This window comes from Phalacrocorax carbo, chromosome 1, assembly GCF_963921805.1.
Source record: "Phalacrocorax carbo chromosome 1, bPhaCar2.1, whole genome shotgun sequence".
Taxonomy (NCBI): domain Eukaryota; kingdom Metazoa; phylum Chordata; class Aves; order Suliformes; family Phalacrocoracidae; genus Phalacrocorax; species Phalacrocorax carbo.
Genome location: NC_087513.1, coordinates 63665897 through 63947777, shown reverse-complemented (window position 1 = coordinate 63947777; position 281881 = coordinate 63665897). Strand labels below are relative to the sequence as shown.

General features: G+C 44.1%; 9 protein-coding genes across 40 annotated transcripts in view; 6 read left to right on the top strand and 3 right to left on the bottom strand.

Moving 5' to 3' along the window:
• The window catches only part of DENND2A (DENN domain containing 2A), a 61472-nt gene extending 38236 nt beyond the window's left edge, over positions 1-23236 (top strand). For 3 of the 4 annotated variants that reach the window (XM_064456911.1, XM_064456921.1, XM_064456929.1), the window contains exons 8-20: positions 1041-1091; positions 3767-3954; positions 4667-4776; positions 4988-5057; positions 5693-5770; positions 6287-6427; positions 8595-8743; positions 17098-17275; positions 18084-18125; positions 19487-19604; positions 20230-20469; positions 21562-21648; positions 22513-23236. In XM_064456911.1, the coding sequence (XP_064312981.1) occupies positions 1041-1091; positions 3767-3954; positions 4667-4776; positions 4988-5057; positions 5693-5770; positions 6287-6427; positions 8595-8743; positions 17098-17275; positions 18084-18125; positions 19487-19604; positions 20230-20469; positions 21562-21648; positions 22513-22544 (1484 nt within the window). In that variant the 3' untranslated portion in view covers positions 22545-23236. The remainder of the gene's footprint in view (positions 1-1040; positions 1092-3766; positions 3955-4666; positions 4777-4987; positions 5058-5692; positions 5771-6286; positions 6428-8594; positions 8744-17097; positions 17276-18083; positions 18126-19486; positions 19605-20229; positions 20470-21561; positions 21649-22512) is intronic. The other variant, XM_064456939.1, reaches the window with a different exon arrangement.
• Positions 23237-24683: 1447 nt separating this feature from the next.
• On the bottom strand, positions 24684-28825 carry LOC135314332 (uncharacterized). Its single transcript, XM_064457212.1, has 3 exons — positions 27659-28825; positions 26279-26405; positions 24684-25429 (listed from the first exon to the last, which is right to left on the bottom strand). Exons 1-3 carry the CDS (start codon positions 28055-28057, stop codon positions 25353-25355), a joined length of 603 nt encoding a protein of 200 aa, XP_064313282.1. The 5' UTR covers positions 28058-28825; the 3' UTR covers positions 24684-25352.
• Positions 28826-28969: 144 nt separating this feature from the next.
• On the bottom strand, positions 28970-55882 carry LOC104043324 (uncharacterized). Of its 22 annotated transcripts, none has more exons than XM_064456996.1 (21): positions 55655-55876; positions 53764-53867; positions 53121-53235; positions 51660-51834; positions 50953-51064; positions 50547-50603; positions 49860-49966; positions 48917-49043; positions 48254-48374; positions 47885-47970; positions 46759-46883; positions 45432-45491; positions 41114-41180; positions 39797-39993; positions 38316-38444; positions 36720-36834; positions 35777-35914; positions 34914-35080; positions 34396-34487; positions 31278-31455; positions 28970-29193 (listed from the first exon to the last, which is right to left on the bottom strand). In XM_064456996.1, the coding sequence occupies exons 1-21, from the start codon at positions 55798-55800 to the stop codon at positions 29080-29082; spliced, it is 2532 nt and encodes an 843-aa protein (XP_064313066.1). In that variant the 5' UTR covers positions 55801-55876; the 3' UTR covers positions 28970-29079. The 22 variants fall into 22 exon arrangements, with proteins under 22 accessions (XP_064313066.1, XP_064313055.1, XP_064313097.1 ...); XM_064456985.1 differs by having other exon boundaries at positions 29089-31202; positions 51780-51834; positions 55655-55882; XM_064456952.1 differs by having other exon boundaries at positions 29091-31202.
• Positions 55883-60045: 4163 nt separating this feature from the next.
• On the top strand, positions 60046-81886 carry MKRN1 (makorin ring finger protein 1). 2 transcript variants are annotated; one of them, XM_064457177.1, is made up of 8 exons: positions 60046-60287; positions 67121-67249; positions 71816-72042; positions 77540-77766; positions 78255-78469; positions 79182-79292; positions 79742-79880; positions 80303-81886. In XM_064457177.1, the coding sequence occupies exons 1-8, from the start codon at positions 60115-60117 to the stop codon at positions 80513-80515; spliced, it is 1434 nt and encodes a 477-aa protein (XP_064313247.1). In that variant the 5' UTR covers positions 60046-60114; the 3' UTR covers positions 80516-81886. The 2 variants fall into 2 exon arrangements, with proteins under 2 accessions (XP_064313247.1, XP_064313257.1); XM_064457187.1 differs by lacking the exon at positions 60046-60287 and adding an exon at positions 61899-61978.
• A 1331-nt stretch (positions 81887-83217) lies between these two features.
• Positions 83218-92200, bottom strand: RAB19 (RAB19, member RAS oncogene family). Its single transcript, XM_064457200.1, has 3 exons — positions 91539-92200; positions 90536-90719; positions 83218-88210 (listed from the first exon to the last, which is right to left on the bottom strand). The coding sequence occupies exons 1-3, from the start codon at positions 91731-91733 to the stop codon at positions 87945-87947; spliced, it is 645 nt and encodes a 214-aa protein (XP_064313270.1). The 5' UTR covers positions 91734-92200; the 3' UTR covers positions 83218-87944.
• SLC37A3 (solute carrier family 37 member 3) lies at positions 92012-114683 on the top strand. 3 transcript variants are annotated; one of them, XM_064457165.1, is made up of 15 exons: positions 92012-92188; positions 95807-95982; positions 96927-97041; positions 99558-99650; positions 99973-100056; positions 101260-101405; positions 102042-102138; positions 102689-102773; positions 103845-104026; positions 106578-106719; positions 107974-108075; positions 108318-108365; positions 109354-109505; positions 111255-111320; positions 112195-114683. In XM_064457165.1, the coding sequence occupies exons 2-15, from the start codon at positions 95882-95884 to the stop codon at positions 112285-112287; spliced, it is 1506 nt and encodes a 501-aa protein (XP_064313235.1). In that variant the 5' UTR covers positions 92012-92188; positions 95807-95881; the 3' UTR covers positions 112288-114683. The 3 variants fall into 3 exon arrangements, with proteins under 3 accessions (XP_064313235.1, XP_064313218.1, XP_064313225.1); XM_064457148.1 differs by lacking the exon at positions 92012-92188 and adding an exon at positions 92277-92495; XM_064457155.1 differs by lacking the exon at positions 92012-92188 and adding an exon at positions 92278-92393.
• A 28983-nt stretch (positions 114684-143666) lies between these two features.
• KDM7A (lysine demethylase 7A) lies at positions 143667-212280 on the top strand. 2 transcript variants are annotated; one of them, XM_064456898.1, is made up of 20 exons: positions 143667-143813; positions 170495-170580; positions 176612-176729; positions 177595-177755; positions 179641-179782; positions 180044-180230; positions 180926-181088; positions 184534-184621; positions 185344-185450; positions 188582-188673; positions 192617-192706; positions 193564-193773; positions 195223-195347; positions 195875-196032; positions 199364-199461; positions 202292-202437; positions 202585-202797; positions 204946-205027; positions 206156-206432; positions 207269-212280. In XM_064456898.1, the coding sequence occupies exons 1-20, from the start codon at positions 143698-143700 to the stop codon at positions 207361-207363; spliced, it is 2754 nt and encodes a 917-aa protein (XP_064312968.1). In that variant the 5' UTR covers positions 143667-143697; the 3' UTR covers positions 207364-212280. The 2 variants fall into 2 exon arrangements, with proteins under 2 accessions (XP_064312968.1, XP_064312957.1); XM_064456887.1 differs by having other exon boundaries at positions 202289-202437.
• Positions 212281-234863: 22583 nt separating this feature from the next.
• LOC104042031 (cystine/glutamate transporter) lies at positions 234864-255894 on the top strand. Of its 4 annotated transcripts, XM_064456882.1 has the most exons (14): positions 234864-235149; positions 235841-236307; positions 237922-238182; positions 240950-241076; positions 241816-241931; positions 242608-242733; positions 245126-245225; positions 245315-245359; positions 245547-245670; positions 245987-246090; positions 247930-248026; positions 248854-249003; positions 251723-251897; positions 252816-255894. In XM_064456882.1, the coding sequence occupies exons 3-14, from the start codon at positions 237987-237989 to the stop codon at positions 252878-252880; spliced, it is 1425 nt and encodes a 474-aa protein (XP_064312952.1). In that variant the 5' UTR covers positions 234864-235149; positions 235841-236307; positions 237922-237986; the 3' UTR covers positions 252881-255894. The 4 variants fall into 4 exon arrangements, 3 of the variants coding, with proteins under 3 accessions (XP_064312952.1, XP_064312943.1, XP_064312935.1); XR_010373803.1 differs by having other exon boundaries at positions 235841-238182; positions 241784-241931; positions 248916-249003; XM_064456873.1 differs by having other exon boundaries at positions 235841-238182.
• Positions 255895-256492: 598 nt separating this feature from the next.
• LOC135314307 (protein mono-ADP-ribosyltransferase PARP12-like) lies at positions 256493-266898 on the top strand. Its single transcript, XM_064456851.1, has 9 exons — positions 256493-256598; positions 258178-258220; positions 259599-259734; positions 260213-260333; positions 261380-261470; positions 262727-262802; positions 264032-264162; positions 265999-266150; positions 266567-266898. The coding sequence occupies exons 3-9, from the start codon at positions 259675-259677 to the stop codon at positions 266845-266847; spliced, it is 912 nt and encodes a 303-aa protein (XP_064312921.1). The 5' UTR covers positions 256493-256598; positions 258178-258220; positions 259599-259674; the 3' UTR covers positions 266848-266898.
• Positions 266899-281881: the final 14983 nt, after the last annotated feature.

Below are 281881 nucleotides of genomic sequence, written 5' to 3'. Positions count from 1 at the left end.
TGCCCCCTTTTTGATGTTTATTTCTGGAACAGGCTGGAAGCTTTGGAGAAGAATGTGCTGTCTAAAGAGTCTGATTTGTTGAGATCAAAATATTTTGCGGGAATGTGTCACTTCAGTGAACTGTCCAATGGAAAATAGTAGATTTTGAAACAGTCCTGGTTCCTTCAGTATCCCAATAAACAAATAGCCTCAGTTGGGAATCAGTGTTTCTAGATTTGACTGTAAGACCATCTCCATCACAGCAAGATTGAGACTTTCAGACTCCCAGTGTCAATCAGCAACTTGTCAGAAGTGTTCAGATGCTTCAGAGGAATTACTTCTAAACATCTCATCCTTGTAAAACTTAATTTTAAGTCTTTCCAACACAGTATTTTTTCCCAAAACACCCTAATTTCCAGTGAAAGGTGAGCACCAGCTCTATTTGTTTACCACAATTACTTGTTACTGTTTATTCTATTTTATATAGGATATACACCCACAGGGTGGATGAGTGTGTTTATATGAACCTTCAGGGGAACCATCCCAGACTTTTCTCTCCATCATTTTCTGTACCTCTCTCTGAAGCATCTACAGCATTGATGACAGAAACAGGCTATTGGACCGTAAAGACCTTGAGTCTGATTCAGCCTGGCAACTTTTGTTTGTTTGTTTGCTTGTTTTTACCCCTTATCCTGCAAACAACTGCATATTAATCAGTATTTTGCATTGGTGTCATGTTTATACAGACTTGGCTAAAATACTGCTCTGGCATTTTATTCTTCATGCAACTCCTTTGGCTGTGCAAAATTGATTTTGTTGTTTGGGTTTGGTTTTGTTGGTTGTTGTGTTGTTGTTGTTGTTCTGTGAATGAATGGGAAGATACCAAGGCTGGTACGCTAAATGTCTGTGGGTATATGCACCCTTGAAAAGACCAAGGCCCTTGGGATCTGCACTGTCTTCCCCCTGAAGTTGCTAGGCCTGACTTTCTCATGCCAGTGATTAGAAATGCACGATTATAAATAGGCTTTACTTACTTCATCATCCCCTTTCTTTTTTCCTAGTTACAGATGAAAACAGTGAATCAGACAGTGATACTGAAGAGAAGCTGAAAGGTAAGGCAAATGTGCAAACAGAGTAAATGGGTCCTGTTAAACCCTGCTCTGAGATCCTGGGTCAAGATCTATCCTCTGTGGTTTGCCTTTGGAGAGGGAGCTTATTTCCGCTCGGAACATAGTGAGGAAACAAAGATCTCAATACCACGGAAGAAAATCCATGGGCAGAGGACTATAGGAGTCCAAAACAAACATCTGCTGCAATTCCCATCGAAGCTCTTTGCACTGCCTTTCCTAGGAGATGGTTTGGACTGTGGAAATACAGAGAGGTTTTTCAAAGTACACAGTCACAAATGTGTGACCAGGCTGACAGGCAGTATTGCATGGGACAGGGTGTTCAGAAAACCCGCTACGTGTCTACTAACGCACCAGCCAGACTGACTAGCCAGGAAAACAGAATTGCACTATATGATTTAATGCTAGTTAAACTCTTCCACATTGGCTGAGTTGGGATAAAGCACTGCATTGCTTCCTTCATTCTGGTATAGCTTCTGAAACCTTCTTGTACTGGTAATTAGCCTTGTGACGTGCTGGTGGCATTACAGTCTTTTGGGAATTTATATGGCAAATTCAAAGTCCTGGCAGAGTTAGAATGCTGGGTGGAAGCTCCCTCAGATTGCGAAGTTTTCTGTCTCACATGCGTACCTGATCTCGGTAGTAGGTCAGTTCCCAAGCTGAAAAGACAGGCATAAGCAGGAGTTCCTGCTCTGTGCCAACCGTAGCGCGTTGTGCTTAGGAGTGCTCGTCCTTATCCTCTTTCAGGTTTTCAGAACAGAAACATCAAATTGAGTACTCTCTTGCGAACACAGCTTCCTACGCAAGAACTACTGTATGCTCTTGCTGTCCTCTGCATTGGGGATCTTTTATCTGTAATGCTGTGTTAGCGAGATCAAGCTGAAAATTGCTTCCACCACCTACCTTTTGACAGGTTCTCAGGCTAGCCTGGAGACAGGGAGAGAGGGTTTGAACCCAGATTGCGCAGAAATTATATTCACAACTGTCTTGAAACACGATGTTGTGAAATATAGTCTTGTGAAATATGCCTTGTTGAACTGATGATTCTCCTATTTTTAAAGACTTTCCTATTTTTAAATAAGAAAGTGACATGATTTAGCAAATCTCTTCTATCTAGAACTTTTGATTTTGTATGTTTTACTTAACAGACCAAACACACCAGCCAGTTACCTCTGCTTAGCAAGTCACTGTACATCATCTGAGACACAGTAAATCATCAGACAGCAATCATCAGACTGCGTGTCAGAGCCATAAGTGCTGACCCTTGGGAAGGAAAAATGTTCAAAGACAAACTCTGCCATAATGACAGCAGTAAAATCCTGGTATCTTTAGTAGGTTGCACAGAATATAAACAATACAGAGCTTGAGTGAGCTTTTCAGAAGCACTCAGCATTGCTGTGACACTGCTCCTTTTGAAGTCCCTGGTAAAGCAGAAACCACTTCTGAAAACTTTTGAAGAATTACAGCCTTAGAGCAAATATCATAAAAGGTGATGAGAGAAGGGAGTCTAAGCCATCTTTCCAGGGCTTTAACTATCCACAGTTTGTTACACACTCTGATTTAAGAGGCACCTCAAGATTGCTTTAAATTATATTGTCTGGAATAGTCCGCAAGTGGCACAACTTTACCAGACAAAAGGTCAAGAGTCTGTCCTAAAGTATATACCATCTCTCAGGAAGCCCTGTCTCCAAAGCAGGCATCTTATATATTTGGAGTTCCTGCAGTATCCCTGTGGTTGTTGTTTCTGTCAAAAATGTTGCATTGCCACCCGCATTCACAAAAAGCGCAGTTGTGAGAATGTGCTGTAGTCTCTGCTTGTAGTTAATTCTTTCTTTCTTTTGTAACAGGGGTAAAGGAGGCATCATGCAGCTTTAATTTGGGATGCGACTGTAAAACAAAGCAGGGGGGTGGTCTTAGGGAATCTCATCTGGTCTCTTCTCAGCAGGCAGCTTTTCATTACTTTCCATGCTGGAATGTTTATTGTCCCACAGCTCATGTGTGTTGCAGTTACAGCTTGCTTGGCAGTTTTTCTTGTTTTCCCATTCTCTTGGGTGAACTTGTAGAAACATGGTCCTGAGAGATTAGTTTTAGGCACGGGAAGGACTGGCATGAGCCAGCTTTTTCATTTGCACCTCTTCTCACGTTGGTTTTTTTTTTGTTGCTGGCCTCTAGCCCAGCCTGCATTACTGAAGCTGTGAGTCCCCAGTGTTACTCAGCCAGTGGACCCCTAGCCTGACCCAAGTGCTGGTCTTGTAAAACCGTGGGGATCGCTACCCACAATCTCCTCAGAGCAAAGGTGATCAATCACCTAACTGTGCTACCTTTGAAAGATGCATAAATGAATGCTAGGATGAATGCCCAGACATTGTCTGTTACGCCATGTCCTATATGGATCTCAGTTTGGGTTATCTTCAGCTGTAAAAGCTATCCATGAAATCCTTCCACTGCCAAAGCTCTTCAGGATGATGGCGCTCACAAGATTGTTCTGTCCCTGCCGGTGTTTATAGTGCAGCTTCCAAAAGGTTCTGACCTCTTACTCAGCCACTGACAAAGTAAATGCAGTGAGGTGGTTTCAAGTTTATCCGTGAGTCTCTGCAAAGCACTGGTGCTCTGTGTAAAGAGCTAGACAAAGCCACAGTCTCCTCTTTTCTTCTTTGTAGCTCACAGCCAGCGCCTGGTGCATGTGAAGTCTCGCCTGAAGCAAACCCCACGGTACCAAACCTTGGAACGGGACTTGATCGAATATCAAGAGAGGCAGCTGTTTGAGTACTTCGTCGTGGTGTCGCTGCACAAGAAGCAGGCTGGGGCTGCCTACATCCCTGAGGTTACCCAGCAGTTCCCGTTGAAGGTGTGGTGTCTGTCAGGAAGGTCTGGTTGGCATGTCTCAGATTGCATGGTGCATTTGCACAGCTGGACAAGCTATATCTTCGCTGTTGACCGTACATTACATCAGTAACCCCTCTGCTGTGTCAGTGTTCAGTGAGACTGAAGATAGAGGGGCTGCAGACACCCCCCGAGAATTGTCATGTCATTCCTCACTGTTGAAAGAGCAGCTGATTTAGATCTCTTGCTGCCCTTGACTATGACTTTTATGTAGCTATTCCCTTTCTCCCCCTTTTCTCTTTAAAGAAAACCAGTGCCTGGGAGAAAATGTTTTCTTAAAAGGAAGGCACAGCTTTTGCCAATACTCTAGCTCAAAACAGGGAACAAGGAATGGGAGAAACACAGAGCCAGTGTGACAGAGTATTTGTAAATGGGGTGTAACCAGAGCTCCCCTCAGACTTCAGTCCTCTCGCCCCTGGCTGGAAGATGTGACCCAGATTGGAGGCACATCATAGGAGGGGCAGGTGCTGCAGATGCAAGGCTTGGTGGAATTGGGAGCACAGAGTTACTTTAAGATACCTAAAGATTAGGTGAGCCAGAATCACAGAAATTTTAATATCTTCCAGGCAGAAGCTTAGCCTCTGTCATCACCTCTTCATTTGTCACAGCAAAAAAATTTGAAGTCATTCCATCCCCACATGACTAATTGGAAACATCCCTTCTCTCTGTTCTGCTAGCTCGAGCGCTCGTTCAAATTCATGCGTGAGGCAGAAGATCAGTTGAAAGCAATTCCCCAGTTTTGCTTCCCTGATGCAAAGGACTGGGCCCCCATCCATCAGTTTGCCAGGTAAGTACTGTACTTCATATCCTGATTCATGAGAAACAGATTTATATATCAAGCTAATTAAACATGAGAGCTGTCATGGTAGAAAATTGGGCAGAGTCCTGCGTGGGCTGTATTGGAAATGCAAAAAGACTGTGGGGTTTCTGGGTTTGTATGTCAGAGACTTTTAATGTGGGCGATGGGTATCTTGTCATTCTGGTTTCTTTTTCTGCAGTGAGACATTCTCGTTTGTTCTGACGGGGGAAGATGGGAGCAGGCGATTTGGATACTGTAGGAGGCTGCTGGTAACTATCCCTGGGTTTTTTTTTTTCCTTTTCCTAGAGATGCAGCCTTCTGTGGGGTTGGTGTTATTGGCACCTGTTCTGGAAAGTGGAAAGCTGCCGCCCTTCTCTTTCACTGCGGAAAGAAAGAGTGGCAGCAGAACAGCTTTGCTGGCTTTTGCTCTGCTCAGTGCCGAAGTCATTCTCTGAGTACCATCCTCCACTCCACGCGTAGCTCTTTTACCTTTTCCTTACGCCAGTGCTTAACATTATGACCATGGACTGTTGTTTCACAACTAAGCTGAAGATAGGGTTTGTCTCCCTTAGGTTTAGATAGTCACTAAACAGTTGTCTAACTGCACTAGTCCCATAGGCTGAGTTGTCTCTGTAGAGCGGTATGCCCTGCCTTAGTCATTTGACTAAAGAGGGTTGGGATCATATTGTGGATGTGCCCATTTCTCCCCACTGTTTCTAGAGTACCAGGGTTTGAGCCAGACTTAAGGTACTGTCATCAGCAGCATGCTGTCAAATGTCTGGCAGTTTCTGAGCCAGCCAGCAAGTTGGAGACCTAAGAGACAAGTCATTCTGTCTCTGCAGTAGTTACAACTCTGACATTTTCTTGGTGTGTTTTGTGTGTGTATTTGCGTTTGTCTTGAAAGCCCAGTGGGAAGGGGAAGCGTCTCCCAGAAGTTTACTGCATTGTGAGTCGCCTTGGATGCTTCAATCTCTTCTCTAAGGTGAGGGGGAAGAGAGAGGGAATTTGTGCTGTAGGCCAAGAAGAACCTCAAAATGAAGTCGACACCAGAAGAGTGGGGATCAGGGAAGCTGATGGCTGAAGAAAGAGCCTGAAATGGTGTTGGCAAGGCAACTGCATGCTAATTCCTGAACCTAGCAAAAACACAGTTAAAAGGAAAACTAGATTGTCATCTGTTGCCTTGTTCCTTCAGCAGACCTACCAGAATACAAGCACTGGGAAGTCAAAAGGTGGAATCCTGACTCCAGGGGTGGTGGGGAGTTTGCAAACTGTAAGCTTTCTATTGACCTCACTGGAGCTGGGTTTCTCTTGCCTGAAGCAAATGAACTGTCTTTAGTTGCACCTTTTACCTTCCTACCGATGATTCAAGGCTCCATGTTGATTCTGGGTTAAGGAGAAAACTTAGATGCCGGTGCACTTTATTCTTGGTGTTACACACACCCACCCCACCCACCCACCCCCATTTATGTGTTTTTGTGTCTTCATGCTTTTATTTCAGATCTTAGATGAGGTTGAGAAGAGACGGGGCATTTCCCCTGCCTTGGTGCAGCCTCTGATGAGGAGTGTCATGGAGGCACCTTTCCCAGCTTTGGGCCGGACAATTACAGTCAAGAACTTCTTGCCAGGCTCAGGAACAGAGGTAAAGACACCACCCTAGAGAGAGGGAGACTTAGGCCAGCAAATGGTGTAGGACTGGTGACTAGAAGTTGGAACGGTGACTCAGCACTGGGGATCTTCAAGGACAGATTGTCTGGCAACTGTGTGGGGAAGTTAGGGAGTAAAATAGTGAACCAGAGAGGATGCCATGGAGACTCCAGGGACCTCAGAATCAAAAGGGAAATTGTATGATAAAAATTAATGTAAGAATACAGCCATGCTAATATGGCAAAATAAAACAGGGCATTGGCCTTGAGGCCAAGCAGCACAGACTGGCAGGCCCCATGCTGCACAGCATGTGACCTTGGAACTGCTCAAGATCCCCCACACTTAACTTCCAGAAGACAGGATTCCTAGCATGTGCTCCAGCATCCTTAACACAGAACCACTGTTCATGTGGGACAGGGCATGCGGTTCCAGTCAAAAAATACCTGAAACCACAGAAGGGCAATGTTGCAGCCTTTCAGAATGGTATTTTCACAGCATGGAGGCAAGGATATGTGTCGCATCTCCCACAGTGTGGTGTGAGGACAATGGGAGGGTTTTAAGAGTGCAGAGCTTTTGGAGGTAGCATTGAAGGACTGTGGGAAGGTGGAGGGAGCCAAATTGAGCGTAGCCTTGTTGGACATGGCGTGCCTTTAACATGAGAGAGGGAAGTGAGTGAGTTGATAGAGGGTGTGCCTGAGGGCTTTAAGCATAGCACTACGTGATGACATTCTCTTCATCCAAACTGAGAACAGTCCAAACTGAATGAAATTACTGCAGAGCGTACACATAGCTGGTTAAAAATCTGCACTTGAGGTGTAAAGTCCCAATGGCATGCTGTCAGGCTGTGAAGATGTTTTGGCTGTTCTGTTTCTTGGATCCTTAATGTTCATTATTTATCTGGTTGATGGCCTAAACCCCACATTCACACAATGGGTAGATAACAGCATTGGGATAGGTTGCAGGCACTTCGGAGAGTAAGGGTTTAAAATTCACAATGACCTTGCCAAATTGAAGGTTTGGCCTGAAATTCAATATGAACAAAGGCAAAAAGCTGTGAAGAAGAAATGAATAGTCTAGTACAACATGGAGGTAACTGAGTGAACAACACTACTTCAGAAAAGGATCTGGTGGGATAGTGAGCCGTAAAGTGAGCAGAACAGTATGGTGGTATTTTGACAAGCTCCTGCATTGGGAAATAAAGTAAAGGGATGAATAATAAATAAAAGCCATATTTCTACTTTCCAGCATTGGTGGAAATTTATTTAGAGTATCATGTTCCAAAAAATGCGGACACTAGGAGAAAGCCCCGGAATAGTTGTTCCACTTATAAGTGGTTTAGAAAATCCAGGCAAAGCTTGAGAAAATTGTTTGCTTGATATAGAAAACAAAGGACAAAGGAGGACACGTGATAATAACCTTCCAATATACCAGACGTTTCCTACAAAGAGGAACGTGACCAGTTGTTCTGAGTGTATACTCAGAGTAAGACAACAAGTAGTTGAAGTAATTCGCCACTGACATGTTTCAGCTGCAGGCTTGGTGTTGGTAAGGGTAGTTCAGACCTAGAGTAATTTTCTTGTGGGGTTTATGAAATGTGTGGTGTTGAAGGTTTTCAAAAACAATTTAGATAAACATCTGTCTAAGATAAGGAGTGTGAAGTGCTAAGGTGCTGTGACAGGAATTATATAAGTAGATATGAACAAAGAAAAATGACCACAGGCTGCTCTTTTCTGTAACTGATGTAAAAAATTTATAGTCAGTAGGTTACGCATCCAGATTCTTGCAATAAAAAAAAAAAATCGTAACTGTAAAAATAAGAGTGCAAATTTAAAAGGCTCCGTGCCATTCTGCTGCTTGAATGCCAAAAAGCCTGGAAACCACTCCTAGCTGGACACAAACTAGTTTTCCTCCTTATGAAGAGCTCCCTGCCCTCAGTCCAGTGGGGAGAACTTTGGTTGGTCTCATGCTGTGCCCATTGGAGTGGACTCTGGATCGTCTTCAGCTTCATCTGGAAGAAGAATTTGTGGGAGGTAACCCAAGGAAAAACTGAGGGCTTAACGCTGCGTGCCGCGTTCACCAGCACAGTTGGTAATGCTTGTCCTTGCTTGCCACAATATGGGTGCATGGTGGGAGCTGACCTCTGGTCTTTTTCTCTCCAACAGGTCATCGAGCTGCGGCGGCCTCTTGACTCCAGGCTTGAACATGTTGATTTTGAGTCCTTGTTCACATCCCTCAGTGTGCGGCACCTGAGCAGAGTCTTCGCCTCCCTGCTTCTGGAAAGGAGGGTGATCTTTATCGCAGACAAGCTCAGGTACCCTCGTCGTTTTCTTAAACAAAATGCTGCCAAGGAAGGAAGGCTGAGAAGACTGCGGTGACTGATCTCTCTGCCTTGTTGGTTTTTTTTCTTCTCTGCTCTTTTCCAACTTCTTATCTGATGTGAGTAGGGCTGTACTTCCCAGGAGTGGGGAACTCAGGCCATGCACCATAATTTCGCTTTGCAGCTTGCAAAAAGCATGCTGCATCTCGTCCCCAAGGAGAACCAAGTTCACTTTCCTCCAGATGGTTTTAGAGCAGAGGCCTGGTACTAAGGAAATGAAACCCCTCCTTTTACTCGGTGATGCTGCAGTGTTCCCCAATGAGAGAGGAACCAGGGGGGATCCTTGGAAACTCCAGAGACCTCTGGAGTTTCCAAGGATCAAGCCTCGGGCAGAGATCACCGTCCCTTCTGGGTTGTTCCCTGATGTCACAAAATCTCAAATCTTCAGCTTGTATTTTAACATTGGTTCTTAAAGACTTTATTCTTGTGGGAGGTGAAAGTAAAAGATGCAGTGAGGGGAAATGAGATGGAGGACTTCCCTCTTCTATGTTGAATCTGGGGGTCTTTTAAATTTTTTTTGTTTGCGCTCCTAAATTATGAAAATAGGCCCAGGTTTCTTTAAGATCTTGTGCAGCTGGTGGCTGGCAGCTCTCCAGCCCTTGAAGCACTTGAGGATTCAGGGAGGAGAGTTTGCCAAGGCTGGAGAAAGGAAAGCTGCCTGGATGAGTAATGACACTTAGGAGCACGCTCAGGTTTCAGGAGTGTACAATGCCCTAAGCTGTCTGTTTTCACAACTTCCAGGCAGCAGGCTGCAGCTCTGGGACTGAGTGCTGGGGCAAAGGATGGGGAGGCCCCTTCTACAGGAAAGCTAAGGGGAAAATTCATTCTGCAGGGATCCGGGGCTCTTTGCGGGCAGAGCTCAGGCAGTCTCATCACAGGAATAGGAAGGCTGGAGAGAGGGAAGCTGTAGCATCCAGGCAGCACTGGCTCCTCACAGGTTTTGGCAGCTGCCTTGGGGCAGAGAGGGGAAGATTTGCTTCTTTATAATCACTGATACATTATATGCATAGATATTTAGTATTCTGGATACTTAAGCCATGGATTTCATGCAGAGCATTCAGACTTGCATTGAAAATGAGAGGATTCATCCAAACGCTATATTTCTACATAGCATATATGATTTATGTGATAACTTATTGCGACAGGCTTTGTTTTCAAAGGTTTTTCTCCTCCTCTGTAGGACAAATTTTACATTCTGAGAAAATCTGTTAAGGACACAAATGACATTGTAATCTCTACATGAGGGCTGGTTGATAAAAGTAAATTGTAGGGAACTTATTTTTTTCCTTAAGGCATCACTTTAGAGTGAACCTTTATTTACCAGAACCAGATCTTTTCCTATCACATCTTTATATGACAGCACACTGCCATGTATTCTGAGCGTGGGGTGTGTTACAGAATATATCTAATTCAAAGCGCTTTGATGGGTTATGGTGGTTTTTTCCCCCTGCATCTTTTGTCAGTTTATCCACGGTCCTTAGGAATGAGTCCAGCTGCCCAGGCCTGTAAAAGAACATCAGAGAGAGCTATATAATCATAGTTTCTAGAATCTCTAAATATACCATAAACAGCTTTCTTCTGTGAAAAACAAAACAAAAAGAATTGTCACGTTTTAAAGATCCAGGGTTTAGGCCACAGGGCTCAGATTCAAATATTTACCATAGATTTGCCAACTCTCTACAAGACTTCTAATATTTGATGTTTCTGAGAAGACCTTGCTCTGAGCAATTTCAGGAGAGTCTTTTTCTTTTCCTGTAACAAAATATGAAGTTTCTCTGGCTCATTTTTGTGGAAAAAAAAAAAAAAAACCTTGAAAATGACCACAAAGGACTGAAAGGCTTGAAAAAACATAAAACAGAGAAAATAACCCTCAAAATTAAATAAACTATTGAATTTTAATCCAGTCCAGTGACTTGAGTGCACTGGATTGTTGAGCCTTTCATAAGGACAACAGCCTTTTCTACTTGTTGGTGGAAATTCCATGTTTTGAAAGCTGTTGGTATTACAGATACAGGATCTTCTGTCCAGATGATCCTTTTCCTGGGACAGGAACACATTGAACTCAATGAATATTAAGTAGTATTTACTTTAGGGGTGAAAATGCCAATTGCAGAAGAAAGAAAAGAAACACTTTTTGGCAATAGCTTAAGAGAAGAAAAAAAGAGATAAAAGCAGCTGTTAGAAACTGGTCAGAGGTTAGGAATGCTAGAAATAATCCAGCTGAGATGGATTAACAGAGAGAGCTCAGGTGACACAGTGAAAGATGCATAATAAATTACATTTATCATTCTTTTTTGCAGTTCTTCATGTGGGCACTATCAATTGCTATCTGTACATGTGTGTAAAGGTATGTCTGGGTGTGAGTGACAGAAAATTATGTATGCAACTTATTTACATCTTTTAATTGCTATGAAATCAGTGTGTGGGAGAGGAAAGCTGAAAGGTCTCTTGCCAAATACTGTGTGAACTGTGAAACGTTTTCAAGCTGAGCCAAAAAATGCATCTAACAAGTGTACAGCAAGTGAAATACTTCGTATTTTCCATCTTCAGAGTGAACACTGAGTGTTTTTTAAAGACCTGTCAATCCACAGCTTGGCAGCGGAAAAGGAAAGAATTTGGTTTATTAGGTTTTGGGTGGGGTTTTTCCCCCCTCTATTGCTATGGAAATGAATATACATTGCCTCGCAACCCAGGAAAATGACTGTGTTAAAATTAAAACTATGTTGGTCTGTGTAGTCTTCCCTAGCTTTTGTCTGTTTCTGCACTGTAAATTTTAGTCCTGGGTCAGTGGAGGCCGTGGCACGGGTTAGGCACTGCAGCATGAGAGCTGCTTTTGTTTCTAAGTGATTCTGCCTGGCATGCAGTTCAAGGCACTGAAGACCAACGTTTTAGAAGGCATCATCCAAATAAAAGTGGCCTGATTAGAGAAGGTACCTAGAGCTGGGCAGGTTCTGCTGGCCTGAGATGTGTTAGATTCAGAGGACTTTTTAAATCAGGAAAACTTAGATGGGCTTAAAATCAAGGCACCCTTTTTCCAAATCTTCTCAAAAGCCTGTTGTGGATCTGACCAACTCGAGCAATTGCCTCTGTCCCTGCCAGAAACCACAGCTGTGTCAACAACACAAAGTGGTCATTGTTATCAAAGGCAGATCTGAAAGAATTAGAGTAGACAATTTAAATGTGGTCATCCCCAGTAAAAGGTAATTAATCATCAAAAAGAAGCCTTTTCCATGTGCTCCAAAACCAGTCTGATCTGGGACTGCGAATCCCAGCCTCTCAGATTTCTTTTTTGTGTTGTGGTTTGGGAGAAGAAGAAACCCAAGGGTGAAGTTTGGGTGACAGATAATAGCGTTGTTTTTTTCAGGGCATCTTAATGCTCGCTTCTTCACCTGCACTAACCTGCCACGTCGGTGGGAGGCAGCGACGGTCCCTGCAGCTGGTGGAACTTGGCGTCGTGCTGGCAGGATTTGCAGCAACGCCGTGCAAAGTCACAGAGCAAAGTTTGGAAGCTCCTGCGCCTGTTAAATGTTGTAAACCAGAGCTGCGATCTACCATAAGTGAATCCAGATGTGACACAGTGTCAGAAATCCAAAGGTGTTTGTAAAATGAATCCTACTGTAGCAGAGCTTGTAAAAAAGAAAAAAACACTAATCAAACTGTCTTAAATTGCCAAATGCCAGCCTGTTTTCAGCGGTTTGGTTAGTTCAGGGAACAATGGGCTTCCCGACATTAAACTCCAAAAGGCTGATTGGTTCAATAGTGTTTTTCAGAAATCATTAAGTGTTCTAAACCCAAAGAGGGATTCAGCTTGGGGGGCTTTTTAGCATAGGTGCTTGCCTTTGGAGTGCAAAGCTGGAAACCCTGTAGTCAGTCTAAAGTTTGGGAGGAAAGCAACCAAACTGAGCAGCCAGCATCCTTCCTTAGAAGCTGTTGCAAGCCGTCAGGGTGTCTTTTTAGAGCAAGTCAAGCTAGTCTTGGAGCAAGTTTTACCAGGAGAGGAAGAAGAGTTTCTATGTAGTTGCAGCTGTTGCATTCAGATTCTGAATTGGCCGCCTCAGTTCAAGGTGGCTTCCAAGAAGCAGCAGGGTGCTGTGTGGGAGGTTTTTGCTTACGATACTGTGTGGCGGGAAGGTCTGTTGTTTGAGCAAACAAATGTCACAAATTGCTGCGATATCATTGTTCTGACCAAGGGAGTGCTCAGCTAGAGATGTCTGAGTATCAGTCTATATCCAAATCAGCCCTTTAGGGAGGGATCTGACACAGTTCTTTGTGTACATCAATACTTTTTAGCCTCTATGCTAGCGATATCTCAGTCTCTCCTGCCAGCTCCTGCGCAAGTGGTATCAGACATGCAGCTCAGCCGTGTTCCCTACATGAGGCTGAATGAACCCATTAAAATGTGCTCAGGATCTTGAAAGTGTACTTTAAAGACCTGTGGTACTTTAAGGAATAGCTGTGGAAACCAACATCCTTAAAACGCAGTGTCTTGTGTCCCATTTGAACAACTGGCATTGAACTTCCGTGGCCTGAGGGTAGTGCATGGCATTCCCCAGAGCACACTGCGATCACATTGCATCGATCACTTCATTCCTGGTGGCATCTGGAGCACACCAAACAAAACACAGCACCCCGGGTCCGTATAACTCCAATGGCAGAAGTTGTCATCATGGTTACGGTGCTTATGTCCTGGGATATCAGGATTTCGGTAGTGATGCTGGCTGTAGCTACCCAAAGGCATTGGCTGCCTGTGGTATAAGAGCCCTCAAATGGCTGACCAACGCTGAAACAGTTAGTGCTTTGAGAGTGCATTAAACTGTTCTGGTTGTGTTGTGCACATCAACTGTGGTTGATTCAGTGCACATCTCACAGAAAGGAGCTTCCAGCCTGAGCAGTGCCCAGAACTTCAGTGGCCATATTCACCTTCTGCATTACGACTGCAATGTAGTTCAGGCAGTCTCCCCCACTTCTGCTGGCTGAAGAGCACACGGTCACACAGATGGCATAAAAGGAATTTTTCATACTAGATTCTTTTGCAAGGCTCAGTAGCTGTGGTGTGAGTCAGCAGTCCCTTAGTGCTTGTTGCAGTGCTATATGCAAGAGGAGGGTGCTTAGGCTTGAGTCATTCCAAAGAACCGAGGTTCTGCTGGGCTCCTGGCAAGCTGCAGCTCCCTGAGACTATCTGCAGAGCGAGCCTGACTGAATCATATGCGGAAGAGACACCTCAGTGTTACCTCCTCTGTGTTCATCTCTGGGCTGCTCTGCCTTCAAAGGATGCTCACAAACCTCAGCCCTATCAGTATTGTTCCCTGAAAACATCTTCCACAGTGCAAAATGTTTCAGAGCAGAGATCACTAGGATTTATCCTGGAGGTGATGAGGCAGTCATGGGTGGAAAGGTGGAAGAGGAGGCTTTCTTTTTTACTTCCCACTGTGTGGTGCATACAATTTCAGACTTACACAGCTCTGTCTGTGACTTCCACTAACTGGACCTCAGCCATCTTTCCTCCCACTTAATCTCTCACGTACCATGTGTACTCGCTGGGACTTGAGAGCAGGGTTGAGGGAGGAACAAGCCACCATATAAATATAGTAGGAGACAGCATGATGTAATATCTCACCATGCCATAAATAATCACGTACTTCAGCTGCTCACTGTTCCTCTGTGGAGCTACCTGGAATCACAGAGATAATTTCCCTTGGTTTTCAAGTGCTGTCTATAAAGGCAGTTCCCACCTTTAGGCAGGGAAGTTGGATGTGCCTTCAAGATCAAGAGTTTGTGACAGAGGTGAAACTTCTAACACTTCCACCGTCAACCTCTCTTCAAAGAAGAGGAAGTCCAGTTCTGTTGGTCTAAGAGCAAGGCCACAGTGCTGCGCACAAGTCATGAAAGGAGTTATTTCAGCTTTCACCATGATGCTGCTGCTGTTATTACTGGGACTATTATCAGTCAGAAGCTGAGGAGTGGAAGATACGCTTTGCAGTAATGGAGGGGAAGAGAAGCCCCTGCTTTTGCATCTGCTAGATGGCGTGAAATGTATGGGTGTACAAGTAACACCACCTCGAAGGAGGTCTTTTAAAAAGATCTCACTAACTTGGAGTGCACTTCTAAAATGGCTCATTCACTTTTGTTGCAGCTCCTGTCAAGATTAGCTTATATGAAAGATACAAGAAAAATAATATACTCTGATACTGTTCCCACATTTTTTCTGGGTGGTTGGTGGGTTGGTTTTGGTTTGGGGTTTGGTTGGGGTTTTTTTTTGGTAAATGTTCCTGTTTCTTACTAGTTCTGTGTTTTCTCATTATTTTCATGTTATTTGCCTCAGATTCGTTATCTATCTTGCACGTGTGGTAGACACAGCAAGACATGGGCTTGCTGATGAGGGCAGGCACAGCTTGAGAGCAGCGATGGCGGGGCAGCCAGCAGGAATGAATGTAGAGAAGGGAGGGGGATAATCTAAGACCTTCCTAAGCAAGGATGTGGAACTGAGGGTTTTTTCCTATCTAAAGCCTTAAAGCTACCAGCCTGTGACACAGCCTTTGAAGGGTCCTACTCTGTTTTTTATAGAGTATCCCCTTAAGAAGACACAAGCCTCTGGGAGTGCAGGGAGAGGAAACTGTTCCCATCTTGTGACGAGACTTTCTCAGCGCACAAGTCCCAAGTGCCTGTCCCTACCTGTTGTAGTCCTAGGTAAAATTCTCACATTAAGCAGATTCCAGCCCGTCCCCTGGGATTTACTTATCTCCAAAAAGCATCATGTGTTTAATGATGTTTACTGCCTGATTACTTCATACAGTCACACTGATGTCCCAGCAACCATAATCTGAATTTATCTGATGAAAGCCAGCCAGCTGTAGCCCAGCTCAGCGTGTGTTAGTGTTACAGCACAGGGATTCAAATCCACCAGACTTAGCTGGAGCAGGGGGCAGGGAGGGAAAGCAGGCTTTGCTTTTCAGAGCAAGCTTGAGTCCACACCCATCAAACCCCTTCCCTCTCAAGTCAGCAATAAACTGCCAGATCCAGGTTGCTGAGTGTAAATTCCCCCATGGAGTTTAACAGGAGCCAGCTGCGCGCCCTTCCTCGGCAACGTGAATCCTCCTGGCTGCACCAGCCTCCCTCCCCTCCTCCAGCCTTTTGAAACCTGGATGCTAGTAAAACAAAATGACGTTATATACAGGGTTTATAGCGGTGAGCCTTCCCCCTCCCTTGAGGCATACAAATGCTTCCAGACCCAGAACGGATGAGTAACTGGTGCCCTGCGGTGAGCTCTGCCGTGTCTGACTGCAGACCTCGCCTGCCTCCTGCCAGAGAGCTGATGGGGTTTCTGGATGGACCGTCTCATAAGTTGACAGCGAAGGTGCTTACAGCCAAGCCGCTGGTGGCATTTGAAGGGGGAATAAGGAAGGCTGCGGTCCCATGAACTGCAGGCAGCATCCTGCAGAGGATGGCTGTGTGCTCCTCTCCTGGGATTTCACTCTCCTGTGGTTCTGAGTAGCCTTGGCAGGCTCCACAGGCTGCGGGGTGCCTGGATGGCCTCAGCTGGAGACCACTGCCTTCCTTCTTCCCCCATGCTCCAGCATGGCTGCTAGGAGCTACCAGTATGATTGGGAGTGATAGAAAAGCATGCCATTGGCATGCAATTACTCCTGCTAAGGGTTGCCCAAAGGCAAAGCGTGTATCCTGCACAGGTAGCAAGCCAAGGGGCAGGGGTGGAGCATGGCTGGAATGACCTGTAGGAACACATGGGGACCTTGTGGCTACAGGTTGCGCCCAGGGCTTTGCCGGGGGTCCAAGCAGGCCATCTAGCTGTGCTGACAAGGCCAAGAGTATGGCCAGCAGTTAAGTGGGCCACAGTACAGCCCAACAGATAGCTGCTGTAGTGATAGAGCCCGACTTCATCACACAGCTGCGTGCTATGCTGGACAGCATAGCCCCTGTGCATTCAAACCTTTGGCTTTCTCATGAAAGAGAATAAATTAATTTCTCTAATGAGAGGCAGTGGATTGGAAGATCCCATGTCTGTGTGGTATTTCTCATCGGCACTGGAGGAGCAGATGCTGGATTAAGTGGTCTCCTGTCACATGGGCGTGGGTCAGAACTGTCTTTCAAAACGCGGGCTTCTGTTCTGGGTCACTGCTTCTGAAGCTGAAGAATGGGGTCAGAAATTTGGCAAAGCCCCTAGTAATTACAGAGATCAACCAGGGAACAATTGAAAGAGCCCTGACTCCTAGGAAGCACCACTCATCTCCTGACTGATCAGCCATTGTCCTTGGTTGTGTTTCATCTTCCAGCACTCTCTCCAAATGTTGCCACGCCACGGTGGCCCTCCTGTACCCCTTCACCTGGCAGCATACCTACATCCCTGTGCTGCCGCCTTCCATGATCGACATAGTGTGCTCACCCACCCCCTTCCTCATCGGCCTGCTCTCCAGCTCCCTGCCCCGCCTGAAGGAGCTCCCGGTGGAGGAGGTGAGCCATGCACCCTCACTGCAGCCTTGCTCTCGGTCTCTTCCAGTGGGCTGAGTTGTCTTCTGTCCCAGAAAGGCTGCTTTTAAGAGTCTGCCTTGGTAGCTGGTAGCGTGAAGGTGCCGAGCTCTTGCCCTCTGGCTCCTGCAAGCATGGGGTGAGGGAGGAGGCGGACATTCCCCAGGGAGGCAGAGGGCAGAGGGCTGCGCCTCATCTGCAGCTTGGGAAGGAGGCGGGCTGGGATCTCCCACCGTGGGGCTGCTGCTGCTGGTAGGAGATTGTTTCGTTAAAGTTTCTGTTGGTTTCTGCATAGTGCAGTCTAAGGGCTAAATATAAAGTCTGCCAGGCTTGAAGTATGATCTCTACAAATTGCCCAGGATAGCTGCCCCTCGAATTAACACAGGTGCCTAATGAAAGGAATAAATAATTAAGAACTGGACTCATGGTGCACAAGAGTGAACCAGCAAGGCTGAACATGGTCAGGGAGACATTTCCCTCCCTGCCCATCGAGGGGACAGCACATGGGGAGAAAAGACAGAGCTCTGACCCCGACGTGGCGGTGAGGAGCGGTGGGCTGGGCTTGGAGCACAGCCTCCTGCTGTCCGAGCTGTTCTGTGGTTTGTGGCGACATTGTTAGAAAGCCGCAACGAGGGCTCCGCTCTTGGCTCCTGCTGGGTGCGGGCTCCAGCTGCAGTGGTGGGTAGGTGGAGTAGGGGCAGGGCTGAAGCGTTTTCTCCAGAGCAGTTACAGATTAAGATAAACTCCAATGTGGAAATAATGATCTCTTTTTATTCTTCCTCTCTTGTTCTAGGTCCTCGTTGTTGACCTTGTAAATAACCGGTTTCTGAGACAGGTGAGCAGAGCTATTTCATATCCTTCTATCCCCTTCTCCCACCACACCTTACCTCCATCTGTGTTTTCTGACCTGCCTGGCTGGCTGGATTGCTTACCCCCCACGCAAACTGAGGCAGGATTTGTGGTTGGCAGTGTTATAGGGGTTACTGTGTATGTATGGCATATGAGAGTCCCAGACCACAGCTGTTGAGGACTGAATCATTGTGCACTATTTCTTGCTCTGTTTTTTTTTTAAGAGGGGAAACAGTGGCACTTGAGCACTGCGGGCCCTTAGGTGGCATCCTGTAAGGCCGAGGGCAGTGCCGGAAAGCCTCAGCTTAGCACTGTCTGCTGGGGCGCAGCGTGGGCTCTTCCAGCCTGTGTCTGTCAGTCCTGCTCCTACCGCATACCCAGCCCTGAGCAGGGAAGGGAGCCTTGATGATTTCTTCAAATCCCTTGCTGCCTGAGGAGCTTGTGATTCCTTACTCCTTGCACTGGATGGGTCACAATTAGGAAGCTGGTAAACTGGAACTGAGCAGTTGCTCTGCAGATGAAATTGCATGCTGAGTTTTACTTCCCTTTGTTGTAGAGAGTTGGAGCAGGATATTGAAGGGAAGAGGATAGTGGAGCAAATGTGTTCCTGGCCTGAGAAGCTAGTTTTTCCTCTGAGCTCTTCAGAAGAAAGTTGAGCAGTGCTCTCTGCATGGTGCCTGCCATGCCTCAGGTCCCAGGTGTGGAATGGGACAAGTGCACCTCTTGCTGCAGGGAGTAGCCTGTGGGTGAAGGCCACTCCTTTGGTGCAGTTCTCACTTGCCAGCTGCCTTTGCTTTACCTTGCATCCTCTTGCCTTACTTTACTTCTCTTTTGGAAGTTTAAGCTAAATCACGCTGTCTCAGCCTGGGCTAGTAGGAGCTTGCACATGGTCACCATCAGTTCCTTGGTCTATGGGAACTCGCTATACCTCCGTAACATGATCGATCGGTGCCTGAGCAGAGCTGAGCAGGCAGTTGTGCTCACCTGGCTGCACGCCAGCATTGTTCGGATACATCCTCTTTGTGGTGGTGCGAGTGCTGGCAGGGAGACGGTGGGGCCACAGGTGAGCGCTGCCTGGGTAGACTCTCGGATCGGACACCTGAAATTCTTCCAGAATAGGAGAATATTTGGGACAAGACACCCCCTTTCTCTTTCCTCTCGTGCTTCCTAGTCCTACACTAGGTGCTGGGAGCATGCCAAGCATGTTACGCCTTTTCCCTCTTCCTCTCCTCACGGTCCATTTTTAGTGCTCCCCCTGCCGTGCTGGGGATGGGATAGGAGCTGGTGAGAAGGACAGGCTGGCTGTGTCCCGACTCCAGGCCCTGAGGAGGTGGCTCTGTTTTGCAGATGGAAGATGAGGACTCCATCCTGCCCCGCAAGCTGCAGGCCGCCCTAGAGCACATTTTGGAGCAGAGGAATGAGCTGGCGAGTGACAAGGAGGAGGGCCCTGTCAATGGCAAGCAGGGTAAAGCCCGGTGCCTTTCAGCTTAAAACCATGTCTCTTCCTGACCCCTTTTTCTCCTGTCGCTTCTTAGGGGATAACTAGGCTTGTATTGAATTTAACACCACAGAAATTGGAGGTAGGTGAGGATTTTGGTTGAATCTGTGTTAAATATTCCATTGCACCGGGGACAGTTCTCTTTGTGTGAAGAGAAACAGTACTTACCCCTTCCTGGCTCTGTCCGTCCTTCCCATGTGGCTCCAGGGAACACCTGTACTCTTTTAGCGGGGGTCCCAGAGGCCAGTCTTTGGTGCTGACCATGAGAATGATGCAGGCTCCTCCAGGGGACAGTCCAGTTGCAGTCTCAGAGGCGGCCATGTGGCTCATGGGCGTCTGGGCTGAGACAGCTCTTTGGGGAGCAGCATGGGCATCTCCGGATTGCAGGGGAGCCAAGAAAAAGCTCGGTGGCTTTCAAAGTAGTAGCAGCCCTCTCCTCTTCCATGGCAGGCACTTCCGAGGAGGCTCTCTCTCGAGCAGCTTTTTCCACTCAGGCTAGATCTTAAAAAAGCCAGGGAATTTGTGCCCAGGACTTTTCCTAGCATGTTCTTACAACACTGTCCTCACTGCTGCCTCTTTCTTTTCTCCTTAGAGACTAGCCCTTTGAATGAGGTGGTGTCCGAGGCCTTTGTCCGTTTCTTTGTGGAGATCGTGGGCCACTACTCCCTCTTCCTGACCCCCACCGAGCGAGAGGAGCGGACCCTGCAGCGCGAGGCTTTCCGCAAGTCTGTCTCCTCCAAAAGCCTCCGACGCTTCCTGGAGGTCTTCATGGAGACACAGATGTTTGGGGGCTTCATTCAGGAGCGGGAGCTGCGGAAGCAGGGAGTCAGAGGTGAGGGGCTCTGCCTGGGCGCTGCAGTCGTGGAAGCTCCGCTGTTGCTCCCATGAGAGCCAGGAGGTGCTCAACCAGCCGCCAGCTCCATATCCAGCACCGTGGCTGGAGGCTGCAGTGTCCGTGCAGGGACACCGGGAGGGATGTGGTAGGGAAGCGCTAGTGCAGGCTAATGGTTTTTTCTGACACCCCTTTGCAGCCTTCAATAAATCACTCGGGGTTTTTTCTGTCTGTGTTTCCTTATCTTCCCAAAGGGGAGCATCGCCTCACAGGAGCGTGGTGAGACGTAGTGTTTGCACAGTGCATGGGAACTGGCTGCTGGAGAACAGGGGCATTTTGTGCATGATCTGGTAGTTTCTTGCTGAGGTTGGGGTACAGGCATGCTTCACCACTGCAGTAAGGGACATAAGCATGACACACATATCCTCCATGTATGTGCCTCTTCCGTTCCACATTGAATTCCCATCAGGATCCTCACAGAAGGGGTACACTGCTGGAATGATTCCTTCCCATGTCTAGAGGCTGGACTGGTTACAGCTGTTTTGGATGGTATGGATGCTTGTGTCCTTCCCAGAGCCGATCCTGTTTTTCACTCCTGTTACCCCGTGGTCCCAAGGGCCCTATTGGCAGCTGAAGTTTCTCATCCCTGCTGCTATCCGGTGCTGGCTTAGCAGGTTCCTCCCAAGCACTAATGAGCAGTGGACACTTGAATAGGTGGCTGCATAAAGAGGGTTTGCAGTGTGGTAAATCCATGTGACGATTCCCCAGACGATCTCACTTTCTGGACTTAGATGTGTTGTAGCAGAACAAACAGGGGTTTTCTCTCTCCCACTGTGAGGTAGAAAAGCTCAGTCAGCCTTGCAGTGGGGAGAGAGGAGGCGGTAGCAGGGCTTCTTGGCTGGGAACCCTATGGACACGGTCCAAAGCTCCTGTTCCAGATCTGGGCTCAGCTGGTGGAGGAGGTGGGGTGAGTTGTTCCCTCTTGTGTACAACAGTTATTGGTAAGCTGGGACAGTATGCTTTCAGGTGGGCGTTCGTACTTTCCTTTGTAAGGGAGCAAAATAGAAGTTGTTAACTTCTTTCTTTCTGCAGGTCTGTTTGAGGTACGGGCTCAGGAGTACCTGGAAACGCTTCCCAGTGGGGAGCAGAGTGGAGTCAATAGGTTCCTGAAAGGCCTAGGTAAGGAATGAGCAAAACCCTTGGCTTCTCAGGAGACTTCTTGTTGCCTTCAGGTTTGGCAGCAGAGAAGCTGCTGAAGGGTGGCAGGACTCTGCTAAAGGCTGCCTGTGCTCTGAGCCTTGAGTGAGCAGTGCCTGGCCACATATCCCTGCTCTGGCACGCTGTTGGCTCTGCCCTGTGATGTGCCACTTGCCTGAAGGGAGGTAGAGACCAAAGTTCGGGCCATGAACTACGTCTCTGTCTTCCAAAGGAGATGGGTGGGCCCGAGGAGGCAGTGGAGCAGCCAGTGACTTGCAGGTGGTAGATGCAGTTCCTAATGGGGGGAGCGACAGAGTCACCAAGGCCTTCAGGTTTGTCCAGTGACTTGGTCGTGGTGGGAATCGCTCTGGAGTATCCTAAGGTTGAATCCATTTTCCACTGTAAGAGGAGCTAGACAGGAGCTCCAGGCTGAGGTTAGTCATCGGACACCATGCTGTTCAGATTGCATCCCTGGCCCTCTTGCCTTCTTTTGGCCATTTAAGAGCACCGGTGTCTGTGGGGCTGCTGTGCCCTGCCTCTGACCGCCACACACTCTGGCCAGGTGACCTTAGTAATACGTTCACCTTCCAGGACTGCTGGGCAAATGGGCTCTGGAATGTGTGCCTGGGGGCTTGCGGGGTCCCAGTCTGCGGAGCTGCTCCCAGCGGGGTGGGTAGAGCTATGACCGGCTCTGCAGGCACCTACTTGAGCTTTGCAGGGCAGGTGGTTGTGGATAAGGACCCAGAGCTGGCAGCGTAAGCTTGCTCAGCTGGTGGTGGTGGGGAGAGTGACACTTGTTTTGCCTGTTACTGCAGGGAGCCCATTTTCCTTTCTCTGTCTCTCCAGGTAGCAAAATGAAATTTCTCCACAAGAAGTAAGTGCGAAGCACATCCTCGTTCCACAGAAGAGAATGGCTTTACCATTTAACAGCAACAAATCAGGCTATTATCAACCGTTCCCATTCAGCCTGCTCCCAGGAGCCAACAGCCTTGGGTGAGCTGACCACGGCCGGGATGTGCTCGCACAGACACATGGTGCCGCAGGAAGATGTGATGGCTGCGGGGCTGCTGGGACAGGTTTCTGGATACCTACAGTACCATGCACTGGACCAAGCACTCTCTGAACTCTGCACTAGCACGTTGCAGGCATCCCAGTGGATTAGGTCTCTTTAGCTAGTCATTTCTTTGTTTTGTTGTATTTTTCTATTTATATTGGGGTTAGAACAATTATTAACCGATGACTCTTGCCCTGCCTCCTCTCTCTGCCTGGTGCTGCAGGAGGCCGAAGCGGGACTCCCACGGCACTGAGCAGGCAAAGCTCAGGCATGGAGGAGGGGAGGGACAGAGGTGTATGGAGATAGGTCTCTGCAAAGTGAGGACGCTGAGGGCTGCGGGGATGATGTGGACTGACCAGGAGGAGCTTCCAAGCAAGGGAGAGGGGTGAGGGGAAACCACTAAACCTACTGAGGACTTGATGGGCCAGCCAGCTCCCCGGGTGGCCCTGCCGGGGGGTCCTGGCACAAGGAGAGGCCTTTCCTTACACAGTATAATTAAAAACGAGTGGTGTAAAAGATGTGTGGACCCTTGGTGTTTTGGGGAGAGGGATGAGCTGTGTCTGCTTACCGGCCCACCTGGCATTGTGAGTGAGCTGGAGAGGACATGTAGCATCCAAGCCCTTGGCTTGGCCAAGCTCTCGGCTTCCCCATGAGCCTCACAGTCCCAGTGGCCTCATTCCCTTGCCTGGCTGCTTGCAGGGGGAGCCCAAAAAAGTGGACCTCACCTGCAGGCTCTTGCCTGGGAGACCCCCTTCCCAAAGGTCAGAGGGGCTCTCCTCTCCTGTCTTGGGTCTCGCTGCCAGGGAGCACAGTGGGAAGCAGGCAAGGGGAGCATGCCTGCTGCTGCCTTCTGACCTCCTGGTAGGGGAGAAGGGAGAACCTGCCATTGCTCACCTCTCCTCTGTATGTTTTGGTGAGGAGGAAAGGTGGGGTGGTGGCAGAGGAGGCATGTGGAGGTGGGGCAGGGGGTGAGGGCTCTTTCCAACTGGTGCAAAAGCTGTTTCCTTGCAGTGCTTGTGAGGGTAAAGTCAAGAGCAGCTGGAGCGTCCTCAGGTCTCCTCTGCTCTTCAGAGAGGAAGCCAGAGGGTTGCTCTGCTGTGGCCTGAGGGAAACCCCTTCCCCAGCTCTCGGAGGGTTGCCGAGTGAGACCTGCGCACGCATACCTTTGCTGTGGGCAGCTGTGCTACACTGGGCTATGCCGGGCTACACAGGGCTACCGGAGGTTTTGGAAGTGGTCGGGGTGCCCCTGTGGTCAGTGGGCTTTCCCAAGCAAGAGGGCCTTGTCGACCAGCAGTGGGGTTCACGGGAGCTCACCTCCACACTGTGGGTCCAGTGCTGCTCTGTGAATCTTCTGAAGCCTGCCTTTCCGGGGTTTCCTACAGCAGCAGCCTCTTCCCTTGCTGGATTTAAGGACTGAGGAAACGGGTTGTGGTAGGTGGTGGCAGCTGGGTGGGTGGAGGGGGAGTGCTTGGAGAGATGGTGCTTTGCCAGCTGCCGGTGTGATGGGGCTTGTTATGTCTGTGACAGGTGCCACTGGGGACCAGTTAAGCTGAGCAGATGGCTCTAGGTGGCGCTGCTTGAGCAGGGGCTTGGTCCAGGTGACCTCCAGAGGTCTCTTCCCACCTCAACCCCTCTGTGGTTCTGTGGTGAGCACTATAAATGCAGGACAGCAGTGGTGTCATGCCGGGCAAGGGGTGGGTAGGCAGCACCTGCAGCTCCACGCTCTCTAGCTCGTGTGTGGGGACAGTTGGTAGAGGGGGGAGAGAAGCCAGCAGCATTTATCCCCACCCCAGGCGTCAGGCTCCCACAGGGGTGGCCAGATGGGGAGTGTAGGGGGCCGCCCCTTGGGTCTGCCGAGCAAAACTGGCACTACTTAAAGCCTAGTCTGTCCCAGAATGCGGTGTTGTCCCACCAAAGGAGACAAAGGAGACGAAGGAGAAGGGGTAGACTTCAAGGTGAATCAAATGCTGTCTTTTTAAATGATGTTTTTCATTTTAATGGTAGTAGAATGGGGTTCTGCAAAGCTGGGACCACCCGCGCAGGCAGCCACGATGCCTGCAAAGCCTTGTGGGGCGCTAAATGAAGCTGATCTCATGGCTCAGCTCAGGCCTCCAGAAGCAGGTGTCCTGCATGGTCCCGCTGCCAAGCCTGTGCCTGGGGGCTCTGCGTTCCCCTTCTTGAGTGATGCTTTCAGCAGTGCGGGACTTCACCTTCCTCGCCTGGCAGGAGCTGTGGTGAGGAGCTGAATGGGTTTCCTGGGCTGCCCGATGCCCACAGGCTCCTCAGCTCAGCACGAACTTCTGTGTGAGTGTGCTGAGGTACTGGCAGCTTTTCCTTGCAACATCCTACTCGCTCAAATGAAAATGGGTTGTGAAATAGCCCCATTTGTCTCATTTGGGGGCACCAAGTGGGCTCTGCCGGCACTGGGCTTTGTGGCCGCTCGGCGCTTTGGCTGGCAGCTCTCAGGAAAGTGGGAATCAAGCCTGGCTAGCCTACAAAATACAGAGGGGTGTTACAAAACAGCAGCATGAGAAGTGCAGTGAAAGAAACATTTACAACTGTGTCATGAAGGATTTAAAATGAAACTCGGACAGAGAGCATTGGCCTCTGGCTGCAGGACAGCTTCTCCAGTTTACATGGAGCCGTGTTGTGCCGGGATGGGCAGGACCCTGCGCCCCTCAGGGCTCTGGACGCTTTGGAGGAAGCCACCTGCAAAGAAAAGCCATTAAGACTGGCTGTTCTGGGTCTGACCATGGGCACACATGACCTCCCGTGGAGGCTGCCAACGGCAGACGCACAGAGAAGGCTGTGTGAACAGAGGACATACACTAAGTACGCCCTATATATTATAAACATACACACTATATATACTATATATACACCCAGAGCATTGTACTTGCCTATTGTACGTCCCACAGCCAAGGATTTCCCACCCCAGAGCCGGTGTCTGTGTGTTTAGTAGCCGTGGATGAGTTTCTCCTCTGTGACCACAGCGTGCATGTGGGTGTAGACAAACGTGCTAAGGCAAGAGGCCAGGCCAGGAGCAGTACGGGTATACGGATGGGTATGGGAGAACTGGGACACTCGCTCTGCGCTGTTAAACGTTAAAAGCCGCCATCTCTGCGCCCTGATGGTCCCTGATTAATTAAGCAGCTCACGTACGCCGACGCGAGCAGCCCTGCAGAGCTGGGAGCCTGTGGTGCCCAGGAGAGCCACGCTTGTTGACTCCTAAGCCACCAGCTAAACCCTGAGCCCCACTTCCCTTTTTGGCTTTCCTGCACAGGCTGTCAGCATCCTGTGAGCGCTCAGGGTGCCGGGAAAATCCCAGCTCTTAAAGATACTTACTGGAATGTCCCAGTCACCTGTTCATCATTGACAGCGGCCAGTGCTGGCAGGACAAACAGGGAGCCCTGTGCGGCCGAGTTTAGGGGACGAGACCCTGCCCTGCACAGGGTAGGTCTGATTTGGGTTTGGCGGGGTGTAGCTGAAGGGCTGTGCTTGTGGGCGGCTGCATGTGGGGATCCCTGGTGCCAGCATCTGGAGGGGCTTGCAACCTACCTCTCTGCCGGGAGACGGCTTTCAGGTCACAGGTGCCAGCAGGCAGCTTGCAGGTGTAGAGCCCCAGGCAGCCGCCGCAGTCGGAGGGCTTCTGGCAGGGCCGGGACTGGATGCTGTGGCAGGAGTGCTACGGGGGAGGGAGAGAGATGGATGCGGCACCAGCATCCAGCCTTGCCCTGCCCTGGGACCCCCTGCCAGTCACAGCCATGTCATCGTTCTGTGCTCAGGCTGCTGAGGGCTCCAACCCCGAGGAGCCCGTGCCACACGCAGACTCAAAGAGATACTTTCTGCGTAGGCTTGGGCTGCCCGAGAGCAGCCTCTTGTAAAGTCAGAAAGTTTCCTTTTGGGGTGTGCGTGCCCCACAGCTGGTGAGTCAGTCGTTTTGGGGTGGCGTGAACTGCTCAGCCCCAGGACCATGCTTGGTGGGGGCTGTTGGCTCCAGCACACTCAAGCTGACAGCAGTGCAATGCCGTGAGATGAGCTCCAAAGAGCCTCTTCGTCTCCCCCAGATGGGCAGGCTGCAGGTTCTTATTAGAAAGCAAAGCCAAGTTGCAGAAGATTATGGTATACTAGGATGAGCATTTACTGCTGGGTGTTTGGTTTCCATTTAAAATGGTAAAATAACATAGTAAAACCTGCAGTAGTGGGACAAGCTGCTCACCAGGCTATAGAGCAGCACCTTCATACAAGGGGCTGGAGAAGTTGGGGCCTGAGGAAGCCGTTTCAGGGGCAGCTCGTTACTGCTTTTGGCAGGAAGCATGCGAAGTGGCTGGCCCCCGTGGCAGAATGGCTGCTGCCTGTGCAGCACAGCTGGGTGCCCCCAGCCCACCTCCTGGGCGTGGTGTTTTGGGACACACACCCAGACCTGCATTCACCTCCTGACCCGCTCACTGCCTGCGTGCACAGTGTCGGCTTTGCTCTAAGCCTCACCAAGTACCAAGCATTTGGGTGGGAAAACTGCTGGGAGCTCCAGTCACAGTGCTGTGCCGGGAAGACGCTCTCCTTTCCCTGCATTGCAGCATGACAGTGCATTTTGGGGCTGTCCTGCCTGGTTTCGCTGTCTCTGTGCTGCGCAGACCTACCAGAGCTGCTGCTGGGTCCCCATTATAACAAAGGTGGTGGGTCAGTGACATCCTGCCTGCCCTGGAGGAACCCACGGAGGTGGAAGAACCCGTCCCCTTCATTAGGCGCTCATAACATCATTATGCACAGCCCCTCCATGCCCTGCAGATGGGTCAGCCGAAGGGGCTCACCAAGCTGCCTGACTCTGAGGCCAGAAGCGGGGGGGGGCTTCTCCTCCTGGGCCCCCTCACTCCTGGGCCGCCTGCAAACCCTCCATGCAAACGCTCATCCCGCTGGCCGAGGGCAGGTTGTGCTTACCGTGTCCCCGTTGAACTTCCCGTGGCCCTTCAGGTGATGGCTCCGCCCTGGGCTCCTGCTACGGGAGGACCGCGCTGGGAGCCTCCAGGGCTTGCTGGGGGGGTCCTGCTCGCCACTGCCCAGCGGGGGCTTGTCCACGGCCTTGCTGGGGGACCCGGAGCCAGGAGGGGCCTTTCCCGCCAGCTTCCACACACCAGCCATAAGGTGGCTGCCCTCTGAGCCCTGCCTGGGCAGGTTGTCCCCTCCATCTCCAGGTGGCTGAGGATCTTCTCCATGGCTCCCAGGTCCTGGCTGCCTGTCTGGGGCACCAGCCCGGCCCCCCAGTGCCTCAGATGGTGCCAGGGCCAAGGAGAGCAGCACCAGGAGGAGTGCAGTGACCCTCAGTGCTGGGCTTTTCATCCTCAGGGCCTGGCTTCACTTGGGGTCCTCCTGCCCAGAGATGCTGTTGGAGGCAGGAGCAGAGGTGGAAGCTGCTGCTCTTCCCTACCTCTGGATCCAGCCAAAGTGATTTTTATAGCACAGGGACCTACCCTGGGGGCACAGCCCTTTTCCTCCGCCCCTGCTGTGTCCCACCTCCCTGCTTTCGAGCAAACCCAGCTGCTTGTGTGGGCTCCCATCCCCCTCCCTTGCACTCCCAAAAGCTGCAGCACCCTCCTGCCATGGCCACCCGGTCCCCACCTCGTGACGGGCACACATGTACCTAAGCACGGGCACACGGGGTGTCTCGCTTGCGAGCGCAGAGCCTTTTAGCTAAACAACACTTGCAAGCAAGGTCTTTGTAAAGGGGGGGCTGCCGCTAAATGTTTGTGCATGGGAGAGGGAGGAGGGATGTATAAGAGCAAAGCGTGTCCCTTTGGCCTCTGAAAAGGCAGCTGTTATATTTGCATTTTGGTTTCCTAAGGAGGTAGCACCAATGTGATACAGCTTTGTCAGTTGTCCAGCCCGCCCCTTGTGCCTTTTCAGCTCTTTGCCCAGTTTTAGCCAAATCCGATGGGAAGGTGGCAGGCTCAGAGGGAAGGAGTTGCTACGAGCCTGGTGAAAGGGGTCTGGGTAGAGGGAACACATCCAGTTAATGCCTCTGTCCATTGCAGTGGGAGCTCATTTCTTATAAAAGAGCAGAGCCCACATGGGAAAGTTGTGTTTGACCAAGCTTTGGTTGGCTTTTGTGTTGCGTTAGATACTGGTGATCTGCTCCTCAGTCAGGGGTCCTCGCTAGTGGGTGACCTCTATATGAAACAAAGGCTGAGTCCGTACTCCAGGCTTACTATCCATCAGGGTCAAAAACCAGCCAGCACCAAGACCCAGCTCCACTGGAATTTAGTTTTAATGAGTTTCAGCGTTCACACTGCTGGCTGATTGCCCACAGCGACTGCACTAGTAGCCTGTGCACATCATGTGTTGGGAGAGGGGGTCATCCTTCCTCATTGCTTCCACGGGCGATGCCCTTGCTCCCTCATACCTGTCTGTATTTGGCGCCTCCTCTGGATGGGGAAGGGGCGGCACCCTCCACCACATCGTGACCTCTCCGTCAGCACCTTTGCGAACAAAAGGTTGCAGTCACAGTCCTGAGCATTGGGACTACCCCCTTCCCCTCAGGCTCACTTACTAGCAGGGAAGGTCACTCCCAGAGCCTTTTTCCGCTGAGTTCTGGCTCCTCAGCCACCCAAGGGCAACGACTGCACATGCACGGGGCTGGGGGAGAGACGCTTTTCATTCAGAGTTGTTCTGTGTACCTGCTGAGGAGGGATTGACAGCGCTGGCTTTAGACACAGCATTTGGGCAGAATGCAGTTACTGCTTCCAGCCAGAAGATAGCTCTGAATTGAAGAGCTGGGCAGGACGGGGCAGCAGCCACACCACCGCAGCCTCCACCGCCTCCGGCCGCTCCAAGGACAGATTTCTAGTGTGAAAAGTGTCTGTGGTCCTGCCTGCTGCGCTACCTCCTCCTGGTGGGAGGAAGGCCTCTGAAGGGTGGATTGAGTGTTTTTGTGCCTGTTTAAATCTGAGAGACAGTTCCCCCTGCCCAGCCATGGCTTAAAAGTTAAAAAAGAAAACCATTCACCAGAGGAGGCTCTTCTGCAGAGTTGCCAGCCTGTTCCCTTGGGTGTGAGCACAAGGAGACCAGAGAGCTTATTTTCATGCATCTGCTGCTATTATTTTGCATATAGACAGCAAAGATGTACTAGCAAAACGCAGGTGTTTTCACGCATGGCTGTTGTGATGATGAACATGGACGCCACAGCTGGTATAAGGCTGTAAGGGAGAGGGAGGCTGTCTCACAGACATTGCACCTGAAGCCTGTGCTGGACCCTCTCTGTCCTGTCCTTCCTCAGACATCGTTTTGGCATTTGTAATTGCACAGTGGGCATTCCCCTGTAGACCAGGGATGAGTTCACATGGTCACTGGCCTCCTTACCTCTGATGTGGGGAATGGCTCAGCAGCCTCGAGCCAGCAAACATCCCCATGAGACCCACACAGAGGTCTCCTTCCACTTGCTCACTGCCAGCCCGTGTTACTCCCTATCAGCCACTGAGGGTCCTGCGTAAGACTTAAAAAAAACAGAGGCAGAGCTGGTGTTTCCCACCCTTGAGTTTAGTCACTCAGGGGCTGGAAGAAATCTACAGGAGCTATCTCTGGGAGATGAGAGGTTGACTTCCACATCCACATCCAAGCTGGCTACATTAGCTAATTGTCAAAAGGTTGTGGACCAGCCCTGACTTGTTTAAAATTGAGCTAAGTCTAGATGTCCTTGCTAATGAAGATGCTGGAGGGGTTAAAGGTAGAGGGATCACCATGCAGCTCTAGCCTGGATGGGGTCAAGGACCTCTGCTCTGTTCCTGCCTTTGCCATGGGCTTACTGCAAACTTGGCACAGTCGCTTGACTCTTTGGAGCAAGAAAGTAAGTGCAGTGTTTGCTGGCTGGCTTGGGAAGGCTGATGAGGATGTCCTACAGTGTTATATACCTGCCACAGGTTGCGGTCCATGGGACCTCCTGGACAGAAACCAGGAGTGGGCAGCAAGAGAGGATGTTGCTGCTGGGCCCACCTGAAGAGACATGGTCCTGAAGATCTGGGAGCTGGCGACAGAGGCGCCACTATGATAATGGACAGCAGTGACACAAGGTGGAGGAAGGGAAAAAAATCCCCTCAATAGAAAATCTAGAAGGACTGGAGTTCTGAAAGACCAGAAACCAGATATTCTTTACATAGAAGAAGGTCCCTGGGTTGTTGCTTCCTTCTCTGAGGGTTTACGCAAGACCAAAACAGATGAGTGTTCCCCTTAGAGGGGAAGGTGAGATAAACTCTCAACAGGCAGCAGACAGAAGAATCAAGCTGTGGTTGCTGTAACCCACCAGAAAAAAAAAAAAAAAGAAAAAAAAAGGGAACAACAGCAGACAAACATGAGCATGAAGAGTGCAATACAGGTTGTCACCGAATGCTCTCCATTGACACTTCACCTCCCAAAAGGTAGTGTGCGCCCAAAGTCTAAGTCCTCTGGTCAGCAGCCAGCTTTTGAGCTCTAAGCTCAAAACACGGCCCAGTTCCTAGAAATAGCAATGTTGGGAGTGCGAGGAGGTGATGGATGAGAAAGCCATGGTGCCCTAGTCCATCTTCCATACCTTCACCTCTGGCCAGCTCCTGCTCTTGACTTGCTCCTGGCTGACACTGGAAGTGCTGATTTCTGGGGAAATGGGCGCGTAGGAACGGAGAGAGAAGCTTGCCGCAAGCAGACCCATCCGGACACAGGTGTCTGTGTCATGCTGAGCAAGCATCCCTGCGAGGATTCCCGCCATTAAGCTGTGGAGAGAAAGGCAGGCAGTTTTGAACACTGGAGAACTCCTCTGACCTTGGGAACATGGCCATTTGTTTACAAGAGAATTCATTTGGACCCAACATTTACAGGAGCAGAATATGTCACACAGGACAGGTGAGGTTATAATTAATAGTTCTTGCTTTTTTATATTTATTTTTAAATTTGGAGTAATAAATAGTGCTATTTATTCATATTTTGTTTGCTTCTCGTTTGAGAAGTTGAGGTACTTTCCCATTCCACCACATTTTCTTTTCTCCCTAGTCTTCTAGGTGAGGCAGGATAAAAGAAAGAAATCTAAGAAAGAATCTAAGATAAATAGATTTTTTTTCCCTTGCTCTCTAATTATTTTGTCACTTCTCCGCTCCTTGTTGGCACCTCGTTACCTTCCCTTCCGTCCCCAAAGGAGTGGAAAGTTTTCATATATATGTGAGTGGGGCAAGAGACACAGCTGAAAAAGAAACCCAAAGCTGAAATGAGATTGTAGATTCAGATTTCTGTAAACTTTAGCCGTGGTTTTCCATTTGAGATTTCCCAGTAAAAATTATGTGAGTGCTTGGAACAACAGCGGTCACCGACAGGTCCTCACAAGGCACCGAGGAGGCCGTCAGGAGAAGGGGATGACTTTGCCATCTGCCTGGCTTGCAGGGGAAGGCTCTGTTGAGGCATGGATACGTGCAGGGCGGTGTTTGTGATTGACTGGGAGCAACTACTGTTTAGTCACAGCTAAACACAGTAATGATGCTAGGAAAGGACAAAGGAGAAGTGAAAGAGAAGGGAGAAGATGATGACATTTGAGAGGAAGGACAGGAAAATGTGATGGCAGGGAGGATTAATGAGCAAATCTATGGGGAAGCGAAAACGATCATTGGGTTTTTTTGCGTTCTCAATAATTACCTCAACATTTTTTTTATCCGTAACAAAGGCACAGAGGATTATGATTTCTATAAACCATTCAATCTCTCAACAGCTACAGAAGTTCAGAGTAAATATTTGGGGGAGCATCCCCTAGCGATGCCGTGTGCAGGCAGGCGGTGTTATGTTGTCATGGCAGCCAGGTGCAAGGAGCAAACATCTGCTGCTCCCTGCGCACACGCACAGCTCCTTGGGCAGCGTCTCTGGAGCTGTAGGAGAGCCGCAGGGCCGAAGCGAGGTGTGAGGAGCCCTGGATCACTGTTTCTGGGTGCACAGTGTCCCCTGACCGGTGCTTCAAAAGTGCGAGGGTTCGGGGAGGACGAGCTGTGAACGTGTTACAGCCCTGCTGCGTAGCCCCTTGAAGTGCCGGTGGGCTGGGCCTGGGCAGCTTCACCAGTTTATATGCTGTGGAGATGGCAGGTACGTCAGTGTAGTGTCCTGGCATTCCCAGCCTGTTTTGGCACTCTTACTCTGTAGAACAGGGATTTCTGCAGCTCAGTAGAGTGGCCAGGTCTACCAGGAAAGAAAACCCTGGACAAACAAGAGGACTGTCAAAATTCCCGCAAGGCCCTGGGGACCCTGGGGAATGGGATTTCCAGAGCAATATTACTTCAGGAATGGGAGCAACAGCAAGGGACCCCTAGCTTTCAGACAGCTTTGGAAGGAAAAACAAACTTCAGGTACTCCCATGTAACTCCGTGGAAGTGTTTGGCAGTGGTGCACTTTACCTCACCTTTGGTCTTCCCTCAAATCAAGCTTTTTAAAAGGGAAAGGAAGCCCTAAAGATGATGTTTAGTTTACATTGGCCTCTAGGAAAAAACGTCCTGTGGTAAGGAGTAGTTGTGTACAGAGCAGATGGCGCAGAGAGGAGCTGTGTCCCTGGAGGGGCTGGCAGAGGTTGGGCACATCTGCTAGAAGTAGTGAGCAAAGCTGAGCTTTCCTTAGGGCAGGCTGACCTTAGGGCAGGCTGACCTCACGAGGTTGCCTCCAGACCCCATTCCTCTGCTGTTACACTTACTGCTCCAAACAACACTTTGGTCTTCTTTGGAGAAGACCAGCTTGCAGTGGCAGTCAGCTCATCCCAGAGGTGATCTGGGACACAAGGAGTGCATCCTGGTGCTAAGTGGGTTAACTAGCTTGGCAAGAAGTTATTGACTGATCCTAACTCAAATATTAAGGATGCTGTAAGTTTCAAAAAAATGAAACTTTTAATTCTTTTTTTCTTTCTTCCCACTCTTCATTCTGCCACTCCATAAAGAAAAGAGTAGTGTTGCTATGTTGAGTTATTTGTAGGTAAGAGTAGGAAAATAAAAGGAAACATCTGTCACATACAGCCTTTTGGTCTAGCCTGATGCAATGCAAGGATAAAATCAATTATTGTAGTGTACGAAGGAACAAGAAAAAAAAAAACCAGATGACTACATATAGTTTGACAAGTTAACAAGGAGCATAATAAAATATTACTCTGACAGAATTGATCAGTAGGGCTAGGAATAATGCCTGTCATTTCCTACTCCTATGTACAGCATTGTGTGAACAGCTAGGCGAGTTATACAGCAGACTCTTTTGAGGCATGGACTATTGCCAGAGGCAAAAGCAGAGCCTGATGAAATGCTTTTATAGGGAGATTTTAGCTACTGAGTGGCAGTCCCACTTCCATTGGAGGAGTGTGGAAGTAAAGTAGTTAGTTTCTAAGACAGCTTTGATGTAAGGTGGTTTACTTTGCTTTTAGCAGCTCAGCCCAGACTAATTCAGAACTACTGGATTGCCAGGAAAGGCTTGGGTCTTAAAGAAAAGCAAAACTAATAATGGCAAGACTGGCTTCCAAGATGCTTAGGGGGACATTTTAGCAAGCTTTGCAAGGAATCACAGTAACCACTCCTGTTCTTGTGTCTTTAGTGTCTGTTCCTCGAGGGGCAGAATGTTGTTTGCCTTTGCAGTAGAATTTCAGAGAAATCTGATTACAGCCCTTCCACATTTAGGTGGAGGAATCAAAGCAGTGAGCAATATACCTGTCGCCGGCTCCTGAGACGTTGACTATCTCCTCCCTGCTGACGTGGATGGCGGGGTAGTGGGTGGCACAGAGGCCGGCGGCAGCAGCAGTCTGTGGGGGGAGAAAAGGGAAATCAGTGGGAATTGCCCAAGCTGATACAGCCTGATGTGGCTGATGCCATCCAGACCTGCACAGATGACAAAAAAAGAAAAGGGGGAAAAAAGAAAATAGTCTTTTTTCACACTTTGAATGAGATCAGTGGTTTAAACAGAGCTTTCTGAAAATGAAGCTTGCACTCATGAATATTCACAGTAAGCACATTTAAAACTAGCTAACTATAAACACTGCTGCTAGGAGCCAGCAATATATGGACAGACAACTTGATTTTCTTTCAGAGCTCTGTATTCCACCCCTCAAACACGTACATTTGCCAGCAGTGATGCCATGTTTCCCAGGACTGCTGCCGTGCCACAAGAAATAGCAACAATCCCAGAAAGCAGCAGCTGAAAGCTCAGTTGTCGTCTTCCGTGCACTTACCAGTCTGTGAGCTCCTGGACGAAGTGAGATGCTCCCTCCCAGGCTCCTGCCACACAGGAGGACACCGTGAGCGCCAAGGGTCACCACCACACAGCACAGGTGGGCCAGCAACGGGCGGGCCAGAGCCATTGCACTCTGGACAACATCCTCCAACCTAGATGGCAGCTCTTCAGAGAGCAAGGAAGAAAAACCGTGGTATAACTTTAGAAGTTCTCAGCTGGCCTTTTTATGGGCTGGAAGCCTATTTATGAGCACCACTACTACTATTTATGAGCACTAATATTTATGAGCACCTCTGAAATGTGACTGATATAAATTTTTTTCTTCAAATAATTGGAAACATAGAATTCTCCAGCATTAGACTTCCATACTGCACCTCTATGCTATGCTGAGGAAATTACCCCTCATGGAACTAAACATGTGCCTGTAGAGATCAAAAAACTGTCACGGAGCATGACTTCCTTGCTTTAATGCCACTGGATTTCCACCTGCATGTGGTGGGGTATTTAATTTCTGCAAAGGAACTGTTGGGACAGGTGCATGTCTCACAGCAGCATGCTTCAGAGGCATGTTTGCAAATCAGAGATTGTTCCTGTTTTGCTGACGAAGTGAGGCAAATGGGATCTCAGGTTTTGGACAAGGAGCCATCCCAGCTCTACTGTGCTCTTTGACAGATCATCAGTCTGGCCTGGGCTGTACAACCCATGCAAGGATGGCTGTAAGGTGGAAGACACCAAGAGTGCTTATGAATCCCCACTGTGTTATAACCCGATCTGCTTGAAAGGGGGGCTGGAGTGGAAAATGCTTTTCTCCAGGACCTAGGTTATCTAAAAGTGTGACTGAGGCTTCTAAGTATTAAATACCTGCTGGCAGAGGGTTCCCGAGGGTCCGATTTATTGCTCTTAGCTCTTGCAGGTTGGGGGAAATGTATGTGAGCGCTTTCCAGCTGTCTGAGAGGAATGGCTTAGAGGCCTTGTTCTCATCTGTTGGCTCATAGCACACTTCAAAACAACATTGCAATTGGTTAGTTAATTAATTAATTAGTGGTTCATCTCTATGTCAGAGCAGGATGCAGTGTAGAAGGCTTAGCATGATCTGCACAACTGGGGTTATACATGTAATCTATTAGAAACTTAAATACCATTTCCCCCATGCCTGGGACAAGGTCTCCCAAGGCTTCCTTTCTGGTGCTCAGCAATGACGCCGTTGCTTCTCGCTCTGGAGTGATGCAATCAGGCTTCAGGTTTGTAACTCCTCTTAGCTGGTTTTCCAGCCTCTGCCTAGTTTTAAGAACATTGTCTCCTTCTTCAGGATATGCTTTTAAAAATGAAGGCATAACTCCAAAAGTTTAGGAAGCCTTGTGATGGGTCCCCAGCATACCAGGGGAGGGTGGCATGTATTTTATGGGAAGTGGGAGAGAAATCCTCTCAAAAGATGCTTTAGCATTTATTCTAAGAAGCAAACTATATTGTTGCTCAAACTGGCAGAAGCATACACATTTGTGCTTGCCTTAAGATTAAAGGCAAATAGATGAGCTTTCCCTGGCTTTCTAGCAGTGCCCAGGGGCTATAGCACCTACACTACAGGAAATGTGATTCATCCCCAGAATGAGAAAAACTTAGAGAAAGCAGAAATGTTTCATCCATTTGAAATAGAGTAGTGCTGTACCGAAGGGAGCACTGAATAACACAGCATGTCAGACAATAACTGGGTATGTCCAGCAAGCAGCTCTCAGGGCAACTGGAGTGTCTTGGCACACACACTGTTAGGAGTTACAGGGCCAGGTCTGGGTTGAGTTCTCCTTACCTGCTAGCTGATGCTCTCTAGCTAGTTGGCAGACATACTGAATAGTGGAAAGAGGCACATTTCCATCAATGCAAACTAGCGGGGCCTGGCACAGGTTGTCCTTGAACTGGGACACCTGGTGAAAATTCAAGACACAGAGTAGAGACACCTTGAGTCATTGCAGGGGGGAAAAATGATTGCTATTCAGACTTGGGATGTAGGATTTTCACTCGTATTGCAGCCCTTAGGTGCAGGCATAAGCCTAGATGAGTGATTCCCTAAGGAAAATGGTTTTTTCCATTTGTCTCATCTCCTCCCCTTCTTCTCCTTCCCCTGCTCCATGCCGTCAAGAGCTGGACTCAACTGGCAGGGCTCCTCCAGCAGAGAAAGGTAGTTGCTGGTCCTCACTAGGCTGCTTTAGTACCTGTAGGACAGTCAGAGACCTACAGGGAAAGGGAATGCTGCTATTTAATGTCACTGTAGGATTCCCTGTGCTATGCTTGGCTTGACTACCCCTTTGCTTGCTGTACATGTGATTTAGATGTCCTCTGGGCACAATGCCTCCTGCGACAGGTTGTACATCACCGTGTTTTACTGCTGGGTCCTGCTGAACCGCGTAGGGATGGGGACAGTGGAGCAGTAGAGTGAGGAGCTGCTGTTCCCTCCTTTGGCTCTCTGAGGCTGCTCAACCACTGCCTGAATGCTAGGCCATTGCTATCGGCACTCATGCAGCATCCCTCCCATGTCGCTGCTAATCCTGGCGGAAAGAAGAGCTGCCAGAATGCATTTTGCAGCAGAAGATTGGTTCAGAGTTTCCATTGGCCACAACTGTTTTGTAAAGCTCAGGAGAATTAATCTGTCATGTAATGGTTTTCTGTGCCAAGGCTTGGGGTGGGGTTGGAAGTGGGAGCAATGACCATATTTTTCCCTAGAAAGTCTCCACCTGATGGGGATCCCACTGGTAAGTAAATAGCACTTAACTTCCATGTCACTGTCAGTCATGAAGCACAGGCATTTGTTCTGCTGACAATAAGAACGAGTAGGGAAGGGGGGTGCGGTGACGGGGCTTTCACTGAATCAGTCCTTAATCGCTGCTTCCATTAGCCCTGATGTTTTGAAGGTTTGGATGTGCTAAGCAGCAGTGCCTGTTAATACAACTCAGCATGTAGAAACAACAGGGATGGTGGGGAGGGGATGGAACAGGAAAACTTGCTTTAACCAGTGTTCTGTGCACCTTTTTTGTCTGTTTTTCCCTAAAGGGGAAATACTATTTCTGCAGGTGGACTGGATTTAGTACTGGCTTTAAGATGCTAAAAATTATAGGTTAGCTGGGACTAGTTAATAAAGAGGATTCTGGCCTACATCTCATGGGATGATAGTAGTGGTGATACTGTATGGAGCAGAAACAGAAGCTCCATCTGGGTCAGCAGCAACAGAGGGCTCTGGTAGCTTGCCATGCTGCTATCTTGGTGGCCAATGTGAGGGGGTTAACTTTAGGATTTCCCATGTTCCCTCTGCACACCCACTCCCTCCTGGTACAGCTTCACCAGCTGCCTTCTGTTACACATCCACACTCCTCAGATAAGAAAAAGCTTACAAATCAGATGGTATGCTTACATATTGGTCTGTTATCTGGTGGTGGATGTCCATATCTCCCAAGGCAATGCGGAGCTCCCCAGCACTAGTGATCACAGCACAGTAAGTGGCTGTGCTCTTCCCCTCCAGCTGAAGGACAGCGCTCATGTCCTAAACCAGGGAGGACAGTTATAAATGGAGCACGTTTCTCTTCCCTGCCACACACAGCTCATTCTCTCTCTGAATCCACCTGATTGGTAGCAGTGGCCTAGCTTGCAGTTCTCCCTTCAACCTCCCTTCCTCCTCAAGATAAGAGACATTTCAGAAGCATCTTGGTCTGGACAATCCTGGCAGATGGCTAGTTTTTAATATTTGAAATGAAACATGCCACAGGGTAAAGAAATCATTTAGTAAATGAAAAGGACTGGTCTCTGCCATGCAGCTGAGCGGCTTGTGTCTCTCTCGTAACGGAAGAGTCATCTGCGGAGTAGCTGCAGCACTGCTTGCTCCAGCCATCCATTCATCCATTCCTATAGCTTGTGTGACACTTCGATGGCCCACCAACATGCTGGGCATGTCTTGGTGGCACACTCCAGCTAGTGGTTATGTTAGCCGCCTCACTGACTGCACAGCCTGCTTTTGAGGGTAGCCTTGGAGCCATTTTTACAGCAATGTCACAGACATAGCTATGAGGAGTCCTTCCTGTGTGAGTCTTTTGAATGATCTTAGAGAATTCAAGGCATTTCCTGGAATACACATGTGGATGAAGAAATGCATCCCTCCTGCAATGCATTGAGGATGGGAAATGGGAAGTTTTAAGGAAAGGATCCTCTCCAACACTGGTGGTAATGTTAGAGGCGAGGATTGCTTGGCAACTGGCTAGCCAGAACTAAGGCCCCATGTGATACCAGGGCCCTGAGGGCACTAATAGGCCTTAGTGGTCCTGACCAGCCTCACCTGGGGTCTCCATCCTCACCCCTGACTTGTCTTCAGCCCTGCCTCGTCACCATGGAGGTGCCTGTTGCCCCAGGCCAGGGTCGGTCTCCTGGCTTTCTCTGTCAGCTTGCTGAGGGTGGTGAGTTCCTGCTGCCCCTGGCTCCCTGACCTCGGCGGACAAGCTGCTGCTGGAGTCAGGTATTCCTCTGGTGCACAGTTAGACAGGGGTCTGTGCAGTTATGTGGGGCGGGCCTGCTCTTCTGAACTTGGGAGGTGTCTAGCCTGTGCTCTCAATTCCAGGTTTTCTCTAACTTACGCTTTACCCAAACCAGGCTGATGTGGCATTGCTTTGTCTATCCTCAGGGTCAGGCTTTGCACATGCCTGGCTGTGCTTAGGCCTTCCCAGAAGTTTTCATAGTTCCTCCTGATTTACCTCTCTCTCTTCAAGCACCACTCCCTGGAGTTTAGTTCAGACCCTACAGTTCAGACTCCAAATGGTACATACACCTACCCTGTGTTTTAGGGGTGGCTCCTTGCCTTTTAATTGTCTGTAACTAATCGAGCATTGAATTATTCCTACTCTTAACCTGATGGAAGGTGGCTCTTATATCTGCCAGGGTTGAGAAGACTTTTTCCTCTGTAATGTCATCACTTCCCTGCTTCTGAGGTGCCGTTACTGTGCAATGTACCATGTGGTGACAGTAGTGCAGGATGGATTCTGAATGTTCATCTTTTCCCACGGCTGATAAAAAGAGAGGAGTCTGTCCAAGACGGCTTAAGCAGTCTAAAAGAAAATGGAGACAAAAGATGTTAATAAATCTGTCACAGTACTGTGAACACAGTGACAGACTGTGCAGGATGAGTGTCTGTGGGAAAGCCCTCTCCTGGAAAACATAATGCCTACTAATCATGGTCTAGAAGGATGTTCAACATGAAACTCAGCCACAGCTGCTGCAAATGACTGGCTGGGGTTGAGTGGGGCAAACTACATCTGCCTGCTGCACCAGCACTCAGAATTCTCTGGATTTTTTTTTTTTAATATCTGGGAGTGGAGGGAAAAAGAAGGGGGAAGAAATTTCTGCTCTTCCCTCTCTACCATCACAGGCAGGTGGGCTTTTCTACATTGCTTCTGTGCATGGCCTTTCCTGCTGCTGGCCTTCCCACGCTGCTGTTCCCACCATGTTATCTTACTAGAACCACTGAAACTGAATGAATTAACTGGAAACCCTTCCTGCTCTCCCTTCTGCCTCAGTGGGTGGCATTTTTGTCCCCTCAAGCTTCCCCATTTATGATCTGAAGTGGTAGTATGTTCATGTTAGGAAGATTTGGGAAAGCTGGAATAATCCCCAAATCTTTTTGTAATCTGTCCCGGCTAATTTCAGTACCTGAACACTGGTCTGCTGCTGCTTGTGGTGGAGCACCAGGTACAGTGTGATCCCTTCCTATTGCCAACAACTGTAGCCCTTCCTCTTCTACAGTAATTCCTGCACCTCCGTTCCTCTTGTCTGCGGTGCATGGATGATCAACTTTGAATAAGCCTATTCCTTTCAAATTCTTGCTGAAGACATACTTCTATTGTGACTATAACCTAGCATTAATTCAATGCTGAGGGCCAGGCTGTTCAGCAGTCATTGGAGGTCACTGATGCTTATTTAACTTTGATTTGGGTCACTGTGCTATATGCTAGTTAACTTCATATTTGTGGACCTCTTTTCTCCTGACCCCAACTCCTCCCCTCTTATTTGTTGGAACGGCCCCTGCCTTTTCCAGGCAGTCTGCCCAGTAGTATATTGCCTAACATGTCCCAGATCTTAACAGCATTCAAGAGCTCCTGCTGTTGAAGGAATACCAAAGGATATATCACAGCTGGTGTGCACCCACAGGCAAACCCAAGCGCAAGGCACCTGCCAAGTTTCTTCCAACGCCACCAAAGGTTTGTCTCACTCTTCCAGAGTTTGTTTGCCCACCATCCTGGAAGAATAAATGGTTAATTGGTAAAACCAGAAGAGCTGCTTGGCATAGATGCCATGTCTCCATTGACATGTGAAGTTAATGCTGCTGAAGCATGGGTCAGCAATTAGAGGGGGCAGAAGCCATCTAGCTACCAGATTAAGAGTGATGCAAGCTTCCACAGCCCATCTACACACATTCAGCATTGACGACAGAGGCCCACTTCCTAGGAGAGCAGATCAGTTTGGTCTCCCCATGCATTGCCATCTTGGTCTTATCTGCGAAGACCTCTTAGAACAACGCTATCAAGTGTTTCAGCTGATACCAGCAGCCCTCTGAATTGACCTGCCTGCATCAGTGCTGGGACTCCAGAGCTGCTGACTCAGACCTGATGGGCTCTGCAATGCCTTCCAGGCTTTATATTTATTTATTTATTTCTCTTTGAAGGTAAAATTATATTTGTTACCTTTGCCCATGTTGCCTCTGTACTTCATTTGTGGAAGGATCTGTTTCAGTGTCTGAATACTTTTTCTCTTACCCTTCTCTTCCCAAACATTTCCCTCATCAAAAATATCCTTCTTTTCCACCTGTGTGGTTATAAACTTCTCTCTTCTCTTGCCTCTGCCTTCCTCTCCCCTGTTCATTTGTCAGTCTGTCACAAACAGCCAAATTGTCAGAATACAGGCAGTCCCTCACCCATCTTCTCCTAATTCTCCTGCCAGAAGAATTATATCAGTAAATGCTCAAATCTCTTTGGGCTTCATCTGGCTATCAAATGGTTTTAAAGCCTTCGTTTCATAAAATCCTGAAACATATTTTCCATTCCTGAAGACAGCTTACCACTGGCAGTCATAATGATCTTCACAGTTCTGGATAATTCGGAGCTTTCAAGAGTGTATTGAGCGTTTGGGTGGCAACCACTGAAGCATGGGCATGCCCATACGCAGCAGCTCCTGGCTGAGACTCTCTCTGCCCATGTTAGCCCAGGTGCACCAGAATACCCCTGCACATATACATTTTTCTTGCTTGTAAACACCGCTATTGATCCTAAACAAGTAAATGTATTGCTATCTCACAGTAAGAAATATTCTGCCTCTACCCTGTCACTGTTCTCGGGCACTCTCAAAACTCATACAGAAGTTCCCCAAGGACCCTTCTTCTTCCCCCAACTGAAGCTGTACATCTGCCCTTTGCACGCAATGCTTTCTTCCATGTTTGGCCCTGTGACTGTAAGAGGCTGCTCTCCCATCTAAACATACTATTTTATTACTCTTTTTCTGACCTCCAGGTTGTTTTTGTTTGCCCTGACTCTCCCCAGTTCTGTAATCTGTAAGACTTGGTGCTAATTCTTGATGCCTTTGCTTTTCTGTCTGGCAGTTCTCCAAGCCCTGAACTGCTCAGACCACCTGAGCAGAACTGCCTGTACATAAGCAACCTATGGCCTCCATCCATCTTTCTGCTACTTGTCACTCCTTATTAATTCAAATACCCCTCCACTGCATTTGCTCATGCTCCCTGGGAATTGTCATTGGTACTGCCAGGAATGAGGATATTTCCACCTGTAACTGTCTCCTGTTGAGTGTTGCAGATTTTGAACACATTGAGCTTGGCTATTTGAATACTGAAGCTCACGACCCATAATAGAGTCGGGGGGGGTGGGGTGGGGGGGGGTGGGGCGGGGGGGAAACCACAACAAAACCAAAACAAACCACCCCACCTCCCCCAAAAAAACCCAAAACAAAAAGCCAAACCAACAAACCCCAAACCCTACCCCAACATAAAAAGCAAGGATGCTTGTTTAGGCAAGTCAAACAACATAGCTTTGAACACTGGGGTCTATTTCAATATTAAAAGAGGGTACTAACTGCCGTCAGTAATGAGTGCAAACTCTATTTTACACAGTTCCACTACCTGTTTTTTCAAAATTGATGCTAGCAGGAATGTTGAAAATACTCATGAGCTCCTTTTGTTGTCTGGCATGCTGATCTTCTCTTTTAGTGCCCCCCCCCCCCATCCCAAGGCAGAGTTGCATGGTTTTTATGCCAAGCCTTGTGCTAACAGCAGATGTACCAGTCTCCTGCTCAGGGATCCAGCTGTGGGTGACCTCTGCCCTTGTACAATGCCACAAGGCCTGAAAGAAATGAAGATGCTAAATCTCTCTTTAAAGTAGCAGGTGGGTGCAGTGAGAGAGAAACTAGCAGCCTGCTTTTGAAGAAAAAGAAATGCCTGGCTCCCATCACACCTTGCTAGCTCAATAGGTAATTCCAAGCTAGAGCAGCGCTTAGCTATCTCTTCTATGTTGTGTTCAGGTGAGGCTGGCTGAGATGAAAGAACTTAGATGAAAATGGGCTTGCTGAGGTGATTCAAAATAAGATTGGGCTGATGCTTTCCGGTAATGTTTCAGAGAACTGAGAGACTTGGAGACCTTCTTCCATGTCCTAAGAGGTTTGAATTCCTAATATAAAAATGAGACTCTGGTCAATTTCTGGGTATCCTGAGAGAGTTACAACCATAATGCTTCTTCCAGCACCTTTCTCTGAGCAAGACTGCTCATCTTCCTCTGCAGGTTAGGTAGTTACTTTTAAAGCACTTTGCTTCTGGATAGCCTGGAAAGCCACGTGGGAATTACAACCAGGGCAGAATACAGCTGCTTTCTTGCTAACTGGAACAACATGAGGTGTGAGTAGTACCCCAGTGCTCTGCAACAAGTCCAACGCATAAGCGTGGGACCTGCTGGATGCTGAGCCTTTTGAAAAAAATCTAACTTTAAAAGCCAAAACAAAGCAATGCTGCTGGGGGTGCCTTTTCCTCTGTGCCTAACCACAGCAGCTGTCAGCAGAAATGTTTTGGCTGTCAGTTCCCGAATCCTCCTGCAGCTTGGTGTTTGGGTAGCTGCTGTGATGGACCATCAGCTCTAGGGTTCACTGCTGTACAGAAGGGGGCAGCTAATGCCTGACTTTTTCATGCAACTTAAATCTCCTTTTTCCTTTTCCCCTGTCAGCTATTCCTAGTGGGGTATATAGCTGCCCTTGGCCCCTCATGATGCCATAGGTGGTCCAGAGATCTGCCCTCATGACATGCCATGGGGTGGCCACCACCCTTGCCACAGCTTAGCTCTTTGTCCTGATAGCTCAGTGTGGGGTATGTATGTTATCAGTTAGATCACAGCTGAAGCAGTTGAACATTTGGTTTTGCAAGCCTTCATAGCTGATGGCACAGTGTGGATCACCCTTGACCATTATAACACTGTTTAGCCTCTTCCTCTGTATCATTGAACAGCCAACTTCAAGGACAGCTTCCCCAGTACTTCTTTCCCTATCTGACTGAGAGGTCTTCGCAGATTGCCCCATCTGATGGTAGGAGTTTCCTGCCTCAGCAATCAGCATAGAGTAATTTGAGACACCAAACAATTTTTGAGCAAGCTTTTCCACCTCAATCTGTAGTACTTCATATAGTTCAAGAAAAATTGTATATGCCATGCAAATGGTTGTCATTTGCATGGGGAAATCCCAGATCTGTTCCACCTTAGCTTCTTGGTCAAACCAAATTGAGAGGGAGAGGGCCTGGTGACATTTAAAATGTTCTGGGGTTTTTTAAGCAATCTTTTTTGTGTGCGTGACTCAAATTCTTTACAACTGAGGAAGTTAGCTCTCTTGTTTAGCTGTAACCGTGCTAGTACTGCTTTTCTCAAGGGTTTCCTACCACTGTGGGTACTCAGCACAGACACTCTTGCTCCTATTCATGCTGCTTTCCATAGCTAAGACAGCCCCAGGCAGCCAGAGCTGGCTCTTACCTGGGGATTTCCTCCCTATAGGGCCTGTCCTTGAATTAGAGGTTGTCATAGCACAGTGAGGGTCTTTACCTATTGCTTCTAGCTCTTTGCATATGTGTTTTGAGAGTGCCCTGGGCAGCTTTTCTGCTAAAAGAGCTCTTGGGGCTTATGGCATCAGAAAATAGCCTCAGGGCACCTTAACATAGACTGTACAGGCCAGAGTCACATGTGGACGTTGTAAGGATGATACATTGCTCTGTCCCTGTATTGAGTGATAGGGTTAGTGACTTCCAGCACAGGAACAGAGTAGGTCAGTATGTATCACCCCATTGCCCACCTAGTCAACACAAAAATGGGCAGCAGTACACCCCCCACATTTGTGCATGTGGATATCATGCGTGGATACCACCTTCCCCCCCCCCCCCCCCTTTGGCTTGGCACTCATGTAAAAGTAGCTGGAAATGGTAGGGGTGCTAAGAAAGCTGCTATAGATACAGTACCAGGATGACAGGGTTCTGTGCCTTGGCTATAAAGTCAACGTTGATACCTCCAATCACCACCTTTAAGAGGGAAGAAAGAGGTAAAAAGTGTTTGGAAGGACTTGAGGAAAAAGTTTCTGTGTTGTCTTTGCTTTTCTTAGTCACTTTTCCCACACTCTTGAAAGTTATCTAATTTACAGTGTGAAGGCCTGTGCTTATTTTGGATGGCCAGACACAGGTCTGTACAATCCTGATCAGAAATAACAGAAATCTCTTCTATATGTTGCTTTCTGAATTATGCCTGCTCATAGCCAGCCCTAGCATAGCAGGTGGGATGTTATTGTGTACATATATGGGTACTGGTGGTTCCTCTGTGTGGTGACAGAGTGATATAGAAGTTGCATGGGTCTGGTCACGTCAGTGCCCTTGAAGCCATCTCTCTTGGGACGATTTTTGACATGCCAAACCTCAGAAACATTCAAGCACTGCTGTGTAAAAAAGCAAAGAAAATGGGAAGAAGTGGGCAGAAAAATGCAGTCATTTCTTGCAAGATCCCAGGACAAATTGCCGTACCCAGTGGCACTTTATGGATCACTGTCTTACTGTCCTACAAAGCCAGAAAAAGCAATAAAGCTCCACAAACAGGAAGTTTCCAGATTCTTTGGGGACATACAGCTGTTTTTTCTCATTCCATCAAATGCTGGGTTATTGCCTCTAGAGTCACTGCCCTCTCTTATGTTGACAAATCCTATTGCAAATGGGTTTTAGAAAACTTTGCTGCTCTCTACAGATTACCTAAAATAGATTTCCTGTAAATTATATGGCACACAATAAATACAAGATAGTGACTAGAGTATTAGGGTTATAAAGGATCTTGTTTGGGATATGCTGTACCTCATGTAATTTTGGCAAACATTAGCAGGAGGCCAACAAAAAGAGATATTTATAAAATGTGTATGGCTCAGCAGCTCAAAATATCATCCTCCACCCTCTTCCATGTCTACTCCTGTAGTCACGAGTTCCCTGGTGCTGAGAGGAATATAGCTGAAGTTGCACATAAGGGCACAATAAAAGGTGAAAAGGTGATTAAAGTTTTAATGGATTTGATGGTCTAGGACTTAATGGGATTAGGCCACTGTCAGTGTTTATTCCCTGCAAATGTGGATAGGGGGAGGAGGAGACAACATTTATCTGAGAAGAATAAAAAATACTAAAGAGAGAATGTCTGCCAGCGTGAAGCAGAAAGATCTGTCTCTGGCTGAGTCACCTTCTACATTTGGGAACAGATACAAATTTATCCTGTGCTGTCAGCAGAGAGGCATTATATGGAGGGCAGCAGGGGACTCACTGGCTGAGGTGGGTTTGCGTCCTCTCGCCAAGGCAGACTGCCCTTCCTTCTGGCTTTCTGTAGTTTGCTCAGGGCCACTGCAATACAGCTGCCCACTCTGGCATTGTTCTGGATCAGAGCAAGGTCTGTTTGGCATTTCTTTGAGGAAAAGAAAAAATACCGGCAAGATTGACCTGTCAGAAGCCTTTGTAGGGACTGCTTAGAGGGAGAGAGCAGAAAATACATGCTGTGAGACTTGATAGATTTGATCCCCCTATGCCATAATCCTTTAGGGGCACATATGCTGGGTTACAATACTGCATGAACACCCAGACTTTTTAGATTTTTTCATCTTCCTTCCCCTGTGTTCATGAAGAGGAAGCCTGTCATTTCACAGATAGGGAATAGAAGCAAAGGCTTCACAGAGAAAAAAGGTGAAGTGCTTAAACTGGAGCTGAGAGTAAAAAACGTCTGAGGATCTTGGCCAGATTTTCCAGAACTAGATGCCTAAAGAGATTTTTGCCAAGTCTTTACAAGCCTATTTTTTATTAGTTTCACTGGGAGCAGAGTATCAGAAACTTTGAAAGCCCCACTTTCAGGCTGCATACAGCTCCAATATCTAAAAATGCCTTTACCAATCTACCCTGACTGACCAGCTATGAGGTCTTCTAGAAGGGCTAGCAGAAGAGCTGGGACATGAGCCTGGCTGTCCCAGATTCTTTGTCATCCAGTAGGTCTGACTTTCTCTTGCCTGTGCAAGAGGATTCCTCCTCACCCAGGGGTACTTTCCTTCCAAATTTCTCTTACTCTCTACCTGCATGAAGAGTTGGATGAGGCGTGTGATGTACAACACAGTGCTCTGGGAAGCCCAGGTACCTTCCAGTGTGCAACCCCACCATGGACCACCTGCTGTCTGTGCTGGCCTCCAATTTTTAGTACAAAAGTGGGTGATGACTATAAGGGTGTTCCTGAAAAAGCAGGATGCAGTCGCTAAGCTCTCACCTGTTTGCAGATACTAATGTATTTGCTCATTGCTAGACTGTCAATAAAGTGACACTGTTTGCCAGCAAGCATTATCAGAAACTATACGAAGTACACTGTACTACTTTCCCCCCCACCCCCCCACCCCCATTCTGTAAAAGGATACTGGAGTCCAATGATTTTCCACCAGTTAATTCATTGATCTTCTGTAACATAAAAGGGGTCAGTTCTTTGCCTGTGATCCCTTTGGACCTGCAAATGTAAAGAAAATGCCTGCAGATGGCAAGGACTGAGCTCAAACACCATCAGAAGAGAAGCACTGTTTCTAGCAGATACTTTATCTCCATAACCACATACCATAAAACGTCCTGTAAACAACCTTCAGGTGAGATAAAGCTATGGTTGAAAGCATATTGTGGGCTCACCCGTGCCCAAGGTTAAGCTGTGCTATAGCCCCTGCAGCAGCGTCCCTGAAGTCGTTTGCTTCCCCATGACCACTGGATGAGCAAAGGATAGGGCTTAGGTTGCTTCTCACCTGGCTTCACTGAGAGCTTGCTGGATGGCCCCTTCGATGACCTGGCCTGGGGCAGCTCGCTCCTGGGGACAGGGCACTGCTATTAGCACCCCGCTGCTCAGGCCTAGCTCCAGAGCACTGGCTGGGAGAGGACAGGCAGATCGTTAGCAGTTCTCCTTGGATAAAACAAGGGGAAGGAAGAGGACAGATGACAGTGGGCATGTGGGGTAAAGGAACCTACAAAGCTGGAGCTCCTGTTCTTAGCTGACCCAAGGACTGGGTCTTTTCCAGCCAGCAATCAATTTACATCTGCCTATTTTTGAACCTGTCTACAACAAAAGGGGCAAAGATATTATTTTAAAAGAAAACTGATTCTACTTCTGAAGGCTCAGAAGCTGTTTTTGCAAACACAGAAACATACATGTTCCCTTCACTTCACCAGTGTGAACAAAATGTGTACGAGCATGCCAAGGTGGCTGCAGCTAGCTAAAAAACTTGCTCTAAAGACTGAAGTTCCCTCCTACTTTATTTTCAAAGCACTGAAGCAGGAATGGGGAGGTGGGATGGCTTGTTTTTTGGGACACACTCTTCCCCAAAGTTAAAAAAGAAAGTGCCTCATCCAAGGTGATTTTTGTGTCTCCGTTTTCCGGGGTCCTACATGGTCCTTTCCCTTCTGAAACACACCAATGAGTTCAGCTGCCTCCTCTTCATCCCGGACGTGATATGGTGCCTGGAAGCCACTCTGGCGTGAGAAGAAGGCTGGGAACTCCCTTGACTCTCCAAAGGCAGCCACACAGACTCCCTGAGTCTCCTGCAGCAGTGGAGGTGAGACAAGCAGGTAATCAGTGGAGGAAAGGGGACCCACCAAAAGAATAGAACTTTTTTTTCTACTCAACTAGAAACTGCCTTTCTTTAGCACAGGGTTTGGTTATTTTTATACATCCCATTCTATTCTGTTCTATCACCAATATTTATCAAAGCAAAGACCAGAGGGGGTAACTGGTTAGACAGAATATGGCTTCCTGAGATACAGGAGACCTTTGCTTGTGCTCGGAGCTGACCAAAAGCCATGCAGCTGTCATTAGGGCAATACTGAGTCCAAGGTAACAACCTGTGATCTGAAGATATGTCATGAGCTGATAGGAATATAAATGAGTTCTGTTTGCGATTGAGAAGTATTGACATTAGCTGTCACCTGAAGTGCTGGCCCTGGTGGTTTCCAACATACTAAACCTTAAAAAGTGACTCTACTGAAAATCATCTTGATTCCCATTTTAATTCTGGTTTTATTTTAGTGTTTGACGGATCTAGCTTGCCTGATCCATCAGTTCTGGAGCATTGTCCCAGAAAAGCAAGGCTAAGGCCAGAGAAAGAGGGCATGGCTAGCACTGCCTTTGGCCTCACTTGGAAGAGCTGCTGGAACAGCCCCTTGGCCATGGATAGAGTTATGTCAGGGAGCAGTCTGGTGCTTGTATAGCCCCAGGACTAGAGAACTGTAAATATGGCTTCATATCCTTTCAGTAGTCATTTCTAAAAATCTTAGGCTTAATACCGACCCCAACACCACTGGCATTCTGTACACAAAGTACATTATCTGCTTTCAGGCTCAGCAGCCCATGCTACCTACCAGATATTCCAGTGTCCTGCCGATATCAAGGATAGACTTGACTCCTGCAGATACAACAGCAACCGGAGTTCGTCCTAGCTCTGTCAAGTCAGCACTCACATCCAGAGCTGTCAAGGGACAAGGAACCATTGTGTCAGTGATTGTGTTGCACTCCATGCTGATATGATCTGTCCTCCTAAAAACCATAGCTGCCTGGGATGCCACTCTCTGCTTTTGTAACCCCTTAGATCCACAAATAAACATTACAGGTTTAGATCATGCCTTTAGGTGTTGAGATGGAAACAGATACTGTCAAAAAGAAGTCACATGGCTTAGGGCAGAGGTGCAGCCTTGCCCTGTATCTCTCAGCTCTTTGATCACATCGATAAACAGCATACAAAAATTTTGTAGAAAAGAAAGAAGAAGGTGTTATACAACAAGGATGAAGTTCAAGGAGATGGAATATGATTTAAGTAGATTTTTATTTTGGTATTGACATCACTGGCAAAAAAAAGTGTCACAGGAGCTTTGCTGACCTCAGGAAACTCCCTGGTCTGGAATTTACATCACATCTGAAAGGGATGGCATCCAGCAGGGCAGTGCACTTCCGCTGTGCTAGGAATACATACGGCTAAGACAAGAGAATGTACTAAAGGGTCACAAACTATACTGCCAAGACTGGGCCATTTTTCAGAGAGGAGCACGCACCTCTAACACAAACGAAGGCCCAAGTCTCTTTTGTGGTGAGACTCTCCTCCTCCTCAGCTGAGAGGCAGTAGATAACAACACTGTGCTCAACAGAGAATATCAGGTTATCCAGCCATTACAAAGTGGGAGAGGTACAGCCAGATCCTGTTGCACCAGCAAACAATATCCATATAACCCCGTGTAAGCAAAAGATAAACTCCCACCCTCGTAACAACTGGCCAGTGCTCAAGAAGAATATTTTGAAGCTTCTGGAAAGAAGACACTGGGAGAAAACAACCATAGTATGGTCAAGAAGAATGATAACTTCACTCTTCTGAACAGTTACCGCAGGACAGATTGGGAAAAAGATGGACTTAAATAAAACAGTAGCAACACAGAGAAAGGTAAAATGTATTGATTTTCTTACTGTTCTCTCCTCCCCGATGGACGCCTCCTATGCCACCTGTTACAAACACGGGGATTCCTGCTTTGTGTGCGGCAATCATTGTCCCAGACACGGTAGTGCCACCGGACAAGCCCTGTCAGGGAACAACCAGTCACAGTCAGCACCCAGGGTGTCAGGGAGAACACCACATGTGGGCAGCTACGGTTGTGGTCTGACATGCAGCAATGTCACAACAGCCTGCTGTCACCAGCTGACAAGGGAAATGCTGTTATAAATATTCTATTAAGCAAAAATGCAGAGGAATCATCACCCCTGCTATGTAAACCATTCTCGCCCTGATCATAGCAAAGGCCTTTGCTCTCCAGGGCTTTCCAACCAGAAGGCTTCACAGGTAGCTAGCATCACCTTAAGCTTGGGATGACTTGCATGTCACATAGTTTACCTGTAATGTGATGATGCCTTATCATGCCAATAAGAATTAATAACAAGCCAAGTGCTCATGGTTTGCCAGCCAATCCAGAATGACTTTTCTGAAGCCCTATTTCATGGCTGCTATTCCCTTACTCTGTTGTATTTTGACTTCAGGTAGGACCATGTTTGAGCTTACCAATGAGATACCACTTTACCTGATATTTTCAAGAGGTTTAAAAGCCACCAGGCTTGAAGCTGGAGAGCACTATGCAATTGCTGTATAGAAAACACCACGGCAGAAAGTCTGCATGCCATACCTGGCTGAGGACAAAAGGAAGATCTCTCCGAGACACTTTAACTACATTTTTACTGCTTGCCAAGAACTCAAGTTCCTCATCTGTGAGTCCCACATGGATTTGACCCTTTAAAATACCTACAGTGGCTGGCACTGCTCCATTTGTTGTTACAGTTTCTTCCACCTTTCTGGCCATGCTAGAATAAGTTAAACAAGAAAACAATCACAAAATTAGTGAGGCAAACAATAAGACAAGAAAACTACTGTGTTTGATGGCCATCATTCCTAGTTTCCAGTCTTATACAGTTCTTGTGATTTCAGCTAAGTCCCATTCCTCTTCTGCATCTTCCTAATGGCAAGAAGTCTTTGCAGTAGAATTTGCAGAAGTGCTGCCTTTTTCAGGACAGCAATGTCCAAGCTCTGTGCTTCATTTTTGCGAAAAATCACTTGGTTTATAAGCAAATCTAGTTGGACAACAGACTACTGAACACAGGGATCTTCTCAAAATAGGACCTGTTATTTCTCTGAGATCATAGACCTTCACAGAAACCCCAGGTAATTCAAACCCTGCTCAGATGACCGGGATATATTTTTCACAATTCAGGCAGTTAGATGAAAAGTGACAACAGTGCCAAAAAGCTGTGGCCTGAGGATGCCCTAGGCTGTACCCTAGGTCTTTCTAAGCTTCGCAGGTTTTATATTTGATCATTCATACACTATTCTTTTTAAGAGCAGCTGCTTCTCCCTTTCTGAGCTATCTATACATACGCTAGGCAATCTTTAACTACTGAAACTACCTCCTCTCCACAGCCGAGTTTTTAGAGCTTCCTTCTAAGACAGAATGTCAGGCAGAATAATGGCCAGGTAAAAAGCAAGATGGAAAATCAATACCAAAACCTTCCTGTACTTTCTGGAAGCAAGGACGGAGCGGAGAGTGCAGTGACTTCTGGCAGAGTAATTCAGTGAAACTCAAGCCTACTGAATATCAATAAATAAAGGGCAGAGGTGGGGGTGTTTCTAGGCAGGGTGCAGAAGGCAGGGCGAGGGACCAGCAGCTCTCACAGTAGCTGCTCTGAGGGATGCTAAGGAACAGATTTCACTATTGTGCTCCAATCCTTTTTGCATTACAAAAGATATAGCAAAAGAAACTGCAGCGTGTTTTCAATGTCTGTACAAACTATGCAGCCAAAAAGGCTGGTAGCTCTCTCTTTGAGAAAGTGATGACATTATCTGCTGCCACATTTTAAAGGAAGCCACAAATTTAAAGTGTTGGATAAGGAGATAAATAGGTACCCCATATGTGTCCTTAAAAGTCCAAATACAATTGTTTTGCACTGGGTCTCATATTCTGCATGCCTAGCAACCTGACATTTCCATTTGCTCTTACAAGGGTTTTGGCTTGACCAAGAATACTGATACCGACCACCAGTTACATGCCTCGTTCTTACAACTTTGTTAAACGAGGAACATCAAAATCCACCACCTCAGATTCTGAGGATAGGCCATGCCATGTGTAATGATGGTGCTTTCCAAGGCTACAACTGGTCTCCCCTCCATCAGGGCTTCTTGTACAGAAGGCTGAATCTTGACATAAGCACCTGATGATACAACACAGAAAAGTGAATTATTTGCATGGGTAGTTGCAGTAACTACTGAGCTGTTTCATAAAAGGCAAAGTGTCATCATCACAATAAACTTATCCCCCTCTTCAGCTGTTCTTTGTGGTGAATTCACAAGTAACTTCATGAAGACTAAAGCTGTGGTTTAGGTAAGTGAAATATTTGCAAAATACCTCTACTGTTAATGTGAATAATAATCGTCATCGCCATCACTGCGTCTTCTGCTGCCGCCATTTTTGCAGCTGTGTTGTCATTGACTCCAGTAACATGACTTTAAATTAACATTACTGTGACTGAACTGAGCCCTGCAACCATGCCCAAAGAATGTTTTAAAAGAGTGGAAAAAACAAGGAGACCATAGTAACTCAGTATGTTATAAGACTGTAGTGCATCGAGACTACTGTTGCCCTTTGCTTTGCTCCCAGAACACTGCCAGCAAGGCCCCTGCTGCACTTAGATGAGGACAATGTTTTCCACCCAGGAACTGTTTCAGAATACACTACTCACCATGCAGAAATCTTCTCACCTGGGTGGTCCCACATGCCACAGCAGACACATGTGTTCCCAGGCTATAGGTTATCTTCCCAATCATCTTGTGCATTTGGATGGTCCTGAGTCAACAAGTCAGGTAGAAATGAAAGAAGTAATTTAGCAGTGGTGTGACCTGTGTGATGCTAAACATATCATCTCTTGTCTTGATCTTGGAAGGTAAACAACCCTTGCCCAGGAGATTGCCTGGAGACTCCTGGTGTTTCAAGCATGAGCCACGGTGTCAAAGCAAAATGTTAGGCTGCAGAAATGGAGTTGGAAGACTTCATCCGTCCCACTGTCAATGCTGGGCTGAAACTGTGGTGGAGCAGAGGAAAGGATGAGGAGTAATGAACTAGAGAGAGTTTAGAAATAGACAACCTTTTAATTTCCAAAGCTACTTGCTCAGGACAAATTGCAGGCCCAGCCCACTGCCACCTCCAACCTGAAAGATCATGAGGAGAAATCTACAAGATGGACGCGGGCAGAGGAATGCTATAAAGAGATGAACATGGTTTTTGCCGGTGTCTAGAAGGAAAAAAGCAGTTCAGTAAAATAAAGGAGCTGAGAACTGGTGAACCAGGCTTTAACTACAGGCAGAGAGCAGCTTACCCTGGAGCTTGGAGTGCTTTATGTAGGCTCACGTTACATCATCCTTCCTAGTGCAACGCCTTGGAAGCAGAGTGGCGATTCAGCCCTGGCAACAAACTCCAGACTCCTCTGGTCTCTTAGCAACTCCTATTCACTTTAATTAAACTCATTTCCAAACAGCAAAAGAGAGGGAGAGAGTTGTAAAGGTTAAGAGACTGGTCCGATCTGGGCCTGGGGCAGTTTCACTCAATGCCTGGCTGCTTCGAATACTTTCCCTGGGCATTTGGCCATATCCCTTCAGCCTTTCTGTTCCTCACCCCTTTAACAGGAGGAGAGGATTCCTTTCTTCAGTCCTTTGCACCTATTGTTAACTTAGATGGTAAATGAATTAGAATACAGTACTGTGTTCGTGTTATATTTAGCAGAACATGGCTCTGATCTCAGTACAGTGTGTGACACGACAGCTATACAGAACCATCTAACACCCAGGAACAGGGCTGGTTTTTTCCCCCAAATCTAAAGACTTAAGCTATACAGGACAGCTTGGTCTGTTTAACGCAGGAAAACAGGGACCTGTTCTGCTAGACAGCTCAGGCCATCAAGACAGACATTGTCATAAGAAACCACACACACCTGACCAAAACTGTAAGACTTTTTTCCACTTTACAAATCCTAAAGACAAAATTCTTAATGAAGTTTATGGAATCTTATCATGACACAAAAGTGGCAAAAGCTCTAACTTCATGCTTACAACCTCTGCTTGTGCAGTGCTAAGCTCAGCAGCCAGCAGCCTGAGCGGTTCATGCAAATGTCCTGGTATCACGCTCTGTGTGTACACACCCCTCACTCTCCGGGGCAAAGTCAGCTTTGGAATAAATTCTTTAAGCCAACAAGGTTGCGCCAAGGATTGGCTGAGCTGCTCAAGTTGTGCTCTGAATTTTAACAACCCCCGAACTCTGAAGCACAACAGTCAGGAGTGCCCAAGCTGTGCTGGTTGGTGGATAAAAACCAGCTGGTCACCACCTGAAACCCAGTACGAATTAGCTGATGTTCGCTGGAAATGCAGCCAACACTCAGCCTGAGCTGGCTGAAAGATTTTTCAAGCTTGGCAAGTTTTGCAGCGAGACCCATCCGACCTTTCGCCTTGTAATGAAAGTTTGTGGGTTCCTAGTGCAAGTTTCAGGTTTCCCCCCTCCTCCAAACAGTCTCTGCTTGCCTCCCCTTGTGATCAATCCAGTGCATCCAACCTCACGGAGGAATGGCGTGGCATGTCTCTTACCTCTGGGTGCCTGTCTCTCCGTCTCTCGTAAGGAGGCTGGGTGGGTACCGGAGCGGTGCCTGTGCAGCCCTGGGAGACGGTGGGAAGAGGGGGCCGGCAGCAGCATGGGGGTGCGCAGGCCGGCACTCCTGGCTGTGAGAGACCATTTATTATTAACCACAGGCGCAGCTGAGCTCTGCAACTACTTGCTGCCTGGGGTGCGGGGGGCCATTTCATGACTGGGCGAGGAAAGCTTCCGTGATTATTTTTGTTCACATGGTGCCAGATTTTCCCCTCTCTCTTTTAAAGACTTCTCATTTTTCAGATTCCTTGGCTGTTAGATTTTTTGTTTTTAATCAGTGAATTCATTGCTCGCTATAACAATGCCTCTGCAGTCTGAGCCCCTTTGTACTTATTCCTAAAAAGCAGAGGAATTGCATTCATGCCGCCCTTGCAACTTTGCCAAATGCAGCTGTTAATCTCTGTCTTCTCAGGATGAGAGCTCTTCCCAGCTCTTGGCCTCACCAGCAAGGAAAGCTGTAGGTCTAAAGACAGTTGTGGCAATACTCTGTACAATGCAGACACCTGGCTACACCACGAACACAGGCTGACTTCACAGAGAAAAGCTATCCTAGTCTCCTACTGTAAAGACAATCTATTCTAGCAGTTCTAGGGTGGCTTTGAGGAGGACTTTCAAATTAATAGATCTTTGTCCCCTCATAAAAAAGCCACGATCCTTTGAGATCTAATGCACTGCTATTACGCATGCTTCGCTTTTATATTCTGCAGAAAATATCAGAGTTCAGAGGTAAATGGCTACCCATGAAGGAATTGATTTACTGGATAAAAGACAGACATGATTCTGTGCAGCTTCCATGCATAACATAAAACTAGGTAAATAATTGCTCATGTATTGCTGAGGTAATCAGTGTCAGGGAACCAATTTTACTGCAATCCATTAATCAGGAAATTGTAAAACATAGGTTGTTAAAGCAGTATTTGCACTTTACACTTGTCCCTTTCAAAAGAAGCTTCCTGCAACTTTTGTTTAACTCAACAGTAATGAATGTCTTGTTTTCTACATCCTTACAATCTTTTCAACTAGACACATTCAAGGAGACTTCAAACAAAGCTTGCGAAGTTGCAAAGACAATCTGCTTTCTTTCATAACAGACTTCTGCTATGCGGTCTGCAGGGAATTTAACTGCAGGAACACTAGATTGCATCCTCAGATACCATAAATGGATGCCGAAGATCTTGTGAATGGTATCTTCTTCCGGGGGGGGATGGGTAGCTAGATGTATTGGAGAGAACATGTGTAGGTAAAATTATATTTTTAAAAAATATGGACAAATTATAATGACATAATTTTACTTTCTATTAGATCTATTTGGAAAGACTGCAGTACCCTAGGAACCTAGCTGGGCTATCACATTTTTGCCATGCTACTGGACAAAATGATCTAGTAATCAAGCTGGTTGCTCAGATTCCACCTCTAAGATCACAATCATCTCAACATGGTCAGTCTGCCGTATCAGATAGGTCAGGGGTAAGAGTGTGTTGCTTGATTTGCTGTTTTTCTCCTCAAACCAAGCAGAAAACCAGCCTGTTGGATTTCTAGCTCAGCTTTCCACTATGCACCTGTAGGACTTTTGAGACAAAACAGGGCCACTTGAGCAGCTCTCTGAGGGTGCTCCTGCACATCCCAGGTTTTGGATTTGTCTTATGGGTTTATTACAATGAAAATAAAAGCTTATATGAGCAGTTTTCAAGGGCTAACCCCAACTTTTGCTCTACTAGAAAAACTACCTAGGCTTGCTAAACCAGGAAAAGAATGGGCCAGTTTGATACCAGCTAGCCCCTGAGAGTCAGGCTGGCCACGCTGTTCCCAGCATGTTTCTGAAATGGGATATATGGCTGACGATGGTGTAGGGGCTAGGGTGGCAGGACCACAGTGCATAGGTGGCTGGGAGAAGAGAAAGCCCTGGGGAACTGCTGGAGATTATAGTTTTTGTAGGAAACCGTAGGGGCTGCGTATAACTTGCTGCTCTGCTTGCTACAGTGTTAGCTGACTTTCCAGTCCTGTCTGCCTACAGTGACCCAGAGAGCTGGCTGCTGGTACGTCCCCCTCCGGGCCTCAGAAGTAGAGGTTAATATTAAACAGGTTGCTGGGTAAAATGGGAGCGGTTGGGAACAAAGAAATCACCACGGCAAATTCCTGCTGCCTGCTGGGAGCTGGGCCCTCGGGTCACCCTTGCATATTCATCCCTGAGAACTTCCATCTCCTCTGAAACCTTTTCTCAGGGGCGTCACTACTAAAGGCACCAGGGAAATGAGAAGCTCCACATTAATTCTGTCACATTGGCACATCTGCTTTGGATCAGTATGTTCCTCTACCCGTGTACCGGATTTGTATAAGTGAATTAACCTGCAGCAGTTCTGTGAGCTGGAACGTGCTCATTGGTGTCTCTCTGTTGGGAAGTTTGCTCCTAGGCCACCAGTATCCCAGAGATATACTAGGAACATGCAGAATCACTTGGAACACACTTATTTAAACACACGTATATTTTACCTTTGTGTGAACTATGGTGCCTGGAACAGGCTGTCTTGCAGTGCTGCTAGGCACAGCAGCAATCTGACCAATACAAAGGCCTGACGAAGCCGCTCTTTAGAGATTTAATCTGTCTTTAATTAGATTTTATCAGATTTTTACGATCATTCAAATGGATCCAAAACAACTCTCCAGATGATCTTCAGGGCTTGGTGATAAAGTATTTGATTCATTTCTTTTTTTCCTAATACAAAGTAATTTTTTTCCACCTGCTTCTAACAGAGTGTAAGACCAAACATACAAACCTGCTGTGGGTTTTGAACTTATGTTTCAGTGTTGAACATTGTATGAAAAATGCTCTGAGATGGAATCAGGTATGAAACATAAGTTTCTTCATATTATTAGGAACTTTTTAGAAAAGGTCTTCCCGATTCTCACAACTCAGTTTTCTGCTGAACATCCTGACATTCTCGTAACAGTGATTTGTGGAACCGAATTTACGAACTGGCATTGATGACTGTGCTGCTGCTGATCTCAGGAGGGAGTCAGCTGCTGCTCCTGGCTATCAATGCTGCACAGAGAACCCGGATCAAAGCCTTTATCTGATGTCCGCTCCTTATCTTGGGTGAAGGTCAGTCTTACTCAACCGACCATGTTAATTCCCAAGAACTAAACATCTCTCTGCCCAGGCCTCTGTCCACCAAACCCTGCGAAGTTTGGCTTTCAGTAATCTTTTTTTCTCTGATAAATAACCTTACCTTGAAGTCTGCTACAACCTGTATGTTTGCCCAGGTCACACTCTGCATGCTCCAAAAGATTGCAACAAGTGCATTCACACTACCTCATTCCTTAGGTTATTCGAGGGAACCAAAGTCATTATTTCAAGGCAAGCTGAAAACAGATTTACCTCTTCTGACCTCTCTAGTGCACTTCCTGAAATCCTGCTGTCCTGGGATGGTGCCCTCCTGTCTACTTTTAGAACAAAGGTTTAATTTCAGTATTTTCTGAAGTCATTGATGGCTTAGATATGTTTGATTTTTAAAACGTATTTTCAATTAGATGTACAAAATACCAATACCATTGCAGTGAGGCTTCTCTCTTCACCTTGCCTCTGCATCCCTGCTTGTCACTCTGCCCTTTCAGGCCGTGCGGAGTACTCGGCTTAAGCCTCTTGGCAGTCGGAAGACAAAGACACAATACAGATCAGGCAACTAGCAGTTTCAGAACGAGGATTTACTACAGCAGAAGGACGTGATGTTTCTCACCCCAAATTAGCAGCACTGAGCTCTATGGCGGCCTAGTGCCAACTTTCGGTCTGAGCTTTTGAGGCGCCACTGGCTCGCTTCCTCCCCTCCCCCTTCTCCAGCCGCAGCCGGCGCCACGTTGCCGCTACGTGTTCCTCCCTCCGGGGCACGGCCTGTTTCCCGCCGCTGACTGAGCCAGCCCAACCGCCACAGCCCAGGCCGGCAGCCGGGCGTCTCTGAAGGCCCCACCCCGCCAGGCGAGCCCTGTGCTCCTCACGGCTGACCGGGACGAGCCGGCCTCCGAGGCCGAGCAGCTGGGCTATGCCCGGGCCCGCTCCCCAGCGGCGGCGCGGCCGAGTCAGCCATTCCCCGTTACATTCCTGAGGTAATTTAAGCGAGGCCTGCGGCCCCCCGCCCAGCAACGGCCCAGCGCGTTCCCGCCCGGACGTTCCTCTCCACCAATCAGAGCCGCCGTTCGGCGGGCGTGCGGGGGACGCGATGCCCGCCCCGCGCGAGGGAGGAGGGGGCGGAGCCCCTACCCGCCTCAGCCGTCGCCGTCGCCGTCGCCGTCGCCGCTGCTGCTGCCGCCGCCGCCACCGCCCGGCCCCCGCCCTGCCCTGCCCCGCCCGCCCGGAAGGATGTGCTCCCGGAAGTTCCGGTACTGCCGCTGTGTGGGATAAACAGTAATGGCGGAGGCGGTGGCTCTGGGAACAACGGCGGGCGCCGCGGCCGCCGCGGCCCTGGGAACATCCGCTGCGGCGGCCGCGGGAGCGACGGCTGCCGCTTTCGACTTCGCCGCCGTGCCGCCGCCCGTTGTGGGGCCGGGAGGGGGCGGCTGGACCAAGCAGGTCACTTGCAGGTACGGGCTGTCCGCAGCTTGGGGGGGGGGAGAAGGCGAGGGGGGGGGCGTCCGCCCTTCCACACTCCGCGCGGCCGTTTCCCTCAGCGCCGCTCCCCTCCCCCACCGGTCACGTACGCGCCGCGCGCGCGGCCGCAGCGCCCCCTTCCACCCCCCCCCCTCCCCGCCCTGCCCCGCCCGGCGCCCCGGGGGAGGCCTGCGGCAAACTGCGCAGCGGGCCGGGCCGCGCCGCGCCCTGCCCTGCCCTGCCTTGCCCTCCCCGGCGGCGGCTCCGGGCGGAAACCGGCCGCGGCGGGCCTTGTGGGGGATGTAGTGTGGTGGTGGCGGCGGACCGTTGGCGGAAGTACCGGCTGGTGTCGAGCGGGCTCCGGGCCCGGCCCGGCCTGGGGGAGCCGGGGCCGCCGGTGGGGGCGGGGCGGGCTGCGGCCTTTCTTCTGTCCCGGCCTTATGGGAGGGTGTTCCCCGCGACTCCGCCGTGCTAATGGCGTGTGGCGGCCGGGGACGGGAGGGGTGGGGGCGGATGGGAAGCATTGCCCGCTCCTTGTGAGGTGCCGAGGGCTGCTACTTATTGTGTGAGAATATGCCCGCAGTGATGGGTGTGAAGGAGGCTGTAGACTGGAAGTCTCGTAACTGCCTTCCAGAACATGCTGTAAAGCAGGAAATACGAAATGATTATAAGTTCTTGTCCCTTTGAATAAAAATTTAAAAAAGGAAATGAATTAATGATTGATATAGTAAGAGTTATTTCTCAAACCAGAAAATGGGAATAAGGCACGATAGACCGGAAACTGTAAGGAGGGCTGCTACTCGTGTTACGTTAAGATCCTGTATGCTGCGTCATTTTCTATTTGTATTTTCCTTTAAACTGTGTTTCTGAGAAATCTTTTATATGAGGTGGTGCAAATCATACTGCATGTTGTAAAGCTTGCCAGATGGACTATTTTTAAACTTATGCTGCTGGCCTATTTGTAGGCTGAAAGGAATGTAATCCAGTTTTTGTGAATATAGAAATATATTAGTCAGTTTATGTGAAAGCAGGCAGTAATCCTAGATTAGCATCAAGGATCACCTCCTGATTATTTTTAATTTTTTTTAAATAAAATTGTAAATTACGTTTAACCTGAATATGCTTCTGGGCATATACCTTCCAAGTCACTTGGAACCAAAAGGAACATCCCTTGGGCAGAAAGGAATAGGCTCTAGGTCTTGATGTGAGATCTGTACCTCTTCTGCATATTTTTCCATGTGTGCCAGTTACTGATTCAAATAGCAGTATTAAGAACCGTGGCTTGGCTTTCACGGGGAGCTTGCTTACTGTGTCTCTCTTCTGTGCTGTTAAGTATACCCTGCAGTATTTAAAGCACTCCCGTTAACTGTTGATCGCTGGTTATTTTGGTTAATGCACTGTTAACGTGTCCATTTGAGAAGCACTGTTTCTCGGCGCCCTCTGAGTACTTCTGCATACAAAGAGCTTTGCTACGAATAACCGGGTTAATATTTGATGCATGGCAGTTACACGTACGCCAGTGATGAGGAAATGCCCGGGAAGGATGCTTAGCTCAGCTTTTAAGGGAGCTGCAAGGGTATAGATTAGTGCTCCCTCTGTATAGATTGCCTCATTATTTCTGAAGATCGAAAGGCTCAATTAGGTGAAATGGACTGGTGAGAGAGAGATATGTATACTTTCTCAGGTAACGGACACAATCAATTTATTGAAGACGGTGACTGCGCTAGTACAGAAGCAGTCAAGTTCTTAAGTGTTGAGCAGTGTAGCGAGTCTGTCTAATGAATATATTTATTTACAAACACTCGGGACTGGTGGGAAGTTAAAAGTACTCTTTTATAACTGTTAATGTCCTTTAACGGGAGCTTAAACAAAAGCGAGGTCTCCACTAGCCTTCCCGTTCTTTGTTCTTTTTGACTAATCCTCCCAGTTACCCCATCGCTTGCTTGCTTATCTACTTGTTTATTTTTAGTGGGCCATTCAAGCTGTCTGCAGACTAGCTTTCCTCAGACTTTAAAGTGAAATTAACAATTTCGACTTGAGCTTCTGGGAATGTGTGATAAGAATTTTGTTTTTCAAGGTTTTGTTTCAATAGGATGTATTCATACTCAAGAAAATACATCTCTTACTGTTAAATCTTGGTTTACCCTCGTAAAAGAGCTTGAGGATTTAACTGTCACATATGAAGGTGTTGAATTTGGAAATGCAGATTTTTAATATAGTAGGTAGAGCAGTTTCTGCTTTGAGTGGCACTGCACAATTCTGTTTATTTATAGGCTTTATTTACTTGAATCATCATATGGGTGACAGTAGATGCTGCCTGAAAAACCTCTGGGAGATAGTCTCCTCAATGTAAGTATTCTGTGCTTCATGGTTGGTGAAGGAGTACTGGTGTTTTATCAGAACAGGAAGTTTTAGAATCAGTAGAGTGAGTTCTTGCTGCTCCTTTCAATACCTGACGTGATAAATTGCTTTGCTGATGAGTATTATTATGCTAGTGAGATATCCTTGGTATGGATGATTGATACCTTGGAGTGAGAGACACAATGACTAAGATGAAGGACTTTGATTTCCCCTAGACGTCTAGGTTTGCAGATGTTACCCTTCTGCTTTTCTTGCAGCTAAACTTTAGAAGTCACAGGGTGGAAGGCAGGAATTCATCATGTTCCTTAAGAGATGATGAAAGAATTGTCTTACCTTGCTTCTGTAGTTTGGAAGTTTTCAAGGCTTTTGTGGTGTGTGATAATTTATAATCTGACAATCTGGAATAAACCACATGGGAGTAAAATTAATTCATAACTACTTTTTATTTAATATTCTGATCCCTTTGTCATTTATATGTTTGAAATAAAAAGAATGGCAGTTCTTATCAGGCTTCTCTGTCCTTCCAGTTTCAGATGAATACATGGTTTTATTGAGCAGTTGTATAGCCAACATTTTTTTCTGAAGACTTGACGCTGTTAGCTCCAGATATTTGTGTTTTCCAGATGTCACGCGATAAGTTACGGTCATCAAGTTGACACAACGAGATTACATTTCACTTGTTTGTTTAAAAACTGGATATAAATAAAACCCTTAGCAACTAATCTCTATTTTGAGAGTTGTCTACATGTTTGTATCTTTGCTGTTCTTTCTGAAAACCTAGATCAGGTATTTCTGCCTTTTAAAATGAGGAATCTGAATCCATAAAGCATTCCTCCTTAGTTCAGTGCAACGCTAGTGATAAGGTGTGGAGTGCAAACCTCTTGAGAGCCTGCTTGTATTGCCCCTTTCTTAGCTGCTCTGTTGTGGATCCCCCACTAGCTTATTCCTGAAGGAGGTTATGGAGAAGAAGGAACAGAGATATAAACGCTGTTAACTTTTCTTTCTTTTCCTTTTTCTTAAGGTTACTAACTCATACAGAATTTCATCAGCCACTCATGTGGCTGAACACCCACGTGCTGGGCTAGAACAGTGTGCCTGGCCTCTTCCCTGCTACCTTCTTGCCTGGGAATTCTTGGTCTCTGTGTGGCACCTGAAGAAGCTAATGAATGTGCTTGGCTATCATCCTGAGGTTCCTTGTCTGTCTATCATGGCAATGTCTCAGTTTTTGAAGGAGGTCTGTTGCTGGGTGTGACCTTATAATTTAGCAAAACCAGTTTAATGAACAAAACGGGGTTACCTGGCAGCAGAATTAAGTGGACCTGAAGTAGTGAGCAAACCATACCTGAATAAGCAGACCTATAGCAAGGTTCAAAAGCTATGGAAAGAAGTATTGTGCATTTATTTCACTAATAGGATTACATGGGTAAAGACTTAATGTATAGAAGGGAACATCTGAAAGAAGCTGATACATGTTCAGGATTTTAGACTGCAGTTATGTGTTTAGCACTGCATTGCCCTTTTGATAAAGGCATTGCAAATTCTTTTTCTCTAGCTTCTGGCAAGTAATAGAAGTAATATTCTAGCAGTGGAAAACAAAATCTTCAGTAGATTATTATACTTTAAAGCATCGTGGAAATCAAGGTTGTTGAAACCTGGATAAACTTGAAAATTTTAAGTATTCTAGTAAATTAGTTGTAGCATTTCTAACATCTGACCTCTCTACAGCAGTTGGAGTTCCAGGGAGTTGGAGACATGATCAGCTTTACAGCCTTAGACAAGTGTTTTCTCTATACATTTCCAAAAAGTGCCCATTGGGTCTTGTCTACAAGTTGAGACTTTTGGATGTGCAAAGCATGATTTCCATGAACTTTTTTTTAAGTACCCTATGAAAATCAGGATACGGTATTTTGATCAAGGCACCCATAACTAGACATGAGTTGATACATTTTTCAGTGATAAAATGCCGGTGCAGGCAATTATTACTTCTGGGTGGTTGTTCCGTGCCTTGGTATGACTCATGTTTTGTACAGTCATGCAATGAACTGAACTGGAAAGATGATCCGGGTTTGGACCCCAGTTGAGTTCTCTGGTCTGGTTCCCCATGCAACCTCACCAAATTTATGGTAGTATTTCTGAATAGGAAAGACAGGGAGCACTGTTTCCAGAATAAGTGCTTTTTGGGTGACAGCATCATAGACAGCTGGAGAAAATCCAGTTTTGCTTTTCTAGATGAAATTGTATCTATTCTCTGACTACCTGACAGAATGCAAATTTCAGATATCCTTCTATGTGTCCCTGGGTGAGGCAGGCAACTCATGTATTTCTCAGTTTTAAGGATCCTTTTTTCCTGTAACCAGAAACAGCAGGCTGGTTTTGCTGTTGTGTAAAGTTACAGTTAAATTGAACACCTTGTGTGTCTAAAGATGCTCTCCAACAGTAGCTTTGTGACCTTTCACCAAATATAATGTACTCTTATTTTTCGACATGACGAAAGCATACTTTAGCCAAACACTGCAATTTCAATGTAAAGTTCTTTGTGGCCTTAAAGTGAAAAAAAAAAATCTTACCTCTTCAGGGGGGTGGGGGAAGGGAAGGAAGTTGGTATAATCCTTGGAGAAATACAGTATTTTTTTTCTCCCCTCCCACTCCAGCTGCCTTGTTCAAATGATGCTGAGTTTGCTGCGTAGGTTTGCAGGCCTTTAAAAGTGACATGTGAATTAAATTGAGTTTGAGTGTTTCAAGTTTGTTTATTTTCCCTTTATAGCCTACCATCTTGATGTAATGAATTGGGACAACTTTCAGAATTATACTGAATCTGTATTTGCAGAGGATTTTTCTTACATAAGCTGGGAGAGAAGGAAAGGGACTTGAAGCTCCATTTCCTCTGTCTAACAAGCAGTGGGAGAGCCTAATTTTGAGGCTTATGTATTTAGGATAAGTTATGTCAACCAAGTGTTTTCTCACAGAAGTCCTCACTCCAGGCTGGTGCCTTTCTCGTAGTCGCTTACTTCAGCCATAGTTGTGTACCAACACTTCGCTGGCTTAAGTAGCAGTGTGGCTGGGCAGTGGGGCTGAGCAGTGAGCTGATCTAGATTAAAAATAACCATGGGGGCAGCAAAAGGAATTTCAGGTTACATCTGAAGCCATTTCCTGATCTGAGTCAGCAGGTGGCTATGAAATTGCGTGCCCCAACAGATGGGGGAAGCAATGCTGTGTGGAAATAAGCAAAGGGTGGAGATAACAGTTGTTAATTCAGGTTGTTAAAAACTTGTTCTTTATTTTCTACCATATTGGTGTGACTCCCATTTCCTAAAAGCAAGCCAGAAATTCTGGTTTCGGTATGTTCTGGTTCCACAAGTTCACTGGTAGTTTTTTGTGTTTTTTTGTTTGTTTATTTTGGTGGTCTTTGATTTTTTCCTGCTTTGAGGTGGGTTTGTTTGTGGGTGGGTAGTGCGTTTTTGGTGGGGGTGTTGGGGTGGTTGGGTTTTTTGCATTTTTATGTTCACAGTGGAGAGTGCTAGTTATGGAGCGTGGGTTTTTTGGCAAACCTGACTAGGGTATTCATCTCTTGGTTCTTACACAGGTTTGGGGGTTTTGGGTATCTTTTTCTTTTTTTCTTGGCTAATACTTCTATGTGGATTGGGAAAGATGTACTTAAACTTGTATTTTCAGTTATGGTTTTGATGTGAACGTATTAAGTCTGAATAGTTGAAGAGCCTTGACTTTAAAGAAGCTTGTGTCTTCTAGGTTAAAATTTAAAACAAATTGAAAATGCCTGTTCAGTTTTCTTGAATAGCTAAATTTGAGGATGCTCAGTTAAACTTGCATTACTTGACATGCTAAAATTTAGTAAACTGTCCTCAAAAGCTTTGAAACAGTACAATTCTTTCAAGACAGACGAGAAGCGGGGTGCTTTTACTGGTTATTTGGCTCCTATGGCCAAAGCTAATGGGTATGTTTTGTCAGATGTAATTATCCATCACAAACACATTTCACATTCTTGGAGAGGAAATTACTTCTGATTGAATTATTTACAAGTTCAAAATAGTTTTCTGAGGGCTTAAATCTTGTTTAGGGTGTGGCTGATTTTGATTCTTGGATTCAGTGGTGGGCTTCTCTGAGGGTTTTTTTGGTGTCAGAACACAGCAGCTACAAGTAAAACAGTGTCTCCATCTATTTTGTCCAGGACTCTTTCCTCTCTGTGTCACAGCCCAGGATTAGGGTTTGCTTTGCAGTTTTTTGTCAGGCTCCTGTAAGTCCCTAAACGTGCAGCGCAGTTCACTGGAATAGTTACGGCTTCATCTTTTCTCAGACATTCTTATTTGTATGTTTATACTGGGATATGGTCCCATGAGTAGATAGTGATGTTCTTAATTCAGCAAACCTTGATTTACAGAACTCATCATCCAGATACTTTGTTTACAGCTTCAGTGCTTCTTAATTACGGTAATCTTCTGTTTTACAGATACTTTATGCATGGAGTTTGCAAGGAAGGAGACAACTGTCGCTACTCCCATGACCTCTCCACTGGTCAGTCTGCCATGGTGTGCAGATATTATCAGCGAGGATGCTGTGCTTACGGAGATCGCTGCAGGTAAAGAAATGCTGTTGACCATTCTGGAAGGGAGTAATTTCACTCTGAGACCCTGAGTAGAGAGTTCACAGAAAGGCAATAAAACTTAGTGTTTTCCTCTTTCACTGCAACTTCAGAAATTTGTAAAAACAGCTTCTTTTCACAAACTGCCTTCTTTTGCTAAATATGATAGTGTTTGCTTTGTTATGCAAATAAATGAGCAAAGCCAAGGTGAACAGAAAACTGGTTTTCTGTTTTTTGTAAAAGTGCTAGTTGTCAGGGTGTGGGTTTTTTTTGTTTGTTTATTAAAAACATGAATAGATGAATTAACTGAAATCTGAGGCCACATCCAGACTAGCTGAACTAATGGAACAGAGTTACATTTGGTAAGTGATTGTAAGAGCCTGAACAGGTAAGATTTTTTTCTTCCCCCCCCCCCCCCCCCCCCCCACCAGCTGTGTGTGTCTCCTCAGAAGACACTTGAACCGCCATTTTGGAAAAGTAACATAAGTGTAGTCATGTAGGTTCTAAAATGTTGCATGTACAAAATGGCCCTACATTATGAAAGCATACTATGACTTAACCTATACCCCTGAAATTATTAAAAAGACAAAAAAAGTGTGAAGAAAGGAAATGGATGCTTTCCTAGTGTAGCAAAGCTTTACAAAGGCTTTGGGGTGTTTGCATCATCCTAAGTTCACTTTATTAAAATTTATCAGGAATTCTAACATTTTTATCTTGTTGCAGTTCTAATAGATGATAAATATTTGCATCACGACTTCATATGGAAGTTCATAGTTGGCTTTACTTTCATGTTTAATATATGGTTACTGTGTTTAGAGAATGATAACAAAAATAAACCTCTTTTTAGCCTTTGATCTGCCAGTGTTGCTTTCTTGATCAGTGGTCTCCAAACTTTGTCACGCACCCCAACAGTGAAAAATTCTTGAGTACCCCCAATATACATATTTATTTGTAGATTATATATATGTACTGCTGTACTGATACATTATGTACACTATAAAACATACATCCTTTTTTAAATTCTTACCTTTGTGTAATAAAGATGAAATAATATTCTATAAATATTTTATTAACGGTCCAAAACCATTTTTGTTCTCACCAAAAGCCTTATTAGTAGTAATAACTTTTTACTGACAATAATATTTACTGAATAGGCTTCATGATTTTTTAAAATCTTAGTTTAACATTTTGTAAGACAGCAATTTGAAGGTCTTGTTATAAGTTCAGTTTTCAGTACTTAGTCTTAATGGGTGTCATAGCTGAAAAGATCTTTCACAAAGATATGTAGATCCAAAAGGAAGAAGTGTATTGGTGGTTGCACTTACTAATGCATGATGATGATTTTTCAATCCTATCCACCAATTATGCAAAGATTTTTGTTAAAATTTGGCTAGTAAATTTCCGTCTTTCCTGATGGAAGTCAATCAGCTGTTCTTGCAGAGTAATTGGAAGCTGTCGCATTTTTATATTTTTGACAAATGGTCCAAAACCCACTGAAACTCTTTGCTTGGAAGATTTTTAAACGTGTTAAAAAAAAAACAAACCCTTGGAAACAGAATTCTTGAAGTGTACAAGATAAGAATTTTTTGTAGTTGACACACTTGCATTGTTTTTGGCAGCAAAATTGCGTAATGGTGGATATGTTTTGGGACAGCCATTTTTGAAATGCCGTCTCCATACCACAAGCTTCTTTCAAAAAGCAGTTACTTGTTCTTAAAAGGTCACCTTTACCTTGAAGGGGCAGGTTAACTGTTTTTAAAAGCATCTGCTAGGCAACATGCTACTGACAGCGACTTGTCATCATGGAAAAGGTCAGCAAATGTGGAACAACTTTTTTGTGTAAGAAAAATGTGTGACTAGTCTTTGACAACTTCTGAGCACTTTACCACGGATAACCAGTAAACCTCTGTGTAGTACAGAAGATTTTTCATGGTCACTTTCAATTGCATAATAAAGTGTTGTCAAGATTCAACTATTTAAAGGCCTTGCTTTTATAAAATTAACCATATTGATGACACTCTGTAGCACTTCATGCTCCTCTGGCTCCATCTTTGCTACAATATCTTGCTTATGAATGATGCAGTGAATGAATTTTCAGTGTGGTGTTATCTCTGTGATCTTACCCTGGAATCCTGTTTTTTCTTCTAGTGAAAGCAGCGGCTCCATCAGTGGCTACACTTGCACAGTTTTCCCATGAAACATTGTTTTTGTTAAAGAAGTCGTTTGCTGTTGAGAATACATTTCCTCCACTACATCTTTCTTTCTTTATTAAAGCAGTAATTTGTTGAGAACATATTTCTTCCGGTACATGTTTTCTTTAGTGTTTGTTTGAAACAGAATCTGGCAAATATCATAAGCTGAGACATGTTAGAAACACCTGTACTTTCATCTGACTGTACAGCAAACTTTGCACGCTGCAAAATTTGTTCTAATACTCATTTCTGCAAATCTTCAGCGTTTTCTATGCGTTTCCCAACAGTATTTGCTGACAAAGGCGTGTGTTGTTTTTGTCACTGTATTGTTTTCCATGTGTTATTTCAGTCATTTTTACCACAGCAGGAAGAACAAGTGGTCCAATGGTATGTGACTTTTTGTCTTTTGCTATTACATAAGAAGCCTTAAAAGAGGCTTCTAAACATTTATTGTGAAGTGTTGTAAAGTACTGGATTGAGTATTGCATGACTTGAAACATCTCTGAAAAAAATTGTAGCGGTTTGCCTTTGTGTTCCTGCATGTTTAGATTTTAAATGTTTTGCTAATTGTGATGGCTTCATACTATCATTAGCTGATAGCTCGAGGCACAATATACACTGAGGGCATTGTTAATAATAGTGGATGTAAATCTATATTTCAAATCATCTTCTTGGTAATCTTGATTCATTTATTCCTTCTCCCCCCACCCCTCAAGTTCTTGTCAGAGCAAATAGCTTGGCATTGTCTTTACCTTGAAATGAAGAGCTCATAGTAGGAGTAGGAGCAATGTTAGTTCTGACATTTTCTTGTTGTTTGCTTGTGCTCACGTTATCAGTATTGTCTTCAGTCCACAGTTTATTTGCAGGAATATGTTCAAGCCACTCCTCTTGTCAGAGTTAGTTTAAGTAAAACAAGATAATATAATCTGTCAATCCATTTAGCTGAGCACAAACAAACAGCAATGTGTGGAAATATGCTGAAAATGAACAAGTGAGGGTGCCACTGTCAACCCGGCTGTGTGGTGGAACACCCGCTCCTCCTTCAGGACACCTCGTGCATACCATATGTGGGATCCTCTGACATATGGACTAAGTGAGGACACTGCTGTTAATCTGTATGTTGAATATTAGTAGGATGTAATTTCTTATTTTTCAGGGGAAAAAAAAACCGACAAGAAGTTCTAGTATTTCCTTCCTGCACCCCAGTGGATTGTCTTGCGCAACCCCTAGGGTGCACCCATACTACTTTGGAGACCACTGGTGTAGAGGTCTGAAGGCTTGACTTTTAAATTTGTGCTTCATAGCTTCCTTAGGATTTCAAAGCTGATATTCGGTTCGGAGTATCTCTTTAATAACAAGAACTGTGGTGGTTTGTTGTTTTCAGTCTGACACAAGTTAAATGAATCACAGTTGCTTAAAAGTTTTGTATGATCTCCAAAAATTCCCTCCCTTTGTCCTTGAAAACAGTCAGCAAATATCTAAGACTTCAAAGGTACACCTGTAATTTAGTTTCACATGTGGTCTGCTAGTTGCTGGAAGACAGATTTTTGAGGGAAATGGTGCTTTCCTGTTGTTCATGGGTAGTAGGGATCGAAGTGTTCCGAGCATCATTTTCCAAAGCAAATTGAAACAGGTGTTAGAAATAACTACTAAAATTCATTGTAAAATCTGAATGAGACAAGATGCTCAGATACAGACAAAGAATTGCTTAAGTTAGGGATCTCTGGAGCCATGCTGGAGGCACAGCCAGCTTAGGTCAGGTTGCCCAAGGCATTGTCCAGTCAAGTTTTGATTATCTGCAAGGAGGAAGATTGTGCTACCTCTTGGGGCACAGGTTCCAGTGTTTGACTACTCTCATAGTGAATTTTTTTTTCTTAATATCTAATTGTAACTTCCCATTTTGGACTTGTGTCTGCTGGTTCTCACCCTATTGCTGCACCTCTGAGAATACTCTGGCTACATCTTTCATGCATCTTCCCACAAGGTACTTGAAGACAGCAGTCTCTGCCTTTAGTATTTTCTTTTTAAAGCTGAATAAACTACTTTATCTCAGTCTGTAATACTGCATATGCGTAATAAGTATGTGACCAGTTTTGGACATAATTGAAGTTCAATCTCTATAAGTTAAGGATTGTGTGCTGCTCCATTTCCTCCAAAATTGCAGAGTACCTTCTGTTTCCTTAAGCAGTGCTGACAGGTGATGCAAATGGGAGCCTGTCTCTATAAAGGAGTCATCAGTGGCTTTCTCTTCCAAGCAATTTCTAGGTCCTTCTTCAGAATCTTAATCAGTTTATTTCTAATCCCTTTGGCTACCTTATGGAGGTATTTCTCTTTTTTTAAGAGTTGACGTGTTGTGTTTTTAACTTTTTAGATATGAACATACCAAGCCACTGAAAGAGGAAGAAGTGACTGATGTGAATCCAGATGCAGAAATTTATCCCTCCGTATCCTCAGACTTCGCATTGCTCCCTGAAACAGTTGAAGACATTATTGCTGAGATAGAAGATGAAAATATAGATCTGGCAGCTGCAGGAGTAGGTGCTGAAGACTGGGTGAATGCTGTAGAGTTTGTCCCTGGGCAGCCATACTGTGGACGTGGTAAGCTGATCGTGGGACAACAGTAAATTTGTGTCATGGGTCAATAATTTATACGTAGCGCATTTATTTTGCTTTTGTTAAGTATAGCTGTTCGTATTAATCACTTCAAGTGATCTGTCCTTAAGATACGTTTGAATTTTCTGATGTGAGTAGTTGGACTGTTCCACATCAGTTACTACTGCTGTCCTGATGAACTGAAACCAGGTGTACTTAAAAGACAGTCTCTGCATAACTGACTTCCTCTTGCTATGGCTCTGAATGACTTGGTGAATTTCCTCCTTTGAAGTTTAGTTTGCGTACGCGATGGGAGAAGAAAATACTGGTGATGCAAATAATATCACTACTCTGGAAAGATAACCTGGTGCCTTTGTTTTTGGAGGGTTTTTGGTTGGTTGTTTGGTTTTGGGGTTTGTTTTTTTTCTCTATCTTTTGAAGTTTTTTTTTCCAGTGGAGGTACAGATTCCTGTAGATTGAATTGAAGCCTAATGCTTGCTTTCATGAATCCCTTGACAATTCAGACCAGAGGCTGAAAATCATTTATTCTAGTTACCTGAGACTTGGCTTCCTAATACCGCGACAGCTCATATTGAGAATGAGGTTGAAAAGCTCATCATACGGGATCAGCTTGTTTTAAGTAGCATACTTGTCATCTCCTTTCCCTGCAGAAAGATAGCACAAAGACTTAAAACTGAAGTGAAAAGTAGGTTGAATGTGTTTACTTCAGCATCATTTCTAATATTTGGCTCTCTAAAACTGAAGGCTTATGGCCATGAGTACTCCTAATCATTGTTTGACTCCAAAATGGACACCTTGTGTCCAGAAATGTTTGAAGTTGTTGTACAGTGCTCATGTTATACTTCCTTGTCTCCACTGCACTACTTGGATTCTCAGACTTGGAAAGAGGAATTACCTTCTCAGTGTTACAGGGTGCTGCTGGAGGCTGCTCTGATCTGTTTTGAGGAAGGGAATGCTTGAGTGACATCAACATTTTGCTAGCATTATTGAGAATTTTGATTATGAAATTGTTTGGTGTATCTGTGACTCGGGTATAATCTAAAGGAATGAAAACTTGTCTTCTTTTAATATGTCACCTTACTGTCATAAAAGATACTGTTTCTGGGTTATTTGAGGCAAAGGATCCCTTTTTAAAAATCTTTTAATCAAAATAGAATCACTTAGATTGGAAGGGACCTGTAGATTTCATCTAGTTCATTTCCTGATGAAAGCAGGGTCAGCTATATCGGGTCACCAGGGACTTTGTTCAGCTGAATCTCTGTCCTCTGAGATGTTAAAAATGCTATAACTTCTGGGCAACCTTTGCAGTGTTTGACTTTTTTCCCCAAGGAAAAACTCATTCCTAATACGTAACTGGATTTTTCCCTGCCTCAGCTTGCCTTCTGTCTCTTGTCTTCTGCACATCTGAGAAGAGCCTGGCTTTTTTTCCCCTGTACCTTTCCATTAGGCAGTTGAAGGTAGCAATAAGATCTCTTCCTAAGCTGAACAAATCCGGTTTCCTCAGACTCTTCATGTGCTTCAGTCTCCTTAATGGCCGGGTGAACCTCCACTGGAATCAATTCGTTGCTAGTTCAAACAGCCAGAGAGCTTTTAAATACATCTACTCCTTATAGGAGAGCTGGTGCTTTCTCCTAAATTCCTGAAGCATAAGAGCATTTCACTTTACCTTTAATTCAGTTAGTTTTCCTGAAGCGGTTCCCCTTTTTTAGGGGGTCAGGCTTATTTTTAATGGAAACTTGTGGGTGCAACAGCATAAATTAAATAACATTCTCTTCTCTGAGTCTTGTTCCAAACTCTTGTTTTGTATCCTTTGAAATTTGATGTATTTTAATGTACAAACATGCTCAGCTGTTTCTGTTATGAACAGTGGTACATGATGCTAATTCCCATGGTGACTTCTTAAAAGCTGCATTTTAAAAACTTTACTTTTCTGAAACCGCTGTCTTTATTAAGCTATGAAAATTAAGAACCTTGCTGTAGTGGTCAGGAGGATGCATGCAGTGTGTTCCACATTGTATACTTTAAAGCCTTGCAGGTTATTCTTGTCAAATGTCTAGAGAAATGTTGTGGTACTTGGAAACTTTAAAATGGAATCTTTCTCAAGATTAGCTAGAAGCCTGCGTGTTTTAAATTGTCTTACAAATGCTGAAGAATCAGGCTTGGCAGTTTAACCACACATAGCTTGGGCTATAATGCTTGTCTTCTACTGTGAGAGATGATGTTCTGCTAATGCAGATGATTCTCTGATTTGGGACTAGACCTAATATCCTGAAGATGACCTCAGGGCCTAGCAAAGGCAATAGTGGTGATTTTTCAGATATTCACCTCTTTGAGGTACAGATGCACTGCATTTCCATATTTGTTCTGCTGCTACTGCTGCTAGGTGTTTGGGAATAACTGAGGGAAAGTAGAAAGGCAGAAATATAAGAAACCCTCTGAATTGGGTGGCTGTTTCCTGCTGCTACAAGATGAATGTACTTGATGCTACAAAGTGTGTCCTGGAGTGGAAGCAGGTGATGAAGTAAATGAACTAGTTTTTTCACTAGTGTGAATTTAACCGTGTTAACTGTGAAATGGGCAGTGAGGAGATAGGGATTGGGTCCACCTACTGGAGAGCAGTGGTTTTGAAAACAGCTGACAGAATTGTAGGAGTAAATGGTACTTTCTGAGGGGTGTTGGATTCAGAACTACTGAGGCAATGGAGTCTTGTGAGCTTTTTCTAATGTTACTTTCAAAGAGGAGGCAAAACTGTAGCGGATACAGTGCAGTAGATGCAGGAGATATGCATGCATGGGGTTTACGCTATAGAAGCTGAGGTACTCAGAAGTGGAAATACTAATTCAATTTTTATTTCATAGAAATACAGCTGTTGCTGAGCAGAAGTGGTGGGGTGGCACAGAAGAGTGGGACTGGAAAACTAATGTCACTTTTAGCATGTTTTTCCCTCTCCTGCCATCTCATACTGTAGAAGTACCCAGAGCCACTATTAGAGACCAACGTTAATAGATCTGTATCTTATCGACTAGGTGTCTAGTCACCAAGGACTGGTTGTACTTTTTTTTGTGCGAGGATGGTATTGTGGACTGGGCTGGAATTTAGTAGCTGTACTCTGTACTGTGCTTGTTGACTTTAGTGTGGTGGTTTGTTTGTTTTAAGTAGCAAATCTGTACTTTCTTTGTGTCAAGATGTGAAGCTCTACTCTCTCCTGTGGACCAGCATAGCAAATAAATGGGTTTCTAAGTCAGTTGCTGGAGGGGTAAGACTTCAAAGCCTTTATTCTCAAGAACCTCAAGTAATAAGTGTGTTGGTTTGTTTTTTAATGAATAAAACCCTTACTGAATAAAGTTTCAACAAAAAAATATCCTTGAGAGGAGTGCAGGTGACTCTGGAAAATTTTTCTGTTAAGAGAAGCTTCAAATATGCTTCTTCCTTTAAAGTATGTATTATCCAGAGATACAGAATTGCCTTAGGTGAAAATCATCTTGCCAGCCCCATTAAAAGAAGTGCTGTATCACTCAATTCATTTGAAACTCAGCCTCGTTTGCCTGTCTAGTAGGCTTCTGCCCATCCATACTATGATCTGCTAAACTCCCCTTCCTCAGTAAGGGTCAAACAAGATGTCAGCAGTCACGTGAACCAGCTAGGTTAAAAAAATCTGTGACAACATTAACTAGAAAAAATGGTGGCAAAAATTACCATCGGAGGAATAGAAACTGACCGGTAGTTGTGACTTCTGTTACTTCTTTTGGAAGTAGAGACCATGGATTTCAAACAGGGGGGTGGGTTTTAATTAATAAGTACAAATTTTCATATTATGTTCAGATACTCAAAAGAATAGGTGGAGCCCAGTGTACAGCTACTTGTTACTTTTCTTGGTACCGGTTCACTAGAACCCATGGGGAAAAAGAGGTAATGAAGTTTTTTTTTTGCTGTTGGGAATCTCTTACTGAACAAGGAGCGTGTTGACAGTTGACTTGTTATTCTGCTAGTCACTTGCTTTTGAAAAGTGTGTTTCTAGCAAACAGACTGATCCAAGGTCAGTGCAAGTGACCTCTAAAGTCAGAGTTCGTTCAAGAAACAGACTTAAACTTACTTTGAGAGCTAATACTTTCCTACACTAATCTTCAGTATATTTGCTTATCCCCCAAAACTGTGAGCTCTCGGGGACTTGATTTTCTTTTTCTCTGTATGTCCGAAAGCCAACAAGCTGATATGCGCTTATTGTATCTCTTTGCTCCATGGGGCTGAAAACCCTGTGAGCATGCAGCCTCTGATCCTTTTTGAGAAGGAGTCTGTCCTTTCCTTGTACTGATTCAAGTACACCTTTAATAATTTTTGCTTACTTCTCCAAATCTAGTAGTTGAACAGCTTATAGAAGTTACACTATCTTATAGCATAGATGACTTTTGCTCTTGTAACAGGTACGGTTATGTAAATGAAGTCTGGTTGCTTTTCTTCCTGGTGTTTATTCTGAATACAGTAATGCTTTGTTGTTCTCTGTTTATTATATCTTCAGTTTCAAACTGACTAGTTTTGTCTTGTAACTTAGGTTACTTAAGTAATGGTCTCAAAGGCTGTTCGGCTTGTGGTGACACAGACAAGCATGTGTTCAGGAGGTGCAGGGAGGAGTGTTAAGCAGAAGCTGTCTAAATGGGGGAGAGAAATGATACAGATTTCAGTTCAGCTTAGAATTAGGTAACAGAATTTACTTGGGAGTTTCAAAACTGATGGCTAGCTTAGATTGCAGTGAAAACGCCCTCAATTTCAGTTTTTTAAAGCTAGGTTTACGTGTCAGACTGATAGACCGGATATCTGTTTAGGATAGGGGTTTTTTGCAAATATCTGGAATAGAGTTAGCTTGGTGAGAGGTGTGAACACAGCTTTTGTAGCATTTGTACAGATGCATGGGAGTCTAGAAGTGAAAGTCTGTTCAGGCTGAACAGCAGCACGGTAATTAACCTGTACATGAGGAACTGCTGGTGTGGTGTTTCCATACTAGTGTTTTGTTTTGCTGGATACACCTTTATCGCTTCAGCTGTGTAATTTCTAGGAAAAAGCCTGTTAACTTTAGCTGATGTGGAATTGATTCTCAAAGGAGTGAGAGATTTGTAACCTCATCTAACTGTTGGTAAACCAGAGTTTGTATAAAAAAATGTACTTCAGCTGCTGAGGACTAGTGAGATTTTTCTAGTGCTGGCTTAGCCTGTAAATGAATCTGAATGCTGAAACCTTGATAGCTTTATTCTTGTCCAGGTTGAAGGATGAAGAAATTGTTTTTGCTTTCTTGAGTGGGAAATTAACTGTTAGTTCAGGTTGAGGGTGTGCGGAACTTGAACTGAAATGAGCCCTGGTTGTGTTTATTATTCTCTTTGAATAACTGAGCAGGGTTACCCAAAGATTACTTTGCATTAAAACAATGTATTCTCATTTCCAGTGCTCTAAATCTGAATGTATTGCTTACTGTCCTTAATTTTGTCCTCAGCTGCTCCTTCCTGCGCTGAAGCACCCTTGCAGGAAATGGTGATTGAGGAAGAATACGAAAAGCAGCAAGCAGATGTGGAGATAAAGAAGGAGCTGTGCCCCTACGCTGCAGTAGGAGAATGTCGTTATGGAGAAAATTGCGTGTATATCCATGGGGATGTGTGTGATATGTGTGGATTGCAGGTCTTGCATCCAATTGATGCTGCGCAGAGATCCCAGCACATAAAGGTAAGCAAACAATTGTCTGGTGTTAAACAGCTTTAAGTTATTACTTCCTAGCTCCCCACAGTCACATGTCACTAATTCCCTTTCATTTGAAGATGCATGCAGGTCAGGCAGTGAATGCAATTCCTGTTGTAAACTGGACTGTTTCCTGTCAGAGCCATATTCAAAAGCAGCTGGGTTTCCTTATCTGTGCTGGGAGAGCAGTCTGCTTAAAGATACTAAAGCTTTGTTCTTTGCCTAGTAAAACTGGATGGTCTTCTAGATTGCCTTTCTCAGGTTTAAAAGCAACATCTGAAGAAAGGAATTTGAACTCTGAATTGATTGTTCCCCACTATCTGAGCAAATTTTTTTTTAGGATAGAGATTTTTCAGCTTAATTGTACTCCATTTGTTATGCAAAACAGCAGAGTAAAACTGAGCTTAAAAACCTGCTTGGAGTTCACCAGGTGGCCAGTTGTCTCTGTAGCCGTTTTCTTTGTGTCTCCTTTTCAGTCTTGCATTGAAGCTCACGAGAAGGACATGGAGCTTTCATTTGCCGTCCAGCGTAGCAAAGACATGGTGTGCGGGATATGCATGGAGGTGGTGTATGAGAAAGCTAATCCTAGTGAGCGCCGCTTTGGGATCCTCTCCAACTGCAGCCACACTTACTGTCTCAAGTGCATCCGCAAGTGGAGGAGTGCTAAACAATTTGAGAGCAAGATTATAAAGTGAGGCACTTTTCCATTTCGATTGTGCTTTATTACTATGGAAGATCTTAGTAACTTGTGACAACTTGCAACAGACTTCCAGATGCAGACTGCACAGAGACTGCATTTAATGCATACTAACTTTAGTTCGGAAGTAAAATAATTGTTAGGGGTAACATTTACGCTCTGATTTGGTTAATAAGGATTAAGTTTGCAAAACTCGCTCACTGGTAGAAAATAACTTCATTTATTTAGTAGCATGTTGTCCAATGGTTACTGTTTGTCTTGGACACCCAGCCAGGAATCTGAAAACAGATTAACCAGTTCAGAATGTATGCTGCTTAATTCATTACCGCCCTAGTACGTTAATCAGTTGGTAAAACGTTTTTCCATTTAAAGGCTGTTCTAAAAAAAGAGCGAAGTTCCAATCAAATAAATACAGAAATCAAACCAAAATAAATTTATTTAATTCTAAAGAAAAAGGAGTCTGTGTGAAGTGTTTTTTCAAACTTCTCTGAGACAAGCTGACCAGCTGCCATTGCCATTGAGTTCTTGAAGAAGAGAGGTTAGGTTATCTTCATGCGTAAGAGAGAATCTAGATTGAAAAGCCCATACAGGAAGTGTGTGGGTACAGTACATCTTTAAAGATGGATATATGCCATGACTTGTTATATAGGGGAGAGAGAGCGCCCTGTAATGTGGAATTTTGCAGCACAGTCTGTTCATTCCCCAGGTCCTGCCCAGAATGTCGGATCACATCTAACTTTGTCATTCCAAGTGAGTACTGGGTGGAGGAGAAGGAAGAGAAGCAGAAACTCATTCAGAAATACAAGGAGGCAATGAGGTATGAGCACTGCAGCCATTTGTCAAGTTGGGACAGCAGAGAAAAGGCACGCCTGGAGAAGAAGGGTGTTGATGTAAAGCCCTCTCACCTCCTTTCCACCACCACGTGTGAAGCGCGTCCTTGCCTATCTGCCCGCAGATGCATGCAAACACACAGTCACAAAGCTGTTCCTATGTTCTTTGACCTCACACTATCCCTTCTACGTGGAAAATGCTGGTGGTGTAGTCATGAGGTAGTACGAGCTTGTGTGCTGCAAGCCATCGGTGTCCCTGTGCATGCACGACCCGTACACGTTGTGTAATACATCGTTTCTGCGCGTAGGTGTTCCACTGACAAAATACCTTCAGCTCCAAATGGTGCCTGAGATTCTCTTGGACTACAGGTAAATTCAGTTCTGAAGTCCGGTTGGGGTCTGCTGTGAGTAAGGGTTGCGGTATTTTCCTTTCCAGCAACAAGCCATGCAGGTATTTTGACGAAGGCCGTGGGAGCTGCCCGTTCGGAGGAAACTGTTTTTACAAGCATGCGTATCCTGATGGCCGCCGAGAGGAGCCGCAGAGACCCAAAGTGGGAACATCAAGTAGATACCGGGTCAGTGCTGCTGTTTTTTGTCCTTTCCATACAGAGAGAGCGCAAGAGGGGTGTGTGTTAAATGAGCTGCCTTGAGAAGAGGACAGGGAAACGTTGACTTTTTTTTTTGCTTCTGATAGACCTCTGTAAGGGTGGATTTGAAGGAGGCAGTGGTCTAAAGTTTGTGAATGCAGGGGGCTAAGATGGAAAGAGTGAATTTTAAACACTTTCCTAGTACACCAACATACTGAAGTAGAAATGGTAAGCAGCATTAATAGGGGTGTGTAAGGGTAAATTCTTCTGGAGGTCAGTATCTCCCTGAAAGAAGAATGTGGTTTCTTGCGTGTCACAGTATGCTGGGGGCTGAACCGTGTCAGCTCCTGGGAAGATGCCTACCTTGTACTGCTTGGTCACCTGGGGAAATACTTGTGTTCCACTTGCAGGCCCAGCGGAGGAACCGGTTCTGGGAGTTCATCGAGGAGCGAGAGAACGGTGATCCATTTGAGACCGATGAGGATGAGGTGGTGACCTTTGAGCTTGGTGAGATGTTGCTTATGCTGTTGGCTGCAGGAGGTGATGATGAGCTAACAGATTCCGAGGATGAGTGGGACTTGTTTCATGATGAGCTGGAAGATTATTATGACTTGGATCTATAGCACCTGTCAGTGGAGTGTGGACTGTCATCTTGGCTTCAGGCAGTAGCTATTACCTGTGGTGTTGTGGCAGTGCCTGTGTTTCTCCTAGGCAGGCCGATCAATTCCAGGTGCTGTTGTAATAACTTTTACCCAGGGTCTGTCTCTTCCCATCCCTTCCCACCCCAGGAGTGTTGTTTTTCCTCTGTTTAAACAAATAACAAGAAATAAATCTTCAAAATGTTAGTTTTTGTAAAAATGAATTTAACTGTCAAACAGTTAGCTTAGGTTTGTTGCTTCATCTGTGTACCCAACAGAGTTCACCCAGTTCCAGGGTTAAAGTGTTTACAGGACTTCCACACTCATTTTGAAGAGCCCAGATACAAAAATGAGCAGTGGCCATGCAGTGGGGATGTAAATTGGCTGATGGCCTTTTTTCTGTGTTTGTACCAATATTTCTGACTTCAGGCCAGATAAAAATAACTTTTTGGCATCAGCTCTGTTCCAGCCCCCTCATGTACACATCTTCATTTGTGATTTTGGTCTCTTGTTTACTTGCACATACTATTACTACTGTTTAACCAGAACCAGGTGTGAATGTTCTGGGATTTTACTGTGTTTAGCATGAAAGGAAAATGTCTTTGTGAAAGGAGAACTCTCTATGTGTATATACAGATAAATGTAGAGTTGGACCTCAAGGATGGGGAGACTCTGTGTAAGTTAAAAAACAACATCTTTTGTCCCCTCTTGGTGCATGAAGTCTAGCCTCCAATTGGACATGAAACTGATTTAGTGGTCCCAGCCCAGCCTGTGATCTTAACTACCGCTTAACTTAATAGACGGCACTCCCTAATACGCCAGCTCTCTTTCATGTGTATGATTAGGGTTGTCCAGGAGCAGAAATCCGGTTAGCCAAGGTGGGTCAGAGGAACACCAGAGAGGCCCCTTTAGCTTTATTGCTCTGTAAGTTTTAGAACTTGGTGTAACCACTTAAGCTGCGAGCTTTGCTAGGAAATCGCTGTGCCTCTTAGCTGGTTTGAGGTGTGCATGCCTCAGCATCTGAGTTGGGCAGGCTGCCTGGTAAAGCTGTTCAGTTTATATGAGTTACTGCTTACAAAGGCAGTCATGCAGTTTCTGGCTGTAATTTGCATTGAGAAATTACTTTGCCACCAAAGCCCCAGCACAGGAATTTTAACATTGCGTTACGTTATTGCTGTTTTTTATTGACTCGTGGATGCCCCGTGATCTGTTCTCCTGCTGCTCTTGTCCCCTAGACTGCCTCTCCTTTCACTTTTAAATGGAATGAGAACTTGTTCTGAGGTCTATAACGTATTGTTTTGCAGCTGCCTTTTGTAAGAAGCACTTTTCCCAAATAAAAAAAAAAAATAAAAAAAATGAAACAAGAAGTCTGTCTGTTCTTTTAAGTTTTGAAGCTTCTGTGTTTCATCTTCATTAATTATTCTTGTGCGCGTGTGTTTTATATAAATATAAAGGCATTTCTGTCACCTGCTCTTAACTCCTGCAGACTTGTGCCACACCGATACAGAATTTTAATGTGGTTATAACCTTTCCAGCAAAGGGCCTGTAATGTAGGGAACACATCCTGAACAGACAGCTGAGACAGTTGAACTGTTGAAGGAATATGTGGGGCTACCAGTGGGAGTGGACGTGGCTTGCTTTCTCAGAAGTTAGTTCTGCACTATGGTATTAACTTTTTGTCCTAAACACAGTCAGTTGCAGTATGTGTTCTGTTGAGAGGTTCCTGTCATAATGCTGTTTGGACAGTGAGTCCAAGCATTGCTACAGGCCACTTTTTGAGAATCCCTGTGCTTCTTTAAGCCTATGTGTGTTCAGAAAGAGGCATTCTTCTGCAGAAATACATAATGTTGGAAGTAAACTGTTAGAAACATACGCAGATGCTGAGGGATATGACAAAGAAAAGTTTAACTGAGCAATCTGAAACAGTCTTTGGTTTGTTTGGGTTTTTTTCTAGAGGCACGTTTCAGAGGGACAAAAGGATTTTTGTCCCTCTGACGAAATCACGTGATTTGTGCAAATGACATTTAAAACTGATATAGGGAGGAACAGAAAAAATGAAAGCCTTTGAAGCAGAACTAGCCTTTCCTCCTCTACATAGTGAGCCTAACTTGTTAACCATCCTATTGGAAAGCTGTAGTCAAATGGAAGTTCAACAAAGATGTGTTCTGTAAGATGGAAAAAGGTAATAAACTTACCAGCCAGAGCACACTCATAAGGGGTCAGAAATGGCATGCTTTACTTTCTGTGGGTGTGCGTGTGGCACAACCGTGGATGATGCTGCTTCTTTTTAAACTTCACTTCTGTATGTGTTACAGGGAAGCTGGGAATACACAAAAGTGATTTGCTGTGGTAGAGGCTGTTCTGTTTAGCTGCAAGGTGACTGATGTAGTCAGGTGCATGGTGACAGGTAGTTTCTGTTGATCTCTTGCTTTGAAGTGTGCTGTGGTTGTTCTTCTGTAAGTTAAAGAACCGCATGCATTTGTCATTGAGCGGTACTGTTGTGTGTCACTTCCAGTTTGAACCTTGCTGGTGGCAGGCCTGTTTCTGAGCTTGCTGTTGCACTACAATTTCCACACCCCAATCCCCCCTAAACTGGAATGTCTGCAAAGAGTTAGAGCCTTTGAAATGAGTCCGGTCTGTTAGTAGGCTGCTATGGTTTTCCTCTGTAAGAACAGGAATAAATTAAGTAGAATTAAGGCAAATTTTTAATGTAAAAATACAGAGGGTGCTACACTTTCCTTAAGCAAATATCCAAAGTACAGAAAATGAAGAGGCCAATGAGAGTAATGTCAAGATAAAGACTCCATAAACATCCACCAGCAAATTCTTGATTTCAGAACAAAAATCTTCAAAAAAAAAAAAAACCAAAAACAAAACCAACATGCTTTCACTTCAAGTGCCTTGACTTTACTCCCTATGCAAAAATACATACAAAATTTTATATCAAACCATATGTATCTTGTGATAAGTACAAAACATCTGCTGCCCATTCTAATTGGTTTGAAAGTGATCATACAGGCAAAGAACACTTCTTACAACCTCTGCTGCTTTAGTTCAAACCTTGATAGCACAGCTCTTTCCCAGTTGTAGCCCAAGGTGTGTTAGAAGCTTGTTGAGGGGATGCCTGGTTCTTCTACTACAGCAGGTACAAAATCAGTTTCTGTTTGGAGGATACTGTGAGGTATGGGGTGTCTCATATTTGGAACAAAACTTGTATAGTCAGAATTACTAATGCTGCAGCAGCCTAAAACAACAGAGAATCTACATATGGTCCCCTTAAGGCTGAGATACAATACAGGACTGTGCTGTAGGGGTCAAGTTGCTACAAAGCCAGCCTTACTCTAGTGCTAGCATTAGAGAGGCATTATTAAACTGTAGTTGTGGTGAGCCTTGCTTCAGGAAAGCAAAACTAGACAGACTTGGCAGTGAAAATAAGCAGGGATGTTCATGGACACAACTGTAGCAAGGAAATGTGGGATTACAAATATGCTAAGTTTCTGCCCCTACTTGCTGTTGTTGCTGTTCTCTGTGGGTATGCTGTTTGTCACCTGCAGTCATTCCAGAGTCAACACCTGTTTGGTGGCAGCTTGATGATATTCCATTGGCAGAGCCTGTGCAGTCAGCTGAGTTACTTTTGATTTTGGAGTAACAGCACTAGAAAAAGTGCTTTAAAAGACTTTAAAAAGTCCTACCTCTCTCAAACTGCAAGTTCCTATTAAAAGTTGAATTACTCCTAGGTTAAAGGGGCTCTTGGCCTGTCTAAAACTACTGTCAAAGGACTCTGGTCTCCCAGCAGTGCCTTGTGTAGTTCCAGTACTTAACATGCTTGCTTGAGAGAGGTGCTTGAAAATAGCTTCAGGAGCCAGTGCCCAGCCCCCCGTCTGCAGACAAATGTGCTGTTCTGGGAATGGAGATATATAAAAATCTGCCCATTGGCAGCCCACAGCTGGGATGGGGCACTTTTAAAATGGCTGCGGTTAGAGTGCTGACCTGGCTGGGGGAAAACTTCAGTTCCCGTTCCCTGTCCAAAAGCACAGGCATGCATCTCCTTCCTGAAAGAAGGCTCCAGATGGAGCTTTCTGTCTCCATTCAGGGCCTGAAAATTGCTTTCTCTGTCTCCTTTCCAACTATAATTAAACATTAACTGGAATGATTAGATAAGAACCTCAGCTTTATTATTAAGAGCCTGTCCCCATATACGAAGAAAAGCTTGACCACACAGGCAGCACCATGTGCCTTACACATCACTGGGCTGTAGTTATGTTTGCTTTTACACCAGTCACCTTCTGGGAGGTGACAGAGTTTGCTCCATTTTAAAATACTTCTAGGGGTTTTTTGTTACCCTGTTATGTGGATAGGTGCTGCTTCAGTCTCATCTGGCATAGCTATGATATCAGTAATGTGCCACAGCTAAGATTCAAATACTTCTTTGAAGTAGATAAAAATTTAACAAATAAGCTCATCATCAAGCTGCACTTAACACTGGGACAGTAGCAGTTTCTAGAATAGCATTGTAAACATGACAATAAGCAACACTTCCTACAAGTGTATTAATGATGCTGTCAAGAAGTACATTGGATTTGCTTATGGTGCTGGGGGAACAAACACATCCCTATAAGGTTCTGTAGCAGTTAATGCTACTTGCGTTGTAGCCACATGCTTCCATCTGCTCTGTGGTGGGGAAAGGCACAACTGCAGAAGTTACACTGTGCTTGTTTTTTAGTCTAGTGGTTATCTTACGGTCTAGAATAACATGTTCTAGTAAAGGGATTTTTTTAAGCGTATAGCTTTCTTCCTGTATTACCTCATGAATAATACTGTCTACTAATAGACACCGCTGAAGAACCTTGTTAGCAACTGGTGCAACTCACTCCTCATTCACAAGGACAGCTTAAAAAAAACCCAAACCTATAGGAACCATTCCCTGTAACTGCCCAAAGGGCTTGTGGAAGATCCCAAACAGAACCAACCAAGCAAGGTCAATCTCCTGTTTAATTGCACAACAGGTAGGTATTTAAGACTAGGTTCTTGAAAGAGTAGCAAGGAGCCTCTCACACCTGTTAAAGAAAAGGGCACAGCACAGCTGTGTTCTCCCTGAGCCTGCAGTTTTCTGCCAAGGAAGGACTGACTTTGCCAAAAGCTCTATGTGTGCAGGAAGATCACGGCAGGCACCCTGCAGTGCTGGGCCATTAAGGGAGCATCAGCCTGCAGAAGCCACCATGCTGAGGGTAAGTAAAATAACTTCATATGGTAATATCTAGTGAGGGCAGTAAACCCCATGAACCATACAAAGGTTAATGCTCTGCTGGTAAGATCCTTCCTCTAATTCTTGGCTAATTAAAAAGTATAAGGGGAGATGAACACACTACTTTTCTACAAAGGTCTCCTGGAAGATTAGTATTTGCTGCAAATACTAATCTCTGGTGAAGCTGAAATAGAACGAAGTTTGCTAGCAGTTTTTTTTTTTAAAAAAAACCAACTGCTATGTTACAAACTACTACCAGGAGTAGTTTGGATTTTAAACATACAATAATATTAAACTTACATTTGACTGTTTTCCTAGTGGCAAGAGGTGTAGAAATAGTTGTTTGGAAGCTGGATTGCTACTTGTTCACCTACTTTGAAAGGTTATGGTGTTTACAGTAGCTTAAGTATGCAACCTGAAATGCAACTACTAGCCTAGTACCAACTCAAGATAAAATTAAGTGAGCATCAGAAGGAGGATGCCCAAAGAAGATGCTTTCTCCACAGCAGGATATAGCAAAAGACTTAGGGGCTAGCATCAAAGATTTCTCCCTCAGTTTACACATTGCTGAATGAACCCCTGCTCTTTGCATGTGATAGTAAAGAACCTGCCCAGAGGAAGCATTCATAATATTAGAAATATTTGCAAGACTATAAATCATTGATTTATTCTGCTTTATTTTTTGTGCTTCTCAGAAGAAATTTTCCAGAAATATTTGCTACATGTTTTCCCCTGTTTTTCAAGAACTTGTGAAACATGGGTGGACTGCCATCTGGTAAGCTAGCAGCATACCAGCCTTCGCAGGGCTTCTTTGCATGTAACCCAGACTGTATTTTATCATTACAGAGTTTGAGTTCCAGTTCATAGCTTAACAGTAACTAAGTGACACACTTCAGTACATGTGGACTGCAGTCAAAAAGCTTCCTCTGTACAGTGTTTCTTCCCTCCCTCTCCGTCCCTCTTTCCATCTACTGCAGTAGATGGAAACCCCAAGCCTCAAACCCTTCATTCAGTTCTGGTCCATAGAAGAAGTGAGCCCCCAATAGCAGGGCTTGCATTTGGGAGGAGCAGTGTAAAACCTTCTGTTGCTACCCTGATGTTCAGTCTCCAGAGCAGTAGCACATGTACTTGCTGAGGGGTAGTTTTCCAGTGTGTCCCACACTGCTCCCTTTCTGCTAAGGCAAGTTTACATTAATTAAACCATCTTACCCCTTCCTGCTGAGTTTTACAGCATCGTTAATTCCTTCTTCACACTCCCTTGAAAATCCACAGGCATGCTCTCAACCTGCCATTGGCCCATCTCAAACTACAGAAGGCTTTTGACAAAAATCAGTACCTCAAAAGACAGATGGGGAGGGATAGAAAAAAAAAGTCCTTTCACCCTAGCATTGATTTAGGCCGTTACTGGTGCCTTGGAAGCTTCATTACTCCTAGCAAGTCTATGTAACAAGACAGAGATCACTCCTGGAAACAACTGTTATAATTAGAGAGCAAAATGAAAGACAACAACTTTCCTCACCCCAGGAAGAAGGTGGGGATTCTCGTGTATCACATTCTGCCTGCTAGGAAACCCCAGGGATGGCTCCAGGTTTGTCTGGTGAGGAAGTCAGTACAGATATGAAACCATATGCTCTTTCACAAGTGTTACTAAGTTCCTTAGGATGGGTGGCTACATGCCTGACAGCAGGACCACCCCTAAGTGCAAGTTTAAGCAGCAGTGGGTTAGTGCTATCTAAGCATGTGTCAGAGACTTTAAAGCTACTAGTAAAGAATAAAGTGCTTGCACTACAACAACCAACAGAGCTTAGAAGGTCAAATCAATGCAGATCTCTGGTACAAATTTATCTTCTGACACAGCCAGAAAATCATTTAAGGATATAATTAAAGGCAATAGTTTTCACAGTTCTCTTTGGTTAAGGCAAGGGCTTGCAGCTTCCTGAGTCTTCTCAGCTCAGGAGTTCACGTTAAAGTATCAGCTGCCATGTTCGAGGCAGCCTGTGCTATCAACAGCAACAACCATCTCCAGAGGTACTTACAAGCCAAACTGCAAGGCAGAGATGTCAAGAGAAATGGCTTGAGGCCATGTAGCACACTTTCATCAACTGAATAAAATGAAATCAAACCGCCTCAGAAGAATAAGGACTTCCAAGCTCTTCCTGAAATCTCTCTTCAACAGAGGCACTGGGTCTTCTCCACACTTGGACTGGCAATCACAGGCCTGGAATCAAGATAGATGCTGTTCGGAGGGCTGTCTCCATGAAGCTGTAAGGTATTCCGGGCGATTAGCTCCTTGGCCATTAAGGTGAACACCTCTTCAATGTTTTGAGCTTCTTTTGCTGATGTCTCCAGTACAGCTAAGAGCCCATGCTTCTCTGCCAGCGTGCAGGCATCTTCAAACAGGACTTGGCGCTTATCCAGGGAATCTGACTTGTTCCCTTAAAAGAAGGGAAATGGCTAATTCAGTAGTTTAGTGTCTCAAAAATTCATCTTTAAATGCAATACATCAATTATTTAACAAAGTTGAATTAATGTTAGGAATAAGAGTTAATGGAAAAAAACAAGATGTGAGCACATCAGAGCCACAAACATAGAACGTGGATCAAAACTGCAGCTAATCGTATAATGATATCAAATGAGTTAAAATTAATACAAAAATCTAAAAACGTGTTCATCTAATTACTTGCTCTAGGTAGTGGTGCCTGAGGATTATTTGGAAGCAACTGTGTTTCCCTATTCCCTAGTGGTTTTAAACATTAAGTAGCTTTTAAGTTAAATACTTAAAAATAGAATAGCAATCTTGTAGCTATAGCAACTGCACACAGTGAAGCAAAGCAATGTTGCTTAAAGGTTTATTACTCACTTAGCCTTCAGTGGAAGCCACATGTGTTATGCTGTTGTCAAGTTACCTTGACACATCTCAAAGTGGATGCTCAGCCCTGAACATGAGGATCTCCTCAAAAAACACCCCAGTAAAACCCAGGAAGAACCCGCTCAGCTATTAATCAGATTTTAACATGACCTATTTATAAAAGTCAGTCATTTTAAGATGACGTCAAAGACGACAAGAATTCACACTAGCCTCCTTAATGCTTAACATGTATACTTAAGTGTCTGTATGTACAGATTTAACTTTCACTTGAAGCAGTTTAGTCAAATTCTGTCAGAAGTCATGAAACACCTTAGATAAAATGCCTTTGTATATTTAAGTAGTTGCAGCATGTGTAGAATTATCATCAGTTCTGGTACATGCAGTACCTGGCTGAAATCTACATTCATAGTTTCAAGACAACCCTTCATCAAACTCACATCTTGATTATGAAGCATATTTAAGCCAACTCCCCTCCCATTAAGTCCCTTTCAGTTTTTCTAAAAGGAAAAAAAGCCCACCCTACCCCACAAAAGGAAACCACAACCCCCCCCTCAAAAAACACCTTGCTTGAGGGCTGTCTCCTTAAAAAGAGCCTCCTCCCCCTTCTTAACCTTAACCTCATGCTAGAAAGGTGTATAACATGACTATATGTAATTAAATGTACAAGGGCTTCCTGCCAAAGCAAAGCAAACAGCACCAGCTTTGGAAGAAAGCACCAAGCTGGATCCCTGACAAAAGCTTTATTTTTTCCATTTTCAGAATCTCTTTTGTAAAAAGAACAGCAACAACAACCACCAGCCCCCACCACACACGCGCAGATAGGTCTTGTTCTTTAGATTCAGAAGAAGCTTTAGAAAAACCCTACCAAAGTTTAGTGATTTCCCCCCACCCCTGCCTTACTCATTTCAAGCCCTGAGTTACATGCAGGTCAGAAATTGTTGTCTCTTCCTTCAGAGGAAGAACAGGAAGAACTACCACAGCAGAAGTCATTAATTTGCTAAGAGCACGAGCAGAAGCTTTGGTCCCATGTCTGCTGCGCTGCGGGGCTCAGCACTGCCTATCCTCAAGAGCCAGTTTGGGCTGCTGTGGCTGTGTGCGTTGCTCTCAGCACAGTACCACAGTGAAACAGGCAGCAGCAGTGGAATGTAAATAAAAGCTCTGCCATTTTACTACACCAGTTCACTCATTTGCAGCTTCTTCCTTGTGGAAGGGAAGAGCAATGATAACCTGAAACACAAAGGGAGAGAACCATGCTGCTTCCTACCTACCAGCTCCATTCTCAGAAATTTCTACCCATTCCTTTCCTCAAGTGGCAGAGTTTCTTGAATGGTGGTAAAATAAATGACGAGGAGGAGGAATGCAAGCAGACTACTTTGTGCTCTTGAAAAGCCATGTCCCCATCTACTGCCTTACCTGATCAGAGTCCCGTTACAGAGCAAGGCACATGCACATCAAAAGAACAGAGGGGAAAGATGAGAACAAGGAGTTGCGTTGCTCTGTGCATTCCCCTTCGTCCTGAATTACTGAGCCGCTAAATTCCTGCGCATCAGGAGTACGGGGTCAAACTTAATGCAATTCTATCCTCAGTAAGGTTGCCCCTGTTTGCTAGACTAGCAGCAAGTTTGTCACATTATTCCAGCAGGAGAAGAACAAGTAAAAAGTTTTCACTGTCTGCAACAGGCTTGGTCCTGTCAGGACCAGGCTGTGACTTCCCCGATTTTTAAGCCCAGGTGAAATTGATACAATTTCTGATCTATTTTAATTACAACTGCATTCTTTTTTTAATGCACAGTTTATAGATGCTTTAAGTAGCAGAGGGGAAAGCAAGGAGGGGTTTTTAACATGTATTAAGAAAAGCTATACAACATAATATTTAAAATTAGATTCCTACCAATTAACATAATGACCAAGTTTGCAGCACCATACTTTTCAATTTCGTGAATCCAGTGAGGAATGGATTCGAACGTGGACCTCCTGGTAAGATCGTAGGCAAGGATGGCCCCATGGGCACTCCTGTAGTATGACTGGGTTATTGTCCGGAAGCGTTCCTGACCAGCTGTGTCCCACACCTGGATCTGTAAGAGAAAGGATAGAACTTTTAAGGACTGTCGAATGCCACTTCCTAGGTGTTTGACATCAGCATCTAGGCTGTTGAAACCCCTTGTCTAGAAGGCAGCCAGACCTGTCCCAGCCCACTCCACTACACCCACAACATAGCTTTGCCCTCTCTAGATCTGAGGAGACATTTACATGCCTGTAAATACAATCTACACAGACCAAAGAGAAAGCTGCAAGGGTAAACCCAGCTCTGCAATGAGGCCAAGAGACCCAGTTTAAATAACTACTAAAAGATATGGAGCATTACAGCCTTTTAATAGGAAAGGAAGAAGAGCCAGAGAAATCCTAATGCAGGGCTGGGCAAAGCAAAGCTATATGAAGGGCAGGCATCTGAACTTTCCTCTGCACATGGAAGTAAGTTCTAGCTATCAATTGGTGTTGATCTTGCAAGTCTTCATCTTCTGTCAGATCAAGCATGCATCAAAGTGGAGTCTTTGCAAAGTAGAGGGTTTTCCCTCCTCAGTGTCCCAGCTCAAACCCCCATACCTCACAAGATGGTAAGAGACACTCCCTCCAACCCACAGCCACCTTTCAAAGAACTCCCCGCGGGCAAAGTGTGAGCCCTCTCCACAGGCAGACCCACAGGAGCCACGAGGGCAAGCCCCTACCCGAATTAGGGTAACTGCATCCCCCAGGAACCCCTTCCGAGGGAGGGCTCCCCTCAGCAGCACCCCTAGACAGAAAGGCAGCCGGGTTTTGCCTGCTGCCTTCCGCAGGGCCGGCGGGCTCGGCGGCGGGGAGGGGGGCGGTGTCGCGGACTCGCTCCCGCCACCGACCTTCACTTTCTTGCCGTCGATGTCCATCGAGCGCACAGTGAAGTCGACGCCGATGGTGTTCTGCTGCTTCTCGTTGTATTGCCCCGTCTTGAAGCGGTGCACCACGCAGGTCTTCCCCACGTTCGAGTCCCCGATCAGGATAATTTTGAAGAGGTAATCGAAGGCATCATCCGCGCCGGAGCTAGAGAAAGGCATGGCGACTCCCGGGCGGGCCTGCGGCGCACCGGGCGGGGAGCGGGGGAGCGGAGCCGGCCCGGCCGGGCTGGCGGTGGCCGACACCTGAGGAAGGGACAGAGAAAAAGAACCCCTGTCCCGACCAGCCACCCACTCACCTGCCGAGGCAGGTAGCGCCCACTTTGTACCCGCCCCGGCCCCCTCGGGGCCGCCGGGAAATGTAGTCCTTCCTCCTTCCCCTCCTCCTCCTCCTCCTCTTCCTCCGCTCGGCGGGCCCAGCCGGGGGAGCGGTGCCGCCCGCGGCCCGCCCCTGAGAGGGGGAAGGCGGCCAAGGGGTCCCGTTGCGGTGGGGGGCAGAGCCCAGGGGGTCCCGCCCCGCCGGCGGCGAGGGGCGGACTACAGCCCCCGCCGTGCCTCGCCCTCCGGAAGGGCCCCCTGCCTCTGCTTCCTGAGGGCCGTGCTGGCTACCGGGCCCGGTACGCGGTGGTGGGCGGGCGGGTTGATGGCCGTGGTGGGCTAGTGGGTGTGGTGGAGCCGCCGCCGCCGCCGCCGCCGCCGCCGCCGCCGCCTGGGCTGCGCTGGGCTGGGTTGCGCTGGGCTGGGCTCCGCTCCGCTCCCCGCCCGGCTGAGGACGTGGCCGCTGGGCCACCTGCGCCGGCACTCGGGCGGAGGCTCGCCGAGGTGAGACAGCCGCGTCCTCATCGCCTGCTTCGGCGGGGGAACCGGCCCGGCCGCGCCGAGCCGCGGGGCAGCGTGTGGAGCCGGCGCCGCAGCCGCCTTCAGGTGAGCCCTGCCCGGCGGCGGGAGCGGGGCCGGGGCGCCGGGCCGGGCCGGGCCGCTCGGGCCGGGTCTCCCCCGCTGCAGGCGGGGCAGCGGGGCCGGCCTGTCTGTCAGCCCGCCGGGGGCCGCGCCCGCGTCGCGTCGGTGCTCGGGGGAGCCCCGGTTCCTCCCTGAGGGCGCCCGGCGGGGGCTGCCGGAGGGGCCCCCGCGGCTTGTGCTTGTGCCTCGCCTCTTCCTTCTGTTTGGAGAGATAGCCTGAAAGAGAGGGGGTTTGGGTTTGTTTGTTTTTTTAATTGGCGCTTTTTTTTTTTAATTCCTTTGTTTGCTTTTCACTTTGGAAGTCCCAGGAATGTAAATTCTGATCTTTTCTGCCGGCTTTGGAGGACGGCAGGGTGGTATTAAGAAAGCTTATTTTGAACTTAAGGTGCCTTATTTTGACCTTAAGCGAAGGCATAAGGGAGAATGCGGAAAGCTTAACAAAAGCTTATTCAAAATATTGGTTAGCTGAAGGTAAATAGTGCTAAACAAGCAGACGAGGCAGTCTAACATCCTAAAAGCAGTCCTTTTCCTTTCTTAAAGGCTCGTGCTCACCGCCTAGAGTTCTGTGGTTTATCCTGCTTCCGAGTTTTTGCTCCCCTTCCACTATAAATTTAATGTGGTGTTCTCAGAATAATTAGAAGACTAATTTGTAAGGATGAACTAGTCGCATGCTCTTCTAGCCTAGTGAGAATGCTGGTTTTGAATATAGAAAGGACAGGGTGAAAAAAGAAAAGGGAAAAAAGGGAAAACAAAATCTTTCTTAGTTGTCTCTACACTGTAAATATGTGAAAAGTGTCATCCTCTGCCAGAAGGTCGTCTTCTAGAAAGCTAGCTGAGATTGAAAAGCTCCAAGGAACAGGTCATTTCAATAGTAAAAGCTATTAAAAAAAAAGGTGACTTTAAGGTCAAAAACAGGTCTTAGCTTTAAAAAGACTCAGTATCTTGGACAAATAAGATCTATATTTGCATCTGTTGACATGAAGCCACTAGTAAATCTTGTGCTTCAGGCTGCAAACTGATTGCCCAAGGAAGGAACTTTTCCTGCAGTGTTGCACAACTGGTGGTGTTATGCTTTCCTCGGGAGAGCTCTGTTATCTGCTGTTGCCTGGTAGAAGGGGAGGGAGAGGCAGGGAAGGAGAAGGAGCTCTTGTGTTTGACCAGCAGACTGCACGGTTCACAGGCCTGTAAAGACCGAGGTGCTGGGAAATTGGAGAGCCTTGTGTTCCTTTCTCGCCTTCATGCAGCTTGTGTGTGGGGCAGCCCTGGCAGTTTTACTGCTGCCTGAAAGGGAGTGGCACCACGTGATACTTGGGTGGGTGCTGAGCTTTCTTTCATTGATGTTGAGAAATGGTCCTGGACCTTAGATGGATGTAGTTTCAAGACTACTTGCAAAGATGCTTCTTCCAGGCTTAGCCTTTCCTTCCCACAGCTCCTACTGTGACTTTTTTTTTTTTTTCCCCCTCCACATGAGCCTGAGCAGCCTAGAAGCATGTCTCTACTAGAAGGTGCTGCCAGATCTGGGCGGGCTGTCCTAGCTGGAGGAATGGGAGCGTGGCTCAGCTGCACTTGGGCTGCATAGATGCAGACTCAGATCTTGTATAGACTCGCTGCATTTGTCCTGGATGAGAATGGAGGCGTTCAAGTGTCATGTAGGATGAACGTCACTCCAGTGTCTCAAAGGTGTGATAGCTGGGCCTGTATTACTCAGGGGATCTCTGTGCCATACTCTGTTTTGGAGGTCAGATGTGGCCTCGGTTTCCGTAATGGTTAAGGTATCCAGAAGCAGCTGGCATTCTGTTTGTTTGTCATTGAGAGAACAGGAAAGGAAGACTTCTTACAGTGACAGTTGTCTTGATGAAGCCTTTAGGAGTTAATAGAAGGAAGACCAGAAATCTCCATGAAATATGGGCTTTTCAGCAGCAGAAATTTGGATAAGGGGGAGTCTGGGCAATGACTTCTGATTTCTCCAAGTGAGGTTATGAAGCTGAACTTGAAAAGTCTTCTGTCAGATTTACAAATCATTACAAAAAGCACCTGTGCATATGAAAGAACACAGGAGCATCACGTTTCATCTTATTTCATCTCTGATTCTTTGGGGCGACAGGGGTGGTGGGTAATTTTACCTCTCCTCATCATTTAGAATATGCATGGTGTTTGAATGTCTCTCGAAGGCGCAGCTCCCACCAGCTGATTTGTCTAGCTGTCTTAAGCCAGCTAGCATGAACAGAATCAAGTTCTGCCTTCAGCAGCGGGGTCAGCATACAGGGTATCTTCCTCTACGCTGCTCTCTGTTGCATGGACACAAGTGTTTGTGTAGCTGCTTTGTGAGCTGTGGCAGGGAAATCTGGCTGAAAAGACCTCTGCCAAGAAAACAGAAGGGAGGCGTGGAGAGAGCTTCAGCACCTCGCTGCCCAGCAGGTTAATTTCCCAGACTTGCTTTGCAGAAACGGCCCTTCAGCCACACCAGCGCAGCAGAGGGTCTGGAGTAGTGTGGCATGAGCCAGCACTAAGAAACTGCATGTCTATCGTAGCCTTTCCTCCATACTGATAATATCTGGTATCTAGAAGTTTAGGCAGATGTCACCCATGCCCTACAGGTAGGGACAGGAAAGTATGACTTGCCACGTGCTGTACTAATGAGTTAGTGACAGATGGAGCTATAATGTAGGGTTTAAGAGTGAATAAGCAGGGAGTCTAGCTGTTGGATTTCAGCACTGTCATCACAGTTAGTGTCCTTTTTCCAGCTGTGCAAGTCCACTCTTGAGTATATTCTTTCAACAACATCTTAAAAGAGGCAGTTAGATCCAAAACCATTCCCCACCAGTGACCAAGTGCTTCTCTCTTGACTTACTCACCAGTCCATAGACAGCCAGGTAGCAGTGGAAACTTAGTTTATTTATGATCACCCTATAGTGCGCTGTATATGTAAAAGGTGCAGAAAGGTCCTTAACATGGGAACACTGGAAGTTGGTAGATCCTGGGGGAACTCCCTTGGTGGTGGGCACTGGAGAGGCATTTGCTAGGAGGGGAACAAAAAAGTGGGTTGGAGGATGACCACAGGGGTACTGGGTAAATGGGAGTAAAAAGGCATTTCTGGGCATAGATGGTGTCAGGGAACGTACAGGTGATGAGATGGGTAGTGATGTGAAAGGAAGGAACGGCAGAGAGTTGTCCCTGCTGAATTCCAGCTGTTTGGGGAACACAGCTGTATTTTATACATGTGTTTTAATTCAAATATGTTTTCTTTTTTCCTTTCTTCCCAACTTCTGTTTAAGTGAGAAGAAAAATGACCTAAGCACCATCCAGCCTTTGTGGCCAAGGGCAGGAGCAGGGGTGGGGCTGCCAGGAGGATGGCTTTGCCTGGAAACTTACGGAGGCAGCCTGCAAACAGAGGCCTTGTGTCCCATTGCACCCACCATCACATTGTTGTGTTCCTGCTGACCTTCTTCAGGTAGGTTGAGTGTATCTCTGCACAGAGGAGCATTCATCTCATTGAATTTGGGGTGGTGAGGGCATGCCCAAAGAAGGAGAATGAAGGTAGAGAAATGGTCTTAACCTTTGGCTGTGAGCCTTGAAAACAAACTCAAAAGCTAGTAGTACCAACCAGTCTGGGAGTCATGCAGCAGTGGAGCTATGAGTGCTATGCCCCTGGGGAATCCAGCCACAAACAGGGCTTGCACCGAAGGTGAGGCTGACTGTGCCAAGCCGGCAGCAGCTTGTGGGTGGGGGTGGGGAGGAACTAGCTGAAATGAGGAAGGAAGCAAACAAACCCTGATGCTCAGAACTCATTTAATGCCTGTTCTGACTGATGGAACATGCTGTCATTGCTTCTGGGGTCCTCTTCTCTCCCGAAAGTGCTGTTTGCACAGGGTGGACAGAGAGGTCTCTTCTTCAGATCTGAAGGTCTACTAGATTTGTTTGTTGAAAGATTGTGTCATGCCAGCTGACAACAGCTAGAATACCAGCCTCTCCATGCAAACTTTGCCTCATTAATATCCTTTGATCTTCACAGCAATATTGCCACTCACACCCCACCTGTCTCTGGAAGAGCACTTGTAATGGTGGTTATCCAGAAGAGTGTGTCTTCTCCCTTCTCTTTACTGTTTATTTTTCTTTTCCTGATGTACATAATTGCTGTTGCACAGTCACCTCTTCTTTTGAATAATAAAAGAGGAGGTCCCTTCCAGTCAAGACTCTCTTTCACAACTCCCTGCTAAAATCAGTGTGTCTACCCATAATTTGGAGGTTCCTGTCACTGCTGACTATCTTCAAATCTGCCAGTTGTCTGCTGTGCTGCCTGCTTAGACAGCATGTATCTGTATTTTGAGTCACACCCTTTCCCACTTGACCTCCAGAGGAGATTTGGCCAACCAGTGCTTGTGTGTTTTCTGGCAGCTATTCCCTGCTCCATGCTTCCAGAAAGACATTCAGTAATGTCAAAGTCAGCATTTCCAGCCAATGGACTCCCACCTGCCTAAACAGCACAGCCCCTGATCTCCGGCCATATGAGGTAAGGACACATGGGATTGGCAAGTGCAAGGAAAGGCAGGTAACTTTCAGTATGCTGAGTTTGTGGTGCTGAAGAGGCCTCTTTTATCAGGGACACTTCTCAGATTGTGAGAAGGAACTTCAGGTGTCTGAACTGTAATTTTACAGATCAGCAGGTTATGTTGAAATCTTTCCTAGTGTTACCCAGAGAGAAAGTTCTCAAAAGTTACAATCTTCCAGTGGAAATGGGGACCCCAGGAGAGTCTCTGTAGTAGCTAGCAGCATGAAGGTGGGGGAGGAGGTAGAAAGAGGGATCCTGTCTCTGAAGTGTTGAAGGCAATAAACCAGAGCAGTTAATGGGCTTACAGGCATCTCTGTAAAACCCTGGCTGTGGCTTTCTCTGTGGCGGTGGTGCTGCCATCCTCTTAAAAGGACAGCCAAAGTAGGAGAGAAGAAAGCTATCTGAAAGTGCTAGCTGCTCATCCTAAACTGATACTGAAGAATGGCATTTTATCTTGCACCTAAAAGGTCTGATTTCCAAAAATGCTCAACATACAGTACCTCATGTCTGTAAAATTTTAGCTTCAGTGAAAGTGGTGGCAGTTCTGGCAATGGTTGCTAGTAGAAAAGGAAGTTGTATACTGCTTGCACCTCACAAATGGGAATGCGGGAACTGCCTCCTGCCTCCTACCCATAGTCCTTTTAGGGGCAAACGTGTTTTTAGCAGTGGCTTGTCCCAATGCTTTTGAGAAGTGGGAGGAATCTTACATTAACAATGTGGTCGCAGGCCATGAGATCTATTAGAGTGGAGAGTTCCAAGTCAGTTGCTCAGGTGTTGTCTGCATTAGAAATCATCAGTTATTTGAATGTTTGACTGAGGGATGATAAATGCTAAATCGGGCCTGTAATGTGTTCAGGATTTTATAGTATGGCAAAAAGGAGTGAGCGTCTCAGGGATGCTAAAATGAACTACAGGGTGTTTTTATTTAGTTCCTTAACTGACATTCAAACAACTAGTATATTTTGGAAGCTGTTTTGAGCTTTTTTTTTTTAATAGCAATGATTTAGTGTTTGCTGGATATTGAGGTGTCTGTGTCTCATCAAGAACAATGGTCCTTTTGGTGCCAGTTTAGGTTATGTCAGTTAACAGTGAAGTGTGTTTTGGGAAATTGATAGAACAGATTAAGGACATGAACAGAGAAGTCGTGTGCTATCGGTTTTGAACTTTGGTATATCTTTTTAACTACAGTTGTTCTTTATTTTCATACATTAAAATATTTTTTTGAAGTACAACAAAATGTTTTGCAATCGTTTTGTGAGTAGGCCCTAGTATGATTTTATTAGAAGGACAACGTAGATCTATATTTCTCAGCCTTTAAAGCTTTGTGAGTTCTGCCAGAGGTTGTTTAATGAATATAAGCCTAATGACAAAAGATTTGATTCTGTTACCTTTCTAAGACTCTCAATAGCTGGGAGCCTCCAGGGTTCTCTGGTTAAAAGTTGAAAGCTACTGGTGTAGGTAGGTGGTGTTGGCCTCAAGTGGCAAAAAAGTATTTTTCAAGGGATTTATTAATTTTCTTGGACACGTGAGACTTAAGCAGAAGCCGTATTGTTAGGCCTTACCAATGTTATGTCTTTTAAATAAAGTGGATGAATAATTAGCGATATCTGTACAGGATGCTCTCTTGGAGAGGTAGAATCAAGCTAAAACTGATGATATTTGACGTAGGCGCATCCATAGGTCAGGGTTAGATTTGGTTGGTTTGTTTGTTTTCTAATTGTTGTTTTCTAATGGGGACATGGCGAGGAGGGAAGAAAACTTTGTCCTGATTAACTTTATTTGTTCTTCAAGTCATCCTCAAAGCTTGATATTTTCAGCTGATGTCACTGATCTTAGTTTGGGAACAGTTGAGTCTTTTTCCCTTTTTTTTGATCATATTGAAAGTAAAATGAAATTCAGGGTAAGCAAAAAAAAAATAACAACATTAGTGACTGGAGTTCATTGTAAATAGTTTCCAACCAGTCTATTTCTTCTTGTTCATTTTGTGTTCTTTCTTTTCTGTTCGTGGTCTGTCATTTCTTATTATGGTTGCTGGCACAAATACTTTAAGGGAATTATTCATTTAGTGAAGGCAGCGAGATAAGTACAGAAGAGACACTGCACGTAAAACAGAATATGCCTTTATTGTATTATTCATTAAGATGCTCATCAATGTTTCTGTGTACGAAGCTGTCGAACAGTTGCATGCTTGTTAGAAGTAGGCTTTGTTTTGCCAATCATTTGACTTGATCCAGATGGAATGAGTATTTCTTACCTCTGGTGTGCTAGCTTGCCCTTTAGAAGTGAAATGAAGTAGCAGTGGACGTTTACTGCAGCAGATAATGCCAGAATTGTTCTTGATTCGATAATTACTGTTGGAGGAATGGGAGGTTGCTGGGGCCCTATGCTGTTCTGCTTTGGAGTTGGCATTTCCATCAAAAAGGAGTAGAATGAGCTATGCCTCTCCCTGCTTACCTGTTAACATTTTCTCTCTGTAGCTCTGGAACAGCAGCCATTTATTTCCAAATGCAGAAGAAGCAACTCTTTTCTTGGGGACGTTGGACACTATCTTTTTGTTTTCTTATGCTGTGGTGAGTAAAACCCATAAAAAGGCTGTAAAACCTGTAGAGAGTAAAAAGCTGCTAAGCTTTGGTTGTTTTTTACTGGGATGATCACACCCATGTTTGGAGGAGACAAACAGGATCTTCTTGGGCTTGCCTGTGAACTTTTTAAAAATAAGAAATTTAATGAACAACTATGAGCAGGGTTTCTTTGGTGGCAAAAAAGTGGTTAGAATCAAACTCTTAAGTTGATGTAACAACAATGTTTGGATCAGCTTTACCCTTCTACATCATTTTAATTCTTGCCGATAACAGATGCAAATCTTTTTTTAATGCTGTGTTTTGTTCTTAGGGTCTCTTTGTCAGTGGCATAGTTGGGGATCGCCTGAATTTACGCTGGGTTTTGTCTTTCGGCATGTGTTCCTCTGCTCTGGTGGTAAGTTGGAACATACTAGTTGATTTAGAAATCTGTCAAAGGGCTTCTGGATAGGGTTTTGCTTTAGGGGAGCAGATACTCTGTTTCTGTGTGAATCTGCCCATGAGCTGTAGCTGTACCTCAGTGGCCTCAAAGTCTGTGTGTAAACTTTGTCCTGGATGCGCTTATTGCATTGTCTAAAGCACAGAGCTATGCTAGATGACTCACCTCTTCCTGAAATATCTATTTATGGAAATTGTGTCAGAAGGAAATGCCTAAGTTTGAGGCACCGTCTAGAGACCTGATGAACAGCTTTTGTACAAGATTGGTGTATTTGGACTTTTTGGGACTGTTTTTTATTATAACTGTTCTCCCAGCCCACATATGTTGTCATCAAGGCTTTTGCTTCCAAATGCAATCTGTGCTCTCTTCTTTAAAGGACATGTTAACAATACTAAGCATTCATGTACTTATTTTGTAATTGCTGGGAGGGCATGTGTCAAAAAAGAATGTCCACTTAAAACAAAAAGGTTTGTCTTCAGGTTCAAGCCACTGCAGATAAGTGTGAATCAGTTTTATCTCATTGCGGTTTTCTGGTTATTAAAGTAGTGGTAAAATGTGTGGAGCACTTTAGATTTACCCAGTGGCTACAAAACCCTCTATGGCCTATTGTGTTCTGCAAACACGTGACCATAAACATCAAGAGCAGTGTGCCACAAAGTGTGTTTATTTTGGCTGGTTTGGGTTAGGGCTCTTAGTAATTTGAGACCTGGCTGTAGTATTTATGTTAAATTTTGCTAAGATAAGTGACTGCTGAGGGTTTTGTGTTTGCATAGAGCCTTGTGGTTTTGGATGTCAGTACAATAGCAGATCAAGAGGCTACTGTATTTTTAGTGTTATTACTGAAAGTGTTTGTCTCTTTCTTCTTCTCTCCTGTTATAACTGTGCTGTTTACTAAGATAAAAGTCCTTTGGAGTGGAAGTGCCATGACAGCACGTTTGTCTCTGGAGTTGTTTGGGCTCTGGAGTCCAGTGCTGTGGTGGCTCAGCAGAGGGTGCTGTTAGCTCTGAGCTGTTTCTTAAACAATGTCAGGCTTGCCTCTGGCCTGGCCCGTGCCGGGGACCTTCTCCCTGAAATGTTAATTCTTTTTTAGGACCCTACTGCTGCCTGGCTTTCAGCAGTAACCTCAGGGTTTCTTCTCTGTTTCCTACCCCTGTCTCCTAGGTATTCTTCTTTGGCACAGTCACAGAATGGTTGCATTTCTACAACAAGTGGTTCTACTGCTGTCTCTGGGTTGTGAATGGCTTGTTACAGTCCACTGGTTGGCCCTGTGTGGTTGCTGTCATGGGCAATTGGTTTGGAAAAGCTGGGTAAGTTGAGCTTTCTTCAGTGACTCACTTATCTGACCTGCTGAGTAGCAAATTGAGCTGAAAGTCTCAAACCAAAAAGGCCAACTGTTAGGTCAGAATTAAAGTTATGTGGGATGAAATATGCCTTGCTTGTTACTCTTACCTTGTTATCATTTTTTTTTTAATGGAGCTGCAGACAGCTTGCTGTGAACACAACCGTGTGCGCTAAACACATAGGTTCAAACTTCAAAAGTTCTGTAGTGCGGAGTGGCTGAATTTGAACTTTCATGCCACAGAAAAAACCTGTCTCTGTCTACTTACCACTAAAGAGACTGAACAGAAACTGACTCATTATAGGGTCAGCTCTATCACTTTGGGGTATTGTAGATGAGCTCTAGCTATGGCTTGTAACTGTTGTTGCCAGCTCACCTCTGCTGTAACCCAGGTATTTCAGGACAGAACATTCATTGCTTATCTGTTTGGTACCCCCAAGTTATTCTGTGTTTTAAGTGACCTTTGAGTCTCTTTGAAGTGGACTGGGAGAGTGCTGTAACTTTATTCATAAGTTAAAGTTCACTTGAATGTTATATCTTTGTCTTGCTTCTAATGTCACTTCTTCATGCATTGCCTTTTTCAAATTTTCTTCCCCTTCTGCAGGAGAGGTTTTGTGTTTGGACTCTGGAGTGCCTGTGCATCCGTGGGAAATATCCTCGGGGCATTCCTTGCCTCCTGTGTTCTCAAATACGGCTATGAGGTAGGTATTGCTGTCTGGCTTCTAGCCAGGGCTCTGTGCCTGATTGGCTTATGAGACACTAGTTTCTTATCCTGTTTCTGAAATATAACAGGCTCAGAGTGTCCAGTTTAATCTTCCTGAATTCTGCGGTAGTAAGCAGTAGGCAGAATAGAAAAGGTTATTCTTTTCCTGACCCTTCCAAGTTGGGAGAAATGAGCCTGAGACGTCTCTGTAAATGGGACTGATGTTGTTGAAGAGCCATAGTGTCATAGTATACCCTCTTCTGATTTGGGTGGCTTAAAGTGGTATTCAGAGACATCCATCACAGGTTCTCACTTAACTGAAGTCACTAAACCAGCTGTTTCAATGTGGTCTTTCAGCGCAGATAGAGCCGAGTCTGTTCAGGAGATGCAGAGATCACTTGCTTCCAAGTTTTATGGATGTAGTCTGGGTGGTTGTAGCTGTGTTTATCCTCTGACAAGGTTGGAATGTAAAAAAACCCTCATTAGTGAAGGAAGTCTATGTGACTGAAACTCTTCTAAAAAATAATCTTTTGTTTATTTATCTTCAGTATGCTTTCTTGGTGACTGCCTCAGTACAGTTTGCTGGAGGAGTCATTGTCTTCTTTGGGCTCCTGACATCACCGAAGGAAGTGGGTAAGTAGTAGAGGGCTGTAGCATTTCAGTCCCTTCACGGAAAGCAGAGCAGCAGCTTTCCATGTAGTACTAAAAGTACTGCTCATTCTGACAGCACTTATACTCAGGGCTCTTATAAAATGGTGTTGTGCATTATTGTATTTAATGGAGCAAATGCTTTACTCACCAAGATCATGCTAAATGCCTCCATGCATCATGTGTATAATGTCTGGATATTTTAAAAAGCAAAATAAAATAGCCTGGCTATAACATCTCTGTTAAGATGTGCCTAATTATCGGGTTTTGTTCACCTGGAAAATCAGTATTTTTTTAAAGAAACAGTAGGCAAACTGATAACTGGCTATTGTAGGAGAAAACTAGGGCAAGCCTTAACTGTGTAGTGGGAAGGGAAAGTACTTTTCATCTGCAGGTCTCCTGCAGATGGTTAAATAGCTCTCAGGTTGGATGTGGTCTTTCTCTGAGAAGATGGTAGGCAAGCCAAAGTGTATCAGGAAAACAAAAGAACTTTGGGGATTTGGCAGGGCCACAGAGGAGGTTTCCCAGGTGCCTGCAAAGGCCATAAAACTGGTAGCGCTAAAGCTACCATAAAGAGTGCTCATAAGAGCACTCAACAGCCCAGAAAGCACAGTGCAGTTCCTAGGTTTTCTGTTCTAGCAGAGGCATTAGCAGGCTGCAGCTGTCTGAGTAGTTGCTGGTACACTCAGCCTCCACGCTGAAGGGCAGCAGTACCCAGGAGCCAGGTCCCCGGATCCCAACCACTAAATAAGGGAGGAAATGCACTAATTTGTTGTGTCTTCCAACTAATGGCCAGACACTCAGAACAGACAATGCCGACGCCAGGATCAGACAGAATACTTTCAAGAGCACTAGAAGACAAAGGGTAGAAACTGGCGACACTGCAGAACATCATCTAGAAGAGTTTCTAAGCCAAAGGAGGATGGAGGTATGGGAGAGCAAGGGAATTGCTAGAAGGGAGAATTGCTTAAAAGAAGTGAGCGTAGCTTTAGAGTGGGGAGAGGGCGAACAGGCTGTGGTCCGTTTTTCCTGTTGCATATCCCTTGTAAAACTTAGGCCTCCCTGAGCTTGGAGCAGATGAAGACGGCAGTGTGGAGGAAGATGCCAACAGACCTTTAATGAGCAATGATGATGCAGATGATGATGACCGGAATTACTCTATTCAAGCAACTGACACTGACAACCAGCCAAAGGCCATTGGCTTTGTCCAGGCTTGTTGCCTTCCAGGTGTAGTACTGGTGAGGACACAGATTCTTGAGTGAGATCTGACTTACGTTGTTAAACATAAAGCATACTTTTTGTGTTGTCAGCATTTGTTGACATCATTGTTAATATGTTGACCGTGTGTTGTAGTTGTTGACATCTGACTTGTTATGCTGTTAAAACCTTGGGGCTGGGACAGTTACCCTGTGCACATGGATTATAACGCTGTCTGGGTATGTGGTTGCATGGTGCTCTTCCCATGGGACTCCTGCTTCATTTAGTGCATGTAGTGAGCCAACTAAGGGCAGCAGAGACCCTGCTTTTTTTCCTGCTGAGTTTAGAAGGGAGTCCATGAGCAAAGGTGGCTGTAGGATGCTTTCTTGGTAAGGCAGCTGCGTTGCCCTGAGGAATGGGATTCTCTCACTGTTAGCTGAACATCACAGAGAACTCTGTGGCACTGATACTGGGGTTTAGGTTTTTTAAGTTGCCTTCAAGCACAAAGCTGGCCTGAAAAGCCTTAATCACCATGACGTAATATGTGACAAAGTAGGCATGTGTTTTTATAAACAACTAGAAGGAAGGCCTGGTGATGCAGTTTCCACATATCCTCATCCTGTTGCTTGTATAAGAACCTGTACTTCTGCACCAGCAGTATTGCCCAATTCATGGATTTGGTTAGCTGAAAAATTATCCTGCCATTAAAAAATGGTGTTAACTTTATGTGTTAGTGGGCTGCATGCCCCCTGAATACTAGAACCTGTACAAGAAGGGGGGCAGGGTGGCTGGCTCAGTAATACAGCATGAACTGTCTGGATTTGATCATGAAGTAGAACTACTGAATGGACAGTATTGTTAGATACACTTAATGAGTAAAGCAGTTGGTTGTTGTGATTAAGGCAACACAAAATCTAGAAGGGATGGGTGGATTGTCAGTGCTTAGAGTGCTGGACAACCGCAGTTCTGTTATTAAGACCTTGGTTGAAGAAAACATATCCATCTTGAGTTCTTTCCTTATACGGCATTTAGCCATAAAAACTATGGCTCAGTTTTGGTGGTGCTTAAGAATGGGCTGATGTACAAAGAACCTTTAGGCAAAATTTTGTAGTGGTGGAGGCTGCCTCAGTTGAAGTTTGTCTTTCTTTTCATTGACCAGAACATTTTCATTGACCAGGAGGTACTATACAACTGATGTTGCTGTTTCTGTTTTTGGGATTCTGAGGACATGTTCTGTGCATTAACCCAGCAACATGAACACCTCGGAGCCTGTGAGTTTTATCTGATGGCAGATCAATGCCCAGCCAAACCAGGACACTATGTCAGATCAGTGAGAGACCAAATACCGAGAGAGCCTCCAAAGCCTTACCAAGATTCTACAAAGACTTTGACATATTTTTTTCCTGTAGCTTCTCTCTTCCCCTGCTGGGTGATATGGCGGAAGGGTTTTGGTACAGCCAGCTTTCCCCTGAGCCTCTAGAAATTCAAAATTTAATCACTCAGACAATCTGGTAGGCAGTTTCTAAGCATGATGTAATAAATATTGCTTCATACAGTGCACTTTTCACACCCAGAGGCAGGAGAACTCTACCAAACATCCCTCTGTCTTACGTGTATGGTGGAGATTAGTTTGTGTCCTGAAGGAATGAAAAAGCATTAATAATACAGCTTAAAAAAGATGTATCTGTTAAAATAATATAAATTCAGAGGTGATGATTTTGTGGAGTTTAATATATAAAGACATCTGCTTTTTGAAATTCAAAGACAAGTGCATACATGCACATACACATGCAGTCTCAAAAGCTGTGGTTCTAACTGATTGTTCCTTCTGCCATCATCCTTGTTTACATTTTCAAATAGGGGTTCCTTGAACTGCTGTGTCAGTGTTTATCGGGAGGCCTTACTTGAAGCAGTGCACCTCATCCCTCTGCATGCTGGGCCAGCAATCACAGAGAACAAATCTTTGCTACACATGTGAAAGCTCTAAAGAAGGAGATCTGCTAGCTAAGGAGAACTTGAGCCCAGCAGCCAAAAGCAGGAGGTTGTCTCAGCTGTTGGGTTTGGAAATATGTGCTTAGCTTTGGCCAAACCCTTCATCTTGTGTTCTGGAATACCTGCCTGGGGATTATGAATAAAGCTTTCTCTTGTGGTGCCGTAAGCAGATGAGCCTTCTAAGCTGCAAAAGATAGCACAGAGGAACTACTTCACATAACTTTTCTCAGCATGATGCACAGATGACTAATCTCAAGCTTGTTTCATGTCACATGGTTCGCTCCCTTCCCTTCAGAAGGTGAATTAAATTTCCCTCATGTTTCTGAAGGCTGGTGTAATTTCCTCTCAAGACTACACTGAAAGCGTTTTAACCCGTTGCATTCATTGCAAAGAAAATAACATTCTTGACAGTGATTTTTATATTTCTGGGTTCCCTTTGATGTTCAGCATTAAGATTTCATAATGCTGCTTTCTTAAGTGAAATGCAGAAGCACTTTCCTGTGAAAGCTTTAGCTGGATACAGAGTTTTATGGGAAGAATCAGGAACACTGTTTGCATTTCTCAAGTGCTAACTGTTTTCTGGCCCTCTCTTTGTTCCAGTACTCTTTGGCCTATGCCTGCTTGAAACTGGTGAATTACTCCTTCTTCTTCTGGCTGCCCTTCTACCTCAGCAACAACTTTAGATGGAAAGAAGCAGAAGCTGACCAGCTCTCAATCTGGTATGATGTGGGAGGAATTATAGGTGAGTGAGCAAGTGAATGACATCTTCCTGCAGTTGCCCTGCTAGCGTTTGAAAATGAGACAGCGAATGCAGCTCAGAGCGGTCATGTTCAGTGGGATCTAGCTGTTTACTGAATATATGAAAAGCCAAGTTCTGTATGTGGCTGCTTGGCTGTTTGGTTTTGGTTTTTTTTTTTTTTTTTCTTTCTGAAATACAGTGTATGTAAGCCCCCTAAAGCCTTTACCTGTAATTTAAAGGGCACTATCGTATTCTTGCACACTACCCCCAGGGGGCATTTTTCTTTACTCTTACTTCTTGAAAAGTGCCATGTACAAAATGGTGTCCCTGCTGCTTGCTGCTTCCTTTATTACAGGTACCCTTGAGGGAGAGTTTAGATTGGGACTTACTGGGTTCTGTACAGTCCCTTCTGTCCTGTATTTTTAAGAACAGACTCAGTGCAGATCTCAGCAGAGCAGGCACAACTGTGTTATGTTCAGAAATGAAACATAATTGTACTTGTTTCTGCTGGCTGCAAAATCTGACCCTGTTCCTCCAGAATAAAGAACATATTGTATATGTGTTTAGACTGCCACTCTCCTGTGCTCAGTTTCTTGCTTTATTACCTTGTCCAGTTAGCTTTCCTAGAATAGACATCCTTGTTTTGGTCTGTTCAGAGTCAGGTTTTTTGCCTCTGTGGCCATTTCTATGTTAGGCTTTTTCAACATTCTAGTTTTTACCAGCAGAGCAGTTCCTACAGAGGTAGCAATGATATATAAGGTGATTTTTATCAGCTATTGGCATTTGTTGCAATTAGTTGCACCTACCCTAAGTAGGTGAGACAGCAGGGAATACGAGGCCCCTGTGTACTAATGCCTTCCCCATGAAAAAGAGTAGACTTTTCTTGCACTTTCTGTTAAAGAAACCAGCCGCGATGTTAAGCTTGCTTACATCCAGAATTGTCGTGATCCTAGAGCTGTGATGGTCCTATAGGGAAAGGAAAAAGGAAAGCAGGAGCACTGGCTAGTTGAATGCCAGAAAAAAGTAATAAATTCCTGGGAGAGCAGTATGAGTAGTTTTCCCTGCCCTATCTGAGCCACTTAAGTTTGCTGTTGTCTCTTTGTCTGGGTCAGTAAGTGCAGGAGACTTAGTTTTCAGGATTTTAGAGAGAATGCGTATCGATGAGAAGGCAAGAGGCCACTGCGCTCAGTGAAATGAGTTTTGTTCAAGGTGTTAGCATCCTGAGCCTGACGGTGATTTTTTTTTTTTTTTTTGCAGGTGGGACTATCCAGGGCTTGATTTCTGATATGCTACAGAAGAGAGCCCCAGTGCTAGCAATTAGCCTGCTCTTTGCTGTAGGCTCTCTTTTTGGATACAGCCGTGAGTATGCTTTTGCTGCACAGTGATAAGAGAAACTTCTGGGTCTTTAGTCTCTAAATGCCTTTGCAGTAAGACTAATCTCTGTAGAAGTCTCTAGTCAAAAAGAAGCTATTGCTGTCACTATGTAGCTAATTGAACAGGCAGTTCGAACTGGATGTTTGCGTGCTTCTTTCTGATCCTAAATAAGTGGCTTTCCCAAGTTCATTTGTTTCATTTACACCTATCTGGACTTTGTCTTGCAGGTTCTCCAAACAGCAAACCTATCAATGCTGTGATCATGGCAATTACAGGTATCTTATCAAATGCCACTGTTATATTAGTAGACATATTTTTCTGTAACATACATATATATATATATATATAAAAGTAACACCAGCCTCAGGTGATGGTAATACATTTGTGTGTGCTGCCTTCTCTGCTGGTTTTGCAGAAAGAGTGAAAGGTGGGGCGCAATTTCTCTTACATTTGGAATACAGCTGTAGGAAAACTGCCTTCCAGAGGGAGGTATAGAATATAGACTCTATAGAATAATGGCGTGGAACTAAACGGGTCAGCCTTGGCTCAGTGTGATGAGGATGGATTTATGCCAAAATACCCAGCAGTGATCTGGTATCTGAGGAAGTGTATATATGACAAAGTCATGAGCTAGAGCACAAATTTGAGGGTGTTTGTCAGTACCCCAAATGCCCTGTGTGCTGTGAGAGATCACAAGCTTTGTGTGCTACCAGACATACTGTGCTGTGTTATGGAATTAAGATTAGCCTGCATGAATAGAGCCTTTCTTTTCAAACACTCCTACTTCAGAACTCTGTCCTGTTGCTTTTTTTTTTTTCCCCTTCCATCTCCTTCACCAGTCTCTGGAGACTGAGGCAGTAGCATGGGGGTATACTATTCCAAAGTAGAAACGTGTCTAAATCTGCTTCGTGTTGAGGGTTTCTATATGCATGCTGTTCAAAAGCAGCTTTCTGTATTCAGTTTGGTGTGTCCTGACTCTTCTTGCAGAGTGTGCCACAGCTAACTACCTGGTTTTTGCTGTTGGATGAAAATGTGCTTGTTGGCAGTTTCTGTGCGTGTACTCCAGGTACACAAGGTGTGCCATGACCGTATGCTTCAGCTGTGAGAGTACGCTTCTACCTACAGTTAGTCTGTGATCACTGTCCTAGACTTAATCCTTTTCCTGAGCTTTGCATGGTAGAAAATCCGTGTTTGGAAGATGTTCTGTTGAGAATCCGTCCTCATGCTTGTTTTGCACCAAGGCTGTTTTCTTCACACTTCCAGGATTTTTCATCGGAGGCCCTTCTAACATGATCAGTTCTGCAATTTCTGCTGACCTGGGGCGCCAGGATCTGGTGAAAGGCAGCAGCGAGGCTCTGGCAACAGTCACAGGAATTGTGGATGGAACTGGCAGTATTGGTGCTGCAGTGGGCCAGGTGAGGCTAACAAAGGAAAATAGAGGTTGGGGGAAGGAGGCAGAGTGTCTCTTTTGGTTAGAGATGTTAGGTCATTCTCGATCCCAAGTTGCATGGAGACAGAGAAAGAGAGGGCTGGGTTTTTTAAAAAATTATTTATTTATTTAAGAGACAACCAAGAGAAAATGTGTGTTAAGCTTCCAGTGGAAGCAATTTAATTAAGAACTAAACTAAGTATTCATAGCGCTAATATTATCACCCTTTCATAATTCAGAATAATTCCAGACTTTCATATCCTGAACTCCAAAAAGCAAGTAAAGGTCAGCTTCACAAAGAGTGAAAATAAAACATTTTGAAGTTTGTTTGGTATTTTTTTGTTCAAAAGTAATAGCAGAACCTTGGCTTACAGAAAGGTTTACCTGTATAACAGAGTAAAATTAGAATATCTATTATGAATGTTACAGTGTTTATAAAGTAATTTAAAATTTTCTTTTATTTGTGGTTCCCCGTCTTATCTATGGATGTCTTTTACACCTTGTAAATCCAGCACCACTTGCTTTGATAGTCCTTACAGTAAGCTGCCAGAGGTCTGAAGACTAGACTGTTGCAGAAAAGGAAGCTGACAGTGTGCCCATTGGGGACACTCTTTCTTCTCAAATACAAGCATTAACTATGTGGAAGAACACAGTGGTACTTTGGGGAGGGGATGATTTAGTAGAAAGATAGGAGCCAGTGCTACTCCAGGCATCCTCTAGTGCTGGTAAAACACCAAGGATGTGAGCAAGGCATACAAGTTTCTTTTCTGGAAAGGGATTTGGATTTGTACTTGCCATTGATTGCCTGATAAGTACAATTGTTCAGTCTCTGCTTTGTAGGAAAGACGCCGCTTAGCTCCATTAAACATGGAAGATTACAAGTGCTTTGTGGACATCTTAAAGTGCACTGTTACACTTGATGATGTTCTTGCGTTGTCTGTAGTGTTTCTGTCTTCCCACACACATACCATTCAAACTTAAGTCATCATAAAAATTGGGTCTTCAGTTCTGAAAAATTCCACCTGCCTCCCATTCTAACATTGTACTTATTTCAACAGAGACAACCATGACGTCATTCTGGGGATGTGTGAATAACAGCAAACGTGCAATGAACGTGTTAGAAATTCAGATCCTGTTTTGTATATCCTAATATGCCCAGTAGTGAAGAAAGCAGGCCCTTGTACAGCATCTGAATATAAATCTGCTAATAGGGAATACATTTTCTTTTGGAGCCTGTGTAGTCCTGTTGAACTAGGACGCAGTTCAGAACAGACTGTAGCCTCAAGTGTCTTGCCTACGATGAAGGGTTAAGTAGTTAGTGGTTGCACAGCTCTTGAAAAATGCGTCCTGTGTAATTTATAAGCCATTCTAGAGCTTTTAGTTCTTCTGAGAGTACTTACATCCACTTACGTCCCAGTGTTCTGTGCAAAAACCTTGTATTCAGCGGAGTCAATTTGTCACCCTTTGAAACTGTAGTTCAGTTCTGTCTTTATGCTGCTATGAGTTACTCTAAAGCTTCGGGATGGTATCTCTGCTTTGCTGAGACTGAGTTTTATACAGAAAGGCTGCTGTCCTGAGTCATCTCTTCTGACAGGAAAAGATCAGCTGGAAGGTTTTGTGATCAGCTCTGTATGGAGTGTTAACATCCCACATGTTCTAGAAAATGAAAGAGTAATGCCTGAAAGTCATGCTTATCTTCCAAGTTTGAATGACTTTTCTTTGTCTTTCTCTTTAGTATCTAGTGTCCTTGATCCAGGAGAACCTGGGATGGATGTGGGTTTTCTATTTCTTTATTCTAATGGTAAGAAATCTTTTTTTTCCTTTAAATTCTTTGTCAAAGTTCAATATGCAATAGAAAGACTTTTGTGAGAACCTGAAAATTGTGACTTAGATGTGCAATCTATTTCTGCAGCAGCTGCAAACTCTGATGGCATTCTCAAGTGGTTTATGGTGTGCCTTTGCCTCTGTCTAAACCAACTGGCATCATTTTGGATCCTTTAAAGTCACTTTGGCCAACAGGAACTGACATTTGTGGCAGAGGCATGAAAATACTTGCCTCAAAATACCTGTATGCATTTCCTAAAGCTTATACTGCCTGAGTGACTTCCAAGGCAGGACTTTTTCCTCCTTCATCTCCATGATACGTAGTTCTTAATATTTTCATGGAGCTGAAGTTAATCTGCTTGTTTGTTAGCCTTTGAAGATTAGTGGAAAGAGTGATGAGGATCTTGAAACTAAAATGAAAATGCCTTGCCCTAGTGTACCGCTGGGGGAGAAGACCATTCAGGCTCTGATCTCCTCAGCATTGCCACAGTGCTGAATGCTGTACAATTCAGCTGTTCTTCCCTGCTGGAAGTGCCAGGAATTGGCTTTGCATCTGGGCTGTCAAGAGAAAAGGCCACTTTGATGAGCAGCAGAGGTGGCCAGGAGGAAGTCTGTTGGGAGGTGAGGAGCTCATCCCCTTTTATGAAGAGAAGATCATGACAGCTGAAATTGTAGGAGCTTTGCTGCAAGCTCAGTCCTCCCATCTGCTGTACTACTTTCTCATCACTTCTCTTAGCCTGTGTAGTTCTGGGGAGGCCTTGGTTGCACATTGGAGTGCAGGATGGCTGCAGCTATGGTTAGCTATGTGCTAATTGTCCTGAATATGGTTTGTTGTTTTTTTTCCCCCACAGACAAGTTCAACAATCCTGTTCATTTCACCATTAATAGTGAGGGAGATCAAATTGCTTCTGCATGAGCGGTACCTGCGAATGCTGGCCGAGTGACTTCTGCTTGCCTCTGGAAGGACTGTTGTATGGACCTGACAGCTGGTACACTAATCAAAACTCTGGGAGACTTGTTTCTTACATTCTCCAGGTTTGGACTAATTCAAAGTGTCTCTGCAAGACTTTTGACCTGCTCTTGTGAGCTCAATAGTGAGGTACCAAATACCCGTCCTGAGACCACCTGCGTCATGGAGCTGCTGACCTAAGCTAGACAATCGACAGGACTGGCGGGTTGTCCCAGCCTGCCAGACTCTTCCATGTCAGCAGTCACACTAGGGTCTTCTGTTGGGTGGTCTCACTGCTATACCCTTTCTTATTTATTTCTGGATGTCCTGACCAAAGGTCGACTGTTTAAAACTGACGGTGAAGAGTCTGTCTTACAATGAATTTTGATGCTCTGTTGTGCCGGTGAAATCATACTTACATTTCGTGGGTATTTTAAATTTACAGTCACTTTCGCTTTTCAAAAGGGCAAAAATAATTATTTGGAATTTGCGCTGTCCAGTTGTTTAAAAAACACTGTTGCTAAATCGCTGTACAGACAGACCTCTGCTATCCTGAGCTTTCAAGTGTCACATATTCCAGTAGATTCACATGGAGAAGTTACCTCCATATTTGTTTTTAAGCAATTTTTTAATAATAATAATAATAATAATCTCTGTGAAATGAGATTTCAGTTTTTAACTATTTAAGCAGACAAACAGTGTGCAATACTTTACTGTGATCTCCGAGAATAAGCCTTAATCGATCCTTTGTGTCTAAAGGATCCTTGAATGGCTTTGGGGATCAGTAACGGGACACAAATACTTTCATTACTGCTTTGTTGTTTGAACTCTGATCAATACTGACCAAAACAGGACTGTCAGGTGACACTCTAAAGCAAGCTGGCGTCACTGATTTCGTACTCATTGGGCAATTGCTCATCTCAAAGAGAACCAGAAGGGAATTAAAGTAATTTAAGGGACCTGGCTGCTCTTTCGCACATGGGCTTCCAGACAGGGACTGAAATGTCCTCCTGGAATAGCATCAATGAGCAAATGCTGCTGTCTTCCCCCATGCTCTGCTGCCCCTAGGGGACCTCAAGCTCCAGGGTTTTAAAGCTTCAGTTGTATTTTGAAGAGAAAGGTAGGTGCAAGTCAGCACTAAAAACACGTGACTGTACTTCATATGATGGCATTTGAGTATTTTGCAATACTACATCAAGCAGGGCGACCGACTGACACCTCTGTTGGTGATGCTAATGGGATCTTTGAGTAACTTCTCAACCAATTGTTTTCTCCTTATGTCACTGGAATAGGTATGTGTTAACCAGCAGAACTTCTGATCAAACACTCAATCTAACTAGTCAGCAATGCCTGGGTGGGGGTGAGGGGCAGGAAGATTCTTGGAGCTGAAAATTTGAAACGTTTTAAATGGGAAAAGTTGCCTTTTTAAAATGTACAGTGATTTTATTTTTTTCTTAAATATATGAATGTCAATTTTTAGTCATGTGTTGATTGTAATGAGTGGAACATTATTAGTGCCTTACAGTTTTACTGTATCGAATGGTGGCTTGTTGATTTGTTGCTCATGCAGTGATGGCTCTGTGCACAGCTTTGCTTACCATGAAACTCAGTTGCTCCATTTTCTGCTCTTTTTGAGAGCCCCCTGTTTCCCCTCTCCCCCCCCCCCCCTTTCCCCCCACCTTTTCCCCCCACAAAAAATTTCAGTGCTTGGGAAAACAATGCCATTAAGCTGATGAGGGACCTGAATCTGTTCTTGTCTCTTCTCATTCCCCTTCTAATTTTTGCCTGTATAATTAGAGCAGGAGACTGAGAATCTATCATCCTGTTCTCAGAATTATGCCCTGGGGTTAGTGTTCACATCCCAAGCTACTCATTAGCCCCTGTACAAATAGAATCAAAACTCCCTGAAATTTAGTTCTAAAATTGATGGTGGCACCATTTGCCCCAGCCACGGCGTCTGAGAATCTGTGGTTTCAAATTCCATCCTGGATGGGCTTTTTGACCAGTCATCATGGGTGCTAGATAAGCTTGTGATGAAAGGTGGGGTTGGGAGAGGGATGTCGCCGGGCCGGGGGGGGGGGAGGAGAGGCAGGCCCCTGTAACAAATGGTTTCCTGTAAACAGTTCTGTCCCCTCTCGAGAAGTGTCAGATGTGTTGTGAGCGCTGGGAACACAAGCTGCCCAGCAGCTTGTGTCCAAGTGTGTGGCGCTGCTTTGAGGCCACCTTCAATTAGTGAGGCGTGCCTATGACTTCAGGATTGTGGTGGTGGTGTTGTCATCCTGGATTTTTGGTTCTCTGTATTTTCTCAAGGTGCTCAGATGAAGAAAGGTTTTCAATCTGATCATGTCTAAACTGATCTCACATGAATAAACTTGATTTTATTTGACCTGGGCTACTTTTTCCATGTGCTTTATTCCAGTCTTTTCAACGCGGTTCTGCTGAGTGTGTTTCTCTCCCTCCTCCATATAGGCCTGGCTTTAACAGCTGCATTTCACTCAGCTGCTGTGAAGACCTGAGCCCTGACTAACACTGAAACCAAACCCTCATCCCAACCTGAAAGGGGACCGTGTTCCCCCATGGTGTGGTTTGGCACTCTTCCTGAGCAGTCTCTCTAGAAGCTTTGTGAAAGTCCCCTAACAGAGATGCCCATAACAGTGTAATTAATGGTCTTAAATAAAGAAGCCAGAACATATATTTGGTTTTATTTATTTAGCTCTTGATCTGAGTGTAGAAGTTGGGTGTTCTTACCTTGAAATTAAATGGACCGCATGGCTGCTGGCCCTGCTGTGCCTTCTCTCCTCTCCTGTGGCTCGTTTCTTTAAACACAAATCCACACCTATGCTTAGCTGGGTTTAAATGGACACAGTGGGGAACTTTGTAATTGTGTTTGTGTTTTATAGTTTACTGTAACTTCAGAGTTGAGCACAACACCGGATTGCTGGAGAAACCCCCACACCTGCATGTTCTGGTCCCTCAGCTCCAAGTAGTTTGGTGGTGCTACGATGCTATTCCTCAAGAAAAGTAACAATTTGTATTTTTACCCCTTTTCTGTCACTTTTTCTTTTCCCCCCTACTCACGAGGAACTTTCCAGCCTACTCTAGAAGTACTCTTAAGTAGTAGAGGTTTGCTTGAGTATCTGTTTGAAAATGCTGATTACTACCCCTGTGACTGCGACCTCCTGAGCCCGGTGTTTGGGCAAGCAGAAGCGTAGGAATTACTTAACTTCAGAGCGCAAAGGGAGCGTGTTAGGGACTGATCTCTGGGTGTTTGGTTGTAGCGTGGGATGTGACAGACTGTCTGACCAAATTGGTCATGAAAGGAAAGGTGTGCCTCAGCCCCATGATGCTTTTCCCTACCAGGGAAGGTCCTTGCAATGGCTGCCCTACAAGTAATGCTGCGGCATCCCGGTTTTCTCTCGCACCCAATGGTGCAGGAGTCTGCCTGGTGGCTGTGTCACAGTGCTCTCCGGAGGGGGAAGGATTGGGCTCCTGCTCTAAGTGCTGGGCAGCCTCAGAGGGCACGTGAGCTTCTTGTCCTCGCCAAACTCAGGAGAGCAGCTTTCCTTTCTGCAGGGGAGTGGGAGGAGAAGCAGCAGTGTGCTTTAAGGGTTATTGTTTTCTCCCTCAGATAAAAGGAGAAAGTGCCTATTTTGAAATAGTCCCCCAGATCACATCAGTAGAAGCACTAGTTGTTCAGGGATGTCTCGGACGCACTACTGTGTAATTTTCCTCTCTATCCAGCATTGGCCAACGTGCTCTGCTAAACTTGTTTGCAATTTCTCCCCCCTTCTTTTCTGATTGAAAGTGCCTACAGAGATGTTTTGGGTTCTGTATTGCAAAAGTTTTCTAAGGCACAGCATGCCCACCTTCCTACATCTTTGTCAAGCCTTATCTAATCCTTTTAGTAAACAGCCTACCATTCTCTGAAGGCTATAAATACAAGCTTTTAGGCCACTTTTGTGAGCTTGGATCTGGGGTATGTGTTATGTACAGGCCCATGAAAGCATCTACGTTCTATTAAAGCCTTTCCTAAATGCGAGTTGCTTAGAAGAATATTTAGAGTAATGCACAGAAGAAGAATTTGGGCGATTGCTGTGAATGTTCCCTTTGGATCTTCTGTGCTGGTGATTATGTCTGTGTATGTGTCTGGATCCCTGGAGGTTCTCCTGGAACATCTCCTTTGGCTGCCTCTGGAACAGCGTACAGGTGTCAACGAAAACAAAGGCTGCGGGCAAATCAAAATGTACTCCTGGAGCACGGGAGTAGGTAGCAAGCTTTGTGGTGCTCTTCTTAGGTTTAAGAATATTCCCAGGAGAAGGAAGATTTCTGTCTGAGATGACAGAAGCCCAGGTAAACAGTTTGAGGACAACCAATCTTGTTTCTGAATAGTTTTTAAAGCAACAGATGGCAGTTGATGGACCTCTAGGGGAATTGGTGAAGCCTCCGTCCATTGGTGGTGGTGCTCAGTTGCGAAGGATAGGAAATCCATGCGCCATCACCTCTAGTGCTCGTGGACCACTTAAGTAACAATATAATCCAGAATGTACCAGTGGAATGACAACAGATAAGGATGAGATTACCTGGATGTGCTATTTAAATCTTTCCTAATAATGTGGTAAGCAAAGGATTGGGGATTTGGGACAGGTTGATTTCTCTGGGCTCCTGGATTCCAACACTGCCTCAGAGAACTCCTACAGCTGGAGACCTACATCTTCACTCTTTTTCCCATTTGTCAGGTGGGATGAGTTTCCAGAAACTCACTCATCTGCTCTGGAGTGCGTGGCAGAGCAAAGCAATGTTGGGCTGATAAAAGCTGGTGCTTGCCTGCAGCGAGTGCCAAAGATGACAAAGCAATTGGGTAATAGCTGACTGTGCTATTCAGCCAGAAGGATGGGAGTATCTGAGAGGCAGTTTCATCGGGGCCGGCTCCACTATCCATTCACCTCTTCTTCAGCCTCCTTGCCCTCTGCTGTAACTCTTGCATCCTTCTGGGGATATTAATGTTTCATTTCTTCTAGACAGAAGCAGGTTCATCCCAGGACTGCTTACCAAGGCATGGCAACAAGTAGGACAGACGGCAGCAGGCGGCCGTGCTTCCTGCTGCTGAATGCAAAGGAGCTGGTACGTGAGGAGAGCCACCAAGGTGGGAGCCCTGCCTGCAACAGCAGACATGCATCAGCATCGCACTGGCACAATGATTTCTGAAATAGCACACGCCTCTGAAAAGTCAGGTGAGCGTGCATGCGGGGCTGGTAGGGTGTCTGCTGGAGGTGGCTTTTCACTGCTTAGCTGTGTTTCTGTGCGCATCTGTGATGCTGTTCTGGAGCTCCTGGGCCCTTTTGTGAACACCATTTTGCCCCTGTGTGCTCAGGCAGTGTCAGGGCTGGTTTCCCTGAAGGAAGGAGGAGGGTGTCGGGGGAACATGGAGCCATGGCCCCAGCAGCTGGGTGCCGCCCGTGTTCTGAGGGACTCTGGCCTTTGCTCCCGGATGGTGAAATCCACATCGCTTTGTGCGCCTCGTTCTGCTATACTTTGCCACCTGCTTTGGCCGCTGTTTTGCTACCAGTTGGATGAGGATCTCTGCCTGTCTTCTGCGACTTTGCTGACTACAGTTTTCCCAGCTGCCTTCTTTTCTTGGGAAGGGAGCAGGGACTTGCTTTGAGGGGTTTATCGTAAGTCAAGATCTTGGTTTGTCAGACTTGCCCTGTTCATCCTACTCCTACTATTTCACCTTAGGTTACCTGTTCAGTCTCAAAAGTGCAGGGCCAGATTCCTCCTTTTTCTGTCCCCAGTCCATTTTCTTTGCTCCAGCCTTTGTGGTAACTTGTCTCCAGGACTAGAAAAGGAGCCAGTATTTTCTGTGCTAACAAAGTGAGCATTGTAATGCAGTTGCAGAGTGGGTGGATGTGATTGCCGACAGACTTATTCCTTCTGCTAGGGTGTGGATTAAAGCTCAAGGTGACTTTGTTCCTGCACAAATTCACTAACTTTCCCCGGGGAACTGAAGGGGCAGAGATGGGAGAGGAGAAGTATGATAAATGAAAGTGTTGGAAGGAAATGCACGTAGTTTAAACGTAGTTTAAGGTAGCTCCATGGATTAAAAAAAAACCCAAGACGATGTTTAACTGAGAAGTTGAGAGTGGCTCTCTGCAGGCTGCTATCCTAGTGTAATTGCCTGGGTAAGTGGATTAGCAAGCAGCAACGTGGCTTGTTCAGGGTTAGGCAGGCTTCAAGGGGAACGAGGAGGGCACTATTCCCCACAAGAGGATGAGACAGAGGCAGGCAGCCTTTGCTGCTCTCTACCAGTCAGACCTGTTTTGACACTGAAAGCTGTGGCAGACGGGTTGTCATCGTGCGTGCTAGCTGGGAAGGGTCCCATGGAAACAGTTCATTTCAGAGCTATCACTTGTCCTTATCTGCCGCGAGGTGGGTATGGTGACAGCAAATCACATCTTGGGACACTTGTTCTCTGCCTTTGTTGCCATGGGAATCGGTGTCTTCCGCAGCTTTGTCTTCTGTGAAAAAAGAGAAGTACTGTTACCTCCCCTGGATCACCCACCAAAATGTGCTGAGGGTGAGGGGGACTGTGGTCAACCATGTTGTGCCTGGAGCAAAATGTTCCTAAGGGGGATGGGGCTGCGAGGTTGCTGGTCTTAAACTCTCATCCAGCCATGCACGTCCCTCTGCGGTAGTTACCTCATCTATGTTACGGGGTGGTGATGCAGAGCACAAAGCGGTGAGGCACGCTGGCCCGGGTCGCCCTGCTCCACTCGCCCTGGGTGTCAGATGCAGAGCTACCTGACCTTGCCGGAGTGACAGGGCTGGGACCTGCCCTTGCACCCGCTTCACTTATCTGGGTGAAGAATCTGGGTCACGCAGATGTCTGACACGCCAAAACATGATGTCGTTTCAAAAGCCTGGCACAGCCCAGGGGTTCGAAGGCCTGTCTGGCAGGGTCACAGGTGGGGTCCCCTGCCTTCATGGGAGAGGGAGGCTGGGCGGGGGCAGAGGTGCATCAGACTCCTGGGGAGAGGTGCTGTGTTTCGGCTCCCTCGCTGGGTGACTGTGGCTGGTACTTCCTAACCATGGGGCAAAGGAACTGCGGAGCCTCCGAAGGGACCCAAGGAGCTCCTGGGGAGCGGGAGCCCAGTCAGGAGCCTAATCCAGGATCTGCATCTCTCCTGTGCATCAGCTCATGGCTAAGCCGTGTCAAGCATGGTAGGGAGAGAAGGGAAACTGCATTTACAAAGCAAGCCTTAACTCTTAGGGGAAAGCGTTCGGTCCCTGGAATTTTCCATTCTGTACGGGGAGCCAAGGCTCCCACTCTGAACTATCCTGAGGTGATACAAGAAATCAGCTCAGTTCGGGCAGCTCCCCGCCTTTGTACCGTACGTCTCGTTCCTTCCTCTCAGCCCTTGTTTGTGTCATTTCTTTAGACTGTAACTGATCTCTATTTTAGTTACGCTTCTCAAGCAGATTCCGATACCAAATTAAAAGATACTTATCTGCCCAAAACTCCTACGAAATAAAGAAGTGGTGTTATTTCCACAGTACGAATGAGGAACTGAGTCAGAGGGAGGCAAAATGACACATCAGAGGTTACCCAAGAGGGCTGAGCGCTGCTGGGAACTGAATCTGGTAGTTCCTCTCCCCGCTGCCAGAGCCCTTGACTTCCGCAGCGCCGGCCGTGGGGCATCGCCTCACTCTGCCCCTGGCCTTTCAGCTTGGCCTGTGCCCTTGGACTCTGAAACCAGCCATAAACGCAATCTGCCTCTTTCAAGGGGAAAGAGTGATTTATCTCAAGCCCTAAACTTTTGGCAGTGGAATTAAAAGTAGAATTTGAACTGATCTGTGTAAATAAACCCACAGTTAACAACCCAGCATTTTTTCTTAGACTTTGGTGTTTGTGGTGCCACCTTCTCCCGGGGAAGGGGCTGTGATGCCTCCAATTGACAAAAGGTTCATATTTGTGCCAAAGTTGACATGGGTTTTTTGCAGCTAAAAGTACTCTATGCTTTCAAACTGTGCTGCTTCACACTATGCAAAGTCTTCCTGATAATCAGTCATTCCAGTTAGAAGTGGTTAAATGTACAAATATAGATGAGAAATGTGGAATTCTGGAGCAGCAGGAGAAAAAAGGTGGTAGTTTAACCTGGGATGGAAATAAAACACACAATTCTTTCAAAAATGTGTGCAAGTGCTGTATTTTTAAATATAAAAAATATCCATGTAGTAAGCTGTTTTAAATGAGTCATTCAAAAATGCAGGAAGTTTCACTTTCTTGTCTAATAGATGTGTGTTTCTGTGTTTATCCTTTTGCATGTGTATGACTGTACACACATGTATATATACATGAAATGCTCACACTGGTGTAGCTCAAACAGTTTTTCCATATTTCACCCTCTCCAAGTGATGTTGTTTAGCCTTCAAGGATATTCGTCAGAAAATCCACTTTAACTCACGCGCTGCTAATTTAACAAAAAGGGGTTTCAATTACAGCTTGAAGCTGTTTTTGTTGCCCTTGACCTCTTTCTGCGAAAGAGCCTTCTTGGAAGTCGTCGAGAATATTGAAATAAAATGATATGTAAAAAACAATGATTAATGGAGGGTGGGCAACTAATGAGTCACTGCGAAATACCATCAATGGAATATGCTGAGCTGCAACTCAGCTCGGTCTGGCTACCTCTGCATCATTGCTGAGTTCTTCGAAATGTGCCACTACAAACGGCTGATGCAGTCAGCTAACCGCAGTGAAATGGTACGACTTCAAAGCTCTGGGAATAATAAAAGTCATGTCTGCCACTGTCTGCTTACTCACCCTTGAAAGAAGCTGGTATGAAAGCAGCAGAGAACGATTTAGGCTCACAAACAAAACGACTCGCAGGCTGTGATGTGTTAGAAATTAGTCATGTTTCAGTCTGTGCTTCCGATTTTGCTCAGCAGCCACCTGCGGTGTCTCGGCCTCCGCCTGCTGTCCTGGAAGTCGGGCAAGACGGGAGAAGCCTCTGCTCAGGGATTCACATGGTGACCTGCTGCTGAGGGCTGAGATTCACTGGTGCTGCCAGCAGGCAGGAGTGATGAAGGTTGGGAAGAACCGGCCATCGGACAGGGTGTTTGAAGGCACAAAGGGATGCTTTATTGGCCCGGGGCTTCTCATTCAGCAGGTTCCCAACGTGGGCTCCCCCTAAGGGGGGTCTTTTACCTATGCCAGAAGAAAGGATGGAAAGCTCTCCACGTTGTTTTTGGGCTTCAAAACCACTTCCCCTCCCTGAAACTGTGGGGCCGGTGGGGTGCTGCTTTGGTGGCATTTTTCTTTTATGAGTCTGGGGGTGGGTTAGCCTGATTTCCAAACATCTTCCTCCAGCTTTTCCCTTATTGTACAGCCATATACTTCTGCTGACAGGCAGTAAACCAGCAGTTAAAACCAAATCCCTTTCTGGCCAGATCTGTGAGCCCCCCATCCCTCCTCCTCACTGCTGTGGGGCTCAGCCCTGCTGTGCTGCTTTTGAGGATGGGGGTAGAGAGGTGCATTCATCACAGCCACAGTGTTTGCTAGAGGTGGGAACTTAGTGGCTGCTGTGCCCGGAGCCCTGCCCGGTGCAGCTTGCTTACCCCAGTGAGCTGCAGACACCATAGGCCAAAGCCAGGCCCTTTCCCCTGCTTGTTCTGTCCTGTGAGCCCATGAGGCTGCTGGTATTTCCACCTGCTGCCTACAAGAGTATGGTGGCGTGGGCACCCATCATGTGTGGGATACTCGTGGTGGGAAGCAGCTGAGGGGAATGAGCCCAGGGGTGCAACGCTATGCAGAGGTGGCACCTCACTGTCATCACCCTCGGAAACAAAGGGCCCAGCACACAGGGAGGCAACAACGACGCTGCAGCAGCGCCGGTGCCATGCTGGGAATGTAAAGGGCCTGAAAAGTTGGTGGGTTGATTTGAGAGATGTGCAGTGATACATCTTCCCTAGCACTGTGGGTGTGCTGGGACTGCCAGGTGCTCTGCCAGAGGCTGGTTCTTATCAATCGCTTTTTCTTTCTGCCCAGTACCCAGTCGCAGGGGACACAACCCACGCAGTGGCATGGCCGAGCACAGGGGATGGCTCCCGCCTGGCACATCCCCCAGCACATCTGCTGGCAGACATGGTGCTGCGCAGACCCCACCTAAAGCTCACAGGGCAAGAAAACCTGCCTTCGCTCCGGTCTTTCAAATAAGAGCTAGGCAACATTGATAAACCTGAGCAGAAGCTGCAACAGCTGCTTTTAATCAATGAGAGGACAAGTCACAGGTGTGGCCAGCTCCCCGCCATCGGGGCCTGCAAAGGGACCCCCTCCAAGGGGGTTACCCAGCGCTGCTGGCAAAGCCCCAGAGACCGGTGCTGAGGTTGGGCTGCTTTAATGTTTAACAAGTGCAGGTGCGCCTCTGCAACGCAGGCGCGGAGCAGGAGGCTGGCGGTTGTCAAAAGAGAAGGGGTTTCACAGCATGTGCTGCAGGAGCTTTTTGAAATGTTAATATCACATCATCTTGCTTCTACTTTTCTGAAGCAGTAAAGCCCAACTCTAGCAGAGATCTTCCGTTGGAGCTAATGAGAGTTGTACATATCAGTCTTTTCAGCAGCTAGGAATTAATACAGAATATTTTATCCTTTAAAATGTTGGGCAAACATTAACTAATCCTCTCAACACCCTTCTGGTGTAGGTAAATATTACTCTCTCCCAGGTGCAGAAAGTAAGGAGGAAAAGTTATGTCATTTGCTTAAAGCCACAGAGGGAATCAGGTGGGGGTAGAGATGGCGGGGAGGTTTTTTATAGCTTATGCTTGTGCTTGGGCTCATTGCAGGTGCTGTCTCTCAGCCAGTGTTGTTTTATGAAGTCAGCTGTGGTGGTGGGGAAATGTGCTGAAGTCTCCTTGGCGCTACAAGGAGCGGAGCAGCTGATGCCTGAGCAAGCCTGCCACTGTACAAACCGGTGATGCTCCGGGGCCTGCCCAGGGCAAAAGGAAGGGCTTTTGGGGACAGGGTTTTCAGGGACTGCATGGCTCTGCAAAAGCCGCTCCCTTTGAAGTCAATAAAGTTTCAGCCACCCAGCTTAAAGGCAGGACTTAATGCTGTGAAAAGCTTGTCACTTCCAGGCTGAGCTTGCCATGGGTTGGGGGTGCCCCTCAGGGGGCTTAGCCCTGAGCCTCTTTCCTTTAAAGTGGGTGGTAAATGTTGTCTGCAGAGCTGGACTTGTTTATCTTTGGGATTTACATAGCAGATACAGTGGCAGGATGGCCCTGTGTTTGCAGACCTGGAGGGGAAGCTGTGCACCCGCTCCTACCAGCCGGGCCAAGGAGGGGGCTGCTGCCATGGGTGTCTGGGTGCTGCTGTTGCCCTGGCTCAGCCTTCCTGCAGTGCCCACCACTGCCCTCGGGCCAGGGCGAGGGTGGCTCCTGGAAAGCCACCACCTGGTGCTCCTTGGGACACTTGCCTCCTCTTTGTCACAGCTGGGATTTTAAATGCCCTCGTAGCGTGGGGTTTCTCTCATTCTGCTTAATTGCACCACACTAACTTCTCCCTGCTCCCCTTCCCAAGGCGTGTTGGCTTGTCTCCTTGCTTGTTTTCTCATCTCTGACCTGGCCAGGGCTTCAGTTCACAGGTGATCAGATAAAATTAAATGGAAACGTTTGTGTGCGAAGCAGCTCTCGCCTGCAAAGATAAAAGTCGCCTATGTGCCTCCAAGGTAGCGCTGGGGTTTACCAGGTGTTTACCCAGCAGGCTGCAACCGTGGCCACTTCAGGGCAGTCACCATCCATTGCATTGCCCTTGTTTGTTGTTCCCTGATCCTGTTTCAGATAGGGTCTGAGGCAGGGCCATGTAGTGGGGGTCTGTTCCAGTGTGATGGGCTGCCGGGGGTGGCTCCTCTCTCTGCCGTGTAGTGCCAAGGCTCTTTTAATTAGAGACACATGGTTTATTATTTAAAAGAATATTCTCTACTGTTTGTTTGTTAGGATCTTGTATCTGAGAGTGCTGCAGCTTGTGAGCCTTAAATTAAGCCGTACGAAGGACACTGAGCACCTCGGGAAGGGGGTGCTGCAGAACCTATTGTTCTCGCCCTGAATTGTGGGGAAGCTCTTTCCCCACACCGGCTCTTTTACTTGGTAGCCAACTAATACACACGGTGGTTTGTTTCTGTCTCCATCTGTTCCAACTTCAGTTTATTCACAGCTCTGTAGGTATTGTACGCTCCGCTCCTGCTTTTTTTTCTTTCTTTTTTTTTTTTTTATGGGAGAGCCTCCCCTTTTCATGGTTCACTTATTCATTTTGTAGGTCTCTGGCTTCCTTGTCAAGTTTTTTCTTTTGTTGTATTAATTGGTCTTAAATCTATAGTCAGGTGCTGCACGCGTGCTTCCCGTGTACACCTTAACCATCTGCTGTGTTTCATCTCCATGGCACCCAGGCCAAATTCCAGCTCTGGTAATGACATCCTGCCTCCCTGCATTTTCCTTGTGCTTTTAATTGGCTTTAGTTCTTTTTTTTTTTTTTTTTTTTCTTTTTTGTCCTAACGTGCCTCTCTGCTTGGTGGTGGGGAGAGGTAGACTTGGGTGGTGAGGGGCTCCAGGCTGCCGGCACCCACCTGGGGGCAAGACGCCTGGCAGCAGGCAGCCTTCCTGCCCACGAGGAGCAGCCACAGCACAACTTGATGACTGGAGAGCAAAATGGAGAAAACATTAGGTTGGAAACAAGCTGCACATTTTCAGCTCTGAAAGCAGTTGTATGATTTTTTTCGAAGGCATGTAGTGAATTTTGCATTTCCCTGAAGCATTTTGTAGGAGAGTAGGTGGCTTTCTGAAATTGGTGCCATTCCTCCTGCCTGTCCTTCTGTCCAGACAGATCAGCTGTAGTTCCTGGAGGAGGGCAGGACAAATCCTGTTAACGTTTACCTCTGGCCTGCCTTAACACTCCTAGATCTTGATACCTTCGGAGTAAAACCCTATGTGTGCAAGTGATCCCAGAGCTTATTGAAGCTCCAGGAGTCTCGCTGGTGCTTTTGCCTGGCTTATCTAACACTTTAATAGCGCAATAGTTGTTAGCTTTACAACCGGGTTTCAAGAGGACGAGACTGGTGTCTGTGTTTGGGAATTGTTTTGTGCAGCACACGTTTTCCTGTGGAAGGGCTGAGCGGGTTCTTGCTACTTCTTTTTTTCTTCTTTTTTTTTTTTTTTTAAATACTGGATTCTCATTTTGTTGAAAAGCTCCTCTAAGGCTCAAAACTCACTTAAAAGCATGGCCTGAATTTCTTATGCACTTTGTTTACTCCTTGCAAGCCTGGAAGCTTTCCTTTCTCTCGGTTAATCCTGTTACTTCCAGTGACAGCCCCAGCCGTGGGGGCGAGCCACTGGCTGGGCTCTGTCTCGCCTGCACTCTCCAACTGAGAGTCCTTAATGTCACAGCCTGGCTGCAGTTGTTGTGCCAAGTCCTGTACCGATGACTGTGGGCATCCAGACTGTGGATGGATGTTTGGATGGATGTTTGGATGGATGTCCTCCTGCTGTTACGGCTCGCTGCTTATCATCCAATCTCGGTTTTATTTGAACAACTTTGTGCAGTTTAATGTCAATGGTCAAACCTCTGGTACCTCGGAGTGGTTAGCTGCTGGTTTGTATTCTTCAACGTGGGGCAACATGTCAGGGGATTTCTCCCTGGCTGTCACCTTGGTGGGAGATCATGGCACGGACCCATTTCTGCCCCTTTTTGGTGCTGGCTGGGGGCCCCAGCAATGCAGAAAGCTCAAGGAGGGGCCTCTGCATTGGGCTTCCCAAGGATGTCTGCATGTCCTGCTTTCAGGCATCACTGAACAGGAGAAACAGTGACCATCTCCTTTGTAAGGGCAATGGCCAAGAGCCCCGGGAAGGGAGGTTGCTCTTTGGGATCCATCGCTGAGCCTGGCTCCTGCCTTTCCCATTCCTGTCTAGAAACCTGGTGTGCTTTGCAGATCATGCTGTGAACTCTTGGAGGGGTCTGAAACTGCTGTTGTGTCTGTCTTCCTTAAATCCAGTGTGCTCTTTGTGTGCATTAGAGGTTCCCGGGTGCTTTCTGAGGCCACATGCAAGGGCTGTGCTTTGGACCATGTGTGTCTCTGCTTCCTCAGCATCGAGTGGACCGTTTACCCCATTGCACAGTGGCTTATAGGGGCAAACAGTCCCAGTGGCCAAGGCGAGGGACTAAATTGGATGTCAGAGCCAGGTGCTCAACACAGGGCTGGGGCCAAGACGCATGCCGCAGTCTCTGGCCAGGGCCACCACCAGACTCTTGCCAGCTCCGTTCTTAAGTGAATATATCCATGCTCAATTACCTTCCTTCTTTTACCTCTCATACAATCTTGTGTGCAGGTTATGGGATGGGTTGGAACTCTCAGGTGCATTTAAATGTTGGCAAAACATGTATAAAATGAAATACCCCCACTCTTGTGCTTGTCGGCACTTGGGTACCCAGTCAGTGCACTCTTACAGCTTTCACAGCAGTCTATATGCACAACCTGGAGCTGTTGGTGCCCACCGAGAAGGTGGGAGCCTGGTGAGGGTGGCAGCAACACCTGCCTCTTATACAGCATTTTGTACCAGGTAGAATCTTCCTGGTTGAGTGGAGGATCAGTGGTGGAGGCTGGGCTGCAGGTAGCTGCTCAAAAGCAGGGCAATGATTGGCATCACCTTTTGCCTTGGTAGGCAAAATGTCTGCAGGACTTCAAATGCCTGGTGGTGGCTTCAACTGCTTTGGAAATGCCAAAGGAAGGAGTGAGACTGGGGAGTATTCAAGGGAAGGTTGCCACATTCCTGGGCTTCTGTGAACCAGTGGAAGGAACGTCAGGGCTTGTCCTTGCAGAAGTCCTCTCACCCTGTTCTGCACAGACTTCCCCTTGAAACAGCAGTAAGCTGCCTGTGCTCCCATCCTCCTAGCAGTGGAGAATAAAGTACTTGTAACCGTGTCTCCCCTAGCAAACCAGCACTGAATGCGTAGGAAGACCAGTTGTTATCAAACAAAGCAGTACAGCTAGCAATAAAACCACCATCAGTGATTAACCCTGCAGCCCCCAATCCAACAAAGTCCTTGGAATATTATATATTATTTGTCTTTTGAGCCTTAAGGTCTTTGTGAAGATGGTGGCCTGCTCAGCAAGGTGGTAAGCATATGCCCATGTGCATGTAGGAAAGTGTCTGCCCTGTGACATTTAGAGCCCAAGTGCACAAGACCGATGGCAAGGGGCAGGAGAAAGGAAGGGCTATGGATTCCGTTTCCCTGACAGAGAGTAGGCTGATTACAGGACAGACTTTTTAAATAGTATTTGGAAGCACAGAGATGTAGGTAGAAGGTCCTACCTTCTCCTTGATGAGTTCCTTGCTGAGATGCTTCATAGCATGGCCTTTGGTGCATCTTTGATTAAGTGTCTTGAAAATTTTGTCTTCAACTTGTGAGACTTGGGAGTTCAGCATGAAGTTTCTGACTCCGAAGCAGTTCTTTAACCATGGCAGCATCCTTCATGTGCTACAATGTAAGGCCTCCAGATAAGCAATATATTGGGCCAGATTTAATTGTTTCAAATACATGGGTTAGTTTACCAGTGTAGTGGGTCAGTACTTTGTGTCCGTCCCCCGACCCTGTAGCTCTAATTTCTGTACTGATGGAAGTTTGTGAATGTTAATGGATTTATCACTGCTCTCACTCCAGAGGCATATCTCTGATCTATCACAGAGATCTCTCACAGAGAGAGAACTGGTTTTCATGTTTTAAAAATAGACAGTTTGGCATAGAAGAAATAAAAATTTTTAACTCAGTGTCAGAGAAGAAAGTGTTGGTGTGGCATTAGCATCGCCTCTGGTGGGCAGCATCCTGCCTCCCCCGTGGGCATGCTTGCAGCAGGGAGCAGAGGTCCCCTGGTTAAGGACTCTGTTGGTGCTCCCTTCTCCTGCCCCTTTCCTTGTTTCCACAGATCAGATCAGCCCTCTGTGCCACAGCCTGTCACCTGATTTACGGGAGCCATAAACTGCAAAGCAGAAAGAAATAAAAATACTAAACACTTAGTTTTTTAAAAGGCCAACAGTGCATTGAAGTCTTGGTGATAATTTGCTCATAAAGAAATATTATGCTTCAGATCACAATCTCAGGCTGCAAATGGAGGCTGAGATCTGGCCTGAGTCTCTCTCACTTAGGCTGTAAAAAGGAAGGGAATGGGATGAAAAAAACCACATAGCATGTGGGGATTAGGCTTGGCTATCTTGCTGTCCATCACCTCCTGTGCTAGGAGGTCATGTGGAGAAGTGCTGATGTCCTCCAGAAAAAAACCTTGTCCTCTGCTGCAGGGACAGCGGGCTTGCAGACGGATGGGAGGTGAGAAGAAAGGGAAGGATAAAAATCCACAAGCTGTAGTTAGACAACTGAGATTTATAGTCCGTGTGGAAGTGTCCAAATTGTTGTGTCGATGGCTGTTCCCCTTGGACTAAGCAAGGCGTCTTGCCTATTTCAACTGTAATATTGTCAGCCTGGCCAGGCCAAATGCTTGTAGGTGCTGCTCGGGGAGCACTTGCCTTTAATAATGGTTGCTGAATACAGGTTTTTGCTCATTGCAGATGGGTGTCTCTGTTTCCAGTGGAGAAAACAAGCCCCAAGCCAGCACAGCACCTGTAAGAGCAGAGAAACAGTAGGTGTGTGAGCAGGTTAGACCTTCAGTGGTGTCAGTATTTGATTGCTAGAGAGGTCTCCTGGCTGCACCAGGCAGGGGCCTGTTCTGGGCGGATAAAATTCCTTTCTGGTTAAGCTTCCTGCTGCAAACACTGCCTGTGCCTATTTACCTACTGGGCTTGCACTGGTGGCTGGCACCTGGCGACTAAAAGCAATGCATTTCTCCAAAGGAGATCAAGGATTTCATGGCCAAGTCAGTGCAGCCGTATTTTCTCTTATCTGATCTTCTCCACTTTACCCTGTCAAAACCACCTATTAGCCTACTGCCATCTCAAATAAATCTTGCTGTGAGGCTTTAGGGTTGCAGGAGGGCAGGAAGGTTGTCAGCAATTTGTTTGATTTTTTTTTTCCTTCTGTCCGTTCTTTACATCCCGCTGGCAGGGAGGCTGCCGGCACCGCTGCCTTCTGCCCTGAACAGCAGAGCTTGGTTCTCTTTTTCAAGTCTTCTTCCTATAGGAAACTTTTCTTTAAAAGAGAATTTTGCTGTCTCAGATACACATCCTAAATGTGGTGATGTTGGGATGTTTAGAGACATGGGAACTGGGAGGAAACTGACACTTCTGGGCTTTTTGGTTTTTTCCTGTTTTTTTTTTCTCTTCCCCAGTAATCAAACACATTTTCCAGGAAGACCCAACTCTGCTCTGGGACTCATAATATTCATGGAGTCCACTATTGCAGCTCTGTTCCAGGTGCAGCCTCAGCAGCGCTGAATTATCACCTCCCTTGGGCCTGCTGGCCACGCTGCCCCTGACATTGCCTGCTATGCAGTTCGTGGTGTTTGCGATGAGAGCACCCTGCCAACTCATACACAGCTTGGCATGCCTGTAACTCCCAGGTCCTTTTCAGCCGGGTGACTACTCGGCAGTCTGTTCCCAGCCTGCGCTGAGGCCTGGTGTCATTCCTCCCCAGGGCAGAGCTTTGCACTCCCCTTCCTGGGTGTCATGAGGTTCCTCTTGGCCCTAAACTTGAGTTTTTCAGGGTTGTTTTGGATCCTCAGTTTGCTGAGAGTATGATCTTTCTCCCATGCTACAGTTAAAGGGTTTTATCAGTCCTTGAGAGCTACTGAGTTCAGCCTGGCTGTGTCCTAGAGGCTTGCTGGCAATCTCCACAGACACGTTAAGTGAAATGAAGGGGCAGGGTACTGCATTTCGATAAGGACTTAACTGAAATAAGAAGGTTTTAACAAAAACAGATCTAAAGCTTAAGTAGCCTGGTTGAAAAGGGAATCTGAAGTATTTAACTTCTCCTGCAAAGATGCCGCTTGGGCGATTCCCCAGTTGCCGGGGTGGTCCTGGGCTTGGCAGCGCCGGTGCTCCTGGGGCAGGAGACACTCCTGCCCTCCTCCTGCAAGCAGGAGTTTCAAACACTCTCTTTCAAGCCCAGAGAAGCAAGGACATGAGTCTGGTTTAACTCCCCCTGGGAAAAAAATAACTTTTACCTTGTAAATTAATCCAGCCAAGAGTGCTCCCACCTCTCCAGCCCTTTACAGTATTGAAGGTTGTAAGAGAAACCTCTCCAGGAGAGAGGGCTCACAGGCTATTTCTCCTCTAGTTAGAACAGGCAGTTCATTACCTTGAAGAAATCAAAACTTTCAAAGCTTCTGGCTGCCCCTATCTTTCTCTTAGTGTTTCCTGAAGTGTTTAACAGCATCCTCTTTGCCTGTTCCTCGGAGATTGGGTTCCTCTTTGTGGTCAAGGTTTCTCTTTCCTGCCTCCTCAGTCACTGAGAAGTAAGGGCCTTATTAGAACGTCTCTGCAATGAAAACAAATGATTATGATGGTCAAAATGCACCATTTATCCTAGTAAGTGGGTACAGAAGTAGAACTTTGTTCCTTTCTCCAATTGTATTTGCTTCTGCAGATGTGAGGGAGAAGGGTTGCTTTTGTCCCACCAGACACGAAGTATGCTTGGCAGTGTGGTGAATTTTTAGTGATGCCTTTTAATAATACACAAAAAGAAATCAGCTCTGAACTTCACTCCCCCCAGACCCGGCCTTTGATTGAAAGGCTGCAGGTGATGTGTCCTTGCAGGTCTGGCAATAGGCACTGGTACCATCTAAATAGCAATGACCATTTTGCTTCTAATAGGGCTAAAATAGCGGCCCTTTGTGGGTCAGAGTAAGCAGTAGTTGTGTGTTCACAACAGGTGCCAGAAGTGGTTGATAAATCACTGATCGCTCCAATAAAATGCTCAAAAGTGAGGAACACTTCCAGTAACTTTACTTGGATGTTCTTAATTCTGACCTTTAGGGAGCACAGACGCTTACAGAGAATAATGCACGGATACTCTTCATTATAAAGTATGTAAATAAAAACACTTCAAGCAGCAGAACTATATGCTCTCTGGACATCTGCAGGTTTGGATAACCAAGCAAGCACACTTGTGCATCGTATTTTGAGTTGGTGTAGGCTTGTCTCTTGGGTATCAGGTCCAGCGCTGTTACCTACACCGGTTTGGGCAGTAGCTGCAAGGTGAATGAAATCTATTTGGCTCTTTTGCTTGTGAGCCTGCAGGGAAGCTGTGGGTAGCGGAGGATGTTTGGCTGCTCCGCTGGTGGCGAGGTGGTTCTAATTGCTGTGTAACCCCTTCTCGCTGAGTAACTTGATCACTGCAACAGGCGTACACTGGGGTAAGTAGCGCTGATCGAAGGTCAGCCAGGATTCAAAGCACGCCATCTGCTCAGTGACTTTTTTGCTTTGATTTTCTGTCTGGTGTCGTCCTGCCCAGTGATGCCTCTGAAAGAGTACATTCACAGCTTCATGCATCAGTGCTTCTCCCCCAGGTTTGATCAGTGATGGGCTCTCATCTTCCTCTCTGCTTTGGTTAGTAAGGGTCTCCTTTCCTCTATGCCTTTCTTGCACCTCCTTTGCATGTACCCTTGCTGCCACCAGTGGGGTAGGCTTTCTGCCCACCAGTGGGGTGACCACATTCCGTGTCTGCCAGGGCCTCTCCCTTGCTCTGCCTCTGAAGGAACGGCTTGCCCGGGAGCAGTGGTCAGCACAGCAGGTGGCGCATAGAAAATCATCCCTGGGATCTCAGAGTTTCTTTTGGAGGTGACCTGGCCTGTGTGGGCTTAATGGCCTGACAGGAGACTGGCTGCAGGAAGCACAGCAGTCTCCTTGCATGCAACTGTCGCCCGCTCCTGGGAGAAACATCCCCATTGCTCTCATCTGATGCTGAGGTGCAATGCTGAATCTGTTACCCATCCCCGCTTGTCAGCGGCAAATCAATTAATTTTCCAAGTGACATAGTCTATTGAACACTGCTTTAAATTAGGGCACCGGAGGCATAATTTAGTCTAGGGTTAAGTTCCAGCTGCAGGCGAGACATTTAAAACACGCAGCGCGTGTGCTGAGAAACCCACTTATCTCACCAGAAAGCGAATAAATCTGCCTTCTCAGCAGAGAATTTCCTTCTAAACCCGGGGACCGCTTCAGGCTTTGCTGGGGTGCAGAGCTGGTCTGTTCCAAGAGGAGGAAGGAGGCATGGCTTGATGGAGATGGGTACAGTAGCTGAGCAGAGCTCACTCCTCTGGCACAAGGTAGAGAATGAACACAGTCTCACAACCCAAATGCACAGCCGTGTGGTGGGGCTCTCTTGGGCAGATGGGGTAGGGGGTGCTTTCTCCGGACATCTCTGTTATTCCTAGAAAACCCGTGAAATGTGCTTTTCAAGTCTGCTGTTCCAGAAGAGCAAATAAGCATGTGCTGAACTTGTGAATGTTGGTGTTAATAAGTTACAAACTGATTCGAGTGCTCTGCGGGAGCTGAAAGCTGCCTGGGGAAGTTCCCTGCTTTTCAGTAAGAGGCACCTCGTTACACCCCATCCTGCTCTCATCAGCTTCATTAACTCTGGCAACCTCTCCATCTCAGATACCAAAATGGCTCTTGTAGTCACTTTAGTTCAGCTCTGGTCTGATGCAACCTGCCCTCCAGCTGCTGAAATGCCACTGTGTGGGAACACCAGTTTGGTGCAGGCACAGAGCCTGGGGGGACGGAGCTGCCATGTCCCCATTTGCCCAGGGAAGGTGTCATGGAAGGGGCATGGAGAGGAGAGGCTGGTAGCTCTGCCACTAACCCACCACCAACTCTTTCCCATTTTGCTGACTTTTTGCAGTCCAAGATGAAGGCGTTTTGCTTTAACTGCCCTCACAAAGCCACTTCTTAGTTGGTGCCATTGGGAGCAACCGCCTTGCTTCTACAACTTAGACATTACTGGGATTCTCCTGTCCACCAAACTCAATGCAAATCCTGCTTATAAAGCACAAGCATGCTTTACAAAAGCTGCTGAAGCTTCACTGTGAAATGCAAAACTTGATGAAGGAAGTGAGGCTGTTTAGATATCATGGCTTCTACTAATTTATTTTTTTTTTAAGTAGGAATTTTACAGTTTTCTTTAGCAAAAACTTATTTCTGAACAAAACTTGTTTGGTGACCTCCTTGTTGATAGCCATAGGAGCTTTCTTGCCACAACTACTTAGAACTTCTTTAAAATACACCAGATATAATGAAAAATAGGAAGAGAAACTGAACTTTGGATAGCACCTTCCTCTTTAATGTGCACTCCTTAGTACCAAAAAAAAGTCAGAAACTGGTTTTCCCAGCACAAAACTGAGAAATGGGCTCTTTAGTTGTATCTGTACAGCTGACTCCTTGCCATCCCTGTCCCTTATAGACACCCTTCAGGCTCCTTCAGCAGCCTCCATCCAAGCATCCTCCTGGTGCTTCTTTCCTGAACTCTATTGCTCTCTGCGCCAGAGCGCCCAGCGCTGCCGTCCCAGCGGTGGAGCAGTTACGTGCCAGGGCTCCTTCATGGACCCAGGCACCATGATCTCTCAGGACTAAGCATTCCCTTCAGGTTTGGACCTTATCTTTATTTCTCTTCTTGTGTCCTGTTGCCCATATTGTCTGAATAAGACCCACCTTGTGGTTGTTTCCGCGCGTAGCTAAGATTGCTTGTGCGAGCAGTGCTGGCGGGGAGGTGCGAGACAGCTGAGGGCGGGCAGGGCAGGGCTGCATGAGCCCGTGTGCTGTGTCTGGATGAGCGGTGCCTCTCCGTGGGTCGCTTGCCAAGCCAGCCCATTTACTGCGTCCGCTGTGCAGCTGGACAACCCTGTGGTCCCTTGGGTGGTGGCATGGGCACTGCGGGGCCACCCTGCTCCCCGCACTGGAGGGACATGGCTTTCCCCATCTTCTCTCTCAGTCCTTCCAATGCCAGCATACGGTGGCAGTGGGAGGAGTGCTGAGTGGTGTGCTGCAGCTGGGGACTGACCCCTTGGGAGGGTTTGGCAATTATGGCTCTGCCCTGAGACAAGGGAATCTGGGTCCTGCCACCAGTCCTGCAGGATCTGGGGGGTGTAATGCTGCAGCCGCAGATGTGGCTCGCGCAGCGGGGGCCACGGCCACCGCTTGACAAAGCAGCGGAGGCTTGGCAGAGGCATCTGTGCTGCTCCTGAGGCCGGGAGGGATGTGGGGGGCGTGGGGGGTGCTCAGTGCACACTGAAGTCCGTGTTGCCAAGTCTGCTTCCTAACGCAGCCTAGCACGGCTTGCTGGCCCTGCGTCAGCTGTGTGGGGTGAGGGCAGCCCTCCTGCTCCCCTCACCAGGTCCAGGTGACCATTCCCCACCTCCCAAAGGCATCACAGGGTCAAATCTCTGGAGGGAGCAGGAGGCGCTCAGGAAGGGGCTGATGGGTGCCTCCTGGGCACGGAGAAACAAGTGCCCCAAGTCTGTCTGTCCGCGTTGCTCTGCAGCCCCCTGCTCCCTACCTGCCCTCTTGGGCAGAAGGAGTACGGGCCCATGTGCCAGACGGGCACGTATGGCGGGGCGAGGGCAGAAGGCTTTTCACATGCGAGGGCTTCCTTCAACAAAGCCGTTTCTGTCCTGCTCCCAATATTTCTGCCTGTGCGGTTGGGGACCGGGGGGGTGGACAAGCACAAAGGACCCCAGACAATAGGGCGAGCGGGAGCATTCCTCACACCCATGGCGGCCGGCGAATGAGCTTTGTCTCCAGCCGCTGCCTCCCTCCGTTTCATTTTGGGGGCAGTCGCTGCCATTCTCCCCTGCTCCTTTGTTCCCGCGCTGCCTGCCAGGGGTGAGACAGGCAGGTGAGCGGCGCGCGAAGCAGGGGGCTGGCGACGTGCTGCGGCGGGTGCATATTAATAGATTTCTCCAGCCTGTCACTGGGTGTTTGACTTGATTCATGAGACTCCTCCGTCTTGGGGACGATGGATACGGCTGGGAGGGAGAGAGTGGGGAGAGAGCTATTGTCTGCTGGGCCTGGGGCCCTGCTGATGCTGCTCTGGTGGCTGCCACCGCTGCCCCGAGCTGCAAAAGTGCTTTGCACCTTTGCCCCGACGTCCTTCCTGCCCTCTGTCCAGGGCGATGCGAGGGGGGCCTGGCTGATACCCGCACGCTATGTGTGTCCCTACAGCGTGAAGCCGCGCAGGGGAGAAGGCAGGCAGGCAGCATCCCAAACACGCAGCCTCAAAGTGCAAAAGTATTGCGCTCCCGTTGCAACGGGCTGTGTCCAAACAGGGCTGCTCGTACGAGTGAAAATGCTTCCACCCAGTGCCTTAGTGCATCAGAAATCAAACACAGAAAAGCCTTTTGTTACGCTTTTTTTTAATGGCAGGTGTAGATTTTACACTAGATTTTATGATTGGCTATGATTTTTGAACAAAATAAATATGCAGCTGGTGGCCAGATATTAGCCAGGCAGAAATCAGCCTCTGTCTTTGAAAGGCTGATTCAGGTTCAGTATTTGATAATGCTCATATGGAAAGGGTGTGTATGGTAATACCAGGGAAGGAAAACAAACAGGACGGAGAGTACTCCATCATGCTGACAAAGACCTGGATTGTACATGCTGGGGTGCACATAGGATTGTTTGCATATTCAGCTGACTCTGTCTTCCCTTTTCCCCATCCCAAGCATTGGTGGTGCCTGAGCTCCTTGGGGAGCTATTTGAGTTGGGGGGACAAATGATATGGGGGAGGGGGGGTGAAGTAGCACATGGACGAGGGATGAACGTAGAAACGGTACTGCTTTCGGGGGCTACAATGGAAAGGGGCTAGCTGGTGGGATAAAGCTCCAGGGGTAGGATTTATTGGACTGAATGTAGGAAGCTCCAGCTGAGCTTGTCTGACCATTTTCCTTTTATACTCCTAATATGCAGCTCGTCCCATCCTGAACTAGGCATTGAACAACACATCTAAATCGTGCTCCAGAGCAAAGTAAAGGTCCCAGGTTTTCTTCTTTTTCTTTTTCTCTTTCTCTTTTTCTTTTTCTTTTTCTTTTTTTTCTTTTTCTTTTTCTTTTTTTCTTTTCCTTTCTTCTTCTCAGCTTTCAAGGAATGAAGCTGAACTAAGGGGCAAAGGAGCATTTATTCCCAGTGGGTAAAGAGAGGAAGGCGGAAATTACAGATTTTCTCCGGCAATAGCACTCCCCAGGTGGCAAACCCCACATCTGAGTTTTCAGTAAACCTATCTGGACTACAAAGCAAACAAATCAAGAAACGTCAAGGTATATTTACTCTTCTGTTAACCTGCTGCTCCCACTGCCTCTCTGGCTCACGCTGGCGGCACGCAAGGGTGCACCCTGACTCTGTGCCCTGGGAAGGGGACACGGCTGTGAGCCTGGCCGGGGTGAGGTGACTGAATGAGGACCTGGCTCCCAGCTCCCTCTCTCCGGCCATCGCAGCATGGAAAGGGGGTACTGGAGGGGAGCCTGCACTGGGAACAGTGGTGCTTGGGGGCTGTGCCAGCCCTTTGTGCTGTCTGCTCTCAGTGAGGCAGAAAATTGGTTGTAAAGGGGAACCCACTCACACCTGTTTGCAGCTGAAGCTGGAGGAGCTTATGGTAGAGATGACCTGGACTCGACTGCTGTCAAATATTGGCTGCAAGTAAGATGGGTTTCCTGGCTACCATGTTTTACTTGATGATACCTCTAGAACCTCTGGGAAGAGCTTTTTCAAACAAGCTTGTCCTTAAGCTTTTTGCAGGTCTTTTTTTTTTTTCTTTTTTTTTTTTTTATTCCTTCTTCCTTCTTATAAAGAGAATTAGGCAATCACAGCATTTCGGTGAAGTTGCCTCTTTAGCCTCTTGCTTCATAGCACGTGTCCTTCCTGAAGAATCAAGGAAATGCTGACAAATTGGGTGTAGGAGACTTGCCTGCCATTTCCCCATCTAATGCTCCTTGCTGCGCTGCCCTCGGAGCACGTCCTGCCCCTAGTTGCTCTGTTAACTTGTCTCTACTTATAACACTCTGTACATAAAACACAACTGGGTGCTTTTCACTCTGATTAAAATCATGCTGTGTAAAAGAAAATACAAATTAGCTCTGGCCTTTGGGCTCCTGACAAGTTTCCAGCACCACTTTCAGCACCACAGAGATTGCGAACTCCACATCCTCCTCTGTGCGGTGACGTCCATCATGAGCTGGGCTGGCTGCCACACGTCCAGGTTCAGCTGTTAATACTCCAAGCAGCTTTTAGCACTGAAGGAGGAAGAGAGATTGGCAGCAGCTGGGTGAAATGCAGGAACCTGCTTCTTCTTGCTAGGGGACAATGATGTCGGAAGGCGTACCAGAAGGAGGATTTCCTGGGTAATTCCCCAAACCTTGATCTTTGTGCAAATACCTCCCGGTCTAATGTGTGCTGAGTGACTGGGGAGTTCAGCGCAGGGAGAGCTAATGCTTCAGTACAGGATTAACCCTTGAGGGAAAAGTACAGTAGTGTCTTATACAAACTATGGCTTACGTTTGCCAGATCTTTTATGCAACAAAGCACAGGATGCTTTCCTGCCTCCTCTAGGGATTCAAGCCTGGTACGCTATGTTACACCATTTCTGCGCTGCTGACAGAAGGGCTGAGGATGCAGCTATCACGTCACATTTTAAGCAGAAACCTTTAAGTCTCAGCGACTTCCTCCAAGGACGCTGAACCAAACACCATCCAGACTCATGAGTGAACGAGCTGCAAATGACATCGCTGGTTCAAAACGGTGCGTGGGCATGACGTGGGTGAATGTTCCCTGCACTGGGTGTTTTCTAAAGGTCTCTGAAGCATGAGGCATGACTGAATGACTTGTGTTTTCTTTAAATGATGAGTGGGTGAATCTTGAATTGTTGGGCTGCTTTTATTTTTGTTAGATGTGTGTGGGCTGACAACATGACTCAGTATTTTCTCTGCAGATGCAAAGATCATATTGCCAGTTCTGGGTATACTCCGGGCAGTTTCATGCAGGGAACTGGAACGCTTTTTTAGTCCAGAGCTTTGCTTTTTGGCAGCCTTAAGCCTCTTGATGTGAAAATAAAGACACAATTTTAAAAATGAGTGCTTTTCGAAAATGTACAAAAATACACTGAAGAAATGACCGAACACGGGGAAACCACCTCTACCCTCATGTTTTCCCAACAATTTATCTGATTATTTTCATGTTATTCTGGAAATGTCTATTAATGCCTGATTTTTCTTTCTGATTCTCCCTAGCTCGACTGCTCTTGGGCCACCTCTTTGTTTGCTGAGTATGATCTCTGGTATTTGTTTAACCAGCCGTGCCCTGCCAGGTGACAGCCACTGTCCTCTGACTGATGGGTGCAAGTTCTCCCCCTGCTCCCAAGGCACAAGTAGGCATACTTGTGTGTACATGTATGTGGTTTGGCCAGTACACAGAAGTGGCAAAAGTCCCAGAAAATTTCCCTTTCTCCCTTCTGGCAACCTCCCTGCCCTGCTCCCTTTCTTTATCCTCCCTGTATGCCATCTACAGCGTATGGCATGTGCTTTGGGAGATGCATGAGGCCAGGCATGGGCCATGGATGTTTTTATTGGGCAATTATGAGTGCTTTCTTCTCCCACCCGCTCTTCTTTGCTGCTGAGCAGAGTGCTGGTAGTCATGGCTTTGATAAGAATAGGTTGCTTGCTAAGACACTTACCTCTAATCATAGCCCAGTGTTCTAGAGCTACCGATAAACTAATTTTCCCTGCTGACACTAGCCCTCAGCCCACCATGAACCTTGCTGAAGATCTAGGAATGGCTAGACAATAATAGACTTGTGGGTGAAGGATGTTGTACAGCACAGGTTGTCTTTTGGGAGATCAGAAGACGATGTGCCTACTGACATATTCTGTAGAGCATGCAGGGTGAAATGCATTACATACACCTTGTGTTTTTGATCTCTAAGAGTAAGTTTAACCACAGAAAAATTCCCACACTCAGCCCCTAGCAGTGGCCTTGGCTAATGCAACCTGTACGTAGCACCATGACACAGACACCACTACGATCTTTACTCTGTACTGGCCTGTACAACAGTGAGACATACCTGACTGGTAGCTAATTATAAGCCATATGTGCCAGCATGTACTGTAGTGCTAGGGGACCGTATCATCCTCCTATCATTCTGATTCCTCAGTCCTAAGCTCTACTCCCTATTCCTGACATTTTCTCTAGCCTCCACTGTCCACCCATGGCTATAATTCACCCCAAACTTAAGGTTGAATGCATTTATCATCCCTCCAGCCCTCATGGGAAACTGCCTGATTTGTTTAGCACAAATGCCTTTGCAGCCCTCTCCCAGAATGACAAAAACTGGGTACCAGATCTTACCATACCCTGCAATCCTCATATTATTCAGGAATAATCCTAGACTTTCAGCCCTTTTACCCTGAAGTCTGATTCCAGCCTTAACCATGAAACTACCAGCCAACACTCCCCCAACCATAACCCGAAGCCTCTTGCCCTGCTGCGTACCAGCCCTCAGGCTTGCCCTGAGGAGCACAGAAAGAGGCATTGGTCTTTTAGACCTTGGTGTCCCGATCTCTAACCCTGACCTTAGTATTTACAAACCTGCTGCTCTTTAGATACAGGCCCGTACCTCTGAGTGCCAGGGATGATTAGAAAAGCCTGAGAATGGCTGATATGTTTCAGTGACCCCCTTCCTTTCTTTAAACAAGCCTTGTTGCTCCTGCCTGCTTACTTCTCACTGCCCTTCTACTGGCTTTTCATCACCATCCCCACCCCTTGTCCTCCTGCCTCTGGATCTCCAGAGCTACTTGCTCCTCGAGAGCTGGTTCTGCAGCCCTCCCCAGCCCTGTGGCACTGCTGCCTCGCCTGCTGTTGGCAGTCACATCTCATCCAGGGGGCAAGTGTATGAACCCTACCTTGCTCATTACAGGGCACTCTGCACCCCACATTGCACACTGGCACGTCTTGCTGGCTGGGAGCCGAGGATGGAGGGTGCTATGGCCGCAGGTCTCTTCAGGTGTTGATGCGTTGCTGTGAATAACGAGCTCGCTTCTCAAGTTTTTTTGGGATTGGGTTCTAAACTGGCTTCATTTATTTCTTTAGATTCAAGGGTGGTATTGCAATTTTTTATTTCTAAACTGCATTTAATAAGACTGTCTTAGAAAAGCTCTCCAAGTCTCTGGGAAAAAAACTTATTAAAAGTGGTTTTGTAATTCTCTTACCATGTGTGGTCTTTGGTTTTTCTGAACTTTTGTTTTCTTACATTCAAGTATAGTTTAGTATAGTTGGAAAGAGAAAAGCTGACAGAGGGCAGATGAGACTGAGAGTGAGATGGAGCTGGTTTATCCTTCTGTTTTTTACAGCAGATGGTGTAGGTATTCCCCACCTGCTTAAGGATTGCTCACAGCAGACTGAATTACTAACACACCTTGTTCTGACATAAATCACAACAGCAAAAGGATGTTGCTTGTGGGGTAGGGAAAGTGCTTATTAAATGGTGAGCTTCCCTTTGCACGCTTAAGGTCGCAACTTCTTTCTTTTCCAAAGAAACTATGTTTGTTGCAGTAATCAAGGCTGCTGAAGGGAAGAGGACCTTCCCTTCTCGGCACCAGAGTGCCAAGACCAACCTGCTTCCTCATTCTTTGCACTCTCACCACTGGGCAACTTTCTTCTATGTCAGCTGAAAACTTCCTCAGTGAATCCAGTAACACCGGACTCACCCTGAACAAAACAAGTTCTCCTCCCCACGTAACACACGCTAGGCAGCCTCACCCCCATCTCTTAAGGGAATACCCAATGGTGTGCTTTACGAAGGTGATTAAGAGTTCTGTCATTTGCAGACACCTCCTGAAACACAACATGTGTGTATTTTTATGGCCGCTTTGGATAAAGTTACCACTGCAGCTGGTAACTGCGACTTCAAGATAAAACTCACCATGTGATAGCCTAAGAAACAGCAAGCTAGAGAGCACGAAATTGTTCATTTTCAAACTCCAGCCCGGCTGCGGATACTGACGCTTCGTTGCACACAGAATAATAACTTTAACAGTTGTCTCTTAATAGTTGCTATATTACCTGTGATGGTTTCTGCAAGAGTCTGCAGGCCCTACCATTAATACGCATCTCCCTGGCTGTGCTTTTGAATCAAATTGATAAAGGAAAAAAATATTTTTTTCTGAGAAAACCTCTCAGTATGTACTATTCCCAGAAACCCTGAAATCAGCATTTTGTTACCTTGCCGGTGGTTTTTACCCCTACTAAGCTTACCATCAACTTTTTAGAGGACTGATGCGCCCGTGGCCACATTTTGAGTTTCTGAAATACTGGGATGTACTGGAAAACAAAAGAGTACTGAAACACCCACTGACAACATCCTGCAAGTCAGAACTGCAAGCACTTTCTAAATAGGTCAGGGTTTGGTCTGAGAATCTGGTATTTCTTGAAGATGTCCTTTACATTTCTTGTATTTCTCTATTTCCTTCCCCGTTCAATCACATAGCCTGCGTGCTGGATTTGTTTTATGTCTCTTTGCTGTCCAATTTGCTGCCAAATCATCACCTCATGTTGCTGTCTTATATAAATGTTAACATCAGCTAGCTTCACAATAACAGCCTGGAAAGGAAACATTTACTTCTGAGCTTCCCCCTGCCAAACAAACGTACAGTGTATATATATATTTTTTTTTTTGTGTGCGCCTACTGGTGCTTCAGGGCATAGGATGTAAAATTATAATGCTGCAAGCACGGTTATCCTATAACAGTTATGCTCACCAGAACATGCACTTCAAGATATTTATTGTTTCACTGTTAGATTGGTACATTCAGTGCAGAGGACGTGACTCCCCATTCCTTATGCAACATAATCTCTACAGGTTCTTGAGACTCTCCCTGGAAGCAGGAAGAAAAAAAAAAAGCCTTCATTTTAAACTCTACTTTTTTGTCCTTGATGACATATAATCCATGCATCAGTGTTACTTTTGTGTCCTGTAGCTCTCTACAGCTACCTGAAAGGTCCCCGTAGTGAGGTGGGGGTCGGTCTCTTCTCCCAAGTTACTTGTGACAGGACAAGGGGAAATGGCCTCAAGTCGTGTCAGGGGAGGTTTAGACTGGATATTAGGAAAAAATTCTTTACGGAAAGAGAGGTCAGGCACTGGAACAGGCTGCCCAGAGAGGTGGCGGAGTCACCATCCCTGGGGGTGTTCAAAAACCGCGTAGATGTGGCACTTCAGGACGTGGTTTAGGACGCGTAGGGGTGTTGGGTTGATGGTTGGCCTTGCTGATCCTAAAGGTCTTTTCCAACCTTAATGATTCTATGAAAGAAAGGGTGATGGACGTGGAATGGAGCAAACACACGCCGAGAGCTTGACAAGAAATAAACCCATTGCACACCCCAGCCCAACCGCATGAACACGCCGGCCTGCCCAGACTTCGTTAAGATCAGACGTGCCTCTGCCCTCGGACCCCTCCAGGAAAAGGCCCCGCAGCATTTCCACCGCAGCCGCATTCAGTCGGTGCGCTGGCGAGCTGGGAGGCACCTTCTTCGAAACAGCGCAGCGCACGGACGCTATTGCGGTGGCTCCCTGCGATCCTTGGCCGGGCTCACATCGAGCCCACGCGAGACGAACCGAGTGAAAACCAAAGCAGACCGCGGGCCGCCCCGCGGCAGGGACGGAGGGAGCAGGGACGGAGGGAGGCCGGGACACCGGGCACCTCCCTCCCACGCGCGCCGCCGCCGCCACCCGTGACCACGCGGCCCCGCGACCCGGGCGCGGGGGCCGCCAATGCGCCTGCGCGGCCGGCGGCGGCCCCCGACAACAAAGTCCTGTCTTCGGGCGCTTTCGGCGCTGCTCGGCTGATTCCGTCGCCGCCGCCGCCGCCGCCGTTACATAAGGGGGAGCCGGCGCGCGCGGTGGGCCCGCCCCCTCCCTGCCCGTGTCCTCGCGGCACCCCGCCCCTCCCCCTCCCCGCGTGACACCACCCGGAGGAGGGGGGCGGGGGGAGGGGCAGGGCCAGCGCGTGCCTCCCCGCGCCCCGCCTCCCGGGGCACGTGCGCGCTCCCCCCCCTCACCCGGCTACGCGCACGCTCAGTTTCAGCCGTTGACCCGGGAGGGGCGGGCCCTCCGCGGGGCGCAGGCGCGGGGGGGGGCGGGCACCTTGCGGGGAGGGCGGGCATCTTGCGGGGAGGGCGGACGGGAGGGGGCGGTTCCCCCTTCCTCCTCCTCCTCCCCCCCCGCCTCCGCGGGGGCCGGGTGACGCACGTGCGCGCGCCCCCGCGCGCTGTTGTCCGCTCGCTCCCGCGCCGGCTGCCCCTGCCTGCCTGCCTGCCTGCCGGCGGCGGGGCGCGCGCGGCGTGCGGGGCTGGCACGCGCGCTGTTGTTATTGGTGCCGCCGGCCGCGGCGGAGGGAGGGAGGGGGAGGGGGAGCGGGCGGGCGCCTCAGTCAGTGAGTTCTTTAAAGATGGCCGGAGCGGCGGCGGCGGCCGCGACCCCTGTGTACTGTGTGTGCCGGGAGCCCTACGACGTGAGCCGCTTCATGATCGAGTGCGACATCTGCAAGGACTGGTTCCACGGCAGGTAGGCGCCGGCACCCGCGCGTGGGGGGGGGGAACCGCCGGGCTGGCTGGCCGGGCACAGGCAGTGGCAGTCGTCCGTGTGTCCGTCCCGTTCCTCCCCCCCCCCCCCCCCCGACCGGTAACGGCCGGGGGGACAATGGCTGCGCTTCGGCAGCATGGGACGGAACGGGCTCCGGTCCCCTCCGGCTCCCCACCGCGGCGGTGGCAGCAGCCGGTGCCGGCGGGGGCTGCCGTCCGTGGGCACATGGGTCCCCGCCTGCGAGGGGGCGGCCGGCCCGGGCGAGGCCGGTTATGAAAGAGCAACAGATGCGGGGCTCCGGGGCCGGCGTCTCCCTGAAGTTGAGCCGGCTTTGGGGAGGCGTCGTGCCCCCTCTCGCCCTGCTCCCCCGATGCGTGGGGGGGTGGTCTCTCCCGGGACGGGGCGCTCTCTTGGCGGAGGGGGCACCGCACCGGGTGCGGAGCTCACCCTCGGCAGGGCCCGGGCTCCCACCTCGCCGTGCGGTTTGTTTGGGGCGGGCGGCGGGCGGAGGGGGTTCGCTCCGCTCCTCTCTCGCCGCTTTGACGTTTCCAGCCCGGTCCCGAGCGGCCGCCGCCGACTCGCGTGTGTTTTGCGAACCGAGCGTGTGAATAATAAAGGCCCGGCGGCTGCGAGGAGGAGGAGGAGGCGGCGGCGGTGGGGATTCACGGGCAGTTAAACAAAGGAGCAAGTTGGGGGCCCGCGGCTCGGCCGGGCCGGGGCTGCGGGGCGCGGAGTTGCCGCCCCCATTATGTGGGGAGCCCCGGCGGCGGCGTGCGGGCCGGGAGCTGGCGGCGGTGTAGGAAGTGCCTGGTGATTGACAGCAGGACATTTAAATACCCCCCGTGTAACAAAAACAGGCTCCCGGCGAGACGGCCGCCTCGCCCTCTGCCGGTGCGGGCTGGCAGAGCCGGGCCGGGCTGAGCTGAGCTGAACCGAGCCGAGCCGCCGCCAGGGCCCCGGGTCCGGCGGCCCCCGGGTTGCCCGGACAGCCCTGACCGCAGCGAGGCTTTGCACCTCGCCGGCCCTGCCGTCCCCCGAACAAAGCGGGGACGGCTTCCCCTCGGGGAGAGGTGTCTGTCTGTCTGCTGGGCTTGCCTCTCATCCCTCGCCCTCAGCGCTTGCAGCAGAGAAACGGTGGTTGTGTAGGGTTTTTTTGTTGCTGTTGTTTTTCTTTTTTTTTCTTTATTTCTTCCCCCAACCGTAAAAGAAAAATGCTGGCTGAAAGTAGGTTGCGTATCTAGGTGTTACTTAACAGCAATTGTTACACATGGGTGTTTTCTTGCCACGTTTTAGGATGAAAGGAACGCTTTCAGTACTTCAGATGTTGACTTGTACATACGTTGATTTGTTCTTTCTATATGGGTTTCCCTTGACTCAAACCACAGTATAATAGAAACTATGAAAAGGGCTTTGTAAACTGTAAAAACTGGCGAAGCAGAGTTGTTGTACCTTTAAAAACAACCCCTCGTTAATATTTTTAACTAGGCTTTTGGTATTCTTGCGAGTACTGTTGTTTGAAGCTAGATGCACAGCAGCTTTTTTGCATTACGGTAGCTTAATACAAGCTCGTCAAAACTTGGTCCTGCTTGTAGTAAAGGTGCAGGCATCATCTGTAGGTCTCTGTATGGTTGCAGGTTCTCTCTCGCAAGTATTTTTCTTCATTTGTGTGTTGTGCTCTCAGTCTGTCCTGGCAATTGCTCAGCTTACGTACAGGCTTAACTTAAACACCAGTCTTGTGCACTGATTTTACTAGGGTACAAGTGAAGTAATTTCTGAAATTGCTACAAGGAGGAAAGTGTTGACTGATACAAAGGTGGGACAGACCACTCTGTAGCTTTCTTAGATCTTGATCTGCATGAAGATCCACAGTGGTTCTTGTGCTTGAGCTCTGTTATGCAATTGGTAGAAAAACTGCTAGCACTGAACTGACTGCTTTGGTAGTTTGAAACCCCAAGTGTGGAAAGTCAGCAAGCCAGCAGGAGCTGCAACAGCCGCGTTGCTCTGGGATTTAGTTGCATGTTCACCCAGTCTCCTGACTAAGGGACAGGACTGTGGGAGACGGTTGTCCTCTCCCAGCCCGTGGTCTGCTCTGGGAGTGCCTTTCACCTTGGTCTAAGACTATTTGAAGGCTGTTATATAGCTTGTGAAAGAAAATATGCGCGCTCAAATTTTACAATTGTTGGTGAGCTTCTTGCTTTCTTGCCTTTTTTTTGGTTTTTGTTTTTACTTTTTTTCTCCTCCTCAGCCTGTGGAATGGGATGGATGTGACTTCATATTAAGAAACATATAAACCCCATGCTGTTTAAGGCTGTGGTGGGTGCGCTAGCATGATATGTAGCACGTATTATTGGATTACGGACTCTTTGCTGCCTTCCTATGTATAGTCAAGAGAGTGCCTTAGCAATACGCTGGAGGCAGTAGAAAGTCTGGTCTGACAGACCACCCGTCCCTTTAAATTTAATGTGATATTTTTTCTGGGTGTTCTTTGCACTGTTTTCAAATGACTGTATGTTGGCTTACTATCAGTGTATTGATATTGTCAAATATGCGTTTTATTGCGTGTGGCAAAGATTTGTGTAAAAACAAATAATTTGGTGTGCTGTACAAGGTTGCGAACCTACATTCTGGTTTTAGTTACTCTACAAATGGGTTTGACATCCGGCCACAGTCTTGTGAAATTACCTCTTGCTGAACAAAAGAGCATAACGTGTGTGTCTGGGTGATGTTCTTGAATGGCTCGCAGGAGTGGCGAGACTACAGAGACTGAGAAGTGACAAACTGTCAGACCTTTCAGATGGGGAAAATCCATTTATGTTCTAGACAATTTCTGTTATTTTCCTGGTCTTTTTGTCTTCTTTAAATGAAGACATCGCATTAAGCTGCTTCCCCCTTTCTGGCTTGTCTAGAATATACTGCGGCTAGAATGCAGCAGAAAAACTCCTTTATGTTGCTCTAAGTGTTCAACTTTTTCTTGAATCTCTTCGGTAGCTCTTGACACTTATTTAAGTTCTTGGCTTCATCTTCAAATGATATGTATCACAGCGTGATACTTCTCGTTCTGTCTGTCTCCCTTTGTTTTTTGATGCTCTACCTCAGTTGCTAGGTTAACTACAGACTGTCATCTTTTCTTGCTTGTGTTTTTTACTGTGATATATGTTACCTTACGCACAGAGTATCTTTTTTTAGCTGATCTTGCAATCAGCTCTGCTCTTGGAATATGTGTGTAGGGTTTGCAGAAATCTTATTGTCAGCTTTGAAAGTTTTGTCCTTTTTTCTGTTGACACCTGTATTAGACTCGATTTATGTGCGTTGTATAGATGTCACTTACTCTGGACAGGTGGGACAGAACAAACTTAAGTTTAAGCATATAATTCAGTTTTTGTCTGCACAATGTAATGTGTTCTGTGATGTTTCAGGAGTAAATGATTGTAGAGTTAGCCTTTTAAGGCTGTTTGCTTTGTAAAGCTGAGCTGGTACTGTACTGGGTGTAAAGGAGCATGGAGAAGTCCATCTGGCAAACTAAGAATTAAAAATGCAGGTGCCCCTTGAAGTTTAGTTTTCTGTGTAGCACTGTACCAAAGGATGTTTGGTTTGTCAGCAAACATACAGTGACCTTCTAGCATGTCTCAATGACAAATAGGGTAAGAAGTTATCAAATGTGTGAATGTCAATTACAGTAATGGTCTCTGCCTTTTAAAGTGCCTGTAACCTTTTTAATATTTCTTTTTGTGAAAAAAAAATTTTTTTAAACAAAGGAAATGTTTTATTCGTCAAAACCAGAGCAGTGGGGAATAGGAAGGGAAAGCATCCTTTTTTTGTTCAAAATGAGTAATTCTTCTTAAAAATTTGTAATGGTGTCATCTTTGGTGTCTCCCCCTCAAGGAGAAGAAAGAAAATGTCCCATCCAGCTTTGCTCAGCTTGCATCTTTGGTGTTTTCTGTAAATGAAACTTAAATTCAGAAGCCATAAATCCTTTTTCTTTTATAAATTTTCAGTGTTTACAGAAATCAACATTTCATTTGAGCAGGTTAGAGGGCAATAAAAGAGATAGAGCACTGATCTGTATGTAGTGTACATATGTACATCTGTTGCAAAGCAAAATCAAATTGATTAAATTTATTAAATTAAACTAGATTAAATTGTTTTTAAATTGATAGCTCTTGCTCTCAGGATTAATTCTGTATTCTGTACAGCCTTCTTGAAAGAAATAACTTTTTTCGTTTCCTAGAGCAGTTCATTGATGGTATATAGAACTTTGCCGTTCAGTGTGTGATGTTTTTTACAGCTTTGTCATTATTAAAAAACATTTAATAACATCATTTGAAAAGTGATTCATGTACCTTTTGAGGATGATAGTTTAATTGCAGATGCCTTGAGACTTTTTTCTGAAATGGAAAAAAATTTCAATGCCAAAATCACATCTGAGTTAAGTTCATGTAGAACATAGTTTTTCTGATGTGGTATAGATTTGAGCATGTCTTCATTTGGTCTCTGATGAAACATAACATTTCTCAACCATTCCTTAATCTGATCTCAATTTCAAAACCAAGGTTCTCTCTTGCAGCTGGTAGGTTATGTGGTACAGGTCCCTCTTAACTGAGTTTGTGCTCTGAAGGCAGCTTTTCTTGAGTAAAGAAAGAAATGTACATGCTATAGTGACTACTTTTCCTGAATTGGTTCTTTGTTTTGGAGGTTTATACATAAGGTTCTGCACGATGAGCTTTGCCAGCTCTGTGCTGCTGAAAGAGGCTGTCCCACTCCGGCTGCATGCTGCTATAATTTCTCTTTTGCTGGTTCAGTGCTTGTCTGATTGTTTGGTAAGTCAACTCTGCTCAGAAAACTGACAAACCCCATTCTTTTTTAGCTTTTTGTTGGGTTACTGAGCTGAACAAACTCATCAAGGGCTAGGATGAGTCCCAGACTGTTGCAAAACACTGGTGAGGACTGTGTTGCTGGAGGAGATGATGGTGGGAAAAGGCAGGGGAGTTGCCAGTTTTCCTCCCTCACTGCCCACCTTCGGATCCATGGGTCTCCCAGTTTTGTGGAACCTTGGTTTTGCATCTGAGTCACCATATGTGATTCTGCATTGAATCTGGTGGCCTTGGCCCAGACCCATCTGCTCATCTAGAGGGGTTCATTGCAAGCAGGGCATTTCCAGTGCAGCTGCAGCATTGCAACCCCAGACCATAATCTGTCTGCAGAGACAGGCGAAGCTCATGTGTCTGTCTTAAAGGTACTTAGAGGACAAGGTGTGGTGATGCCCATGTCAAGGAACATGGAGACTGCAAAGAGAGGCTGTTACAGATGCCTTTTGGTGCAGACCTATTTACAGAAAATTAGGGCCTTGTAATTACAAGCATTCAGGGGCCTGAACTGGATCAACAAATGATCGTCTGGTCACTAGAGCTTTGTTCTGGCACCAGAGGCTCTTGAGCTGACTTTCTGGCTTCTGTAATGTATAAATTCTTCCTGTGGCAACTGGATGTATGTTAGTGTGTTAGACTTCCAGGGAATGGTAATGTGTTTGTTAACTCTGCTTTGCTTTAGCCTTGTTTCCTCAGAGGTGAGATGGAAGCCTCAGCTTAAGTCTAATGAGCTGTGTCCTCTGCCAAAGAATTAAGTGGCTCCAAGTGACTTCAGCTCTTCTAACAATACAAAAGCTGAAACAGTTTTGGTTAAACTGAGAAGAAACTAATAATAATAAGGATGTCAGACTAGCACTTGTGTAATTGAATGTCTGTTTCCAATCCTTTTACATTCCTCATTTGAGCAAGCCATTTTTTCTCTCTTGGTTCCCATCTGTGAAGTGGGAAGACTTATTAATATATATTAAAGTAGGAGTATTTTACCATAATAAGCACTGTAGAGTGGTAAGTATTCAAATTTCTTTGATTTTTTTGAAACTATGTAATAACATGTAGAATTATATGTACAAGTTTTTTTCTTTACAGCTTTCTTGAAAAACTGGCTTGATTTGAAGCATGTATACTTTGAAAGTTAACACTACTTTCCTTTAGATCTGTAATTTGGTAAATTTTTTCATTTGATGTTCTGGAATAAAACATAGTAGATGTTTTAGAATATGCATTCTGATGTAATAACTAGGAGAAAAAAAGTGTTGTCCAATAAGGATCTGTAAGAGAACTGAAGGGTACATAATGCAGCTCTTTAATTAGAATTGTAATAAGATGCTGGTGAGCTTCTAAACAACTGTTAAATGCTGATAGTTCTAATTTCTAAAGTACAAGTTAAATATTGCTTATTCAATGTTACTTAAAAGATACAAAGGTTCAGAATTAATTATTTAAATACTCCCTTTATTTTTTTGTAATGTTACTGTTGATCTATATCAATATTTTTGGTATCATTGGTTTCTTTCTTCAGCCCTCCTTGACCATGCGAATGAAGGCGCTGTAAGTCTTTATGTGTAATTTAACTGGCTAAGAGTGAATTTTTTATTAGCTAGTTAATTTATTATGATTTTATGGTCGAAAATGTCATTTGATGTTTACGTAGCACTTCAGTATCTTGCTATCCTGTTGTTCTATTTAATACATACTTGATTTGACTGAAGAATTAAAATGTTTTCAGAAGGCTCTGTTTTGTGACTTATATACCTCAAACTACAGAGGTAAGAGAAGTCTGGGTAGGGGGCTGCTGCTTGCTACACTTAATTTCTCTCTGTATCTGCCAGGTACTGCCATGCAGAGTGTGAAATATATTACTTTTTTTTTTTTTAAAAACTTATCTTGATCTGTTTATAATGCGGTGTTCTCTTACAGCAACACAATGACAATAAAATGGATTAAGCCTTACAGCGGAGTATCACTCTGTTAACTGCCAGTCGGCAAAATCACATTAATTTTGTTTTCATTCTTTGTTTGTTGTTTCTAAGTTTTTTAAGGACAGTTTTCATATTCATTAGCAGATTTCTTATGCTCAGTTCAATTTTCCATGCACTTTATCATCTCTTGAAAGATCAAGTGATACAATGTCTCCATTCTGTTTACGTGACTGTTTGCACAAGTTGAAGATGAACTCATGTTCCTCAAGTAAATATTTGTACTTTCCGTACATAATTTTAAAATAAAATACCATCATCTCAAAACAACTGAGTAATCAGTAATGCCTTTTATAGGTACAGTGTGCATGTTTAAAAACAAAAAACTGCTCAAGTTCTACATTTGTCTCATTGCTGAAGGATGAATATTCAATTAACAACGTTGCTATTGCTTTATTAGCAATGTAGGAGAGATTTTACTGAAAAACACAGCTTTTAAAATAGCTAAGCTATTTTTCATTTGTCAGTTCTTCCTAATGTGTTGTAAGATTAGCTCATGAATACACAGAAGTAACAATCTATGGAGTATGAATAGTCTTGAGATGTCTGCTATACGGTGGTAATGTGGATTTATGTGGCTAGTTATATCTCTTCAGGTCAATTCTGCTTTTGAATGGAATTAATATTTAATACTGTATTCTCCATTACTTCAGCATTAACTAGAGTAGACTTTAAAGCTGGTCTTTCTTTTTGAAAATACTGAGTTCATTGTTGCTCAGGCAGGCATAAATGCTGATGTTTGCCACAAAAGCAAGAAGGCTTTTCTTAAAAACCCTCCCACATCATTCTGTCTTAAAAGCCAACTGGAGTGAGGATGACTGTTCTAAATTTTTAATATATTGTGGTATGAAGTCTATTTATTTTCATTTGAAACTGTCAGCTGACATTGCAGCTAGCCTGGGAAATTCATTTCATAAATTTAACTGTGTTTGTTCTATTTACATTAATGCTTTATTCACTTAAAGGCTCTTAAAGCACTCTTCATGAAAATGAGTGCAAGGAAAGGTGACTTTCTGAGAAATGAAGTCGTTGATGTTGAGGATACAGGATTGATCTGATCTGTCATTCTCACCAGTTATCAGGCAGCGTTTTCTGAACAGGCTGACATTTTCCTTTTGCAATATTGATGTTTGAGGAACAGTAAACAAAGGCCAAAATGGGTAAATGAAGAGAAACCAAAGGAACTGCTGTCTTGCTACCTAATAGTACTTGTAAAATTTCTGATTGGCCTGCCCAAGGTACAGATTTTTAATGTTGTTTCAATAACAAAAATACTTGGACCTTTTCAATAAAGGAGTACCTCATGTTGCTGACTTGCAAAACTCAGTGTCAAGAACAAGTGGAAATGAAATGAGGCCCTGCAACTTAATGTATGGCTTTCAGGGGTACTGATGGGCAGATCTGTGGGCTGCAAAGTGCTGTATAGAGCAGCCTAGGAACAGTACCAAAAGCAAGATCGTCGTGCTAATGTGACATTGTGCCCAGGCAAATATTGCCAGTTTGCCTCTCAGGGAAGCGTTTTCCCGTTTTATTTTGTGATGGTGTGTTGGGTTGACAAGCCACAGCCTCAAGCCCAAATGCGCTGTCCTAGGCATTTCTCTGTGCTCCATTGCTTATGTAAGACAGGACCAAAAGCATGTTGACAAAAATGATGTACACTGGTAGTCTGTTAAATCTCACATTAAGTTCTGACTACAGTATTTGCCTGGAGAATACATCCATGTGATGCAAAGGTGAGCAGCAACTTGCTGCCTCTCATGCAAATTGCTAGGACCTCTAGGGGCATCACTTTGGATCTCTTAATGCTGCAGTAAAATGTGCTGCTCTGATGTAATGAATATAGGAGAAGTAGTTTAGACTACTGGTGTTATTCTTGCTAAGGACAAACAGGGCAGCTATAGTATTAAGTGAATGGACTAGCATCCTTGCTGGAAAGTGTCTTTTTTTTTTTAACTGAGTGAAAGCATATGCCTTGGCTTTAGCTTATACTTCCAGCATATGCTTGAAGCATCATGACATTCCAGTAAGAAGGATTTCGGTATGAACGAGAGTTAGGAGTATCATGGAGTAGATCAGAATTTTCTGAAGCAAAGATATGACTCTTAAGTGCTTCTGCAAATGTTACCTCCTGGCTTTTATATTTTACCAATAAGGGCAAATTCTAATTTTGTTTTGTTTTTTGGAATTGGTGTCTTGGCTAGCATTACCAAATCAGAATGTACTGTGCATTCTATTTCCTGGTCCTTATTTGAGTGTGGAAATAACTTAATTGGCTATTGAAAAAACCACAAACCTTCCACTTTACAGAAGAATAAAGCTTTTTACTCCTATTTAGTTCTGGTACTGGTCACTGAATAGATCTATTACTGTAAGAGAGATCAAAACCTTGTATATTGGTGAAAGAAAGGTACCAATGTTGGTGCCAGCGCTTGACCTGTTTCTGTGAAGTCCTGTTACCTGCTTCTTACAAAGATGTCTCAGATACAAGTGGTCTTTTCCCAAAAGTGGTTTCCTTACATTGAGGAATAGATCTGAGATCTCTACAATCCTGTTTACTGCGTGCTAGTGCTCTTGTGCCTTTTTTCTCCCCCCCACCACATTAACGGGGAGATGTGCATTGTCATTCGTTGCCTGAATCTCTGCCTTTCATAGGGTAGCACTGCATTTAATTATTTTTTTCTCTGATGCTACACACAGTCTTAAACAGTGATGTTATGTGTGGAGGAGGACAAGGGAATGAGGCAAAATCATGAAAAAGTAGTAAAACATGGGAAAAGAAAGCTTTAGCTTTTAAGTATGGTTGCATGATCAGTGAAGTGATTTTGAGCAAATGTTTTGTTTGTCTGGACTAAACTTACATGAAACATGCACTGGTACATTTACATCATGTAATTCAGAGTGAATTAAATGCATTCCTTACTGCTCTTGGCACGTGTGTGCTGAAAATGGAAGTGGCATCCCTGCAGTATGTGATGGCAGTTCCCAATGCAAATTGGGAAATTTCCCAGGAAAATTCCCAGGGGGTTGCTTGTGGACTGTACAGCAGCTTGAAGCAGGAAAGCCTCTATGTGCAGTTACCTGCACCATCCCAGGGCACCACTAGTAAAATATAATATGCTTTTTATTACACATAAGCTAATGTTTTGAATAGTCTATTTTTCTGTTGTGTTTTTTGTACAGCTAATTGGGAATTTGGAGGCAAAAGTAGCAGGTAAATGTGTTTTATCATACTGGTTTGTTGGTTAACACAGCATAGTAAAATTCTGTTTCTCACAATGTGGACCTGAGGAAGATGGACAAGTCTCTTTCCAGTGTGAATGTACGCATTGCTCTGAACCTCTGAGAAATTAATCAGCTTTCAATGAAGTTTGCATGCCATGATACTTTGGAACAAGGTTTTTGTTAGGAAATGTTCTTTATCACTTCACGTGCTTGTCAGTGTCATGTATACCCTCATGTGTTGGAAAGAAAAACTGTAAAACTCTGAATGATCATTATTGGAAACTTACTGGCTATATGCTAAGAGGCTGGGAGTAAAGCAGATACTTCCTTTTCAAAACTCTATACTGGACACAGAGTAACTGAATGAGACTTCTGGTTTTCAGGTGCCTGAAAAATCAGAACTGAGATTAGGAGATTTTTCTGTTCTCATGGGGTATCTACAAAGGGAGTAAGCAGCATAGTGAAGACGACATTCTTCTAGGTGAAAAACTGGATGGAGAGAGGACAGGAACGTGAAGGCTGTGCAGAAGAAAACAGAAAACAGAACAGAGAATACTTGGAGAACATTCACTTGTACTGCAAGAGCCTGGAGTTTTAAATTTGCACATTAATTTGTAAGTGAAAAAAGCCGTTGTGCTAAAATGCCCACTGCAATGGCCAGTCACTCTCTGAAGTGTGTAAGATCCATGTTCTAATGTAGGCTTGCTGATGGTGCTGTAAATACATGGTTGAGTTTTTTATTTGATGGAAACTACTTTATGGTGTGCAGAAAATAAGAAGTGATGATTAGCATTAATGTAAATTTAAAATGTGGCTTTCTGTATCTTTGAATGGAATCTAACCTGAATCAGCTGCATCAAGTCCAATCTTAGTTCTTGCATTTTCTGAAGATAAACACACAGTTTGAGGTTGTCTTATGTAACTCTATGGTTTAAATTGCTAGAAGTAAAAACTATCTTTTAAAAAGAAAGCTGACTCCAGATGTATTTAAATTGATGTCATACCGATTGTATTGTAAAGCGGGGGAATTATTGCTCTTCAAATATCTTGATTATATTTTCTTAGTATTTTTAGTTTTACTTTGTTTCATAGCCAGTGCTATGTAATACAAACTGAGAAATCAACTTTTCTTCTGTAATTGACTTGTAAGAAAATGGCTTAACACATTGCATCCAGTGAATTGTTGAACTCATTAAAGGCTCTTTAGAGATCATTGACCTCTAAGTCTTTATCTAGGAAACGCTCGTGGTAAAGGTTTTTCATGTAAAGTATTTACTACTATTTGCTAATTATTAAAGAAAAACCTTTTTGGCGCTTTCAGATTATGTTAGCAGAGGTCATAAAGTAAAACAAAACATTACTGTCACCTTCAACCCAGAAAGACAACTACTCTTAAGTATTACTTGTACTCCAAAAAGTCTGGCAGGTGTGAGTCAGGTTTTAGACAAATTTAAAGTCCTCACCAGTTCCTGAAATATTTAGAGAAATGGACAGTTCTGCTTTTTTTTTTTTCCTGTAAAGAAAAACAGGTGCATGCATAGTCAGGGGATAGACTGCAGGTAGACCTATTAAATTGGAAGACTAATAAAAAGTATTGGTGCACTGTAAGAACTGCAAAAGGTTGTGCTGTAATGCATGTACTTACTCACTAACGTCAGTCAGGAACAGGGACCAGAACTCAGGCTAGTCTCGTCAATGTCTGAGTGCCATAACCAGAAGATGATTGTTGGATCATTTACATTCTGTTCTTTGTCTATAATTCTTGGATTCTTTTCTGCAGAGTAAGGCTCTAAGTGGGGGGAGGTAAAGAGTACATAAAGTTACCTAGAGATGAAAGTTCCCTTGAGGTTTGTGGGCTTGAACTCCCATGACCTGAATAAGCACTGCTGCCATCTCACTGGGTGAAACAAAATAACTTCTCCCTTCCCCAGTCCCAAGGTACAACTGTTTTTTAGTGCCCAGTACTTTGACAGTATGGCAGCTGTGCTTGCCTTCTGGCTTAGCTGCCAGGGAACATGGTGTATGCTGGCTGGGTGGGCAGGGTGAGCAGAACAGATGGTGCTTTTGAAGTTCTCAGCTCAGGTGGTGAGGTGCCAGGTGAGTATAGGTACTTCTGTGGTTAGTGGTCCTTTTGAATCTAGGTAGGTTTTAGGGGCCAGCATCTATATTTGGACATTGCCCTAATACCCTTATATAGATGTATCCTTTCTTTTTTTTGTGTTCTTGCAATTTCTCCCTCATTCTTCTCTACTCTGGATTTGAAAGTAGTTGTTCCTTACAACTGTTCGTTCCAAGGGTGCATCCTGTTGTACTTGCTATTTTAACTAATCCACTTAGTATCAACTGATGTGGAACAAAAGTCCTCTGGTAATTTTACTTTTGGTTTAAACTAGATTTGTAACAGCACAGTGATAGACCAAAATCGATCTAGAAAATTTTGATTTTAATAAAAATAACTTTCACAGAACTACTGAGGTTGGAAGGGATCCCTTAAGATCATCTAGTCCATGCCCCCCTGCTCAGACAGGGTCAGCAAGAGCAGGTGCTCAGAACTGTGTCCAGCTGGGTTCTGAATATCTCTGCAAATGGAGACTCTGCAACCTCTCTGGTCAACCTCTTCCGATGTTTATCACTCTAGCAGCTAATAAATAAATAAATACACACACACACATCCCCCCCACCTCAGTGTTTGAATGGAATTTCATATCACAGAATCAGAGAATGGTAGGGGTTGGAAGGGACCTCTGCAGATCATCATGTCCAACCCCCTGCTTGAGCAGGTACACCTAGAGCAGGGGGCACAGGAATGCATCCAGGTGGGTTTTGAATGTCTCCAGGGAAGGAGACTCCACAACCTCCCTGGGCAGCCTCTTCCACTGCTTTGGCACCCTCACAGGAAAGAAGTTTTTTCTCATATTGAGGTGGAACTTCCTGTGTTCCAACTAGAGCCCATTGCCCCTTGTCCTGTCATTGGGCACTATTGAAAAGAGCCTAGTCCCATCGTCCTGACAGCCACCCTTTAGATATCTATAGGTATTTATGAAATCCCCCTTCAGTCTTCTCTTCTCCAGGCTAAACAAACCCAAGTCTCTTAGCCTTTCCTCATAAGGGAGATGCTCCAGTCCCCTGATCATCTTCATAGCTCTCCGCTGGACTTGCTCGAGCAGTTCCCTGTCTTTGTGAAACTGGGGGGTCCAAAACTGGACACAGTACTCCAAACGTGGTCTCACTAGGGCAGAGTAGAGAGGAAGGATAACCTCCCTTGATCTGCTGGCCACATTCCTTTTAATGCATCCCAGGATACTATTGGCCTTCTTGGCCACAAGGGCACATTGCTGGCTCATGGTCAACTTGTCAACCAGCACTCCCAGGTCCTTCTCAACAGAGCCACTTTCCAGTAGTTTAGCTCCCAGCCTGTACTGGTGCATGGGGTTGTTATTCCCCAGGTGGAGGACCTTGCAGTTGCTCTTGTTGAATTTCATGAGGGTCCCCTTGGTGCAGCTCTCCAGCCTGTCCAGGTCTTGCTGGATGGCAGCACAGCCTTCTGGTGTATCAAAAGGTGTATGCTTTAATCTGTGGCCATTGCCTTTTGTCCTGTCACTGGGCGCTACTGAGAAAAGTCTGTCACCTTTCCCCTCCTGTCAGGGGAATTTATACACAATGATATTTACACACATTGATAAGGTCCCCCTGCACTTTCTCTCTCCAGACTGAAGGGTCACAGTGCTCTCAGCCTCTCCTCACCTTTAGTCCCTTAATCATCTGAGTGGCACTTAGCTGGACTCACTCTAGTATGTCCATGTCTCTTCTGGGGGTCCCAGAACTGGACCCAGCACTCCAGATGTGGCCTCACCAGTGCTGAGTAGAGGAGAAAGATCATGCCCCTCAACCTTTTGGCAATGCTTTTCATAATGCAGCCCGGGAGGCCATCGGATGCCTTTGCCAAAAGGTTGCATTGCTCAGTCATGATCAGCTTGTTGTCCACCAGGGCTACAAGGTCCTTCTCTTGCAGTGCTGCATTCCAGCAGGTTGGCCTGCAACGTGCAATGGTGCAGATACCCTTGCAGATAAAGCCTAAGGCCTGTAATAATGTGTGCTTTCACTCTTGAATTGCAAAGACATAATTTACTTGGTTTATATCAAAACATTTTCATATAATCACTTCTTGTAGTATTGACACCCAAAATAAAACACTTGGATATGTTGGTCTTTGGCAGACTTCCTGTCTTCTCTCATAGAAACAATTAAGCAAAACTTGAGCCCGAAATTTTCTCCTGAAGAATTAATTTTGTGTTTTTCACAAGTAGTGAACCATAATGTCTCATGTAACTTTCACAGGAATGGTAAATGTCTGCACTCATTTTCAGGGGGCCTTTTGTAGTAGGTCCTCTGCTTCCTGCTTCATACTTCCCTTGTGCATTTCTTTGAGCTTTCGTGTTCAAATGTTATTGGTGTTTTGCCCACTGTGAAGAAGAAGGCATTGTAAGAACTATATATACATACACTAGAGGGACACATAGATAAAATCTTTTTTTCCCCCCATCTAAAAGCTGTGGTGCTGAGTAGCACCTCTGAAAGTGTTTATATGTAAAATCTAGAATAAAAGGTGTAGATTTGTGCTTTTGTGTATAATTTAGATGACTCTAGATAGCTTATGATACAGCAAAACTGGTTTCAGTAACCTGGATATGAACTTTTTAAAATTTTAGATTAAAATCAGCATGTCAAATTATATCTAGAATAAAAATGATTGACTGCAGGTAAAATTCAATCTTAGCGCTGATGTAACTCAACCCTCAAACTCCATTTAGCTTTGTTCTGTACTAGTTGAAGTTTCCACGTGGTCTGAAAATTACTGTGCTTCATTAATTCCATCTGAATAGGACTGAACAGTTAAATTTCTGTAGATGGAATAATGCATAAAAGTAACTTCTTGATATGTTAAGGACTGCGTGGATGCAGTTTTGGCCAGTGTGCCCCTCTAGACCTCTATAAGCAGCTGAGAATCCAATAAAGATCTCTAGATTAGGACATTATATAGATGATTGCAGGAGCTTATTCTGCTTACTGCTCTGCCAGCCAGCCACTGTAACATCTCATATTTAAACTCATTATCTGTGTATCTGAAACAGTTTGCTTGTATCATAGCTTAAATAGAAGTTAATGTAATCAGCTACTCCATCTGCGTTTGAAATGAGGATGGTGAGCTAGAGATGATGAGCCAGTTTGCTCTCAGATTTCTTAAAAAATGAAGCATCTGTCTCTACTTGCTATTGACTGAAAGTCTATGTGCCTTATAAAAGTAAGGTATTTGAAAGCTGTAGGAGCCATCATGTAGGAAGCTCCAGGAGGTCTTTAAAACAAATCTGGTTTAGAAATTTTTAAACGAGTTAGATGATACATTATATTCGGTGTAAGGAGACAGCTAAAAGGCGTGTGAGGCAGGCTGAAGCCAAGTTTGCTGTTGCTGCAGTCTGTAAAAGCAGCAAATCAGTCATATAGTAACCCAGGAGTAAGGGATTTGCAGCGGTGGTGTCTTGAGGTTGTGCTAATACTGGTTACTGATGCTAGAATATGGGAGACAGGAAAGGGTAATGCCTCATGTTGTTAGCAGAAAGTCGTATTTTCAAATCACGCCTGACGTAATTTTCCAATGAAGGGGCACAATTTAAAAACAATCATTAGGCTTCCTAATCAATTCCTTCAGGCTAGGAGGCCATTGTGGCTTTGTTACGGTTCACCTCCAAACCTTCTTTTACCACTGTGCTTGAGAACAAGACAGATCTGATGGTGTTTACTGACAGTATTACTCAGGATGTCGAAAGCTTTACAGACTACGCATTGCATAACATAACACAGTACTGATAGTACCTGTCATGCTTCATGATCTTTTTGAACAGCTCATCTTTATTAGGCAACCTGATCTTTCTCAACAGCTCATCTTTATTAGGCAACCAGAATAACCAGCTAGTGCTCTCTCTGTAGGAGGCTGCAGTCCATGCTCTTCGTTGATGAGGAGCAGTCAACACTTCTAGCTGTTGAGAAGGAAATAGAACTGCTGAAGACATACCAAAAAATTCCCAGATGAATTAAAACCAGTGCAGATCACCTAAAAAAGGTGGTTTGCCTAATATCTAATATTGAAGAGATTTGTTTGTTACATAAGAATATTATATTAGATAACATAATTTGTTTGTTCAGCTTGAAGAAGGCTGAGGGATGACCTCATCACAGTCTACAGCTTCCTCAAGGCGGGCAGTGGAGGGGGAGACATTGGTCTCTTCTCTCTGGTGGCCTGTGACAGGACACGAGGAAATAGAACGAAGCTGAGTCTGGGGAAGTTCAGACTGGACATTAGGAAAAGGTTCTTCACTGAGAGAGAGTGGTCATTCAGTGGAACAGGCTCCCTAGGGAAGTGGTCACAGGCACCAAGCCTGGCAGAGTTCAAGGAGCAAAGCTCTAAGTCATATGGTTTAGTTTTAGGTAGTCGTGTGAGGAGCAAGGAGTTGGACTCGGTCATCCTTATGGGTCCCTTCCAACTTGAGATATTCTATGATTCTATAAATGGGGTGGTTTTTTTGAGAGACTTGGGTGTAGGTAGTTCTGGAATTCAAGAACTGCTGTGAGTGAATATACAAGTACCATTAGTGAGTGTTTTCTACTCAATCTCTAAAAAATAAACACCACACATTAAATCTTGTTTTCTAGCAAGCTCACATAAAGTGATATAACTTCTATTAAGAGCAGGTACATACCTTCACACTTCAGAATGGTCATCACGTTGCTCTTGAACTAGGGGGTGGGAATCTAACTGAAAATTTGTCCTTCTAATTTTGTCCTGCTTTATGGAAAGCCATGCTTGATGTGGTTTAGAAATGTGGTTTTCAAACTGTTTGGGTCACTTGTTTGTTTTTTTGATCTGTTATAGTTACTGCTGTACTTCAGTGAATTACTGGAAAGGGTGTTTTGTAGGCAAATAACATATTGGTAGTGGCATGAAGTCATACCTCTGCCTGGTACTTGCCTCAGCTACTCTTGTAGCTGGAGCTACAGCTAACTGGTCTCAAGGAACTGGTAAAACTAAAGACTTCATCAAATTAAAATTGGGATAGCTAAAGGCAGTCAGACTAAGACTATGTTATATGCTGTGCTGTCTAAAAAAAACTTGCTTCATTTAAGGCATCTAGTGCCAATATATGCACCTCTTGGAGTTAGTAACATCTCTTTCAATGTTGTGCAGGGTATATAATTAATTTCTAGGAAGTTTTTCAGATGCAGGGAGGGATATTCCTTGGAATCTAATTGGAAAGCTATTGGTAACTTATCTATTAGATTGGAGGAGTTCTGAGTATTACAGAATAATGAGTGAAGTTCAGCACTGACTGGGTCTAGTGACTTCCATTGCCAAAAGGGGCAGTCCTACTTCTCATATTCCTCCTCCAGATAACATAGTTCCACTCCCTCTCATGGATTGGCTCTGATAGTTGTCCCGACTGTGCTGTAAGCTAACTTGATAAACAGGCAGAAAACTGGTTAGGGTAGTTTGTGTGAGATAAGATGGTGAAAACAGGTTGCCTACAGGTTGCCTCGTAACCAGGCAAGTATGAGGGCTGTTGCACGGAAGGGGAATAGGAGTGCTTGCTTGGAAGGGAATGTGTAATCTGCCTATTCCAGTGGCTGCAAGCTGTTAGACTGATACAAGCTGTATCATGTCATCGCTTCCTAAGATTTGTTTGTCATTTTGGATTGAACCTCAGTTTCTCTTCACAGGCTGCTTGTGATTCAGTCAATTTCTGTCTTCTTTCCTCCCCTTCCAGTGCCCTCTCTCTTAGAAACAAGTAACTAGTATGTCTATTCTGTGTACAAAAGGCCCTTGCTACCTAATAGGAAGCTGCACTGGACCTGAAATTTGTGTGGACTGTGGACAAAGGACTTGGGGTGCCAATAATTCTTAAAACGACATCATACTCAATGTTTCATTAAGATGGCTGGAGACAGAGTGATAATCAACAGGAGTCTGTGTGCAGGTTGACACTGAGAAAGATTAAGAGAAAAAGCTAAGAATGTTAAAAGTTGAGGCAAGCAAACATGTAGACGATACATAACAAAAAAGAAAACCCCAGCTTATTTAAATTTCATATTTTTTAATCTTCATTCAGGAAAAGGGATGGTCTTCACTTGCTGTATTACTGTTGCCATAGTTGCTTTATTCCTGAATGAGTAAAGATTTAACTAACTTGTCTACTGACTTCCCTCTTCCACCTTCTTGTTATCTATATAGTAGTAGAACTTAGCCTACTTCTTGCTCTTTCTGTTAGGGAAATAATGGTAGCAATTTTGGGTAGTAGTTTGTTCTTGAGTAGAATACAGCCACACACAGGCACTCAGTTAAGATACCTGTTTCAAGAGAGCTATGGCAGCTGTTCTAAATGGGTTGAAGATTTTGTGGTTTGGTGTATTTTCTTTTTCTTTTTCTTTTTTTCCCCCTTTCACAAAATTGAGGCAGAGTGTTGATTCTGCCTTTAAAATCTTTGTGGTTTGAAGGTGTTATTTTAAAGTGCCTTTTTTGTGTGTGTGGTTATAAGATTTTGTTTTGTTTTTGTTTGTTTGGTTTTTTTTGGTTTTGTTCTCATCCGTAAGCACAATTACGACATAATAACCCTGTCTGGGAATTGAAATACTGCAGATTATGTAAATAAGATGCAGTTATCTGTCAGGGGCTTTTACAAGGTTCTGGAATATCTTAGGGGGAAAGAGGTGAACTTTTGTCTTGAGGAGGACATAAAAACACATAATGAAAAACTTCTTTGAAGACCTTTGTTGTCAGTGTATAGGTAGACAGTTAATTTTTGTCTTCTTTCTTGCCCTTCCAATGCCCTCTCTCTTTGAACCAAATAATTAATATGTGTATTCTTCTGTGTATATAAGGCCTGTGCTACTTAATAGGAAAACAGAGCTGTTAGACTTTGCAATATAACAAGAACTAAAATTTATGTTGGCCATGGTCAGAAAAATTGGAACTCCAGTATTCCTAGAATTACTTGAAATCCAATGTTAATCCTTTTTTCTGCATTAGTTGTGGGAAGGACAGCTCTCATTTATTTCGACATGCTTCTGGCAGTTGCAACTCTGCTGTGACACAGTGCCTAGAGTAAGACTGGCTTATTGTTTCTCCTTTTCTTTGATGTGTTAGTCTGGCCACACTGGGAAAATGAATGGAGAAAGATGGGATTCTGAATGGCTACAGAGGATCTTTCTGAATTCCTGAGCCAGTGTGTTGCTTCATATATGAAGGGTTGCACTGATTACTGGTTTTTAAGTGCTAAAAAAATTTTCTTCAGGTCAGACTGATGTAGATTTTTTTTCTTTTTCCTATAAATCGTATGTCTTGATTCACTTGCGGGTATCATCCTGTTTTTTCTCATCTAATTGGTTTCACACTGAAATAAGGCCTTCAACGATCACTGTTGCTTTTAAAATGCCTTTTCTCTCTATTCTGACTGGCATACTGTTTAGTTTTGAGGTCTGCTGCAGTGTTCTTAAAAGTTATTTTTCTGATCTTCTTGAGGCAGCTTATTTTGCTAAAATCCACATTAAAAATCTAGGCTCCTTCAGACCTTCCTTTCTGTAAAACAATGATTTTAAAAGGACAGGGACAAAAATTAATTGTAAATACTCTTCAAGCAGCTTGGTGCAATCAGTCTGGTTGGGAAGAATAAGTACAAATCTTAGTTGGCATAGGAGGGAGGGAGAGATTGGGTACGTGCTTAACATGATACTAAACAGAAGGAATATGTCAGAAGTACTTTGGTAATGTTAACTTGGCCTTGTCAGGAAATAGTCATTAGGAAAAGTACTTCTCTCATAAAACTGCCACACGTAATCCATGATGGTCGATGCTATTATGAATTAAGCTGGACTGCGTGTCTTTTCCTAACAGTCTTATATTGTAGTGAAAAGTGTTTGCCTTTAATGTGTATTTTTGCATGTAAAGCTCTTTGGATTTCCTGAGGATGTACTACTTTTGACTGCAGGTTGAACAGTTATTTTACTTTTTTGCTTTAAATTCCTAATGGTTACATGAAATCATTGTAGAGAAGGTCAGCTCTCCACAAAATCTTTTCATAAACATAGATGATTAGAAATAAGATTATGCTGATGATACCAAATATTCAGTTGTCAAAAGTATTTTATAGAAGTAATGGCCCTTTTTGTCTTAACTTCATTCTCACAATTTTGATAAATGGAAGTAATTGTACTTAAAATCCAGATCTTGGAAAAAAAGCATGTATTCAGTTTCAAAAACATGAGGTTCAGATTTTTAAAGCTCACTACATTTATTTTAAATTTTAGACTTTTCTTCAAATAAAGTTTTTTTTTAACCTGTTTTTGTGCTATGGGGTGATATGTAGTCTGTAAGCAGTATTGTCACACTATGACTTTGTCTTTCTGTTCCTAATTAAGTGTTTTAATATTGTCCCTGAATGAGTGATGGATGTGGCCATTTGGTTGTGGCAGTGACACTTTTAGTACTTTAATTGCTTTAACCTGTAAATATTGCCTACTTGGCATCCTCTTCCCACTTGGAAAGAATAGGCTTGAATTAAATGACTAACCAGAACTCCTTAAAATTGGCACATTGACTTTCTATCCCATGCTTTTCCTTGCATTCTTGGGATGGAGTAGGGGAAGCTGTTCTTTGCATAATTTGCAAGCTTGCTAATTAATTTTGACAATAAAGGCAATAATATTTTGGGTTTAGTTATGCTCAAACAGATTAGGACTGAAAGTAGAAACTGCAGACCTTGTTACAGGTAAACTGAAAAGTTTACTATAATACTTGCCTATTCCTTAGAGTTATATGCTCCGTATATTAATAGAAATATCTCTCATCCACGATGATTTGAAATTCAGTAATAAGACCTGATACTAAAAAGGCAAGTGTCATTCTCTTCCTATGTTTGTGTGCATTGTTGGTATAAGATTGCTAAACAGACATCTCTTTCTTATTGTTTAGCAATCATTTTTAGAAAGGCAAAATAGTGTAGAGATGAAATAGAACATTTTCAAATATGTCTTGAAAAGAACATTAAGTTTTAGATTTGGTAAATAACTGCATATAACTGTAACATACAACATCTTATTTTTTTATTTGTAGGAATCTTATTTCTAGGGTTTCTAAAGCCTCTTTGAAAAAGAGTTGAGTGGCAATTAATTTTTAATTTTTTTTCCTTTAGATCAGCTTGTTGAACTGACTTGTCATGTGGCTGCCTGATGGTTTAGATCTGGTGAGAGAAACAATGGGAGTCCATGGTCAGACAGTTAGAGAAAAGAGGGTGGGACCTTTTTTTCAGCAGCAACAACCGCACTCAGTTTAATATGATGTGGAACTGTACCTTGTGATAATGACTTCAGTTTTTTTGACAGTTAAGACTCTCCTTTTACTAATGAATCTTTGCTACCTCTAGAATTTACTTACTCCTTTCCACATCCCTGTTAAGAAAAGGTAGGGACTCGCTATCTATACATCTTCTCAGCTCTTCTGTGGATAACTGGAAATTAAAAAAGGATTTTGGGGATCTGCTCTGTCAGATAATGGGCAGGAGTTAATAGGAAACATGCCTGTACCCCAGTAGTCATCTATAGCCCTGTAATCATAGTAACAGGGAACATGCTCTGATACCTCTAGTATTTTTTCATTGTTCCAGGATTTTGTTAATCTCCTCCTACTGGGTGTCAAGATTTTTTTTTCTCCTCCTCCTCCTTTTACTGGGTAAAACCTGCAGTGCTCTCTGAGGCACAGCAAGGAAAGATTGTGGGTGCTGTTGCAAGGGTGGACTTAAAGAAGAGGATGTGCCAAGTTCTTGTTCAGAAATAGGGTAGTAGAGAAAGAAAAAGAACATTACTCATAGTGTTTATTCAGGGAGAATATAGGGGAATCTTGGAAAATGTAATTTTCAGTAACTTCAGTATAGCTTGGACAAGATGCAAGGTACTGTGCTTAATGAAATGTTTTAGCAAGAGTCCTGAACCTGCATATTTTCTGCACAATGACAGCAAAAAAGTCAGACTGTTCATGTCAGACTGGAAAACCAAGAGGTCTTTGAGTGTGAATTTTGTGTGTCCCAAGAAGAAAGTAAGAGACTTAAAAAAAAAAATTGGCTCAATTTTGAACTGTAAATCAATGTCTAATTGTAACACATCTATCTAACAATATCTGTTGAAGTAGTAATAGATGTTCCTGTGATGGCCTGTCACATTTCCTCATCTGCTAGGTGAAGTTTATAGGTACAAAGGGTCACACTGGTGTTGAGAGAAGTGGAAGATACTGTGGGAAACGTGGTAAGAAGTACAATTGCATCTAGAAAGAAGAGTCTGTTAGCTTGTTTTCCACATGCTACTGAAAGGCATGAAAAAGGAGCTTATGGAATTGAAGTGATGGGGAGAGGAACAGAAGTTGGAATCCAAGAGGATGGCGTCCTGTGTACAACCCAGCTTCTTGACAAATTAACTCATTTTTTCCATGTTGAGGATAATCCATCTGTTTTCTGTGGGCCTTTTATTAGGTCATTGAGAATTACTTACATCTCTCAATTTCTAAGATTTATATTTTCAGTATGCCTTGTATACAGGAAATCTCAGAAATTTCCTAGTAGGAATATCTTACCAACAGCTGATAATCTGGCCTGTGAACCTTTTCAGCTGTGACAGTTAAATTGGGAAAACGGGCATCCAAACTTGTCTCATATCTTGATTTTTGTAGTGCTATGTGTGTAATCATTCCCTTTTACACTTGAAATTTTATATAATGGTAAGGTATATAGACTACTTGTTTTAGTAAGATAAAATAGCTTTTCAAGTAGTCGTGTCCCTTTAAGGACACTGAAAATAAGACCTTGAATCGAGAGTGCTTTGGATTTTTTTCTTAAACCAGGATTCTTTCAGCAGTACCAACAGAGGCAGTTAAGCAATCTCTAAAATGTTGTGCTCGTACTTGATAACATCAGAAGTAGGGAAGAGAAAAGCCAGACTAGACTGAGAGCAAGCAGGTATTAGAATTGGAAGGTGCAGCAGCCTGTGTGGTGACTGATGTGGATCCAATGCCTGTTTACAACGACATGCTGCTGTAGGAGAGGAGAGGTGCCAGGTGCCTTGGGTGGCTTGCTGTGTACACCTGTGCAGTCTCCAGGGATAATGCTGCCTGTAAATGTTTTGGACTTTTGCAAGCTTCTTTTACAAGGCATTCCAGCATAATTGTGAAATTGTTGTTGAATCTGTCATACTGAATTATCTGTACTCACCTCTTAAATTGTAAATGAATAGCAATACTGTAGTAGATAGCAACCACTGCAGGATTTTTTCTCCCCTGTGAAAGAAGCCTTATCTTCCCTTTACAGAAAAGCAGAGGTCCATTGGTGTCTATCAGATATGTTAACAGTCCTCTTCTGAATGTTTTGGAATTATACTTGCTCCTTTTACATAGCTACAAATATAATAATCGAATGGAAATTTGAGACTAAATCAAAAGCATTCACCTTCTAGTGAGACTTAAGTCCGGAGAATTGGTTCCTCAAACTCTTGAGTAGCAAGGGATTTCTTCAGTTGCCAGGGATGGGCATGTTCTTGTATGTGAAGAAACTTACCACTTCCCTGATTCTTTACCACCTCTTGCTGACCTTGCCTTGGCCTTGGGGAAGTTATGAAGGTCTGACTGTGCAGACACTGATACCATGGTCTATTTTTAACTACATTTTTCTACCTTGCTACTGCTTCTAGAACCATTTCAAGTAAAATCGGGCCTGTTCAGGCCTTCCACCTTCACGAACAGAATTAGAGATATATTTTTACATGGTCTCCTACCATTGATTTTAATTATTATTATATTTTATTTTTTATTTTGTAATACTGTAAACTTTTCACCATTCCTAAGGACTAGCCTACAGCCTCCCTGCAGGAGATGAGCAGTTCAGGACTAGGTAATATATACTAAAGACATTTCAACCCAAATGGATGGTGAGGTGAAGGACAATAATGATACTTCATTCAGGAAAATGTCAGTGGGTTTGGAGTGCTACTTGGTTTGAGTATGTTAATGCTTTCCAGGCTCTCTGCTACCTCTTGGTGACCTTGCTTTGATGCTTGAGGTCTGAAGTTGCGCTTACCATAGTAATTGATTGCTTGCTAGTAGCCAGAATGATTAATATCACATTTTTCTGTGTACATTGGAGAAAGGGACTCGGAAAAGTGACTGGTTATGGTGCTGTATGTGATTGATAGGCTCAGTTGCATCTTTTGCAATGCTTGTTCTTGCAGGTGCTAGCACCTCGTTTGCCTTTTGCATCAGTCAGGTATCTGCTACTAGATTAGCTTCCAGTATCTCCCAGTTAGTGGTTTTTGCCTTTCCAGTTAGTTCTGTGTTTAGCGCATAAATGGTAGACAGAAAATGTTTGCTTTCTTTATTGAATGGCTATTCTAGCTATTCTAATACCATTCCAGTGTCACCTGCTGTCTCTGTACACAAAGCCTGTGTGCCTTCATGAAAGGTTATGGAATTAATCAAGTCAGAGAAAGTGTTTTGTGCTTAACAGAATTTCTGCGTTATTTTCAGGCTATCTGTAACATTCTATAAGAGGCAATAAAATTAACATTCTTAAACAGAATACAGCAAACAATTGTCAAAGCTTGAATGTATTTTTCCTATACTTTGATGCAAAGTTCTTGCTGTTAGTCAGCAAGATAATGTGATTGGGGTGATGAATGTATCAGATAAACACCAAGGAAAGGGTGTAAGTGAAGCTTTCCCATGAAGCATTGTGTTTTGTTGAATAATTATGCAAACTTGATCAAGATACAGTCCAACATAAGTATCTTTAGCTGTTAAAAAATCAGAAATTTAGCTAAAATAATGGGATTCCCAGGGATGTATAAAACCAGCCTTGTCATTTGGGGCTTTTAGAGTGTACGCTTCAAAACAGTTTTCTTACAATACATAGGATTGTGAGTCACTCATCTATTCTATAAAAAGAGAGAACACAAGCAGAAGGAAATGGAGATACGAATTTTTCAAGAATGCTTCTGCCTGCCTTTTTGTTTATATGTCAGCTGAATTTTCATGTAATAACAATTCCTGTAGTTGTGGTCTTAAGACAGATACTAAATATTGCAAGAATTGTGATGAACTGTGGCAGCTGAGTTTTGCATTTAGATTTAAAAATAGTATGTATATAAAAAAGCTATATAATTTCTAAATTTCATGTGGTATGTAGCGAATGGAGAAGTATAAGAACCAACTGAATCTGTTCACAGAGGATTTGGAATGGTATACTTCTCATTAGTAGTTACATGGGAGATGGTCTTCAGTTTCAGATTTTTTTTGCTCATTGGTGTGCTGTGAAAGCTAGACTGTTTAGTATATTGTTTTGGCAGCATGTGGTGACACTTCATGGAGCATGTCAGCCGTTTTGGCACTAGGCTGCTAGGGAAAAGACTTCTTGTAGCTGGGTCATTTCAAAGCTTCAGTGTTTAAGCTGTCATTACACTTTTGATATGAAACGGATTACCTGAATGGAGCAGCATTCAAATTCTTGTGTTACTGCAATGCATTGAACGTAAATACCTAAGTTTGGTGTAAATGTTCAGTGTTTGTAGTCTTGCTTCTGTATTATAAAGTCAGCAATTTTTTGTGTCAACGAACTTCTGAGAGAAAGAACTCTGCTAGGATTCAAATTCTACCATCAAGCAGGATTACTTTTTTTTTCTTGAGAACTTTGTTCAAAAGCACATCTTCTCCAATTAACCCCTAGTGTTTCAACTTCTAAGAAAATGTATTTAATTTTGGCTATAAAATTGTGTTATTTGGATATGCAGCGTGTAGATGTTTTGTCATGACTGTTACAAAGAACTTCAAATTTAATCCTACTTTGACTGTTTTATTTGGGGAAAAAACATGCACCAGGAAAACATTACTCCTCTGAACTGCTCTTTGAAATATTTGTTGCTCTCTTAAAACAAAAACACTTCTCCAAAGTGATTGTGTGGTCGCTGGTGTAACTTGCATAGCTAGTACTAGTAGTGTAAAGATTGCAGGAAGAATATGAAAGTATTCTTCATTGATTTGTTTTGGGGGGTAGGTGTCAGTTACATGCTTTTTGCAGAAAAAAGAAAAAAAAACCCACAAAAATCCATTATCTTCTACAAATTGACAGCACAATGACTTCAGAAATTTTTTAAAATCACAACTTTTGTAAGGAAAACTGCTTGAATTATTTTTTTATAAACTGTTTCCTGTAATTAGGATCAAAGCTTTTTTTGGGGGATGAGGAGTAATGGTATACATTGTGCACTCACTTTAAAAAAATGTTGATTCTTGTTTCCTTTTTATGATTTTTTTTTTAAAGGGGCATTCTTTATTCAGTGATAAACAAATTGTTACTCAAAATTTACATGGCAACCCAGTCAGTAGTTGAGGTAATTTGGTATCTATTTACAATTTTGTAGACTAAGCATGTTCTGGTGAAGACTTGAGATTTAATTAATTTTTAGCTTGAAAAATAAATCTTGCATGTATTACCATTAACATATTTTAAAAATATTATTACAGCTGCGTTGGGGTAGAGGAGCACCATGCTGTTGACATTGATCTATACCATTGTCCCAACTGTGCAGTTCTCCATGGGCCTTCTCTAAGTAAGTATGGATTATTCAAATTTTATTTTACACTTTTAGTCTGTTTTCTCTTGATGTACAATTGAAAAAAGGCTGTTCAGAAGAACATTCAAGATGAGCTTGATTATTTAGAAGGTACTGGTTCTACATGACTGACTCTGAGCTGATAAAAAAAATCACAAAACAAAGCAAACCATCCTGAAATGTTCCTTGATCTGGAGATGCAGATAGAATAAAATAGAAACCACTGCTACAGATCAGAGAAATCAAAGTGCACAGAGCTAGAAGAAAACAATCATACTTAGGAAGGCAACTTTGAGAAAACGTAAGAGTTAGCTGTCTCACCTTTCTTGATGATTGTAGTCTATATGACACAACAGTCCAGTGAAATCTGAGAATATGAACTTCTTGTACATTTTGTTTTGGGGTTTGTTTTTTTTCTATTTATATCCTTGAGTTACATAGCTCTGAATTTCATGTTTCTGATTTATAAACAAGTTTCCGCCAAGTTCCTCATCCAATTGTATTGCCAGAAGAGTCTATGAAACAGAGCAGCAAGAGAAACCTCTTTGTTGGTGTGCTTTTCAGTAGATATTTGGTGTAGAGATCTGCAGTGGAAAGATGGTAACACTGCAATTCTGAAGAAAACAGTTTTTGTCTTTCTGTAACTACTGAAAGGATACTGCTTTACCCAACTTGTTAGACTTTTACCCCATGACTTTTGTTCTCAAAAGAAAACAATGTAAAAATTAATTTCACCTTTCCAACAATGAATTAAGTTTCTATGTTCAGACCGGAAAAATGTTTATATGCACTGTGTATCTTTTAACCTCCAAGCACTAAATCGTGGTCATTTGTGTTTTCTAGTGTCGGGTTTTCTTCGTTTCAAGACCACATAATGGTTTATAGTCAGCAGTGACTTAAGATCTAGAATCTTTTCAAAGCTGAATTACTTTACCATTTAGAAATACGTTTAAAACCACGGCCCCCTCACTGGTAGTCTTCTGGAGTATGAACAAAGTGATAAAGCATCACTTACTGATGTCATTCATGTGTGTTGCACAATATGTATCTTGTATAGTATGTGAGTTCAGGATTAGGTACTTTTACACTGGGGGCTAAAAGGTAAGATAAATGCTGTTTTACATGCTTGTAGCTTTTAGTATTCCGGTTGTCATTTTCAGTTAAAAATCTGCATGTCTCTCCTGTAAATCAGTAAACAAATAACAGCCATTTCTCCCCCACACCCCATCTAGTTTTTCTGTGGAGCAGAGGGACTAGGAGGAGGAGTAGAAGGGTTATCATATCAGACTTTCAAAATAATAAACAAGTACATTTGAAACGTCTTTTCTCTTCTTGGTTTGGGAGAGCTAGTATTCACTGTTATGCCTGTGGAAAACATTTCTTGTAATGCAGAGGCTGCTAGCTCTAATGCAAGCTCTGTCTCACCTGCAGCAATTTGACAGTGAGATAAGAGTGATTTTTGTGTTGGAAGTCTTTTCAAAAAGACAAGAATCTGTGGTAAAAATTATCCTTATTACTTCATATTGCCTCGAGTAAGTAGATCATCTAGATTTAGTTGAAGCTTCAGAGATGCCACTTATCAACCCAAGCAGGGCTGATATATTGAAATGTATCTTCACCTGGAGTTTTATTAATTGCTCTTAGCTAAGCTGCCAGAATAAAATCTATGATAGTTTGTGGTTTGGGCTCTATTTACTAAGTGTTTAGAGAGACTGATAATATCTCATGACTTCAAGTGTTGCAGCAATGCTCCAGAGTGCTTCAATCATATGAAATTATGTAAGTAAAAAAAAGCATTTTTATTTACAGCTTCATAGTCTAAAATCCCTTTGTCTAAAGAAGTTTTGAAAGAGACAGAAATTCAGCTGTTTGATTTAAGGGAGCAAGTATATCTAATTTCAGCAGACGCTTGTGTATATAATCTCATCTAATGAAATGATATAGGGCAAAAAATTGACTAAAAATATACAGGAAACACATACTTCATACTACCAAATGGATGGTTACTTTCAATATCCTACAAAATTAATTATGTAAAAGTTCCAGCAATGAAAAGAAAGCTACTGCGTAGTTAGATGTAAAGATCAGATTAATACAGGAGAACCAATAAAGTTCTTCTCATATTTCAAACAAAAATAAATCCTCTTCTCAATTTGAAAGAAAAACAATTTTACAAGACCTGTAGTAAAGAAGCCATATGTGTAAAATGCTAAATAATGAATCCTAAAATCATAAATAATTAAAAAAAAAGAGCTACTAAAAAGAAATAGTAATATATTATGGAGTTTTCTTAGCTTATTTGGTTTAGAGTCTTCATATTATATTTTATTATTCTCCAAGTTTTCTCAGCGACCCTTAAGTCTGAAAATGTCTACATGAATGCTGGGAGTCAGGTCTGTCACTAGGCTGTAGAATCCAGAGCTTTAAGACAGCATGTGGTGCAGTGAATGTTAACAGGACTGTGGCTGGCAGAACATTACTTTCTTAATGTGGTCTTACTGTCTCAAATTCTGTAAATACTGTCCCACCTGAGGGTTTTTTGTTGTGGGGTTTTGTTTTTTTTTTTTGGACTGGGGTAGTAATGCCAGTGTTTGTTCTGAGCTGACTGTATGAGATGATGCACCAGGCCTTAGAAATGGTATTGAATGATTTACTGTATGCTCCTCAAAATGTTTCAGTCTTCCTATGCTAACATTTCCCTTCCCTTTTTGGTCACTGGGAAACAGCTAGAGGACCACCTCCAAGCCCTGAGGCTTCATTGTACAGAGGTATACCTCTTGATATGGTCGCCCCATTTGAAGTCTAGCATGTGACCTCTGAGACAGATAGTCTAGTGTGAGAAGGCAAGGAATAGCATTTGCCTAAAGTAGGTACAGTTACTGGCCCACTGCTTTGAGTGTATAAGGAATGTAATTTAAAAATAGCTTTCTGCTTACTTTTAATGAAAACTTCCAGCACATTCCTTTCCTTTCTCAACCCCCCTGCAACTGTTTAGTGTCCTCTTGGTGTGTGTATTTTTAGTATTGTCACAGTGGGCTGTGCCTCAGTCTTCAGGGACAGCAAGGCCTTCCACTAGTTCAGAGTGTTTGGGAGAGGCAGGTGCTATATGTTTATCACTAGATAAGTTTCAACTTATCTAGTTGTTTGGGTTTTTTGTTTTAATTTGAGCAGGAGAATCCGTTCAGTTACATTATTTTTCTTGCAACTGTTATTGTAATGTCTTAGGGAGTTAGAAAAGCTCTAGAATAAAGGTATTTGTAAGTGGAAAAGTTTTCATTACTGTTTTCTGTTCTTCAGAGTTCTCTTACTTAGGGAAGGATGATGTACATTGCCAAGTATTAAGCAAAGGAACAACTTTAATATCTATTTTTTTTAAGTGTTGGAAAGACAGATTTTTAATAGTTGGTTTAGTGCTATAAAATCTCTTAAGCAGCTGTATCATCTTACAATTTTAATGAGCTGTTACAACAGCAGTGAATTTATGAGAAACTCCTCTGCTGCAAATTAGTATTAGCCACTAATTTCTTGTATTATTATTTATGACTGAGAAAATAGCTTTGAAAACTTAATAAACCTGGCTACATTATTTATGAAGTTTTACTGTATTTGGATAGTTGGCTTATTAAGCAGGCTCTTCAGCCCTGGTTTTCAGGTTAGCAAATAGCTATAAATGTCAGTTTATTCTCTTAAATACCTTCTAAAGGGTACATTTTGTCACTTCTCTAGGAAATAGCTTATCAATAGGAATAATTATCTGTTACGTGTAATGACTGTAAGATGTCCATTATTCCTATAAAACCAACTGTTTTTTTGTGGAAAATCAGCACTTTTTTTCTTTTTAGAAGCTGTTGTGTGGGGTTTTATTTATTTATTTTTTTTTTTAAATTCTAAGATCCATATCCTTGTATTACTGTTAGCTGTGTTTTCAGTATTACTAGTTGTTTTTTAAGATTTTGGGTACATCGTGACTTTGGTAAACTTAAGGATGAGCTCCTTCATAGAGTTCAGATTTGTATTAATACAGTTGTTTAGCTGGGTGTCCTATTTGCACTGCAGGCTTTTTTGTATATGCCTGTAAAACACCATTTGTGTTGACAAGTAACAGTAGCTTTTTCCCTCTTCTGTGTTTCATCAGCAAATATAACTAAATTTCTGCTTAATATTAGTTAAATTATAGATCTGGTCTCAGTAAATCTTCTTGGGGCAGTCTTCCAGTAGCAGTAACAATTATCTAATGCTGTGAAGCAGTGTTTGGCTTTTTTTAGGGGAAACTGAAATGCAACCTAAAAATTACTGTACCCTTAGTATGTTTTAGTGTGGTAAATGATATGCTGTTAGGTCAGTAGAGAAAGGTAGCAAGTTCACCGTGATCGGAATTTCTTTCCCAGATGATGAGACGGTGGTCCTTTTTTGCTGAGGATATCTGTTGGGAATTTAATGGGGCTTCTCAGCCTGTTGAATGGTTGAGGACAAGAGATGTGGGTTTATTTGTACAGACAGACAGTGCTCCAAAGTGCATTTTGCTAACAAACAGATGACACAACCAAGGGCTTCCTTTCAAAGCAGTGGGCTAGTGTTCTTCATAAATGAAGGTACAAGATGAGTGGTTGATTAAGATGAATTAATGAAATATCCATTGTGAAATAATTTGTCATGAAATAATGAAAATTTGAAGACAGGAAGTAAGTTCACCATGATATCATAAGTAATTTTGTCCTCTGCTTCACTTAAGGCCAAAAAATTCAAATGGCAAGGCTGCATACAGCTTACAATGTTCTAAAATACAGCCTTTCAATATATAAAGGGGACTTACAAGAAAGAAGACAACTTTTTACTAAGGCCTGTCATGATAGGACAAGAGATAACGGTTCTAAACTGAAAAAGGGTAGGTTTAGATTGGATAAAAGGAAGAAATTCTTTACTATGAGGGTGGTGAGGCACTGGAAAAGGTTGCCCAGAGAAGTTGTGGATGCCCCATCCTCCTGGAAGTGTTCCCAGGTCAAGTCGGAGGGGACTTTGAGCAACCTGATCTAGTGGAGGATGTCTCTGCCCATGGCAGGGGGATTGGAGTAGATGATCTTTAAAGGTCCCTTCCAACCCAAACCATTCCAAGATTCTGTGAAAATATTTTTTTTCCTCATTTGTTTATCTGTCATTTGTCATGGGGAGACCAACACAACAGTTTTTATGAGAATGTCTGTTTTTTTCATTTTCCTTGGCCCTTTGAGTATAGGGAACTGTTGAAAATGCAATTTAATTGCTATTGAGCTATGCCCAAAATTGTAATAGAACATTATTTCATCCTTTTTTTAATTTTTATTAATATGTTTCAATAGTACATTAAAGTTTCAAACAACTCAGAAGTTGATTGTTTTGGAGTGTAATGGTTGAGTTATATGTATTGTGCTGGCATAGTAAAGATCACACTTGCCTAAAACAGTTCATGCCTGAAACTGAGACATAGGCAGTGAATAAAAGAAAGGTGGTTTGGTTTCAAACAGCATATGATAGTGAATAGTAGTAATATTATCAGACTGGATATGGGTATGCTTATATGGTGAGATAGCACAATGGGTTTAGGTCCTGTTAATTCTGTGTTATTATATACAATGAAGTCTATGTATCTTGAAGAGGTACGATTCTTCTGTTTATTTAGGAAAAAAAAATGGTCTGAGCTTTAGGGAATGAAAGTTCTGTTTCTAGATTTGTTGCTGACTTTTTAGATTTGGACAAATTTCAGGCTGCTGCTGTTTACTTGTGCTGCACTGGATATGGAGTCTTAAATCACTGAGTATAACATGCACTGAGGTTCTCAGATAGAAGGAGCTATAGAAGTTTAGAGGATGACTGTCAGGTGTCCTGGAGATTTCATTTGTTCCAAATAGGTAGAGTGTCACCTGCATAAACAATAAGGTTTGTTAATCATTAATAATGTGATTGAGGCATGTCTGGTTCACTGATGGGATGACTGCTAATCTGAGCCATTTTATTTAACTAATTCAAAGTTTAATCCTTCTAAAACTTGTAGTGAAGAAGAGGAGGAACTGGCACAGACATGACTACACAGAGTTGGATGATGGTTCCAAACCGGTGCAGGCTGGAACACGGACCTTCGTTAAACAGCTGCGGGCTCGCTCTTTCCCAAGGTATAGAAGCTTTCTTACACATTTCAGTGAAAAAAAAAAGAGAGAAGCATTGTTGGCTGAGTGTGGCTTAGGGGAGGTGACTAACATTTCTCTGCTTCAGAAAATGAAGATTGAGGATGACTCCCTCCTCCTTTAGAACCTCACCCCCCTGCCACGTTTCACATGGATACATTTGCCTTTTCATGCAGTAGCTTCCCCTGTTCAGTTTTGCACTGGGATATATTGTCCGTCAGAACTGTTACAGGGTGATATGGGGGTTTTGAGTTTTAGTGATTTTGTGGGGGAGTGGGGGCAGTAGCAAAAGTGGTTGGTTTTTAGTTTTATTTTTTATGCCTGAACTGTCAGAATATCGTCTTCTATTCCTCTAGTCCAGGAATATTCCTCAATGTCATTCCAAATAATATAGACCATTTCTATGAGCTGCTGGTCTATCTGTTCTCACATGCTTTAGAGGAAAGTGGAGAAACATGGTCGTACTTTCATCCTCTGCTGTCTGTGATTGGCTATCTCACTAAAACACAATGACTTATAATTCTTTAAAGGAGTCTGTTGTTGTTACCAAGATGTACTTGAATACCTTCTCTGAGAATTCCCTTTCCCCATGCTCTTAAACTACTGCATTCAGTCATTTAGAAAGACTATGAGTTCCCAGGTTATGAGAGACAGTAAACGTTTCCTTGCTGGTTTAGGTCGTTTTCTTTGTCTTTTTTAGTTAAATGCTTAATGTAATAGTAGTGGGTCCACTTATTTTGTATTCAGATGTAGCCATTCCCATCTGTCTTCCTCCAAACAGTGACTTTTTTTTTTTCAGTAGTGCTTGGAAAGGATGCTTTTCTGCTAATGTTCCATTATTTTTTTCCACCAGTGCTGATGAAGTAATTTTGAAAATGCATGGAAGCCAGTTGACACAAAGATACTTGGAGAAACATGGGTTTGACGTTCCTATTATGGTTCCTAAATTAGATGGTCTGGGGCTCAGGCTTCCTCCGCCAACTTTCTCCGTTTTAGACGTGGAACGCTATGTAGGTAAGAGTCACTTTGGAGTACTTACAAATCATCCTGTCTGTAAACTAAAATAAATATTTGCATCATTATAAGAGATTCTAGGGTGCTAAATAGATATTCTAAGTTGAATTACTTCTAACAGAAGACTAGCAGAGAGTAAAATGAAAGCTAGGGATTTGGGTCATCCCCCACTTTTTTTTTTCCTGTGTGGGTGTGGTAGATACATGATAGGAGTACAGCCTTACTTTTCAGCTTTCAAACATGTTAATTTTGGTGCAAGCTAAACATGAAATCCTGGGGTTTTTTTCTGCTACATGTTGTAAACCAATAAAGTATAATGACTTTTAAGATTGTTCTCTTCGTGAGAATTGAATGAATCACTCATATGATCAATAAAGTTTAATCATTTGTTAGGATATTGCAAAACTTTTGGGCTCAGTAAATTGGCATTTCTGATTTAAATTATTCTTCCTGGAGAATTTCCTACCTTGGCTTCCTTTGGTGGCAGAGCTAGAGCTTCCCAAGGACCATTTCTTTCTTACCAGATCTCTGGACAGTCTGTAATTGTTTCAGCCTCATGTGAGGGTGCAGTACAAAGTAGAAGAAACTGAGCCAATTGCAGCATGACGTTTTCTGTAACGTATAGTTGAGAAGTCTATATATGTCCTTGTCTGTGTTCTTGTGATAACCTAGTTTAATGATGTGTGCTGAAAGTAGATTTTCTGTCCGTCAGCATTTTACAATGGCACCAGAATGGAGGAAATATGTAGTATGTGGAATGTTGTTACCACTATGATGATTATAAACAGTAATGTGTTCTGCTTTAAAGGGTAATTATCATTTTGATACTTCTGAATCTTTTCTTTTGGGATGCTGCCTCTTCAGAGTCAGAGAGAAACTTGGTCTGCTCATTCTCCAGTTTAGGGAAAATACTAGAATGCCACAGATTTACCTTTCTATTACTGAAATTAAAAGTAAGAAAACTGAATAAATACTATTCCAACTGGAATTTATCAAGATGATACTAACTTGCAATTTTAAAGTAATTATGTTTATAATGTACATCTAGATACATTCTAGCATTCCAAAATTAATTGTCAAATTTGACCATTGTATAACTGAATGAACGTAAACCAGTTGCTAATGTTGTTAGTCCTTTCTCTTGGCTGAAGGTTGCTTCCTCCTTGTGTAGTTCTATAGATGTATCACTTGAAAATACACAATGTGTAAGGCAATCCTTGTTGTCTTCAGAAATGAAGCACGCTCATGGCTTAATTATTCAGTGAAATTACTGTATCCTTAAAAGTTATGCATGTGTATAAGCAGGGTGGAGGTGGGCTTGAAGAATGTTTGCGAAGGAATACCTGCATAGCTTTTAACGTTAAAAACTTACCAATTATGGCACAAGTCTAGTGCAGTTTGCTAAGAATTACAAGCTGTGAGCAGGAGGATTTATTATTTGTAAAGAATTCTCAGTGGTCCTTGTGTTAAATATTCAAGTGCTGTGGTGATGATTAATAGGAAGAGTGAGGAATAGATCTGCTTTGATAACTCTCTCTATGCTAGTCTTTCCAATTGCAGCCACAAACCCATTTTTTTTTTAAACGAGTTGCAGTCATTCTATACTGCTGTTTTTGGTTAACCACAGGAAAGAGGATTTATTTTTAGAGTGTGTTCAGTTCTGTCCTTAGCTGATTGTAGCAATTAAAGTTAGACCTAATACAAACTTGGCTTATACCGATCTGTCTCTGTTCCAAGAGAATGCTGGTAGTAGTGGAGTTTCTGTGCAGAATGTTTTGATAAAGGCTGGAAAAAAAAGTTAAATTTCGCTTAAACATCTTAACTGGCTGTTTTTTATCTGTGATACTGTGATCTGTGTTTAAGAAAGTCATTCTATTTTTCACAGGTGGCGACAAAGTGATAGATGTAATAGATGTAGCAAGACAAGCAGACAGTAAAATGAAGCTCCATAATTATATTAAATATTTCACAAATCCTGACCGACCAAAAGTGTTGAATGTGATCAGCCTGGAATTCTCAGACACAAAGTGAGTATTGACTTCAATTCCTTGAACATATCAAGTGGTTTTCACTAAGGTGAACAGTGTGTGTAGGAATATGTCTGTAGGGGGAAAGACAGGAGGTATTTTATGTAGACAGCTCTGTGATGTAATGCGGGTATTAAACTTTTCTATTAATTCATAAGTAACAACTTTGTAGGAAACAAAAATTTAAATCTCTCATTTAAAAAGAGGCGTGCTTACCCTTGATTATATTTATGGTTCTTTTTTGTTTGTTTGTTTTAAAAGGATGTCTGAATTAGTGGAAGTACCAGATATTGCCAGAAAGCTTTCATGGGTGGAAAATTATTGGCCAGATGATTCTGTCTTCCCTAAACCTTTTGTTCAGAAGTATTGCTTGATGGGTGTCCAGGACAGCTACACTGATTTTCATATCGATTTTGGAGGAACTTCAGTTTGGTACCATGTTCTCTGGGTATGAAGGCTCCCTGATTTATGACTGTGCGAAACGAAATTTATTCAGTGTGCAGCTTTCTGCCATGGCATTACCACCTGTTTAGAATTATCACCTTATGAAATTTTCTGCTTAAAAAACCAGGGGAGGGGCTTGAAAGTAAATTACTGATTGTTGCTCTTACCTTTTTATGCTTTTAATTTAGCATGCTGTTGGTGACTGCTAGACTATAATTGGTTGACTGATCATTTTAGCAGATGGGTAGGTGATATAGTGAGGTTTTAGTATCAAAAAAAAAAAAAGAATGAAAAGCATTGACATACTCATCTTTTTCTTCTTCCCACAAACTTTGACCATGTGTACATCATAGAAGAGGCAAAGTGGTTTCATCGTATGTTTTCTCATTTGGCATGTCTGCATATACCCATAAATTGTTTATAAAAGCTGGAATTTTTTATACTCCAATGAAAAGTTTTGGTTGGTTTGTTGGCTTCTTTTACATCACAAGACACCAACTGGTTAGTGTACTATTGGTTAAGCTTTTGGTGGATTACAGTTCTGAAACACTGGGTCCTAGGAAGCCCTACTATTCCGTAGTAGAAATATGGAATACTTACCATTTAGATCAATCTGTTACTTTATTAGGAATGACTCAGAGGTTGTAGTATGCCTCCAGGAGGACATTCATTTATTTATTTTATATTTTTGTTTAATAGGGTGAGAAGATATTCTATTTGATCAAGCCTACTGATGAAAATTTGGCTCTGTATGAGTCTTGGAGTTCATCTGTCACCCAGAGTGAAGTGTATTTTGGGGACAAGGTTGACAAATGTTACAAATGTGTTGTGAAGCAAGGACATACTTTATTTGTTCCAACAGGTAAGATTTTACCCTTATTACTAGGATGTAGCATGTTTAATCACCTGGGATTGTGTTATCCACATTTGGTTTCTCCTAAAATTTTGAATAAGAGAAAATAATAAAAAATTTTGAAATACAGATTTTCAAAACAAGTAATTAGTTCTTTAGATTCGCTGACAGTGATAACAGTTATCAGGGAAAGAACGGGTGTTTGTTACCAATTATAAGACAACAAATTAAAACTGAATTTGTATATCAGGGAAATAGTTCCGATTCATAGAACACACATTGCTCACCATTTGATAGCTATCCAGACTGAATTCTTATCTTAATTTTATAACACAATTTTATTTTTATAGCTTTTGGATATTGTAAGACCTACTTGGCAAAACTATTACAAAAACATCACATAAACTTCTTATGCTGTAGGCTAGAGGATTAGAAATAAAAGTTTGAGGTTTTGGGTTTGTTATTTCATGTCCGTCCCCGTCCGTCCCCCCCCCATTTTTTTTGTTTTCTGTCAGCAGGAAATCTAAGCTGTGGTGCAGCCTGTGAAGACTCTCTGAATCCAGATGAAGTGTCCCTAAATAAAATGGCAGAATATATAATTGTATTAATGTGTTAATTCCTTTTATTAAAAATAAAAGGATATTTGTAGATACATTTTGTGAAACTGTAGAGTTCATAAATTAATTTCAGCAGCTTCGTTTAAAAAAGATGCATAGACATTGTCTTTTCTTTAACAACATTTCTTGTAGCTGTCACCTAATAGCATCTGATCAATTACAGTACATTTTTAAGAAAGGAGAAACTTGAAGACAATTAAACTTCTTTATGTATTTAAAAAACCAGAAACATCCTTGAAACAAAACACCTCCCCCCCCACCCCCAAACTCCCAAATACCATAGGCTTTAGTCTTTAGTAAATCGTGTTTTGCCAATACAACAAGTGCCAGTTAATTTCTTGCATTTTCACTTATCCAGCCCTTCCATATAAATACTTTTAGTTATTTTATTATTAAAGATTTGTACTGGGTACTATCTTCCCTTTTTTGGGGGGAGGAAGCTTTAAATACATTGAGTAGGAAAACAGTGCATGATTCTACTTGTGGAATAAGCCTTGAAGATTATGTGCATTACCTTATTCTACCATGGACGACCTAGACAGACTACTGCATTTTTCTCATAGCTCAGCTCTCTGTGAGGGTTAGTGTTTACTGTTCTAGTTCATGACTTGTGCAGAATAAATACTACGTGGTAAGGAGCTATATATGAACTTAGGATTTCTGAACACCCATATTTTTTTAAAACCATATAGTGTTGGCAAGAGATTACATTAATTTTCCATTTATCTAAGTGTAAGGCCATACATCTGCGATCAAGGAATGCACAACTACAGAATGAAGAACTTGATTGTGACCCACAGATCTTGGAAAACAGTTACTGCTTCCCAAGTAATCAGCTAAATCTGAGAGCTCACTATAACATGGCCAAAAAGAAGAGTAGAATAAAATGATAATTTCTTATGTATATGTGTTTTTGTGTGTGTATACATACAAAATGGTACCTTTTAATGTAAATGTGTGTATACACATGTATGTATGTGTATACCCACGTACATGTGATGGAATATAGTGTGAGAACCAGTAAATTAAACTAGGTTTCAAGACAGGTGTTTAAAAAATGGGAAATTCTGTAAGACTGATTTAAAAAAAACCCCTGATCTCTACTGAAAGCCACTTTTGCTGTTCCTGATTGAACTTATGCTAGTGGATATCATAATTATTTTATAATCTCTGAAATGTGTTCAGAGTAGACTTCTGATTTCAAATTAATCTTGCGTGTAGATGAATAGCACCTACTGGGAAGCTCTTGAGAGTTATTTAGATATTATTCAAGATACTCTGTGTGGTCTACGCCAAATTTTCTTGCCTTGTTACATAGACCTTGATCAAAACAACAGCATAAAACCAGCAACTAGGAATGTAAAAAAGATTGAAATCCTGTGGTTGATACAGGTATGCCATAAAAGTCCTTGGTGTTGATGCAACAGTTGATACAACAGGTTTTGTTGTCAGTTTTGTCAGTGTGTGGGGAGATGGGTGTTCAAAGGATTGAAATACTCATGTTCCTTGGAGAGTCAGAGGTATTCATCTACTGTGATGAAAAATTGAAACCATATTAACAAATGCAAAATGCAGCTGGTAGCACAAGGCAATCTTCATTGCACTGCACTTCTCAAAGAACAGAAGTAAAACTGAACAATGTATGCTATTAATGAAAAAAAAAACCCTTAGGTTGTATGTGCCATTGTATTCTACATTCTCCTGTATACCGTTCTATAACTTACTTCCTACCCAGGCTACATAGTAGGCATGTTGCTTAGTCAGCGTCGTTGCTAGGTTTCGGGTTTTTTTACTTGTGGTACCACAACAACTAGAACTGGTTGTTCTTAACTGAATTGATTTAATGGTAATTTGCAATATATAGTTGCTTGTGATTTGGTATTATCATGCCTCAAGTTGGGGAGCTTTCTGTGTTTGTACATCTTGCCTATATTCAGTCAAACCATGAAGTAATCTGCAAATGTGTGGCCCCTCATCTTTTGCCAAGAGATCACCCATATGCATGCAAAATCAGAAAAAAAAAATCTTGAAAGAAGAAATTCTATTTGTAGCTTATTTACATTTAAGCTGCACTGTATAATTTTTAAAGGTAACTGTTTTTAATCAGGAAGCTAATATCATATGTTCTTTTGTGTACTTACTTGAAATTATCCAGTAGTAATCAGCTAGATTGATAGCATAACGTTGGCCGTGCTTTACCATGTTGAATAGTGGAGTTCACAGGGACAATATTTCAATTATGTGACAAATGTATATAGTCAGAGTGCCTAGACTGGTTTTAAATTGATCATAATTTCACTGGAATAGGATGATTGTATTTAGAATAATGAATGGAACTACGTCTGAATTCCTATTTGAGAAACTTCTCAATTGCTAAATGACTTTTTTATGTTGTACAAACAGCTCAGTTACTGTAAGCAACATGTAAATATTGAAGTAATGTAATTTCTATTCTATTTTGATGACTTTATCTTTGGTTCAATATGGTTTTCCTCTCCTGACTTGCTTATTTTTGTTGATTGGAGGGAAAACTTTTGGGAATTTTTACCTGAAAGATGAAAAATCACTGGTGGTCTTGCATTTCACCCCCATCCCGTGCCTCACCCCCCAGTGTAAAATGTCTTAACCATAACTCCTTCAGACAACCAGTTACCCTAGATTTCTGAAACACTGCAATTTACATGTTGTTAAAATTTAGATGACTTGTTCCCAGCACAGAATACAAATTTGATTGCTTTTTTGTTTCCAGGTACAGCATTTTTATTTGTATATGTATTTAAAAACAGTCTTAGAATAATTTATATCCATGTATTAAGTTTCAGAATCTGTCATTTCAGGCTGGATTCATGCTGTGCTCACATCTCAGGATTGTATGGCTTTTGGAGGAAACTTTTTGCACAACCTCAATATTGGCATGCAGCTCAGGTTAGTCTTAGCTCTTCCTGTATATTTTCCTCATTAAGTAGGATATTCTTTTAATAGATATTTTTCTTCATGCTCTTAACCAGGATCAAATCGGTACAGGCTCTCAAGCAGACAACAGTGGCATTTTCAGCTAGACATACTCTTATTTCACTTCTGCAAAGTTTGTTTCAAAAACAAAATGAAGGGTATGCAAGAATTTAAGTGAATAAAAGGAGAGAGGCAAAAAAAAGAAAGAAAAACTCTCCTTTAGAGATTAGTATAAGTTAGTAAAACAAAAATGAGCAAGCCCAGGTGTGCAACACAATTAAAGTGAGTGTCCTCAAGTCAGCATTTCTCTAAGGGCAGCTGTATTTAGTTTTTGTCCAAGATGTGGAGCTGTCTTCTAAACATATTGTTTTTATTTATTACAGTGGAATCCTGATAAAATTCCATCTGTTAAAAGATCACACATTGGGTTTGTATCCTAGTTTTATGAAGTCCAACTTTATTCTTAGAAGTGCCGCAGTCAAACTTGATAAGGTCAGAGCCTGGATGAGACCAGAGTTCATTATGTCTGTAGTCTTGTTGAGATTTAACTATGTGGTACTTGACTACTTTTATTTATTATGGCCATGGTTATTTTATTTTATTTTGGACATTGTGTCAATTTGAATTATTACATAGTTGAATAATGAATTTAATAATTAAAATATTCACGTTTTGTGATGTTTCTATTTATTCAGGTGTTATGAAATGGAGAAGAGGCTAAAAACCCCAGATCTTTTCAAATTTCCTTTCTTTGAAGCCATCTGTTGGTTTGTGGCCAAAAACTTACTGGAAACATTGAAAGGTAATCCTTGTTTAGTTTTAAGAGATACACATGTATCTGTGCTTGGAATTTTTTTCCCCCTCTCTCTTAGGTGGTAATAGAGAAAATGATACTGCTGTTGTATGTACAGACAACACTTTTTAAGCTGGAAAACCAGACCTGAATTCAATTTTTTTCGGAAAAGACATTATTTTTTTTTAACTAGATTTTAGTAAATACTGTACTGTGACAGTTCTAGATCCAACAGTTCTTGGTTTTAGTAAATGATTTTTCTGAAAACTACTTCAGTGATTAAAGGTTTCTAGGGTAACTTGCGCTGTGCAGAAATCTTAGTGCACTTGGTGATGCATGTAACTAACACTTTGTAGCAAGCTGCTGGAACCTTTGGACTATATTAGTGTTTTTCATCCAGTGCTGATGGTGTATCTGGTCAATGAAAATATTCTAGATTAGCAAACCAGAGTATCTGAGATCCTGGCACAGTGCAGTTATGCTACCAGCCAAATAGAATTAATTTGCCATTATATGAAAAGACCTTGTTAAGGAATATAGGAAACGTATTTCAATGGCAACAGTTTTTCACTCAGGCTTCTTCGATATCATTTAAGATCTTTGAGTACCCTTTGGTAGTCTTGCTCTCTTTCCAAGTGACTCACTAAATGTTCCCACTAACTTATATCTGTGGGTTTCATCCTGGTGGCTTCACAGCTGAATGAAGAGGTTTTCTTCCACTTCTACAATTGTCTTTGACCTTTTCAGTCAAACCACCTGTTGTCTTTTGCTCTTCGTTGTTGAAGGGAAAGGTGTCTGTGAAGGCTTTTGTAGGAAAGATGCATCAGTTCCTATGAGCTGTGTTTTAAATCATTTATATCAGTGCTTATCAACAGACATCTCAACAGCCTCTTGTTCTTAGTTGCCGATCCTTTCCAGACTTCCTCATCTAGTCCTGTAATCCTTATATCTGTACCTATGTATAACTGAGCTTGGGAGAGTCCTGTTTGACTTTGCCCTCTTTTCCTGAAATATTTTGCCCTCTGCCTGCTCCATTTAATCTTAATAATAAATGTCATATTCCAAACAATCTATTTCAAAGGAGAGAAATCAAACTTCAAAGGAGGCTGCTGAATTCAGGTTCTGCTTTGGAAGGGATCAGAATCTCGCATAACCTTTTTCTGATATGAAAACAGTAACAATTACTGAAAAGTATCTATTCTCCTTTCAGCAAGTGGAAATATTGGACTCTTGTTTCCTACAAGAGCATTTAAGCTTTCCGGATGAACCTAAAGCAACTCAGTAATCTTGCCAAATAGAACAAACTTGTAGAAAATTTTTCCTTCCAAAAAGGAGTATTTTCTTCTTGAAAGCCTGCTTTGGTTGGTCTCATACCTGTGTATTTAAAATTTATAACCTTGTCAGAAGGCACAGGAGCTGTATTCCTGTTGGAAAATGGGTGGGGTAAATGTTTCTAAGTCTTTTAGCTAACTATGAGTCATGTCCCATGCTCCCAGCTTTTCCCTCCGCTTTTTGTCCCATTACTCCTTGAGTACATAGACTAGGAGCCTCTTGTGACTCGTGTCTTAGGGGAGGGGTATGAAGCTTATATTATTTTTAATGTATGATTAGCAGATATTTTGTTGCAGAGCAATGCTATGATCTATAAATACATCATAAATCAAAACTGAGGTTTCCATGGTTAGAGAGAAGATTATGTTGGGCTTTGGCATTAAGACTCAGGTGGATTAGGTGTTTACAGGTCAGAATCCTTTGTTTTGTAAATAAGGAATGATCCCAGTTTAGTTGTGACAGGTAATGGTGATGGCAAACTTGTAAAATTTTGAGTACATGGTTGTTAGTAGTACTTTATGTGAAATTCAGGTCAATAAACAAAATCAGCACCATGTATCTTTCTGTTGGTTTTTTGTTGTTGTTGTTTTTTGGGTTTTTTTTTTTTGTTTTGTTTTTACAAAATATTAACAGGGTCATAAACATTTTGGTTTTGTCTTTTCATTGGCAAGCAGTGTTTTATGGTACTGTAGGTGTTGTAGCATTCACCTAAACTATTTTTCTTCGTAGTTCTTTGGGCTTCAGAATAGGTAACTTGTTCATCTACCCAACACTCATTAATTTGGATTACTCTTAGGTCATGCCTGTGGTGCTGCATTGTATTCTCAAAATTTTATCAACTGAGTCAGCTAGTGGGCAGAAAGAATCCTGCTGCAACTCAAAGGCCTGCTACTTCTTGTACCCTTTAACAAGTAGGAGGCATGTTGGAGGGAAGAATGGCTGTTTAGTAACAGAACTTCCCTTTTTCTGCCATCAGACTAATACAGCATCCATAAGAATAGTGTTTTATTAGTGTATTCTTTTAAGGGAATAAAATGAGCCCAATAGTTCTAGTGTTGGCCCATTTGCTATTGCAAGTGGAAGTACTTGTCAGGAATGTGGGGAGAGGTTACAATCTACTTTTGACTCTTTATGGAGGATTTGTCTTTTCCCTTCTTTTTTTCCCCATGAAGGAAAAGAGGAAATTGAAAAGGAATTACAATTACTTGGGAGCACCTGCTTTCTTAAGAAAAGCAGCTTCTGTAGCAGAGTGATTTCCACCCCCAGTCCCTTTTGATTCTGGGAGGAAAAATTATGTAGAGTGTGTGAGGGAGAACTGTGATACTTGGAAGGGTGACAGAAAATGTTTGGGGAGTGGAAGTGTGCTAGTGTGAACTCTTTGCTGTATGTATGGGAATAAGCAATAGGAATTCTAATTTAGAGATACATCCCACATCCTTCTGGACCCCTTTGACTAAAATATTTCTGAATGAAATGAAAGTGATTTCTTTCTTCATATATGTTTTTATTTCTTGTTCTGTATTTTAGATCAGTTTGTTCTAATTGACCTTTAGTATGTTGTAAACCATCCCTAATTCACACAAGAATAAGTCAAAAAAAGAAGATTTTATGTAGAATCACTTTAGGGTTGGGTTGGGTTTTTTGTTACAGTACGCACACAAATGCAGGATGTCACGTTTCATTTGCTTGCACATTTTTTCCTTTTTTGTGCTGTTACATAATGGCAACTTTATTGGCTGAATGGTAGGTATCATTCTATTGTTCCCACTGTTAGCGTGTTTCTAAATTGGTATTTGTATCCTTTTTAGAACTGAGGGAAGATGGTTTCCAGCCTCCAGGCTATTTAGTGCAAGGAGTGAAGGCTTTACTTACTGCTTTAAAATTATGGATGAAAAAAGAAGTAAGTATAAGTGATTTTGTTTGCTACTTTGGTGAGTTCTGTTGATTTAGAAGTAAGTGAAAGTCTCTGCCCTTTTAAAGTTTAGGGTTATTTTTGTCTGTTAATGGGTAATGAAAGACTCTATTGAAAGTAAGTACTGCTGATCTGGGGAAGAATCTTCATGACAATTTTATATTCATGATACTAATAAAGTCTTTTTAGACCAATTAATAAGCTCTTGCATTGTAGCTGACAGAAGTAGAATCTTGCTTCACCTCAGGATGGGATAAGAATGCTAGAGGATAAACTGATAAGGTGGTGCTTTTTCTAACAAATCTGTTTGTATAGTTGATTCATTATAGTCTGAGGCAACTGAGAGATGGAATATCCTGATATCTATGTTGCTGAAGAGTCAGTTTAGATTCAGATGAGGATATTAACTTCAGTTGAATACTGTCTGTGCTGCACATCGGCTGACTCTTGTAAAATCGTTAATGTGTTGTCTGTGCTGGCTTTGCTGGTGCTCTGCTCTCTAGGAAAGCTTATTTGTTTTGGCACAGCACTGGGTCTGGCCTAACTCCATGTGTTTTTTCATGTGCCTGAGCTAATAAGCCCTCTTGGAACCTGTGCTTATGGGAAGTGCTGTTCACTGACAGGCAGTTCGGTTCTGACTGAGCCTATTAGCTCTGTTTTGTTGCTGGCCATGCTGACTTGAACTGGCTCTTGGAGATCTGTTTGGTCTTTCTGCTTGCAAGTTCTCCTTGTAAGAGAATTTATTATACAACAGGTATAATATTTGCTCAACGCCGCATCCAACATAATGAGCTTTGTGGAACTGAACATGAGGTGCAAACACAGAGGTGGTTACTCTGTGGAATCAGCTGGGGTCTAGCCTGTGTAGCGTTACTGATTCCAGGTGAACCTTTGCTGGCTCTCTGTAACACCTCTGAGTTAGTTGGTTGTCCAGTGTCTGTCTATGTCCTTCTGGATCAAAGCTAGCTAGTAAGCAGAGTAGCAGTATTTACAGGATGCTGGGCCTAAGCTGTTAAACTGTATGTGAACCCAAGCTATCTCTGTGTCTATGGCATGGATAATAAGCAAGCCGTGTAATCAGACTGCTGGTAACAGATCAAACATAGCCTGTATAAGTCCTTATTTTAATTTGAAATTGGATTGGAATTCTTCTTTTCTAGATTGCTGTAGCATAGTATTGTAGCATTTGTGTACTGTCTAGTAGCTTATTAAATAGTTTGATTAATACTTCATATGGAATGTAATGTTTCCTACTTTTCTGTGGGGGAAAAAAATTTAAATTGCACATGCTGCATTCTGAATGCTTATTAATAAATGAGACCTGTGAGTATTCCCAAGCCACTGGCTGAACAGACACTTCAGTTGTGAGGAAACTGCACAGCAGGAGTGATCTAGTCGCAATGTTGTCTGCTGTCCACCAGCTATCATGTTTTGTACCTTGCGTTCATCTTTCCTAGCTACTGTTTCATAAGTGAGCAGATCTTTTCTTCACAGCAGGCCATGTGTGTGATAGGATTGTAGTTGTATGCAGTTGAAGACAGGAGGAGCTTTGTACATTGCTATACGATCTGCTCGTGCCGGGGATTTCAGACAGATTCTGAAAAAGAAATGACAAACAAATATGCCACAAATGAGAAGCCTACTCATGTGGTTTCAAATTCATATCATGGAGTATGTCTTTTCAAGATCTGAATTACCTTAGCAAATTGCTTTAAACTATTTGCTGGAGAATTTCAAACTCATTTTTATCAGGGCAGCAGTATCTTCATTTCTGCAATATTTTAAAACAGCCAAAAATTACAAGATACAGAGAATAGAGATTGAGTGCTAATAAAATTATTTGATTTTTCATATCTTGATTTGAATTCAATTTGTGCAAGGCTTTTATCAGTATGGGTATCCTATGATTACTTTGGTGCAGATCATCAGTATGCAGGTTAGTTGATATAGACAATACAGATGATGACCTATCCAGTTGTCTGAGCTCTTGGGTTTTATCTCTGGCTTCCTTCCAGCTTGTGTAAGCAATAGGTCTTAGATTCAATTTTTCAGATGTTTGATTCATGGATCAGTGGGATTATGTTCGGCAACTTTCTGTAAAATATTAGTAGCTGTTGTAAAAAAAAATCAGGGTTTTTTAAGGAGGGAGGAATGTGGATTTATTATTTTATTTTATCTTTATTTTTGTGTGTGTTTTTAAGTATTAATATACTTCATTATGATGCTAGTTTCCAAAGATGGGTGGATTCATTTACCAGCCAGGACTTTTTTATCTGTATCTCTTGATATAAGTCAAGTTTTGTTTTCCTCTGTGTATTTCAACATTTCCTGAAGCTCTTCAATTAATAATAGCTTTTTTTCATTATTTTCTACACCTGTAATTTACATCTGACATACTTAGGCTGTTTTGCTGCTACTGTTCTCCCTAATGCAAGAGAATTCCTTAGTCCCAAAGGCTGCTTGTTCCTTTTCCAAAAGGCAGTATGCAGAGACAACTTAAAACCAAGTTATTTAATAATGATAATTTTTCAGACATGGTGTCTGTAGGTATTCGTATTTCCTGCCCATCCTTTCTTTCTGTCAGACTGTTAGGTTATATATCCATTTGAATTTGTTTGCATATTTAAGTTGCTTGGCTGTTTTTTTCTTTTTTCTTCTTTTTTTTTTAATCCTAAAATGACCAGTAAGTTGCTGTAAAAATGGTACAGTTTAGTGACAGAGGTGCTGTGTTCCTAAGTGTGAATGTGTAGAGGTGATGCATTCAAAGAATGAACAATGGTAAATAATAGCAGCCGATTTAATCTTTCCTGTAGAAATAATGGCACTGAGACGAATGGTTGTACATGGTTATACATCCATGGTTGGGTTTTCTGTTATTTTGTGAGGTTTTTTTGGGGGGAAGAGAGCATTTGTTTTAATGACTGAGAGGAAGCCAGGTTCAACGAAATCCACACACAGTATCAAATTCCTTCTAGTAGTAATTCTGCTGCTGAATCTCATTTTTGAAATGTGGGTAGCTGATAGTGTTTGTGGGATTTTTTTTTCCATTTAAATAGTCAATTAAAGGGATACCAGACTTCGTGTCAGTCATTCTGGTCTATGTGTGAGTGCTGTTTTGTCTGTTTAATTTTAACTAAAAGTGTCTTGGAGCAAATTAAAACTATATATACAAAATACTAAATATATTTTTACTAGATCTAACTGTAGAGTGTTTAGACATACTCAGATTGGTAATAAATAAATAGGAAGCCTGTCTCTGATACTGTTTCAGAGGATTAGGGGGAACATAAACTGTTACGGTGTCCTTTTTTTTTATAAGGAATGATTTTTTAATTGCTTTCTCCAACCTACCAGATTTTAAATAAGCTGAGAAGGTAATTTTTAGAAGTCAAATGTGAGGCAGATGTCTAAAAAATCTGCACGTTGGTTACTCGTTATTATTCTTTATTTACTCTTTAGATTAAATTTTTGCCACAGTGAAATTCCCTTAGTCTTCAGCTGTTTTGAAGGTCATTACTCTAATGAGTTTCTGAAGTGTGGCTCTATACTGACCATGCTAAAGGGAAAAAAGAACGCTGACTGCTGCACTAAAGGGGTTTGGAATATTAGGTCACTGTCAGTATGGTTTTGTATTACTGCTTCTTTGGATTCTTGGAGTTTCTAAGAGAATCTGTAGGATGGCCGAACTTGAGGCTCCCTTATGTACCCTGGGCATCAGACATTGAGGGATATCTGCTGCCTTCTTAAGCTTGGACTGGAAGCTTCAGTGTGTGCGTGTGTTTCTGCCCTGGCGGTTTGCAGTCATTGTTGAAGAAATTAATCTGTTTTTTTCCTCTTAAACTTTTTCACTGTAGATTTGTTTATTTTGTCCTACTTCTGCTTTTGTCTGAGAAAATGAATTAAGTACCTTTTCTTCCCCCTTTGCATGCAGCTTGTAACAGAACATGCCTTTGAAATTCCAGACAACATTAGGCCTGGGCATCTCATAAAAGAGCTCTCAAAAGTGATTCGTTCTGTAGAGGTAAGAACAGAGGCAATGCTACATAAGTCTTCAGGGAAAAAAAAAATCTTTGAATTAGAGAAGTCGATAGTAGTTATGCTTCTGATTGTCCATATTTACCTTTTAAAATTTATTTAATATAATAGAAAATCAAGAGGAAAACTGTTAGGATTACTAAGCTATGGGTATTTCAGATAAAGAAAATATATAACAAGGGTGTTTTTTAAAAAAAGATTTTTTAAATGGTGAAATTATTTGTAGCTCAGTATTTTTAAAATGTTCTCACTTATAACTACTTAAATACTGTGAATATGTTGTTAAAGACTTTAATTTGAAATTCTGTGCATATTCCATTCACCTACCCTCTTGTTTATTAGTTCTGGTCCAGTTGTCATCTCTTTTGCTCTTTTCTTATGTTTTACCCCTATTTGTTATATAGTCAGTGTTTTTTTCTTTCTTTTTTTCCCCTCCTATACCAGTGTTTTGCTCCTTCATTCCTTAATGAATATTGATTCTTGAAAAGTTCTCACATTTGCATGTGGAGAGAACATTTCTGAGAACTGAAGAGAAATGTGATCTGTTAGGTCCAATACATGTCTACCCTATGCTGCCTTCATGAATAAAACCTTATGTTTTAGTGGCAACTTTTAGTGTTAAGCACTACTATTATGGGAGAGTTTAAAAGCCCCAAATGGGGAAGAGATGCAGTAGAACTAAGCTTTGTATATCAGATCCATAGGAAATATGTACTACTTCTCTAAAAGGCCTAACAGTTTTATTTCTATAATATACATTTAATTAAATTAATAGGAAGCACCACTTAAATATTTGGATTTATTCCTCTGAGACTATTCTGAAATATCTGTTTTTAATTAAAGGAGGAAAACAGCAAACTAGTTAAAACTCAGGGAATTCTTGGTGTGTGTCCAACTTCACGGTCTTCGCATGAAACAACTTCCCCTCACCACTCCAGACGAAGGGTGAGGAAACTGCGAGACCATGCTACCAAAACTCCTTCCAATCTGGACATCCTGGAACTCCACACCAGGGAGGTACTGAAAAGGCTGGAGATGTCACCATGGGAGGAGGCAAGTATTAAGTTATATGCAAGAAAAACAAAACCAGAGTGGGTTTCAAATCTCTGTTGCAAGGGAAAGTCTTTTAACATGTGTAAGAATACAGGCTACTGATCTTTGTCATATGAGACATGAATGGATTTGGTTTTGGCTTCTTTCTTTTGTGTTTTACTGTTAGGAATTTCTTCCTTTTTTTGTGGAGGCTCCTTTACCCTTTTAGTTCGGAAGGTGCCCTGAATCCACTACCTGCTTCAGGTATAGTTTTGAAGTAGGGTTGCTGTAGCTATCTAGTGCTGCTTTGAATCAGTTCTGTGAAGAAAAGGGAGCTTGCAAAGGCTTGATTTGATGAAGCTCTGAGCCAGACTGCTTGTCTATATGTTTTCAGATAGCTTCAGTTCAGTTCAGTTACTGTAATTTGATTAGCCTTGGGTTTTGGTGTGTTTCTATTTCCTGTATGACTTTGCCTCCCTACCAGTAAGCCTAAGGCTACCTTTGGTCTTTTTGTGGGGCTGTGGACTTTGTGGTGGTAGTACAAAGGTATCGCGGAGTGATCGAGCACAATGTAGTCTCTTGAAATATTCTTTTTTTCAGGTTCGATGACCTTACTTCAAAAAACAGCACAGAAATGGGAGGAGTGAGAGAGTGGAAATAAGTAGCTTTTTGAAAGGAAATAAGTAGCTTTCTGAGAATAAGAAATGCTGACAAATTTAGTTGGGACAGGATGGACTGTTGTAATGGAGGAATACTGATTTGGGCCCTTATATTGACGTTCATAAGTAATGAACAAGAGGCATTCAAATGTAGCCCCCAAAGACAGGAAGCTGAACTTAAAATTTACCACAAATAGTTAACCTGAGCAGTTCATTGCTATAAAAAAAAGTTTAGGAGTATTAGTTATTGTCATTTAATGTAGAAATATATTGTTCACTATCAGTATTGACTTGTGAAAAACAATATTATTTTATGTGTTCTTGGTTTGGCACATAAGTGTATTGTGATTGTTTCAGAGTATATGTCAAACGTAAATCGCTTTGAGCTAAAAAAATTCTGCTTATGGCAGGTTACTTTCCATTATTGATGTTTTACGGTCCTCTAAATCAGTTCTGGGATACTAATTCTAGGGACCAGATACCCAATCCAGGAGTTGCCTTATTACTTCCAAGCCCAGCTTTTGGCTTGCCTGTCTCTATTGGTATTTCTTTGTTTTGAATACAGCAATAATTCTCCAAATGAAACAGAAAAGGAGTGTTATAGTGAAGTTGTAGTTGTTCCAGATGCTTCAGGAGAGTATAGATGATTCAAGGAAGGAGAAGATGCAGTCTGCTGTTTTTAACATCCAAACATGAGCTTTCTTTAGTTGGTTGTCAGGGAGGTAACCATCCTGCTGCTGCGTTTAAGTGCAGAAAAAACAATTGAATTTACAGAAATAAATAATAAGCAACATTGCTTTTACTTCTTTAGGATACCACAAGCTCGAAACTGAACGGGAGATTTAACAAGCCTTTTCAGCCATCTTCTACAGTACCTGAATGGCGAGCAAAAGACAATGATCTTCGCCTTCTGCTGTCAAATGGAAGAATAATTAGGTACAAAAGGTTGACTGTGGATCACTTGCTCCTAGTCATTATGGTCTGGAGCATGCTAATTATTAACAACATTTCTTTTCTTCTTGTGGAGCCATAAGTTCCCTTTTACCAGTAGGATTCATGTTAGGAATATAGAAGGAATGCGCTGACTGTTGTCTGCTGTCCCCTAGTGGAGCCATGATTATGGAGTGAAGAGGAGATTCTTTGCATATTCCTTTGTTACGGCATGTCATTCAGTTGCCTAGTTGTGTTCGTACTGAAGGGAATGCTTCAAAGTAGAAACGGTTTATATCCATCTATTAGAGGGATTCTCATTAAAAGTGTTCTGGTGTAAAAATCCACATCTTTATGGAAATGACAGTTGTAACAGGGAGTAAAATGGGAATACCTACAATTCAAAATGAAGAGATGAGCGTAAGAGAATGGTACTGTTGTATCATGAGAGTGTGTTGTAAATAATGAAAGGAAGGCAATTGCTTCAGGTTTGTAAGAATAACATGATTTTTTTTTTTCCCCTTGTGAGACAGAGATGAGAGACGCCCATTTACAGATCGAAGTCTTTACACAGCGGATAGTGAAGATGAAGATGACAGGACAAGGTCAAAAAAGACAACTGTTAAGGTAGAAGACCAGTCCTCAGGATTTGAAGGAGAAGGGAATGCAGATGCCCAGAAACCACTGAACAGTAAGCTCATTTCTAAGTCCTATCAGTTGAACATTTTGATGATCTTGATTGAAGAGGGTCTAACTCTTGTGAAGTCTGACTGAAATGTTACCAAAGTATAGAAGATAAACTAATAGATAAGAGAAGTAATATTAGAAGTTACAACAAAACATTTGTCAAATACAATGTATCTACTGAAGAGCTAACAGGATAGAGTTGAAGAGTAAAACTCACCTTTTTACGTTAGCACCAGCCTGAATATTGTGTTCAGCATTTTTCAGAGTGGACTTTTAATTGGTGTTCTAGATGCGTATTTGTTCCTTTTGGTCAGTTTCATGATGTAAGAATGCTGATTTTTCTTGGCCAAAATATATTTCCGTGTTAAAAGTTCATCGCATCATTCACTGGAGAGGATAAAAGATCTTAACTTGCAGTTAATTTTAAACCTATTTTATATTTCACTTTTTTGTTCCATTTGGTGATTACCTATTTGATCATACAGTTTTGTATGTTTTGCTAATGAATAGGTTTATTCCATACAAGCAATCAAACATAATTTAGCATTAATAAAATCTTATACTTTCAACGTTTGCAGTAATCTGTAAGGCTGGGGAAGAATTTAGTTATCTTTAAAACACTTTAACCCCACTTTCCAATACTTTAAACCATCCTTCACTAGGAGTTAATCTTTTTTGGTCTTTCTGTAACTTCAATCCTTCCTGCCAAGTGTTCAGCGGTGCTGATCACACAGTCTATTAGTAAAGTATCAATATTGGACGCTTGTTTTCAGTGCCTATTTTTAATAGCACTGTCTGTGTGCAGTGACACATTGCTCCTTGACATAGCTGTTCAGCTCTCTAATTATAAAAGTCACATCCTTTCACATTAGAGCTTACAAGGGCTCAGAGGGTGTGTATTAGGAAACTGAGGTCAACGCTTAAAAGATAACAAGACTCCTCTAGAGACTTACAGTTCCCTTAGTTTCCTGCACAACAGTCCATAACAACATTTAAGTCCATTGTCAGCCTGCATAAAATCTTTAATTATTTTCGTTAACAAAGCAATTTGTAATCCCTGTTGACTATACTTCCAAAGGTCACAGAGAACAGTATTAAAAAATTTGCATAGGAAAGCGAAGGCTTAGGTGTATGTAGTTTTCCCACTTCCAAAATGAAACTAAGTAAATTAAATGAAGTTTTACACTTGAATCAAAGATTAAATCATACACAGAAATGGTAGGTTTTCTTCAAAATGGTTGCTTTTATTTGATACAGAAGGAATATGACAGAGTGTATCTAAATATAAGAAATGTACTTAGACCTAGAAGTGAACGTTGAGATTGTTCTTCCAGAAATGGAGTACTCGGGACTATCGCTAATATCTTTAATTGAATAGTGAGAGTCTTAAAACTTCCCTGTTAAAGATCATCTACATTTGATTATTTTGCCTTAACTGAAGGTCTAACAAGAGGGAGAAGATATTCTTCTGCAGAGAATTCCATAGAAGGAACTACCTGTTTCTATAATAGCTGCCACCTTCCATTGTTCTTACTGGGATTTAGGCCAAGAGGCAGTGTCGTCATGAGATACCTTTAAACATATTAAGATCTATATAGCTTTGAGTGTCATGCCAAGATCCTGGTTCTAAATGGTGACTCAGTGTTATTAGAGAAACAAAGATGAAGTGCTGTGCTTAACAGAGCAACATACTTTGTGTGGATGAGGGAATGTGATTTAAGATATTTTTTTGAATTCACAGTAGCTTAGCCTGATTTTACAGATAACAACTGCTTTCAGTCACCTGATTTCAGGAGTATTCCTCCCAGCCTCTGGAATCATGCAGAGCCATAAACTTATCTGAGGGTGTACCAGTTCATTTTAAAGTAACAACTGTAATTACCAGGGTAATTAACAAAAACAAGAAAAAAAACCAAAAAAAACCCAAAAACAAAAAAAACCCAACCCAACTATATTTAGACTGAATTTTTTTAAAAGCTCAGTTACAAATCACTTTCATGGATGAAGAGATGAGGGGTCCTAACAATATGTGATGTGTTGTTGTGAAGATTGTAAATCTATCTGAAACCTATATGTGAAAGAGAAGGGTGAGAAGACTACAGTAATCTTTTGCAGGGGAATGTAGAAAGCGGGGAGGGGGTGGAAAGCAATTGGAGAAATTGTTTGGGTTGTTTTTTGTTTATTTTTTTTTTCTAGAGTAGTATAAAGGAATGCAGCTTCCCTGGCTCTTTGAACAATATAAGGCAGAAGGAGAACTGGGGAGGTATTTTCTGACTGCTTTGCACAGATCTTGCAAAATAAAGAAGTGGTAAAAATGGACGATGGTTTGGATGCATATAGGAATATTGGCATAGCCAGACTGGTTCTGTACTTAATCAGGATTTCTGCCAGCAGCCTTGACACAAGTATACAGCCTGCTGACCTTGAGCCTTGGATTCTGAACATTTACAAACGTGTTTCCTGCTCGTGGTTGTCTGGGACATATGCTGTCTTTTAAGAGTACATGCTGCGTAGAGCTGCTCAGCTACTTCATGTTTGAGTTCTTTCAACACTTAAAGTAAACCATGTGGACTAGGTGGCTGATATGATTGATTACTTTGTCATATGCCAGTGTTTTTGATGTCTATTTGACACCTCATTCTCTGATTAGTACTTTACCTTACTACTAGCAAAAGCATGTTTATGGTTAGTATTTCCTCTCCTCTTCCTTTTTAGGTCTTTCTGTGATGAAAACCAATGTGTATCATCACAGTGATGTTCTTAATCTTTAACAGGTCTGCATTTTAACCCCTATTGGCAGCTCTGTAGTCGCACAAAGCAGGCAGAATACACCAGTAAATTGTGATGTGAAAGTAAAATTGCAAGTACCAAAATGATCTTTTTAACCTTTAAATCATTTAATCCTCTGGCTTCCATGTTTAGTGTTTCTGTATAACTGCTTTTATTTTTAAACAAAGAAATTCCAGGTTCAAAGTGTCTAAGACAAAGTAATATTGAAGATACTACTTCTAATTAACTTTTTCAGAGAGCCACTTCTCTGGCTCTAGCCTGTATACAGAAGCAGAAATTGCCCAACATGCCATCTGTGGAATATGTACTCTATGGGAGGTAAAAAATATATGCTCTTGCTGCACTTGATTTCTCTTCTTCTGGCTTCATCCAGTGAGCTGCTTGAGGAGTCTGTTGGTCAACAGTAGGCAACTCACAAGAGTTTTGAGCAAACTTGACTTGTGAACCAGATCAGTGTGTGGATGTGCTGCTTCTTTACTTCCAAAATAATTGTTAAATATTATATGTAATAAAAGTTGGTCTTATTTTACTTTTTCTCTTCTCAGTGTTCTTTGAAAGTGTGAAATCAGAACTCAGGAATGGATCCTCAGAGTACTCTGATATTTCTGATTCAGAAGAATCTGAGCCTGATTGCACTACACAGGTATAGCTATAAAAAGTCACAAACATTAATAAAGGAATTAAATATAATTTTGCTCAGTCACTTCAAATTTAGCTGGTCAAAGTTTGTGTTAAAAGAGTAATAACAAAGTATTTAATTCTTGTTCAAGTTAATATCTCAAACTTATGGTTCTGCCTCATTCTTCATTTATTCATTTATTATTAATGTTGAGAAAAATGACAAGACAGGCTATCTTCAACCAAATGTTATGATCTTTGTCATTGAAGTGGGGCTGGCAAAGGATGAGCCATGCTCTGGAGCATGCAAAGTCTGAGAAAAGTTAGATTGCTTTGTTCATTTCTTCCATAACAAGTCTAAATTTCATCATTAGAATTATAAGTATCTGCCACACAGTTCCATTTTAGAGCGTAGAATCGTAGAATTGTTAAGGTTGGAAAAGACCCTTAAGATTATCGAGTCCAACCGCTGACCTATCACTGCCAAGTCCACCACTAAACCATATCCTCAAGCACCACATCTACCCTTCTTTTAAATACCTCCAGGGATGGAGACTCAACCACCGCCCTGGGCAGCCTGTTCCAATGTTTGACAACCCTTTCAGTGAGGAAGTTTTTCCTAATATCCAACCTAAACTTCCCCTGGCGCAGCTTGAGGCCATTTCCTCTCGTCCTGTCGCTTGTTACTAGGGAGAAGAGACTGACCCCCGCCTCGCTACAGCCTCCTTTCAGGTAGTTGTAGAGAGCAAGAAGGTCTCCCCTCAGCCTCCTGTTCTCCAGACTAAACAACCCCAGCTCCCTCAGCTGCTCCTCATAAGACTTGTTCTCTAGATCCTTCACCAACTTCGTTGTCCTTATTTGGACACGCTTCAGCACCTCGATGTCCTTGTAGCAAGGGGCCCAAAACTGAGGTGCGGCCTCACCAGTGCCAAGTACAGGGGCACTATCACCTCCCTGGTTAAATGGGAACAATCTTGCAGACCTTCAGTTTTTTAAATAAGCTGGAGTGGCTAAATCCTATTGAGGTGTTTTAAGACTATTTGAAATTAATGGGCATCCTCCATTTGAGGGACTAGATAGTGGTGATTTCTGCACAACTAAGTGAAATATAAGTGTGCACACACACACACACACACGTGTGCATGCATTATATATTTACATACATGTATTAATACAACTTCTAGTATTTAGAAATGTGCATATGCATATAAAAATATTTTTGAGTTTTTTTCCCTTGCAAAATTGTGCTTTGACTTACTAATTTCAATTTTAATTGGATAGTAGTAAAATGCTCATAGGGTGGAGGGATTATCTCAGATTTTTGTTTCATGCTCCTGGAAAGCAAATGCTTTGGTGTTTCTTTCAATTGTCAACCTATTATAAGACTTTAGAAGAAGTCTTCAAATTCCTACTTTTCCATGGTGGTTAATTTAATATTAGTTATCTTCCATCATTACCTTATCTAGATGTTGGAATAAGTGATAGGAACCTTCATGATGTGGCTTCTTCTGGTTTCCTTAACTGCATTGTCAGCAACTTTGGCTCAGCAGGTTTCCTTTTTTAAGACCCAGAATGAGTAGTTATTCAGAAGTGATATTTTTCTTCTTCACAGGAGAATGTAACCAGCTTTGGATGACTTTGTCATTGCATTAAATGTTTTAGGTTAATGCCATTTACTCTCTTGGATTTTTGATATATCATTACAAAAGACAAATGTAATCATGCAGAAAAAATGATTCCATTAGATACTATTAGAAATTAAGAAGCAGAAGAATATAGAAGGAACTATCTCAGTAGCTCCTATCAATCCTTTTTATATTTTCTTATTGCACTGAAGGAGACCTTAACAAAACAAGATAATAGCTTTATTAGTAACATTGAGTCATAGTTACAATTTAATTGCCCATTTGTGTCACTTTCCAAGTGTCAAAGATTAACAAGCTGCTCTTGTGAATGAAGCTGTTGTATAAAAACATCCCTTGGTGATATGATGCACTCCACTCATTCCAGTTCTGTTTTTGATGGTAGGGACAGTGATGTCAGTCTTGAAGGATTATGATTCTTCCATGTCCTGATCTTCCACTTTCAACACTTTTATTGATTGTCATTTATATTCCTTGGCTTGAAAAAATTGTGGCATTCTCTGTACTTGTTGAACATAGATTAGTGTGAAGGAACAAGATGGAACATATCTATTGTAGCCCTTGCTTCACATAAAAGCATATTGAGTCATATATGGTTTCTCGACCTTTGAGAAGCTTCTGTCCATACAAGCTATAATCTCAATAGGAGCTTGAGAATGCAAGAAGCCCTTGCATTCACGAAATGAGGCAGTGCCACTGTAAGAGAGCCGACAGCTGCTGTGCCTGAGAGCTTCTGTCACTCATAGAGAGATGGTGCTGCTGAAAGTTATCTTTTGTGAGAGCAGGAGCCAGAAACAGTTACTTGGGGCAGGTTGTGTCCCATTATGATGTGTAATAGGGCTCAACTCTGGCTGCTGCGTGGAACCATGCTTCCATATTTTTTCCTCTACTTTGAATATAGAAGATAAGAATAATCAGTGCTCTCTTTAAAGAGAATACAATGATTTGTGCATGATTTAACATGTGCAGTGTTTTCTGTAAGAAAATGGATTTTGGAGATGGCTTCTGTATTGCTGGAGCATGTACTCATCAGTGTTATGAAATTTGGATGTATAGCATCTCAGTTGCTATGTTCAAATTAACTGCATTCTTAATATAAAAAAGTTGGACCTGGAAGCTTTTGAATTTTTTTACTTAGCATAAATCAAGGTAGTGTCTCTATTTAGGAGGCATGGTGACCATTCTGCATACCGTTTCCTCTTGTTTCAGCAGAAGGATTCCTCCACAGAGGAGTCGGAAAGCTCAGGTGATGAAGAGAAACAGGAAGTAACATCAAATTTCAAAGAAGAATCTAAGGTCACAAGAGACCTTTGTCAAAATACCCAGAAGCCATCCAGAAATGAAACTCCCAGTAAAAAGTAAGCACGTTGTGGGCATTTGTTTATAAAGTGTTAGACCTTTCTGCACATATCTATGGTTCTGCTTTTATACCAATATAAAAATGATTCCTTCAGAGAAATTTAGGGTCCTGATTTGAACTGCTTAGTACTCCTTTATTTTTCTAGGGAATGTCCTACCTCGACAAGTACAGAAGAAGAAGCTATTCAGGGCATGCTTTCTATGGCAGGATTGCACTATACTACATGTTTACCAGGTCATACTCAAAGCACAGACTGCACAGATAAAAGAACCTCTCTTCAGGAACACAGAAGCTACCCCAGGAGTCGGCATAAAGACAGACAGCCATCTCAGAGCCACAAAACAATAGAATGTGGTAGGTATCTGAACTAATGACTCTGTTGGTCTCTGTTCTTGGACAGACTGCTCAGAATAAGCACTTAAAGTTAAAATTTTACACTTGTCAAGTTTTTAAGTAAATCAGATCGAAATTTTAAAAGGTGTGTTTTTTGGTTTTGTTTTGGTTTTGGGGTTCCCCCCCCTTATAAAAAGTAAATGTTACTTCTGAAAACTGGGACAAACTTAGCTTGAGAGGTCATCAGAATACATCGTCTTAGTATTGCCATCTAAAAGTTTTGTGGCATCCTTACAAAAGTGGCAAAGTTATGGCTAGATTGAAAGTGTAGTCTCCTTATTGAAAGTGCAATCTTCTTCAGAAAAGATTCACAGAACCTTTATGGTTGCAGCTTTCATGGCATGTGCGTTACTTAGATATCCATAGGAATCTGTGTGGTGATTTTTCATGTGTCTTTGGAGGCATTTTAGCTTTACTCTTGAAATACTGCTATGAATGCAGTGCATTAAAGGAAACTCTAATCTTGAAGAGGAGAATTCAGAGGTAATGTTTTTGTCAGTGGCGTTTTGATGCCCGTGGAAAACAGACGTCCGGTAAATGCATTTTGGGAACGACAGGCAGCAGAACGTTAACACTGATCCCCTCAAAGGAATCAAAATTGCTTCTTGGAACCATGTGTCAGTCATTATGTTTGAAAATTCTTTGCTTGAGAAGAAAATGGAAGAGGATTTTTATAGCTTTGCTGATGTGAAACAAATAGGGTGCTAATTCAAAGAACTAATAGTATGTTGATTTTTGTTTACTTGGGTAACAGGAAAGCCTAATGCAATGTAATGGACTGTGTTCTGGTAATGGAAGCTGTATGTCTTTAAAACCCACCAACCAAAAAAAAAATTAGAACCAATAACAAAAAACCCTAACCAGCAAACCACACAGACACAGAATGCCTCTCCAACTTTGCAACTTTATGAAAAACATAATAGCCAGGTTTCTAAATTGTGGTGGGTTGACTCAGGCCAGCAGCTAAGCACCCACACAGCCATTTGTTCTCTCTCCCCGCCCTGTGGGATGGGGGAGAGAACAGAAAGAGCAAAAGTGAGAAGATTCATGGGTTGACATAAAGACAGTATCGCAAGTGAAGGAAAGAGGGAAAAAAACAAGTGCAAAGGCAGTCACTCACCACCTTCTGCAAGCAGATGATGCACAGCCAGTCTCTGAGCAGCGACCGCCTTGGAAGACTGCCTATCCCCTTCCTCTACCCCAGTTTTTATTGCCAGGCATGACGTTATATGGTATGGAATATCCATCCCTTTGGCCAGTTCAGGTCAGCTGCCCTGGCTATGATCCCTCCCAGTCTCTTGCCTACCCCTAGCCTACTTACTGCAGGGAGCAGAGTGGGAAAAGAAAAAGCTGTGACACTGCAAGCACTGTTCAGCAACAGCCAAAACTTTGGTGTGTTATCAACACTGTTTTATCCACAAATCTAAAATACACACCATATGGACCGTTAGAAAAAAATTCCATTCCAGACAGACCCAGTACATGTATCAGATTCCGCAGATGAAGAAGATGAAACTGTGCTTCTTAGCTAGCGGGTTTTGCAAAAGTTTTTGGTCTCTCCAAATTCAAATTGAATTGGTGTCTTGGGATACCCTTAATTTTACAAGTTAATTGTACTGCAAATGTGTTTTTGGTGTGGATGCTTCTTCTAGAGGCATATCAGCCTAGATCTTCCATATGTTGTATCTGAAGAGCACATCAGTGCTTAGAAACAATACAATCAATAATACCTGAAAATGAAAGACAATGCCCATCTTTGTATGAACTCATGATACAAAGCCATGGTAGAAAACTGAAAAATGTAGCGTAACAAAGTAAGCAAGCTGTCTTTGATATCAGTACTTCCAAATTTGCATGATTATATTTGCCTGACCTTCTTACTGTGGTGTATGGATCTTTATTTAGGTGTATTTATACTGTGAGATTGTTCTCCCAATTTAGTGTGTAGAAGCTGGCAGTTCTGACAAGTTTTATTTTGTATCTAGGAAATATTTTCCGTTGCATTTTCCTTTCTTTCTTATTTTAATTTTGAGGTTATTCAAATGTATAATTAACTTTGTATTCCTAGTTTCTGATTTTAAAATATAAGCTTGTTGAACTTCTCTTTAGGTAGGTCTGTGAAGGAAGAGGAAAGAGACTTGGGGACTTCAGCTTGGGCTAGACACCTGAACGAAGCTTCAAGGATTACCCCTCAGGTAAAGCAATACTTTAAACACTTTGAACACAAAAATTTTTATAGCTGTAAGTACAGAATGCATGGTGGACAGGTCTTTCCACACTGTATATCTGGTAATAGATACTTCTGATGCTGGTAACTTAGTATTATGTTTTTGCCATGCTTTTTTCATTGTTGTTTTGAATTTTTTTCCCTTTCAGACTCTCTTCTGTCGTAGTGGCTAGTATTAAGATGCTCAGGGTGGTATCTTAAAAATAAAAATATAATATAAAAATATAAAAAGTGTGAATTTACATTCAGTCGTTACTGGGGAAGCACTGTATTGTTTATTCATTGTATTCCCTACCACAGCATCAGAACAAGGGGAACCTGTTGATAGTATTTGCAGTAAAGATACATGCTTAGGAAATTAGTACTGCCAAACTGGTACAACCTTTCAATAGCCAGCAGGTAGGAATATTTTTGCTTTCTTATGTCCAGGTGGAATCCAGCAAGGAATATATAAATGAAAGGTTGTGTCTCTTACACTCTGAACTTTAGTATTTCTAAACTTGTCTGTATTAGAAGTATTAGAATAAATAAACAATTAAATAGAAAAATAAAACAATGAAAGTTGCAAACCAACAGCGCTATTTAATAGCTGTGTTTTAACTGCATGCTTTTTAGGGTTGGTTTTTTTTTTTGTAAGTATGTCTAACTACATGATACTCATTACGGTTTGTAATTCCCAATTTAGCATTTGTTCTCTCCTCAGCTGAATATTGGAAACAAATTGCCTGTTTGTGTAGCCAGTGGTTATGGTATGGTTTGCTATACTGGCCAGTTTAATCAAGAGCAGTTTCTTTTGTTTTGATCGCTGCACACTAAACCCAAAAAGCAGAGAAACTGAGTACACTAGTATGTGTAATTAATCTACAGCATTGTCCTTAAGTGCATATGGAAAAGCTTGCACAGAGATACTATATCGTATCTTATTTTTAAGAGGTATCTATACTGAAAGGAATGAAGGAATCATTAAGTGGTCAGGCACTGGTGGAATGGAAATATCTTTTCAAAGATACAGTAGTATAATCAGAAAAAACTGAAGTGAACTTGTAGCCAGAAGATAACAACCCCCACTTTTTTCTTCTCCTCATTTCCATACTAGGATACAAGTAAAACTCAAAAATATATCAAGAAAGAGGGTGCATCAGAAGCCAATCACAAGGTTCAGGAAAACAGAAGTATAGTCCACAACAACGGCTTGAGTTTTCAGCATGGCAAGTATACACGAGACTCCAATCTAATCCAAGGAGAATGTCGGCTGAGTGATGGCAGCCTTAGCCCTGACCGGCCGTATGGGGAAACATCCTTGTCTGTACCACTTCATCCAACTAAGAGGCCAGCATCAAATCCACCCCCTATCAGCAACCAGGCAACAAAAGGTAATGTTTATCTCTGTTGTCCTCTTGCCAGAGGTGGGGAGGGGTGGGGGTGAGGGGGTGGGAAGAAAAAGTCTAGGAGAAGGAGATTGTAAACATCAAAAAGAGCTGTGAGATGCAGAAAGTGAAAAAAGGGGCAGAGTTAGACCTTGAAGAAAAATACAAAATGGGCATCCTGTGGACACTCAAATTTTGGCTCTGAATGTGTGGAGGTGGAATTAAGAGAGATCTAACTGAGTGCGTGGCCAGACGAAACTTTCATAGTTACTGTTGCACCTCTGCAGGTGTGTCTGTTATACATTTATTACAGGGAACAGAACCACAACTATCTTCTGCAACACTGGCCTGAATCAGATTTGTTTACTGAAGTGAAGGTTTAAAAGCTGTGACACTTCAAAAAATAGTCAGATGATCATAATATTTAGTTTTTAGTTTCTAGTCTATTTTCTGTAATTTACTCAAGGGAAAAACTTGAGCAAAATGCAGGAAGCTCAGTTTAGGTTCTCCCCTACCACACCCACTACCCTTCCCTAGACTGGAAATATGTGTAAATAACACAATCGCTGTATTTATGATAATGCTAGCCAGAGTTCAGGGAAAACAATTCCTGTTTTTTTACAGTTCTGATTCTCTGCTTGTTTGCTTCCAAGCAGACAAATGAAGAGCCCTTTTTGTGCCTTTTTTTTTTTGTTCGTTTGTTTGGTTTTGTTTTGTTTTTTAAACTGATTACTGTGAAAATTTTGCACGCTTCAGCTTGAAAGCTGGATTTCATCTTTGTTCTACGATGATAAAAATTTGTTCTGAAATTCCTGATTGAAGTACTTGATCTCATTTTTCAGGCAAACGTCCAAAGAAAGGAATGGCAACCGCTAAACAGCGCCTTGGGAAGATCTTGAAGCTGAACCGGAATGGCCATGCACGCTTCTTTGTTTAATGTAGCTGCTACTTCTACTACTGCTGTCTTTCCTACATAGACCAGTATTGAGGTCAACAGAGCCTGGAGCTGCTGTTAATCCTCTGCTTGAAGCAGACTTGCATGTACCATATAAAACACTGCCTGATGAACAAAAACAAGAAAGAAAAAAAAAACCAACAAAAAAAAAAAAACAAACAACCCAATGCTGCATTTTCACTGTGCCACACCTGCTCAGCAATAACCATATGGGAACGGGGAAATCTTCAGAGAGACATGGACTGTGAGAAGTAGTCTCTCATCAGGGCTTGAATATAATTTGTTGCTGGTAGTTTCTGACCTAATTAATGAGGGGAAGATGATGAAGGTGGTTTATCAATAATTTATTTCTGATAGATTTTGACAACTTTTAAATTCATTTTAAAAACCTATTTATTTGGAAGACTTTTTTGTGGGGTTATTAATTTAGATTTAAGAATGTGAAAGCTTTTAATTGTTTTGATAATGTATGTTTGGTGCAGTGGAGAGCCACATTAATTGCGATTAGTCTGGACTCCTAAGTTTGATATTCAGGTTATAGTCTTAAATAGGGGTGAGATGCATTATTAATTATTTTTTAAATTAAGGCATATGGAATCTTATTTTTTTCCTGCTTTTTGTAAGCTATTGGCTGGGCTTCTGTTGACTTGCAAGTTGCATATTCTCTGCCAGCTTGATTATTTTTTGACCTGTCCTCTTTTATACAGATTTATTTATTTGGTGGGCTGGAAGAGACTCCTAAAGACAGAATAATCTTCTTATGTCAGTCCAGTAGCTAACTTGTTTTAAACTGCACCCCTTTCCTCTGAACTGGAGCGCATATCTTTCCTCCTGATGATCTATCTGTGATGATTTTCTTCTGTAAAAAGGCTCCCTGAAATTGTATTTGTACAGGTTATTTAAGAGTTGGTACAAAGGAGGGAAACTTAATGTACCTTTTTGGAGGAACGGGACATCAGTTAAGATAAATGTTTCTTCAGAACAATTACTCTGAAATAACTCATAAGATATACATTGCAGTCTTAAGATTTGGCATATTACTTAATGTAGCATGGAAGAAGCATTAAAATATTATTGTACTTTAGACACATTTTACGGAAGAGTTGGGAAGGCAGGAGAATGTGTTGCTCTCAAAGCTGGGCGAGACAGCCAATTAAAAGTCTTAACTGGTGCATATATAAGCATTAAGTAGCTTACTGGTATCAGAATGATCATTTGTGTCAGGCTTCATACAGAGCTGATAGCAAATGCTGATTCTGAAGTATTGTAAATAATTTTGATTTAAAATTTGTATTTTTCTGTAATATAAAATTAAATATTTAACTTTTGGGGGATGGGGATGAAGGCGGAAAGGGGAATACTTTTACTTGATTCTGGAAAAAGGGCATTTTGCAGGGTCCAGCCAAAATGAAAACATTAGGATGCTAATGGCAAAAATATTGTTGGTTGTTCGGGGTTTTTTTGATTGCTAAGAGTAAAAATACTCAGGCATGGCTGTCCAAGTCACTGAACTGATTTAACTTTCCATACCAGTTTTTCCTTCCTCCATATTCTATACTGGAATTGTTTTCTCTTGTTGTGGTTTAAAAAGAAATTCAGTTGGACTTTCCAGAATATTTGTGCAGAGTTATTTTTATCTAGGCTGGATTATGAATGCCTTTACAAATTTATGGAAATAGTTCTGAGGTCAGGTGTTTTTGAGCGTTGCAGGGTCAAAACTACTTAGCACTAAGTTGTCCTGTTTGTAAATTGAGAAACATCAAAACATAATGCACTTGCAATTAGTCAGGTAGCTTTCATGGCATTACTTCCTCTGGAGCTTTAAAATTGTGACTCAGGAGTGTTTTTTGCAGCCCTGCTTTTACATCGTATTGACTTGACTTTATAATTTAGAGAGTGTGTGTGTAGGGGTGAATTTTTTAACCTTTTTTGTTTGTTAATTTTGGTTTCACAAAAGCATCTTTTCGGTCTTTTTTGCTTTGGGGTTTTTTTTTGTTAATGCAAGCCATCAACCTTGTTTAGACTACTGGGAACAGAGGTAACAAAGGATTTCTAAAAAGCAGAAGATAAGCTAAGAGGTACTCTGCAGGTGCTGAAAGTGACTGTAAGTACTTGGTGTTGCCAGGTGCTATGTTTTCCAGATGGAAATAGTTGAAAGAGAATATTTTAACTGTCTTCTAATATGTTCTCACCAAAGTCAAAGAAATAAACTATGCTGTCAACATTAGTTAAAATTATATACCCATATAAATATTCTCTCTGGTTAAGCTTGAGCAAATGGATTAATGCCTGCCAGGCTTTCGAAACAGTTTTAGCTTTAGCACATTGAATCAAACTGTTTCCTGGCTGTATAATTTTTAAGAGTAGAAAAATCCAGTTCAGGGTAGCAATCAGATTTTGAGCAGAATGAAGAATAAGCTTTCTCTTCTTAAAGGTGGATTTTTGAAAACACTTATCCAAAATAGAAGTATGCCAGAATAGAACCTGGAGTAAGGAATTCCAAAATATGGAGTATGCTTTCTTGTACATGTGACTGGCTTATACAAAGTCTCTTTTCTGAGCATTGGCATTATTTATCTGTGTCTTACTGTTAGAACACAGGTGTGGCTGGACCCATATATATTATTTCTTCTTGGTTTTATTCTTTCTTTACTCTACTTTCTACCTTTTTTTCCAAAGTGGCTCTCCACTGTATGAATTTATGTAGTAGTCTCTTCACAGGCTGCGAACAGGCAGAGGTTCATTCCCATTTTCTTCAGATATCTATGCTTCCAGTTAATTCTGATGTTCCACCTCAGAACAAGTGATTTAAAGCAAATTGCCATGATGAGCAGTATTAAAAAAAAAAAAGAAAGAAACAAAGAAAGGAAAAAACCAGGAAAAAAAAAAAGAGAAGTCTTCTGGTAGCTCATGAAGAGGATGTGGTGACCTCACTTGTTTTGTGTACTTGTAGGTAGGGATATTTTTATTGTGTTCTAGACAAAAACACTACTGCACCAATATTTCTGTACATGGACTGAACCTTGTGTTGTAGTGGAGAGAAAAAGTCCTATTTTTTTTCCTTGGTGTCTTACTTGGGGTGGAAGAGGGAGGGAGTAGGGAACACTGACTGGACAACAAAAAGAATTAAGCCTGCTATGGTAACTTGTTTTCAAGAATAATCTTTTTTGAAAAGTCAGAGAACTTGGATTTGGCATTAAACGTAATATTTTTTTGTAGACAGAACAATAGGAAATGAAATATTGTAGGGGTTTTCCCATTTTCTAAGTTCTCATGTTCCTGCAATTTAAAAAAAAAGCCAAAACCCAAACAAACATGACAATGGAAAGACCACCTAGAAATGATATCAAAGACTCTTCCAGCAACTTTCCCTTTTCTTCTGCTATACTTGCTAATAAACCCTGGCTACAAGGTAGCCTTTGTTGACCTCTGAGGTAGATTACCTATGCAACCTATAATACTCTACATGAATCCGTTCTTAAAGACAATTTTGAAAGGGTTAGATGTTGAGAGTTAAAATTGTTGCTTTCTGATCACATGGGGGATTTTGGGGGTTTGGGTTTTTTGGTGGTTGAAGTGCTTGTGTTACCTTTAGTAGAGATATAAGAGAGCACAGTGTCATGATCACGTTTTAGAAGCTTCAGCTTTCCCTAGGCTTTGCTATATGGCATAAGCTACCTTCATTCACAAGGCCATGAAGTTGTAAACGTTGAAAGTTTTTGCAGGGTTTCAGAGTCAGAGCTGATGCGAATCTTGCTTACCCCTTTTTTGGTAATTGTGGAGACTGAGCAGAAGTGAAGCTAGAATGATCTGATACTACAAGCCTATAACTACTGCCCTATTTAGGCTCCACATGCCCACCTATCCCTTCACACCCCCACCATGACCCCCAAATAGTGTCTTTCCAGAGTTACATTCACGTAATACTTCCAGACCATTAAAAGCTGTTTGTAGCTCTGGGCTTGAGTGAGCCTAGAGCTGCTGTTTCACAGATGAAATATAAATGGAACCAAGGGCCTTACTATTTGTGGTTAAACAAAATTAAAAGCTGCAACATCCATTTTTCCAAAAAAACAAAAAAACCTACCCAACAAAAAATACCCTAGTAACCCTCTTTGTGGGAGCGTATGAGTGATAAATCAAGCAGTGGATGGGAAATATAAGTAGCACTGATAAGGAAGTGCATGTTCTTCATCGGCTGCATTTCTGTTTGGAAAAAAAAGACTTTTTCTACTTTTAATATAAATTAAGCCATAAGAGTGTCATGCTGTGGGAAGGGAATGAAAGGGATCACTTTAAGAGATTATATTGATATGTATTGTCACTTCTGCTGGGAAATGTCTATTGCTGCCAATGCTTTGGTGAATCTTTTTTTTTTTAAAAAATATTGAATTAAAAAAAAGGGAAAAAAAAGAAAAAAAAGGGGCTAGTTCTTGGCTATATTTACTAGTTTTGTAGTAATGTTTTGCTGGCCCGTTTGTCTCTTCCTCTCCTTTTTCTACTCTCATAGTCTAATTTCTATCTTTCCTTCTAATGTCTCTGAAAATATTAGCTTGTCTGCTCAGTAGGGGTCGGTGTATGTGTGTCTTCCTTTTTACAGAAACGCACTACTGTGTTAAGTCTTTGGCTGGGAAATGGGATGCTGCAGCTTTAAGAGCATTTTCTTCAATTCATAACAGTATTTCCCATCCTCTTTTGCCTGCAGGCAGGGAAAGTGTATGTACAGTATTTATTTTGTTTTGATTTTACTTTAAATTTGTAAGTTTCTATAAGTAGTTCACATTGATTATTCTAGGGGAGGACAAGTGGCTTTGTTTAAATTTGTATTTGATATTCATAGTTTTCACTTTCTGTACTTCAAAATACTGAAATTAAAAAATTGTATTGCTTATGTTTTGATTTTAGCACTCTAAAGCGTTTAATTTCTTCAGACTTCTGCTCTATTGCTTCAGTGTAAATACAGAAAACTGTACAGAATATCATGAGGAGAAGAATGCTTTTCTAGGTCCAATATCTGTGCTCTTTACTTGTCATATTTTAAAGAAGTTTTCTGGAGAAATGTGAGAGGGAATATTCTCATACTGTTTTGTTGTGGGTTTTTTTTTTTTTTAATTTTATTTTCAAAGTGCAAATCTCATTTCAGTCCAAGATATTATATGGCAACTAAATGCATTTTGTGAAGATGTGTATTATTTTTGAATCCTAATATAAAAGGGAGGTGGAAGTGTTTGTGATCTATCATATTAGCAGATCTAGAACTGTAAGAAGGTTGTCAAATGGTATTTTCATGTTCTTGCAAATGGTATTTTCATGTTCTTGTTCTTGGCTTTTGTTAAGGTTTGTCTCATGCTACTGATGACTGACTTGTCTCTTGATTATTTTTTTCCCCTCTTTTTCCTTTAAGTGTCTGCAGTTTCTGGAAGAAGAGATTTCTCTTTCACACTCCATGTACTTTGTCATACTTGCTTTTATCCTGGATGACTTCTCTGGTGATATCTCCCACCACGTCATCTTCTGGTTTACAGTTGTCAGTGCTTCCTGTTTTGACTCCATACGGCAGTACAGTGTTTGCATGTGGGTAACAGAAGCGCTACTGTGTTGCACTCTGACTTTGTGTAATGCATTTTCTTCTGCAAATAGTGCTTCATGCTACTGAACTGCTTCAGTGCTGTGATGAGCAGATGCTTAGAATCCAGTGATGAGAGCCGTAGATAAATGATGTGGCATTGGAAGAACCAGGTGGCAAAAGGTGTTTGATTTGAGCATCCTCTGCAGCTGCTGAAGTTCACTACTTAGCCTGGCTTTTAGTTTATGGAGAATTAATGGTTGACTATAATGACTAGGACTTCATTGTGCCGGGTGCTTTACACACAAAGAACAAGAATGCTGACCTCATCAAAACATGTACTGCTTAAGTGTAAGATTGAAATAGTTTTTAAAAAACCCAGCAAATCAATAAGTTCTCTGGCCTAAAGTTTAAAACATGGTAGTGTTGTAGATTTTGGGGGCAGAAACTTCTGTGCTGTTTCAAAAACAAATTTCATTTGAGTGGAGTAAGACATCATGAGGAAAAATCATGATTTAAGCATAAAGGATGAAGATTAAATATTTATACATCTAGAAATCAGTTCCTGCTGTATTTTGACATGCCTTTATATCTTCAATTAATATGTTAAAACTGATTAAATTTGGTTAGCCAAAGATTTGCCAAAGATCTGAAAGAGCTGTTTGTCTATCAGAGAAACTACATATTTTGAAAAAGTCTTGATCACTGTGATTCAAGAACAATGCTACAACCTACGCATTTCCATCAGACTGACTCATCTGGATTTGTCACACTGAACTCACTGCTCATACTAATGTTTTGGTCTTAAAGTGATGGACTTAAGAGAGGGCCTCCATGGGCCACAAATACACAAGCACCTTTACTATTTGTCCTTTTGTTTTTGCCAGCTATGCTCCAGCTATGTGTCTGCTGTTTGGTGGGTAAGAGGTAGGATAGTACACTGGAAAATATGTGAAGTATCTCAAAGTGCTGCTTTAAATGCTACTGGATAGCTGTCAGCACCTGGAGCCGTGTTTCCACTAAAAGTCAGAGTTTCTGGTGTTCTGTTTTTCTGTTTGGGGAGGATGGAGAAATACTTACCTGGATTGTTCTTACCTAATGGACAGATGGATTTTAAAGATTTCAAGGCTACCACATGTGGCAAAAGAATTGAATCTCTAAAGTCAGGGAATGGGCAAGATCCCCTTCATGGTATATGAAGACTGAAGTTGTTGGTTTTGTTTTGGGGTTTTTGTTTTTTTTTTGTTGTTGTTGTTTTTTTTAAAAAAACAAACCTCAACCATATTCTACTGCTTTTGAGGTAGAGTACCCCGCTTGTAAAGTGCCTACAAACTTGGTTTTCTGTACCTTTAGTGAAGTTCAGCTCTTTCTCCAGGGAGTTTGTCACGACATTCTTAAGTTGTGAAGCTATTGTGGTGGTGGCTCATTAGTTAGCACATTCAACCAAACCTTTTCTTGTTTGTTTTGTTTAGATATAACTTTGGATTGATGATGGAAACCTGAGTAGTACAATGAATATGGTAAAGTCAATCATGCTGAGTGTTGGTTTCTATAGAGACTTTTTTTGCTTTATTTAGAAGTATTTCTCCTTGGAGCCCTTGAAATGACGCTTTAACTGCTGGTAAGTAATGTCAACTATCTCAAGCCAAAAGTTAATGAGGACTGAAACTGTAAAACCAGGATGTTATTGTTACTCATTCTGATACAACCAGGGATTTTAAATGCCTTTGTTTCTACAGCGGTCGATGACTAAAGTCTTCACTTGCAGAAGAAATAGTTCGTGATCAGGACAGTGAATAAAGTCTGTCATTGCCAGAGCTCATAGTATTCCACCTGACAGCCAGCTGATAGGACAGTTTGCTTTGTCTAGACTAAGGTCTGATTTCTCTGAAGCCAATTATATTCAGTCTTTAGAATAAGTACTGCAAATTTTTGAAGAGTTGTGTTTGGCTTAATAGATCTATTTATCTGTACTGCTCCTGCTGTATTTGCTTTGGTCTTGGAAAAAATACTCTACTTTGGAACATGTAAGTCAACTAAAAGAACAGTGTACAAAGAGTCTGCTTGTTTGTGATGCTTTGCCCCAAAGTTTATTTCTCATAAGAAATGTTTTATTTGCTTCAGTGAATGTGAGTAAAGTTCCTACATGTACTTGGAGATTATGATATTTATCTGGAAGAAACATTTGCCCTTGAATCATACACCTTGGTGGTAAGACATAAAGATGCAAGTTGGCTTTTTGTTGCAGTAAAACTAAAAGCCAGCAAAACCCTAGAAACTGCTACTCTGGTCTCCTAAAATAGAATCTGGGCTGTGGAAATGTGGTTTTAACTAGGCAGCTTTTCCAGGCTAGTATTAATTTGAAAAAGATACTAAATCATGTGCTTCATTCTTAAGTTGTTGATGTCTGGTTACAGAGATATTTCTTTTTTTACAAAAGATCTTTGAATAGATCCATTACAGGTCTGGCCCAGTAAGGATTTTCCTGTGCTCAGTCAGCACTCGTAGAATTTGCTTTGAATTGCATCTGGTTACTGAGCAGAGCTCTTGCCATGTGGTTAAAGTGCTTCTCGAGGCAGCTAGCATCTCTGTTCCCACTGAGTGGTACTGACTGAAGGAGGAGAGCATTGAAAGAGTGTATTTACCATGTCAACTGTCCTAAAAGTGATGTCAGAACTCGGTGCCTCAGATGAGGTTAGCGTTGAGAGGGTCCTTTTTTGCTTCTAAGTCCATCCATATTCAGCCCAGGTGCACTGGGAGGGGAAGAAGAAAAATTTGTGAGCAGTGCAGTGCGCTACTGGAAAATGAGTTGATCGTATTCCAAAGACTGCTGGACAGCTGTGCCTGTCATAAAACTAAACATCACACTTGATGCTGAATTGCCGTAGTCTTAGGAGGGAGACCAAGCATTAAATGTGACATGGCATCTGAGTGATCTCTTTCTCCCCAGTCTTGTGCAACAGCTCAGAGAAGAGGTGTTAGTGAGATGCTTTGGGAAGATGCAAAAACATTCTATAACACACCTCCACTGTGGCTACATGAAATTATTTTAGGCACTGGTTCTGTTGATCCATTTTCCTCAATATTAAGAGGATTTCACTTAAAAGGAGGAGTTCAGTTTGTACAGAAAGCAGAAAGAGATTTCATGTTATACATCCCACAGTTACCCTATGAGTGAGGTTTGTAAGGGGAAGTAAGATGTATTAGACCGACTGACATATTTGGAGAGTGGGACGTTAATGTTTAGTGCTCACGGTTCAGATGTAAGATGTTTCCTCTCCACACAAACCATGCCTTGCTTATATATACTCACTACATGGGGCCACCGCTATGAAATGGTAGCTTATAGACGCCTTTCAGTAATGTTGCCATTAGGAGCTTTCTTATTTTAAAGTACACTTGAAATAGTATTTACTGTAGTAATTGAGGAGAAAAATGATGTAATTTAGATGGTTTGAATGGATAATATATGTAATGTCTACAAGGAGATGTAGGAATAAGGCAGAATACCCTGAGGTTAATGTGTTCAGTACATTAAAAAAACACAACTACTTCAAAAAGAGGACCGTTCACAAGACGACAAAACTGAGGACATCAGAAATGCTTTAGCAGGCCACAGGATCTATATATGTATTTTTTTACTATACTCTGTCATCAACCATGGCAGGTACTGTATCAAGTGTGTGTCTGTATGTATAAGAATATATGTATTTTTTTCTGTTGCCTCAATTTCCAAGAATTTTAAGCAATATAGAATGTCAGCTACCAAACTCCAGTAATATTAGCATTTTTACCATAACTGTGATTAAAGGAATGTCTTCACTAATCCTTTTATTACATGCTTTAATTGACAAAAAACTAGTGCTGTCAATACTCTTAAAATACTGTATTTAAATTCTTTTCCACTTGGTTTGGACATTCAAAGATTTCTGAATTTTTTCCGCACTGATCCTAATTCTCACTATATTTTATAGTTTATGGCTACAGTTTATGGCTTGAAGAAAAAACTGAGTATCATTCTGTGCCAGACTGTTGTGGTTCACTGAAAAGGACTCTAAAAGACTGGGAACAACACAAAAAGAAATCTCTGATCTGTTAAATGTTCTGTGGAGCCCGTACCTCCAGCCTTTAGCTGAAGCACTAAAGCACAGGTTATACTTGAGACTTTAAAGATGTGATGTTGATCACATCTAATCAGATCAAAATGTACATAGTGGTAGAGAATAGAAGGGAAACCATATGTGTATAGTGGGCTATTTTTTTCTTCATTAGCTGCAGGAATGCTAGATTTTTCACTGTTTCACATGCATGGAGGAGTTATGCTGAATGGGCTTAGTACCTGAAATGCTTAGACTGTCGGGTGACAGAAATGGCTGCAAATAATAGGGCCAAAATTTCTGGCTAGAAGCGCCATGGTTTTCTTTTCCTAGGGAAGAATCTACTTAGATTTGCCCACCTTGGCTACAATCCTACCCTTAATTTCTAACCAGTTCAGCTGCTGAGTGGGCATACGCTGGTTTTAAGGAGGTCTAAATTAATGCCTCAGCTGATGTAGTGACATATCTTTAAATATTTAGCTGTGCCTCTAGGGGTTTTCAGGTGATGCTGCAGTTTGACCTTTTGGGATCCTTGGTTGAGACTTCTGAGGATTCAGAACTACCAGTGCTCTCCTGGAAAGAAGTTGTCTTGGTGCTTCCCGGCCCAGCCTACTGTGGGAAGGAGGCAGGGTGATCGTCTCTGCTGCCTGGGAGTTGCTTTCTCCTCTGCAGGAACTCATTTAAGGGGAAGGCTGTGGATTGTGTTCTATGTCTTAACCTTTGCTTTGCTAATGTGATGAGGGCCTCTGGGGTGTACTGGCAAGGGAAGGGAGCAGCCAGGGTCAAGAGTAATTGGCCAGTCAGGAGAGGAACACACGCCCTTCAGGAGACTGTAGCAGCAGTTGCACACATCACTGAGGTACCTGTAAAAGGCAGAAAGCATTTCTCCCATTTCAACCAGTTGGCATGCCAGCCCCTGTGAGGCTGTTCTTTTCACCTCTTTCCTCATGTATTCAAACCCTGCCAGCCTGTGTGGTGAAGAGCATGGAAGTGGTGGGACCCCAAAAGATGGACATCACTGCTTTCCCCTGTGTGTGGGGAGAAGCATTAGCCAGACTCAGATCACATCACTCGCAGAACCACAGGATGGAAGGGGTTGGAAGGGACCTCTGGAGATCATCTCGTCCAACCCCTCTGCTTGAGCAGGGACATCCAGAGCAGGGGGCACAGGAACGCATCCAGGTGGGTTTTGAATGTCTCCAGGGAAGGAGACTCCACAACCTCCCTGGGCAGCCTGTTCCTCTGTCACCCTCACAGGAAAGATTTTTCTCATGTTTAGCTGGAACTTCCTTTTTTCTGACTTGTGCTGAGTGGCTCTTGTCATTGGGCACCACTGGAAAGAGTCCAGTCCCATCCTCTTGACACCCTCCCTTCAGATATTTTTAAGTATTGATAAGATCCCCCCTCAGTCTTCTCCAGGCTGAACAAACCCAAGTTCTCTCAGCCTTTCCTCATAAGGGAGATGCTCCCGTCTTTCCAGATCCGACCAGTCTCACCAGGGTGGTCTTAGAGGAAGGCTCCCATCCCCAGCCACTGCCTACTGGGTGCCGCTTCCAGACGGGGGAGGGTTCTCTGCTTCCCTGGACCGGTGGCCTTCCCTGTCCCATGCATGGGTGTTGGCTTTGGAGGGATTAAGGATGTTTCTGTGACAAACAGGACAGGAAATCATCTGGAGGTATCCAAGCTGATACCTGTAATGGTGTGAACTTATAAATGCAAACCCTGGAGTTAGCTTGAGTCTGAGTATTTTGAAGTATTATTTAAATCTTACTTTTCCAAATCAGTCTTTCACTTACACTACTGGCATAATATAAAGCGAACCCCTCCATTTAGCAATTTTGAAAGAGCTTTTTCTAACCCGTTGTCCTTTTGCTATGTTTCATTCCTCAGCTGTAACTTTGAATGAAATTAAGTGGAATGCAGCTTTGTCCAGTGTTTGTCACCTAATAACGTCGCAGCTTAGCCTGGAAAGCCATGTTATCACTGCAGCACTGCATCGCCAGGGCTTCAGTCACTGTAATAGCAGGACGGAAAGAGGTTAAACAGACACATTTCCTTTTCTATAAAAACATCTAAACCATGTGATCTCTTTGGGAATTATTTAAGATCTCTGGATCTCTCGGCGTGAATTTCTTTATCAACTGCCAGGAAAATTGGACTATAATGGATCCAGGTTCTGGCTGGTTTTGCAAAGGATCTGAACTGGAGGGTATTTAGTGACTTTAATTTTTAAAAATATTTATTTCTTTTTAGTCCATTTCACTACTCTTTTATGTTTAGGCTTGTATTCTGGTGCAACCAAGTTTGATGCAAGTTAAAAATAACAAGTCTGAAAAATCTTAAATGGGTTATTTCTATAGATTTTTAGTTTTTATAGCTGAAGGGTATAAAATCTTATTGGGATCTATTACAAAATCTTTTAGGGAGCTATACTGATTTTTTTTCCCCTAAACTTAATTTTTTAGGTCTGTTTTGCAGCATTATTGCATTGAAGTTACTTAGTCCTTTTCACTGGTGTAATTCTCATACCTAAGCCAAGACATACCTGGCCTTCCATTTCTGCTTTTTTCAAATTCTCCAAATCTTTGAGGGCATTTCTGGGTGCAGCTGTTGCTAGCCGATTTTCCTGTCTCCTCAGATAGCATTGATATCTTAAAGTGCTAATTAACGATGCAGTGTGAGCCCAAAGGTTGCCATACTTGTGAACAGCCGATAACATTCAACCAGCCAAAGGACTTTCAAATCAACACCATCAAGATCATCATCAATAACACCAATAGCTGGGAAATTTAAAAGACAGAAGAGTAAACTTTAGACAAAGAAGCTATGCTCTCTTGGCAGATGTTATGGCAAGGGACTTACAGATCACTTTCAAACATAGGACCTGCATCGCAAGGTATCTTAGAGGTATGCAGAAGAAAAGACACGTGTTTATGTGTAAGCAGCTCATCTAATCCATGCTTTCCCAGAAGTGGGGATTGACTGCTGAGGAAAACACTGTCTACACAAGAACGCAGTCTGGACCCAGGGCTAGCCTCTGATCTTTGGTGTAATCCACTTCTCTGTGTGTGTGACAGTACCTGAGCAAATTAGGTTTTGGAAGCCAATGGTCTGTGCTTCTTATGCTGAATAAGAGACAGTGATCACGTAGAAGCAGCAAGGGAAAGAAAGGATGTGATGCTGAAGATAGTGGGAAAAATGGGTCCTCTGATGTTTCTTAGATCAGCTGTTGTATAATTCCATGCCAAGTCATCAGAAGGATATTCTGGACAAAATATTTCTAAAACAAGCCTTTCTAATGCAAGATGCTGGGTTTAATACTTCTGACATGAGGCATTATGGCTGTGTACTGAAAATGGGCAGGGTTAACAAAGATTTCTGCTAGCCCACGCTGAAAAAAAGCGTCTGATGCCCTGTTCTGAAAGTTTCAAAGTACTTCAAGTCAGTTTTTGGCAGCAAGGCTCTGGGCACAGAGGCAGATCTGACAGCAAGATTCTGTTTCTGCTACCTGGCTAGCAGAGTTGTATACAAAGAATTCATAGAAATTAATTTATTAATTTATTTACACATTCATATATTTGTAGTACTTCATGTTATAAAGAGATCTGAAGATACTCTGCAATGCCATAATATCGTGTACTAGTGGCCAGCTAGAAGGGGAGTGGAGACCAGTGCTAGTGACAGTCTGCAAAAGCTCTTGTGTTGGTTTCTTTCCCACCTTTTGTTTCACTAAGGTGTCACTGCCTGTTCTTTGTCATGTAAACTTTCTGGGACAGCAGCTGTTGCATGCTAGGTGCTCCCGCAGTGCCTAACAAACCGATTTGGTTAACGCCTTGAGCCAGGATTATTTATAATTTAGCTTTCTGTAATATTTTTACCCATGCTATTTGAGTAGAATAAAATTTCCCTTTCTATCCATTCCATCCCAATCTCAGAGAAAGAGATTTTCTGAGATTTTCTCTCCTTCCTCTTCCCCTTTGTATGTGGGTCATACAAAAGAGTGGAATCTGCAGCAAACAAAATTATTTCTTCTGCTAGGAAGAAAATGTGAAACTCCTGATTTTTTATTGAAAAGAATTATTGTGAGAGGTAAGGATGTTTGTTCCCTTTAGCCAGATCTGCAAACAGTGAGGAATGAAAGCCTTTACATCACTCTGGGAGTATATGCTTTATTTTGTTTCCATTTTAAAATGTGTTTCTTGAGTATAGAAGAAAAGAAAAATTTCCCAAACCTGCGTTTTTGTTTTTGAGCTCAAACGCAGGGGAAGTTAATACAATATTACTGACCACCAGGAGGAGCTCACGATACAGCCTGCAGCGTTAGCTTCCTGCCCCTAAGCTTGTCAGAATTTCACCGGAGAAGGGGCTTCAAGTCAGAGCAGGTGCGGGCAGCCATGCCTTAAAGCTGTCAATGCTGGCATTTGACATAGGAATGCACAAGATAAAACTACATCTGGAAGAGGCAAAGCGACCCAAAACAGAAGGCGGGTGGGGCAGCTTGCCATAGGCAGATGCTGGGAGGTTGGAGAACAGGATGCTACATCATGGTGCGAATGGCCTTGTTTATACAGGGAATCCCAGCCTCAGAAGTTACTTCCGAAATATCTGTTTTTCCCATGGTAAAAAAGTAAGCCGAGGTGGGATAAAGAGCAGCCGGCAACTAGAAGGGGGGAGTGTTCACGTGATACGGTGCTTTTAAAAGATTTGGTAAAGCCCTTTATAGGCGGGTCAGTAACTCCACTCCGCTCGCTAATGTGAATGTTCCCAGCTATCCAAGGGCGGCAGAACGAATTTGTAAGTAAAAGGCCTGTAGTTTTTATTGTGGAAGAGACGCCTGATTTCAGAAAGCACGGTTCTTCGCCTTGCAGCTGCTACGTTTCCTCTGTCCAGCACAAAGCGGGACAGAGCCACCAGCGCTGAAATTGCTGAGGAAAGGATTCTAACAACTTTCTGCAAAACTCCAGGATGAATGAGAAGAGCCCACTGTCTGTCACCTCTGTCCTGCTCTCTTGTCTATTTGTGCGCTCGTTTTGAAATCCAGCATTTAACATTGCCTCAAGACTAACCAGTCCCCATTTCGCTGAGGCAAGAGACTAACAGCTGTAACCCAGTGACTGTGGGCACCTTTCTCCTTGCCAAAATAAATTAATACTGAACAGAGTCTTTCTATCGTGGCCGTGTTCTTATCAGACCATGTCCCTTTATATTCCTTTCCTTCCCCAGCCATTGTGGAAACAGACATCCTGCCCAAGGCATCAAAATCCACAATCTGCTGCTTCTTCTGTGGAGCCTCTGGATTTTTGCCAATGGCCCTTGAGATGGTCCCAGATGTGATTGCTTTTTCTGTGCTACCCTGAAAATATCCGGTAAAAACAAAGGGCTGCACTCTCCGCAGTTACCGCTTTGGAGGCCAGTACTTCCTCTGCTGTCAGGGATGTACAGTGGGTGATATTACTCATGATGTACCCCAGAGTAACCATGACTAAAATGGCAGGGTCACAGTCAAAGGGATATTCCTACAATAGAAAACAGAAAAAAAAATGTCAATCTTTTTATTGTCTCTCTCGGCTGTTCCTCGAGTTTACCTCCAGTTCCCATGAATCCAGGAGATGTATATGCACTCTTCTGCAGGGAGCATGCAGATTCCTTGCACCTACACTGTGTGTGTGAAAGGAGATTAGCTTTTGATACTGCTTTTCTTTGGGGGGAGGGAGGGGGGCGGAAATGCAAACAGTACTATTTTTATTTCAAATTACCTTGGACTTTAATAGCAAAACAGCCAATGCCTTAAAATAAAACCAAAATGATTTTTGACTGACTCAATAACTTTTTTTTTTGGGAAAAGCTTGGAGGAGAGAGGAGGCAGGTGGAAATACCAACTTGTGACAGTTTTTGTGGCTTGGGTTTGTGGGGGTTTTGTGCTACTTTGGTAGGCTTGGAAATTTTTAGATGACTTGTCTGTCAGAAACACAACATTGTAGTCCTGGCTCTTACTGGAAGTGGTTGAAGATACCCATGAGGAATCACGGGGATGAAGGAATAGCAAACACACCTTGCTGCTGGGTTTCCTTGTGTCATGTCTTGTAACCTTTTTATTTTCTTGTTGCTTAGATCTTCAGCTGCTTCCCTGCTTCGATGTACATCGCCTAACTGCCAGAGTTCCCATAGCCTAACGCTGCACTTGTCTCCATAGGCATTTGTGCATGCAATAAAACATTCAGAAGGGTTTTAGCCTGTTCATAAATTTCTAGGCATTCACTTATTAAGGGAGGACAGGTGAGAATCCGATGTGGTCTCTTGTGTGAGTCTGGTCTTATTGGTTGAAGGCTTTATTCAGTGTCACAGCAAAGAAAAAAACTTCAAATGTCTCTTTATTGAGATCCATCTTGCAATCTGTCTGCCACTAAAATGAAGACATTGGAGAAAAATGAAAAGAAGAGAAGAAAAAAGATGGATCCCAATGAAATCCACACAGATCGTGCCTCAACTGCTTTAGAGAGCCACATGTTCAGTTGGGCTGAGGAACTGTTACCATTGAAAGCACTTTATTGCTACTTTAAATTAGGAAGAATCTCTGCTCTGCAACTTATTTTCCTAATAAGAAAAGAAAATAATTCGAGAAGGTTGATGTTACACTTGCCCCGTAGAGTTTGCAGTGCCTTTTAGAACATTTATGTAGAACCTGAAATGAATACAGTTTTTCAGGACTGCCACTAATTAGGTTATTCTCCCCCATGTCTCCTCACCAGTCTGCAGATAAATCCAGCCAGCTTCCTGAGATCCAGCTCATGGCTGTCCTCAGGGCCATGTAGTAAGTTTGTGTTATGTCGGGGATGTGTGAGCATGTTCAATATAGCCTTCGTGTTTATTTCCAGAAATAGAAGAGCATCTCTGTGGCATCTATTCTGTTAAATATCGACTTTCTATCAGCAGTGCTGGAAGTAAGGAACCTCCCTGGAAAAATCAGTTCATGGGGATTTCCATGGCATTTCTATGGTAGGAGCACATTTTTTTTAAATTTTGTTTTTTGTTTTAAGTAAATTGGGACAGAGATACCTTTTGAAGCATCCCTTCATACAAGGCAGGAACATTGCTTTAACAGAGCACGAGGGCTGATTCTCATTCCTTTTGTATGCAAGACTGATAAAGCAGAGTACCTTAGTGACTGATGATCTGAGATCCATTTTAAATTGTGTCTGCCTTTTTGTTGTTCCTCCTCAGAAATATCCTGACCTTGCAGACTTACAGACAGGCTTTTCTTAACAATATGTGCAATGTCAGCACCAGCCAGAAACACATCGCCCTTTGTAAGCAACGTTCTCAAATAAAAGGCCAGAGGTGGCTTGTAAAACATCAGTGAGCTTGAGTCCAAACCGTGATGAAAACTTTCACAGGAGAGGAGAATACAAGACCTAATATGATGGTCCCTGAAAAACTGGTGATAACACCTACATGGATATGCACCCAAGAAGGCTGTAAGTATATTCATGCGTTTTGCAAGCACAGCAGTAACACAAAACCAGTCTACAGTGGTTCCATGTGGCAGGGGCTTGACTTTTTTTGTGTCAGAAGGAAGACAGCCTAGCCTGGTGTTTTGTGTAACATGCTGTAAAATGCCATTAGGTAAGGCCTGTAACCATCCCCCTACCTATCACGTGAGCCTACGGCATATCTTCTAAGGAGGCACCTTCATTTGAAGTCATTTACTGCTAGGGATGTCCCATATCAACTGATCATCCTTCTGACAGCTATCCACTCTCACTGATTTGGTACTGGTGGTGAAGTGTTGGGTTTTAATCTACAGGCCTGAGTCTGTGTAGCTGTGAGTGAGCATAGGTGCTTACTGGTGCAAATGCCCAAAGGGAAAGGCAACTGGAGCTGGTTGCAGAAATTTTCTATGTAGAGCAGGAAAAGTCATGCTGATAACTTTGGCAAGTTTGAGTAATTAGACCAAAAGAGGGACAAACCAGGGATATTTTAGTTAACTGCTTTGCAGAAACTTTGTCTTTCCAATAGCAGGGAGAATGTTTCAAGGAATAGTTGTGCATATAAAAAGCTGTGTATTGTAGTGCCATGTCAGAGAATACATATTTTATAAAACAGGAGCTGGAGTACCTTGCCCTGAGACTTCTACCCACAGGCAGCTGCTGCCCTGTGGGTAATGATCTGGTGTGTGTGCTGGTGCTGTGCTGTTTGCTGTGTTTTCAGAGTAAAAGTAAGCCCTGGCTAAATTTCTGGCTGTGAGCTAATTTTGTGGACAGGTAGAGGAGAGCCTGTGTCAGCTGATGGGAAAGGTGGGTCTCGAAGGGCTGACCCAGCACTTGATGAATTCTTCCTTCGCCAGACTCCTCTCATCAGCTTGTCATCTTTGCGGAGGTCCCAGGTCTGGGATTGCTGCCGACTGCATGAGGGGTAGCAGTACTTATGTTAGCTCGAAGCAGAGAGGTGGCTCAGGGGCCTGGCAGTCCCCAGCTTCTGGGGTGCAAGTGTATATGTGACTTGGTCCAGGCAAACCAAGCCTTTGCATCTTGTTGTAACCAAAGATTACAAGGGGCACTTTGCATTTCTATGCTCTTCCTCCCTGCAAATGGTAGGAGAGAGGACATCTCCCAGTGGACATTAGCAATGATTTTTCTCTTCATAGAGCTGAACTCTGGGTGGGCCATCAGGTGCACTGTACCCACAGAGCTATTGATTACGCTGAATTTGTTTGTTCTTTTGTTTTGGAGACTTTAATTCTAAAGGCAAGCATCAGTCTGATAACTCTGAGAATGGTAATCTATCCCATAGGAAAGAAAACAAATGTGCCCCCTCTGTCTGTTTATTCCTGAGTACTTCTGCCAAGGCTTCAGTGAGGAAACCAAGCATGTAGTTGGGACCTCTTGCCCCATCTTTCATATGCTTATGTTCCCTAAACCACAGAAAAGGAGAGACCTGCTCTTGCCTAGTGCCACAGAATTAATGCTGTTCTGAAGACAACAAAAGCAGCTGACTGCAGAGCGGGGACCTCTGCCTGCATCCCTGGGTCCCCAGCGTGGCAACCTGAGAGTTGGCTGTGGTTGTTTCGTTTCTAGGAAAGAGGCCAATGCTATTGACCCTGAGCTGTTTTTTGCCTAATGAAATACAGAGAACTGAGGGATGGAAGCTAGATGTGAGGGTCTGTGGCTTGCTGTCTTTCATCCCTCCCCTTCCCTAGAAGAGTTTTGTAAGAATGCCTCGGCACTGCCAGAACACTAGTGCCGATGGCTGGTAGCAACGTCCCCACGCCAAGGCTGTCATACCCTGAAATGCTCTGCGTTGCTGTCTGTGGCTCCTACAGTTTGAAACCACACCTGCCTGACAGAGGAGCTATGGTCTTAATACTCCAAGGACCTTTGCATCAAGACAGGGTTTTGCCATTTGCCATTAATGACCATTCATTAATGGTCCTGGGCAACCCCTCGTGTCTGGGGCACTGCCTGTGATGCTGAGCCTGGCTGTACCTCGGCTTTGTGGCCCAAGCCAAGCATCCTGTGCAGCTCAGAGCATTGCACTATAGTCAGGCATCAGGAAGGTATGGCTCTGCCCATGTCCTGCCTGCCTTCTCCACAGGGTGCTGCAAGGCCTCGGCAGCGAGAGTGGGCTGACCTCAGCCTGGACTGTGGGGCCAGGTGGGCTCTGCCAGACCTGCCTGCTCCAGCAGCTATTCCCACCGAAGGCAGAGGGATTTCTGGATAGCATGTTGGGTTTTTTTTTCTGTCAGAAAACCCATTTGAATTTGCAGATCACAAAGAAAATGCCGTCTGCCTCATTAGTGAGCTGCAATCTGTTCCTTCTCTACCCCCCCAGTTATATTTCTCACCAGGGATTTATTGTTCCTTTTCAATCTGATGTTTTAATCTCCCATTCCCCCGTCTTTGCCACTCTCATTCCCCTTTCCAGAGCTGCTGCTCTTACTTTTGTCTCTCCTGCCCTTGCCAGCTGGAGTGAGACGCTTGCACGGTGTTGCACTCAGAAGTGCCTTTAACTGCCCGCCACTGCTAGCTGCCAAAAGAGAAGAGATGCCCTGTAAACACAGCAAATGAAAATACTGCCACAAGGCTGCACAGGTCCTGCCCTTTCCACAGTGCTCCTGTGGCCAGGCATTAAAAACACAAGCTAGCAGGCAGAGGCTCTGGGGTTTTCAGGAGACATCATAAACCTGTGGGGCCATTGTATCTGTGCTTGCCCCGATATCTGTGTAAGACAATTAGCATCAAAGCGAAACAAGGAATGAGAATGTACGTATTTCATTGCTGTTGCACACACAGAGCTTGGCCAAGGTTCTTGCTACCTTCATGGTCAACAAGTTCTTGCTCTGAAGAACCTACAGCCAAGCAGGAAGAAAAATGGCCCTGGCTGCTTGCTTTGCAGAGGTATAGTTGGTGGCAGCTGAAAATGAAGCCTTTAGTGATAAGGCCATCTTTTCCTGCAGGTAGAAACAGTCTGGGAGAAAGGACGGAGAAATGCTGGATTTGAAGAGCTCCCAGAAAAGTCTGTCAAATACATATTTGGGGATACATACCCTTATACCAATAACCTAAATAGTTATGCCTAAGAAGGCCAGTGATGTGGTACAGCAGGGACATACCGTTTGTGCTCGAGTGCCAAATTTATACCCCTCCTCTGTGTCCTAGTGTCTTCAGCGTGTGCTGTACAACAAGTCCTTTTTCTTCTAGATAGGGATGCGTTTCCTGTGGTTTGTCCTCTGGTGCGTATTTTTCAGCTTTTCCTGCCAAGGGGATACAAGCCTCCAGCGGTGCCATCAGCTGGAAGCGAGCGAGCAGCCGCGGCGAGTCCGCGTCACCCCAAGCTTGTCCATGTTGGCTCCGCAGCCCCGGCGGCGCGTGCCAGGCGTTGTGCAGCTGCAGGGCTCAGCGCCAGCAGTGAGGTCTCTGCCTGTGCCGCAGAATGCCTGATTCAGCAGCAAAATCCCAGAGCTGTCTCCAAGCCCTCCTGGAAAAACCCTCTGCAAGCATCCTGCTTGGGTGGGAACATCCAGTGCTGGATATGCCTGCCAGCTCGCCCCGTCTGCTGCACAGTGTGCGGCTTTCCAGGGATGGGGCAGCCCCCAAAGGCTTCATCTCGAGTGTCCTGGGCTTCTCATGGCTTGAGGGCATGAACAAAGTGCAAGGGTTTGTGTGTTCCTCTTTCCTTCCTTTCTTGCCCTGAAGGTCTAACCCAAATTCCCCTGAAACCTGTGCAAAGACTCCTGTGTCTTGGGACTGAAATTGCTGCTTGCTTCTCTGTCAGCCACACATCTATCATGTTCAGCTAGTGACTTTTAAAATTAGATTTAACATAGATTAGAACATAGGGGAGGAAGGGGGGAAAAGAACACCATAAACCTTTTTCTTCATCTAAACTAGCAGTAGTTGGCCGGGGAACTCATCAGGCAGTTATAGGGATTGCCTGAACGCAGCCACCTGCTATCCTCTGTACATGGCGCTGAATAGCCACAAAACCATCTTGAGTAGAACCAGTTAAATGCATCTGGGGTAATCTCTTAGTACTCTTCCTACCGTCTTCTCTCTGTTGATATGCAGGATATATTGCATCTGCTTTATGGAAGTGCTTTATGGAACAACAGCAAGAGGCTAGATGCATTTTGCATGTCCACATGGTTGCACATTGGTCTGGGGCTGAATGTAATGCACCATTTGATCTGGAATGGAAACTTTTTCCCAGCTTTTTGCACCAAACTTGTGTAAGGTGCCTGGCAGGTGGTGGCCAGTGTGACACCAGGAAAGGAAAGGGCAGTTGTTTGACAACCTTGGCCTTGATGGATGACTCCAGCAAGCAGCACTGACCATCAGCTCCCTCTTTGTTTGTCCCCATGCCTCTCCAGGGCTTAGCACTGATGGGTCAGGTAAGCTGTAAGCAGGGGCTGTGCCTGGGTGGAAAGCAGCTGACAGGGACAGCAGCTTGTGCTGGTTGTGGTGATGTCTAGGGATGCTCAACATCATGGCTGGTTGAAAGCAAGCACTCCTGGTGGCCCAGACGTCCAATACTGAACGGGTCTGAGGAGTATTCCAGGCGCCTAGTAAACTCATCCTGGCTGATTGTGCTTTAGTCCCAAGCTTTGACAAGTGCAGAAGCCCAGTCTGTGGCCAGAGGGCTTGTGTCCCTGAAAATGCATCTTTGCATGGCAGGGAAGGCCCATGGGATTCACCGGCACTGTGACAGGAAATGAGAGCTTGGCCCCGGCTCCGCAGTCACTCGCCTTAGAAATGTTCTTCCATCTCTGGAAGCAGCCCCTCAGCTGGTGCAGATCATCCTGATCCCAGTGACATGTGGAGGCTGTTACATGCTTACATCAATCACAGCATGCCAGTTTATTTTCTTCCTACTTAGCTGTTTTGCAATGCCTTCCCAATTCAATTGCTAATATTTTTCATAATTACATTTGAGCAGCTGCATCAGTCTGGAATTCGTACAGATGTCCTGAATTTTGCAATGTTCTCAGTCGCATGGGGTACTTCTCACAAACCCCACTCGCTCTATGAAAAGGGTCCTGCAAGCCACACAGCATTGCTGATAGTGCCGCAGCTCCTGCCAGAGCAGTGAGCTTTCTCAGGTAAACAGACTCCTCCTCCCACCTCTGCCAGGTAAGTGGTAATTGCCATGCACAGTCTCCCTGTCCTCTGCCTTACATGGCAAGTCTGCTGGGGACAGAAGTGAGCAGAGGTTTGAATTGCCAGTGCCTGCATAGCAAGTATCCCCAGGACGGAGCTGTGTGGAGAGGACAGGGGCCAGGGTTATTCTGGCCAGTGTTGTTTTAAGGCACCCAGAAGAGGAGCTAAATTCAGGTCTTCCGTGTTCAGGATGGCAGCTCCTTGGTGCTGGCCACAGGATACCCAAATCCCAGTGCCTCACATGGCTATGGCCCCATCCTGCAACGGAAGGTTGTCCTTTCTTCTCTCCACGCATATGCTGTGTCCCTGCTGAGCTACAACAACAAGGAAAAAAACATGGCATTTCTTCCTTTGAGTGGCCGGCAGTACAGCCTTGCTGGGCTGCCCTGGCCCGGTGCTCAGTCCTGCGCACAAAGGCAACCTCCTTCTGAGATGCCCCGCAGCACTCATACTTGCCTCTGAAGCAGGAGACGCAGTGACCTCTATTTCAACATGAATAATCTCCAATTGTAGTTCCTGCCCCTCCAGTGATGCAGGTCTTTATTAAACCTGACTGGGGTCTGTAACCTCTGCTGGCTGCAGGTTCTCCCAGCTGCCGGCATGCTGTGTGAAGTGCTGTTTGTATTCCCTTCTATTCATGCTAACCTTACCTGCCATGAATGATGCAACGATGTGGACAAGAGGACATCATAGGGAGGTTCAAAGTCCAGGATGGAAAAAGGAGAGAGAGAAACAAAAAAACAAAAAACCCCAAACAAAACCAAAAACAAACCACCAAAAATCTCCCCCCACACCCGCCCTGAAAAAAAAAAGTTTCTAAGGCAGGAGGTCATTTGGGTGTGGAGTTCAAGAGACATTGGAGAGATGCTGGAGCCTTCAGGTTGGAGGGGACTATCCACTTGATGCCTTTCACTTGCCTGTAGCTATCTGTGCTTAAGCCATCACAGCCCACAGCTGTGTTGAGTCCACTGACTTCAGGGAAAACTGAAGTGAAGTGAGTCTCTGGGTGCTGGTGGAGCCCTGGTTGCTGGAGAAGGAGAGGTGGTAAGGACCATCACCAAAGGCAAGTACAAGCTTATCTGTGCAGAGAGATGTGAGGTTGAGCTCCTGCAGGTCTCAAGAATTACCATGGCTGTGGATGACACCATAAGCAGTGGCTTGGGACATTCAGGGTGGACATTGGGAGAGGCTTCTCCCCAGGAGGGTGGTGCAGGCAGTGTTGCCTGGAAAGATCAGGGGCTCTCTGACCTTGCGGGGTTTTAAGACCTGGCTGGAGAAAGCCATGGCTGGTCTGAGCTAGTGTTGACAACAGTCCTGCTTCTTATGGGAGGCAGGACCAGAGGCACCCAGAAGTCCTTCCCAGCAGATACTTTGACTGTACTTACATTAAAAATGGAACAAACATGCCCTTGTGTTGACTTAACCTCCCCAGTGAGTGTGATGATCTGTTTTTGTTGACACACGTGTTCCTAGAATCTGATTCTCACCAAATATGAGTGAAAATGGGAGGGGACCTGTATGTTACCTGAAAAAAAAACATGCAAGTCGGGTTTTTGGTTAGTTTCTGGTGCCATCCTTTACGCTCTGGGAAAGCTGGTAGGGGCTGCACAGTCATCCCAGTGACGATATGGTGCCAAATGTCACCCTGTAGAAACCTCTGTAGATGAAGTTATTGGGATAAGACTCCTTGTGATCAGGAGCTTAATGGCTCTTCAGCATATATTTCTACTACATCTTTCCACTTCAGCTTCTGCTGCAGGTAAAAGGGGCTGTAGCTAGTGAGAGCCTGGGGAGTCCACTGCCAGATGTTCATTCCCTCACCTCTTCTAAACCATGAGGTGTAATGTGTTTCTGCTTCACTGCAGGCACAAAACAGGGATTTGTGTGCACAACTGGAGATACTCCTTTCAGACCAGGGACTGGCCACCAGAAAATCTGGACGTGCATTCCTGTATTGTCTCACGGGGGATGAGGTGGCAGTTCTGGTGAGAGAAAACCCTCCTTGTCCCCCTTTCCTCCATCAGAGGTGTGGGGAATGGTGAACAATTAATCTGAAACTCTGTGTAGTAAAATATAAATCCCCGTAGCCTGAGAAATTCTGGATAAAAGCCAGAAAGGGTTAACAAGGAAACATGTTCCCTCCAGCATAATTGTACATTTGGCTTATATTTTAATAAATGAGTAACAGCTGAGCAGAGAGGCCAAAAGGAAAGAGTCCTCCCACCCTGAGGTACATTCAGGGCAGAGTTTGGGCTGCATGCAAGTCAGGTACTGGAGCGGGCATTTAACACAAAACTGAGGATTAATTATGAGTTAGACAGCTATGTGGATAGTGAGTAGCAATCACAGTGAGTGGCTAATGCAGGTGTGAAGGGTTGGGGTTTTTTAATGTTTAAATTTTCTTTTGAATTCCCTGAAGGCAGGAAAAGAAGGAACAAACCCAGGTGCTGGGGTCAAGCCTTAGGGGAGCTGGAGACCTGGGGTGATAAATCAGCAGCATTGCAGTAGATTAAGGGGGAAACTAGTATAATATATGAAGCAATATGGAAAATCAGCTCTGAAAGGATTCAGTTCCAGATGGTTAAAGTGGGGGTAGATCAGGATCCCCCATCAGATGGGGCCCAATGTCTGACAACAGCAGGAGCAGAGGAGGGTTTCCTCTGCACCGAGAAATGGTTTCGCCTGCAGAGAGCTGTCTCCATAGCAGGATAATAGCATGATAAAATAGCTTGCATTAGTGGAGAATTTCCCCTTTGTGAGGAAAGCTGGTGATAAGCATAGCCATTTTGGCATTTCTCTCCATACAGGAAATGTGTCTTGCCCTTGCAGAACGGTTCTGGGAAGGCTTTGGGATCAGTTTGCTGCTCAAAAGCAAATGCACTAAGTGGTTCTGGATGATGGTGCCATTAGCCTAAATTGATGGGTATATTGGCCCTGATAAAACCCCCTACTGTAGCAGCTCCACAGACCGACAGCCGCAGGAATGGGTGGCAGTTTAGCACCTGCTACACCGTGATGGGGGCCCATGTTCCCTAGGCAGCGGCTTGAAGTTGTTAAGCTTGTTTCTGATAAATCTCCAAGCAGTGGCTAAGGAGCAATATCTTTTATAGCTCTCAGCCAGGGCAAGAGGTAGAACAAAGACCTGGTTCATGGAGGAATTTCTCCTGCAGGAGCAAGGGCTGTCAGGCATTGGCACTGCCCAGCTCCACATCAAAGGCACACTAACCCTCAGACCGCAGCGCTGATGTGGTGTGACATATCGCTGGGAGGAGGGGGCATGTTGCTCTATTACAGGATTTTCTTTTTTTAATTTGAAACGGTTAAGAAGAATTCTCATTTGGGGAAATTTTGGCCGTACTTTGCTACAGTGTCAGACTTCTCTGTTGGGTCTCTTCTAGAAATGTTTAGATTTATTTTTGTTTGCGTTCTGTCTTACGCAGCTAAGAAAACAGTTTCAAATAGGACAAATTGTCTTGTTCCAGGGAGGAGGTCTGATCTGGAGAGTGAAAACAGCTTGCTACTTGGAGAGCCATCCACAAAAGAACAAAGATCTAAGGACAGTTCCCTACACTGTGCCCCACAAGAGATATTATGGAGCCAAGATGTTGGCCTCGGGAAGCAATACTATGTGAGACAGCTTCCTCGTTAAGTGACTTATTTTTCCTAAGATTTATGTGCTCCAGCGCCTGGTCCTTTGGGTGCTGCTCCTTTGAGTACGATGGGCAGGGAGGCTAGTGCCCGGGGTGATCCCTTGTGCTTGTAGGAAAGGGGAATCATGTTAGTTCACTTCACAGCCATGCTGGTGTACCTTTCTGACAGTCTTTAATAGCTGGTGCTATAGAAGAAGAGTTGGGTCTATTTTAATGAGGTGTGTGTCTCTCCCATATTTGTTTTCTGCTTGTCACTGGCAACAGGAAAGGAAGACATGCTCATGAAAGAGCCAACGTTCCTGCACAACATTCATGGAAAGTCAGTTCTGGCTGCACAGAAGTGTGAGTTTCTTTGGCAGTTGGATGGAGAGTTACATTCAGATGCTTAGAAAAGTGAGATGACATCATACAATCTGTACATCTTGTGAAAATGAATCGGCGCTACTATTATTAAAACATCTCCACTTGTAATGGCTGCTTTGGCAGACCGGCTGTAATGAATAATTTTAAACTTGGTGTAGGATATAAATACTGGTAGGAAGGAACTCTAAAAGCAACACGAGTTTTGCTCACTCAGACTCAGTTAAGTCCAATTTCTAGCCAAAGAGCAAAAGTGTGGATTCAACACTTTTAGCCTCTCAATTAAGAGGTCATCATCACATCATCAAGAGGTCCAGACTCACCACATCATCCGTCTGTTTTCCAGAAAAAATCACTCTTGTCCAAAGGACAACTGGAAATGCCTAAATGAGATGATAAAAGTGTTAAGTGTGACCTGAGCCAAGAACCATTTTGCTGTCAAGGCTTAAAAAAAATATTTTCATTAAGAAAGAAATGTTAGGAAATGGCAGTCTTTTGATAGAAAACTCACAAGACTAAATTTGTGAAACTCTGTAGAAAGAGGAGCAGATGGAAATTATTCTTACATTTACACATAAGGCAATCACTCTGGATTTATTACTACATCTGAGGCTGCAAGCCTGAGTCTGATTTATTAACTACTGTCCCTTTCGGTTTCTTATCCAGGGTGGTAAACCAGCTGTAGAAAGCTGAAAAGAAGTTGAGCTGCATGTCTTGTCTTTTCAGCCTGTTTCTGGTCTATAAACAAACACCTCTCAGGTCTCCTAAATAGATCTTCTGATCGAGTTCCCAGAACAGACCACCACCAGTCTCATTATAGCTTATTTATGCTACTTTCATGCATGAATAAAAAAGCTCCCATTCACTGCTGATTTTATTTAGTTAGATCCTGTGCCTTGTGGTGGACATTGAATTGGAGTGACATTTTTGGCACCAAAAAAAAAATAGTGAGACTGTGGGGAACAGTTTGATGTCTGCATCTTTTGCAGTATGAAAAAGAAGGGGTTAACCTGTTCTTGGCTGTATGGTATTGATTGAGGCCCATGCAAAGAAAATACAGCTGTAAATAGTTAGTATTCCCTAGTAACTGGGTTTTTTTTTTCTCTTTTTTTTTGAGTAAGTCATTGAACTGGGACTCTGGAGGTATGATCTCTTTCCCAGGGATGCCACCCGCTTCCTGCATGATAGCAGGAGAAAGGTCACTAGTTGCTCTAGGTCTCAGCTCCCCAGCTGAGAATGATGCTTTCTCCCTCCTCTGCTTTTTCCGACTTGCTTGTTTATATCGCTGGCTTTTCAGCAGAATAACATCTACTCTGCCTGTGCGCTGATCACGATGGGTCCTGCTCTCAGCTGGGGCCTCTAGACACCACTACGAATAACAAATATGATTTTCCCTTTATGCTTGTCTCCTTCATCTCCATCCATGCAGCAGTGCTTATGAGGTAAGATTAACAGTTAAAAATTAAAAAAAAAAAAAAAAGAAAAAAAAGAAAAAGAAGAAATCAGTAAAGATGAAGAACAAGGGAGTAAAGATCCAGCAGGTGTGAACAGTTGTGAAATGAGTTTGTTTTTCTCCAGTCCTTCTGGCTGATGATGCAAAGGTACTGCATTTTGGAACAAGAAGGATTTGAGTCTGTCCTTTAAGTCAAAAGGGTGAACAAAAAGCAGCTTTGTGTGTTTCCTTTGTGCTAAGCACATTGTGAATATTCTTAAGCATTGCCACAAGGATTAACATCTCTGCATTTTAATGTGCCTGGTGCTGGAACGTAGCTGGAAAGTAGAGCAGGCAGGAATGGTCTCTCCAGGCAGTGGGCTCTGCTAGGTGTCTCTTTGAAATGCTATTCAATAGTTTTCTGTTCCTCTTTCTTTTTTTTTTTCTTTTTTTTTTGTTGTTTTTTTCCTCCCCCCCAACAGCTTCTGGAACAAATCCTGGTAGATTTCACATTTCTGAAATTTACTGGACTGGACTGTTTTATCTCCAAATACTTTTGCATGGCAGTAGTATTAAAAAAAAAAAAGCATGTGGACAGAAGTATGGAGTTTGGTATTTACTTTGGATCATTAACCTGGACTGTAAATTTGATTTATCTCTCCTTTTTTTTTTGTTCCTCCCCCCTCTTTATGTAATTTCAGAGCCCGCAAAGAGACGCTGTCTTTTGCTGCTTCGGGATCCCAGCAAGAAATGGGAGTCTGATGGATTGTACATGCACCTGCTTTGTTTAACGCCCAGCCAAACAGATAAGTGCCCTTTTACTTATCTCACAACAGCATTTTAGACGTAGTTGTGCACAACATCTCTCTTCGGTTTTAATTTGGTGAGCCCTTTGTGTTTCACCATTGCAAATGAATGCTCTGTGGTTCTCCTTTTGGCTAAGAAACACCAGACGATATCGGTATTTCACGTGAGTTAGTTAATTAGCGTCTGACGGAACCGCAGCTGATGGCTCTGGGAGCTCCCAGGGGTCTTCCCCTGCCCCTCCAGAGCTGCCGTCTCCAGCAGCCCTGTGAGGTTTTGGGACTCTGAGGAGCAGCTCTGCAGGACCAGACGAGACTGATGTGACCCATCTGAGCCTTAAGGAATCCTCCAGGACTCGTTAGAGGTTTAGTAACTAAGCTTGGCTGGTTTGATTGAGAAGGTGCTTGTGCAGGCTTGGCGTGATCTCAGCGAAACCAGCTAACACTGCTGGCAGGAGAGAGGGCTTTCTGCATGTGCTATTCATATGTGTGCAGAGAAAGTGATGACCCCTGCTTCTTCCTGCCGCTTTCTAGGTGGGAAAATAGCAGGGGATGGGGGAGAGGAGCCCTTAGTTATACTGAGTTTATACAGGGGTATAAAGAGGTATCAGGAGTGAGCAGTAACAAGAATTGTCCCCTCAAACTTATGGGGATATTTATATCTATGCATGGAAAATATAGACTATCAGGAAAATAACTTCTGGCTGCTTAGATCTGCTGCCTGCTCTTGGACACAGCACTGCAATTATTAAATAATTTAAGAAATCCATAAAATATGATCTAATGTACAGTGTAATTTTGCAATAGAATACAGCCACGGGGCTGGGGCAAATACTAGCTATACCTGCAAAATTTAATGAGTTAGCATAATGAAAAAAACACTAAAGCCAGGCATGTGAGCATTGGAGGGGATGTGTGGCAGGAGGAGGGACAGGAGCCAATTTATCTACTCCAAACCTGTCTCGTCTGCTCTACCAGTGTTAATTAGCAGTGTAAAATGTCTATCTGCTATTAGGAAAACTACAAACAGATTTGCTAAGCAGATTACACTGTAGAAACTGATGTGAAATTGTCTTACCTACCAAGAAGAAGGTGAGGTTCTTGGTTGGAGGTGCCAGCCTAGGTCTTGAGAGAGAGACGGGAGAGACAACACAGTGAAGTAGGAGGTTACTGCTGTGCAAGAGAACTGGATCTAGATCAACTCGTGTGATCCCTGGAGTGTCTGAAGTTCCCTCTTTTCTAGGAAAAACTTCTCTCCTGCTGTTATTACCAAGAAAGTTTTTATATTAATAGAAGAAATGACATGTCTGATATTAATGACTATGCTCTGTCTTAAAATCATAAACGTTGTAAAAACTGTAAAATTCCTGACTCTTCAATACGCTGATGCAGAAAGGCTTGACAGTATATGAAGAAAAACTGATAAAATGAAGCCCTAGTGAGAAAATTAGGGTTTGTTCATTCAGCAAGGATGGATAGGAAGTTAAAAAAGCTTAAGTCAGAGCTAACAGAGCTCTTTGCTCCTCAAAAAAAACCCCAAACCAAACACCTTTTGATCAAGATCCGGAGGGTCTTGATTATTAGGTTTGCAACTTGAAATCTGTTTTCTGCCAGTGTGCTGATATCATTGTTCCCCCAAATTAGGCCCCATTAAATTAACCCTAACCTGGCCAGTTCCAGTGTGGGCATCAAAGCTGAATTTGGAAATCATATCCTGAAATATGGCACGCAACTTGTAATGTCCTGTGCTCCTTGGCAGAAGAAGCAGGAAACACTTACTGTCCCTCTCAAGAGCTGTACTGACGTAAGAGATGATATTGTGTTATATGGACCTGTGGCTTGATTGCTGCTTCCTGTGGTTTGGTTGGTGCGTCCAGCTGCTGAGGATAACAGATTCAACAGATATTGTCAGGTCTCTGTGAAATATCTTGTCCAGAAAAGAAGACCCCCAAATCCCTAACTCTTTCCTCGTCTTACAGGTGAGCCTTGAAGAGAGACCGTAGCTCCTGAATGCATGACCTTCCCCTGGGATTAGAAGAAAGCCATGGGGAAAGACAAGAAAAAAGAGGAGGCTGTCTTTCTGAGGAAAAAGATAACTTTGCTGAGGGCTTTCTCGCTTCTCATCGGCAGCATGGTTGGCAGCGGCATCTTTATTTCCCCAAAAGGAGTACTCAAAAACTCCGGCAGCGTGGGTTTCTCCCTGGTTGTCTGGTTTACCTGTGGGATCCTCTCAATGTTTGGTGAGTGGTGAGCTTTGTCAGCCTTTGCTTAAGCAGCTGGGAGGTGAGGGGAGGCAGCACATTTTTACGTATAGAAAATTGAGGGAAGAATATACCAAAAATTCCCTGTCCCTACTGCAACAGAAACAAAGGTTGAAGAAGCCAGGGTAGGGGTGGGGGTTGTCACTAGGTGTCTTTAGTTCAATGATGCCCGTGGGGTGATTGAGAAAATCCCAGCACTTATGGTCTGTGAATATGAAATCATGTGGAAGTCCAGGGCAGAGGAGTGACAATGACTGCAGATGGAGGTATCATGGTGTCTGCCCAGGAAGCTCAGAGAAAATGAGAGGACTCATTTTATAAGGTGGAAGGGAGATGTGGGCATCTGAAAGGCACTTGCAAGTTTGAGGGCTTTTCATAGACGCTGTGGAAAGGGCAAGAAAATACAGTCTTAATATGCCATAAGGGTTCACCTATCTGACGATGAGGATAGAGAAGCACTAGAGCAGATTGCCTGGGGATCTGCAGAGTATCCACCAGCCAGGGGTGGGAGTCTGGGTGTCTGTCAGAAATGGTTTGGATATGTCTGATGCTGCCTTGGAGCAGGAGATGGAGCAGATTAGCTCAGCCCTGCTTTCTGTGCATTACCCTTGGCTCGGTTTCTGGCACTTAATTCCAGTCTTTTCTTACAAAGGATTGACTTTTTGATGACAATTTCATTCTATTTCTTCTGAGATAATGTAGTTCTTAAGGTTGTGATGGATAAACCATATGGCTTTTAGTTTCCTTCATTAACTGTATAAAATCACCATCTCAGAAATGCTTTAACGGTCCTGTTAGAAGTGCAAGATCTCTCAGCTCTGGGGAGATCACTGATGTTTATTTCAGCGTGCGGCTTTAAAGTTCTTCTTCTATCATAACTTAAGAAAAAAAAGAAAAATAAATGAGAAATACTCCACATGGAAAAAAACCCACCTTGGCACTATGACACGTACACACGTTTAGAAATCGAGACATTCAATTTTTAATATGGCAACAAGTGTGGTTCTTGCTTTTAGCATATGCGTACCAATGTTTCATGTTGCGGCCTATGTGCAGTTGTTTGGCAAATTATTTACTTTTGCTTAAGGAAAATCTTAAAATATAACGTGAGCATGGTGTTTCTTTTAACCGTACAGAGCAATAAATGATAACGTGTGTGCTGATCACGTAGCCCAAGCTTTGCACTTGGAAAGGTTTCTCTCTCCGTTGCATCCTTTGATAAACTCTGCTCGAAGGGCCTTGGGAGCCTCTTTATCCAGTTTTGTATTTGGTAGCCAAATTTGTTGGTTTGTTCTTCCCTTTTATCACCTTGATGACCTCCCTTGATCATTTCTCTGACACTTTTTTTGCAGTACATTTTAAAAAGTCTGCTTTCTTTTATGCTTTTTTTTTCTTTCAAGTACAGCATTTATATAAGTCCCATAGCATGAGTTCAGCAAAGCACTTAAACGCACGCTTGAAGCATGTAAAGCTACCCACTGGAATAAATGAGGTGAGGTGTCTGGCTATATTCAACACTTTGAACAGGTATTCTGCACAAATTTGCCAAGAGAAAGGCAGGAAAAATTGAGGTCCTCACCATAGGCATGACCTGAATATGGCACAGTTGCCACGGGACTTGGAGGCATGGCCATATCACCACTGGGTTCCTCTGGGCTCTTCCTCTACAGCCGCCTGAGCTGGGCAAAGAAGTAGATTGCACAGCTAGACATGGTCTTACCCCACAGGGTCATATCCCAGCAGCACTCCACCCCATTGCAAGGAGACTTGTGCTCCAAGAAGTGAAGTGTTTTATGATTTCTTTTGGCAAACAAAGGATGTTTAACCTAGCAAGGGAATCCAGTGTAGGCAGGGATTAAGATTCATACTTAGACACGTTCAAATGGCATGATGAATTGTTCTATAGAGAAAACACAGATGGGACTTTTTTGGCACAGGTGGATCCATGAAAGTTTCTATCCATTTGCCTGAAGTTTTAAGCTGTCTTCTCTGGCACACCTCTCCCAGGGTTTCTCGTTATGCCCTGGTGCAGGAGCAGGGAGGTGCCGAGGGACTTGTCAAGGCAGGAGCAGGCAGTCCCAGCTCTGTTGGTGCACTTGTACATGAACATGTGAGAAGAGACCAACTGAGCCTCTCACACGGATGCTTCCCTTGCTCTGCACCATTGGGCATGTTTTCCTCTGGTGGCAGGTCTTCACTCTCAGAGGAGATGCCATTCCAGCCAGGTCCTCTGCCCGGTGTCTTCAAAAGAAGGAAGGGATTTATGTGAAGATGCAACATAAGGACACAGGAATGTGGTCTGTGATCAAAAACATGATGGAAATGAGCAGTTCAGCCACAGCCTGTCGGCTGAGCTGCTGCAACCTCATTGTAACCACTGTTTCACCAGTCTAACTGTGAGGAGAAGCAAGAACCCAAACCTCCAGGACATTTTTCAAAGGAAACCTTTTGTTAGCTTAGTGCGATGATTCTGTCACATACCTTTCCACCTAACTTCATGGAAAAGTTGTATCATTAACCAGAAAATGGAGAATTTCTTTCCTTCAGACAGAAAAGTCAATTATTTCAAAACTTCAGAACACTGTAGCACAGAAAAATAGGGAAGAGTCTTTCTGCTAAACCTCTTTTTCTTCCTCCAATTCACTGCTTATTTTAAACAGAGTCATACAGTCCCTGAAAAGTCACACAGAAAAGAGAAAATCCATGGGATAATCTAGTCAGTGCATTTCTACCTGAACTTTTCCAGGTGCCTTGTGTTATGCAGAGCTTGGAACAAGAATCACCAAGTCTGGAGGACATTATATCTACATTTTGGAGACACTAGGGCCTCTGCCAAGTTTCCTGTTCCTGTGGGCAGAGTTTTTTGCTATCAGGTAAGAGATTTTGTTTGTTTGCCTTTTGCTGGATGCTGTGATGATTTAAAAACCCGTAAGTTATGGTGGCAGGTAACAGCTTAGGCAGTTTGTAAAGGAAAGAGTAGAAACTATCTGAATAACTTTTAAAGATTTTCAGTGATAAAAGGAAGAAGGCATAATGAGTAAATAGTTATTTGTGCTCAATGTGATCTGTACTTGAAGAATATCTGTCTTCTCCCCTAGCAGCTGGTTATCCTCCAAGGGCCATGGTATTTTTCAGACTGGCAACAGATGTCAGATTTACTTCAGATCTTCTCTTTTCATTGTGAAACTTTTTTGGATTCTCCTGTGGAGACAACTTTCTGGCTTAGACCTGAGCTAAATAAGATTTGAGAAAAATGTAAATCACTTCTTTTTTAATTTTAAGAAGAAAGTCTTCACCTCTCAATAACCTGTGTCCTTCATGTAAGCTGAGATGAAGCAGGACATATGGACCACACCGCATTGCTTAGTATGATTAATCTCAACTTCTACTTTCAAGCTGAGAATTAATCTTTTTTCAGCATATGATCTTTAACCCATTTACTGAAAAAAAACCTATGAAAAAGACTCTACGGAAATTCACCATCTGCAAGGGAGAGCAGGATTAAGCTGGGTGGGGAAAATTCACCCCCCTCCTGGGTTCTGTGCAGTTTTACATCATGTCATTTTTTGGCTGTCCACAGACTGCAGTTTGTGCTCGGTTCCCCCCTTCCAGGCCTGCCAACAGTGCTGTGGTTTCTTTGGCGTTTGGACGCTACATGCTGGAGCCATTTTTTGCCCCCTGTGCAGCCCCTGTCCCTGCTGTGAAGCTCGTATCTCTCCTGGGGTACTGTAAGTACTAACTTTTATGGGGCTGCCCATCTCGGAGCCTCTCTGCCCCGGACCAGGGGCACTTACAGGGTGTTATCTTCTGGGATAACTGTGGAATCGGGGCCCCATCCTTGGCCACCCAAAACTTCCTTATCCAAGGTGCTGGTTTGGGGCCACTATATTTCCCAAGAAGGGGAAAGGGCCTCCCTGTTGACCGACTGGAGCCCTAGGTCACCGGGATTGTGCCCAGTATAGGAGCAGAAACGCTTCATGTATAATTGTGCAAGTGCTACCTGGGTTCAGGGTGTAAGGCTCAAGGTTTTGGACTCCTTGCCTAGTGCACCCAGCCTGTGAAGCTGTCCTGCCTGCTCCTGGCTGGTGTGTACTAGCACAGAGACCACTGTGAAGGGGGCTGCTGAGACGTCATTGCAAAGCCACGCTTTCCCCCCAGGCAGGTGTGGATCACCCGACAGGAACCAGGCTCCTGGTCCCTTTTAGAACCATAACTCAGCTCCCCCTTCAAACTGTACACACTGGGCCACACCTGTAATGTTTTCTGACATGTCTCACTCTGAGCATCCTCTCTGTAAAGATGCAGCCTTCTCCCTGGCATCCTTAGAGCAGGGAACGCTGCTGTATTTTTTCCTGAGTGTGTCAAGCATGGGCTACAGCTGTAGCAGTGTGGTGTCCTCTCCAGACATGGTCCTCACCCTCAATTCCTGGAGCGTCACCTGGAGTGCCCGGCTGCAGACGGCGCTCTCCGTCATCAAGCTCCTGGCTCTTGCACTCATCATCGTGCCAGGGATGATGCTGCTGGCCAAGGGTAGGTGTCCTGCTGCATGGCTGAGGGAGGGTGCTCGACATGCCCGCCTGTCACAGCTTTTGTCGGTCCCTAGTGACAAGTCTGGTACTCCTTTAGCTGGCAGGAGCTTTCTCTGCCTGTGTGGTGGACGCGAATTAGCTGGGAGCTGAGACCAGGGTAGCTGGCAGTAAGTTTCACCATTACACTAGGCTGATGCAACTGGCTCAGCTGTGCTTTCTCCAAAACTGAGCGAGTCTCAGTGCCTGAGGCTGTGTGAGCCCACCCGGGGTCATACAGGCACCTTCCTCTGCAGGCAGTCTTTCTTCGGTGTCAGACTTGCCTGTTTTCAGCATGGCTCAAAATTCTTCCAAAGCAGCACAAATTTGATGGACGTGAGGGGTGTGTGACAGCATCCCATGGTGACCCAAGCCAGTCACAGCTGTGTAATGAGTTACCAGCCCTCAGCTGAACCCTCGTAACTGTACCTCTAACCTTTCTGTGGCTTAAGCTAATATTTTTTACCTCCTAATTGATATTGGCAGTAACTTAGTAAACTCACAATGGACTCGTGCTCTCCCAGAGTGGTGGGGGTAACCCTACCAGTAGTATCTTCTGGGAATGATACAAGAGTATTGGCTTTGATCCAAGCCTTAGTTTATAGAAAAGCCCAAGGCATTCCCACTCAAGGGATGAAGTCTGCTCCCTCTTCATGCTATTACCTTCCTCTGCAGAGAAAATGCAAGCAGTAGACTCCATGTTCATGTTTCTTTCTGATGTCTGGAGCTGGCTCCTTTGAACATGCAAAGATCCCCATGGGCTGGCAGCACTTCTGAACTGAAGGACTGCCCTGCAGCTAGAAATCCTGAGCCATTATTGTTAGGAATGCCTTCAAATGACAATCTGGAGCCCTGGCACCCGTCCTCCGGCGAGGAGGATAACTGCCAGTGACATCTGGAGGGAGAATTCACCAAGAGACCCCAATATGACAGGTTGCATTTAATGTGACTCATGGGGGACTGTAAATCACTCATTAATGTATTGCAGGCAATAAATCCTTTTTATGCACCATTACTTATCAGCAATCATTTTAGAACACAAGAAAAATATCCCAGTAGGCCCACTCCTCTATTTTGGTTTAGGTTTCTTCAAATCTATTTTCTTTTGGACTTGTTTTAGTGCTTAAAAATCAGTTTTGTGCTTTTAAATCAGTTTGCCTGATTCCCCTGCCTTGTCCTACTTTTTTTTTTGGTTGCGCTCTTGTCCCCTCCTCTGCCATTACCTTCCCTTTGACTCAGGTTTCTTTTAAATACTTGCTAGGCTGGTGTTTCAAACCCAAATGCCCAAACCTTGGCACAGAGCTCCTTGTAGAGGCACCTCCATAGAAATGGCCTGATTTTCTCCATGTGCTCGTGCCATTTCATCCCTGTCCTGGTGAAACCCAACTAGGCGAGCTCCGCACGTTTTACTTTTCAAGATACTGATATGGAGAACTGATTATAGATGTGGAACCAAACCTTGGGCCATCTGGATTTGAAAATGTTTGAAATACAACCCCTTTTGACTGTGTTTTTTTACTGGTCTTCCTCTGAGTGAGAAGCCATTAGGTGTTTCTCCCTTCCCTAGTGTTTTTGGAGTTTGAAAAAATCATATCCAAAATCCTAAACTTTGATTGTTGTTGTTTTTTAGGGTTTTGTTTGTTAGTTTGGGGTTTTCTTTTTCCTTTTTTTTTTCTGTTGATATTTCAAGCAGATAACTTTAAGGAAAATTGGGGGAGTTGGTAAAACGGGATCTCTATCTGAGCCACCTCTACTTTTTAAATTTTATTTGCTTTGCCCTCTGTGTCCTCAGTTCGTCCTCCTGCCGATGCGCCACAGTGGCTGGCAGGGGCAGCAGGCAGGGAGCGTGCCCAGAGTGGGGGACCAGGCTGGCAGTCCCTGCTCCCGCTCCCTCCTCCAGCCCAGTTCCCATGCTCTGGCCAGCGTGGGGCTGGGGTCAGCGCTCTGGCAGCGGGATCAGGAGGGAGCACAGTGAACACTGAATTAGCCGCCTCGCTGGCTGCACCACATCAAAGCGGAGTGTGCATCCAGCTGCTTAGGGGGCTGGAGGGGGGGAAGAGGGGGGTCAACACAGCAAATTAGGGCCTAAAGAAAGGACGGGACAACTTGGGTCCTCTCGTCTCCATGATCTTCTGTTCCCACATCAGGTTCTGTCTGCAACAGAACCGGCCATTGCTGTTGCCCTTCCTGAAATATCTCCTGTAGCTGGTCGGGGGACGGATCTGTTCTGTCATTGTTTGTGAAGTAAATGCATCCACACAGCAACAACAAAACAAATCTGAATACCTGGCTCTAAGGAAGTCACAAGCATCTCTGACACTTCCCTGTTCCGTGTCCGTTGCTTCTCTCTTCTGCAGGCCACACCGAAAACTTCCAGGATGCTTTTGACAGACAGTCGCTAGTTTTGGATAAGCTGCCCCTGGCTTTTTATGCAGGCATGTTCGCATATTCAGGCTGGTAGGTGTGACGGGAGGCAGCTTCATGGGCAGCAGACTGGTGCCTGAGTCATGGCTCAAACTCTCTCCCTGTCTCTTCCCACCATGCAGGTTTCAGACCAGCTTTGTGCGGGAAGAGTTGGTCAGACCTGAAAGGTAAGGCTGGGAAGAAGTCATCCTGGGCTACCAGCCTCTGGGGTACCATGGATTTCCCAAACGCAGTATCAGAGGAAATAAGTTTGTGGGTTCACCTAGCTAACACCAGCTGCAATCTGCAGTAATACTGTTCATAACAAGGGATAACAGCTTGTTCTTTGTGTGTGTGTCTTCCCCTTTCTTGTAGAAATATCCCCCTGGCTGTCATCGTGTCTGTGATAACAGTAATTGTGGGGTACATGCTCACCAACATCTCCTATTACACGGTCCTGGGAACGCAAGATGTCCTGGCTTCTCCTGCTGTGGCTGCGGTGAGTCATCACCACTACCGTTACCTTTCTTCAGTGTGGTGAGCTTATGGTGAAGGGGCGATCATGGCAAGTGTTTGAGATGGTTTTCCTAGAAAATGCTTTATTGCTTTGTCATTTCTCTGGATTATTGGGCAACAGTAACTTCTAGTCTTGCCTAAAAGATAATGAAAAATAGCCTGCAAATGACAGTAGAAAAGGCAAGATTTATGAGTTATATTTTACTCCTTCGATAGAGGAAGTTTTCTTTCTTTCTTTTGGATCTGATGATGTCTAGAGATCGCCATGTGTTCCTAAAGTCACGCTTCTCTTCCTCCAGAGCTTTGTGCAGCGAGCCTTCAAAAGCTTGATCTCCGTGGTCCCTGTCCTTGTCGCACTGTCCTGCTTTGGAACCATGAATGGAGGAATCCTCACGTTTTCAAGGTCACATCCTAGGAATTTATTACTTTTTTGGCTTACTGAATCGGAGGGAAGCACCAGCGACCTGTGCAACTGCCTACCCACACAATGGCATTTTAGCTACTCTTGTGGGAAAAATAAGGCCTTTGACTCCCAGGATGTCAACTACAGGATGATCCCTGTTGGCTAAGAGTCTACCCTTTCTATTTCTGGCCAGGTCCAGACTTTGGTATCTAGGGCTCGTCACAAACAAAGATTTTTATTTTCTCCCCCCACCCTCCAGTTTAAATCCCCAGTTTAAAGTGAAATGTCAATATTTCTGGTAAGCTAGAGGCTTTGTTGATGTTGGCAGCTGCTCAGTGAGACTGAGTCTTCTTTTGCTGGGTTCAGCCAGCTGCTCTGCTGCAGGGCACAGGGTCCCTCTGTTGTGAGGATCTCGGGCCAAAGGCAAACTCTCCCTCGAGGACTTTGCTTTGAGGTCAGTGAAATGTTATTGGGGACGGGCTATTCCTAAAGCGATAGTTGAGGCTCAGCAAGTCTTATTACAGCAATAAGAAAAGCTTTGTTCTGTGGAAAAATTATCCTGCCAGCTTCATGGTGACTACACTGCATGTCCTTATGGGAACCTTGAAATTGGAGAGGAGGGCAGAGCTCCTAGAGAAGCACGTTGTGCTGGTCTCAAGTAGCTGAGTGAAATCTCTGAAGCTGGTTCTGTTTCACAGCTTTGACTGCAAAAGGAAAAATCGGTTGATATGAAAGGGGTGTTTCATAGCACAAAAGCTAATGAGTTATTTGATCCACTGCCATGAAGTCCTGTATTAAATACAGGTGTGGAGAATCCTCCCCATTAGCATCTCTACCTCGTGGTTTTCTTCAAAGATGAGAAGTCCCTGCACGATACAGAGGTTCTGCATGTCCCTATCGCCTTTCTCTCCCCCATCCTGGCACCATTAACATAACCACTGCAGAAAGGCCACATAAACAGTGATGGGGCCTCCCTGGCTGCTGGCCAGCCACACCCCTGCAAAGCCACGGAGACAGCAATAAAACCAGTTTTACACTCATACCCCAGCTGCTTCGGGCCCTGCTCCAGCCCAGCTGATGCTCTGGCATGGTTTGTTTGTAGATATTAAATTTATAAAATTGGATGAAATGCCTTTTCCCTAATTGCCCTTTCATGAGTCAAAGGAGGGATGGAGGCAGAGACCTCTCTTCTGTCATTTTGTAGCTGGTCTTTTGTGTATCTGGCCTCCCGGCAGTATGCCAAACTATGTTTTCCAACAGCTGGCCAGAGAATTGAAAATCCTCTATTATTTGAGGAAATTGTACTATATATATATGTATGTATATATATAAAAAAATCTATTTCTTATATATATTAAAAAAATCCCATAGGCATCAGGACTGACAATCCCCTTTTATAAACTCACCAGCCTCTCTTATAAAGCATTGAAGTTTGTGACCTCTCCACTTCCTACTGGAAAGATTAACCCCTCCTCTGATGGCAAGAAACTTTCTTGCTTCTGTTTCCAGCCTGAGCTCGTTCATGGTCACTTTGGAGTTGCAGAGACTTTGGAGTCTCTGCTAATGGGCTACCCAAAGGGATGCTGCCAGTGGTTCTGCTGGTGGGCTCTGCATTGCGTTGAACTAACTGGTCCAGGGAGAGGTATGGGAATTCAACTTTGTTTTTTTTCTTCCAAATACCCCAAGGTGCAGCTAAAGGCAGAACTGTGGCCTTGAATAGCAGACCTGTGGTGGGGGCAGGGCTGTGCCTCATGGCCTCTGGTCAGTCCAGGAGCTGATCTTCTCATTTCTAGTCTGGGTGAGAGAAGCTAATGCATAGGGTTCTCTGTCTTTTCCTAGGACTCTGTTTGTGGCTTCCAGGGAAGGACAGTGGCCTCCTCTCTTCTCCATGATCCACATTCGAAGGCATACACCTCTTCCCGCTGTCATGTTAATGGTAAGGAGAGCTGGCTGTGTGACATGCCCTGTTCTTGCTGTCTTGGTTTTCTTGCAAAGCCTGGAGAAGCTGAGGAGTCTTAAAGAGTGTTGAGACACTGGGTCAGCCTCTGAAAAATAAAGAAGGTAGAATACTGGAAATGGCAGCAAAGTATCAAGTCCCCTTGTGTCGGCAGTGGTATCCAAAACCACTACCTTGAAGTCCTTGCCTTATAGCCTTAGACATAATTTTTAAAACTACTGTCCCTACCGTCTGCCACAGTTGCTGCTTGATATTGTCCTATGAAAACAGCTCTACTGAGCTTTGGCTATTTGGAAAACTGAAATTCCCAGGTGTGGTGGAAATGCAGGGCATGAGTATTTGCAGAGATGCTCTCAGTTTTGTGTTTTATTGTGGTTTGGTTGTTGGTTTTTTTTTTCCTGGCAGTGGTCCAGCTCCCATCCTAACTGTGCAGCAGTGCCTCTTGCAGCTTGGCTGACCTGCTAAAAACTTAGCAGATACCTTTGCAGGTAGCCTTTGAACTGGCAGCTCAGGCTTTTGGATGATGCACGTTTTAATTGTCCAGCCTAGGACATAAAGCATCAAAGATGATGCTGGTCTTGAAAGCATTGCTCCTTTCTGTAGCACATCCTAATGGTGCATTTAGGCCTTTTGCTTTCAGGCTGTGACACTGTTTTGTAAAGCTCTCTGACCTCTGAAATGTTGGGGCTGTGAAGTAGCTGCCTGTGATTGCAGGGGGGGCTGGAGGAGGTGATCCATATTACCCTTTCTAGTCCAAGGACCGTAGTAAGGCTTTAATGACTGTATTTCATCTTCACAACACTCAGTTCCCTTTGGTTACTGCCATGGTGTGTATCGGAGATATCTACCATCTAATGAACTTCTTCAGCTTTTCCCGATGGCTCTTCATAGGATTAGCCACTCTCGGGCTCATTGTCCATCGCCACCGTCACCCGGAGCTACGCAGCCCATTCAAGGTAACGCATGGCCTGTATCTAACAGCCAGGAATGTGCAGGCTTGTCACTTCTCTCTACTTCCTAATAATTAGAGCATGACATGGCCATGATTGCCTGCAGGCTCTAAGGGGTCTCGATCTCTATTTTTCAGTAAGGCATGTAGGGAGCCTGCAAGGAGGGACCCTTGCCTGGATGTTGTTTCAGTGGTAGGTAAATCTCAGCGCAAGCTGAGAAGCAGAACAATGTCAGGCTTGGGGGGAAAAAAAGTATGGCTGGAGGGACCCTGGGAGAAAACCTGACTTAAGTAGAATCATCTCCTGGCGTAAAAATATTTTATAGTGCAAAGAAGCTTGTGTGCAGGTATTGCTGCTGCAGGCACTGGGGATGTGCGCAGTGCATGCATGCATGCCACAAAGTGTTTTGTTCAGCAGTCAGCAAAAAGCTACTAATGGCCAGTGGAGTGTGTGTGGCCCTGTAGAGAAGGACCTGCCCTCCTGCCCCAGGGAGAGGGAGGAGAGTGACTTTGTGAGCTTCCAGCTGTGTGTGACCTTTATGAGCTGCCTGTTGTACCAAGAGCCCAGGCAGCCAGGGGGTTTGAGGAGCTGCCTGACTCATGCAGTGTCCAGACTTCTCCCATGCTGGTTTCCAACCAGTGCTGCTGGTGCACCTGTTGTTTTGCTGGTTGCTGGTGGGACAAGTTCACAGAAGAGTGTTGGATTTACTGTGCGGGCATGACCCTGTGTGTGTACCTGCAAAGCTCAGGCATATTCGGACTGGTGACCCTAAACAGTGAGAGGCATTAAAAGTGGGTGAAGGGAAGAGGGGGAAGCAAGGGGATTCATTTCCCTCTCTTCAGTGGGAAGTTGAGGTGCCTTGTCCTCTTGTGCCTTTCCTTAGCCTCCAGCTGAGCCCTTCCAGTGGCCCTTCTCACGTTGCTGGGTTCTGCGATCCTGCTCATGGGGAGCAGTCGGTCCCCTCATGTCCAAGCTAGAGTTGGTGCTGGAGCCGCTTTCTTGCACTCGGGTCACCTTTCCCACTGCTGGATAACATGCAGAAGGCTTTTGGCTGTGGCAGTGCTCAAGGCGTGCACAGTTTGTTCCTATCTCCAGCCGTGCTTGCACGGTGCTGCCAGCCAGCTCCTGGGGAGGAGAGGAGACTTCCGAGGCCACAGGCACCTGGCAGCCGATCAGCAAGAAGTTCAGGGCTCAGAAACGCTTCCCGCATCTCCTCAGGCTCCTCCCTGAGGCCTGATGTGAAGTTTAGGTTCATTTTCCTTCTCGGTCTTTGCTGTTTTCACAGAGAGCCTGAAGCTTCCAAGTTTGTTGGCTGGCTGCACTTGTGTGCTCACCCAGACCAGACTTTAAACAAGTTTTGTCTTTTTCTTTTAAACCACGCTTCTCGGAGAAGTTTATTAGTGGATAGCACTGGTGATGTTTTCAGCTGCTAAGATTTTGCCCCACTTTGGTTTAGACAGAGATTTAGGCTTTTAATGTTTCGTAAAGGCAAGATTAAGTAAGGGAGGGAAATGCTGGGGTTTTGTTCGGTTTGGCTGGTCTTTTTCTCCCCTCTCACTGGTTTTTAGAACCACTTCAAACCTGAAGCTTAGCTATCTGCGAGAGGGAAGGGCTGCCCGCAGGTGGTGTGGGCATGTGCTGCACTCTAGTGGCCAGAGAGAGGTCGTCTTCTGCCACGAGCTGATGGAGAGCAAATAATAAAATACATGTGATTGTGTTGGTACTTCTTCCCTATAGCATTTTGATTTAAAATGCCGAGAAAACACCGGTAAGAGGAGGAAGCAGTCCACTCACACACCTCTCAAGCAGATGTGCGGTGTGAGCGCATGCGTGTAGGAGAGGAATGACAGCAAGGGCACGTAAGTTTGGTGGCTGGATGGCTGCCGGCACTAGACCTACCGATCTCTGCCAGCTCACCACAGTCAGCATCCAAAAATAGCATCTCTGCTACCAGCAAAGAAGTTGTCACCTTTGGTGAGACAGGCAGTTCCTTCGTTCTGTCAGCTGTGTCGAGGAGTTACCTGACTGAGGATGGATCCAACGACTAAGGGAATGTTTCACACTTTTATTATCTATTGCAGTTTTCCAATTTACTCTTCAAATAACCCAGATGAATTGGCTCACCCAACAGGGTAAGAGTGAAGTTCTGGCTGCTTCATTGGTCTTTCATCAGGGTGTCATCAAAACTTGTGTTCTCCGTGCAGGTGCTATGGAGATAGGGCGTCTGGTTTACCCTGTTTTGGCCTCTGTAGGTCTCAGGCAAGCTGGAGGCAGGTCAAAATGAGTCTTGAGTGTTATAACCAAAGAACAGCTTGTTTCAAAGCACTGATTCTACTCTTGGCTTCAGATTTTCCACCAGTGGTTGCCACAGGTGGCAAGAAGGTACGTGTGCGTGTGCGTGCACAGGTGCAATATGCTCAGAGAGCAGTGGGGTACAGGTAACCTCTCCCCTGCTCGGCTTCCAGCTGCAAGTGAGGTTTATATTAGGAAGGAGGTAAGCACCTCGAAGGGCACATTGGGCTCCAAGGGTGGTATGAATCCATTTTTATTCTATGCATCCTACTTGTTCACAACTGATTGCACAGAAACAGCGTGCAGGACAGATGGATGATTTTTCTCATCTTCTTTAAGATGGAGAAATGAATATAGTGTGTCCTGGCACGTATGGAGGCTGATTTGCTACAGCCATCAGTTTTACCTTAGTCTTCTGTGCTCTTTTCACCAGGTTCCCCTGTTTGTTCCTGTCTCTTTTACCATCATCTGCCTCTTCACAGTGGCAATGTCTTTCTACTCAGACCCTGTGAACATTAGCATCGGATGTACCATGGTTTTAAGTGGTTTTCCAGTCTACTACCTCATAATCCACAAGCAAATGTCAAGTCATTGCCGTAGCCCCTTTTGTAAGTATGCCTTTGAGTTTGTGTCGTGGGTCTAAACACACTCAGGGGTGGGGATGTTGGTCTGTTAGGAGGGATCTTCTCTAATGCAAATTGCTCCATGAACAACAGACCTCATGAAACCTAAATCCTGACCGTGACCCCTGCCACCCCTTCAATGGCTTTCCCAAGACACAGCCCCTGCAGCCAAAGAGACAAGGGTTAGGCTGTGCTGCGGGTTGGCAGCCAGGCACGAGCTGTGTTTGCCTGGCTTGTGAATATATCGATAAGCCAGCCTAGTGCTTTCTTTTAGAAAAGACAGGGCTGAGGTCTACCAATGGGGGGAACTGGGTCGCTTTCACTACCCAGCCCTGGTTTCTACTCAGCTTTATCATACCTTCAGGATGACCGCCTCTCGGTCAAATTTGGCTGACGCTGAGCAACAAGGTCAAAAGTTAGGACAGAGACTGACTGGCAGTCACTGTAACCTTGTGCACAAGCATACTTGCTGAAAGCCTGGGGAGAAGACTAGTAGGAGAAGATGGTGCCACCTGCAGGCTACCTGTTGGTGAAGATGGTTTTGGGCACAGATGTGGGTGTGTAAATGAAATACATCTCCAGCCCATGCAATGTCTAGCACAGATTTCCTTCGGGAGTAGCCCTGGTGGCACAACGATTTACTGGGAAACAAGAGCCTGGTTTTGAGTTTAATGTATAATTTCAGTTATGATTCTTGTATTCTTTTGATTTGATGTTGTGCTGAGGTATATCAGTAACCAGTGAATAGAAGAAAACGTACAGCAAGAAAGGAAACAGATACAGTGATCTGCTACCCTAAAGTGCTCTAGCCATCAGTGCTGATACTCTGATTTTCAGCAGTATCTCAAGATTTCCTCCAGAATAAACTTTCTTCCTTTTTCTCACTTTTTCTCCCCCTTTCAGATTACCTTACACACAAACTACAGTTACTGCTGGAAGTAGTCCAACAAGAAATCAAGACTTACTGAGAGAACCATCAGAACTTGCAGGAGAAGACAAAATCTCCTTATTCTGTTTCTGATACCTTTGATCTTATCAAAAGCAGGCGGTGCTCTTACTCTTTTAATCACTGCAAATAAGGATGAGCCTGAGCCAAAATCTTTCTGCAAGTGTTCCTAAGCTTGCCAGTCAGGATTGGGATAGGCATGTCACATCTGTTTCTGCCCTCTTCTTTTTTAGCAGAACAGGCTAGTTCTCTGAGACGAGCTTGCTTTGCCTGCAGAGTGTCTTTGAAACCAAGATCCTAATTTTGCAGCCTAGCCCAGTCCTCAGTAAATAGTATGTGTGTATACATGTGTATATATGTGCGTATATATATACACATACATATTATTTTATAATTTCCTAAATTGGCAAATAGAGGAAGGGAGCATGTTTTAGAACTTAGTCCAGTACATGGAAGCCAAATGCAGGTTTCAGACTGAAGCATCCTACTAGCCATGTTCTGGACAAGCATTACGAAGGGAAGGGGGTGTTGAGAGCAAATTAGAAATAAGGTAGATGAATTGGAGAGGAGGAGGTGGGGAATAAAACTTCATTCACGAGGAAGTGCAGATTTAGGTTAATAAGAAGATATTTGAAAACCCTTTGAAACTCAAATATTAACAAAGTAAGGTCAGAATGTTTTGCTTTGATTATTGTATAAGCCGAATAAGTTTATTTTGCTTTGAAATAATGTTTCAGTTTTTATTTTTCTATAATGACACTTCAAAATGTGCAAACACATTAAAATATATCAGCTAAATATCCACAAGAATATGACAAAACAGATCCTGATCCCTCCCCTGACTCCCCAGCCCTGCTCCTCACCTGGTACTACCAGTGAAGTTGAAAAATAAGATTTTGGCCCAACTCCAGTGAAATACAATTTCTCCTTTAGTTAGACAAACTGACTGATGATACTTGGGCAGATTCCTTAATAAGTGCATCTTTTGGTGCTCTAAGAAGACATGAAAGACTTCATGTCAGAGCTTTAACTTTAAGTCTGCAGTCAAATGACTTGCTGAATCGATACATAGATGCTCATTTGAATTATTGACATAGAAAGGTTTCCATTATTGTATTACTTTGATTTACATTATTAATGTGGCAACATTATGTCCAGATAAAACAGCAGTTACCTACTTCCAGTCACTTAATTGTTAATCTTTTCCTAAATGATGGGAAGTAGTATGCTGAGACCCCTCTAACAACTGCTGAAAAGAGGAAGAGCAGAACATGGAGCATTTTTAATATTTTGTAACAAGCATTTATATACTTAGAGTAAAGCCAAAATAGCCTTTACAAACCCAATGTAATCTTCCCAAACGTGTAAAATTCACCATTGAGATTTGGAAATAAGTAAGTGTGGGGTTTTTCTCCAAAGCGATTGGGAATTATTACCCTTGTTACGACTGCTTTCTGTTCCTGTGCTAAATTAAGCTGGGAGAGCAGCAGCGTGGTTGCAGGGTGCGTTTTTCCCCCTCCATTCCCACCATTTAATTAACAAGCTGCTGGACATCATCCAACAGGAAATCCAGTCTTACTGGGAAAACCATCACAACCTACCAGAGAAGGTACTGATTTTAAATGTTAGTGGGGTTTCAAGCAAGATCTGGAAATGTTTTCAGGCTTCCAGACATGGGTCTGGCCCTCCTTGCGTCGGGCTTTGCTGGAGCTGAACCCCCCAGCACACCTTCCTGCAGCACCCCACGGCCGGGCCCCTCTGTGGGTGGCTGGGGAACCAACCTGAAGAAGACCTTGCAGAACCGGACAAGCCCCATCACCCCAACATAGTCTGAGTCCAGCCCCTTAGGTACTGGTTTGGGGTTTTTTCCAAATACTGAGGTAGAAGCATGAGGCGCTGCCAGCCTGGTCCCATGCTGCAGGACCCCTGTGAGCACAGCATGCCCAGGCCGTAGCATCAGTTACTCATGCATCAAATGTTGGAGTGGTCTGAAATTGCAGCAAGCTGCTGTGTATCTGCAGATAGACACATAGAAAGGGTGAAACATCACTTTTTTTTTGGTCCATTTCCTCTGAAGAAAAAAAGGGAACAAGAATTGAAATTTTGAGGGGGAAAATAAGTAATCCTACCTGCTGGACCATGGTCTCTTTATACATGATAAACCATTTGACATATGCAGGGGAACAACACTTGGGTGCCTCTACTGACTGTGCAGAAATATGATCTTGCAGGGCTATATATAGGATGTCTGCTCCAAGACCTGTCAGATACCAGCAATGCAGACAGATACAGTACATGATTACGCTGACAGTTAGAAACCAGAGCTTCAACAGCTCAAGGGCTGACATTGTAATTAAAAATTATAAAAATAAAAAAAATGATGTTCAGAAGGTATCAGTTTCTAGTGAGCTCAAGTTTCCAGTTTGTGGTGAGTTGTTTGTTTTTAGAGAGGCTTGTATTGCTGCTCTCAGCAAAGCTATGTAAACATTTTCTACCAAGCCGGAATGTTTTTCCTAGAGCTGATCTCTCATGCCTACTGAAGCTCTTGGCTTCAGTTTGGAAGAGTATTTTACTAGAGAATTCATATATGCAAAAATGAACCTGCAGGACCTGATCCTACAGATCTCACCTGTCAAAGGGAAGCATAAAAGTTGTGCAACTGTGGAGATGAGAGACATATATGAGAGGTAAAAAGCCAGTCAAGGAAGGCTAGGCAGGAAGAAACAAAGTGCAACTTCATAATCACATTTGTGGTGTTTCATTTTGGTTTTTCTTTGTTTGGTTGATTGGTTTTTTCTTGTTTTTAAATACTATGTCTATAAAATGTACTCAAAATGCAGCCTTTCCAGAAACTAAAACAGAGATTTATGTGTTTCAGCCACTACTGATCTGGTCTGACTAGATCATTAGGAAATAAAGATGTTCTGGGCAATTCAACTGAACACGATTTGTGTTTATAAAAAAAAAAAAGCGATTGCATCTGAACAAATTTATGTTGTTAGTACTACTTGACCTGTCATTAAACTTCATGCTTCAGAGCTCTGCTGGGAAATGCTCTCAGCCTTAGACTGAAAGGCTGGAGGTCAGACTGGGAAGCTTCTAACCCTTCTCTGATTTCTGTTGGGGAAAACCAGAGTGGAGGCTCACTCAGACTTCAAGGCAAAGGAATAGGGATACTGTGGATAATGCAGAGCTCTACGTGGACTGAGCGAGCCTGCCCCGCAGGGCTCTGTGCTTGGTTTGCACTGGTTTGGGTCACACTGTGCAGCGCTGCGTACTGCAACCCCCCCCGAACAGCATGATAACCAGCATGGAGAGCGTGTTGAGAGATGCACTCGCTTTCTGCACTGAGATTTTGGGGTTCGCTTTGCAAGGCAACACAAGCTTTTAGCTTTCAAAGAATGATGTTTCTGCCCCTGGCAGGAATCTTGAAAGGAGAAGGTCCTGAGTATCCCCAGCCACGGGAAGGATGGTAGGAATTGGGGCAGGGTAAGTGCTGGTGCACAACGACAGGGGCCAAATGATAGGGATAAAGTTTGCTGGTTCATAGGGATGTTGATTTTACTGATGTATCTGCCAGAAACCTCAGCTCTGCCTGGCCGCTTTGCTTATGCTGGCAGATGCGCGTGCGTATGGCGCAATAACCAGAAGGAAACATTACTCAGCTCCATTTCCTGAAGGTCAGTGGCTAGCGGAGAGGCACCCTTGCCGTCCTGAGAGACTCCAGGAGGGATAGCAAGGTACAGGCATGCAGCTGGGAGCTCACAAGGAGCTCTCACAGGCCAGCTGTATTTTATTTCTGAAGGTCTTATTTCAGCTGGGGGACCTTTGTCACATGGAGCAAGGGTTCAGAGGGCTTGTCTGACTAGCAAGCATGTGGCTAATGCCCTCAGCTCCTGGGGGTGGTGGCTGGGCAGCCTGATGGCAAGACTGTGAGTAGGGAAACTGGGGAGGCGGCGTGTGCTGGGCTCTGACAGCCTTCCCAGGGTGCCGGTGAACTGGAAGGGAGGACAGGGAGGGAGATGGAGGAAGTTGGGGATTTCATGGTTTGTGGGCTTGGTTTTAAGGTCTGCTGGAAGGATAACTGCCTGCAGTTAGTCATACTGTAAGCTGTGTTTATATTTTCATTAATTCACCCTTTCTTCTGCATGAAGAGCAAGTGTGTAAGAAGAAAAAATGACATGAAGTTGCTTTTTAATGTATTAAATTTCCTCTGTGTAGATCTATTCCTGCGGAGGCATAAAAAGCAAATTTACAGGGTATATCTCAGCCTGCTTTATTTATTAAGTGTTCCACCTCTGTTTCTTTCTAGTTGGGGGGCTAGCTGGTGAGTGGAAAAATCCCTGCAAGACGCAGAAACGCTAGCAAGTGAAAGTGAAAGTAGGGTGGACATTTTTGAGAGCTGGTGTGGTTAGGGCAGCCCTGGGTCTTGGCAGGGGAGCCGGCAGGGGTTAGCATTCATATGTGGAGTAGAAAGAGAGGGGACAGGCATGGGGGAAGCAGTGGGGAAAAGCTGCCTGGAAACAACATCATCCCACCCCACTACCCCACTTTTCTGTTTCCCCTCTACACACTCAAATCCCACACTTGGTATCCACAAACTTCCAATTCTTCTGCTGGGGCAGCGGCGGCAGCAGCAGCAGCAGCAGCATGCTGTTGCGTAGAGAAGGAGCAGCCACATCCAAAAAAGCTCCCGGGAGTGCTGGACCTCATGAATCTCCTGCAATGGGATATGAGAGAAAATGAATTGGAAGTATTTTTCTAGGAACAGGCCTGGCTGATGTTACTGTGTACAAAGAGCAATGGTGGTCTGAAGACAGCAGTGGAACAAGCTAAGGCTGCAAGGGAGACTCGGGTCCTTCCTCGTTGTTTGTTTGGCAGTCTGGGGGCTGCCAGGCCTTTATTCACAGACCTTTGTACTGTAGCCAGCTATATAAGGGAGCTCCTCCTATAATGATTTCCTCTGATTAGCCCGCTCTGAATACCCATGATCCCTGCCAAAGCATGAAGGACGTCACAGCTGGATAAAATTTCCAGTTTTTGTTTGAATACTGTGTTCAAATTCTTCAAGCTTGAGTAACTCAGCCACAGATCCTTGAAAACTCCATGGCAGGCAGGTGAGCAGGTCTTGGCTGCATGTATGTGCTCCACAACAGGGTAATGTTGTAGGAGCAACAAAGTGATGAGATGCACAGGAAAATATTGTCTGGATCCCAAAATGGGACATTCAAAGGAGGCTAAAGCACAGCAGCAAGCAAAGGAAAATTCTCTGAATTTGAATTATTGGTGGCTACATATTTCAGCTTCTTCTCTTTGTAGGTGCTGTGTCTCTGGGGTAGAGCACAGAGCAGAGACTTTTCTGGTAAGTGGTGTTCCCCCCCCAAGGAATCTGACCTTGGCTAGCTGCCAGATGCCTACCCAGCCACTCTCTCACTCGCCCCTCCACAATAAGCCAGAAGAAAATAAGATGGAAAAAATTCACAGGTTGCGATAAAGACAAGGAGATCACTTACCAGTTACTCTCATGAGCAAAACAGAGTTGACTTGGGGAAAGTTAACTTATTGCTAATTAAAATAGACTTGGATGGTGAGAAACAACACCAACAATTAGAACAATACCTTCCCCCCCATCCCCCCTTCTTCCCAGGCTCAACTTCACTCCACCATTCCTGACTCTTATACCTCAACCCTGCCTGCCCCCCGCCCCAAGTGACACAGGGGGGATGGAGAATGAGCGTTGACCTCAGTCCATAACAGTTGCCCTCTGCCATTCCATTGTCCTCAGACATTTTCTGTGTTCCAGCACGGCTCCTTCTCATGGGCTGCAGTCCTTCAGGATAAGCCTGCTCTGGCATGGGGTCCTCTCCATGGACTGCCATTTCCTTCAGGACATGTCCACATGCTGCAGCATGGGGTTGTTCATGGTCTCCACCGTGGTCCTACACAAGCTGCAGGGGGACTATGGTCGTCTCTATGGGTTGCAGGGGAACCTCCACTCCAGTGCCTGGAGCACCTCCTCCCCTCCTTCTTCACTAACCTGGGTGTCTGCAGGGCTGATTCTGTCACCTTTTTCTTCACTTCTCACTGCTGGGCAGCTTTCTCAGAGGTGCTACCAGCTTGGCTGATGGGGTCAGCTGTGTCCTGCAGTGGATCTGTTGAACTGGCTGTAACTGACATGAGGAACCCCCAGCCTCTTCTCACAGAGGCCACCCCTGCAGTCCCCCGCTGCCAGCACCTGGGCACTTGCACCCAGCACAGTACCTGTGAGCAGCAGCTTTGCTTTCCTGAATGCTAAAGGAGGGGTGATGCTACGAGTGCCTTCTGAAGGCATTCTGACTTCTGCAGCTGATCATGCACTGCCTAGAAGGCAAATCTTACTCCTGTTAGCCAGGTGGCACCACTGGCCTTCACATAATGAGCTGAGTTTATTGTGTCGAGTTGTATTTTCTTCCAATGTGTATTTTAGAAACATATATTTTAGAGAAAAACAGTGTCCCGGGTCCAAGGCACAGAGGTTACAGGGTCATTTCTGTGATGCGTACCTTGCCCCATAAACGTACAAACATCAGTTCCTTGGTTCTGGGTCAAACCTGCACTTGCCAGCTGGAGGGGTCTCCTTTTCTGAGAAGTGATTAGACTTTTGACCAGACTAGGGGTATGATGTGATTTGACAGCTTTGGAAATTCATTTCCAGACGTGGAAATAAATTACTTTAATCTGAATTTCTGTTCTGATGTTAGGACTGAGGAAGCAGCCAGGTGTTGGTCAGCTCTTCTGCACCTGTGGTGTCTTCTGACTCATCCCTCTGCTCCCGAAATGGAGTATGCCTGGTATTGGCTTGATGATTCTGAGCAGTGGATTGAGTATGGGGAAGAGGTGAGATCCATCTGTTTTTGATGACAAAAGCTCTTGTTAAGCCACCTTCAGAGAGTTATTTAGGGCATGTTGTTCTGCGGCTGGTGTGTTTCACATGCGCCACTGGTGCCCTTGCAGTGCTGCTCTCATGCCCTGGTGGATTTGTCTTATTAATTGTCACTCAAAGCAGTACTTCTACTCTGTGACAACTTTCAAAGGTCTGGCTCTGAAACCAGGTGCATTCTCCGGAGATGGTGGATGTCTTTTGGCTAAAGCTGACCACACAGGCTGAAGGCTGCTTTGTTGCTGCTGTTTCAAGCAGCTGCTCTCTGTGGGGTATCCCTCTGATGCTGAAGAACAAAATGCTTGAAGCCTTAGAGACTTAGTTCAAAATGGCATCCTGTGATAGGGGCCTGGGGAAACACTGGTATTTCCCCACAGTGTCACCTAAACCAAAGACTGGTTTCTAACAGGTATAATTTCCTTGTTCTTTCTATAGCATCCGGATCACTCCTCTGCCACGGTAACATCTCTAATTCTGGAGGAGGAATTTCTAGCTGACCCTAAAGGCACCGTGTTATTCAGGGCTGGTTCTCAGAAGTATGAGTTAGACTTTGAAGGTGAAGTATGTCCTTGTTTTAACTTCGTTACACAGTGTAGTTGGATGTAAGGTAATCTCCTTCATTCAGAGTTGTCACCCTATGTTTGGCTTTCTTTGAACAGGTCTTTTCCCACCTGTAAGTTTTCCCCAAGCAGAACTTGAGCAGTATGTACATTTCTCTGCAGTTTTGAGATGCCCTGCTTGAGTTTCTAGACTTGCACATCTATAGTCAAAAAACATCTCTGACAATATTGCATATTGAGAAGAAGAGCTGAGAGCAACCACTTCATGGCATCTGGCTCACGCATTTGGGTTTATACAACTAAAGAGGAGAAATTAGAAAGGGAAAAAATATAGCACTGAAAAGTCAAATGGTGAAGTGAGCCCATGGTAGACATCTTGCAAGCTAGTTATGGGGAGAGAAAGTGCATAGCACTGCAAAGGAAAATTTAGGGCTTGTTGCACAGAGAATGGGAAAATAAGAAATGCTTTTCTGTTTCTAATTTATTTACCCATCTTTAAATTCCTGTTAGCTTTCCAAACTTTAAATCTGTTTCCTGGCATGAATAAAGAGAGTGGTGTTTAAAGGAGGAAACAATGGATAATAGCTATGTCACACAGCAAGCGTTCTGTGATATTGTTACAGGACCAAGAAGAGAGGGCAGACTTCCCTCTTAGCACCACATAACAGTCCCACACTGCCGAGAAAGTTAGATTTATGGCCTCAATCGTATTGAAAACTCTTCCCGGCTGTAGGCCTGACATCAGATGTGGTTTTCTCCGGCGAACAGCCTGGATATGAATGCATGTGCAGGTGCAGTTGGTGGTTGGTTGCCTTTGTGCTTCACCACCTATGGTAGCAGGTGGTTGACCTTGCTGGTCTCCAAGCAGAAGCAGCACAAGTGGGAAAAGTTTTGAAGTATGGAGTGGGGTGGGTGTGGTAGAGAGAACACCATGCGGTATTCAGGGCTACCTCCTTTTTGTATTTTTTTTTCTAAACACATAAGGGTGTGTCCCTGGACAATAAATTATCTAATTCTTGAGTCATTGTGTTTTCCTTTCAAGACATGGTCCAAACAAATTTGGCCTATAAAACTCGAAGAAAAGTCGCCCGACTGCCAAAATTTCTGGCCTCTCAAGGTGGACAAGACAGAAGGTAATATACATTCATTATTTAACAATGTGTCTAGATGACATCACCCTTCTGCTAAGACATTCCTCCTCCCTGTCTAGAATTCAATTTTAGATTTCTTAAATTCATGTTTAGATACCTTTTGATGACTGTTTTAATGGTAAATTTTGCAGTGACAATATTTGTAAATTATGCCACTCTTCTGTGAAGTGTGGTGGAGGATGTTTGGTGGCAGTCTCTGGCAGCTGTGAGAGACCCCTGGAGTAGATTTGTTCTCTCTGTGAGAGCAAGGCCACATAGGGCTGACAGAACTGTGCCAGGAATTTTTATTCCTTGATTTATGCCCAAACAATACTACATAAACTGTGTGCACAGTAGAAGCAAGGGACTGCCAGTCCCAAGAACTGTGGAGCAGACAGATGCCATCCCCTGGACAGCTGAGGATAAAATAAATCACTGAAGCAAACCCCTCTAAATGAGATGAACTGGGTGCACTTATTTGGGATACCCTATTTTACAGCTCTTTTAAAGGAAGTTCAGCCTGACAGAATTTGAGCATGTCTGCTGTAAAAGTTAGTTGTGCTACAGCTTTATTTTAAAAAGAGCTTTCTTTGCTTCAGAAATGCAGCAGCACACAGTGCATTTGAAGCCAAGGGCTCAATTTAAGGGTTTGTTCAACCAAGGGTGGGTTGATTCAAAAAGAAACCAAACTGTAGCTCCTGAATGCTAAATGATACAAAAGGATGCTAATGCTCCTATTGCCGAGGTTGAAACATGCATGCCAGGAGGGCATTAGTGCTGGAAGCTGTTAAGCACTGACTGGTTTGGTAGCTTCTGCAGGGCACAACTGTCCACCCACAGCCTCCTGGCAGGTTTAGTCCTGGGGACAGGTAAGGGCAGGCCACCTGTCTGGCCAGCGATTTAGAGATGAGTAGCTACATGGAAGGAGAGGGGTCATGCTCCAGTTTCGTAGAGGTGCAAGCAGCATGTGTGGAGGGCTAGCTTGGATCAGTTGTATAAACCACCTGACTAGGAGCATGTTACTTCTCACCTGAAGCTCTCCTACCAGTGTCTTGACCTGCCAAGAGATGCATTAGTGCCACTAGGATGTGTGTGGAAATCTAAACTAGAGAAAGAAGTAATGGTTATGTGGAAAGTAAAACAAAAATTAAAATCTAGAGATACCTGAAGGCTGCCTTAAAGCCAGCAGCTGGATCCTCTGGAAGGGGGATTTGGTTAGGAGTATCAGGGACTGACTTGCTCCTTTTTCTTTTCTGCAGCCGAAACATGAGTCTGTCAAATTCTGCCTGTCCTCCACAATGGGACCAATCTGCACTGCCTGATATTGGGTTCAAGGTAGGTCTTTCAAGCTCTCCAATAGGTGGGGCAAACTGTCCTACACTGATTTTTGTGAGAACATGGCCCAAGGCACTTGAGATGTTACCAGCTTTTAAACGCATCTCATACAATAAGCAACTATGAGGTGAAACAAGACTGACAGTTTCATGTTCAGATAGGCCTGTGCCTCCTGGAAGGCTCTCTGAGACCCCCTACATATACCACGCAGGATAAGAAAGGCCCTTTTGGCCTGTATCAGGAATAGCGTGGCCAGCAGGAGCAGGGAAGTGGTTGTGCCCCTGTACTCGGCACTGGTGAGGCCGCACCTTGAATATTGTGTTCAGTTTTGGGCCCCTCAGTACAAGAAGGACATTGAGGTGCTGGAGTGTGTCCAGAGAAGGGCAACAAAGCTGGTGAAGGGTCTGGAGAGCAAGTCTTATGAGGAGCAGCTGAGGGAATTGGGGTTGTTTGGTCTGGAGAAGAGGAGGCTGAGGGGGGAACTTATCACTGTCCACAATTACCTGAAAGGAGTTTGTAGTGAGGCAGGTGTTGGTCTCTTCTCCCAAGTAACTAGCAATAGGATGAGAGGAAATGACCTCAAGTTATGCCATGGGAAGTTTAGACTGGATATTAGGAAATATTACTTTACTGAAAGGGTGGTCAGGCACTGGAACAGGCTGCCCAGGGAAGTGGTGGATTCACCATCCCTGGAGGTGTTAAAAAAAACATGTAGATGTGACACTTGGGGACATGGTTTAGGAGGCATGGTGGTGTTGGGTTGACAGTTGGACTTGCTGATCTTAGAGGTCTTTTCCAACCTTAATGATGATTCTATGAAAATGTTATTTGCTGTAGTAAAACTAGGTCTTAGCCCTGTAGGGAAGGAGCTAGAAGGAGCTAGGGCATCAGTTTAAGGTGAAACTGATATTCACTCTTCTCCAGCCTGAATACTGCTGTGCATTTCATCTTTAGGTTACTCTGAAGTAAAAATAATCTAGACATCGAGGTGCGTCCACTGAAGGAAGCTCACGTGGGGTTGCATTCATTTCCCTCAGTCAGTGCCTGCGCTTCCAGCATGGGGAGTGGGGGTGAAGGTGGGGAGAGGATGGTTAACTTGAAAGACAGGAGATGGTTGTGATTTTAAGGGCAGGGATTTTCCTCAGACGTGAGGAGGTTGATGAGTCCTTTGGAAGGGCTGGGAGTTACTACCAGTAATACTTTATTTTTGGTGTTTTTAAAATTTTCAGTTGGTACAGCTCAGTTACACTTCCCATGAATATGGAAAAATTAAGAGGCTGTTTGAGAAGACGATGAAAGATTACTACATCCACCAAGTACAGAGAATCCAGAACCCAGCACTTTGGCAGGTTTTTCAGTGGTTTGTACCTATTTTATTTCATTATCCTGATGGCAGCAGAAGTCAGGTATTTCCTGATCTATTGTCCTCCACAGTCTGTATTAGGAGTTGCAAAACTCAGCAGCCCAGCAGAGGTGAGACTGCCACATATCTGCGTGCCTAGGTCTGTCTGGTAGCAAGGTTCAGCAGATGTTCCCAGCAGGTGAGCACACACAAACACACGCATACAGGGAAAATGTATGAGTATGCACAAGGCTGGCCACAAAAACCAACGCAGACAACACAGCACTCATGCAATGATAAACGGCACCAACGTCCTCATCCTGTTCCCTTTCTCTGGCTGATCAGGATGAAAACCTGCTACTGGAACATATGTACAGGTATGGGTCCCTCCAGGAGCTTGTCTTAGACACTCAGCCTACCCATGTGCTGGCTTCTGGGTCCTCTTGTCTCCAGTTATGTTCTGCATAGACATGCACACGTGCAAATGGGTTGCTGTAGACTTCATGGTATCTTCAGTGGTTGGCCTGGACCTCCTGGTCCCTCTGGTAAGCAAGCTTCTGGTCTCTCCAGTATCTGGCTCAGACTTAGGACTGTTCTGAAACTTAGTTCCCAGGCCAGGTACCCTCCTCACTGGCTATCCAGCTTGACATTGGCTGGTGATCACACACTGACACGCACACCCTCGCTTGCTGCAGTTGCACTGTGGACATGCGGCTCCTGTGACCTAAGGTCCCACTCTGCACCCAGTTGCTGCACCCAGACCCCCATGCACGGGCATGCACACAGACTGAAGAGTCCATCACCCAGGTAAGAGTTAGAAATGGGGTTTAATGAGAAAATAGGACAGACTCTGCTGATCAGGCACAGGGTATGGCCAGATAAGTCTACTGATAGGACAGTTGCCTGCTTATAGACAGCCAGCCCTTTTTACTCCCTTATCCTTCTGTTTTTCCCATGTTTGTTATTCCTCAAACAATCTTGATTCCTCTCACCTCCAGTTCCTCCAGTTAGACATCCCATTACAAGTCTTGTGCAATCCCCAAATGCTCTTCCCCTCTGTCCCATAACAACTCCCATACTGTCCTAGGCAGTTTGCTCCTTATGTCTGTGAGCTGTTCTGGACCCTTTCCATTGCTCGTGGTGCTGGGTGTCCCCCTGGTCCCTGGGGCTGAGGCTCCCTAGGGGCAGCCTTAGGAGGGGCCAGGGCTGGGGGTCCTCTCTCTGTGATCAGGTTATTGGAGTCATCTCTGTGTTCTTTTGTGTGTGTAGAAATGATCTTTTTATTGCATAACCTAACAGTTTGTGGGGTTGGGGGTTCTTGCTAGTTTATTGAAAAAGAAAGTTATTTTCCTTCACCATGACTGATCTGTGGTATCTCAAATCTATTCTTTTGGTTTTAATCTCTTCCACATAGGAGTTAAAAAAAAAAAAGGGACTGTTTATGTGACAAAGATGGGGATAAAGATTATACAGTCTTCATGGTGGCTTCGTACAACTCAGTTTTATACCCATATTTATGCATTCAGGATTTATATGACCTGGGAACTGACCAATTTCCAGTCAAGAGATGTTTGTCTCCCTACTCTCTAATGTGGTATGCAGTTGTGGGTGACACAGTCCATAGTGATGCTGGGAACTTTTTGTTTTGCTGGAAGGAGCCAGCTGTGCAGCAGGGTACCAACAGAAGGGCAAAGCAGGCAGTAACCGCACTGAGAGTGGTTTGTGACACTGTTCATCCATGACCCAAAAGTAGGAGGAGTTCATTTGAGAAATTGTCCTCATTTGAACCAGGGTATGTCACTCTTCTTTTTTCTTTTTCTTTTTTTTCTTTTTTTTTTTTTTTTTTGACCCTAGGCAAAAGGAGCAGATGAAGAAACTCAATAAACCAAAACAGGTGGATGAGCGGCTCCTCTTCCACGGCACAAACGTGTCCCATGTGCCTGCCATTTGTGAGCAGAACTTTGACTGGAGGATCTGTGGGACTCATGGGACAATGTATGGAAAAGGTACAAGTGCAGAAGTGTGGGTTCAGGGATCACAACAAAACGGACTGCAGACCCTGGCCAGGCTGGTGGGTGGGTGCAAAGTGACTGTCCCTGACCCCTGCACTCCTGCCATTAGGGCACTCTCACCTGTGTGCGTCTGCATCACTGCAGGCAGCATCAGCAGCAATCCCCTTTCAGGAGGGGCTAAAAACACCCCTCTTTGCCTCAGGTACATGTTCAGCAAAGCTCTTGGACAGCGAGACTGGCAGATTGATGGTAAAATGTGGCTAGAGTCTGTTGACGCTTTAAAATAAGCTGGTGTGGAAACACCTGGTGAGGATGCGTGTAGAGCTACCTGGGGCTGCCAAAGTGGCAATAGCAGATGTTTGTTCCTCAGCTGATATATTGTCTTACCTGTAGCTTTTTCTGGTCTCTAGGAAGCTACTTTGCCAGAGATGCCAGCTATTCTCATGACTACTGTTCCTCTCACAATGGTCGCTACAGCATGTTTGTAGCTCTTGTTCTTGTTGGAGACTTTGTTGAGGGAAAACCTGAATACGTTCGCCCTCCACTCAGAGCCAGAGATTCAAACAGACTTTACGACAGCTGTGTGAATGACCTGACAGACCCTTCCATCTTTGTCATCTTTGAGAAGCACCAGATTTACCCTGCCTATATCTTGGAGTACAGCAACGATGCCCAGTGTATGATCCTATAATGAATGGTGGAACCTCCTTTGAATTTATGCTGAATAAATTGCACATTAGTACATCTTTTTTAATGTTTTTTCAATATTACTAATACCTTTAGAACATTTTGTAATGCGGTGAACCAATATCAATCCCCTGAAGGATTCTGGGCCATAGATTTTTGGTAGGGGCTATTCTTTTGCCAGCAGAAAGTGCTAAACTTTAACCTCCACCTTATCTCTAGCCTGGGATGGGGACGTACTTGCCTTGCATACCCTGATGCAGTGAGATCTGCTGCTGCTGAAAGTGGCACCACTGAATATATAGTTAACTTGATCCACAGATATAATCACTTAGGGATTATTCCTACTTGTGATGGTGCTGATGTGCCAATGGGAGACAGGGTGGGGAATGCAGAAGGAGAAAAGGCGAAAGGGTCTACAGCATGGTGCACAAGAGGGAAATCACGGCCTCTCTTTCCAGTAAATGGCAGGAAGCTCCTGCATCCTGGAGACTTTGTAATTAATGTTGGCAATGAACTTTCTTTGTTTCCTGTTTGCACTGCTGACAACTCTTCTTACCCTGTTTTTCTGTGTCTGCTTGTCCCCATTGATACCCTGTCCTTGCTCTGTCCCTACTGGGTTTAGCTCAAGAGAAGCAGGCATATTGCAGTTGCTAAAGTCAGATGCCACCACGCCGTGACATTAACAGTGAGGAAGTCTATGGTGCGCTGAATAACGGCACACAGCAGAGTCCCACCGGGGCTGCAGAGCCAGTGCTTGCAGCAGTGAGCGGCAAGGCAAAGGGGCTTTGTGAGGGCTGGCTGCTGGCACAGCCACCCCCCTTCCCACCCTGCAGACTGAAGTTGGTGGTGGCTATTTTGAGTGTCCCCGCTGCTGCCTGGCCCTTCTCTGGGCGACTGAGAAGCGCCCCAGCATTGTGTGCTCTGACTGGGGTAGGTGGGTAAGTTTGGATGATGGACATAGTACTTGAAACTTGGTGGATGATGGGATAATGTCCAGGATGAAAAAAAATGTTAGTTCATTTAAAACAGTATTTTTGTATAAACTGTTGTAATTCAGCAAAGGCGTCACAAGGGGCTCAGTTGTCCATGCCATGAGTGGGAGGAACAAAGGGTATGGAAGTGTGTAGGCTCTCACTGGCTTTCCTAAAGCCTGCTATCTTCAGGCACAAGCAGTGTTTGTAGAAAATGTCAAAAATGCAGCTGACTGCAATAAGTCCCTGAGCTGCCATATTTAGTGCACTTCCATGTCCCATCTCTTCTTGCACGAAGCTGGAGCCTAAAGGGTGCTCTGCAAATTAGTGACCTAATCTTGTCAGCCACAGGTGAGCGGAGAGCTTTCCATGCAGTCAGGAAGTAACGGTCAAAGTCATTTAAATGGACTTTTTCCTGAACATATAATATTTTTTAATTAAAAAACCCCAGATGGCAGCAAGTTATCTGCCACACACTTTTCTCAATAAGGGAAGTGGCGTACCACAGTTAATTATTTTCCTCTGCTATCAGTACCACTCCACTGGAAAGATGCAGTGATTTTGGAGAGCTGTGTGACTAGGATTTGCCAGCTGTCATAGATCTTCAACCTGTGCGTAGCATAAACATGAATCGTGGCATTAATTATACAAATAATAACAGAAAATCTATTTTAAGCTGTTGATTTTATAAATAAATTGGATTATACAGAGAACTTTTTCAATTTATGGACTTACTGCCTCTCTGTCGCACCCAGTGGGTACCATGCACAGGCAGCCTTCACCCCACAATCGCCCTCCCCTTGCTGTCTCCGAGCTGTGGACTCATGGGGATGGGAAAGGATGGAATAATGGCCATTTCCAGCTGTCACTATGCCTTGGTCCTTGCAACGTTGCATAAATTTGCTCCAGGGCTCCACCAGCTTGTAGGGGGGGTTGCACATGCAGCCTTTGGGCAGGACCAGGGCTAGGAGATGGAGGGCTTGGGAAGAGTTTTGCTGTTATAGAAAATGCTCTGTGGAATAATGCCCTTGTACAAACCATCTTCCTCCATTCTTCCCCACCATGACAGAAGAAACCATCCCTTGTGTGGGAGAAAGCTGTTTCCAGCAAGGTGGGCTTTGGGGTGTGATTGCCAGGCTCCTTAGGGGTAGGAGAAGGTAAGCGAGAGCCTGCTGAGGGGCAGGCCAGTTACTGGAAAAGGGATTTTTGTTGGCCTTGAAAAGAGGAAACAGGGCAGAGAGGACAGGTGCAAACATGCAGAGTTTGGAAGAAAAGGACATTTTCCAATAAGTAAAAACTATTTCTGGCTGTAGGGAGAGTTCACACAACCTTCAGCAACTGAGAGCCAGGTATTACATTGAAAAGATTGGGCAGGGGGCTGGTATGTGCAGGTGCAACAGTGCGCTGTGGTGTGGGACTGCTGAGGTGTAGCTGCTGCTGGCTTTGTAGGTGTTGGAGTACCAGATCCGAAGTGGAAGCACTCCTTGAGGAGCCAGCACTATTTCAGGGTCACTCTCTGCAACTCGCGGTTTGTGTCACTGCCAAAGGAGCAGGCCCACCCCCAGGTGTGCACTGCTGCTGTTTTCCTTATGCCAGTGCCAGTGACTGTACTGGGATGGGGAGGATCAGATACAGAGCATTCACCTACTTGAAAACTGACTTAGCCAAAACCCAAACCCAAAAAAAGGTGTTCAGGAAGAACAGTTCCCAGTTCTGCTTGTGCCAACACCAGTAAAGAAGAGGTGGAGCTGCAGTATAGATTTTGACTGGCATAAGATGACACTGAGCCTCTAGTCCAAGCAGGGCTTTGAATAGTAAAAGATTTGGGAATATTTTGGTCAGTGAGGCACTGAGAGCAGAAACCACTAGTAAAAGTGACAGCAACTCAGTCTGTGAATTTTGTTTGGTATTACTAATGTGCTAAAACTTCTAGACCTGAACCTGCTGCTACCACTAGGGTACCTGGGTGTCTCCAAAACACCGAGCAGGAAGCATTCCTCAGCACCCTTTTAGAGGAGAAATACTTGCAAACCAGCAGCAACATGTGCAATTGTTGGCAGGCACTAAGTGTGGAACTGATCTGTGGGTTTTTAATTTTTTTCCCTCCCCTGAAAAAAAGAAGTATTTGAAGAGCTCCCTGTCCTGTTGGGAAAGGGCCTTCTGACTCGGACACATGGGACTGACAGTTTCAGAGTCATTGAGACGGTGGTGGAAAGGTCTGACCTGAAGAATGCTATGAGTAGCCAAAGTTATTTCTGTGGCATTTGTTGCCTTCCCTGGCACCAGCCAGGCAGGTGTCAGGGTTGGCTTGTCCTGGAGCCTCCATGGCTCACCAAGCTCCTTCTGCCCAAGGGTAGGGAGTAAGGCTCCCCTCAAAATGAGTTGAAATGATCGGTTGGTATCCTGGCTAACAACTTCACCTTTTGAATATGTTTCCTGATAGGAGGGTGCTGTGGGAGCACTTCATCTGCACCACCCTTGGGTGGTTTTTTTGGGAGCATGGCAGCTGCAGGAGACCAGAGGGAGAGGGTGCTGCTGAGAGGGCAGCTGCCTCTGCAAGAGTCCCCAAATGCAAACCTGTTAACTTTGGGGACTTTTCTCAAGGGATCTTTTCAATGTAATGCATTTCTAATTGAGTTTCTTGTGGTGCTCTTAGGACTTCACAGTGTCCTTGCTTTTAATGCTGTTGGTTACGTATTCATGCACCTGTTCTAGGCTTCCTATTGAAAAACACCTCAGCAAGTTTTCAGGCATTGTTTTAATTTACTGATGCCAAATATGACTTTTCAGCATTTTTAAGAATCCTTTCTAACAATTTTGACAGAATTCATTACAGGATGATTAAACCGTAGAGACTTAACGCTCGATTGAGCGTCCTGAATGGCATGTTATTTTCCAAAACATTTAAACTCCTGAAAAATCACCCTGAGCCCCATAACCTGGCACTGCCACTGTATGGGTGCCAGGTAAAGAAAACACAGATATTGTTGTTGGCATGACGTGCTCAACAATTGCATTATTTAACAAGACTATTTCTGAATTGAGAGAATAACGATCCCAAATCAACGTGTAGCTGTGGTAATGATAGGGGGCTGAGGGTTTGGAGGAGGGTAGGGGCCCTCAGCTAGGAGCTGCAGGAGACAGATCTGTAGGAATCAGACTTCCACCACTCAGGGAGCAATTTTTTCTAATTGTTCCTGTTCTTTTGAAGACCTGTTTCTTTTGATGAAGCCTATGTCTGGCATGTTGAGTCCTAGACTCTATTTCCCAAAACAACTCAAACGGTCTTTCCAAGATTACTTTTACATCTAGTATACAAATAGGAGCAATAGGAAAGGCTAACCTGGTTCTTATCCATCTGTTCTTAATAAGCTTAGATTTTCCTTCCAGATGCTCTACTGCAATGTCAGAGGACCCATTAATCAGTGCGCCAGTGCTCAACCTGTAAATACTGGGAAAGTGTCTACACATTATATCCCTGCCACTGGAAGAAGTTGTGTCTTTACCCATTTCCAAAGAGAAGCTTTATTTCGCTGTGCATTCTCTGAATAATTTTTCTTGGGCTGTATCTTCACCTTCAGACTCCTTAATTGTTTTAAAAAATGGTTTCCCTTTACTAAGTACAAAGGAGATGTTAGAAGTCACATCAGTCTCTGCTTTCTTTAACACTTTGTACACTCTATCACTCCTGCTTCTTACAGACTATTTATGACTGCATTTTGCAGATGGCCCCTTGCATCTTCTAGTTTGTTTTCCTTTTGAAAGTTCCTGTAGGTTTGTGATTTTTTTTGACCTATACTCTGCGACATCTGTCTGAAGTTGTGATCTGTTCTTCTGTCCTGAAGGCCAGCTGACCTTCATTTTGACTCTCAGCTCAAGTAGATTCTTCTAAAAGTCTTCTCCCCATCCTTTTTCCTCTTGGATCCTCATACAATCTGACCTCATATTAATGACTAAACAACCTCTCCCTTCACAGAACTTATTTGACTGAAAGTCCTCACATCCATCATAATGTCTTAATGCCTCCCTTTTTTTTGATTTTTTTTTTTGACTGAACAACTCAAATTCCTTACTAAGAGAATGGGCTCTTTACATCTCTTTACTGTAGTCTGAGATGTGATTAGCTTCACTGCATGAAACTGTAAGCTATTAACCAAACCTAAACTTTGTGACAGCACTATCAAAAATACATTTTTACCATCAGGACCTCCTCCAGCTGCTGCTATTTCTGTATAGTCTGAGTAACTCCATGATCTGTCCTGCTCACCAGCTTTTCTTTTTCCTTCCCAGATCAAACTCTGGATTTGTTTTCTTCCCCTCCCCCCCCCCCCCCCAAGTTCTACTTGCTCTTGTTAACATGTGGTGTCTAGGCAGTTTCCTGAATCTGAAACATAACTAACAGGTCTTTGTAAGTAAAGCAAGAGCTTCATTCTGTGGCAGCTGGGAAGGCCATTTGCAGGACTCCTCTCTGTTTAAATGCTATCAACTGAGATAAAAGCGAACACAATCCTTTGTGAGTCCATGAGGATTGTGAAAGCTGTTGCTCATCACAGGAAGTAGTTTGCTGCAGTGGGCAGCATGAGGGAAATGGACTTTGTAGCCAGGTGATCTACTGCCACATCTCCTGAGGTTTTGTTGGGGAACCCTGGGAAACTCAGAAGTATTGACTTTTACAGCTGAAACATCAATAAAAACCAAATAATACTATTGCTACCTAACCAGTGTCAGGTGTCTGCTCAGTACATATACCATGGGCTGGCACACTCAGCGGGCAGGGAATCGCATGCCTGGGTTCAAGCACAGGCAAAAAAGAAAAACAAAAACCTTTTAGGACTTGTTATCTTTCCTAAGGATTTAGAAAACAGATAATTTTCTGGGCTGTGAAATGATGACAACAGTCCAGGAATTCCTGCTGAGTTTGGGATTCCCTCTCAAGACTAATGCTAAGCAACCTGCCCAACGCTGATCCCCCTCTCCCCCTCTCTTTTCTCTTTTCTCTATTTTTGTGCTTTTTTTCCTCACACTTTTTTCCTCGTGCTTTAGCTCTTTTTCTTCTTTTTTCCTTTTCATCTTTTTTGAGGCAGTTCAGCACTTTTGATCATTCCTGATGATTTCTCATTTGGTGGCATGGAAACCCGCTGGTATTTGCTGATCAGTTCCCTGCAGTGGATCAAGTGTGGGAAGTATATAAACTCCCCTGCACCCCTGAAACCCAGCTCCAAGTCCCAGCCACTAGTGGTGAAGTCCTGCTTTGAATGTTCAGGTTTTTGTGAGGGCTGCCTAGCAGGTGCCACACAGGCTTTCTCCTTAGTCCCGTAGTGCTGGGCAACCCTTGGAGTGTCACTGATACTCTCAGGAGAGCTTCAAATGCCACCTCTAGGCACAGTTGTCTGTCCTAGGAGTAGCTAAAATCTTTGTCAAGGCTTATGCACACATGTATTACATATACATTATATAAATTTGGGGGCAGGGCAGGGAATGTCATGACTCACTGGAAAGCTGAAAAAGCTGTATTCAGAAAGCTGCTTCTCTAAAGCACAGTGAAGCACTACTTTGACTGTTAACTACTTTGGATTTGACGTTATGCTAAATGTGTACACCAGTCCTATAAAGAGCATTAAAAGCCAATTGCCTATAACAGACACCATCACTACCTTCATTTCTGTGGCCTTCAACCTAGTCTGTGACCTGGTGACACCTGCCCAGGTGGAGAAGGTTCTCCAGGCAGATCAGGAAGGCATTCTGAAATTTCAAGTTCATTCACATAAATATGAGATAAACTTTAATGGTAGAATACTTACTTCTTTATAATTTATTTAACAGAAGTGATGTGCTGCTAACTCTGCAGTACAGCTTCCCTCCTGAATATGCCTCATGTAGCCCTATGACCAGCAGAAGTATCTGTCTTAGCCAGAGGAACATACACCTTTAAAAGCACTTGCTAGAAAATTAATTGTGTCTGACAGAGCTTAAAATGTGGGAAATAAGTAAAGTTTTCCATTCTTTTGTCTAACTGTGATTTAATTGCTGGAGCTATGGGAGACCCATACAGTTAAAAGATTAGCAAAATAAAGTCATGGTATTCAACACGCAAAAAAAAAAAGGAAAAGTATTAGGAGGATAGTTTGAGACTAACACGTAGGTCATAGTGCATGTGGCACCACGAGCAATGGAGGAGTTGTGAAAGAGGGAGCACTAAGGAGGAGACCTGGATTTTCTGAGGCTATGTAGGAGGAGAGCTGTGTGAGAGACAGCCTGTGGCTCTCCATCACCCCAGGGGGGCTGCTTGATTGTGGGGCTGTTTGCTGAGAAGGGCATTGTTTGGGTGACTGATGGCTGTGAGCAAAAATTTGGGGTGATATTCAAAGAAGAAAAAGAGAAGAACTAAATCATGTATAGGTACTGTTTTAAGGGCCACATCTGATTTTGAGGCATGGGACTGCAATAGCTCAAAACTGGGTGATGGGATCAGAAGAGGGCCCTTCCAGGTGGACAAGAGGACATGTCTGCACTGCTCATGTTTCCAGTTCAAGTGGGAGCAGCACTAGACAAAATGACCTCATGCTGTGGAAAAAACACAGAGAAGGAGGCCACAGGTAAGGCATCGCACGACTATGTTAAAAATTTTTCATATGCCTTTCCATATAAGGGTGGCTGAACAGGGACTTGCCAAACCGTGCTAGCTTGGCTCTTGACTTCAGCAGCAGCAAGTGCTGGATCCCTGGAAAAGAGGCAGAGGAGCAGCAGGTAGTGATTCATTCCTCCCTGCCAGGAATGTGCAACTCAGGGACTTCCAAAGGCTGAGGTGACATATTTTTACTTAACATCCCTCATTGGATTTCTCTTCTCCTGTGGATCTGTTCAGTTTTTCTCGAACTACTACAGACTTCTAGTGCCTGCATCATGTTGCAGCAGTGGGATATTCGGTAGAGCTATGTATTTCGAATAGCTGCCTACTTATGCCTGCCTTCATGGTTGGTTTTTTTTTTTTTCAAGACATGATCTAGAGAAATCTGAGCATGCAGGTGACAAGAAAAATCTGCTGTTGGCCAAACAAAAATTCTGGTGGAGGCAGGAGCCAGCTGGAGCAGAGGTATGGGGTGCTCAGTACGGATGTGGCATGTCTCTAGCTGGCAGTACCTATCCAGCTTTCCAGGTCTGCCGGGAAGAGTGCTGTGGTGGCTGGAGAAGTGGGGCCCAAGGTCCTTCCTTGCTGCCCCAGTGTTGAACAGCATTGGTTTGTGAGGTGGGGGTAGCAGGTCTGGCCTGGCTTCCAGCTCCATGGAAGAGCTTGATGGCCACTGTGAGCCCTGAATACAGCACTGGGATTGTCCCTGGTGTGCCATGCACGAGCAGCGGGCAGGGGATTGTGGGCTGCTGGGTCATGTGTTGCACCATATCTTGGCCACTCCACCTGTCATGAGGTGACTTGACTCAGATGTCCAGCCACACACATCGTGCTGTTTACCATCTCTCCTCTCCTTTGTTGTCAGTATTGTGAAGAACAACTCTGCTTTCTGGGCCTCTTGAGGTGAGGGGGAGCAAAGCTGGAGGTATCCTCTCACACATGACCTGCCAGGAGTGGCAGTGGGAAGGCTGAATATCTACACTGGCGGGGGAGGTGGAGGCAGAGAATGGAGGGGTGAAAATGGAGGTTACTGATTTCCATAGCTACCAGGCACCGATTTGTTTTTTCCTTCCACCTCTACATCTTTCCTCTCAATGTGTCAGGCTGGTGCTTGCCCATGGTCAGTCGGGAAAACCACTGGTACTGGCTGGATGACTCTAACCAGTGGCAAGGATACGGAGAGGCAGTAAGCACCTCTCCCCTCCCTGCCTGTGTGCCAGCTGCCCCTCAGGGGCTGCCATTTCTTTTGCCCTTCACAATCAGTGCCTTTCACACACATCTCTGGTCTTGCCTCAGCGCCTCCCCATGGCGCACTTGCCTTTTGATATATTCAGCAGCCTCTCATAATTTTAGTTATAACACTCAGGACCCTGTGAGGTGGAGGTCTGAATGGTGTTTATTTTCTTGGTCAAACCAGAGCCTTTCAAAATTGCTTTAATCTAAACAATTTTTATACTGTGTGTGCATCTGTGAGGAGAGTGCTCTTTTCTTTTGGAAATCCTAATAACTCACTGCAGAAGAGAGTGGCAGAAAGCCATGCCACACACTGACAAGGAACTTGACCGTTTCGAGAGCCATGGTGATGTTCTCCAATCCTTTGTGGAAGGGCTGAGAAGAAGGTGGTGAGCACCACTGTCTGCAGAGATGGACAGGGCTCTGGGGATATGCTACCCTGCCAGACCTTGGCCATGCATGCTGTGATGAGGAGGGAGCAGTGGTTGGAAGTAAGTGGGGGCAGAGTCCAGCAAACAGTTTTTGGTGAGAGGTGGGGTAGGGCTCGGGAGGGCTTCTGCACCAGGAAACTCCAAGTCCTAGGCAGTTTTCCCTGTCTAGCAAATAAAATACTGGTCTGCAGGTCCTTTAAGCCAAAACTTTCTTCTAATGGATATTTCCCCTTCTTTTTCTAGTGTCCCAAACACTGTGCTGCCACTGTAACCTCCACACAGATGGAGAAGTCATTTCAGGCTGAGCAGAAAGGTGCTCTCCAGTTTCAAGCAAGTTCTTGGCAGTATGAGATCAACTTCAAAGGTGAAATACCTGTTTGCTCGATGTCTAATGCAGGTGGGATGCGACTGGCGCTGCAATGCAGTGTGTCACGGGAGCGCTTTGTGGATTGGAAGCAGTCGGTGCTACAGCAGCATGAAGGGGAGAAGGCGAAGAAGGGGATCCTCCGCTGAGCAGATTCAAGGATGCGTACAGATATGCTGGTGCAGGGAAGGATACAGCCCCAGCCTAAGGAGGAGTGGGAAGGGGTGGGAGCTGCAGGTGGATTTGGGAGCTCCTGGGCATGACTGCACCATGAGATGGGGCGCAGGACCCACACTATGTCAGGCCTCTTGATCTTTTAGTCGGAATAACTCCAGGGGAAAAAAAAAAGTGCTCCTTGAAACCGAGCAAAACCAGGTGACAGTCTGTTCTTCAGCTGTCAGGTAGGTCTTCAGACATGTGCACAGAGTCATCGCGATTGACGCTGAATCACTGAATCAACGAATGGGTGCGGGGTGCGCCGGGGTGCTGCAGCCTTCTGCTGCCGGGTCCCTAGGTGGCGGTGCCCGTCCAGCTCTGGGGGCCTGCCGGGAGCCCCCGCTGGCCCGGCAGCCCGCGAAGAGCCCGCCTGGCTCCGGACCCCCCTTTGCGGGGAGGGCTGGCCGGGTGCGGGGGGCTGTAGGCTGCTCTAGGGGAGGGAGGTGTAGGAGCGTGCGGGATTGGGGTATGGTGAGAGGATGGTGGGCGTCATGAGGCATGGGTTGAGGGAGGGCTGGGAGGTACCGCACAAGTCCAGCATTTACGGTCAGCAGCCTGTAGGGTCCGCTGGGTCCTGTTCTTTATGAGCATCTGCACCACAACCAGGTCAGTTACCGCTCCCCCAGAAAGTCATGGTTTAATCGCAGCTGCTGAGCACTAAGTGCAGATTAGTGCAGATTTTTACCCACAGCAGGAAGAGCTGAAGGAGCATGTAAGAGACCGGGAGTGCCGCAGAGCACACTGAAGGGCTGCAGACCAATTGCAAATGCTTTCGGGACTGCCAGAAATTGATCTGCCTTCTTTATCGCCCATAGTCTTCCTTCTGTGCTATCTGTCGATCACTGATGTCCACTCCATGGGCAGGATGGAAAGCTGCTATTATTGGCTGGATGGGCACAACCACTGGGATGAATATGGGAAGCAGGTGAGCTTCTCCCTCTCATGCCCAGCACCCTATGCCAGTTGCTCCCTTCCTGCTGTCTCCTTCCCCCAAAGTGTAGGAAAGGCTGGACTACACAAGGACAAGAGGTGCATCAAGCTACAGAGCCCACCTTCATCAATGGATGGCACAGGTGCCCAAAGGAAATTATAAGCTTAAGGCAGGCATGTAGTGGTACTTTCCCAAATATCACAGAATCACAGAATGGTAGGGACTGGAAGGGACCTCTGCAGATCATCTCGTCCAAACCCCTCTGCTTGAGCAGGAACACTTAGAGCAGGGGGCACAGGAACACATCAAGGCAGGTTTTGAATGTCTCCAGGGAAGGAGACTCCACAACCTCCCTGGGCAGCCTCTTCCACTGCTCTGTCACCCTCACAGGAAAGAAGTTTTTTCTCATGTGTAGCTGGAACTTCCTGTGTTCCAGCTTGTGCCCATTGCCCCTTGTTCTGTCATTGGGCACCACTGAAAAGAGTCCAGTCCCATCATTCTGACACCCACCCTTCAGATATTTATAGGTATTTATGAGATCCCCCCTCAGTCTTCTCTTCTCCAGGCTAAACAAACCCAGGTCTCTCAGCCTTTCCTCATAAGGGAGGTGCTCCAGTCCCCTGATCATGTTGGTAGCTCTCTGCTGGACTTGGCTCGAGCAGTCCCCTGTCTTTGTTAAACTGGGGGGCCCAAAACTGGACACAGTACTCCAGATGTGGTCTCACTAGGGCAGCATAGAGGGGAAGGATAACCTCCCTCAACCTGCTGGCCACATTCCTTTTAATGCATCCCAGGATACCGTTGGCCTTCTTGGCCACAAGGGCACATTGCTGGCTCATGGTCAACTTATCCACCAGCACTCCCAAGTCCTTCTCAGCAGAGCCACTTCCCAGTCGTTCAGCCCCCAATGTGTACTGGTGCATGGGGTTGTTATTCCCCAGGTGGAGGACCTTGCAGTTGCTCATGTTGAATTTCATGAGGTTCCCCTTGGTGCAGCTCTCCAGCCTGTGCAGGTCTCACTGGATGGCAACACAGCCTTCTGGTGTATCAGCCACTCCTCCCAGCTTGTTTTTATCAGCAAACTTGCTGAGGGTACACTCTATCCCTTCATCCAGGTAATTGATGAATATGTTGAATAGGACTGGACCCAGCAAATACCTCTGGGGAACACCACTAGTGACAGGCCTCCAAACGGACTCTGCCCCATTGATTACAACCCTATGAGTTCTGCTGTTAAGCCAGTTCTCAGTCCACCTCACTGCCCACTCACCTAACCCACACTTCCTTAGCTTGTCTATGAGGATGTTATGGGAGACAGTGTCTAACACCTTGCTGAAGTCAAGATAAACAGCATCCACTGCTCTCCCTTTGTCTACCCAGCCAGTCTCACCATCATAGAAGGCTATCAAGTTGGTGAAGCATGATCTTCCCTTGGTGAATACATGTTGACTATTTCTGATAACCCTCTTGTCCTCTACATGCCTGGAGAGGACCTCCAGAATGAACTGTTTCATCACCTTTCCAGGGATGGAGTTGAGGCTGATTCTCCTAAAGTTTCCTGGGTCCTCCTTCTTGCCCTTTTCAAAGATTGGAATGACATTTGCTTTCCACCAGTCCTTGGACACCTCTTTTGTCCTCCATGACCTTTCAAAAATGATGGAGAGTGGCTTTGCAAGAATATCTGCCAGTTCTCTCAACATTCGTGGGTGCATCCCCTTGGGGCCCGTGGAATTGTGAGGATCCAGTTTGCCTAGGTGATCTCTGACCCAATCCTCCTCGACCAAAGGAAAGTCCTCCTTTCTCCAGAGCTTCTCTCTCAAAATGCTCTCCCTGCCTCCAGCAATTTTTGGCTTGGGGATCTCCTGTATCAAGCTGGTATCTATATATGTAATAACCCTGGATGCGTTCTTTCAGTAATTATTCCTTTACTTTTAAAATCTGTATAAACTCTTAGCATCCACAACATCTTGTGGCAAATATTCCCACAGCTGAACAGAATCTTACTCGAAGGCGGCTCTCCTTTTCCTTGCTTTGAGTTTAGCACCTGCTGTCTTTATTTAATAAATGTGGCACAGATATTATCCCAGTGCTTTCTTGATCACCTCGTATATTTCTGTTATTTTTGCTGATTTTCCTCAAAGGTCCCAGGAAATCCAGCTCTGAAATGAGGCTGCCTTTACAGGTGACTGTGGCATTTGTTGAAAACTCATTTTAATTTGAAAATTCTTTGTATGTGAGAAGCGTTCACTTTCTGTGTACTCCTGAAAAACAAGTCCCTGAAAACCACCTGCTTTTCCTATCAAGGCCTCTGGGAACCATCCCCAACTTTAAGCTCATTTGGCAATAACTCCGGAGCTTGGAATTACAGCTCCTCCTTCCGAGGACCCTCTATTCTTTTCCGTCAGGGCTGTCAGAGGAGGGTGAAGCACTGCAGGGAGCGAGGTGGGGGGCAGTGCACAAGGACAGTGAAGAGGGGTACAGGTAATCAGGGTGCACTGCAACCACCAGTGGTCCTCAGTGGTGGGGACAGAGAGAAGAGATGGATGGGAGAGAGTGCCTCTGATCTACAGTGATGCAGGGACTGGCAAAGACAGCAGAGGAAACCTGCTGTAGCTCAGAGATGTTTGTGACCTGACTGGTTTAAATCACTGGCTTTTCCCCATTACTTCTGTAGGTGCTAAATCCAACTCTGCAAAGTGTGTGACACCACTGTGGCCTAAAAGGGCACTGCTGACAAATATTCCTCTTCTTTGTGGCATCCAGAACAAGGTGCTGCCCCTATAACTTCTGCAGATGTGGAGCTGTCGTTTAAAACTCAACAGTGCACTTTTGAATTTCAAGTTAGTTCACAGAAACATGAGATAGGTTTCAAAGGTAGAAGATCTGTGTGCTTACCTCTTGACATACTTACGGGGGAACTAACGTTCATGCAGCTTCTTTTCCAAAATGTTGTTGAAAATACTTTTCTGCTGGGATGTGAGAGCAATGAGAGAATGTTTCATGGAGTACGAGCAGCCTCTCTTAGCACAGTATGAAGGGGAAGGGAAGGAAATTAAACACAAAATAGAGAAAATGGAAGCAGTTTTTACAAAACTGGGGATGGCCCTGGTCTGAAAAGAGACACATTTTAGAGTAGTGTCTCCATCTCCTTTATGTTACACCATGTTGAGCGAAGGTTGTAAATATGGGAACCTTTCTTATGTATTTACTGAAATAAGGATGCAAGTATGTTGAAGGGAATGATAGTGACTAATTCATCATGGCTATGTTGTCCCTCTTGGGCATACACAGCCTAGGTGGTTGTTGCATGCATTGTAATTTGACTTTCTGTATGAATCCAGTTTACTATGGTGCACAGTGAGCATGACATGCTGGTGACTCCATTTTTCCTTGGGTGTGAATGTGCCATTCAGCTAGGGTTTTTCCAAGCAGAAAAAAACCCCACAAACTACTGTGGCCATTGCCTTGGGAGACAGGAACAGGGAAGAAGAAAGGTCAGGGGCACCACAGCTTAAGCTAATTGTGAACTGTAATTGAGTTTGTATATATACATAATATATGTTATTATGTATACATATTATATATACATTCTGGGCAGAAATTAAAAAGAAATTGTGTGCAGTTACGGTTGCTCGTCATATATCATATCTGAAGGAGGCTGTAAGCTGTGGAAGGTAGCCTTGGTTAAAATGTTTTAAAGTGTGTATGACTTATGCCTGGAGGAGGTGGTGTGTATTGCCATATAGTATCTTCCAAACCAGTCTGGGGGAGAAAGAGGTAGGTAGGATGGCCACTTCTCCTGTCTGGGGCTGGAAAAAGTGCATGGCTTCTCTGATGGCCTTCTTCAACAGCTGGAAGCAGAGAGAATTTTGTGCAAGATCTCTGTGGGGCAAGTGATCAGTAAGCAGGCCAGTGAATTAGTGCTCAGACAGTGGCCAACACCAGCTCGGTAGCTCCTTCTGGGTTTTATCTTCTCACAGCTCTGCTCCATTGCTGCGTTCTTGTGAGTGGGTGTGCAGAGCTTTTATTCTTATATCTTCTCCAATGATAAACCTAAGCCTGATTCAGCTAACATAATCCAGGCACATCACTGAGTGGGGCTGGTAAATCTGACATTCACCAGAGAGACTGCCAGACTCTTGGGGCATCTGCACGCAGCAAGGTCTGGGATTCCCCAGCCTCTGAGATATGGTCCTTTGCTGAGCTACTGTCTGGTGTGGGCAGTGCCGGCTGCCAGGTTGTGGGGAGCGACAGGAATTACCCC

What these genes read in the sequence shown, in the direction of transcription:
- LOC135314332 (XM_064457212.1), bottom strand. Translation starts at nt 28,057, where the DNA reads ATGAAAAGCCCAGCACTGAGGGTCACTGCACTCCTCCTGGTGCTGCTC. An exon ending in GGAAGTTCAACGGGGACACG is followed by an intron (nt 26,406 to 27,658) that starts GTAAGCACAACC and finishes CCTCCCCCGTAG; the next exon opens with CACTCCTGCCACAGCATCCA. An exon ending in AGCCGTCTCCCGGCAGAGAG is followed by an intron (nt 25,430 to 26,278) that starts GTAGGTTGCAAG and finishes TTTTCTTTGCAG; the next exon opens with GTGGCTTCCTCCAAAGCGTC.
- LOC104043324 (XM_064456952.1), bottom strand. Translation starts at nt 55,800, where the DNA reads ATGGTCTCTCACAGCCAGGAGTGCCGGCCTGCGCACCCCCATGCTGCT. An exon ending in GGTGAGAAGATTTCTGCATG is followed by an intron (nt 53,236 to 53,763) that starts GTGAGTAGTGTA and finishes TTGTATCATCAG; the next exon opens with GTGCTTATGTCAAGATTCAG. An exon ending in CAAGCTCTCAGTGAAGCCAG is followed by an intron (nt 47,971 to 48,253) that starts GTGAGAAGCAAC and finishes TTACATTTGCAG; the next exon opens with GTCCAAAGGGATCACAGGCA.
- MKRN1 (XM_064457177.1), top strand. Translation starts at nt 60,115, where the DNA reads ATGGCGGAGGCGGTGGCTCTGGGAACAACGGCGGGCGCCGCGGCCGCC. An exon ending in GCTTACGGAGATCGCTGCAG is followed by an intron (nt 67,250 to 71,815) that starts GTAAAGAAATGC and finishes TTAACTTTTTAG; the next exon opens with ATATGAACATACCAAGCCAC. An exon ending in GCAGCCATACTGTGGACGTG is followed by an intron (nt 72,043 to 77,539) that starts GTAAGCTGATCG and finishes TTTTGTCCTCAG; the next exon opens with CTGCTCCTTCCTGCGCTGAA.
- RAB19 (XM_064457200.1), bottom strand. Translation starts at nt 91,733, where the DNA reads ATGCCTTTCTCTAGCTCCGGCGCGGATGATGCCTTCGATTACCTCTTC. An exon ending in TCGACGGCAAGAAAGTGAAG is followed by an intron (nt 90,720 to 91,538) that starts GTCGGTGGCGGG and finishes TTTCTCTTACAG; the next exon opens with ATCCAGGTGTGGGACACAGC. An exon ending in CTTGGTCATTATGTTAATTG is followed by an intron (nt 88,211 to 90,535) that starts GTAGGAATCTAA and finishes CCTTCTTTTAAG; the next exon opens with GGAACAAGTCAGATTCCCTG.
- SLC37A3 (XM_064457165.1), top strand. Translation starts at nt 95,882, where the DNA reads ATGGCTTTGCCTGGAAACTTACGGAGGCAGCCTGCAAACAGAGGCCTT. An exon ending in GCCTTCCAGGTGTAGTACTG is followed by an intron (nt 104,027 to 106,577) that starts GTGAGGACACAG and finishes TCTTTGTTCCAG; the next exon opens with TACTCTTTGGCCTATGCCTG. An exon ending in CTCTCTTTTTGGATACAGCC is followed by an intron (nt 108,076 to 108,317) that starts GTGAGTATGCTT and finishes TTTGTCTTGCAG; the next exon opens with GTTCTCCAAACAGCAAACCT.
- KDM7A (XM_064456887.1), top strand. Translation starts at nt 143,698, where the DNA reads ATGGCCGGAGCGGCGGCGGCGGCCGCGACCCCTGTGTACTGTGTGTGC. An exon ending in TTTGGTACCATGTTCTCTGG is followed by an intron (nt 180,231 to 180,925) that starts GTATGAAGGCTC and finishes TTTGTTTAATAG; the next exon opens with GGTGAGAAGATATTCTATTT. An exon ending in TGCCCAGAAACCACTGAACA is followed by an intron (nt 196,033 to 199,363) that starts GTAAGCTCATTT and finishes TTCTCTTCTCAG; the next exon opens with TGTTCTTTGAAAGTGTGAAA.
- LOC104042031 (XM_064456865.1), top strand. Translation starts at nt 237,953, where the DNA reads ATGCATGACCTTCCCCTGGGATTAGAAGAAAGCCATGGGGAAAGACAA. An exon ending in TGGGATCCTCTCAATGTTTG is followed by an intron (nt 238,183 to 240,949) that starts GTGAGTGGTGAG and finishes GAACTTTTCCAG; the next exon opens with GTGCCTTGTGTTATGCAGAG. An exon ending in TCATTGCCGTAGCCCCTTTT is followed by an intron (nt 251,898 to 252,815) that starts GTAAGTATGCCT and finishes TCCCCCTTTCAG; the next exon opens with ATTACCTTACACACAAACTA.
- LOC135314307 (XM_064456851.1), top strand. Translation starts at nt 259,675, where the DNA reads ATGGAGTATGCCTGGTATTGGCTTGATGATTCTGAGCAGTGGATTGAG. An exon ending in GTATGAGTTAGACTTTGAAG is followed by an intron (nt 260,334 to 261,379) that starts GTGAAGTATGTC and finishes TTTCCTTTCAAG; the next exon opens with ACATGGTCCAAACAAATTTG. An exon ending in TGCCTGATATTGGGTTCAAG is followed by an intron (nt 262,803 to 264,031) that starts GTAGGTCTTTCA and finishes TAAAATTTTCAG; the next exon opens with TTGGTACAGCTCAGTTACAC.